The following is a 269321-nucleotide window of genomic DNA, read 5'->3' as shown; positions in this document are numbered from 1 at the left end:
ATTGCCGATAGTTATCCCAAAACTTGAAGTGGGCGGTTCACATAAATCACCCTATATTAGGAACTGATCTGTAAAAATTACGAAGGTGTATAATTATAATCTTCATTTCAAAACGTAATACAGTGTGACCCAAAATTAACGTAACAAAATTTGGTCACAGATTCTAGAGACGAAATTAGGAGACCCCTATTTTTGATTTTTGCCAGGAGACCCACTTCTTTCGAAGTTACAGCCCCTGAAATTTGCCCCTAAAACATTATTTTCGTTTCATCTCAGAATCCAGGTAATACAAGAATGACGGAATTTGGTACACAGGAGTTTTATAAGTGAAATCTCTCAGTGCTACCTATGTTGGAGATGGACATCCCTTGAGACACCTTTTACTGGACCACAATATCAGCCACCTATGTAGAATTCCATAGGAATATCGAAATGCGTTCAATCACTTTTTTAGATTTTTCCTAAAAATCTTGCTTTTCATGAAAAAAATTCAAGGGTCAAGAAAGTTTTCAAATTCAATGTTTTGTAGTTCAACAGACATTGTGGCCCAGGAAAAGTGTCCCTTTTTTTTATCAACCCCTGCTTAGATACAGCCCCCTAAAGATGACATCTGAGAAGCAATTATTTTTTTCTTAGAAACCAGAAAACTGATGGAAAGTGAATTGAGTGGATATTTTTTTGGGGGTGACAAGGAAATCAACAAAAATTGTTGGTGGTCTTCCAGATGGTACAACTCAGCTAAGTACCTGTTGATAATTTTTTTTTCAAAAACCGCTACTTTTAGCAAGAAATTAAAAGATACATTTATTCAAAATTAGTCAAGCTATAAAAAAGATTTTTCAATGATATATATATGAATAAGTAAAAAAGTTATTTTAAGGGAAGCTTGAAATTTTAGGAAAACACCAATTTTTTTTGATTGCCTTCTTGCTCCCATAGAATGTCGTCTCAATTTCATTTCTCATTTTTTAGTTTCTGAGAAAACAATCAAAGATTGCCATCTTCAGGTGCTGTTTATAAGCAGGGGCTGTAAAAAAATGTACATAAAAGACTATTTTTTGACGAGGAATCACCCCTTCAATTTTTTCGAAACTATTAATTCACACCCCCATATAAGTGATAAAGTCCTAGACACTCATGCATGGAAGTCTAATATCAAAAAACGAGTTTTGTTAAGTGATTCTTTTAGCCAGAGGACTCTTCCGCCAGATACTATAATACAACTAACTCAGTATTATCTATCAATAATACTGTCATAGTTTAATTCAATGATTCCATTATTCCATACAATATATAACATGATACACGTCACGTCATTCTTTTAGCATCATCAAAATTTCCAAGAGAGAAAACAGCTCAAGTAAATGTATTGATTTTGTCGAGGAAAACTCAGCCGAATGACCAATATAATTGAGCAATAAGGCATTTACCTGTAACTAAATAGGAGAAAAATTTATCAGACTCGACATTCTGCATTTGCATGATGCACTTTCAAGCAACGGAATTCGGGAAAAACCTAAATTTTTAACCTTTCGCTTCAAGTTGACCTGCGCAAACTCCATTATCGTGATGTTATTAGACGCGCGAATTCCTTCGATCGCATTTCCGGGCTATAAAAACAATACAACATATCACATAAATTTGGACAGTTCCTAAGAGTTCACGAACTCACCCTGTACATTGAATTTCACGATTTCTTCGATATCTGCATAAACTCAAGATTCATTTATTCAATTCGCCAAATAATATTGCATTTTACCATTCAAGGTGCCGAAGGCTGAATTTTTTTCTTGATAGTGACAATAATTTTTTCTGTCGAGTCGATATTTGACATCCTATTCAATCTCATAACGGAGTGAATTTTGAATTTTCAATTGAATATACATTATTAAATGTTAATCACAGGTTTCATTTGATTGAATACTTACTTCAGTAAGTATTTTTCTTTAACAATTGTTTATTTTTGAGTCATTTACCTAATTAGTAAGAAGAAACTATAAAGCGATGGATAAGAAATAGATAAAATTAAATAAAATCTAAGCGGCTCTGATTGTCTATCCGAAATGAAGGCAAACTAGATCATTCTGATTATTCATTGAATATATCATAATAAGTCAATGCGGGAGAAAAAATTATTGTAAGAAAAAAAATCAATCCTTGGCAACCTGGATGGTGCCATGAATATTATTTGGCGAATTGAATAATATATTCTCACAGTTCACGCAGATATCATGAAATCCCTCGTGAAATCCATTGCATTCCAGGGTAGTACCCTGGGTAAGCCAGTTTTTTAGAAATTGTTATGGTTGTGATGGTTTCAACTAGAGATCATATACTCATTCGAGGAAATGATGAAAATCATACATTTACCTCGAATGGTTTTCACTCTGGTTTGTTAGAAAGACACTGCGATTTTCCGAAAATGACCTTCAAAAAATTCGATTTTTTCAAATGGCCCACTTCAAAAATGCACACAGATAAATTATGACAATTGGGAATTCTCTTTTCACAAAGCAGGGTGGTATCGTATTTCGCCACTTTCGGACCACCCTAATTTTAGCTTATGCGCTAAGTAAAGTCGATTCCGCCAAAGTTTGAGTCATTCTTCTAGCCCAAAATTTGTATGGGTTATCGACCGATCGAGAGGTGTTGACTCACCCTTTATATTGGCGAAACCAAACCAAACGTCCTCTACAAACAGGAATAAAAAGAGCACCAAAAACTAGGTCAGCAATCCAGGCTCGTTCAACATACATATGACCATAGGATCGAATGGAATGAAGCTTCGATTGCTCCACCGTGAATAGCCAGCCTTACATAAGCTAAGTAAACTGGCTTGAGTACACTTATAGCATCAAAATCTCTTATCGTCCCTTTTATTAATCGCAACGTTTTTAAATAATAATAACACATTTAAAGGAGATGGGCTAAAATGAAATTTGGATATCCAAGTTTTACTGAACTAGACCAAGACACAAAAAATAGAATTGTGGCGAGTTCGTTGTTGATTTGATAAATGTCAAATTTCATCAGAATGAAGTGCAACTGAAAAGAAAATCTTCTTCTGTTAATAACAAGAGATGTCTTGAAGACGACTGAGAAATTCTAGACGTGAGGTTGGACAGAACCAAAATGATGGAAATAGCCTACTAAATCTTACTTATATCTTGGAGTATTAATACTAAATGCTTCTATTCACACATATTTAATAGCAAAGTAGCGGTAGTAGCAAAATGGTGGTAGGAACAAAATGGCGAATGCTTCAGTATCAATTTTCACCATTGCCGTTATTATTTATTAGGTCGAAATCTGTTGCTTAAAACAGAAGCTTGTATTTGATAATAAAGATAGGATAACAGCAAAATCAAAAACTTTCATCACTGAGAAGGAATTTAACAAGTGCAAATTTTCCTCGTTGAACAAGAAATCAATTGAAATTCATATAAAATGTTCTAAAAAAATGCTTTGTCAGGAAGGCTATGGAATTTTAAAGTTTGATATTCTGTGTAGACGCTCTATCATTAGCTTCTACTGTAACATTTTGTGATTACCTTTCAAATTTAATAAAACTATCAAGTAGACGTTGTATGTTGGTACAGGCTATGGCCAGTTTATTGTACAGGCTAGGAGCTCGGCTAAACTGACGTTGAGGCACAAAATAACTATCAACCTTAAAAATGTCAAAGCCCACTTGACCTATTTTTTCTGACGCAAGTTATTATATATTTTATGAGTCGACATTTATATTGCTGATATTTTTTACCGCATATGTAATCGATACGTTCTTTCACTCAGCCTACGAAAAAGGCGTGTTTTCGATAACTCTTCAAAAACATGAATCACTCCTAAATTGTAAATTATTTACCTCATAATACGTGAAAAAAGCAACCCTTTCGTCCCTATAATAAAAAAGGGTTGATAAAAACCCTATCAAGGACCGAATCATCCTCAGCAACAAGAGGTCTATGTATTCCTGGCACAAAAAATTAGGGTTGCCATTTGAAAAACCCAATTAACCCTCCTCTGCTCGTAGAGGGAGTATAACAAACTCTTCAATTATACAAAAAAGGTTGCGTAATTTAAAATAAAATAGTAAATACAGAAGATTGAATTTTCTGCATTACTTCTTACTCACTCTGCAGTCTGTAATTTTCGCGAGGCTCTGCTGCAACTATAGACTCAAGTCTATGGCAACAACTGAATATTTTGACATTTGACATCAAACAATAAGTAAAAACATTCCAATTATTTTTCCACTTTCTAAGTTATCAATTATTACTTACTTCGTATGAATTTTGAGATAATCACTCATCTTTAAAAATTAGGATGAAATCGGGATTTCAGAAAAACCCCCTGAACAACAATATTTAACATAAGAATCAATGAGCCTCCCCATGCGACTCCATGTTTGTCGTCAAAAAAATCTATATTATTCAAATTACTTCCCAAGACACAGATAACTACTTTATGTGGTATTTTTTCTTGAGTTATATAAGCCGGTCAGAGGAAAAGTGGTATAAGTCACAAATTCCGATTTTTGAGTTATACCGATATTTGGGTACCAAAGGCATTGATAGGTATGGAAAATGGTTAAGAGGAAAAACATTAAATGGGTATAACTCGGTCAAAACGACGATTTGACTCATACCACTCATAAGAAGAATAATATGCAACCTTTGGTACCCAAATGTCGGTATAACTCAAAAATCGGAATTTGTGACTTATACCACTTTTCCTCTGACCGGCTCATATGTAATTTGAAGAAAACAGTTAACAATAAAAAATATATTTTGAGTATGTTTTAATACATTTTTATTTAAAGTTCTTGACAGTGTGAGGTGAGACACTGAGTTATCATTTTTCATTGTCTTAGCAAGTAGATGCTTTTTTTTGCATACACAAGTTGTTACATTTGTGGGGCGTATATTATCAAACTTATAATTTTTCTATTGTAACACCTTATACATTTTTAAATTACATTTCAGATTACCCAGTATGAAATAGTGCTAAAATTCATATTTGACACGAATTGGCGAAGACTCAGAATTGAGAAAGTTGCAGATTATCTAATATTACTGTATTTCTTTCCTATTTTTTCGCATAGTTAGGTACTTAATTATTCCAAATTTGGTATTAATTTCAATAATTTTGAAAAATTCGAAAAAACTTAAAGTTACCAAAAAGTGTTTATGAAGAAGTTTCATTAATTTTTGTGAGAATTCGGAATATTCAACAATGTATAAGGTATAAAGTTTAAATACATAAAATAACATAAGTTTGATAAAAAAAAATTGATCAACCTGTATATTAAAAAATATTTCTAGAATGTGCTAGGGAATATGGCTGAAATAAATTCTATACATAGAAAACTCAACCTGTATAGAAAACTTTTTGGTTCTGTATGAAAGCGAGCTTCATAACACAGAAAATTTTTTCATCAGTCAAATGAAATTTTTCCCTGCTTAGCAATATCTTGTGCAGTGAAATTTGTACTCTTTTGCTATTTTTATTGTTTTGTTATAGCTTTGAGGAAATCAATAAGACGTGATGATAAGATAAAAGAATAACTCATATCCTATGACATAAAAAATAGCATAATTCCTAGATTGATACACTTACCTTTATGTATTCTCAGATGAGCAGCTAACTTTTCTACGTCCTCAAAGGAATCGCCACACTTATTACATTTGTAGGGATTTTCCACCTCATGGACCTTCTTGTGAGCTCGAAGTTTTTTATAACTTTTAAAGGCCAATAGGCAGACATTGCATCTGTCGACCCTCTTGTATGGTCCATATGATGGTTTCCAATTAACGCTAAATTCCTCAGTTACTTCCATACTTCCAGCATTCCCTTTCGATAAATTTTCACTAGGAGTTGTAGCAACAAAATCCAAACTGATATTGTCTTTATTTTCAGGCTTGAAATCTTCTTGTGACTCGGTTGGAGATTCAACTTCCGATTGTAAAGAACTTCCAATAATATTTGGTGAAGTGTTGACTCCATTGTTATTAACATTTTCTAGTTCAACATTTTCCCCTGATGTATTTAGGGGTAAATGCTGATCTTGGCCCATAATTTCTTTGCCCAATCTTGATTTTTTATTAGAAAATACATCTGCTATGTTCCTCCGTTCAGTTTGATTTTTTTGTGGTTTTCTGTTTTTTATAGGTTTCTTCAGGGTTTCTATTTCCTCATTAGATTTATCATCGAAATCATATATCTCTAACTTCGCTACATCACTCTTTTTCATAGTTTCAGTTTCAGAATGATCTACACAAGAAATTTTTTCTGCGACTGAAGCTTCATGCTGATTTTTAACAGAAATTTTTCTCTTTCTTTTCTTGTTTTGCTTTTCTTCAATTTCATTACTTGCACTTTTATCAGGTTCAGCCATTCTACTAAAACTTTTTTTGAAAGTTTCAGCTTCCTCTGTAGTATTAGATGTTTCTGTAGTTGATAGTTTTTGGATTTTGAAAGAATTTACTCTTTTCTTTTGAAATTTGTTTCTTTTTTTCCTTTGAATCTGTTGATTTTCGCAGGGATTAATTTCATTTCCAGTAGCAGAACTATCAATAATCAAATGATTCTCGTTACTATCCTTGGTTTCATTCACAGTTTCTTCTTGTTGTTGTTTTGATAGGACTTTTGAGTCAGAATTTGTCGGGGAATCTTTTTTTATCACCTGTAGACCTTTATCTTCTGGATTATCATTAGCTCCTTCAGATTGACTGTGAATTTGAACCGTTTTTGAGTTGTTTTTTTTATTTATCTTCTTTGACTGTTTTTTACGTTTAGACTTTGAAATTTCAGGTTTTGATTCATTGGTTCTTTTCAAACCAGTATTTAGACATTCAGGTGTAGTTAATTCATTTTTAGCCTCTTCTTCGCACAATGCAGAATCATCTGCAATTTTAATAGATGATTCTATCTTGTGTGAAACAAAGGTATCTTTTTTTGATTCCCCATCAACTACCGATGAATTATTAGTTCTTTGAGTTTTCAATGAAACAGTCGAAGTTGTTGAAATTTCTTCTTGCGGTTCCTTTGTTTTAGATACTTGAGACACTTTGGAACTACTGCGAAGGGTTCTGGTTCTTATCGGGATCACTTCTTCTTCCAAATGGATTATTTCAGAGGAACAATTTTGACCTTTGGAATTTGGTTCCAATTGAGAATTATCAGCTGCTTTGATTTCTTCAGTTTGCTGAATGGATTCACTTTCTGTTTTAACAGAATCAGGATTGAAAAAATCAGTTATTTTTCTGGAATTTCCAGATAGGTTTTGTTTTGATTTCTTATTATTTGACATTTTTTGAGTTTTGTCATCAGTTTTCTTAGTATTATACAAAGTTTTCTGTTTTTTAGTATTCTCAAGTGTTTCCTGAATTTTTTTTATAGTTTCTGAGTTGGAGTTAAGGGAAGTAGAAGTAATTTTGTTATTTGTTACAGTACCAAAGTCGTTATTGTTTATTGTGATCCCTTCATCTGAACCTTCATTCTTCTGCTCAACTCCGTCGTCTTTAGGGGAGTCGATCAAAACTAAATCATCATTTTGTTGAATTTCAGATTTGCCTTCAACATCATCATCTTTTTTGATTTTCAATTCCAATTCTTGGGATTCATTTTGTTGAAGTACATCCTTACACTCGACAGATTCAGAGACTGGGATCGGTTCTGATAAGGGCTCCTTTGAAATCGCAGTATTATCAGGCTTGGTTTCTATATCTGTTTTATCCTCCAACTCAACCGGTAATGGTTCTTCTGGTTGAATTAGTGAATTACTGATGGAAACAATTTCTTCTTCAGGAATTAAGGCCTCTAAATCTTCCACTACATTTTGATCAATTTCTAAATAATCTTCAATCTCGTCATCTTCAATTTCAAGAAAGTTTCTTGGTTTTATGGAATTACCTGGTTGAATATTTTGGTCACGATCAATAGATTTTAGGTCATCATTATTAAGGCTTGCAACAGTAGGTTTGGTTCCATCTAAGTCTTTCATTTCGGATTTAACTCTTTTCTCAACCATGAGGGAGATGCGCTTCAATTTGGAATCGACATCTTTTACTTTCTTGACTTCTATGTTTTTTTTTTGTCTCAACCGTCTAATAACATTCTCCACAGCTATATCTTTATCTATCATTTCATTTTCAACATTTGAATTCATTTTGTTGCTATGGTTCAAAATAAATGGACTATGATCAGAGGAATCTTTCGTTGCTGCAGAGGACATTGTTCACTTGAATTTAAAGGTTCAACGGAAGACTTTTTTGAGATTAGATCTTCCCTCAATCTATGGAGCACTTGACTATTTCTTCTATATTCAATCTCTTTATTCAAGTTTACATTCATGGGTGTTTGTGAATGACTTGTCCACTACAACGAGGACTTCAAGTTATATGTAATTTATCAATATCAATAAGTACCAGGTTTTATTCTCACCTTTATATTCTCCTCACTTTTTCCAAATGCATTTCAATCGTCTTTAAGGAGTTAAAATGTGAGCTTTATGAACACATTGAATATGTATGACACTGATTTTGAGGAAAAACCAAGAGGGTACTTGATTAACTTCTTGAGAATCAACCCTTTCTCTGTTAAGTAACTTGTCCAAGTCTTTGGAAAGTAGGCGTTTTCTTGTGAAATGAATCTGAGGATAATTTTAAGGCACTTATCGTTGTTTTCTTTCTTCCCATTATACTATCCAAACCTATTTGGCTTGGGTAAGGTTGTTATTCTGACACATAATGCAAATATAAGCTTTGTTACTATCTTGAAGTTTATCAGGAATTAATTTATAGGCACATTGGCGATAGAGCACACCGTCACAGCACAAATTTCAAAATATCACTTTGTTATATTTTTAGAACTGAAAATAAGGGTTACTGAAAAACTTAAACAACTTGTTGCGCTTCCACCACGGTTTTGACTTTTATTCCTATTTGTCAAAGGTCACGTTTCATTTTCTTTTCTGTAAGGGGCGCCACCATTCAATTCCATTGGGTCCTCATTTTCTTTATAAAAGATTTGAGGATTCTCGATGTATTATTAAAATGTAGAAAGCCTTTCCAGATTATTCAGTCTTTAGAACAACAACCGAAGGTTTGAAATAATAGTTAATTTCAACTACTCTGTTCATTGTTACTATTTGGCGAATGAGCCTCAGCGCATGCGAAATGAAATTTTCTGATATTAAAATGATATAATATAAAAGAATGGATCATATTATTCTGAAGTTTACGGCAGATTGAGATCCAACCATCATTACAACCTGTAAAGATAATCTTAACAAAAGCACGGAAAAACAAAGGTGAACTAGAAATTAAAGGAGTATTTCAAACCAGCGCATTCGCCAATGTGCAATAATACACCATTTTGTGACTTTATGATTTTACATAGTGTTTTATTGTATTCATCTTTTTTCAAATTACTTCCTTAATAAACAAGGCTTCGGAATAATAAGTTTTGAAATCTGAAAAAGTGTCCAATTAAAATTTAGAATGTTGAGGATTTTTCAGGCAATTCCGGTATAAAACCAGCTGTATTGTGTATTATAGTATCAAAAAATACATTGTTTTCCCTACAAAGTTTCATTAATATCGTACACTTCGTTTTGAAGATATTTACTTGGTCTATCAGTCTGTCAGGTAAAAGAAGTACGAAGTACCTACCGCCACCGCCTTTAGAGGAGTCTATTTTGAGGCATGCCTCAAAAGCCGGTATCAACGTTCAAATTAATGATGTTCACATTTTTTTGCATGATAGGATGAATGTAGAAACCTATAATATTCGGTAGAAACGGTAGTAAATTCCGATCCTTCTCTAGCGAAGGACTACAGTTCATTCGGGTCAGTTTTCACTTTTTAGCACTAACTAACTTGAACTCGATATTCCACAGCCACCAGAGATGTCAATAATTTTTATTGACAGGTGAGTCTTTGACTTGTACAAATATGTTAACAGTAGATTCTAGAGGTCAAAAGAAATACTTTTTTCCCATAGCCATAACTACCATAGCCATTTTAAGTTTTCATAATGAGCTGGTCCACCGGCCCCTGAAAAAATAAAATCACCTTCAGAATAACTAGCTAAATCTGTGACGCTAAACATCTGTGAATTTTTTAAACAGAGCTGTATTCAGCCAAAGTACCCAATTTTTCAAATTTCACACAGAATAGATACTTTTCAATTTTTGAACACCTAATTACTCGAAATCGGCGCATTATACGAGTACCTATATGAAGAATACTTTTATTTTACAGAACGTTCAAATATTCATTTCATAGCATCCAACTTAGTTTCAAGAGTTGGGTTCTTTGAATTTTCGGTATTTTTATGATACGTAAACGTCATAATAAGAAAGATGGAAAACGAAAAAGATTCATCAAATAAATGAAAAACTAATATTCCGAATTTCATTTAATTCGATAAAACCGTTCGTTAGATAGAACTAAAAATAACATTTTTTATGGTTTTCCAATGGCTTGTATCTTTCAAACCGAGCCGACTCGGAAAAAATGGTAAAGGAAAAAGTGTTTCTTTTGACAAGAATCTACTGTTAAAATATTTGTACGAGTCAAAGACTCACCCTGTATAGTTATTGAAGTAAAGTTTTTCCAGATATGGAAGTAAATATCTCGTTATCATAAAAAAGCCGAAAAATCAAATCGAAGTTTCAATACACCTTCATTCTCGAAAAAAACATTTGTTTGATAATAAATGTAGGAATAATATAATATGACGAAAGATTTTTTTCAAAAATTTAAATTATTGATGGAAATTCATTAGTTAAGTATTATGGAACTGGCAAGCAGAGAGTTCAAAGTTTGTCTGAAAACTAAATATTTTAATATACCGGGTGGCCATATGCACCCCAAAACGCGGCGCTCATTTCGCGGGAGTAAATGAAGATACAAATTTTGAAAATCTTTTCCTGTGGTGTGTGTAGGGTGTTCAAAAGCACAATTTAAAATTATTGTCATATATACAGGGTGTTCGGAAAACAAAGATATAGACCAAAGTTACACTTTTTTAATTGTAACACCCTTCATTTGACCTCAAAAATGGAATGGCAAGCTCAAATTATGAAGAGTTTCTTCAGATCACTTTATACTGTAACCAGTCCGGCCCTGGCGGCCGCTCCCTTTCGGGAAGATCGCGGCCGCTTCCTTCTGGAACAATCGCGAATGGCACGGGAATGTTTCCGGCGCCTATACAGGGTTGGGATAAAGTTTGGCACCAAATTGATATATTTAAAACGGAACGGACGGTAATTTTGAAATTTATCGTCAGGAGGTGAATGGCAAGCACTTCGAACATTTAAAATGATTTTTTTTTAATTATTTTCAATAAATTTTTTCTACTAGTAAAAGCCCTGTATTTCTTCTTTAGATTTCCATCAAAAATACGTCATGAAAAGCAGAAAGAGTTATCTAATACAAAGTATTTCGTTTTATTTCTCACTATTGATACAAATAACAACGATTTATTTATTTGAATGGATTTTTTCTCAAATGTACAAAAAGACTGAATTTCTTCTTTTTACAGATAATTTTTACATGGAACCCGATATGGACAGATCCGAAACAAGGTGCACTTTCAGAATCTGCAGAAATATACAGGGTGTCCCATTTAAATAAAAAAAGTTTGGTCATTTCCGGTTAAACCGGAAGTATCTCATTAATGAAAATATGCTCATCAGATGCATTGTGGTCCATTACACTCAGCTGCCAAATTTCAAAAATATCGCCCCTTTTGTTTTAAAGATATAAATTTGTGCCAAACTTTTATCCCAACCCTGTATATAAGCCTAGCGGAGGAGCAGGTTCAGCACAGTATAGTTCACAGTGCAAGCGACGGACTAGTGGAAATAAAAACGAGTGTAAATAAATAGTAGTGACATAGTTAGTTTGTTAGTTATAAGTGTAAATAAATAATTTGAATCAGTAGGACGTTTTAATTAAGCGAAGAAAACGTTGCAATACCTTAGAAGCACCCTTTACGAGATAATGGCGAAAAATTGAAAATATGGAGTTTTTTTAAATAGAAAATGATGAAGAAACTAGTTACGCCAGCGATACAGACAGTATTTTTTCGAGTAGACAAGTTGGCTACTCCTACACATAAATAAAAATTTCAACTTTGGAATATACAGAGTGATCATAATTAATTCTCAAACATCAGCTACAAATAATCGTCAAAAACTGCTGGAAAACTATCAGGTTTGGGTGTAGGAAAACCTTATGAAGATAGTTTCGAAATTAATTTTTACGTTTTATATTTACGTAGAAATACTGGGTGTGCCATATGAAATAATAAAGTTTTTGACGATTATTTACAGTTGATGTTTGAGAATTAATTATGATCACTCTGTGTATTCCAGAGTTGAAATTTTTTTTATGTGTAGGAGTAGCCAATTTATTGTCTACTCGAAAAAAATACTGTCTGTATCGCTGGCGTATTAGTTTCGCCTCATTGATTGCTATTTAAAAAACTTCCATATCTTCAATTTTTCGCCATTATCTCGTATATAAGGGTGCTTCTAAGGTATAAAGTGATCTAGAGAAACTCATCATAATTTGAGCTCGCCATTCCATTTTTGAGGTCAAAAGCAGGGTATTGCATTTTGAAAAAGTGTAACTTTGGTCTATATCGTTGTTTTCGAACACCCTGTATAGATGACAATAATTTTAAATTGTACTTTTTAACACCCTACACACACCACAAGAAAAGATTTTCAAAATATCTTCATTTACTCCCTCCAAATGAGCGCTGCGTCTGAGGTGGGCCACCGCGGGTATACCATGTGGGCGTGGGGGCTCGTTGAAAAGCTCAAGGACAATAGAATCCCACCATAACCTTCGTTTTTTTTTAACAGACAAGAGAATTCATAAGTTTTGACGTTTGTACGGGATGTATACTCCATATTCATATTTATAAAAGCAGTCTCGGTTAGCCATGGAATAAATTTCTCGAGTCTCTGTAACTAAAACAGAGTAAGGTTGGTACACTTGAAATGTCGTTAATGTAAAACGACGTTGTCACGACCATTCATCAACTTATATTTTTTTCACGTAGTAAAAATGCCGCAAGTTCTTCCAAAAAAAAAAACAGGAAAAAAGTAACTGGAAATATGCTATTTTGAATTGAAATCTGCTCATTCTAATATTTCTAATAGTAGCCCTGATATTTTGAAATCAACGGTTTCGAACATATTCGATGTAAGTAATTAATTTGTATCATGTTTTATCTCAATCTGAACGACCTATATTTTTGCCAAATGTTTCCACAATCAGAAAGTTAGTGAGTGAAAAGGATGACAAAGAATTTCCTTTTATTGGGAGACCAAAAAAGATGGTGGCAGCTGAGGATTTTATTTAAAAAAAAAACAGCCACGACAAATTTTCTTTATTTAATTGATCATATCTTCTAAACCATCCTATACATTTGATTAGTATAGGTATAGAGATGACATTAATTTTAAATTGTGCTTTTTAACACCCTACACACACCACAAGAAAATATTTTCAAAAGATCTTCATTTACCCCCTTAAAATGAGCGCCGCGTCTGGGGCGGGCCACCCGGTATTATAATTTTTCCCTCTAATGTGTCTCAAGCATTTTATATACTGTCACGAGCCGCCCCTGGACTGAAAATTTACAAGGTTAATTTTAAAAGATCCAAGATCTTGAGAAGAGTCTGAATCAAAAAATGTTGGGGCATATCGAATATTAAAGCTGACATTTGATCGGACCTTGGAGTTTGATTTCAAGGTCAAGTGGAGATTTCTTCAATGTCCATTCGTTTTTTCTATAAAATAAATTTTCCCGCGTAATTATGAAGTGTTTCATGCTTGAAATGCTCATCCATGCTAAATAGTACTCCAAAGTTATTCTCATAGAATAAAAGAAAAACGTTCGTTTCATTAATTTTCTTTCGAACCGCACATATACAGTTGACACCGCATTAATAAAATCTTACCGCATGGCGAATTTTGACTACAACTGCAAACAGATGCATTAGTACATAATTGTGAATTTTCTATTCTTTGAATTAAGAAATTTATTTTTATTTGTATCTCCATGAATATTCACTCCTTCAAATATGCTTGGCAGTTTGTGTGAATATACGGACCATACGCAAAGCGAAGTACTTTTCGTTCGCATATACTTTTAGTCCTTAACCTATTTTCGTCACTAGACTACTAATACTAGATAGAAGCTCTAATAATAGATAGAAGGGCGATTGAATCAATTTTGGGAATACAGAATTTGATGAAAAAAAAAAGTGGCCGTGACAATAACAGTCATTTGCTGTAGTCAAATTAGTTCTTTACGAAATCTGCTAGATTTTACGAGTGAATTAGGTACGTGGTTTTAAGTTTGTATTCATTATAATCAAGAATGGATAGTGATAGCGATACGGATATTATTAACACTACTCCAGAGCTGAGGGAATTTGCAAATACGCCGACCTAGATGAGGCCATCAAACTTTCATAAAGGTATGTGAAATGTAAAAAAAATGTAGCGTATGGTCCGTATATACACATTTGGTATCCGAAAGTTACCAGAGCGGTTAGTACGGTTACTCTGGTGACAGATAATTGCACCGAAGTGTCAGAAACTCGACATATACGGACCGCCCACTACTAACCAACAGAAACCAAAGTGTATATACGGACCATACGCGTAATATGTTCCTCGGAAAAAAACTGTCTATATTGTCTAGTCCGCTTGCTAGCTTCGGCTGTCAATTTATAGGCACAACTATAGACAGTTTTTCGTCCTTGGTACATAAACAACTATTATCGTCGAGCAAGAACCCGCGTTATTTTTCGCCAGGAAAAATTAACTGACTGAAATAATTCCTAAAAATACAACAGTTTCCCAATGTTTAATTTCTATTTCCATTATATTTTCGATCCAGTATCCCCTGACAACAAAACCAGTTTCTGAAATTACGCTGTAAAAGGAACCAAATAGCGAACAGCCTCACATAATAAGCTTAAGCAAATGCAATACACATTGCAATATAGCGCCACGGCCTCTATAGATGTGTTTATTCATCTATTATCAACATTAAATAAACTAAATATGGTACAGAGGTAATTAATTTGGAATTTAGTTATCTTTGCGTACAGAGATGCTACATTTTGACGAGTTTTAGCATAGGATTTTCATCGAAATGTCTAGTCTAGGCAAGTATTAATTTATTTATGAAAATGAGGATAAAGGCTGATTCATGCTAGACCGTGTCGGGTCCGGGCCGGGACCGACTCCGGGCCGTTGCAATGGGTCGCCACTCTGAAAACACGGGCACGGCACGTGTCCCAACCGGTGTAGTGTGGATGGGTCAATTGAAATTGCTCATATAATTCTTTTACCGTGTCCCGTCCGGGTCCCGGCCCGGACCCGACACGGTCTAGCATGAATCAGCCTTAAGTCAGAAATATATGTACATTAGGAATTTTGGTGCTTAGGTACCTATGAGGAAGCTTAGCCTTTCTTGTCTCCTCTGACGAGCCGCCCTTGTTCGGCTGAAAATCTTACTTTGTTAGCTCCGCGTAAGTACGCGGAAATTACATTGCCAGCGGAACCAAATGCAGAATGTCGAATATCATTCTCTTATAGACGAGATGAAATACTCGTTTGGTAGTATAGCGCCACGTCGCCTTTAGGTTCAGTTCAAACAACCAACCTTCCCACATAATATCTCAATATTTGAATTAGTTCATGTTACCAAGGGCGTATTTTGGGGGGGAGGGGCTGGTACGGGGGCACGTGCCCCCCCCCAGACGGACGGATCTTTTTATACATACTTGAACTCTCAAAAATAAAAGTGAAGTTAATTTCTCATATTTACTGTTGATTTTTTTGCTCGTCTGCCCGTTGTGCCCCCCCCCCCCAGAAAAAAATCCTGGATCTGCCCTTGCATGTTACTACTACTTATTTATGTTGTATTATCTCAAGAAGATTCAATCACTTCTAATTGAATAATTTATAATTTATTTGAGCTGATCGGAAAAATATAAATTAAAAAAATACAGGTTTTTCGAAATAAATTTGATTTATGGAATGTTAATGAATATAGATTCTCCAGACAAGATTCAAAAATAAGTAACAATATAAAAAAATTATATTTAATACAACAAATCCAATGTTCAACACTCAACTCGAACATATGTCAAAATTTTTTTATGTAACTCGGATGGAAAATTTCTAAAAAAAATAAATAATAAATACTAATTATATATTAATCTGTAGTACTCTAGATATGTATTGCTTTAATATTTTTTCATTTATCAGTCTAGTTTTATAGGATTTTATTATTTAGTTCATGAAATGAGAATAAAATAATTTGAAACTGATATTTTTCAACAAGAATAACTTTCGGAAATCTGACCTACTATTGTGTTTTCTTCTTAGAATCATCATCTTCAGCTTCTCCCAGAGCCATATCATCTTTTCTACTCTTGTCCACTGGATATAACCTTGAAGTAAAACATATTGAGAAATAATTGGAAATTGAGAGATTTTAAGACTCACCATCTTTGATATAAATAAATTAAAAATACTACATCGTCCCTGAAACAAGCCAATCTGTGTGCTGTAGGCATTGTTATGATGAAGGCAAATATATCATCTATGAAAGTGTTAAATGCACGATAAGTGAAAGCTCTCCAAGGAAGAGCGGCCACAGATTTCAATCTATAGTTTATAAATAGCTGAGGTAACATGAAGAGGAACCCAAAGGCGTAAACACCATTCACTAAACTATTGAGTGTCCACGAGTACCAACTGAAATAAAAAGTTTATACTATAATAGAATGAATTTGATCAAAAAATTTTTTTTTCTCTAATGCTTGTGGAAGATTCATTCGGGGGAATACCCAAAAGGAAAGTTTACTTTAATACTTCAACCAGCACCTGCACCATTCTGCAACGGAAAAAACTAAAGTCTGGTGTTCGACCGAAATTTTGGTTTCGGTCTAGTTTTGCAAAAAAAAAAGGGTTTCGGATATCATCCAGCCATATAGAAAGTTATTTTGAGAGGTGATTTGTTTTTGTTTGCAACAATAAGGTGTGATCATTTTATGTGAAAATGACATAAACTTCAATTATCAGAGATATTTCCGAAAAGAAAAATTACTTGGATTTTTCGTGAAAAATCATTATTTTTCGTCATCCTTCATTATCTAGGAATGAATTTCACATGTAAACTTAAGTGATTTTTCCTCGAGCTCACCACACCTAACCATAGCATACACCATAGTTAACTACTATTTCTCCGCCGAATAGTGACGTCATAGTTTACACACCAAGTAAATTACCTGAGCTGTAGTTTGGTGTTACTTGGTGTAGCAAACTTTGACGTCATAGTTATAGGTTTGTTCGTAGAGTAGTTTGCAACGGTTGTGAACTGTACAGAGCAAGCGCAATTCCATTTTAGGGTAGCGAAAATCCATTTGCGCTTGCTCTGTACAGTTCACAACCCTTGTGAACCACTCTACGAACAAGCCTTATAACTACTCGACGAAGAAATAGTAGTTAACTATATGGTATGCAATGGTTAGGTTTGGTAAGCTCGAGGAAAAATCCCTTGGTTGCTTTTACAAACTTACTCCGAGAGTAGAGTATGAGTATGGCCATGCTCAGAGAGCATACTCTGAGGAACTAATAAAAGTACGTTTGTGAACGCTTCGAGTGATCAGAGCTTACTCAGAGTAAGTTTGTGAACGCAACCCTGATCTCTAATAAATTCTAAACCATAAAGAAATTCCTGTCAAAATCGGACATATCTGGAGTAATGTAAAGACTAACAAATAAACACGCGGACTTTCACATTTCTGATATTAGTAAGGATATATCCAAAGAGCCAGCTAATTCTAAAATATCGTTCAAAGCGAATGACACCAATGTCTAGTAATTTTATTTTATCCAGAAGTTCAGCACTCAGCAACCTAAAGCGGTTGCATCCAGAATTAAATGTTCTTTCATTTGATTTTATACTTCGATTACCTTAATGCCTAATGTGGGTATATGAACAAACGTTTACGTTTACTCCATAGTTGTGCAGCAGGAAATGAAGAAAACCTTCAACTTTTCAGTTCTTTGGGGTATATTCCCTCAGCTGATGCTCCATTTTGATAAACAATGTTATTTATCCTTGATATGTATCGGGGAAGTTTATCTACATAATAATTTTGTCATTTAACATTTTCTGTATGCGATTTCTATATAGGCACCCTATTCGCGATATATAAATGCATTTATTTCCTAGCATATAGTCGTAATATTTTCATTGAAATGACAGTATATAATTTTTATACCGGAATTCGAACTATTTGTTTCAGATTCGGCCGAAAAAACTATTTTTCTAATTTTGAGATATAAAGAGACACTTTTTAAAAATCATTGACGTTTTGAAACGTTTACTTCTCGTAACCAGTTACGAAAAGTAAAATATTTCGCAATTGATGATGAAAAGATACTTGCTTCCATAGTAACGGAGGTAAAAATTAAATATTCATTCCGTCACTATAGACGTTCTGCGACCTCCGGGGTACGCTTGTAATGACGGTTTTGCCACTTTTAATTTGAGTTCAAAGCCACATCCTATTCAAAATTAGAAAAAATATTGTGCGAAACCTATTGGGATTATTGGGAAACACTATTTTTCGTATTTCGCATTTTTTTACGCAATGAGCGTAGCGCCCATTACGAAAAAATAATGCTTTTCCCAACTGGTTGCACAAAAAACTATATATTTTGAATATTTCTGTGAAATATTCAAGATTATATAGGAAATACATATGCTGAAATGTGAAATTCCAATATGCTGTACCCTGTATATTTTCTTCACGTCAAAAAAATGGCTCAAAGTACGTCGATCAAGCCGTTATAATACTTATAATTATACTAATTTTTATCAAAAAAAAACACCCTATATAATAGACGTGAAGAAAAAAAACTATGTGGAAAAATGAAAAACACACTGATTTCTTATCTTATCTTTTTGTGTTTATATTTAATTGTAGCATAAAGTGATTTGAAATAAAGACTATTATTATTATTATCTTATTATTCCTTTCATATAACTGAACGAGATGGGGATTTTCGAATATACAGGGTGTTATAAAAAATGTTGGACTCAAATTTTTTTTAGTTATTCTACATTTTATCGCCACTTTGTTAGCAACAGCAGAACAATGCAAGGAACAAAGTTTCTTTAATGTTTGTTCACTCCTTGAAATAACACTCACTTAGTTGTGTAAAATGAAAATGAAAATTCTACTGAAATCATCAATCTTACCTTTTATGAGGTTGATAGATAAGCGAATAAACTGCCGCACCTATGCATAAAGGATATAATAAATAGCTCAGGTACTTCATGCACTCCTCATCATACTCCCTGGTTTTCTTCTCCTCCGAAGTTTCTACATAGTTTCTGTCAAATTTAAAACCATACCTCCAAGATATAGTTGTTTTGAGTGCTTTCGATACTTTCCAAAACTTGAATTAAAGTACAATCAAACCCAACAAAACATAAGTTTTTCAAAACTTACTTCAATAACTGTGGCAATACCACTAGGAACTAGAACTAATAAAGAAGTTTTCTCATTCAGAAGGTATAGAAATATAATAGTTTGTGAAAATGCCCTCCAAAGAACCGTTCTTGAGGATAATCCAGCCATACTGCTCTGATTCTTCCAAAAACTCACTTCATTTCTGAATGAAAGGAAGTCGAAAAGCAACTGGAAATAACAATTCAAAACCCAATAAATATAAATCATTATCATTATTAATATTTCTTACATGAACTCCTCCTATAAAGACAGTGATGCACAGAAGATATAAATTAGTATCCGCAAAAATGTTCTTCACTTCATCTAAATCTTTTTCGCTAAATCCCAAATTCAAGAATTGATTTAACGAAGAATCAATCTGAAGAATAAACCTCAATTTTCCATATGAGACAGGAGTGTACAAGAAAGAAATATTAAGTTTATCCATTTCATGATTAACTTCAACTAAGTCCTGCAGTCTCATTTGCATTATATCCCTTTGGAGTATTGGTAAAAACTGGTTGTTGGATTTCAATCTCATTTGTTTGATTAGTTCTATAGGAATGTTGTTTTGGGGAATGTTCAATTCGATAGGACACATGACGAGAGCAAATTTGGATCGGATGTGAGTCACAGGTTTAAGAGATTTTTTTATCACATTTTCCTCACTCAATAAGTTGAAGGTAGAACTTACTGGCACCGCATATTTCGTTAATTTACTCTTAACATAAGTGGAATCTGGTAAGCTCAAGAGGCTATTGAGATTCTTATTTCTGAACTTATTTTTAGAAGGAACTAATACAGAGTGAATAGTTATACTTCCATTCTTCCTTACTGAATCAGACAAACTAATTGATATTTTTCTGAAAAAAAACATATTTAAAAATTTGTTTCTTTGAATAAGCAAGGCTCTTACTTTTCAAATTTATCATGGTAATTGAATTTTTCAACATGCAATACTTGAGTGTAAATCCCACTTCTTGAATTATCGGATATGAATAAAAATAAATCCAAATTAGGGTTTGAATTTAGATAAGATTTATAGCAAATATCAGACTGATCACATGAAGGTACCTGAAATATACTCAACAGGTTCCATACAGAATGAGATATAAATAAGAGGAAAAGGGCAGAAATTACTGATGTTATCGAGGGTTTCATGATCTAAAAATTTAAAGACACGTCAAGTATTTCTCATTTGATTAAACCGCCATATGTGAATGACATAATAATAATAATAATGGGAAGTGGGAATGGATCTTTAGAACTATCACTGTTCGTGTTCTGTGTGTTCATAATTATCGAGGTTACTTCGAATTAGATTATGAATAGGATTTGAAAATGACAAATTTTGAAGAATTCATCAATTTATGAAAGATGAAAACTAAATATTAGTTGAAGCTTGAAACCGAAAAACCGGTTTTTCGGCCAAAGATTAACCTACTGTAGTTCACAGTCACAGAACTGATAAACTGATAAAATCTCTTGAGGTAATTGGTGAGAATTTAATCTATTTATTCGATAAAAATGTGATTAAAACTTCATTTTCAGAAATTACCAAGAAGAAACGGAATAAAAGCAGGTAAATAGCCCACCAGAGAACCAGAAATTACGTTCATTCGAAAGACCTACTGCCATTTGTGCGTGAAGTGACAGATGACAATAATTTTGGAGGGAATTCGTAATTCGACATTTTTAACGGTTTATTTGTTTGGTTTCATGGTGTCCCTTTAAATCGTGTTACGACATATTTTATATTTTTAAACAAAATCATAAATATTATGGCTCAGCCGTCAGTAGCAGCCTATTTCACTACGAGAAAACGCGTGGCGATTGATGAACTCAAAACTAATAGGGCTAGGAAAGTCTTGATAGTGGATGAAGGGGAAGGAAGGTTGTCTGCAAAAAGAAGTGTTGAGAATGAAGGATCCGAAAACAAAAAAATTGAAATTAAAGAGCATTCAGAAGAATCCAGTGAGGTTGAAAAAGTAGTGCCCAACAAAATCGTTACCAAAACTGAGAGAACCCAAATGACTAGAAAAAAAAGTGCATCAAGACGAAGACCAAGTGCAACAGTTAAAGGTCAACAAGATATACATACTTTTGTAAATTTAGTACCTGTAAGTGAGGAAATTTCTGGGCAGACAGGTTCAGATATCAACCATGTGACTCCACCCTCGTCTCCTATGAAAATACGAAATGGAATGGATAAAGTGCATGAAAAGCCTAAAGATGCTTCCTTGAACTCAATGAAGCTGAAGTTAGGTAGGAGTTCTAGATTAGCTGAATTGAAAGCATCATTATCTAGATTTGGTGATCTTCAAAACAAACTGAAGGAAGTGGAGAAGGTTACATCGAAAATTTCTGTTAATCCCCCACAAAGTCCTAAACTTCAGAACTTCAAAGCCATTGAACTAGAAGTTCAGCTAAGGTGAGTAATTTTAAAGCTTTAGGCCTTTGAAAACTGTTCTACGTTGATAATTGGTTGAGGAGAAAACATGCTCTACAAATATTTCATTGCTCTAATGATTTGCAATCATTCAACTCCAATACTTTGGATATTATATGCTGCAAAGGCATTTTACCTTGTGATTATATGAGGACTGTCAACTCCTAAATCTATTTCCATAAATCTTGATATCTTCTCACTCTAATATAGTGTTATTTAAAACAAATTTTGGACAATTAGAATGATTATTATGAGTTATATCTATAAGAGTCCCTTTATCTTTTTGAGATCCAAAAAGTTGTTTTCAAACATTTTCATGAATGTGATGCATGAAAAATAATCATTTTTTCAACTTATTGTAACATCATTCTTCTAGAATAACTTTCATTACACAGATACTGTCACTATGGTAAATAATAGTTGCTAAAAAAATTAAGAGGTGATTCCTTGTCAGAAGATAGTGGTGGTCTTTCATATAACTTTTTTTGAGCAGCCCCTGCTTAAATTTACCTGCCTAGCAATGGCACCTGAAAAGCAATTTTTTTCTCAGAAAGCAGAAAATTCATCCAAACTATTCGATAAAAAGATTTACTGTAAAGGGCATTTTCACTCGCATTTTCATCAGGAATATATGCTGATCATAATAGAAATGGTCACATTCATTTGTATATAAATTAAATTCATGACATTGAAGAGACCTCTCCACAGGGAACATCAATTTGAATCAAATTTACAATGTTAAATGGAATAATGATTGTGGGTTATCCTTGAAGGTTAGATATTGTGGACTTTTCATAGACCTTTTATTTTATAATTTACTCAGAGTATGCCATAAAAGGCAGAAAGGAATGGGTCAGTAATTTTTGAGTTCATCGCCAACAGACAGACAGGGCAGGGGTGTTGTGTAATATTTACTGATATAAGTTGATAACACATGCAGATGTTCCAATAATATTGATAATTTTTTTTTCAGTCCCCAGAAAATCGTGTCTCCTCAAAAATTGTATCTTAGCCCAAAGAAAGATTTGACTGCTAGGAAGAACCTTCTTAATCTACTGAGTCCTACTAAGAACACAGTTGCTTATAGCAAGAGTCCTTCTAAAACTATTGAAGATGAAACTTCTAAGCCAGCCCTGACACTTCCATTCAAGTATCGTTATGTGGCAGAAATGTTTAGAGCTATTGACACAGTCAGTCAACTTTTGTATAACAGGAAAGAAACTATAACATTGTCAAAATTAAAACCTGCAGTTGAGAATATGACTAAGAGAAATCTTTCAAATCGTTGTTTGGCTCAGATCAAGAAAATTTATCCTGAAGCATTCAAGTATCATCAGGAGAAATTGAGGGTATTTGGGAGTGGTAAACGAGAGGAAAAATGGGAATTGGTGATAACACCTCTGATTGGAGGTGCTGATCACATAAATTCTGACACTTTATTGGCTAGGCGAAGAGTTTTATTCAGTATTTTACTGGATAAAGTTAAAGACTATCACCATGAATTCCTCATGTCTCTAGAGCCTCCGATGGTAATTCCTAAGAATCAGGTTAAGAGATGGCATCCTGAATTCGATATTGAAAGAGTTCCTGATATCGAGGAGGATAATTTACCAGAACCACCAGTGGAAATGAAGATGACCTCAGGACAAGATGTATTGGAGAAAGCTCGAGAAATGTTCGGCTGTAACGCTAGAATGGAACAAGCCCTTGAGAGATTGAAAGCTAAGAAGGAAGAGAAGGCTACAGAAACAATCCCAGACAACACTCCTCCTCCTTCAATTTTGAAAGGCATTCCTAAATCCTTATTGGAAAAAGTGCGGCAACGTCAAGCCGCGAAAGCGTTGATCTCCATGACTAGATCAGTGGACAAGGAGCAAGAACTGAAAATTTATTCAAGACTGCCAGAACTCGCGAGACTAACAAAAAATCTTTTCGTTTCGGAAAAGAAGAGTGTTTTGAAAATGGACGATGTTGTTGAAAAGTTGGGCAATTGTTATAGAATAAGCTTGACGAAAACAGAGATGGAAGAACACATCAAACTGTTGGTTAAAGAATTACCTGAGTGGTTGGTTCTTCATCAGTCCCTTAGTAAAGTGTGGTTTTTGAAACAGTTGAACAGAGATGCTGATGTGAACCTTATGAGGAATAAATTGGAAATGATTCTGAAGGCAAAAAGTGATCAGTGCAGTGCTTAGTCGTCTTAGTATTAATTTAAAAAGCCAGTTTCTTTAAAGTGTGTGAATTTTGACTGCCCCTTTTTTTAACAGTGTCGACCTCCATGAGGTGAATTAAAAAATAATTACAAACTAATGTTTGATATTGATATTTTAGTTCGATGAAAATTAATTGACCATTACTCAAAATATGAGCCGAGCCAAAGAATCATATTTTCTAGCAATAGATAAAACCAGATTAATAATCATAGTATAATTTATCTTGAAGAGAGGAATTTTTCATTCTTCCATAAATTTGAATTTTTATGTTATGATAAGGGCTACTTATTTTGAAAACATATTTAATTAGTAAGATTTGGTCTGAGAAATTCGTAAAATACAGTCCATAATATATAAATGGTTTTTCTTCACCTAGACTCTAGAAAATTATCTGGTTATGCAGAGTGTCCACTAAAAATGGAGGTGATTCCTTGTCCGAGAACATTAATGCAGGGTGTTTCACACCAAGTGTCCACTAGAGGTATCTAGAGAATCAAATGAAGATTGTCTTCAAAGAATTCATATACATAACTTCCTAATAATCTTTAGATTTAGGTAGAGGGTGTGTAATATTATTGGATAGAGATTTTCGCGTTGATTTTGAACTTCCCCGAGAAACATTCTGATTAACGGGACATCTGGAGAGTATTCTCTGACAATAGAACAATTTTTGAGTCTATAACTTTTGCAGTAGGGAATTAAAACAATCTATTCAAGACTATCTTTACGTCATTACAAATCAACGAATTAATAATCGATATCAAGTGAATAATCGGTAGACCGTCGTTATTGGTGGTTGTGCCATTGTTTATATCCCTTCCCAACTTTTATCCTCACTACAATAACCAGAAGTTTAACAAGCTCTCGATGTGGTAACCTGCGGTCTAAAATAATGACGTTGAAGGGCTAGTTCATGACGTAATATAGTTATGACTAACCATGGAGGTAAAGGACCTCCATTTGACTAACAATGACCAAAAGCGCTTGAAAACACTTGCTGCATAACAATGAAAACTCGCCTGAAATCGACTAATATCTCTGAGACACCTAGGAGGATAGGAGGAGGTTCAAATAAACCGTAATTAAAATTTTGTGGAGAATTAAAAAAAGTGCCTCGTTTGAAAAAACTTTTCTCAAATTTTCATTGATGAAATTTTAAAGAGGTATTTCCATCGGCGTAGACAGGTGCGACGCCCTCCTCCTAGAATTCTTCGTGTACCTCCACGCCAGATACCGAAATTGACGATAGAACTTACTTTTCAAGCAAGCAAGTGTAAAACTGAACAGCTTCCTGAAGAACACGAAACACGTGCAGTGTTCAAACTAAAAATCTGATAATTCAATTTTTGTTTCTTCTAGAAAAAAATAAGAGTTTCTGCCTGCTGTTAGTTTTATTGAAGTACTTCTTGCAAGATGCGAATATGCAGCTGAAAACCTGATTTTTTGAAAGCTTGTGTGTTGTATTTGTCAAATAAAAGTTTTCTTGGTCTATTGCTCGAGTTGAAATCCAACCGTTTTCAAGAAAAACGGCATGAAAAGAGAAGAAAACGCAGCCGGATTTTCAAACACTTTTTCAGTTTATTTAGGATAATGAATCTCTTGTGCTTCCAATTTTATCAACTTGTCAATGGAAACGTGGGAACATTTATTCTTATTTCTGATAGCATATTCGACCTTCTGCATTCTTGCCGCATCTTTAGTGAACACTGCTTGAATCCCTTGGAAATGCGAATTTCTGATAACTAATATAGTCGGTGAAACAAATAATTGATTAGATAATATCTTGTTGTTGTTTCTGTGTCAATATTTATGTATATATATATAGCGCCGTATGTAGGACACTTCAGTCAGCACTTTCAAACCTACATTACCCTACTTAATAGATCATTAAAAGAGATTGAACCATTGCAACAGAAGAAAGAAAAATTAAGGATGATTCATACTAGTCTATTAGATATTTTTAAGGAATGCGACTTATCCAGTTATTTCTTATGCTCCTCCATTGTTTCATTATTCAAACATTTAATTTTTGGAAATGACAATAATCCTCTCAAACTGAAATTTTCAGTGTGTGTTTTGGAACATACAATCGTAATAAACCAAGAAGATATCTCCTTGGTAATAAACGAACAATAATAAACGTCTAAAAGTTTACAGAAAGGTTCTCTGTTTTCAAATTCTTCTAATTCTAAATAGGTATTTGAAATTTCACTATTCAAAATCCAAATTGAAATGAAAAATGTTAAGATTTTAAGATGAAGATAGGAAACGTACGCATAAAATGAACACTTTCAATAATTTGAATGTAATGTATTTTCGCTGAAACCGGAGACCAATATTATACTGGAAGATTTATACACGGTGACCCATGCACTTTGAATAACTCCTTGGGATGAACCTGAATCAAAAATTGTTCCAAATTAAAAAGTAAACAGTTTGATACATACAAATATTTTGACAGTAGATTCTTGATGTCAAAAGAAACACTTTTTCCTACACCATTTTTTCCAATTCGGCCCTGATAAGATATAGCCATTTTAAGTTTTCATAATGAGCTGTATGCCACCCCTGGAAAAACAAAATTACCTTCAGAATAATGAGCTAATGTCTGACACTACTACACATCTGTATCTGGATTTTTTAAACAGAATTGTCAGCCAAAAAAATATGAAGAATACTTTTATTTTACAAAACGTTCAGATATTCATTAGATAGCGTCCAACTTAGTTTCAGAGTTGGATTCTTTGAATTGTTGGTATTTTTATGCTACTTTTAATGGACGTAATGGGGAAACTGGAAGACTTGGTGATATAAATGAAAAACTATTTGTGAGAACTAAAAATAATATTTTTAATGGGTTTTCAACAGCTGGTATCTTTTAAACCCAGACGATTCGGAAAAAAATGGTAAAGGAAAAAAGTGTTTCTTTTGACCTCAAGAATCTACACTTTTAAAATATTTGTATGAGTCAAAAAGACTCACTCTATCTCCCTATTTTTTCCTGGTCTCTAACCTCTCCCTCACGATATACATACCAAGGTTTTTAAATGACCCCAAAATAAAGAAATCGTAGAGATTTATATAAGCGGTGTACAGGCCAAAAAATTGGCCCTAGCCACCTATTTGGGAACACATTATTCAAAAATAGTCTCGGACATTTTTATTCGTTGAGTACTAACTATAGTTAGTACTCGATGGGGATCCTCCCTATAATCAGAGAATGTATACATTCTCTGCTACATTACTGTCTGAAATCTAGGGTAAGATTTTCTTATCATTGAGGTTGAAGAATAAGATGTAGGAAATCTTTACCGACATTCGTGACGGTAGAAAGAATGACCCAATAAGCATACGACAGACAAGCTCATGGACAAGGAAAATCTTCGTTGGAAATTTGTTCTCACAGAGTGTTCTGTTGACTAAACATGGGTTTTATGAAAATTGTCCATTCTACTGCTTCTTCTAAAAGGGGCTTCATCGGTGGACATAATTGATGTTGTCAGATTTGCATTATACAAGAGCCGGAGACAAGAATCTCTCCTTAGAACAGGGGTTCCCTATTTTTTTTTTCAACCAGGGAACCCTATCTGTGGAACTTTTTTTCGAGTATCCCAATTTTGGTATCCAGTTTGAAGTTTGACTATTTTCATTTTTTACTTATTGTGAAAAGAAAGAACCATAAATTTTATGCATGAACCAATATAACCTACTGAAAGTTTTGTTTTTCATAACACCACTAAAACAAGGAACAGTACTTTTATGTTATTTTGGGCCTGTTCCGATATTGCTGTTAGTACTGGCCCGCAATCGAATAACAATAGAACTCGAACGACTGGGCCAATAGGCATCGTTTCTGAAATACTGACAGTACTGTTCAGCAATATCGGAACAGGCCCATAGTAAGATTTCCGGGAGTGGTTGAAATTTAAGTGTCAAAACTTAGGTTGAAGGAAGGCCTTTTTCCCAATTTATAGGTGCAGGTAACGCAGATTCTGAATTATCAAAACATGATACAAGATCTGATGAATATTTGTGAACATTTTTTTTAAATGTTACAAGATGGGTTAACCCATCATGAAACAATTGTTTCATATTGGTATTCCTTCATTCAGATTCATTGAATGATGTAATTCTTGGGCAATTTTTCCTTATTAATAGCTGGAAAGGTTGCCTTCTCATTAAGTTTAATGATAAAAGTTTCCACAAAAGTTTTCTGACCTCTTTATATTGTTCTAGTTATATTTTTGATTTATCTTATCCGGTATTACTTTTTATCAGTACTAAAAGCCCTAAAAGGAATTTGAATTTTTTGTACCAGTTCGAAACTATGCCGATTTTTGTTGTTGAATATTTCTCCATTTGTTATGATAACATTTTTGAGCAAATATTAATTTAATATTTTCACAGTTCCATAGGAAACTCAGTTTACGGAACACCTGAAGGTTTTGAATTCTACAGAGCTAGCCAATTTGGCTAGCTCTCGGGCTGAGGCCGAACCCTCGAGTGAACCCTATAGTCCTATAGGGTTCCGCGGACCACCATTTGGTAATCACTGCCTTAGAAAATAATCTTCCAATTGCAATTAATGCTTGTACTCTTTTATAATGGTAGGTGTGAAACTGTTCCGAAATCTTGATTGATAAGTAAAAGTAGAAATTAATTAATTGATGAAAGGCGAATGAAAAATTTGAAAGGGGATTGAATTGGAAAGAATTGAAAAGAATTCATTAAATATTGTAAATACATAAGAAATCATTGAAATGTTAATGGAGATTTGAATAGTGAAATAGCAAATATTGCTTATATTGAATGAAAATTGAAGATTTCATTGATATGGGAAGGTGAGAGCAAAGTTATTATTATTATTATTTTTGTTAATAAAATGACAAGAGCTGAGGCTATGCCTTTTAAGCCTTTTTGAAGGCGTTTACACTGGGAGCACAAACCACGTCCGTAGGCAAACCGTTCCAGGTTGAAAAAACTCTATTGGACAAGAAGTTTTGTCGTTGGGTAGTCCTGAAGTTTTCTTTCATCAACTAATATATATTGTTGCTAAGATAATGAAATTAGAAGAAAGAACTTTTTGTTGGGCGGTTGAAGAAATCGACACTTTATATATTCAGTCTAACAGTGAGAATTTCCAAATTGACAATAAGCAATAAGACAAAACATGAAACCGAACTCAAAACCAAAGTCTAGGAAAGTGTACATTGGTAAAGTTGTGGATTCGTTTCTTTCATCAAATTTATATTCAAATGAAAAAATTCATTGAAATAAAGAAAATGGGCCATAACAATAGATATTGTGAAAGTATTTTCCAATAAGTTCACTTGTCAATACAGCAGATGTCAATCATTTGTCCGTGGTGGGTATAGACTACCCAACTTGCGCGCGCAATTTAAATTTCGTTTAGTTTTCTTGGTTTTCTCAGTTTCCCAGGCAACTTTTTCTTCCGGAAAACCTTGTAGAAAGTAGGCGTAGGTTTGAGAGAAAAAAGAAATAAAATCGATTCCGCTGTTTACACGTGATGCGATGACAACGCAAAACAGGACTCCATTTTTTTCATAAAGATTTATTTTTATGTACTAATAATATGATATATTACAATGGACTCAGAGAGATGTTCGACTAACAAATGTTTGTTCAATTTCCACAATTAATTCGTACATTCTCTTTATGACATTTCCGTCCGGGCTTTTTCTCGGTTTTCCCACTTCATTTTCTGGATTAGCGCACTGTCTCACAACTTCAGCCAAATCCGAAGGGGTATGCTGAGATAAAAGTAACCCAGGCACTATCACAGTATTAGACCGCCTCCAACCCAAGAATAGTTTTTCACACACTACTTGAAAGTTATTATTTGTCACCCCATGTGCACATGTTTTGGTCTGAAGGCTACATTTGCTTCTACAATCGAAAAAATCACAGTCTTCGTCGGTCTGACAAGATACATTTCGGAAGAATTTATTGATGATTGTTCTGGAATACAGTTGGTTCAGGTCCAGATATCTAAGACTTTCATCTTGTTGGTAGGTTCCTGGAAAATTAATTACCCATATTAATAAGAATCCGTCAAAAATCTTAGAAGACAAACATAACACTAATACGAAGAAAAAGAGAGAGTTCATGACTAGCTCGCATTATTGGAACGACAATTCTTCGGAATTGTTGTTTCCATTAATATTTAAACATAACCAAGACAAAGCCGACAAAGGTGAGATCATAGACTAATAAGTTATTAGTATATGGGTGAGATAAAGGAAAGTTATTCAGACCCTAAATTCCATCCAAGATTTAATGATTTATCCGGAAAAATGTTAAGTGGAACATAAATCAATCTCTACTTGAAAAAAGGGCCGAAATATGACTCCCCAAATAAACCAACACACAAAACACAGAAATGCTTGCCGTTGAAACCGAACGAGTTAATAACCGAAACTGGTCGTAGTGAAAAATTAAATAATAAACAGTGGAAGTTGATGAAATATAGTTTTTATTTCGTTGAGATGACTTTTCACAAATATATAGTATAAACTCATCAACAATTAACACTTTTTTGCTTTTCAAATAGATACAGACACGTGCCTATATTACGAAGGGAAGGCTGACGGAAAATGGAATTCCATCATCACCACAAAATTTTTAAATTTTGTTGTTGTCCGAAATTGATAATTTCTCCACAAATAACTTAAAATTAAAATAAAATAAACAACAGGTTGATCGGGTTGATTATTTCTTAGTCGAGATTAACAACTACATACTTAGCGTTAGTATGGGTTTTTTTATTAAAATTAAAACGCTGACACACGCTAATTGAGTTCCGTTTGTACTTATATTTTCTGGCAATAAAATTGAGTGTTTTTCTTTCAAATAGAAATTATACCATATGTTTGGTATCGTTGAAAACCTCACGGAAAATAGAACCCCCTATAATCTTTTTTTTTATTTCGTGATAATTAGAAGAAACATCAAAGTCTGTTGAAAAAATAAAGTTACCTAATAGTAACACAAACCAATCGGTGAGTTGTTGCTATAAGGTTGAAGAAAAACGCTCAATTTTATTACCAGAAAATGAGAGTAGGTAATCAAAAATCAATTGACGAGTTTCAGCTTTTTCATTTTGAGCTTTTGGTTGAAGAAATATTAATTTTATTCCAAACTTCATTTGTGCCTTTCCCTAGTCTAGGTACTGTGAATCAATTACAAATTAGGTAATTACGGTATGATATCCATGCTTCCAGAAGATATTTGAAAAAATATTATTGCTAATGTGCACTAAACTGAAGTCAGAGGAAGTTTATCGAATTTTAGTTTCTTAATGGACTGCTATGTCAGTCTGACTAATATGCATTCATCAAGAAACAAAGCGACATTTTGAAATAACTAAGTAGTCAACATCTAGATGAGGTGGTTCTTACGCCTTTATCTTACTCATCTCTTTGTATTCTTAAAATGATAGGAGATTCTTCCATACGAAACATAAAGCATTCATTTATTGAAGAAGAATTATTTCCAGTTCTATATTTACTTCTCGATAGGTTATCAAACTGTTTGAGTTTGTTACCAAATGGAATTAGGGTCTTGTAGTGATTATTGAAAAAATCTGTTACAATTACATGAGGAAAAATATCAGTGGCGTCTATTAGCTAATATTTTTTGGGGTATCTAAAACATTCATCCAAACGAAATATGAGGTAAAATAATTTGTTAATTGAGATGGTGCCTTAAACTTATAAATGTAAACACAAGTTCAAAGCATAAGTTGACAATTAATCTCCTATAATTTTTTTTAGGAGTGTGGAAATACATGGCTCATTCAAAAAAATTTAATTTCGAGAGACTGATAGAAAATTGAAATCAATAGGATTTTTAATATTCAATGTAATAAAGATACCACAATTCGATGTAAAAAATTGTTGAATTTTGTAAATTTCGATAGCAATGATTTGAAATATTTTCAATTCCGATCGTCATTAAATGTGATCGTTATAAAGATATGGTGCATGTATATCTTAAGTATTATATATAAAAGGTAATAAAAAACTGTTCCGGTTTAACTGTTTTTATTTAGATAATGAAGTTCATCATGTATCTTTCGTTTTTTTCGGCCATAAAACTGTGCTATAAATACAATAGATTAATATGTAAAATCATGAATTCAGGACAAAGTTTTTTTTATTTTCCATCAAATTTTTTTTCGATAAAAGCGGTTTCATCTGTAGGTATGTGAGTTTCAAGCACTAGTGAGTAAATATAAAGCAAATTCGCATAATATCGCATAGGTTCCTAATATAGCATAGTACCAGTACCTAAGGTTTTTCTTAAAGTTAATGGCCCCATTTACCTGCAGATATCTGTACTAATACTACCCTAATAGATGCTTAGATTCTACAAAAATTACAAATTTTTCCATTAAGTTTTTGTTCCCTATTTCATTTGTTTGAATAATTGATGGTGCATGAAAAGATTACCGCTGAAGATAAGGGGACAAATATAAGTAGGTAAGTTTAATATTCTGATATACGTCTGTCGATCGAGCATATTTTAAAGATTTATTTGATATATTATTTATTAGGTTTGGTTTATTTTGTCTCTTCTGCTGGAGGTTAATAACTTCACATATTGATACATGCGTTAATATCCGTTGCCCAAAACCGCATATCCGATATTACGAACCAATACTTGATTTCAAGCTCAACATTAGTTTACTTAACATTACTTTTTATTATTTCCTTTATTGATGAATGTAAAATCAAATAAAACGAAAACCCGTAAAAGCTGGGATGCAAATGGTATGGAGCAAGCAGTAGAAGCTGTCAAAAACAAGGAAGTGGGCTACCTAGAGGCATGCAGAACATTTAATGTCCCAAGAAGTACACTGGTAATCAGACAAATCAATTGATGTCCTAACAAGTTTTAAGCTTGGACGAAAACTTCCGATCCGATATTAGGAAACCACTTTTTTGAAATTGTGAATTTGGGCATTCCAAAGTATTTTTTTCTGATCAATAAATTGAGTTCGACGATCGCCTTCCATAATATTAAAGAATATAGGTTTTGCAACGTAAATATACTCTTGATAGGTAGCTGAAAACTATTTTTTTAGGTGGAAACAAAAAAGTATCCGATAATAGGCACTTTTTCTACAAGCATATTATATACTGTTTTACGTGTATGGAATTGCTGATTGTTAATCAAGTCCACTTGAGGATCACAGGTCTTTATTACTAGAATATAGGGTGATTTAGTGATTTTCCCCGTTTTTTCGATTAATCGTAACTTATGAACCACCCTACACATTTTTATAATATTTGACTTATACATTCTTCGTCCTCAGTTGACTCGATGAAAATGATGAAAAATATGTTTTCTTCAGGTCCGGCCTCAAAAATATTGATTAGTAGGTCTTGAGTCGAAACAATATCTTGTAAGTATGCCAATATTTTAAAATTTCATTACAAATTTGGAAAGACCGGAGAAGATGAGTAAAACTGAATTTACTTGATTTTTCCGCATACAAGTTATTCAATTTTTAACTTGAGTCAAATCTAGATATGTATTTCGTTAGTGAGGTGGCAGATACCTAATTGAAAAAGAAATAGATTGCCTTTCTCAAATAGTACTTTTCCAGATTCATTCGATGAAATCATCAATTCTTCTTATTTTCTAGATTACTGGATCCCAATTTCACTGAAATACGGGAGGATATGTCCGTTATTGGGACAAACATTTATTAACAATAACACCCCCGTATCATATAGCATGTGTTCATTGCACAACATTGAAAAAAAGAATGGAAAATGAGAATCATGTTCATTTCGAAGAAATCAAAATTTTATTTTGTACAAAAATTACGTTGGAACAAATCTTCAAACAGAAAATCAAAGAACTAGTATTTTTTATCCGCTGAACAATGAATTCCAAACAGTTACGAAGTGCAAAGTAGTGAAAGTATATTAGTGAGGGTGAAAATATATAAGAGTAACTCTTTGTACATAAATTAGTGTAGTAGTAGTGTGAATAATTTTTTTTAATGAATGTTTTGGAAAGAAGACAATTTGATCAACCCTGAGAATGTTACACTGATGTCAGGTTTGGGATTAATTGCGTTGTGTTAATCAAATTGTTGTCTTCATTGTGGAAAATACTGAATGCCGATAACGAGATCGCAAGCAGAGAAAATGGACCAGGCAAGTATGGAGTTTACCAAGCAAGCCTTTGAACAAATGAGCTTGAAACGGAAAAATAAAATGGAGGAAACGCCAAGAAAATGGAAAATTGAATGGAGAATAAAACTAAAGAAATGAAAAATAAAATGGAGGACAAGACCACTAAGAGGATGGCGGAGGATAATTTGGCGGAAAATTTCTCATATAATTATGAAGTGGAAGAAAGATTAGTTGATATGGCAAAAAAATACAGAGGAATTTGAAGAACATGTGAAAACCATAGAAAAGCGATTAAGCAAATATCTTTGCTGAGTTTCCTCAACAATATATTGTTCTGTGAAGCTGAAAGATACGGGCGAACCAAGGCGAATAAATTTCCAACCTCATACTTTTGATAACCAATCAACTTGGTGCACTGTGACGTGGCAGATTTTTGCTCCGCCACAAAAGGAAATTTCTTCACCGATACTTTCATAATAAGACCTGACAACCGAAATATTTTGGAAGAAAACCGATATATGTATTATCATAGGGGGGCTTTACCGATTGATATTATGGCATTGTTTTCCATCAACCAGGCCCATGTTTGTAGCGGAAACCGTATATATCTTTTGTTTCCAGAATTCATATATTTTATAATTCTTTCCATTCAACCGTACTTTTTCTGACTCGAGAAAGGTCTTTCAACTTGTTCCGTTTTTCCTTCTCTTCCATTGTTTCTGTCTCTTTCCGAGCCGGTTGATTGACCGAACAATTTGAGTATGGGGAAATGAGTTACCATAGTTGGGACAGTTTTCCGCGGAGAGGGCTGGCGCTGAAGATCAAGAGCGATTTCAATTGAGAGCTAGGTGCCGGGAATGTGTAAGGTGTTTTACCGTGCAGTTAGAATTACGACAAGTTTGAAAGTTAGTTACAGTCACTTGTAGCATTTTTATTCCTTCCGTAGTGCATACCTGGGTGATATCTTTACTATTTTCCGATTTCTTTAGTCTGTTGAACTGCTGAAAATACCGACCTACCGTTTAAACTTGATCTAATCATTGTAGGCTGGGTAGATTGCCGACTTCCGCGACCGTTCGATCGCCGTTCGGTCCAAAGAGGACTTGGGGCTCCTACCGTATTTTTGTACTTATTGTGTCAATATATTGCTGATTTCCGACCGATCAAGTTACAGGTTGACAGCTTCTTCCGACCTGCTGTCTGACACAGTGGCGTAGCTTGCCTTAGAGGGGCCCTACATCAAAATGTGTTGAGGGGCTCTAAGGAAGGGTGAAGTGAAAATAATAGTAGCAAAAAATGTTCGATTAGTATCGAAATGATTATATGTACTTATAATTAAAAGTTCTAACTCATACTTGGTGCTGGGGGCGAAATAATACACAAACAAATAACATACAAACAATATAAAATAATATACAAACAACATAAAATGATAAACAAACAAATAATAAACAAAAATACCAAAAATTAAAGATACGTTTTTCTAGCATTTATTTCAGCAAATCTATTCATCAAATCAGCCATAGCTGATGACGATTTCAGTTTTTTAAGTTGTTCCCCCTCTATTGATAATAACGACATGTTTGACAGCCGTTCCTGTCCCATAGAAGTCCTCAGATAATTTTTTATGAGTTTTAATTTTGCAAAACTCCTTTCAGCGATTGCAGTTGTAACCGGAAGGGTCTAAAATAAAAGGCATGCAGTAATATCGTCCGGAAAACTGGATGCAAGGCTTTTGAATTTTATCAGGACTAATTCTAAAAGTTCTTTGATGGCACGAATTTTCTGAATTTCAGATTTTAAGTATTCGCATGGGCGCCCGCAGAAATTTTTCTCAGGAGGGGCAAAATATCATCTACGGTTAGTTTCACTGAGAGAAAAATTTCTCTAACGGTGACTATCGAAAAATTTCCAAAAAGATGGAATCAATTAAATGATCGTCAAGACCGAACGGCTGCATCGAGCTCCATAAAATCTCCAGATTTTTAACTAGAGGAGTTGTTCTTTCAGAATATGTATCACATTTCCATCATCCACGGTTAGTTTTATTGAAAGAAAAATTACTCTAACGGTGACTATCGAAAAATTTCCAGAAGATGGAATCAATTGAATGATTGTCAAGAGCGACGGCTGCATCGCGCTCCATAAAATCTTCAGATTTTCAACTAGAGGAGTTGCTCTTTCAGAATATGTATCGCATTTCCATTTACGGTTTGTTTTATTGAAAGAAAAATTTCTCTTACGGTAACTATCCAAAAATTTCCAAAAAGATGGAATCAATTAAATGATCGTCAAGAGCGAACGGTTGCATCGAGCTCCATAAAATCTTCAGATTTTCAACTAGAGGAGTTGCTCTTTCAGAATATGTATCACAGTTCCATCATCTACGGTTGGTTTTATTGAGAGAAAAATTTCTCTAACGGTGACTATCGAAAAATTTCCAAAAAGATGGAATCAATTAAATGATCGTCAAGAGCGAACGGTTGCATCGAGCTCCATAAAATCTTCAGATTTTCAAGTAGAGGAGGTGCTCTTTCAGAATATGTATCACATTTCCATCATCTACGGTTAGTTTTATCGAGAGAAAAATTAATCTAACGGTGACTATCGAAAAATTTCTAAAAAGATTAAATCAATTAAATGATCGTCAAGACCGAACGGCTGCATCGAGCTCCATAAAATCTTCAGATTTTTAACTAGAGGAGTTGCTCTTTCAGAATATGTATCACATTTCCATCTACGGTTAGATTTATTGCGAGAAAAATTACCCTAACGGTGACTATCGAAAAATTTCCAAAAAGATGGAATCAATTAAATGATCGTCAAGACCGAACGGCTGCATCAAGCTCCATAAAATCTTCAGATTTTTAACTAGAGGATTTGCTCTTTCAGAATATGTAACACATATCCATCCTCTCTTATTGGGAGAAAAATTACTATAACGGTAACTATCAAAAATTTCCAAAAAGATGAAATCATTTAAATGATCGTCAAGACCGAACGTCTGCATCGAGCTCCATAAAATCTTCAGATTTTCAACTTGAGGAGTTTCTCTTTCAGAATATGTATCACATTTCTATCTACGTTTAGATTTATTACGAGAAAAATTACCCTTACGGTGACTATCGAAAAATTTCCAAGAAGATGGAATCAATTAAATGATCGTCAAGACCGAACGGCTGCATCGAGCTCCATAAAATCTTCAGATTTTCAACTTGAGGAGTTTCTCTTTCAGAATATGTATCACATTTCTATCTACGTTTAGATTTATTACGAGAAAAATTACCCTTACGTTGACTATCGAAAAATTTCCAAGAAGATGGAATCAATTAAATGATCGTCAAGACCGAACGGCTGCATCGAGCTCCATGAAATCTTCAGATTTTCAACTTGAGGAGTTTCTCTTTGAGAATATGTATCACATTTCTATCTACGTTTAGATTTATTACGAGAAAAATTACCCTAACGGTGACTATCGAAAAATTTCCAAGAAGATGGAATCAATTAAATGATCGTCAAGACCGAACGGCTGCATCGAGCTCCATAAAATCTTCAGATTTTTAACTAGAGGAGTTGCTCTTTCAGAATATGTATCACATTTCCATCTACGGTTAGATTTATTGCGAGAAAAATTACCCTAACGGTGACTATCGAAAAATTTCCAAAAAGATGGAATCAATTAAATGATCGTCAAGACCGAACGGCTGCATCAAGCTCCATAAAATCTTCAGATTTTTAATTAGAGGATTTGCTCTTTCAGAATATGTAACACATATCCATCCTCTCTTATTGGGAGAAAAATTACTATAACGGTAACTATCAAAAATTTCCAAAAAGATGAAATCATTTAAATGATCGTCAAGACCGAACGTCTGCATCGAGCTCCATAAAATCTTCAGATTTTCAACTTGAGGAGTTTCTCTTTCAGAATATGTATCACATTTCTATCTACGTTTAGATTTATTACGAGAAAAATTACCCTAACGGTGACTATCGAAAAATTTCCAAGAAGATGGAATCAATTAAATGATCGTCAAGACCGAACGGCTGCATCGAGCTCCATAAAATCTTCAGATTTTCAACTTGAGGAGTTTCTCTTTGAGAATATGTATCACATTTCTATCTACGTTTAGATTTATTACGAGAAAAATTACCCTAACGGTGACTATCGAAAAATTTCCAAGAAGATGGAATCAATTAAATGATCGTCAAAACCAAACCGCTGCATCGAGCTCCATAAAATCTTCAATGTTATAAATATGGCCGACCTTAGATTCAATATCTAGTAATTTTGAATTCTTGGGCAAATTATTGAACAAAGAAAAAAGCATTTCATGTTTTTTTGAGAATCTCGTTTCAAGGGCTGAAATCTGATGATCTAAATATTGGATGAATATGGATTTTTTGAAGTAATCTTCAGCTGAAGATGCTTCATAATTAGATATGAGTGGTTCGTAGAGTGGTTCACAACGGTTGTGAACTGTACAGAGCAAGCGCAATTCCATTTTAGGGGGACGAAAATACATTTGCGCTTGCTCTGTTCACAACCGTTAGGAACCACTCTACGAACAAGCCTATGTACATTTATCTACCGCAAATTCGTGGTTTTCCAGTCTCTATATTGATACTCTGAGCAATAGGTGATGCTTCGTAAAAAATTTCTGTGAAGCATGCATCATCGGAACGATATTTTAAACATATATCTGTAATAAAATTTATGTGACGTTGAACTACAAAATTGATAAAAACATCTTGTAGTGTATTTGCTATTGGTTCCAATATATTTGAATATTTACTTACTACCGTTAACCGAACCACGAAAGTGAAAGAGTTTATTGCAGCTCATAACTGAGCAGCTCTTTTTGTTGTTGAAGAATTCATTGAAATTTCTTTTTGAATATAGTTTCAAAGTTTTCAGCGAAAATTCGCAAAGATTTATATCTAGCTGACCAATCAATTTCACGAAACAAAGGATAATATTGAAGGTGTTGTGCTGAAAAAAATTAAGGCGATCAGAATCTGCGGGCGCCCATGAGTATTCGTATCTATCTGAATGATCGATTCCGTGTAACGAAAGGGATTTTGAAATGAATGGTTGTCTTAGCAGTTATTCCCAAAAATGCTATTGTAATACCTGTGAGAGGTTTTGGATAACATTTTTAGGAATTTTTTGCTTACAGACATTCGGGGGCCCCTAAAGCCCCTAAAGAGAGGGAGAGAGAGAGAGAGAGAGTCGGTCTCACGCCGACTAGTCTGCCAGTTTACATCAATATTTATTATTATCTGTACATTTTTGTATATAATGTAACCAGTCCGGCCCTTGCGGTCGGACCTTTCGAGAACCGGAGCGGTCGGGAGCTTCCAGAATGACCGCGAAGGTACCTGAATGCTGAATGTTTCCGGCGCCTATATAATCCCAGCGGAGGAGCAGGTAGGCAAGTACAAGTACAGTTACAGTGCAAGCGACTAGTGGAAATAAACAAGAGTGGAAATAAATAGTAGTGTAATAGTTAGTTTGTGAGTTATAAGTGTATTAAGTGTAAATAAATAATTTTAATAAGTTGGACGTTTTAATCAAGCGAAGAAAACGTTACATTGGTGTCAAGTGTGAGGTTGAACATCGCTCGAATTAAATAAATAATTTTGGATATTTGGAGTTCATGCCAGTGACCACAAGACTACAGAATGCGATGGAGACTCATGCGGTAATGGACTTTTTGAGTAAGATGAACGAAAGAATGGAAGAAAATTCTCGAAAATTAAATGAACAAATGGTCTAAATGGAAGAAAATTCACGAAAATTGAATATGAAAATGGACGAGAATTCTTGTAAGTTGAATGAACAAATGGTCCAAATGGAAGAAAATTCTAGAAAATTAAATGAGAAAATTGACGAGAAATGGAATGAGGAAATGGACCAGATTAGGGAAAATTGTAACGATGTGGTGAGTCAACTTACAGATAAATTGGATAAGAAACTGGAAACCATAAATGAAAAATTTGATAAAGTAGACGAGAAGTTTGATATAGTGAACGAAAAATTTGACGAAGTTTATGAAAGAGTTGATGAAAAGTTTGACAAAGTTTATGACGACGTAAATGGAACATTGGAAGAAATGGCAGGAATAATTGAACATCATTCCAAGTTGATAGATTCCTTGAAAAGAATGTCAATCAGAACAGATATTCTGGCTTCAACACCCTACAGCTCAGCAAAAGCGGAAAATGATGGCGAAGGTAGTAGAATGAAGATCAAGCCCCCAACTTTTGATGGAAAAATACCCTGGTCGACATATCAAAAACAGTTTGAAGCTGCTGCCCTGGTGAACAATTGGAATGACAACGAAAAAGCCACGGCATTAATTATCGCTCTACGAGTAGAGGCACTTAACATTCTGCAGACGATCCCGGAGAGTCAACAAGCCTGTTACGAAGTTCTTACATCGAAACTTCAGATGAGATATGGTGTTGCTCATTTACAACAAGTATACCATGCACAAATAAAGAACCGAGTGCAGAAAACAGGGGAAAATCTCCAGGAGTTTGAAGCTGATGTGGCGAGATTAGTCAGGCTGGCTTATCCATCTGCTCCAGATAGCTTCCTGGAACAGCTATCAATCCAGACATTCGTGGATGGGATAAAGGATAGTGAAATACAACAAGCCCTGAGACTAGCACGCCCTAGAACCATTGATGATGCCTTAGCCCAGGCTTTAGAAATTGAGGCAGCGAAGCAAGCGTCGCATAGAGGACACCTTCGTGTTAGACAAGTCCAAGAATCAGACCGATCTATTGAGGACATTGTCAGAGAAGAAATCCGCAGAATATCACAAACTAGGAAAAAGGATACTGTGTGCTGGAACTGCAACAGAAGTGGGTATTTCAAGCGAAACTGTCCAGAATTGGAAAAAGAGTCACAGCAGGGAAACTGAAAGGGGTCGGTGATAAGGGGCATAAATCGACCCAAGCCATAAATGCCCCCGAAGTGATAATCCGGGGAATAATGTCTAAGGATTTATCAAGCATAGTTATCCCCGGAAAGATAAATGACCGAAATGTGAAAATACTGGTAGACACTGGCTCGACCAAAACTATTGTGCGTCCAGAAATTGCTGAAGGATTCAAGATTCGCCCAGTTAGGATCAAACTTCGAACTGCGTCTGGACAAGAAATACCACGAAGTTCTGGTAGATGGCATCACGGAAGAAGTTATTCTGGGATTGGACCTTGTTAAGAAGCTTGGATGCCAATTGGATATGAAGAGTGATGTACTTCGGCTAGGAAGTGAAGAGATTCCAATCAATGATGTGGAGGACAAGATATATCGGATTCGACTGACCGAGGACATCACGTTGCCAGGGCGAACTGAAGGCATAGTGACTGGTAGATGTGACGATGTAACGAGGAGTGGCTGCGTGAGAGTAATTGAGCCCTCTGACGATACAACCTTAGCTAAAGGACTCTTACTTGGGAAGACCTTGGTAAGGGTAAGAGACAGCATTCCCATCCGATTGCTAAATGTCAGCATGATTCCAGTCACCCTGAAGAAGGATACCTTGATTGGACGTGGTGTACCTGTGTACCATATTTCGGGTGGGATAAGTACGGCAGAAGTCTCAAAATCGCAAAGCAATTCTGAAGAACTGGTGTCCCTCCTCACTTCAAAATGTCAAGAGCTCGACCGATACCAACTACTCGAAGTGAGAAAATTGGTTCAAACGTACTCCGACGTTTTTGCTACGGACGGAAAAGCAGGAAAGACTGATGTTGTGCAGCATAAAATCAATACTGGTGATGCACAACCTATCCGACAGCATCCTAGACGTCTTCCTCTGGCAAAAAGAGAAGAAGCTGAAAGGATTATTGAAGACATGGCGAGAGAAGGTGTAATCGAACCGTCAGATAGCCCCTGGACATCGCCCGTAGTATTAGTGAAGAAGAAGGATGGAACTACTAGATTCTGCGTAGACTATAGGCAGCTCAATCAGGCCACGAAAAAGGACAGCTATCCCTTACCGCGAATTGATGATACCCTGGATACACTCTCGGGATCACGTTGGTTTTCCAACGGATCTGAAGAGCGGATATTGGCAGGTTGGCTTGGATCCAAAAGACAAAGAAAAGACTGCCTTCAGTATTGGAACGGGTCTGTGGCAGTTTAAAGTTATGCCTTTCGGTCTATGCAATGCTCCTGCCACATTTGAACGTCTGATGGAGACAATATTGAGAGGGCTCTCCTGGAAAACTTGCCTGATGTATCTGGATGATGTGATAGTAGTGGGAAAATCATTCCAAGATCACTTACGCAACCTATCCGAGGTTTTCCAGCGACTTCGTGATGCCAACCTAAAGCTAAGTCCTAAAAAATGTAATCTGTTTCGAACAGAAGTGAAATATTTAGGACACGTAGTTTCACGTAGAGGTGTCAAGGTTGATCCGGATAAGATCAAGGTAGTGCAGAAATGGCCTATACCGAAAGACAAGAGTGAGTTGCGGAGTTTCTTAGGCCTTTGCACTTATTAAAGAAGATTTGTATCTGGTTTTGCCAACGTTGCCAAGCCGCTGACGAAATTGACGGAAGATGGACAGGAGTACATATGGTCCGATGATTGCACTGAAGCCTTCGAACGATTGAAAAAGGCTCTGGTCACAGCTCCAGTTCTGAGTTACGCAAGGGCTGAAGGTAAATTTGTGCTCGACACCGACGCCAGTAATACAGCCATTGGCGGCGTTCTATCGCAAATCCAGGATGGACAGGAAAGAGTCATCGGGTACTTCAAGGTGTTGTCCAAACCAGAACAGAATTATTGAGTGACCAGGAGAGAACTTTTAGCAGTCATCAAGTCCGTAGAACATTTCTACAAATATTTGTACGGAAGGAAATTCTTACTAAGAACGGACCATGCTGCTTTGAAATGGCTCCTGAGTTTTAAGAACCCGGAAGGACAAGTGGCTAGATGGATTGAGAGGCTGCAAGAGTATGACTTTGACACTGAACACAGAGCGGGCACTAGCCATCGCAATTCAGACGCGTTATCAAGAAGACCTTGTCCCGAGAATTGCAGCCATTGTTCGCGTCTGGAAGAAAAGATCGATTTAAGGCGGACCACCGTAATCGAAGACGACTGGCTACCTGAGGAAATTCAAAGAGCACAAGAGGAAGATAACGACTTGAAAGTAATCCTGAGTTGGAAGAAGAGCGGTAGTCGACCTACTTGGGAAGAAGTATCCAGACTGAGCCAGAATATAAAGTCGTATTGGGCACAATGGGAAACGCTGAAGATTGATGGAGGTCTTCTGAAACGTTGTTGGGAAAATGAAGATGGAACTGAGCAGAGACTTCAATTGATTGTGCCGAAGAGCCGTGTGACAGACATTCTGACCAGACTACATAACGGAACTTCAGGTGGACATTTCGGTATAACCAAGACATTGGAAAAAGTCAGGCAGCGATTTTATTGGCCAAATTGTAAGAGGGACGTTAAAGATTGGTGTAGAAAATGCAAGGTTTGCGCTGCTGCTAACGGACCTTATGGTAGAGGAAAAGCACCAATGAAGCAATATAACGTCGGATCTCCCATGGAACGAGTAGCTATCGACATCGCTGGCCCCTTTTCCGAAACAGACCATGGAAAGAAGTACATTTTGGTAGCGATGGACTATTTCACGAAATGGGTGGAAGCCTACGGTATTCCTAATCAAGAGGCAAGTACGGTAGCTGATAAATTGGTCAGAGAATTCTTCTGCAGATTTGGAATACCGCTGGAGCTGCATTGTGATCAAGGCCGAAATTTTGAATCGAAGTTATTCCAAGAAGTATGCAGCCAATTGGGGATTCACAAAACAAGGACTACACCTCTTCATCCACAATCAGACGGCATGGTCGAACGAATGAATCGGACTATGGGAAAACATCTAGCCAAAGTAGTTTCTGATCACCAGCGGGATTGGGATGAATATTTACATCTATTCACCATGGCATATAGATCTTCGGTTCAAGAATCTACCAAGGAAACTTCATCCAGTATAATGTTCGGCCGAGAAATAAGGCTGCCTTGCGACCTAGAGTTTGGATGTAAGCCTGGAGAAGCTGGATTACATTCATGACAAGGTACGCAATCAAATGCAGCAAGCAAGTGACCGAATGAAAATGCGCTACGACATCAAGGCTATTGAAGGTGGATTCACCACTGGAGATCTGGTGTGGCTACATAATCCACAAAGGAGGAAAGGTTTTTCACCAAAGCTGCAGAGACAGTGGGAGGGACCGTATGAAATAATCAAGAGGATAAATGATGTAGTTTACCGGATAAGGAAGCTCCCCAGAGGAAAACCAAAGGTTGTCCATTTCAACCGATTAGCCCCGTACGCGCAGGACAAAGAAGAAGTACGTCTTGTGGAAGCCCCGATGCAAGGTAGCAGCGATTACCAGAAGTTTATGGATTGCTATGGTGAGACACGTGTTGCACGGTTCGGCGTTACACAGGAAGTACATCAAGATCTCTTTACCGTGTCTGAGGAACACTCTCTCGCTCATTGTGTAGCAAAGGACCTTCGTATGAGCAAAGAAATAGCAAGAGTATTCAGAAATAAATTTGGACGTCAGGAAGAACTATTGCGACAGCAGCCAATAATCGGACAAGCTTTGAAATTGAAGGCTAAAGGTCGGTTCATTTATTACCTAGTCACCAAGCAACATTCCTATCAGAAGCAAACCTATCAGAATCTATGGACGGCACTGCATAGCTTGAAAGAAGACCTTCAACGCTTTGGAGTTAGGAAATTAGCTGTTCCCAAGCTCGGTTGTGGATTGGACCAGCTAAATTGGCGAGTTGTGCGAAGCATGCTGGAGGTGGTATTTCAGGGAACTGGTATACGGATCCTGGTGTGCAGTTTCAACCCAAAGCAGGCCAGGGAGCCTGGAAAAACTGTGGAGTGCTACTTCCATCAGAATGGCTACTGTAGGAATGGTGATGAGTGCAAGTTTCGCCACGGTCCTCGGAGGAATTCACTAAATCTGTTCTGGGACAGAACAGGCTTAAGGAGGGGACAGTGTAACCAGTCCGGCCCTTGCGGTCGGACCTTTCGAGAACCGGAGCGGTCGGGAGCTTCCAGAATAACCGCGAAGGTACCTGAATGTTTCCGGCGCCTATATAAGCCCAGCGGAGGAGCAGGTAGGCAAGTACAAGTACAGTTACAGTGCAAGCGACTAGTGGAAATAAACAAGAGTGGAAATAAATAGTAGTGTAATAGTTAGTTTGTGAGTTATAAGTGTATTAAGTGTAAATAAATAATTTTAATGAGTTGGACGTTTTAATCAAGCGAAGAAAACGTTACAATAATTCAATAAAGAACTGATCATTTACTTTGTTGCCTGTTATTTTTGACAGTGAGAGTTCGTTCTTAAATCAGTTACATCTAGGTTTTTGTTAGAAGAGGTAAATACTCTTTTTAACTATTGAAAACCGTTGGAAAGCAGAGACTTAGAAGAGGCTACCATCCTAGACTTCACTGATACATTTCTCCACTGATAATTTCAAGTTAGCTCTCTAAGTTTTGGAGATTCTGTGACAGACGTGGGGTTTACTGATTGTCTCACTGGCGCCCGAGCAAAGGCAAGGAACGGCCAGTGTGCGAAAAAGTCTATCACAGCACATACCAAAAACAAAGTGAAGCAGCAGCCAAAGTTAATGGTTGGGACGAGAAGGAGAAAGCGACGGCTTGATTGTTGCACTGAGGGGAGTTGCACTGAATATTCTTCAAACTGTCCCTCCAAGTCAACAAGGAAATGACGAGGCTTTGATAAGTAAACTGCAGATGAGATATGCACTTAGGTAGATATAGTGAAAATTCCCTTTCCGTCAACTGAATATATTGGACATTTGACCAATCAACTGTGTTTTATTAAAATCATATTGAATTACCCCCCTCACGAATTCAAGTTGTCAAACGGAAATTATCTTGACGAAGAACAGTAAATCCTCCTTCGAACCCTTTACTCTATAGTGTTGAAATGTTGACGAAAATTGAACTGTAAAGCACAAATTCCTTAACAGCTGACAAAATGGACCAGTTCATATTTTGAACTCGTTGATCGACATTCGATATCAACGCAAAACAAAATAAAACGAGAGAGTATCATTGGACTTCCTTTGGTAGAACAAGAATAGAACGAAGCAAATGACATGGTGGCGCCGCCACGAAACTGATCCTATATCCATGATTTTCTGAATTGTTGATGCTTGCAAAAAATGACAAGTGCACACACCAGTGTTTTAGACATCTTAGTTATGAGGATGTATTGATATCTAGTTAGCCTATACCAATTCCATGCATAAAAAAATATTGCGTTGCCGTAGCAACGAGCAATAACTCATTAGAAGTGTCAGTGTGTTTGAGGTCAGAAAAGTAAACCAGAGTTACGCAATAAATTAAAAGAAAGAAGATGTCCACCGAAATTGTAAAAATCGAAAAATTGGAGTATTGAGCCATCATCAAGTACCTGTATTTAAAAGGGTTAATAGGTAAGCAGATTTACGAAGATATGCTTAATACTCTTGGCGATCAAGGTCCTTCGTATGCGACCGTGAAAAATTGGACTGGAAGCTTCAAAAGAGGTAAATTTTCCATTGAAGATGATGATCGATCAGGAAGGCCATTTTCTATGTCAGTCCCGGAAAATATCGATGGAGTTCATGAAATGATTTTATCAGACCGTCGAATTGGGCTAAAACAGATATTTGAAGCACTGAATATTTCATACGAACGTGTTCATCATATAGTTCACGTCAATTTGGACATGACAAAAATTGCTGCAAAATGGATCCCCAAATGTTTGAATGATGACTAAAAGCGTGCAAGGGTACAAGCATCGCGTTCGATCTGTGCTCGATTTAAAAACGATGTAGACTTCTGAAACGGAATTGTTACTATGGATGAGACTTGGGGTACATTTCTACGATCCAGAAACAAAGCAACAATCGATGGAATGGTGACACTCTGGTTCTCCAAGGCCTGAGAAGTTTCGTGTCCAAAAATCTGCTTGATTTCTTCTTCAGTTTTTTGGGATTGCCATGAAGTAATCATGATTGATTATTTGGATAAGGGTAGAACAATAACCGGAGATTACTATTCGACATTACTGACCACTCTACGAGAAAAAAATTAAAGAGAAAAAACGCGGAAAGCTATCTAAAGGTGTTCTGTTTAAGGTTTGAATTACTAGAACACCCCCCTTATTTACCAGATTTGGCTCCATCCGTCTATCATCTCTTTCCTCAATTCAAAAAAAGTTTAAAAGGTCGTGAATTTTCTTCCAAAGAAGAAGTAAAAAAAGCTGTGGAGGTCTAGAGACGTTGCAGGTTTGCTGTAATAAATGTATCCAATTAAGAGGAGAACGAGGAGGAGAATATGTTGAGTAATAAAATATTTCGACATTGAAATTTTCTTTGGTTCCATATTAGGCTAAGAATTTTTCAATATATCCTCGTACATGCAACCACTGAGGAAGTGTAGTCGAGGAATTCGCAAACTCAACAATTTGTGGATGTTAATTGATAATTCTCCAACAAGAAGCTCTTCAATGCGATATTTTTTGGTATTCCCCGCGACTTACTGTTACGTTTCTGGTTGACTGGGATATTCCAAATTGCTGACTACATGGGATAAACTTCTCAAACAGTGTTACCCCCATTAAGCAATGTATTAATTTGAAGTCCCTGATAATTTGTCACCGATTGTATACTCACCAAAATGTTCCATTTGGATATCACAGAGATGAATGGGCTCTTGAAAATCAGTTTCCAGCTTCTTCAATAGCTCCAATATTTGAGTTGAGATTTGTAGCCTCCAAATCCAATCTTTCACGTTGTCCGTTAGGGCCAGTAGAGAAGATTTGACCTGTATCGGTTCGACATATTCTGTAGCATAGTAGGAACCACAAGTACCGACCAGTCTTGGAAATATATCATTTCCAGAAAAAAAAGTAAGAACTAGAAATTCGTTGTCTTGGACTAATGTAGACATCGAATCGATCTCTTCTTGACTGAATACATCAAAATTTCTAGAATGAATGTTCTTCTTCATTGTCCTCATGAGAGTGTTCACCGGTATATTGAGGTTCAGTTTGTTCTTCACAACAGCTCGAAGTGCTGTCAAGAATTGCTTCTCGCTTGGATAAACTTTCTTCCCGTGCTCGTACCAATGAAACGGCGTCGTTTCTACCGGAGATTTGAAGACGATCTGGGTACCCTTCCATTCGGCTTTGAATTTCACTCTTTTTGTGTTTTTGAAGGAGTAACAAGATACGGAATTCATGTCTTCTTTGATGCATAAAGGGAAGCACAGATTTCCAACGGGTCTATTATTTTGAATTGATTTGCACTGTAAAAGAAAATAAATACTTGGGATGGTTTTTCAAAAGAAAATTTTCATTAAGAAAAAAGTTGTTGGAAAAAATATCTTAGAGCTCAACTATTTCAATTCTTTCTGAAATACTTCAGCGTTGAATTTCATTGACACATGATATTCGTGTGTAGCTTGATATACAGAGAAAAAAAAATTTTCTTTTAATTTTCCGAGGGGTGTAACTTTTCCGGGGGTGAGTTTTTCAAAAAATTTCATACCGAATACCCACTTTAACTTTCCTCAAAGACACTCTGAAAATTTGAATCTGAATAAAAGAAAATATGAGCTTCCTGAAAAGATTTTCGCGGATGATGGTAGAGAGTTTGCTGGAAGGAATGAACAGGCAAATGCCCTGAATGAATTTTTTTTGCGGTCTGTCAAGAACTTGACTGATTCTTTTTCGAGTAGAAAACTGGAATGTGCCAGTGCTCTTGGAAAATCTAATTCAAGTAGCGTATTCTTATCCCCCATGACTCCACAGGAGGTCCACACCATTCTGGTTGAGTGTTCTAGAGGGACTTCGGCTGGTCCTGATGAGTTTCTCTGCTATTTGTTGAGATATGTTGCCGATGAGGTAGTCGATCCATTGTCCTTTCTGATAAATATTTCTTTCGAAAACGGTTATTTTCCAGAGTATCTGAAGACTGCGGATATTGTACCTGTTTTTAAAAAAGGCGAAAGAAATCAGGTTGTCAACTATAGACCGGTGGCATTGCTCTCGGTATTCTCCAAGGTTTTCAAGAGAGCTTTCAAGAGTAGAATCATGTCCTTTCTGTCCCGGCATGATATCATGAGTTCAAGGCAGTTTGGTTTCGTCGAGGGTCGCTCTACACAGGCTGCGCTTTTATCATTATACTGTCATCTTTTGGATGTGTTTGAAAAGAAAAAATTTGCCTTGGGAATTTTCTATATGTCCAAAGCCTTTGACACTATAGATCATAATAAATTATTTGATAGACTCAATTCTCTTGGTATCCGCGGAAAGGCGTTGGGTTGGTTGCAGTCCTACTTGAAAAATAGGAAGCAACGTGTGCGACTAAGAGATGGTGGCTCCAAATTCTTTTCTTCATTTGAGGGTGTTGAGACTGGAGTGCCGCAGAAGATTCATTCATCTACTCGTGACAATGTTCGCAGATGACGTAAACACCATTATAGAGAGCCATAATATTGAAAACATGAGTAGGGAGGCGAACGCCTGTGTGAGGGTAATGAGAGAGTGGTGTGATGAAAAGGGTCTTGTTTTGAATGTAGAGAAGACCGAACTAATTTTATTTTCTACTTTGCGAAATAGACAGGATTTGAGTGTGTTGGTGCGTGATCGAGGTGGATCGTTGACGCAGAGTTGCTGTGTGAAGTTTCTGGGGGTGAAATTGGATTCATTTCTGACTTGGGATCTTCATATCGATGGTTTGGTAGCGAGACTGGCATCACAGAATTACTGCATCTTGAAGTTGAGGCAATCAGTGGATTTCAGCTTCTTGAAAACCTTCTATTACGGTTGCATACATTCTTTGCTCGCATATGGGTTATTGTGTTGGGGGAATAATTCAGGGGTGAATAGAGTGTTCATAATGCAAAAGAGAATCTTGAGGAGTATGCTTAATCTTCTGTTGTGGGTCTCATAGGGAAAACTGGTGAATAAATAAATAAAATAAACTCTTTCATTTTTTGGAGTCACTCAGATACACCCTGTATACTACCATAACTTGAAGCGCTCGCCCGGCTAGGCGTCCCAGCGTGATTAGTAAAAGGAAAGATGAAAGAGAGCTTCAAAATCGAATTATTCGTGGTATCATGTTACACTACGTTATTTGATTTTGATTTTGGAAGCTTCCAAAAAAAGAAAAATGTAGCTACCAATTTGACTCATAGAGCTCTTTCACTAAGTCACAAAAAGTTTGAGAAGAAGAATATTATAAAGATAACAAACATACTTTTAAGCAACAACTACCCCCCTTACTATATCAAAAAAGTGATTAACAACTACAAACAAAAACGAGATCAAGTTTGTCTTACCAATAATGATAGGAACGTGAATACAGTAGTTAATGCAACAAACAACATGCACATTGGCTCACAACCTGAGATGAATGTAAAACTAAAATATTTCAAGCTCGCGTTCTTCCCTGGATTATCTTACAGATTACATAATATATTCAAAGATTTTGGTTGCATGACATCATTCTATAACATCCTTGATAATAATAAAAAATTCTTCACCAACATAAAAAATAAAACCCCTCCTAATATGCAGTCCAATCTGGTGTATAAGATCCCTTGCCAAGATTGTAACAAAGTGTACGTGGGCCGAACAAAACAATATTTGAAGGACAGAATACGACAACATAAGAATGATGGCAGACAATTAGAAGCCGAAAATAAAACTGCCCTTACACAACACACACACAGAGAGGGACATAGATTTGATTTTGAAAATGTATCTATTCTGGATTATGAACAACATTATTCCAGACGAATTTTGAGTGAAATGATACATATAAGAAGAAATGATACAGTGAATTACAGGGAGGATACAAATAATTTGAGTACTGTTTATGATTACTTAATATCGAGGATGAAAACACCTAATAGATAACAATTCTGAATTATTTTTCTCCACATGTTGTTTCGTGTTTGTCATCGTATGTGTATTAACCTTTATATTTTTATTCCACACTGTATAATTCCTTAAATTAAATTAATTTGGCTGAGACTGAATATGTGGAGATGTGTCAACATATTTTTATCGTACCACAGAATATGTAACTTCGTTTTCATTGTTTGTTTTTATTCAATTGACTGTCATATGTTAGAACCGTTGTTCGTTCTTGACTCCTAATTATTAATTTTAAACACAAGTTTTATTAGTTGTATGATGAGGTATACACCTTGTTTTGTTTCTTTTATGTATGATTAATAAAATACTTTTTCTAGCCTTGAGAAAGGAACAAAATAGTTCCGAAACGTTGGCAAAATCATAACTGATTAGTCATTCATTCTGTCCACATTCCTGCGATTCAACTTCATTTACTATTTGTACTATTTTTTTAAAGAAATTTGATGCAAGATTTATAATCTTGACCTTCCCGACTGAATTGTCGATGGAGAACAAATCGATGAGATGGATCATTTGAGTCAGGGCCTAACGATTGTAAGGTTCTTGTAGAAAATATATTAAACAATAATTGACCGAAGGCAAATGCAAATGCCTATTTAATATTCGAATACTATATTAGGAAATTCTCAAAAGTTGTTTTACAAAAAAGGGATAAATAACTCGTACAAATAGAATGAGGTACGGTACGGTTCTTGTAGAAAATATATTAAACAATAATTGACCGAAGGCAAATGCAAATGCCTATTTAATATTCGAATACTATATTAGGAAAAGTTGTTTTACAAAAAAGGGATAAATTACTCGTACAAGTAGAATGAGGTACGGTACCGATTTGAAAAAAGTTTATAGAGAAATTCAAAAATTATGTTTGCGGTTCTTACACAGACAAAATTCTTCCAATAAAGCAAAATAATCTATTAATAAATGAGCTACATTATTTTAAAATTTGAACACCTATATAAATTAGAAATAATCAAACATTTAATGAATTCATACTTATTAATTTTTAATTGCAACTTTTCACATCATGGATAGAAAAAATGTTGGGTACATACTTATTTGGCCTTATGGACCTTCATACCTACTTAGTATTATGACGTTTTTCAATAGATATTTCGAAATCAGTTAATTAGATCCATAGATATTCAGAAAATTTTTCAAAGGCTAGTTAAATAGAGTAAAAATAAAAACTTATTCAAGCGATTGAAAGAGTAGTTCCATTAGAATTCGAATGAAACAATATTCAAGATTTTAACATAAATATAACCTTATTAATAAGACAAAAATTGAACGATTTTTGAAATTTTGAGTGACTCCGGATATACAGACTGTCCCGGAATGAATGGATAATCCTTAAACACCTCATAAAAGAGATATATTGGCTAAAAACAATGCAATTGTTTTTTTTTTTCACTTTTTCATACCACGTTATAATTCTGTGTATAACGGATATAAATTAATCAAATTTATCAGTTTCTCTTGGTAAAGTATTCTTTGTGGACTATACCACTTTAAATGCACAAAAACAAATGAATAGCTTTTGTCAATGGAATAAAAATTAAATCTCGAAATTTCATCATAAAATGTGAGGAATCGGATTGGCAGTCTCAGTGGTTCAAAAAATATGCTCCATGCAGATTTCAAATTGGTATAAAGCATTTTCATAACTTGTGTAAATACGAAGTCATTTATACGGCTTCAACATAAGATCAGCTCTGTGCTGTGACAGAATGTTGCATATATTGTCAAATGACTCACACGTGCGTATGCAAAACTTCAACTCAATAATCTGATAATCAATATCTGATGCCAGCAGGTGGTTGAACAATGATTTGCAAAATTTGATAGCAACATAGCAAGTTAGGTTTAAAAAATACGTTCAAGTTTATTGCCGTACAATCAATCAGATATACATACATATACATATATTAAAGATGAATCGAGGTTACTATCAATTTGTAGTACTCAATTTTCCAGGAAAAAAAAGTGAGTAGGTCACTTAGTTGTGTAACATCTCTTTTGGTTAGAATTGAAAAGTTAATTTCGTGAGACAGTTGCGTGTTATAGTTACCTACACTACATATAATTAATAACCTACCTACATATAATATATAATTAATTAATTATTAGTTACCTACATATAATTGCACCATAGTACGAAAGCGCTGTGACTTTTGTTATACGGAAGCTGCTGTGGGCGAACATGTAGAAAAAAATATCATAATTATATATGATTGCCAGTTTACTGGCATCACTGCCAGATCGAACTGACATACCTCTATCTTCTCAGATTTTTTATATAATAGAAGTCACTAAACGCAGAAATAATTTCTCACGTTTCAATAATTTTTATTCAAGGAATTATTAATTGTACTAACCAAACACAGTGGGTAAAAAGTTACGCGCTAAATTCATATCATCGGTATTCAATAGTTCATAGGAAGGTACACGAATAGGTCAATTTTGATTTCAAATAACGTATCTTTTCATGTTTAGTTGAGAAGTTTGTCATCCACCCTCTACGAAAGGTGTAGGGTACTTCAGTTGGGCAACCCTACTCTTTTTAGGCTAGCAATTTAGTTGCTGAGGATGATTTGATCATTGATGGGTTTTTAATGAACCTTCTATTATTATAAGAATGAAATTGACTGTGTTATTATTTCTTCTTTAATCTTCTTTGTTTTCACTAATTTCTCTAATATATAACGGCAAAATTAAATTTTCAACCAAATATGTATTTATTCTGAATTGCCAACTCAAAATGACACCAATATTGGGTGAATTGTTAAGAACAATTAAGTAAGATCAGTCTTCCAACATTGAGCTGATGCTGTATGACTTTTGCTTTTCATGAAAATTCGAATCGAATGGTTTAATAGATGGATCAATTGTATTTCATTCAAGACATTTGAGATTTCAAGAAGTAATGCATTTTATATTGTTGTTTAATCTTTTAGCTGAATGAATGAAGGATAAAGAAATAATTGATATTTTACACAAAACAGAGTGAAATATCAATCAAGCCAATTGAAAAAATTAAATATGAACGTGCTACGTTTTTGGATTTTACAATTGAGTTGTATTTCTATGGTCATGAAAATAGTCTTTGAATTGTACAAATAATTGAACAGTAGATTCTTGAGGTAAAAAAAAAACATTTTTTGTCTTTACTACTTTTTCCGAATCGGCTCGGATACAGGGTGTTGAAAAATCATGAAAAAATGATATTTTTAGTTCTATCTCATGAACGGTTTCATCCAATGAAATGAATTGCGGAATATAATGTTTAATTTATTTGATGAATCTTTTTCGACCACAAGATATCAACTACTTCTTCCAGTTTTCTGATTATGACCATTACGTACCATCAAAATATCAAAAATTCAAAGAACCCAACTCTAGAAATGAAGTTGGACGCTATCTAATGAATATTTGAACGTTTTGTAAAATAAAAGTATTCTTAATATTTTCTCCTATAATGTGCAGTTTTGGAGTAATTTGATGTTCAAAAATTAAAAAGTATCTGTGAAATTTGTGAATTTGTGTATTTTGCCTGAATACAACTCCGTTTAAGATCCACAGATGTGTAGTGTTACAAATTTAGCTAGTTATTCTGAAGTTAATTTCTTTCCAGGAGTGACACAGCTCATTATGAAAATTCAAAATGGCTTAATCTTTTTACCAGGGGCGAATCGGAGTAAATGGTATAAGAAAAAGTGTTTCTTTTGACCTCGAGATCTCAAGAATCTACTATTGGAATATTTGTAGGAGTCAAAGACTCACCCTGTACATAGTGTCAATGTACAGGATGATCTGATATTAACGTAAATAGAAAAAGTCAAAACTCTCCTACTTTGGTACTGACATCGAATTTTAAAAATTTCGAACGAGGTTGGTCGGAAAGTGTGACATCACCGCAAAATTTCAAATCAGTCTGTTGATTAGTTGAAGATCAGTTGAGCTTTGAAATTTCACTCAACATCTGATTATCACTCTGTATATCCGTAGACTCACAGTGAATTGATACATCTTGATATGAGCCCACCTTCATAACATCAGTTTGTGGTTTTCGATTGTCGCATTCTTCCCGAGAAACCCTGTATAGGTTAATGATTACATTTTGGGAACATGATGGAATGATTCAAGAAAATAATTACGTTAAGTCACAAAAAATCCACCTCTAAAATTTCATAGCCTACTAGACGACGAATTGTATCGGACGCACGTTATTCATGATATTTGTGGGTACTCACAATTTGATCTGCTTTCTCTCTAGCATGTACATTTAAACAGAAAACTTTCAGTCTCAATACTGAATACAACAGAATAATCGTAGAAAGAATACAGGAGAATGTGATCAACCGGTAGATTTTTCCGAATCTTGGCAGATTCCGTAGCGATAAAACCATCACAAATACTACTACACTTTTGCCTTCACCTTTCGAAATTACAATAATGAAAAAATATCAACATCTTCGTCTAATGTAACGACAAGAATGATGATGTTTCAACTGCTCGTGTCTGAGTTTTCCATTTTCTCGTTCTGATCAGCTGATGCAGGATTGCAGGAAATCCACCCTTGCTAAATTCGTTGCATGCGCAAAACCACCCTATCTTTTATAATAGTAGGGGTCTTGTTTCTCTTGCATATCGTTCTGTTCTTGTTCATTATCGTAATATTGGACTTCATCAGCGGTCAGTGGTATAATTTTATCCAAGTTATTTAATCACTTCAATACAATTAATAATATAACTTCAATTCATGAATCATATCTACTGAGAGAGGATTATTTAGAGCTTCTACAAAGAACAGAAATGCAGGGTGTTTGTCAAAAAAATTCAATTGTGCCTACTTATATTCTGCGCTAAAAATAGGATGCAAACTTTACACGAACCTGAATCCGGAAAAGCTTTGTTTTTGAAATGTTGAAGTGAATTCATATACAGCGTGTTCCATCTCAGACGAGCCAACCCGTATATTTCTTATCCCATAGTGATTGTTATTTTTCTGTTATTGATCCGTCAATAATAAATACCGGGTGTGCCATTTGAAATAAGAAAGTTTTTGACGATTTATTTGTAGTTGATATTTGATATCAAGAGTTGAATTTTTTTTATGTGTAGAAGTAGCCAACTAGTCTACTCGAAGAAATACCGTCTGTATCGGGCGTAACTAGTTTCTTCATTAATTGCTATTCAAACAATTCCATATTTCCAATTTTTCGTAAAGGGTGCTTCTAAGGTATAAAGAGATCTGAGGAAACTCATCATAATTTGAGCTTGCCATTCCATTTTTGAGGCCAAATAGGGTGCCTGACTTTTTTCAACGTCTTAGTTATCCCGAAATGTCCACCCGAACTTCCATCATGTAGTTTGGTCAAAATGTCTGTCACTCGACCCTTCGGCACAATCAACTGAAGCCTCTGCTCAGATCCATCTTCATTTTTTCCAACAACGTGTCAAAAGACCACCATCAATCTTCAACGTTTCCTATTGTGCCCAATACGACTCTATATTCTAGCTCAGTCTGGATATTTCTTCCCAAGTAGGTCGTCTTCTTCTAACTCCAACTCTACTTTAGAGACGTTATCTTCCTCTTGTGCTCTTTGAATTTCTTCAGGTAGCCAGTCGTCTTCGATAACGGTGCGGTGGTCCGCCTTAAATCGATCTTCTCTTCCTGACGTTCGGTTTTGCCGACCGACAGAGCCGCTGTTTCTTTTTCAATGGCTCACTCTGTACATCTACTGACTGCGTCGGCGCCGGATTCATACAATAAAAATATCTTCATAAGGACTTTATTAACAAGTGAATCAAGAACGTCAAATAATTGACCTCCAGTTTCAGTTTGGTATCTTTCAATTTTATTAGAAGGCGCCTTCTTTAACTCAGTGAAAGGCGCCTTGTCGAATTGTGTGAAATAACGGCATAACTAAATACCTACTTGAGACAATCAATAAAAATTCTAAAAAAATTAATTGAAGTTTCAAGTCAAGATGAACTTCACCTTAAAAACAAGAATTTCACATGAATAAACAATTAATAGGACAACTGGCGCGTATTTGTGGCTATTAATACATTGATATGATAATAATAATAATAATAATAATTACGTCTGGCCCACCTGGCAGCTATCAAGTAAATGGCTGGGCAACAACAGCCAGAAGAAATTGACGCTGAAAGTCCATCTTGCATCCCAAGTGAGGCAGAACACCAGGACGATAGGGAAGAGCTCCACCGACAAGTTGACTCTGAGATGAGGAGATACTTTGCCGAACTGGAAGGAACAGATCCTCTTCATCGAATAGCACCTCCCCGACTCAATACATCCAAGAAACTGTCACTCATAATCGACATCTTGAATAAGGACGTTTTACCTGAGTAAAGAATGGACCTGGACAGAATGGAAGTTCATTGGAATATCTTCATCTAGTTTTTCACTGTGCAGCGCTAACAACGGCTATAACCATAGGGTCAAAATTTCGCCGAACGAACAACGATGTTCCAAAATTACACAAATTATATGCGCGACCATGGCAGAAACGTCTTCAACACAAAACAGAGAGACTAAGGGTACGTTCATACCGAAGATGCATGGATGAGCGCGGTGGAGGTCGCGGTCGCGGTCGAGGTTTACATCGATGCCTGGCAGTACATGTCGAAGATGCTTTCCTTTCAGTGAAAGCTCATAAACGAACTGAAAAATGAATACGTTACCCTGCTGAATGTCACGTGATTTGAAGAGCGCCAATAAGCGTGCAAGGTACCTCTCGGCAACTGCCCGATCGCCATATAAAATCAAACTATTTTGCTCTGCTATCGACATCGCTGAAAACCGCGATGATGAGCGGCGAGGGTGAACGGGTGAAACATCCTTGGTATGTACGGTCTCATTAGAATATGAAGGTTTGTTTTGAAATCGATGTAAAGATCGCGACCGCGACCTCCACCGCGCTCATCCAGGCATCTTCGGTATGAACGTACCCTAAGAAGAGACATTGGACGACTGACGGAGTACTTGAACGGGAATCGCGGAAGGAAGGTTGTGAAAGCTGCCAAAGAAATCATGGATAGAAACAGAACACACACAGAACGAGAGACGGAGAATGCTACAGCTCACCACTGCCTCGACACTCTGAAGCAAAAGCTAAGTCTGTATGCAGAACGCCTGAGAATATATAAAAGCAATTATAGCCGGAAAAGAGACAATAATTAATTCGAAAAGTCGGAAGAAACTTTCTACCGGTCACTTACATCGTCTGATGGAGAAAATGGAAAGTTACCACCAAAGAAAGCCATTGAACAATTCAGGACCGAACAATTATCAACGAAACCTCAGTTCAATGGAGATACCGAATGGATTGAAGATGAAAAGTCTGAAGCTATAAAATATGAGCCGATGCAACATGACATGATCACAATTGAAGAAGTAAAATCAGCTATCAGAGGACTACACAACTGGAAAACACCTGGGCCTGATGGATTACAGAACTTTGGATCATGCATGACAAATTGACCTCCGCAGTAAATGATGTCATTGAAAATCCTGAAAGAATGCCAATATTCCTTACACATGGCACAACGTACCTGTTACCTAAAGACCAAAGGAATACAGAAGACCCATCCAAATACAGACCAATCACATGTCTTCCAACGATGTACAAATTAATCACATCGTGCATTTCAAATCGAATTCACAACCATTGCGAAAGAAATACATAACATCATCGCCATGCAACAGAAAGGATGCACCAAAGAGAGCCGAGGGTGCAAAGAACAGCTAATAATTGATTCAGTTATCTGCAATCAAGCGTTCTCCAAGCGAAGGAATCTTTACGCTGCGTACATAGACTACAAGAAAGCATTCGATTCCATACCTCACGAATGGCTCTTGACTATCTTGAACATTTACAAGGTGGATCCTAATATTGTTAAGTTCCTGAAAAACGCCATGTCAACCTGGCGTACTAGTCTTCAAATGAAAGCAGCAGATGGCTCCATTACAACAGGACCTATTCCAATAAGACGCGGAATTTTCCAAGGGGATTCGCTGAGCCCTCTGTGGTTCTGCATGGCCCTGAATCCCTTGTCTCATAGATTGAACTCTACTGACTACGGATTTGCCATCAAAAGCGGCAGTAGAACTATGATGAAACTGAATCATCTCCTTTACATGGACGATTTGAAACTCTTCGCATCTACCAAGAGGCAAATGCAACTGATGCTGAAAATGGTGGAAGGATTCTCGGAAGACATCTAAATGAAGTTTGGACTAGAAAAATGTCGACTGCTGAACATAACGAGAGGGAAAATAGAAGATGGTACGCCAAACTCAAGGAAGGTGCAGAAATTGAAGCATTAAAGGAAGGAGACACATTCAAGTACCTGGGCATAAAACAGGCAAGAAAAATCAATCAGAGCCAGGTGAAGAAAGAACTAACGGTGGAGTTCACCTGAAGATAATGATAATGAGAGGATAATGAGAACTGGCCTTAACAGCAAGAATCTGATAAAAGCTATCAATACCTACGCTTGCTCGGCGCTGAGCTACTCATTCGGTATCATCTCTTGGACCACCACCGATTTAGCAGCCTTACAGAGAAAAATAAGGACGATGCTGACTAAACACAATAAACATCACCCCAAAAGCTAAATAGAACGGACCGAGCTGCCACGACATCTTGGGGGTAGAGGAATTGTTGATTTGTCCAACCGTATGACCCAGGAAATTGAAGGACTTCGAAAATATTTTCTGAACAAGGCTACTTCATCAGAACTCCATCAAGTAGTTTGTGTTGCTGATACTTCTACACCGTTAAAGCTACAGTAGGACCACTTGGAAACTGTCGAACACTCTGCAGAAAGTAAAATGCAGAAACTGATTGGCAAACCTTTCCATGGGAGGCACCAGAACGAGATCAACCATGATTACGTCGACATATCTGCGTCGAACTACTGGTTGACTTCTGGAAGGTTGTTTCCTGAGACAGAGGGCTTCATGCTCTCCATCCAGGATCAGGTGATTCCAACAAGGAACTACATGAAATATATCGCCAAGGATGCCTCAGTGGCGGATGATAGCTGTCGTTATGGCTGTGTGACACATGAAACCATCTAGCACATCACCGGGGGATGTCAGAAGTTCGCGGGCACGGAGTACAAAAATAGACATGATGCCGTTGCCAAGATTCTTCACCAAGAATTGGCACTAAAACACCAACTTCTAAGTTCGAAAAAGGTTCCTTATTACAATTACCATCCGGATGCTGTATTGGAAAATGAACATCACAAGCTATACTGGGATCGCACGGTTCTCACAGACCGGAAAATAACCCACAATAGAGCAGACCTCATATTGCTCAATAAGGATGAGGACAGAGCACTATTAATCGATGTGGCGATTCCAAATAATAACAATCTTCTAGATAGGCACACTGAAAAAATTTCAAAGTACAGAGATCTCGAGGAGCAAACCAGGAGACAGTGGAAGCTGAAAGATGTCAAGACCATCCCTATTGTCATATCATCTACAGGCCTGATACCGAAGAAACTACTAGAGAACTTGAGGAAACTTCAGCTGGACGAAAATATCTATAAAGTCATGCAGAAGGCGGTACTGCTGGGAACGGCGAGAACTGTACGCAAGTACATGGGAAATTCAGAGGAACACCGTCTGCTCCGACAGGAAGTGCGGGTGGAGCAGGAATTCAACCTACAGCAGGGAGCCGAGGAGCGACCCGATCCCGACCACCACCACGAGCCCGAAAACCTGGAAAGGGCTCCAACTGAGCTTAATCCTTTTGATATCTGTGATATATGGGATAAGTGAATTTTCCTCTGGAGAGGAGTGTGAAAGCCGCAAGGCTAAAGTCATTAGATATTTTTCGGTACCTTAAGACATTTACAATGTATAGAACAAGCCAAATAAAAAATAGAAAAATCAATTTTCGGGAACTTTTTCTACGATGTCATTCATCGAAAATCCTCTAGTAAACTTTTCGCATAAATTCAGTCAAACATAAAATTCTCAAATGCCACCACTTTTTTGGGTTTCCCCATAGAAGGAAATTCTTTGTCATCCTCTTGATTCACAATCTTTCTGATTGTGGAAATATTCAGCTGAAATATAAGTCGTTTAGACTCAGATGAAACATTATATAAATTCTCTTACATTGAATATGTTCGCTACCGGCTGTCGTATTGTGAATTTTAAAATATCAGGGTATAACTATTTGAATGAGCGGACCTGAATTCTAAATCGCACTTCCTGAAATCCTGTCTCTTTTTTCACTCACTTTCGGCATTTTTAGAAAAAAAAATTGATACTATATAGTTGTGGCAACGGGGTTATGACATTAACAACATTTCATGAGTGCCAACCTTACTCCGTTCTTGTTACAAAAACTTGAGAAAATTTTTCATGGCCAACCGACTGCTAAAATAAATGTGAATGGAGTATAGGTATTATCGAATTCGGGAATATTATCACTCAGTCTGTTTTATCATCCCACGTTTAATTCTATAACCCGATATAAATGGAGCAAGCTCGTCTCCTTCACTAGGAACTTCAACAGAGGTTCCCCTTCATCGAGGAAGAGTGGAAGCTGACCATGGTTTCGGTCTCATTTGATTTCGTCAGAGCAAAATAACTGACATCTCGATGAAAGTAGAACGAATTGATGGACCTTGTATTCGAATAGATCGAAAACACTTTTGAAGCTCTTTTTTGTATTTTCGTTAAAAAATTATGAAAGTTTTTCTGGTTGCAACACGAATGTATAACACTAAGTTTATACACAGCCTCTCAAATCCTCGTTTAGTTTGCCAAATGGAATAAATATTATCCAAACAACAGTAATAAACGTTGATTCTGAAATATAATGCAGGGTCTGAAATCCTCCCATCTCCTGATAACTCATTGATGGTCAGAGACAGGTTGTCTCTGTTTATGGTTATCTACCGTCTCTGTTTTGTAAATAAAACGAAATAATCGAGTCTAGAATTTGAATGATCAGATTTTTATCATCTTTCTCCGAAAAGTTTTGAGTATGACCTGAGTTTGAGGATAACATTCAAAAAAATTCTATTTTTGCTTGAACGAGTTGGGGCCCCTGAAGACTGGGGCCGCGCATTTTGATCATCATTTTGATACGGTTGATACGGCGGTAGCAACGTCCCTGCTTACATATTTTAGCCAACAATGTGCTCACTTTAATATCAGATAATCTTCATTAGGAATACAATGGAAAAGAAATAGAGAATCAGATTGTTTTTCTGATAGTTTGTTTATATTGATATTGGATTGTATCCAGTAAGCTTATGATTTTTCTAAGAATTTACATATTTGATTTATGTTATCTTATGCCATGATACCTGTTTATTCATTACTGCAGAATAGTTGAAAACCAAGGAAAACCTTCAGAAGATGAAAATATCTTGACAGGTTGGAGGAAACACAAATGCTTAAAAAAATATATCAGGCGTTATATCACCAGAAGATAACCATCCTCATTACCAAAGGTACCCAAAATATGTTATTGTTTCCCCCGATTAAAATGAAATTGGGGTCCAACAAGTTTGTTGCGGTCAAGTATTAGATAATGGTAGTAATACTACCCAGGGATTATCTCGACTCCATTTTCCCAATTAGCTCCCATATTTTCAAGAATGAAGTATGCAAAACAATATCTGTGGAGATTGTAAAATAATTTTATTGGGCATAAAACATTATAATTTATCAACTGAATAAACAACTAGAAATCAATATATAAGGTATAATATCACGATAATTTGAAACGAACATGTATTCTGAGTGGTATAGTTTCAATGCACACCCGAAAAAAGCTAATTTGGGATCCATTAAAATATTTAACATTTTCTGAAATAACAAAATAAAGTACGAAATTTCTCTTCTTATTGATAAATATATTCTAAGGTCCATGTTCTTCATATGGCTCACGAGCTCGGTTTCTTGTTCATTAGTGGAAACAGTTTTTCTCCCCCCCCCCCAGATATTTCACTGCACAAAGGGCTATTTTCTTAATTTCTTTATTGATTTTTTCAATGACATTAGCGACACTGAAAACTCCCTACTCGCTCTTTTAATTTCCATTCCATTTTTAATAGCATCAATAGCACTTGCGATTGATTCTTCGGACCACCCGCCCCGCAAATGGTTTTAATTTATTTATTTATTAATATTTATATTTACGCGGCTAATTCCTGACTGAAAAACCTGTAAAAATTTATGGGAATACCCTTTCGACAATTATTATAGAGTAAGACCCCAGAGCTACAGATATAACTTATTTTCACACAGATGAAACTTTAGGATCTCAGTGCTTTGAATACCTGCGAACTTGTGGAGCTTGCCTAGTGACACCTGGCAGATATACCAGGTGGCAAAGGTAACTAAAAATAAGTGTTACTCAACTTATTTTCACATGGCTGATTTTTATATATGTTTTAAAGAATATTATTCTGAAGTTATATTATAAGTGACAGACACTTTCTATGTGCCAAAACTCTTGCCAGAAGAAGCTGCACAAAGAATGATAAACTCTATTTATTTCCACATGTCTGATATTGAAATAGGTATGTCATTGAAATAACTATAAAAAAGTTATATTTCATCATTCAGACAAATAGTAGTGACCAAACATCCCTTAAACATGAAAATTATTTAGCCGGGAGTGTGAGCGCGAGATAACTATACTTCATTCAAATTTATTTTAGCAGTCGGTTGGCCATGAAATAATTTCCTCAAGTTTTTGTAACTAGAACGAAGTAAGGTTGGCACTCATGAAATGTCGTTAATGTCATAACGCCGTTGCCACAACTAATATCAATTTTTATTACGAAAATTCGAAAATGCCGAAAGTGATTGAAAAAAGAGACAGGGTTTCAGGAAGTGCTATTTAGATTTCAGGTCCGCTCATTCAAATAGTTATACCCTGATATTCTAAAATCCACAATACGTCAGACGGTAGCGAACATATTCAATGTAAGAGAATTTATATAATGTTTCATCTGAATCTAAACGACTTATATTTCAGCTGAATATTTCCACAATCAGAAAGATTGTGAATGAAGATTATGACAAAGAATTTCCTTCTATTGGGAGACCCAAAAAAGTGGTGGCATTTCAGAATTTTATGTTTGAGTGAATTAATGCGAAAAGTTAACTACAGGATTTTCGATAAATGTCATCGGAGAATGAGTTCCCTAAAATGGATTTTTCTGTTTTTCATTTGACTTGTCCTATACAATGTAAATGTCTTAAGGTGCTAATAAATACCTAATTATTATAATTACATCAATGTATTAAGATGAATAGCCACAAATATGCGCAAGTTGCCCTGTTACTGTTTATTCATGTGAAATTTTTGTTCAACGGTGAAGTTGCATCTTAACTTGAAACTTCCTTCAACTCCTTTTACTTATATTGATGCAAGATGATTTTTATTGAAAAAATCATCAGATTCGACATTGTGATAAAATACGTAATAACAGAAACTTTTACGTAGAACGGGCAACATAGCGTTGATTTAAAACCCAAAAATGTTTTGACAAGCTTCATAACCCCACATTTTCGTACTATACAGAGTGAAATGTGTCAACTTTCCATGGCCAACCGACTGCTAAAATAAAGTTGAATGAAGTATATGCATGCGTTTCAGAGTGAGTGAGACTATGGTAACTCGGTTCCCTTCCACAAACTGTTTGGAGTCCTTTTACCTTTTACTATATACTATACATTGCTCGCACATGGCACATACACATACCTAAGAGTATGAACTCTTGCACATACACAGCACATTCTTATACAGAATAAACAAACTGCATTCATAGTCCCTTGTTAATTCAGATACAATGGGGTAGTATTTTCTTTCGAATTCTTAAATAGTTGATGGACAGGCATGTCTCTTATCGAAAGAATAATTCTTTTATGTTTTTGATGATGCCAGGTTTTGCAGCAATCGATTGCAGTACAGTCTCCATTATCCGAAATAATGTGGACCAAAGTGGTATCGGATAGTCGAAATTTTGGTTAATGCAATTTTTTTTTGGAAAATTGGAGTTTAGGATGCCTGTATCATAAGATCGAGAAGAAAATAAGTAAATTTTTGCATTTTTTGTGCAGCTTCAAAGCGCCTGGCGAGAGTTTTGGCCCGTGGAAAGTGTCTGTCACTTATAATATAACTTAAAAATAATATTCTTTAAAAGATATATAAAATTCAGCCATGTGAAAATAAGTTAAGTAACACTTTTTTTTAGTTACCATAACCACCTGGTATCTGCCCAGGTGTCATAAGGCAAGTTCCACAAGTTCGCAGGTATTCGAAGCACATGAGACTCTACTGAGATCCTAAAGTTTCATCTGTGTGGAAATAAGTTATGTCTGGTCGCTCTGGACCCCAGAACAGTATGAAAAAAAATTAAGGTGTAAGATGATCCCCAGGGATCATCTTGTCCACAAGTTGGGGGATCATCTTGCCCCAAGTTCAACTTTTTCATTCAGAATTAGCTATTGTAACCTATACGAACGTCATTGTCTTCAAGTCGAGAAAAAAATCAAAAATAAACATATAAGGAAGCAATAAATATAAACATCATTGTTCTCAATCATTCACAACGAAAGAAGCATAATCTTAAAGTTAACCTAACCTTAGATTAAGCGGTCACAATTCATATTCACAATCACAATTTTCACTGTGAATATCGACTGTTCGCTTGCACTGTACTAAAAAATTGACTGAGGTAGAAGTGAGGTAGAGGCTACGTAATGGCATAGAATTCAACCAGATGGCATTTTTCATGAGTCCGTAATCGAAAGGGATCATCTTACTCAAAGGGATTAACTCGTGCACCTTTCCCCTAATATACAGGATGGTCCAACGAAAACTTCCATTTTTCGACTTTAAAATGAAAATGTGGAAAATCGCTCGGACCCATCCATTTCTGATTCGAGGGGGAACAGCTTTTTTCATCCCCGTAACTTCAACCCCCTAATGGGTGTGAGCACAACTCCTTGATTTTGAATGGAGATGAGGGATGTTGTGATAACTAATTTTGAAGATCGTATCGAGTACTATCTGACCCTAAAATTTCATTTCAAAACATTCATCGATAATGAAAAACAGCGAAAATAGTGAAAGATGCATTGTAAAATTTATCTCAAGAATATTATTCGTATCAGACACATTTCAAAGGTATTTAGTAGTTACGTTGTTAATTTTTTGTCCAAAAGTAGAATGACCGTGTTTTCGATTTACTTTAGTCAAAGGGTCAAGGTGAATTTTTAAGAATGTTACAAGGGTGTCAAAGCGAAGTAGAATTAAAATGGCGTATTCTATAGAAGATTCAACGGACGACATCCTGGAAAAAATGTATCCACTACATACGTTGTGCAACTGGTTGCCAAATATGAAGCTACTGGTTCAGTCCGAAACAAAAAGAGGGTGCATGAAAGAGACGAAACGAGGGACGTCTTAGGTCATGTAGAAATAGATCCAATCTTTAGTACTAGGAAATTGTCCGATGTATCTGATGTTTCACGCAAAACAATCATGAGAATCCTTAAACAACATAGATTTCCATCCTTATTAGGTACGATTGGTTCAGGACAAGGGCGGTCCTAGACTGATTTTCTGGGGGGGGTAGTAATTGAAAGAACAATTGAAATTTCAAATTAAGACTTCAAATAACACCCTGTAGGTATCTTTAGTTAGCTTTTGCAGTACCATATTGTTTTTCTTTAAATTGTACAGTGCATCCTATTTTGGGTGAGACAGCCAGGGTTTCTTGCTTGTTATTTAAGATAGAGCCTTGCGGTTTTCACGATTCTGTCCTATTTTTTTGTGAAATTCTGCTTAAAATCCAGTGGCGTACTCAATTTTTGTTTTCGGGGTATGGTTTTGAAGATACGACACAAACCTATATTTTTTCAATGGAACCTGTATTTCATTACTTCGTTGAATTCGTTATTTTTTTCCCTTCAAAATTATGTATAACATTATATAGGTAGGATGTTCAAAAATGCTAAAAAACACTAAAACATCACATAATGATGATTTTCTGTTAGTGAGTCATGAATTTTCCAATTTTCAATAAAAGGATTATTACTTTTGATTATTAAGAGTAGTATTTCATGTATGATACAAACATCCTCGTTGTTATTATGGCTACTTTACATTTGGAAGCATTGTTTAATCAAGTAGGCATTGAAGAGAAAAAAACAAATCTGATCTAGCTGTCATCGCTATGAATTGTTATTGTGTTTAGACACAACAGTCCCGAAGAACTTCGTGCATCAACAGAGAAATTACAAAACAGCCCTTTTATAATATTAAATGCACTCAGGCATTGTATAAAGAACTATAAAGTATAAAGTATAAAGTCTTTATACCACGTATTGAAAAGGTTTGTCAATTGTGTATTAGGCAAAACGGACAGCAATTTGAAAAGTTTAATTAGTAAAATATTATGCAATGTTGAAAATTTTTATCAATACCAATAAATATTTTATTGGTATTTCTTCTCTCTCTAATTTGCATTATGAGTTTTTGTATTATTTATTTGCTGCTATTAGGTAGGTACTGTAATGAACAGCTGAATTCAAATTTTATTTATAATATATTATTTTGTTAAAATCCATCAACACAATCGTAACTTATAAAAAGCAAATTATTTCAATAAGTCTATTCAAGGAGTGACTTTTCTGAAAACTATTCTTGACTGACAACTCCCTATTATTTTTTTATGTTTCCATGCCATCCAAAATTTCCTAGCATAGCATCTATGATGAATAAATTTCTTATAAAACCATACCCCGAAAAAGAAAATTGAGGACGGCACTGTATTCTACGCAAAATTTTGTATCAGACGTAGTTTTCAGCTCAGCATTATTTCTCAAAACTTCGGAGATAAAGGAGGGATACGAAAAGTATCAATTTCCAACATCGCCCTGTATCTCATAAACGGAAACAGTTATGCAAAATCTGATTAGTATAACTTGAGTTTCACAAAAAAGTTCTATCTTATAACAAGCGAGAAACCTGGCTGTCTCAGCCAAGATGAGATGCACTGTAAAGGAATCTCTCCTTTCTATTTCATTATAATATTGTTTTCTTAGTTTTTTTATATGAAAAATTCAAAAAATCGTATTCGTTATGGGCTCTGGGGGGGGTAATTACCCCCTTTACCCCCCCCGTAGGACCGCCCATGGTTCAGGAACTGAATGAGGGGAATCCCGATCGCTGACTCCAGTTCTGTGAAGTGGTCATTGAAACGATTAACGATATATGTTCGATATCTGTTTTTCGGACGAGATTCATTTTACCCTAAAGCCGTTGTAAAACGGCTAAGTGCCGGTATTGGTCGGATGAAAATCCAAGATTATTTTGTGCATATTCAGCTTCCCCAAAAATGTTATGTTCGGGCGGATTTTTTTGGGAAGCCCTTTTTTATATGCGGTATAAAAATAATACATAATTGGCCCTTTCTTTATACCCGGTAGAAAGAAGGTCCAATTAGGTGCTTTTCAAAAATACCCGCCCGAACATTAAATTTTGGGGAAGCTGAGTATGCACATCACGAAATAATCTAAGATACATAGGTGATGTAAACATAGAAAATTGTATTATAACAGCTAACCTCGTCGTTGGAGCATGTTTGATTGATTGTTTTCATTTATAATTCATAGGTCTGTGTGATGTCGAAACATTTGAATTACATACCAATATTATTGTAAAAGTATTTATTTCGGTAAGCTTTGTTACGTGTAGTTTGTCTTATGTTGTTTTACAATGTCTTGTAATTTTCCTTAGCCTGAAGAAGAGATAAATCCCATATCGAAACTGTCGCGATGTAAATAGTTTGCAAATAGAAATTTTGCCAATTCACCATTTTTATGACTTCTATAACGATTTCCTGGCAATCTTAGTAGTAGAGTGTTTTCAGATAAAAAAAATTTCTCACACCTGCATTGGAAGAAAGGGAGATATTGAGTGGCCACCCAGATCACGTGATCTGGCTCCCCTGAGCTTTTTTATATGGGGTCACCTTAAATATACAAGGTTTAACTTGAAACAGATAATACGATTTTCACAAAAAGAGTTTTTAAACCACCTGAAGATTCTATTGTGATATCGAAACACGTGTCGTGGTGTAAAAACTCATTATGTGAAAATCGTATAATATGTTTCAAGTTCAATTATGGATTTTCATCAGGTATGGGCCATATAAATTCAATATCTAAGGTTAACGCTACCTAGCCTGAGTCACTGGATGATTTGCGAACTCAGATCATTTAATTAATGAATGCCGTCAAATTACGCCAGAAATCTTAAGTAATGTACGGGAACGTTTTCAGTAAAACTTATATTTTATGATACTGCATGGAAGAGAATGTTGCCCATTTCCAGCATTTAATAAATTAATCACAATATAAAATACTCGTCCACTATTTTACCTGTCATTTCGTTGTCCATGGAACTTTTGAAGCGAAATTTCAGGATCAGATAGTACTTGATAAGATCTTCAACATGAGAAGAGGGCAAAAATTGTTCCTCCTCGAATCAGAAATTGACGTGTCCTAGCGATTTTCCACATTTTCATTCTGAAGCCGGAAAATCGAGGTGTAGAATTTTCGTTGGACCACACTATAGTAGTGTATAGTATAGTAGTGATTGGTTGGTTATTTATTTACACAATAATTGATGACATTAATAAATTGTCATAACCTCCATAACGTTGTAAAATTAATAACTTGATTCCTAACATTTCTCCTCTTCCTTTTATGTTGTATAGTCCTGAAGATAGTTTGGTCGTCTACAACTCAGCCTTGGACGAGCATTACTCAAGATATATCAGTTCACCTCTTAGTAATCTCGTTCAATTTTGGTGCTGACTAGTTCTACGCAAAAGATAATGTACTTTCAGTCTCCTCAAAATTATTAATTACTCCATTTCCATGTCCTTTTCATGATTTCATCACGTATGAAATGTGTCCACAAGTGAATTTATAAAGAATCTATAAACAGATTTGTAATCCTTACTAGTAGGTACTGCTCAATTCATATGTTCTGTAACGAGACTTGATTGTTTTAAGTAAAAATCAAGCCTCGTTTTAAATATCCGTTTCCCTGAATTTTCCAGTTGAAACAATGCAACACCGTCTGATGGAGATTTCAGTTTCAATATAGTTATGCCGTTTCATTTTAGAAATATTTTTCAGAATCCTGATTAATAAATTCAAATTCCGTATAATTGAAATTTCCATCATTCAACCGCCGTAATAATCCAAAACAAAGAAAAAGGGTCTTTCTGCATTCGGCGTTGTTTTTCCGTCCACAAAAACACACCGAATTCAGTATAAAACAACGTGGATTGCAGATAACGACAGTTTCTTTTACCGATAAAGAGATAACCGCCACCGAGAATATTTCTTCTGGGGAGAATATTCGAGAATTCCGAATTTTGAGTGCAATTTTGATCACGTGACCGTCCACATGTTGGAAAGTTGATAAATAGGGCCGCACCACCAGACGAACGTCATTCATTCATTATTCATTCTTGATTCTTGATTCTTTATTCATTCGCTATTCATTATTCATTCTTTATTCGGTGGTTCATTCTGTGTTCGATAATTTTTGATTGATTTAGATATTCTTCCTATTAGAGTTTTTTTTCTTTTCTTTTCATTTCTCTAAGTGGTGGTGTGACCGTACCGGAACAAACTGTAGGTCTTTTCTTGATACCGCATACTTCGTGATTCAAAGTTGCATTCTTTTATTTGTTTAATTGTGTTAATCCTTGTTGTTAATCCCCCTGTTTAACGCAGACTTCTGTCGCCTGGTTCTCTGGTGAACCAAGACCAGTCGACGGAAATCTCGAAGTTTTTCTACTGGTAATGCTTGGCGTGTACACCCAAGGTTGCCACGGAAAGACCACAGTAACCTATCCCGTCCTACCCCTGTTGTGCTCCGTTTAGCTTTCCCGTTTACCGCAGACTTCTGTCGCCTGGCTATCTGGTGACAGAAACCAATCGGCAGAAGTCTCGAAGTTTTTCTGCTGGTAATGCTTGGCGTGTACACTCAAGGTTGCCACGGAGAGACCACGATAAACTACCCCGTTCTCCTGTAAATTGTTGCATTGTGTTTCATCTGCACCAACCCCGTCCCGTTTATTGAATAGTTTCAATTCTGATTGGCCTGTACACTGAAAATCACTGGAAGTGCTCGGGATCAAACCCATTGCTAAATTAACCGATTACAGATACTTGGATCTTTCTGAGACACCCGGTTACTGTAAATTTTGTATAAACCCCGTACATTCTTTATTGTCTCGGAAGGAATCAAAGTGACCGCTATTGATTATTTTCTTTCTTTAATGCCTGATAGTTTGACTGAGTATAATTAATTTGAATATTGTTTAATTCATTAATTTCGCTGTATTGAATTTGAATTGCTGATCAGCGTGACAAGTTAATTGTTGCATTTCTGTTTTCCTCATTTTTGAACTGGGTCATCAGCTATATATATCTCTTGACTTGGAAATAACTGTATGGTTCACTGTAATTTATATTGTTGTAATAAATTCGGTTTTAAAGTACTTGTTATCGCTACCACCTTAGATAACCCCGAACTCTGTCTCCGACTAGTAGGTACCAGGGTGGGTTTGCTATTTCTCCCTATTGAAAGAATAGCTGGCGCTCGAGATTAAACCCTTTTGCGAACTAAACCCGTTACAGTTCACTCTAAGCAACTCATTTATGTGTCTCCTCAAAAATATATATTTCATTATATTTTACAATTTACATAGAGTTTTAGACTTTTCTAGATATTCTCACGTGGAAATGGGTATGTTGCACCATAATTGAACTTTCTCATGTCCTTCTCTTTTATGATGAATGCTTATTCATTGTCTTCTCATACTCATCTCACTAATTTCAATCAGTTCATTCCATTTTTCAAGTCAACTCTACTTTAACCTCTCACTTACATAAGATATGAATAATTACTGTTATCGAGTTTCAGTTGAATGAATCCCCATGTCTGCAGGCTGGCCCCTGAATTTAGTTGATCTCCTTCAGAACACAATGTGAACAGTCAGTGATAAGCCATGACACTTGTCGACAGTCTCTAGTTCTGGTTCCACCCTGGAAAGTCTGCTCTGGTAATAGTACACTCTCTCAGTTGGTATGATCTTCTCATATTCATTCATTTTGCTCGATATACAGATTAGTTCCTAAGCCTTCTGCTCTTCTCGAAACCAACGATTAGTGATTTCTCTCATTTTGTGTCTCTCATAAATTGATCAATTGTATGTCCTTTTTTCTGATGGACGTTCTAATCGTGCTTACTTGTAAGCAGTCCGTGAATGTTGTCTACTCAAAAAAATACTGTCTGTATCGCTGGCGTAACTAGTTTCTTTATTAATTGCTATTTAAAAAGGCTCCATATTTTCAATTTTTCGCCAGGGTGCTTCTAAGGACAAACTCATCATAATTCGAGCTTGCCATTCCATTTTTGAGGTCAAATGAGGATGTTACATTTAAAAAAGTGTAATTTTGACCTGTATCTTCGTTTTCGAACAGCCTGTATATATGACAATAATTTTAAATTTGTGCTTTTGTACACCCTATACACACCACAAGAAAAGCGTTTTCTCGAAGATCGTGCAATAGAATATTTCAAAGAAAGACTCGAGAAAAACACTTGGAATTTTATAGTTGATCTTTGTTAAGGGAAATGAATTCTTGGAAAACATTTCAGATTCGTTCGATTTCTCTGGAAATTATACCAACTTTCATTTTTTAAATCTAATACTCAATTTTTTCATTGATAATTAGGTTACTTTGGTCAATCTTTGAATTTAACATTGTGTTAATATGTCACTTACATATTATTCTCAGAAATTTCGTGTGCAATCTGAAAAATCTTGAAATTTTCTCAAATAGGGCCTCATTCCAATGTTAAAAATTTGTAAATTTTTGCATGAAAATTTCTATCTTTCTAGCTTCTATCAGAGACATAGCAATGCTTCTCCCTCCGTTCATTGAAAATTCCATTGAACATACAGGCATTTTTCATTTCAATGTCAATGTTAGTCATGACGAAAACCTCAAAACTCATTTTTTTTCAAAGGAGAACCCATGTTTTTATTGGTCGTCTGGTACCTACGATAAAAAATAGTGTTATGCATACTACTGCTTCAAAATGCTTATTTTCTAGGATATAAGGGTAAAATCTCATGTACCGATTGAAATTTATTCTGGGAGGATTCTGCATTTCCTTAATCTTTTTATAATTTTCACTCCCAATCTCTTAAACAAAATCAATTAAAAAATGAAATAAACGATTTGCTCCTGCGTAAATTCTTGAACTGATTTGTCAGGAGCAAATCAACTAGAAAAAATTGTTGCCTGACAATGAACTGAAATTATAATTTTTTATTGTAACGTTTCGTTTATTTCATTTTTTAATTGATTTTGTTTCAGAGATTGGGAGTGAAAACCCTAAAAAGATTAGGGAAATAAAATCTCATGGTCTGGTTCTCGTTTAGACTATTGAAGTTTTATCCATTCTTCAGAGGTCATGGTGAAGAAAAACCAAGAATTTAATAATCAATATTAGAAAAAAAAAAAAAGTGAGTTTCACTGTTTGAAGTTAAATACAAAATCTTTTGTACCCCATACGAATAGTGGATGGTTTATTAATCTCACAAACTTAGATATACCGTTTGAAACAGAATACTTGTTGGGTTTAGGAGAAAATACAATTTACCGTACAATAAAGTGTTCTCACTACCCTATAAACAGTTATTGATAGACACTGAGTACATTTTGTTACACCGCGATAACGAGGATGAGACAATTGAGAAGAGAAACCGATTTATCAATATTACTACTAATTACGTACATTAATCATAGCCCATACGAACGGTAAAAGAACAAATTTATATCTAAATGTATTAGAGTAACAGAAATTTTCTTGAAAGAACATGACGACTTGTTGATTCTGAGCAATGAAGTCTACAGTAATTCGTGATGATGTCAATACGTATGTTGAGCTGTTGAGTGATCCTACTAAAACTGTACAAAATAAATTGAATAAGATTGTTAGACAGCTCTTTACATCAAACAATGAAGAAACAACTTATAAATACCTTCGTTGTAACAATGGCATATGTCCCAAGATTTATTTTCTATCGAAAATACATAAAAACAATATTTCACTAAGACCACTTGTAAGTCACATAGGGAGTCCTCTGTACAACTTGGGTAGTTTAGTTTAGTTTATAAGGGGGTTACGTTTCACTGCGACCTCAAGGTCTATTGTGCCCCCCATCAGAGCTGTTCTAGCGACTGCGCTATCTACAGCTCGCCCACCAGCTCCAGAGCTCCAATAAACTCCACTATCTGAGAGGGCTTCAAGGAGCCTATATTTTCGTTCCTCCTAAAGTACTCTTGTCCTAGACAGTCTTTGCGCAGACATGCAATGGCGAGACATTCTGTAACTAGGTGAATAGGAGTTTCCTCCTCTTCCCCACAGAATCTGCACTCGTCGGTTTCTGATAGTCCTATTCTCATCATATGGTTTCTGAGGCAGCAATGTCCTGTAAGAAAGCCAGTGAGAAGGCTTAGCTTATTCTTTGCGAGATCCAAGAACTTCTTGGTTCTTGAAGTTCTGAAAACCCGAACGAACCTTTTGGAATGATCCATTCCGCCAGAGTAATTCCCTTTGGTTTTCTTCCTTTTTCCAATAATTCTTTCTTATAGGTGTTTTTGCATACACCACAGGAAGGCTCTGGGCCAGTAAGTGGCGTTTGTGCTCCTTTTCTGGCTAGTGTGTTGGCCTCATCATTTCCTTTGATTACAGAATGACCAGGAACCCAGACTGAAGAGACCTTGTTTTTCTTGCCCACTTCATTTAGTTTCCTTCGGCACTCCCATATCAATTTTGAGTCAGTAACATAGGAGTTCAATGCTTTGATAGCGGCTTGACTATCAGAGTATATCACTATGTCACACCCCTGATAGTTTCTTTCCAGGTTTATGTCCACGCATCTTTCGATTGCGATTATTTCCGCCTGAAAAGCACTCGAGTGGGAGCCTAATGCTGTTGTACACTTGGTGTTCGCCCCGTATATGGTTTTGGAACAGTCTGTACACCATAATAAGGATAAATTCAGATGCATACCACCCGATGATATAAATATCAACAAGTGTTACGATCTGAATTGAACTAGCCAATTTGCCATCATCAAGGCCCCAAATGGAGTACGCTCCATCGAAGAAAAGCAGATGATGATCTCATCAGAGCAACATAGCATTTTTCTACGATGGAGAACGTTTGGAATTGATGGAATTTTATTCAATATTGGCAAGTTCTACTGGGTACTATACATTTACCCAGAGCGCCACCCAATATGAAATGGTGTCCGATTCAATCCCCTCCAGATAAAAACCACGAAGACAATAGCATATGTCCCATATTTTCCCTAAAACAGTACGACGATTCGCTTTGCGAACAACAGACGTATGACGAATTGAGAAGTCTGGGAACACGTTCAGATCAGGGCAGAAATGATGCCATCGGTATTATCATCTGTATACCATTTAATGGTATTTCTTTTGAAATTTTGGGTAGTGTATTCCTTTTCCCAATCGTTCTTTTCACATAGCATTATTTTGAATTTCTTTTCAATGCTTACTTTTTTAATCATAACGTCACTAGTTAGGTTCTCTGATGAGATGTACTTGTTCAGGGAGGACCAGGCTCTCTGACTTTTAATTCTCTCAATACAACTTAGGTAAGTTTCTTGCTAAACTCTTGTCTTTCGCTTTTGAAAAAGACGACAAATACATAAAAAATTCTTTCGACTTTGTTGTTGGTCTGAAGAATGTAGGGCTGCCTGATGGTTAACTAATGGTTACTCGACGTGGTATCGCTGTTCATGTACATTCCTATAGAACTTGCATGCGATGTTATTCACAAACATTGGAATCGAATACAACAGTTTTTTCCTTTTTGGTCACCAGAACAAATTTTTGGACTCGGTATGGGTAACTGTTTGGCTCCGATAGTTGCAGATATTGTTATGACAGAGTTGCAGGAATTTGCACTTGCGTTTTGTTAATTCGTAGATATGTGCCAATATGTGGGTGATATTTTCGCCTTGGTACCGGCAGACGCTGTTGACGTCATGTTAGACGCTTTTAACTCCTCTCATGAACGATTACGTTTCACAGTTGAAATTGAGAATGATAACACAATCCCCTTCTTAAATGTTTTGGTGATGAGGACAGGCAACAAACTGGAGACAAACTGATACAATAAACCAACATTTTCAGAAGGATTCATAAACTTCAATTCACATGCTGCAGCCTTTTTCTCACAAAGTCAATTTAATTCGGAATCTTAAACATAGAGCCACTACTTTTTGACGTAGATTCCAGCTGAGCAATGGAAAATATGGCTTCTCCTTTGAAAAAACAGAATTTTCAGGTTTTTGTCGTGATTGACTTGGACATTGAAATAGAAACACCCTATATGTTCGATGGAATTTTCCATTAATGGAGGGAAAGCATTGGTGTGTCTTCTGATAAAAGCTAGAAAATTAGAAATTTCATGCAAAAATCTGCAAGTAATTAACATTGGAATGAGGCCCAATTTGAAAAAAATTTAAGGATTTTTTCAGATTTCAGATGAATTTTCTGAGTATAAAATTCAACTGACAAATTGAAATAATGTAGAATTCAATGGAAATAATCTGATTATCAATGAAAAAATTTGGTACAGGGTATCCAAATAGCTTGATTTTGGCTGTTTCTGGTACTTCTAGTCTAGTTAGGTAAAAACTTTGAAAGAAGTCCTGTTCTCGATTTTCGTGAAAAGTCCATAACTGAAAACCGTTTCACGATATCTTCATTTGTCTAGAAAATTTGACCAAATTTTTATATTTTGTCGACTTCGAAAACGTGCCGTAACTTCTTTATTTTCGAAGATATTTGAAAACGGTAAAAACTTTCTACAGGCACTTTTTGGAAATATGATACCATATTTAACTTTTTTTTATCTCTTGTAATACGGGTGGAAAAAAAAACAACTTCGATATTTTAAATATGAATGTATTCTTTTTTTGGTCTCATATCATAAACAAAAAAAATTAGCTTTTCAAAGATATATACAGTGGAACTTCCCTAACTCGAATCTCCAAGGTCCAGTACTTTGACTTCGAGTAATGGAAAATCGAATTACGGAAAAATGCACTGAAGTGGGGGTTTTTGAATTAAACATCAAGGCCCCAAATGGATATGTACATATGTATTGAAGATGTATTTCAATTTTTCCTTTAGCGTTAAACACTAAGTTTTGCTTCGATGCCATTTTTGTTGACCACTGATATCACCCAACACAAAGCCTTCCTCAAATTTCAAAACCTTGGCTAATCAGAATTAATAATATTTTATAGAGCGCGTGCGCGAAGCGACTTATGTAAGTAAAACATAAAAACAAGTTTGGATCTGTCCACGGCTTTCCGCTCGGTAATTCCCAGGAGTTGCGGTGTGTGTTGCTCCAAAAAATTCGAGTTATGCTTGGTTGCCGCCTCGTTAACTGCCGAATTTCAGTTCGAGTTTTAGAAATATTCGAGTTATTGAAAATTCGACTTATAGAGATAAAAATACGTGGTGATGTTGCAAAAACGTTTTTGTTTCTTTAGAAAATTCGACTTGTAGAATTCTTCGAGATAGGGAAGTTCGAGTTAGGGGAGTTCCACTCTATGTCGATATATCACTTCCCTACTGAAGGCAAAATTACCATTTTAGTAAAATTTGCATTTTTGATAGAATTCTATGAAACCATTGACCACAAAATTGTCATATATCTATATTATACCAATATCGATAACACGCGTTCTAGACTACGACAAAAAGTTAAGCCAAATCGTTGGGAGGAATCCACTTGTACGCAAGTGCGAATTAGAAGTTCGAAAATGACAATCAAGATATTGGTTAGTTTGTTTTCATATTTGACGTTGAATGAATTCGAATGATGATTTATTTCAAATTCTTGTACACATTTTGAGAAGAATTTTATTCTACGCGAAAGTTAATGAATATTGAATTCATCGAGAATTTATCCGTTTTATTCAACTTTCAGATAAATCAACGAAAAGAGATCAAACCAAATGAGTGCATCAAAACTATTCACTCAATATTATTATGATTTGTGAAATAATAAGTGCCGAATAGTAAACTCAAGAGTGACATAATAACAATTTCGTTTAATATTACTGTTTCATACCAGTTTCAATATTGCGTGTTTGTGTCAACATCATACTTATCTCACCTCCTGAATTTCCCCTCTTGTAAATCTACTCAATACTCAATAAAAAATATTCTTTGGTCAACATTTAATGTAATATGTAGTTATATTTTATATATAAAAGTACAGAGTGCTCATTAAAAGAGCCATGCTTCAATAGAAGCAATACAATAATCAATTTGGAAATAAGAATATTGCCAGAAGATGAGAAACTTGTTGATACTAGTAACTACAGTTGAGCTTTATATATATAGATGTCGATTTAGATATTTCACTATTTCAGTGATGAAAAAACAATCATATAAATTGAACTAGAATTATTACATCAACTCCCAACTGAATTTCAAGACAATAACAGACTTATCTAGATACAATGCAGACAATTTACGATAGTGAACAACCTAGAAAAATGTATTCACAGTCCTATACAATTTTGTTGATTCAACATCACTTTTGTTAGTCTCCGCACTCCGCAGGTTTTCTGTGGATTACACATAATATTTCACTTTTGTTATGAATCCGAGCGTCTAGTGTTGCAAAATGATGAAGTTTCAAGAATTTTGACTTCTAGTTATTAGAAATCAACGAAGAAATACAAATTATACTACGTAATGCAAACCTGAGTTTGAACCTGATTCAAAGCAATATCAACAAATCAACATATTGATAGGTTAAGGTCGAAAATATTCGAATGGTTGTGAAGTAAAATCATTTCATTCCTGTCAATTCATAAAACCATGTATCAGAAAGAGACAGAACTAATCAGGTATTTTTATTCTTAATATTTCTGCACATGCGCATAAGTCGATTCCGGCCACGGGCTGGCTTCAATTTTCGAGGTCCCATTATCGATATAGATTATAATAGATATATGAAAATTGTCCACTATCAATAAATCTCCATCTCTATGATACGAATTGAAAATTTCCGTTCATATAAGTTTAAAGTTATATGGATAGATGAAGTGAGGATCAATAGTGATGGGCAATTCAATAGACATAATGAACACTATTGGTCAATCCAAAATAAAAATATTTGTAGACAAATAAATTTGAAATGTGGATGTACCGCCGAATGCTAAGGATAAGCTGGACCTCCAAAACGACTAACACAGAAGTGCTAACAAGAATGAACACCTGCGCATACCTGACTCGCACACTGAAAATGAGGAAAACAGCCTACCTCGGACACATAATGTGACATGAGGAGTATGAACAATTGCAGCTCATCATGGAAGGCAAGATCGATGGTAAACGTGGTATAGGAAGGAAAAAGAAGTCATGGCTGAGAAATATAAGAGACTGGACTCACACCGACGGAAACAACCTCTTGCACCAAGCCCTGGACAGAGATAAATATGTCATGTTGACCGCCAACCTCACATGAGAAAGGCACTTAGGAGGAGGAGACAAATAAACAGGCAAGGACGGTTTGGAATCAATGTATGGCTTGTAACTGTGAACGGAAGATTTCTGGGACCTAAAATATATGAAGAAAATTTAGATACGCGGGCTTATTTGAATATTTCAGAGAATTTTGTTGAGGAGTATATTGACAATATTTCTCTCAGTGAATTGAGGTTGCTCTCTTATCAGCGGGATGGCGCACCTGCCCTTAATTCGCAACGAACTAAAATTGAATAGTTTATTCGAGAATCAGTAGATGGAAACGCATGGTCGTATTGGTCTTGGTCAGCAAGATCACCAGAACTCAATCCTTTAGATTTATTCGTGTGGGAATATGTTAAAAATAAAATTTTCAAGACTCCAGTCATGAATAGGGCTGATTTAGAGCAAAAAGTCAGGAACGCCATCAGAGACATGTCCCCAGTTATGCTGTTGAATTCAGTGAATTCTGTTAGAAAAAGAAGTAGAATTTGTTCACAGAAAAATGGAACTCAATTTGAGAACTTTTTATAAGTGATATGAGGCCAAAAAAGAATGCATTCGTATTAAAAATAACGATGTTGCTCTTTTTCCCACTCTTAGTACAAGGCCCTGTAGAAAATTTTTACTGTTTTCAGATATTTTCGTAAATAAAGAAGCTACTGCACATTTTCGAAATCGACAAAATATCAAAATTTGGTCATATCTTCAAGACAAATGAAGATATCGTGAAATGGTTTACAGTCATGGAGTTTTCACGAAAATCGAGACAAGGACTCCTTTCAACGTTTTTACCTATCTAGTCTAGGAGTACCAGAGAAAGCGCCAAAATCAAGCAAATTGGGATACCCTGTATATTACAAAAAGGAATTGAGTTCTTCTTAAGGGCAAACAAAATTGATTCAATATCTTTAACTTTTGGTTAGCAATCTATTAGTGTGCGTAGCCGCGAACGGACAACGTAACCTCACAAAAACCTACGTGTAAAAAACCGCAACACCAACCATAAAATAATCATCTTACGCGTTGGCAGTACCTAGCCTATTGTATTCAAATCGAGGAGAAAAAACCGCAGCCTCACTTCGTATGACCTCCCTTACCAATTTATTAACACCAAGCGATAACATCAACATTATCAATCTCGGCCGGTGTCTCGGAGAGGCGCGAGTACTAAAATAGACGCAGATGACCGTCGATGTCGGAGGCGTGGGCATCCAGAGGGATACCTAGCACACATCACGGGACGCGGTACCGAGGGGGCTCCTGCCTGTAATATAGAACCACAAAAATCAAACGGTGGTCCGAGTGGAAAGTTCGTCGCATTTCACCATCGCGGCGTTACAATCGTCAGTTCGACCTTGGGTGTCCTTGTAAAGCGAGTGCAGCAGTGATTGATACGCGATTTTCACGTACCCCTAGTGATTTTGCGCAGGATTTTTTTCCGAGGAAATTTGGCAGTCGCAAGGTTGGTCCATTTCCATTTTTTTTTCAGTTTCATGTCAATGTTTAACGAAATGTCCAAGTTATCGCGATGCAGATTGACCCAGGTCATGTACGCGTCTATTTTCTCCCGCACGTTCGCAGATAAGATGTACCTACCAAAATCTAGATAAATTCGCAAGGATTTTTTTTAAGATTAGTTCAGTGCCCGAAATCGCGATTGGTAGTTATTGAAAGTGGATTCTCATAAAAAACGTATGATTTTTTATTGTATTTTACGAACTATTTGAGCTGGGATGTTACACGTAATTTGTTAGGGGTCAGTTTTTCAGTTGGGATTTTCTGGGACCGATACTAACAAAAGGATTTTTCCAAGAATCTATTTTAGAGGTGCGAATTAAACGAATAATTTCCGGAGGAATACCGGTTCCGGCTATTTATTAAATAAAACATATTCATGAACCTAAATGAGACCATTCATTAATGAGAAGCTTTTTATTCATTAGCACTAAAAATAGTAGCAGTCGGTTGCGTTTTCCAGATTAACATATATTCCTAGCAGAAATTGAATATTGTTGAAGAAATTCAATTCTAGACTGAAATTTCCCAGGAACAACTGAGGAGAATATTTCACTTCTGAAAAAATGGGAGCGTTATACAGAGTGTACTGAAATTGATGCAAGAAAATTTGGTTGAACTTACAGCCTCAGAATGTGGTCATACGAAAAATCACTGAATTTGGTACCCGGTAGTTTTATGCTATGGAAAATCTCAGTGTTGGGTAACTATTTTTGCCATGGCCCCTTTGATACACTGTTTACTGGGCAACAATGTCAATGTCTTTGGAATCACTAAACATTAACCGCATATTCGAATGCCTTGAAATTTGTTGAACCGTTAGAAATTGAAAAACTTTCTTGTCTCTTGCAATTTTTCACGAAACGCAAGATTTTGGAGGAAAATCTATAAATACTTATTTTTTTTACTAAGTGGGGATTATAAGTTTCTTAAAAGAGTTTAGTAGATGTAATCATCAATGGAAATTATTCTAGTATCTCTGGGCACTATTAGCGATATCTCAAAACAAATGTTACAGTCTACAGACACCAGTGGCGTAGCTTGCCTTAGAGGGGCCCTGTATCAAAATGTGTTGAGGGGCCCTAAGGAAAGGTGAAGTAAAAATAAAAGTAGCAAAAAATGTTCGATTAGTATCGAAATGATTATATGTACTTATAATTAAAAGTTCTAACTCATACTTGGTGCTGGGAGCGAAATGATACACAAACAAATAACATACAAACAATATAAAATAATATACAAACAACATAAAATGATAAACAAACAAATAATAAACAAAAAATACCAAAAATTAAAGATACGCTTTTCTAGCATTTATTTCAGCAAATCTATTCATCAAATCAGCCATAGCTGATGACGATTTCAGTTTTTTAAGTTGTTCCCCCTCTATTGACAATAACGACATGTCTGACAGCCGTTCCTGTCCCATAGAAGTCCTCAGATAATTTTTTATGAGTTTTAATTTTGAAAAACTCCTTTCAGCGATTGCAGTTGTAACCGGAAGGGTCTAAAATAGAAGGCATGCAGTAATATCGTCCGGAAAACTGGATGCAAGGCTATTGAATTTTATCAGGACTAATTCTAAAAGTTCTTTGATGGCACGAATTTTCTGAATTTCAGATTTTAAGTATTCGTATCTATCTGAATGATCGATTCGGTGTAATGAACGGGATTTTGAAATGAATGGTTGTCTTAGCAGTTATTCTCAAAAATGCTATTGTATAACCTGTAAGAGGTTTTGGATAACATTTTTAGGAATTTTTTGCTTACAGACATTCGGGGGCCCCTAAAGCCTGAGGGCCCCGTATATCACTGATACCGCTGATACCGCGGTAGCTACGCCCCTGACAGACACTTTTTCACGCGGAATGCAGTGGCGAAGTCAAAGATTTTTTTCAGTCCGCCACTTCAGTGATGTAGTGGTAACTTTGATTTTTTTTTAATATAAACCCTATGTTATTTCTTCATATTCCAATTCTATATTTTTTGATTCAGAATATATAATATACGCTGGGTCTCCAATTGTTGTTCCAATAAAAAAAACTCAAAAAAAGTTCGGTCAAGTTGGCAGGTCATTTTCAGTGATAACATGATAATGAACTTTCTGCTTCTTTATTGTGGCAGGCCTTTAGTGGATTATTATTCAGATATTAGTATTGTAAAAAACTTGTAGATTTAAAAGATTAAATCTCATTATTGATACTAATGTAAGAGCGAGTGTAAAGGACTTGGAAGATCACTTTCATTCCAAATATGAAAAAGGATGAAAAATTTTCCAATATTGAATGCATCACTTTCAGGTAATTTTATAAACCTGGATTCAAATGAATATGTTTCGAAACCTTTTCAACTAGTCGATAATCTTAATACTCATACAACAGCCTTTTAAAATAGCTTCACAAATAAAGACGGCTGTGCTAGTACAAGTATAGGTAAATATGAAGTAGTCAAGTAGTCATGGAAATTCTCCCCAGCAACTTCTCTAATATCCGGAATGAAAATGATCTGATCTTCAAAGTCTCTCTGACCTGACAAAACATAGAAACATACTTGGAACATAAATACATGGAATGGACATTGAAGTGCTCTGAATGTATTTGTTGTGGTACAAATATTCGATGCTTCTCTGGCTAGCGCGACACTAAGGCAGTGGCGTAAAATAAATAAATTTATATAGCTCCTACCTTTTCGTGAGCAAAATTGATATGACAATGATATCAGATTCAACTATCTCCAGTCTTTGGACAACAACAAATGTTTATTTTCCATTCCTTGTATCTATGTTCCAAGGAAACATTCAGTTCATTATCATATTATCAATGAAAATGACCTGCAAACTTGACCGCACTAGTGTTTGATTTTTTTGTTGAAAAAACAATTAGAGACACGATTTGTATTATATATTCTCAATCAAAAAAAAATATGGGACTGGAAAATGTAAAAATAACTAAGGATTTATATTTAAAAAAAGGAAAGTTACTATTGAAACACTGAAGTGACAGACTGAAAAAAATGTTTGATTACGCCACTGCATTCTAAATAACAAATTTTTCTGTAGAATGTAACATTTGTTTTTCGATATCAGTGAAACTTCACGAAATAGGGGCACCAGTACGAAGAGCCGATAAATGAGTTTTCACCGAGAATTACCGAAATCGATGTAATGTACTTTTTAAGACCGAAATCCCGAAATCATCATTCGAAATCCCGAAATCGTCATCGAAATCCCGAAATCATCACCGAAATCCTGCAATCATCACCGGACTTTTACAATAATTGTAATAGTATAGATACATTCCAATTAAGGAGAGAATACATAATTAATTCAAAGAATACTCTTAAAAAATCAAAAAGACTAATTAAGATGCTGAAGTATACCTAGAGTAAAGTAAGCTTTATAGAGGGTGAATCACGAGCTACTGCACATATTCCTACTCAGGTACACAATTTAAAAAGGCCTTCTCTTTATAAGTTTTATACAGGCTGATTTTCGGTTTTCACAAAAAGCTTTGATCCGTCTAACTTTTGAACGGATAGCTCGATTCAATTGAAATTTTTTGGGAAATTTGTTTTGTAATAACTTTAGAAACCAACATACATATTTAGAATTCTGATAATCCAGGTTGTTTTATCTTTCCCAAAAATTTTCCCTGTAAATGGTATTTTGAATATTTGTGGATATTCAAACCTCAGTAACTGAGGAGAAAAACTGCCAAAAAATTTATCCCAACGTATTGTAGGATTCATGTCCCTTTTGTGTATTTATGACCTCTATGAACACAAAAAAGTAAAAGAGCTAATAATCAAATATTTCAGGTAATAGCTTGTACATAATTCTATGTTATAATAAAGTCCCGAATTTTCTTCTAAGTTTTCAAAAGGATAAGGAAAATTTTTGTTCTGTTTCTATAAAACAATTCATTAAAAGTTCAGTAAATTTTGTGGATTTTCCACCTCAGAACTCATTCTTTTTCAATAAACCGCCAAACAGGGTGTTCCAATCCTGAGAACAAATGCAATGGGGAAATTTTCATTAGCCGGTCTTGCAAACGACATGAAATTATGAAATACTGTACGATTTCTAGAGGTGATACTATCTTCAGCTCCTTGTACTCAATTTACGCCAAACGAGAATAATTACTGAAATTCATTACTTAATTGAAAATCCTAAAAAAAGATAAGTAGAAATCTTATTGGCAGTTTTCCCCTTTGATTACTAATATTCGAATATTCCTCATCAAACATTGAAAAAACCATACTTAGGTTGAAATTTTCGAGAAAGACGAAAACAAAAATATCCACACTTTTCAAAGCCGGACCTGGATTTTCAAAATTCTGAATACGTTAATTCTTAAAGGTAGCACAAGAAAATATCCTCCAAAAATTTCAATTGATTCGATATATGATAATCGTTCAAAAGTTATGAAGGATCGAAGTTTTTGGTAAAAACTGAAAAATACCCTGTATAAAACTTATGAAGAGTAAAAGTCACTTGGTAGATAGGAATGATCTTTTTTACAGAAGATCTATTTTAGTTTTTCATAAATATTCAAATTCTAATACTTTTTATTACCTCTTCAACATTTTCGATTTCGAGTGAATTGAGTTGTTTGTCAGGGGTTCACTCAATTTGATAATAATATCATATTTTCTCTCCCTTGAATAGTTTAAGGAAAAAAAATATTTCAAAACAATCCGGGAGGATTGTATCTATCGTATCTGACACGAATTCAAAAATTGAGTTACGTTTCTCTAATTAATTTGTATATTTTGTTGAACTTTTAATCCAACTCTCGTAATATGAGAGATATTATGAAATTTGTAAATGTCAGTTACGATACATTGTCTAGAGGCCGACGAAATATATACTTATAAATTTAAAAAAATTAAAGGATAGAAAATATAAGGCACTTTTTTCACTGAAAAAAAAAAAATTCAAAATGTTTTTCAGTATTTCAATATTTTCGAAGAAGCAATACTTTTCAAATAAATTGAGCTCTTTGTCGATGTTTTCCCTTTCAATGATATGATATTTTCCCTCATCCCCAAAAGCATTCAAAGTGAGAACAAATCGTGGTTACCCCCTCGGTTTCACTTATAATTTGAAAACAGAAGAAGATAGAGGGATGCGGTTTTGGCCATTAACAATCTTTTGAGAATCGAAGTCGGAATCGTTCCATCCATTTTTCCGAGCATTTTTCCCTAGCTATTACGGTTATAGAGCTGCCATTCAATCTCATCGAATTTTGCCACCCTGTACGGTACACCGTATCTTAAGCAGTATCGTATTGATATTACAATAAAAAAATAGGATATTACAATAAAAAAAAAATAGGTACAGAGTGTGTGAAAAGTAACATACAAAATTCATATGCGCAGTATATAGGTGCTTTTTTGGGATGAAATTTTCGAAGAGGTTGGGAAGTAGTACATACGATTCGGGATCAAGACGATCGACATTGGTTGCTCAACGGATGCTACCCCAAATACCACATCTTTGAGCAATAGCCTGAATTACGTACTGAGTCAGTTGAAAAATAGAATTTACCACTCGAGAGGTATTATAAGGAATATTGAATAATTTTCAGTTATTCCTGAATCTCAGCGAAATTTTGGTACATATAGTACTATGAAAATTTTTGCAATATGAAGAATTAAATCGCCGATGTCACCCCGCCGCTATTTTTATCGAATTATGTTGAAAAACCGACAAAAAATGATTTTGAAAACAAATTTTATAGACACTAAAGTTCAACTCTTTTTTTCTCTTAAAACACCAATAAAATTGAAAGTAAGAGAGATGGGGGGACATGAAGACGTCCTTTAACTTCAATTAAAAAAAAAAAATTAAGGCTTCACGTTCAAAATTGAAAGCGTAAATTAAGAACTATAGTGAATGCCGTTTTTGAATGGAGATTCTGGAGGTATTACTTCTCCTTTACCATTTTCGAAAAGAATTCTTGCCTGCCCTCTAAAATTCTTTGATTGAAATGACTCATGAGACATATTAAGAATTTTGTGTTTTATGGACTTGATTGTTGCAATTTCTTGAGATATCTCAGTGACTCAAACTGATGGTTCTTAATGATGGATATAACTGAGAGCTTTCGGAGCCTCGTAGAATATGAAGAATTGAAATATAACGTTCTATGAGGAGCCATAGGCTTAGAGTATAAGTCAGTTATTATGTGACCATCATATCCCTTATAATCCCAATGTCAAGAAATTGGATTCTATTATTCATTTCATTTCGTGTGTAAACTGTAAGTCACTATGGTAGTTGTTAAAAATGTGTAACCTGAGTTCTGTTTTATCGAGAGGAACTGCCATAATCATCTTGTCGAAATAGACAAAGGCGAGCGAGACTGTTCATAATTATACAGCTAAAACTGGTGACGGTGGATTATCCATAGCCATAGACTAATTGAGGAGTTAATCCATGACCATAGCAGAGCCTCTTACCTGTGCATAAAATCCCTTATCGTACTGAAAAATCTATTTTTGAATATGAACTCGACAATCATCACCATCATATCGAGCGGAACATTGATAAAGTCTCTGTACCCAAGAAGCCTTGTCAATAGAATTTTTCACTCTTCAAATCCGTTAACGTTGAGTGATTCTCTTGATTTCGACAGTGGAAGTACTGAATATTTCAAACTGATTCATATACCGAATTTGAGTCAGAGATTGATAAGGGTGATGCGGAACACTTCTCAGATTGTCTTCCATTATAGAAAGACTGTCGGATCCCTATTTTCATATTTAAAGGATAGTCATTCTGACTATGAACAATCAGGTTCAGTATATAGAATAGATTGTAAAGATTGTATACGAGGATATATTGAAAAATTCTTAGCCTACTATAGAACCAAACAAAATTTCAATGTCAAAATATTTTATTACTCAACATATTCTCCTCTTAATTGGATACATTTATTACAGCGAACCTGCAACATCTCTAGACCTTTAAAAAAAATGTTTCTTCTCCACAGCTTTTATTATCTCCTCGTTGGAAGAAAATGTACGACCTTTTAAACTTTTTTTCAATTGAGGAAAGAGATGATAGTCGGATGGAGCCAAATCTAGTAATTCGAACCCTAAATCACGAATTTTCTGCATGGCAACCTGAGATTTGTGTGCAGAGGCGTTGTCCTGCAAAAACAAAACACCTTTTGATAGCTTTCCGCGTTTTTTCTCTTTAATTTTTTCCCGTAGAGTGGTCAGTTATGTCGAATAGTAATCTCCGGTTATTGTTCTACCCTTATCCAAAAAATCAATCATGATTAGGTACTCCATGGCAATCCCAAAAAACTGAAGCAAGAACTTTTCCAGCAGATTTTTGGACATGAAACTTCTTAGGTCTTGGAGAACCATAGTGTCGCCATTCCATCGATAGTTGCTTTGTTTCTGGATCGTAGAAATGTACCCAAGTCTCATCCATAGTAACAATTCCGTTCAAGAAGTCTACATCGTTTTCAAATCGAGCACAGATCGAACGCGATGCTTCTTCCCTTGCACGCTTTCGGTCAACATTCAAATATTTGGGGATCCACGTGTTCGTATGAAATATTCAGTGCTTCAAATATCCGTTTTAGCCCAATTCGACGGTCTGATAAAATCATGTCATGAACCTCATCGATATCTCGTATTTTCGGGGATTGACACAGAAACTGGCCTTCCCGATCGGTCCTCATCTTCAATGGAAAATTTACCTCTTTTGATGCTTGCAGTCCAATTTTTCACGGTCGCATACGAAGGACATTGATCACCAAGGTTATTAAGCATATGCATGGAACTGGTCTAGGCTAACTAGATATTTAATACATCCTCGTAGGTTCGTATATCGGAGAAACAAAACAATATTTCGGTACCAGCCTGACACAACAGCAATCAGATTGTAAGAAAACTCAACAGCCCTATCACAACATGCCTTGTCTGAGGGACACAATTTTGATTTTGATGGCGCAAAGATTCTGGCTATTGAGTTAAATTGGTTTAAGAGGAATTTCAAGAAGATGCTGTTCATCAAGAGGCACACTTATTCAATTAATTCGCGATCTGATATAGGTTCATTGAACATCGCATATGCAAATCTTATAAAAGAAATGAAATTATAGTTTTTTGACAACATACTGATTCCCATCATCTTGTTTAGTTCTGTTTCATGTTTCAAATAATGTACCCAACAATCCCATTCGTCAGTGCGGTTGTGTGTGTGTCCGTGATGAGATTCATTTCAACAAATACACCTAGGATTTTGAATTGAGATTCAAATGATAAATGGCATTAGTGTATTATTCATGGGGTGAGCTGGTGGAATTTTCATTTTAAATACCGATCGTATCTTAAAGAGATCGAATTATGTTGTTTAAGGATTCTCATGATTGTTGTGTTGAAAAACTAAATACATCGGACAATTTCCTAATACTAAAGGTTGGATCCATTGCTAGATGACCGAATACGTCCCTCACTTCGTCTCTTTCATACATCCTCTTTTTGTTTCTCATTGAACCGGTAGCGTCAAATTTTGCAATCAGATGCACAACGTAAGGAGCTTATACATATTTTCCAGCCGCTGTTTTTTGCGCAAATTCGTTATTTCTGAGAAATAATCCTTGAATCTCTTGAAATAAAATATTTGACCCATCCTTTAAATCTTGCCACAGAATCACAGAAAATTAATCACATCTATTGTCATATCGTAGATTTAATAATGGGGTCTAATAGAGAAACGTACTACCCTGGTATACACTCTGTTGTTGGTGTGAACGAGTGTTGAACTGATGATGGTGACGTTTCGATCGGTTGACATATGATTGTTCTCTATTGCTTTATTGGCTGTCAACATTTTTTGGCTGATAGATCTGTGTTTGTTTGCGTTTTCATGTTTCCATAGATATTCCGTGTTCTGTCTTTCTTTGAAAGATTTTTTACATTTCGTTTCTTGGTTTTAAATTTTAGACTGTTCACTGATACGAAGTTTTGGATGAACAAATGTATTTTTCTTGGCTGCTGTTCCGACTTTCTTGAAAAGGATGTGTTCAATTTGAATGTAAGATTTTATTCTTTCAATTTATTGAAGTATCGTACATACCTCTGATTTATAGTGCCCTGAGGATGGCCATGCAAATGGCCGAAAGCTTGGCAGTACTCAATAAAGAACTCTAATTGAGACCAAAGAGGAGACTTTTCACCCGATATTTCTTCCTACATTCTGAATTAGTTAAGTCGAGTGTTTCTTTTCCTTCCATAATTTTGTCTTCTTTTTTTCTTCTACTGAATACACCGTTTCAATTCTACTACAAATTTACAATCGTTTTTTTTTGCCACACTTGTAACGTTCTCAAAAAAATTCACGATAGACCCCTTATCCCTGTCAAAAATCATGGGGTGCTCACCCCCGTTCGGAAAAGCGAGGTGTTAGGTTTTCGTTGTACCACACTGTAAATAATGAGAACGAAATACTCGTCAAGGAATTAAGAATAGTAATTAAACTTTTTTAACCAACAGTGACAATAAAGAAAAAAATTCAATTTACTTTTCAAAGTCTGGTTTGAGCATGAATACAGAGTGGGTAAAAATTAACGTAGAAAGCAAAGATTGTAGAGTAAGAAGACGGGAAACGACCCTATATCTCTAGTACTAAAAACCGACTACACTTTGGGCCTGTGTTTCACATACTGAGAAATTAGATGGCGCTGAAATCGTAATGTCAATCAGTTAAATTACAGTTGTCTGCTTTATAATTGAAGGGCGCGAAATTCGAATTTTATTCCTTGTATTGGATTCGAATATCGACTTAGTCGAGATCAGAAAAAAACATCCTGAGCGACAAAACCAGAGCTTTGTTTTGTGATCAGGTGTTTTTTCATGTAAACATTGTTTTGAATCAATTAATATTAATGAAATACTTTGTTAGATTTGCTATATTTTTATTCGAAATTTATAAAAAATATGACAGAATTGAAGATTTTACAGGGTATATTCAAAGGTGAGGTTTTTTTTGACAGGTACAAAAGGTGAGAATAATTTAGTCGAAATTCTCACCTTTGAAAACACCTGTATACAAATAATACAGCTTTGAATAATGGATACAAAAGTACATATTGAACTATTATATATCAAAGTTGATATTTCCATGCAATACATTTTTTTGAATCAATAGAATTTGTACAATTTTTATTAGAAATCTAAATGAACAAATATTCGATAGACCATATACTTTGCATCACAAGGAGTTGATTGTTGTTTTCAGTTTTCTGATCTTTCTATCACTCCTGGGGAAAGACTTGGAAGTACTCTGCAGGGTGTGAGAACTTCTTTCAGGTACACTCGAAAGAATATCTGAAAAAGGGGAAGTACTGGAAATCTAATTTCATAACAAAAAAATTAATTCAATATATTGAATGAGGGATGACTTACCATTCGTCGAAACACTTTCAATCTGCTCGCTTTCCATCTCTATCCATAAAAGGAATGCTTTCTGCATATGAAAAAGATATGCATTCAATATATGACGAATGAGTTATGCATTCTGTAATGCATTGCAGATATCTAGAAAGACTTACCATCAGTATGTGATGTATCAGTTTCAAACTGCTCGCCCTCCATCGCATGTGGTTCCTTTGATGGCCCTTTCATGCATGGGATGCTTCCTGCATACAGCAACTTACGTGGATGAAAAGCTTCAAATTGACTTTAAGTAAAATGCAAAGATTATAGTGCCTAACTCTGTAATCTTTGGTAAAATGTTCACAGCACGTGGTGTAGCTTTTACTCAAGTTAATGTCTTGACGCCCACAAAATTCTATTCACTTCAGAGCACTGAAAAAAAATCAATCATTATCCGAGTCACATTGTACGAGTTTCAATACTTACGTTTCCATTTTCTTCGGAAAATTTAAAAAAACTTATACACCAGTTTTCACAGTTCTTCACCATACGATGTTTTCCATACGACATTTTGAGCAAAGTCTTTGATTTTGAAGTTTTCACTAAATAAAATACACGAATAACATGGGAATTAGGTGACTAGAACGAGCGAGGTAAACGAACGGTACGAAAATCAAAACATAAACAAAACGTTGTGCAAATATCTCCATGAAATGTCAAATGGCCCTTGAATAAATATTTTAACTAGTCTTAGTATTTTAATACACAACTGAACCACCAGGCGGCGCTCACGCAAGTGTAGTCGCTTCGTTTCCCATCTTCCTACTCTATAATCTTTGGTAGAAAGTTTCATCAATTGCTTTCTCCTTGGAATCTTTATCCCTCACCTAGTTCATTCTGTTAGCGAATGGAAATTTTATTTTAGCAGAATGAAGAATTCTGCTTTCTTATATTTTAAAATGTACGACAGAAACAATTTCTTCTTTCCTGTTTCCGACAACGTATATCTCAAAAAGAATAGATTTCAGTACAATCGAGGAAATTGCTGAAAGTGTTCGGAATACGCAGTTTGGCAAGGTGTTATTCTGACATCTGACTCAACCTACATACATATGTGTAAAATGATGCAAGAGGATATGCGGTCTTTCATTGCCAAAACACAAAAACCTTTCAAATTTTATACAGAAGTTCGTTATTTCTCTAGTTTAAAAATACATTCAGTCTCACTATTTCAAATCAGAACTGAAAGAAAAAATTTCAGACTTGAGCGAGCTTCGAAAGCGAAATATATGCGTAACGGTACGGATTACTTCATTTTTCCTCTATACTAACGATAAGAGAATGTAAACTATGGATAAACATAATTTGTTTTGAGTTCTTTCTTATTATCAGAAACAATTAACCAAAAATAAGAGAGAGGAATGCTGAAGAATATCCCCCATTCATAAAAAAAATATGTTCCAATTATTCAATTATGTACAGGGTGGGCAAATTTCGATGTTTTAGCACTACAACTTCTAAATCACTGGAGATAGACAAAACCTGATACCCCATTCTCGTTCTCTTTTTCTGAGAAACTAATAAGAGTAGTAGTCATTTTTGGTCACCTTCTTATGAGTAACTCGAAAACAAAAGTTTTCGAGTTACTTATAAGCGAAAATTGGAAAAATTACGATTTCAAAATAAATTTATATCTCCGCTAATATTGATGATAGAGCTCTGAAATTAAAACATTATGCAGGCACTTTTTTAAGTAGAATCCAGTGGCGTGCTTGCCTTTTTAGCAGGATTTTTAATTACGAAGCTATGACCCAAAGTTTTTCTTAATGGGAAAAATTTTTTGGAAGCTTAATTTTTACTGATTTCAAAAATATATAACATCATATGATTTGTATCAATATGAATAATAGAAAATGGTCAAAAACCTTTTTTCTCAATATTTCTATGGTTTCAACTTCTGACAAGCACAGAAAAATAGAGCTTCCTATATCAAGAGCTCCTTCCGGCGATTTCATTCTTTCTATGCTTTTTACCAATTTTCACAAAATTTGAATCTTGGAGAAATTGAGTAAGAAGCATAGAAATGAGAGGACTAATAGAAGGAGACTGTGGTAATCATAAGATGCTACATTTTTCTATTCTCATCAAAAGTAGAAACCATAGAAATATTGAGAAATAAGGTTTTTGACCGTTTTCTATTATTCATATTGATACAAACCATATGATGTTATATATTTTTGAAATCAGTAAAAATTGAGCTTTCGAAAAATTGCACAGAAATCTAGTGTTTTAAAAAAACATAACTTTGGGTTATAGCTTCGCGATTAGATATCCTGTTAAAAAAGCATGCACGCCACTGGATTCAACTTACAAATATGCCTGTATAATGTTTTAATTTCAGAGCTCTATCATCAATATTAGCGGAGATATAAATTTATTTCGAAATCGCCATTTTTCCAATTTTCGCTTATAACTCGAAAACAAAAGAGGGTGGCCAATAATGACTACTACTCTTATTAGTTTCTCAGAAAAAGAGAACGAGAATGGGGTTTCAGATTTTGTCTATCTCCACTGATTTAGAAGCTGTAGTGCTAAAACATCGAAATTTGCCCACCCTGTACAGGTGATTCACCTCGATGGCCTATTAGACGTTTATGAAAAACTGATCACAATTTTATGCTGAATAGTTGCACTTATACACTTTGGGGTTTTCCATAATAAATTTTCTCCCTAAAATATTTTCAGACCTTTGCAACTTCCGGTTATATCGGAAACAGCTCACTACTTTCTAATTTCAAATGGCAGACTCGGTATGACTTTGCATCGTTTGATTGCTGAGATTTGATGGCCATTTCGAAAGTATGCCATAACTTGGGTGAAAACTCAACGGTTTATGGGTTATTGGGATTCTCATGGAAAGAAATTGTGAAAGAGTTGACAGTTTATTTTTAAATTTAAACGGGGTACTTTCTCAAAAATTTTCACTATTTAGAATTTTGATACTCTTTAGGATAACATTGTTTGCTGTTTGGCTTGAAAATGTTCAGGGTGTTTAGGCAAAATCTTTGAGTCGTTATTGTTTCAGTCAATTATAAGTGACCGAAAGGGAATTACATGAATTAAACCTATACCTAAAATGTAAACTTCCAGGGTTATCAAGAAAAAAATTGAAAGAAAGAGATTAAACGATTTCCTAATAATGAAAAAAATTGTGAGTGGTGAGTTGCAGGTGCCGAGTTTGCTGCAGGTTTCTGGCTTAAATGTACCAGCAGTTTACCTCAGACCTTCGAGACTTTCTTTGTTCCTTTGAGGAGAACCAATTCATCGAAATATCAACCTTTATTCCGAATTTTCCGCGCCTGCAATGAACTTAAGAAAATCGTTGACATTATTCATGGTAATGTTTTGAATTCGAAATTAAGCCTCAAAAGACATTTTCTTTCAAGGTAAAAAAAATTCCTTTTTTTTTCCTTCCTTCTCCCTTGTTTTTGTTTGTTGTATTAAATCTGAATTTTGTTAATTAGTTTTTGTTACTGGTTGTTCGCTCTTAATGTTAATTTGTGAATACTATCTATGGGTTAATCCTGTTTTGTGTTCCTTACGCACTAAATAAATAAATAAGTAAATAAAAAGGGAACAGCCATTTCAAACTGCTTGATTAGACTTTGATTTCAGGAAACCGCAGAAGGTAACTAAAATTCAGAATTTCGGTGAATAATTTTGAAATTTCATGAATTGTTGATGGATTCTCAGCATTCCCAACAAACAAATAATTAATACAATTCATGTTTAACGTCCAGTTGCCTGGAAGTCCATTAAGATTTGATGCCCCATAAAAACTTGAAACTGTCAGTTTTGAAGGGAAAAATGGAGGATTAACATTTTGATAGAGTACTAAATTTTAACGGACTTTCCTGCAGCTGCACGTCAGTTATTTAAGTTCGAAGATAAATCCAGTCCGAGTTTCCGGTTATACTACTCAGTACTCATGCTGTATAAGTACCTGTTGAAAATGATTTTTTTTTAAAACCATTACTTCATGCAAGAAATTATAGGAGACCTTATTTGTTCAAAATGAAACAAGCTATATCGAAAATAAATTGTTTAAAAGTATATAATATGTAGGGATCGCTGTTCTTGAAAATTTCAAGATCTTATTCAAAAAGTATTTTCAGAATTTCTAGACGAGACAAGAAAGTTTATGTCTCGGTTTATGTCAATACCAAAATTTCTTGTGAAGAAAACAAGAAATCTTGAATTATCCTGTCTAACCATGAATACGCTAAAACTTGTTTATTTTTGAAAAAGATAACATGAAATACCTATTTCTATTTCTTGAACACAATTTTTGCTTTAAAAATGAAAATAATTAATGATAATCTTGTTGAAAACTCAATTGGAGACTAGATTTGCAATTTTTACTGTCAGGCATACACTTTTTTATGTTTATGAAATAATTTTGGCTTATTTATTATTTCCCCCGTTGGTTCTTGTGTCCACCTGAATTTCAAAAGAATAACGTAATTTCTTTGTATTAGTATTGCCACTAGGATACCTATCACTATCTTGCATTGGTGAATGCTGCTGCTTTTTCCTTTTACTGCTTTCGCAGCTACGGTTTCAGATTCAGATTTATCATTTTCATTCGCATTAGTTCCAATAATCATTTCACATTTTTAATAAAACGTTTCTGAAGTTTACTGAAGAGTCAATGTCACTTATGGTAAAATAAGACTACCACTTCGTGAAGGTATAGAAAAAAGTTGCACTTCAGTTCAAAGCCCATTGGAAGGATGATGGCGTAGAAGGTGGAAAAGTACAGTTAAGTTGACAGAACTGCGGCTGTTAACAGTGGCTTATCGATAGGCAATAGTAATAGATAAAGTTAAAAAGAACATAGTTTAAAATAATTTCAACTTTTGTGCCAAAATGTTGTTATTTGGGTTCGTCAGAAAACAAATAAATATCGGGGAACCACCAGATTGTCCTGTTAACACGAAACGCGATGAAAAGTTCGCCGGGGAATCACGGTATCAAGTACGGTGTCACTGGTTAAAATTTCAAGATCTTGAAATTTCTTGAGTCAAGACAAGATTAATACGGCAAGATACTTTAAAATTTCTCGACTTTTTCTCAAGACAAGAATTCTTGTCGTAATCGACCCCTTATAATATGAATAAGAAAATAAGTTTTTTCAGGGGTGGATTCTTCCCCCCCTTTCAATTATAGGGAAACACCACTAAAAATTTTTTCGATTGCCTTGTTGCTTCCATAGAATGTTTTTTCAACCTCATACCTGTCAGTTCTTTGGTTTCTCAGAAAAAAAAAACAAAAATATGAAAGTCATGCCCGTACGCACGCTACTATAGTTGCTGAAGATGAAGTATTTATCGTGAAACAAGCACCCAAATAAGGTGTCCCATCTCGTTGAAATACCACATGCCGATTCGAAAATATGAAAAAAATTGTTGTTTATTTGTAAACATTTCAACAACGTCCTGTATCTCGAAAACGAACATACGTCTACAGGACCTTTCCGACTCCAAATCACTTAGAGATTAATACTCTGTATATTCTCTGTAATACTCTTTACATTCGCAAACACAAATGTGATAAGTATGAAGGTATGTCTGCACAGATGACAGGACAGTTGATAAAGTGAAAATAGCTCGGAAAATAGTCGTTTTGCATTTCACTTTAGAATCCTCGGTTCGGGGATTGATAAAGCTTGTGCACACGAAACGATTTCAAAGTTCTAAAAATCTCGGAAGCAGTAGGCAGTTGGTACTTCTCTATTGTCAAAACATTCACGAGACTTCTGCGAGACTCGAGACGAGACCGACAAAAGTCTAACCTCGTATCGTCTCGTCAATGAAATATATCTGTGTATGGTATAGAATTGTATAGAACATCGTCTTCATTAGGATGACTGATCACTTCAACCACACAACGATTATTCATTTTATTTCCTATGTGGGCGGTTCTGTAGAGATTATTGCAAGTTAATCAACAATTACATTAATGAGCCTGCTATGTTTAAAGTTCGCCGAAGAGTGGACTATCTGCGTGTTGCCGTAGGTTGAGTGTATCGTTAATTCAAGCAATCAAAAAGTCGTTAATACGGGATACCTTCCGTAAGAAACAAAATTGAAATCATCACTGTTTGTAACGACACAGTACGTTAGCGAGATAAACGCCAAATACGCCTCGATAATGTGTAAAATGTCTGTAACGAAAATATTAATTGCGATTAATTTCCCATAATGAGAAAACTACGACTGGTAGATTATTTCGTTTTGTTTATTCGCTTGGCAACACAATGGTTTTTATATTTCAATATAATTTGGATGTTGATCCAATCGGTATCAATTTAATATCATTTTAACTTTTTGAGGTTCATTTGGTAAAGATTTTACGCTGTTACAAATATGTGATTCATGCAGAGGCCATATACCAAGGGCAAAGTATGGAATTAGTACCAACCAAAGATTATAGAGTTCTCTATAATCTGTGGTACCAACGTCGGTGGACGATTTCTTTTACATATTTAGGAAATTATACTTGAACTTACGACCTCATTGAAAGAGAAAATACAGTGGGAATCTTTGACTCGTACAAATATTTTAACAGTAGATTCTTGAGGTCAAAAGAAACCCTTTTTTCCATACCATTTTATCCGATTTGGCCCTGATAAAAAGATATAGCCAATTTGAGTTTTCATAATGAGCTGTGCCACCCCTGGAAAAACAAAATTACCTTCAGAATAACAAGCTAAATCTGTGACACTACACATTTGTGGATCTTTTGAACAGAGTTATATTCCGCCAAAGCTTAAGCGTGACGAAAATTTTTGGGAGGGCGTCAAACTTGCAAGAACAAAAACGTCACGTGTACATTCTCGAACGCTGTGACTTTTTTTATTTTGAGTCGAGTGATCCAAGAATGATGTGAAAAATAAAATCTGAAATTTGGCAATAAAGGTCGCTAAAACGTTTTTGAGATATATGGCGATGAATGTACATTAGACTCTTGCCCTTAGTTGTGGCCAAGCGCTCGCCGTCATCACCCTATACCTCGGAAAAGATTAGGAGTAGGCATGAGCCCAAAAGAGAAAAAATCCTACATCGTAACCAACTCTCACCGGGCAAAGAACGTGAAAAGAAATCTTCACTTCTTGAGCTATCATCTATCTGAGCAGTTGTACGGTGCCTCGATAGTCTCAATCTCTTTTCTGATGATGGAGTGTAGGAATATTTCTTTTATCATCATCAGAATTTTTTGAAGTTGTCTGTTCTTTTCTGCCCGAGGATCCTTTGGTCCGTTTTTAGCAATAATTTCTAGCATGTTTGGAGCAGAAGTTAAAAAAAATCCCCTTTGTCTAGTTAAGATTCTTTTTCCTTGGCCTCGATTGAATTGGGTCTGTGGTGCTGGCGAAATAGTAGCAACTGGATATGTCAGTGATTGGTACCAGGTCTTTTGTCTTTTTTGAGGAATTTACTTCATCGTTATTTGTTGCCATTGGATGTAAAATAGATTAAGCATCGTTACTCGCATATTTTTGAAATGAAGAAGTGTTGAGACATTCAGTTGATGGCAAATGTGAGCTGGGAATAAGTTAATGTCTACAATATCCTTCTGATTCAACGAAATATTTGTGGTTTCTGCAGGTTCAAACGTGTAGTCTGGAAAAATATCAGGATTGATGGACCAAATTTAGAATTTTTTAGAATTTTAGAATTTAGAATTTATTTATTCAGAATTGGTTAAGTACAATTTCATTTGGTTAACAAGAAAAAATCAACAATTTGTAAAATTATTCCTATAACTATTTATTGCACCTAGATTACAAACAATCTGTATGTGCAAAGGATCTAAAACTACAACTATAAGACCCCTTCAAATAGTACTCAAATATTTCATACACCATCCAACCATACTCTAAGCTGTCCCAATTTTACAGTGAGAAAAAAAACTCAAGAGAGACTCAATAACAGTTTTGATTTATAGAAATTCCATGTACATTTTATAGTTATTAATCTATGGTTATGATAAATAAAGGGTCGACACATTTTCGCAAATTTTTTATGATTTGAAATATCCCTAATATTGACAGGAAGTGAATTTAGTATTTTTGGAGCTAGACTTTTTGCAAATCTCTGATTTCCATCCTTTCGGTAAAAAGGTACAATTGAATTCCGGTTTGTCATTTGCCTGGTAAGATGTGTGTGATTAACTATTGTACTTAAATTTTTGTTTTTGTGCAGAAATAGGCAACAATTATAGAAGTACAGCATTCTTATATTCAGAATTTCTTCATTGTATAGTCGGTCAGTAGGGTAACGCTTATTTTTCTGATATATTACCTTCAAAATATAGTTTTGAACAACATTTAGAGGCTCCAAAGCATTCCCATAAAGACCACCCCAAACAACAATTCCGTATTGCAAAATCGATTCCACCAGAGCTTTATAAACTATTAAAATGAGTTTTGTGTTCATGAATTTTCTTAGCTCGTAAAATTTGTAAACAAGCCTTCTCGTTTTTACTACTGAACCAGCTATATGATCTGACCATTTTAGATGATTGTCAATCATGACACCAAGGTATTTTATATTGCTAACTTCATTTATTCTGAAACCTGTATTTGGCAAGTGCAAGTTGTTAAAATTTGGTTTATTTAGATTTGTAAGAGAAAATGCAATATATTTCGATTTTTGTAGATTCAGGGTTAATTCGTTGAAATCTAGCCAGTACTTTACTATTCCTATGCCAATCTCTGCTTCAGACCTTACTTTCTGCCATGTTTCATCACTAAATACTAAAACCGTGTCATCGGCGTAAGATATAATAAGGCCTTGTATGTCAATTAATAATAATGAGTTTATATAAATTATAAAAAGTAGCGGCCCTAGGATAGTGCCCTGTGGAATGCCCAGATGGATTTTTTGGCTGTCACTTAGAATGTCATTTATTTTAACTTGTTGTAATCTGTCTTCTAGATAGCTACGGAACAACTTCAGCACAATGCCTCTAACATCATAGTGCTCAAAAACTTTTAGCAGTTTTTTATGAGACACGGTGTCGAAAGCCTTTGCAAGATCGAGAAAAACACCTAAGCATTTTTTGTTTTCGTCCAGATTTGTTTTAATACAATCTACTAGTTTAAATATAGCATGACCTGTACTTAATCCTTTTTGAAATCCAAACTGATTTTCACTTAAAATTTTGTTTCCTATAAAAAAGTATAATAGTCTGTCTTTTAGACATTTTTCAAATATTTTGGTAGAAGTACTTATTAGGCTAATCGGGCGAAAATTTTCAATTTTAGTTTTATCACCGGATTTATAAACTGGAACTACAATTGACTTTTTAAAATCGTCTGGAACTTTACCTTGCTGAAAGATTAGGTTCATGATATGTATGAGAGGATTTACAATATACATGTGATAGTCTTTTATAATTTTTGTGCCAATATCATCAAAACCCGTTGTTTTTAAGAGATCCTATATGCAGAATGAGTTCGTTTTCAATAACAGGCTTGAGAAACATATTTTGATGGACACGACAGTTTATGGGGTTTCTGTGGTCCCTAGGTGGCTGTATTTTTGCTGCCATTTCCATTCCTATTTGTATAAAGTAGTCATTGCAGTAGTTTGCCATCGATTTTGTGTTCATCAAAGGTTGGTCATCTTTATCTGTTATGTTAACATTGATATATTTATTTTTGTTTGTGTTTGTAGCTTCATTTATTATGTTATAAATTTTTTTCATGTCGTGTTTGTGACTGTGTACAATTTCACGATAATAACTTGCTTTTGCTATCTTTATAATTTTATTTAGGTTATTTCTATATATTTTGTATGTCTCAGTAAGTGCATTGTCATTTTCATTTTTTAATATGGTTTTCTTTAATTGATCGCGATGCTGGATTGATGTTATTATTGCATTTGTAATCCAAGGTTTGATTTTGACATGACTTTTAATTTTTACCTCTTTTTTTGTTCTGCAATTTTTATATATTTCACTAAATTTTTTGTAAAACAAGTCCCATGCAATGTCTGCGTCATTTTGTTCCAGGACAGAAGTCCAAGTTTCTAGACTAATCAAGTTCTTAAATTTTATCGGGTCAAATATTTTGATGGTGTTTTTAAGGAGCGGAGGTTTGGTTTGGTTTTTATTACAAACCTGCAGGTAAACAGGGTAATGATCTGTTGTATTATGGTTTATTACTGAAGACTGAAGGTCTAGATTGGTTTGGTTTTCTTTGACAAACATATGATCGATGCATGTCTTCGACTCTGTAGTGACTCGAGTAATAGTATTTATATACGATTTAAAACCTTGGGACATAAGAGTCGTCAAGTACCTATTTCAAATAGCTAGATTAGGGTTCAAAATATTTATATTTATGTCGCCCAAAAAAATTGTGAACTCTGTACTTGGGAGATTTTTTAAGAAATCTTCAAGATCTAGTAAATGCTGTCTATTTGAAGCCTACTTGCATTCTGAATAGTTGCAGCTTTTTCACACGTTTCATCAGACAGACACCTTATTTTTAAAAACACTTTATGTGTTCCGCTAACTCCAGCTCAATTTCAGTTGAAAATTTTTTTTTGAATATTTATAAATCTTTAGAGTTACACTCCAAGGTTTTGTTCATATTGAGAGCATATCTTCTAAGCGTCGCCTGAGAAATACCAAATGCTCCCCTTTCTTTGCTCCCATGCTTCAATAGTCTTACTCATATATTCTTGGCTCCAAGACTGCCGATTAGTTTTTCTTTCGTAGTTTCACGGAATATCACCTAAACAAAATCATAAAAATGTAACCAATCATTTCAATGAAATTAACTGGAATCACTAGATACTTCCATAGTTTATCGATTTTAATGGCAATAATCACAAAAAAGCAACGAATAACTGACCAGAGAGAAAGGAGAAAATCACTGTAAAATAAATTTTTGTGGGCACGAAAAACGTTCGAACTGATTACTGCGGCGCGACTGTGGCAATGGCTTACAACAATTCACAGTATTGTTAATATGGCTGCCTTCACATGGTACAGTTATTTTGAAGTCGCTAAAGCACACCAATTTTGAAATAAAACGTCGGTCATTTTGTACATATATGTCATTTTGTACATATATGTCATTTTGTACGTATTTCCCTATGTAAAATTGCTTCAGACAAAATTTGTATATATGATTTTAGTGAGTTCAAAAACGTTTAGAGGTACAGGAAGGAAGATATTTCGAATGAATGAATTGTTATCATTTTGAAACTCCCAGATATCCAGTAACCAGAAATTATTTTCGTTACACGATTTCTATTAACCTTTTATCCACTACCACTCACTAAAAATGTGAGTAAACATTTTGTTGTTAGAGACAAAAGTCTTTATTTCCTCCTGCTTCGTCATCTCTAAGTATTATGAATTGATAAAACACTCGCGAATAGTAAATATAATATAGGTTTCCATATAAAATCCCCCAGAATCCAGAATAATATGATAAAATAACCATAACGTTATCCAGTGATTAAAGGAATGAAAGTTATTTTTATAAGGTAGCGGAGTAAACAAAATGCTTGTTACTAAGAATGGGTAAATAAATTTCAGCTTTTATCATATTAAGATTATTCAAACTATTACCTGCATAATACCTAATAAAATTCATTGTTAAGATATGAGGAGACGTTAACAACCGAATGGTATGAGAGTATTATTGCATTCTATTCATGAATATTCTACAAAAATTTCCCTGTGCTAAAATGAACCTATTTTTCACGTTCTACACGTTAATTACTAATTTTAATTCATATAGCCATGTATGGTTTGGTTGTTCTGAAACTGAACCGTGTGGCTATGTGGCCTATAATTAGTTATAGACGTTCATGAAGAGGAGTGGCATAAATTTGAGGTCAATGCAATGATAACCGATTATCATTTATTACTTATTCAGATTAAACTGCTAGACAGCGAATTGAAGCATTGAAATCATTAACAGGTTATAGTTAGGAAGCTCATAGTGATATACCCATACATCTATGTATCTGACTGATTATAAAGAGCCGATTATTCAATTTTTGCTTGCGTCTGATAACTTAAAGAAGTAGGATCCCTTTGAATCAATTAGGCAATTTGACGGCTCATCGTTGCATCAACCTTGGGCCCTCAGAAATCCACTTTCGGCTCATTTCAGCTACCAATTGTCATATATACAGAGTGTCACACGAATTCCGTTCTAATATTCTTGGGAAGGAATCGAAATTCATGTTGCGATTTCGGAGTTGAGCTTCGACAAGAAAGATGACAGCTTGTAAATTCTTTGAGATTCGAGGGACCAGCAGCTTCACCAGATGTGACATAAACTTTCTTTCTCGAAAAAGGTACCTATCTAGCCATATATTTTATTATTGAAATTGATTTCTCATGAAATTCTGCGTTATTTGAATTTAGACATTCCGAATTTTTGTATCAAATTGATTTGCCGCCTGAAATTACGAAAACAAATATGAAAATGGAGCTCTAATGAAACATCTCTCAGACTCTCAACTATCAGTTTTCCAATGGAAAATTTTCGTTTTTGTGCTTTCGTGAGTTATAAGAAAAATGTTTTTTTCTCGATAGTAAAATAAAAAATCGCATGATATACCTAATGCAATAAAATATAAAATCTCTTCATTCCACAATGACTTCAGTTGAAATTTGCATTAGTAACTTGAAATAAATTGGCTCCCATGACAAATCATAAAAAAGTTCGACACATCGATACTCCAACTGTCTCTGTGTATATGAAAGTTTGCATTTCGGCAGCATATAATCATTGGTTCATCTGCTGTATTGGCTTTCATTATTTCTGAGATGTTCAAAGAGCTGCTTATTTTTGTAGAGAAAAGGTGGGCACTACCGAAAATACAGATCTTACATCAGGACGTCTGTCTTACCAATCCCTGCAGGACTGCCTGAAATCAAGAACGTTCGATATTATAATCCAGTGTTGAGTTTCCTGCCCCATAACATGCTAATCAAAAGCGGTGCCTGGACAGGGTATCCCAAATTGCTTGATTTTGGCTGTTTCTGGCACTTCTAGAGTCTAGACTAGATAGGTAAAAATGTTGCTCGATTTTCGTGAAAAGTCCATTAGTGGAAACTGTTTCACGATATCTTCATTTTGAAGATATAGCCAAATTATGATATTTTGTTGATTTAGAAAATGAGGTATAACTTATTTATTTTCGAAAATACATATCTGAAAATGTTGAAAACCTTCTATGGGCACATGTTGACTTGATTTCCTGGACCCTGGATCTCACAATTTTCTCATTCACGTTGATTTCAGCTAACCGTATTTCACACTGAAAGTAGGACATGATTTAATGCATTGCAGAGCCACAAACTCCATATTTCGAGAGTTTCACAAATAGTTTTTCAGGCTGGAGACAATCATACGCTTTCGTTAGATCTTTGAATATTTCCATTGCTAGTACATTATTTTCGAATGTTTTGGATGTATTGGTATATGCCAGTTTGAACAGATTTTCCTTTTTGATTGCCCATGACGATTTTCTTTGAGGAGACCATTACTTACTTAGAATCCATAATCTGATTGTATTTGAGTAGCCCCTGCTTAGATGCAGCTTCCTAAAAATGCATAGCAGCACATGAAAAGCAATTTAATTTTTTTTTTCTTGGAAACCAGAAAAATTTTCCCCTTATACTTAAAACTTTGTAGATGATTATTTTCCTGGGGGTAATTACCCTCACCGTGGCGATGCCATTGCAAGAATTTCACTCTTCTTGTCTTAGTATTTGCGAAAGCTTTCATAAACTTTCTTGTATCCAATAAGCTGCCCAAAAATTCATGTTCATTTGAAACTATAGCTAAATTACTTATTATAAACCTATCTATCCATAGTTTCACTTACTGACGATTGGTAACCATTCTAAAATATATCTACAGATAGATCATAGAAACGAAATCAGATGGATTTTCTATCTTCAGTAAGTGAAACAATGGATAGATAGGTTTATTGAAAACGGCCGTTAGTCTTTACTAGAACATTGTTGATTGTGAATAATTTTTGATGATTTTAAATTTTGAAAAAGATCTTTCAACAGATGTAACTGAAATCGGCAGTGTTAGTGATATTCTCAGTGCTATTGGTGTAGGTACCTATATTATACAAAAATAGCATATTTCTGCCAAAAAAGATATGGTGAACAATCTCTGTATTAGTTTTTATGAGTTGCGAAATTTCTGGAATGATTATTGGTAGTATTTTTTGTGTGGATATCCATTGTTCAGTTATCTTCGTGGATTATCGATAAAGATTGTAAACGTACTATTTTCGAGTCGTCTATACTATTTCTGCTGACGATTATTATTTACTCCTCCCGTGTTATCAAAATATGCGGTTTGCAACTAATGGGGAATTACTACTCTAGTTTTCATTGAAAACTTGCGACGTGTTTTCAAGGAATAAAAACACTAGTTAGTTCGCACCAGTGGTTACGATAAGTCCTGGGTTATACCTTGCTTATTCATCTAATCCCAAAGATGTGCATAGGTACACAAGACTCGGCAGGAGCTTTTCGTTCTTGTCAATAAATTAGATCGGATAGTCATCGTATTTACACATGATATCTAGCTGTAGTTCCTTGAACTCGCTATAGAAAGCTGGACACGGATTGTTCTGAAATTCCGACCAATGTCATCTGAAGGAGATTCTCATGAAATTAATCGAATAAATAATTCAGATTTTTGAGATATTCAGTTGATCGGTAGACTGCTTGAAGTAGACTGTAGACGCAAAGTTTTAATTAGGTAATTTGTGAGGTGGACTTGTGCTTCAGTAGCTTTCTGTACAAGGAGCATTATGTGGATTTCCCCAAAACTATAAGTTCCTTCCGGATTTACATGATATTTCTGGGTCATATAGGTATTTATAATTATAATAATTTCACTAATTTACCAGGCTCTACACTACACATCTTTCATTTATTTATTCAGCTTCTACAAATAGTAGATTGATATGTGTTGCACACCCATCAAAATAATATGTTTGTCAATGCAACATATACATACAGGGTGTTTCCAAAAGTAATCCTGTATTTTTGACATAGCGTAGAAAGTCATTTCACCAAAAATCATTTATGAAACTATCGAAATAGAAATTCTTCATTCCACTCCGATAAATATACCAAGACGAACGCATGGCACTTGGTAAAAACTTTCATGGTATGTTTATGTCCACACTATCTGGTGGACTTTAATAAGTTCAAAATATTTCATTCAATTGTGCGTTCCATCTGAAACCTGAATAGGTCGTAAAGTGAAGTAGCTGTGGCCAATGATTATAGAGTTAGGTTGGTTAGGTTAGGTTAGGTTTAACTGTACAATCTTTGGATGTAGCCTAAACAAATAATGATATCTACGATTTAACCAGTAGATATCTTGCGTTTTGCAGCCTTCAATAAATTGGTGGAAGAAGACTATTCTCTACGTATTGACGATTTCCAGGGACCGTTATTTTCTTTAGTTAGTATGTATTCAATGATAATATACATATGCTGATTGATAACTATTGGGATACACATTAAGGATAGAAATATAGCCCTTGAAAAGCTTTTGCTTTATAATGCCACAGTAGAAATAATTCACCTCAAGAAATAACATTTAGCCGCATAGCAACATTTTTCTGACATTCTAAAGCAGTATTTTCATTAATTGAAATCTCCCTCTGAGAATTAGGAAGTTTCGTCAAAAATAGCTTCTATTTTATTTCATCATCAGATATCATTTTTATGGCGGCCGCTTTAACAGAATTCGAAGTAATACATAAAATAAAATTAATTTCCCAGAGTTATGCATCTGTGACGGTTTTGATGGCAATAAGAAATAAACGCTCAAATCATCAGAAAAAACAACTTGGATCTTTTTCCACAGCAATATTTGATGGAGTGCTACTTGATCCCATGATGGCGATAGAGAAGCAAAAAAAGTTATTTATATAACATATTTTGCTTCTCTATCGCCATCATGGGATCAAGTAGCAAGTACCTATTTTATAATAGGATGTTTCATTTGAAATAACGTTCGTAAGTTTGTTGTATTTTTTCTTATAAGCGGCAACGTCGCAGAATCGAAGATATTTTATTCAGATAGATTAAAAGCGTAAACCTTAGTACCCAAATTTTCAGTATATGTATGAAATACGTATGTTGAATAGGTTTGCGGCCAAGGTATTGAAAAAAAAAATACTAAATTTTATTACCAGAAAATTAGCGTAGAAAAATGGATGGTTTTCAGCGTTTTGAGTTATTAGTTGAAAAAATATTGATTTTATTCCAGATTTTATGCCCGACTCTGTATATCTCCTGATATTCCACGTTTAACGGAGAAGAATTAATTCAACATTTTCTTCATGTTTTGGAAAAATACAGGTCGGCGAAAAAATTTTTGCCCTTGGAATCTATGGTGATACGACCGGCCCTAGACTCACTTTGTCTAATGTAATGTAAATTCAACATAGATGATAAAAAAGAAGCTGCAGCTTCAATCATCATAAGAAACGAAATTAATTGAAAATCTGATGTTACGAAACATATATGAAGTGAAAACAGGTCAACACAAATTTCAACCAATCAGAAGATCTCTACAAAAATCCATATTTGAAGGGTACAGGGAAACAACCATCGATGTCAATTTTCCTTTCACCTGAGAAAAACGCGTTTTCAACGCGTTCATATTATTTGAAATATGACAAATTTAATATTATTGTTCTCGGAATGATCATATTATTAATACATAGTATCATTCATAAAATGGGTGTGTTACGATAGCTCAATTAACGTTTGATTTAAATTAGAAAAGAAAATGGAGAATACAAAAGATACGCTGGAAGCACTCGAACCTACCTTTATTGGAACGATCGCCAGAATGGGGAGCTGGTACTATCCTGGTATCTATTTGCAGTCCTTGGAAAGCTTTCACACACCTTTTCTTGAAATTATGAGATTTCGAATATCGAGAATTCAATGAGAAATTTGCTTCGCACTTCGTGAACCGAGAATTCGAATTGAATTCATCTCTCGTCCATATGTTCCCATATGTAGCCCGAGATTTTCCAACGTATTTATTTACAACATAAAAATGAAACGCGGCTATTGATTCAACGCTCAATTCAAATCCGAAAAATAAACTTTACTGAATATTAATAATGAATAATTATGAAACCGAATAAATACTATAACTGAGCGTTGCAGTAACATAACCGCCCACCTAAAATAGTTATATTTTAAGTAGAAGATAAGAAAGAAGAAAAAAAAAAAACACTAATATACATTTATATAATATTGTGAGAGAGGAAAAAAAAAATATTATATAATTACTTGTAGTGAAAATATATGAGAGAGAGAGGATTAAAAAAAAAAAATAAAAACTCGTCGCTATTGTTCGGGAAGCGGACAAAGCTTAACGACAGGTCGCTGCAGCGACCCATTAACGGTTCTGATTGTAGCCACACGAGCTATTCCATCGGAGCCAGGGTGTAATTTTTCTATACGTGCCAAGCGCCAACGTAAAGGTGAGATTGGCCCGTCATTTACAATGACCAGAATTCCTGGCTTCAATGGATAATTGGATGATTCATTCCACTTTTTCCGCTGTTGCAAAGTGTGTAAATATTCCCTTTGCCAACGCTTCCAAAAATCCCGATGCATTCGTGTTAATAATTGCCATCGAGAAAGCCTTCCCATCGGTAGATCGGACAAATCTTCATCAGGTAGTGCTGAGAGAGGCGCAAGAGTTAAAAAATGTCCTGGGGTTAAAGCTGAGGTATCGTTGGGGTCACTGCTAAGAGGGCATAGAGGGCGCGAATTTAGAACGGCCTCAATTTGTGTGAGCACAGTGTACAACTCCTCATAGGTGAGCTTTTGTTCACCTATTACTCTCAGGAGATGAGTCTTCGTAGATTTTATTCCCGCCTCCCAAAGTCCTCCAAAGTGAGGGGATGACGGGGGATTGAACGTCCACTCAATTTTTTCACTTTCTACCGCATTTTTCATCAAATTGAGTAGAATTCCGTGAGCGCCTCGGAAATTGGTACCTCCGTCACTAAAAATTCTCTGACACCTACCGCGACGGGCAATAAATCGTCGTAATGCTGCCAGAAAGGCCTCTGAGGAGAGATCAGAAACTAGCTCAACGTGTACTGCCTTCACAGCAAAACATATAAAAAGGCATATATATGCTTTGGTATATTTAGTTCCACGACTTCGTGACATGGTAACGAAGAAAGGGCCCCCAAAATCAACGCCAACGCACCTAAAAGGTTTAATTTTATTTAAACGAACAGCGGGTAAATTTCCCATGAGTGGTTGGACAGGTTTTGGGTTTACTCTGAAGCATGTATTACATTTAGAAAGTACACGATGAATCGCTCTTCGTGGTGAAAGAATCCAAAACTGTTGGCATAATAAATATTGTAGCATCTGATGCCCTGGATGCAGATAAAGAATATGAAAATGTCGGATAATTAAATCTGTTAAGAGATGGTGACAAGGAAGAAGTGCTGGATGTTTATTCTCGTAGGAGAGTCCAGAAAAGGCAATACGACCGCCCACCCTGAGAATTCCATCTGAATCAAGAAACGCGTTTAATTTTCTTAGCGGTTTGGAAATAAGTTTCTTTCTCTGAAGATTGAGTATATCATCACTAAAAACCTGTGATTGAACAGTTTTCACGATGAGATAAAGAGATTTCTTTAGCTCCGAGGAAGTCAAGCCACCACGTCGGCGTAGAGAAGGATATCTAGAATTGAAACAAAACCTCAAAACATAAGCCAGAACATTCTGAATTTTGGAGAGCGTAGAAAACCTGGACAAAATATCATCAACCAAGGTTGTTTCGATACAGGTTGTCAATGCAATTTTTCCTGCCTCTGCTGAACATAAGGGATCATCAGAACCTGAAAACTCCACCTCCAAGTTGAATGGAGCTGGTGAGGACAACCAACTTGGTCCCGACCACCACATGGTGCATCTCACCAGTTTTGATGGCGTGAGTCCCCTAGATCCAAAATCAGCAGGATTGTCTTCAGACCTCACATGAAACCAACGTTCCGGCGGTACCAAATCCTGAATTTTTGTCGTTCTATTGCTGACAAAGGATTTCCATTTATGAGGAGAAGATTTAATCCACGCTAGAGCAACTTTAGAATCTGACCAAGCGTATATATCATCTATTTTAATAGATGAATAAGTGGATTTGATGAAAGAAATTAATTTGGCCAGTAATAAAGAGGCACATAACTCTAAACGAGGAAGTGAAATTCGCCTAACTGGAGCAACTTTAGACTTGGCGCAAATGAAAGAAATCGAGACCTCTCCTGCAGTGTTTAAAAATCGGAAGTAGGCCACTGCAGCATATCCTCTCTCGCTTGCATCACCAAATCCGTGTAGTTCACATCTCACCCTTGAACTAAGACTTAGACGTCGCGAAATTTGTAACTCCTGCAGATCAGACAATTCGGACCTGCACTGACTCCAATGATCGACAAATTCCGATGAAGGAACCTGATCCCACTGCAGTCCCTGAACCCAGAGCAGCTGAATAAAATATTTCATAAGAAATGTGAAGGGTGTTAGAAAACCCAATGGATCATAGATGCGTGCAAGTTGTGAAAGAATACTCCGTTTCGTACAACTATTTTCTATTCCTGTAACGGCAAATGAAAAACAGTCTGAGCAAGGATTCCATCTCAAACCCAGAATTTTGACAAAATCGCCCTCATCGAAGGAAAAGGATTGTGACAACTGATGGTCATCTGGAATACCTTCAAGAATACATGGATTATTACTTGACCACTTTCTCAACTCGAATCCACCCCTACCCAATAGAGCAATCAGATCATCCCTGAGGTTGATGGAACCTTGGAGATCATCAGATCCCGACACGACGTCATCTACATATACGTCATCACGAAGGATTCTAGCTGCCAGGGAAAAAGATGTTTCTTCATCATCTGCTAATTTATGCAATGTTCGAAGGGCCAGAAAAGGCGCCGAAGAAACTCCATACGTGACCGTGTTGAGTTCATAGCATTCAACCGGATCTGATGGACTGAACCGCCATAGAATCCGCTGATACTTACGGTGAACAGGGTCAACCAAGATCTGACGGTACATTTGCCGAATGTCGGCTGTGAAAACATACCTATGAGTGCGAAAGCGCAAGAGGATGGTCACGATATCAGCTTGTAGCTTCGGTCCTGTAAGAAGGCAGTCGTTTAAGGAAGGATTATCCATAACCTTGGCTGAAGCATCAAAGACGACTCTCAGTTTCGTAGACGAACTATCCGGCTTCACAACACAATGATGGGGAATGAAATAAGAATCATTCAATGATGAAGCCAAATCTACTATTGTCATATGACCCGAATCCAGATAATCCTGCATAAATTTGCAGTAATCATCCCGAAGGGTGGGATTCGTGCGAAGTCGACGCTCTAAGGAAAGAAAGCGACGTGAGGCCATGGAGTACGTATCTCCAAATGATATAGGTGGGGTAACTTTAAAAGGCAGAGAAACACTATATCGTCCAGACGCAGATCTGCTGACATCTCTGCTGAAGATTTCTTCGCATAAAATCTCCTCTGGCGATCTGCATTCAGAATTTGGAAGTTCTTCTACCTCCCAGAAGGATTTCAGAGTAGAATTCAGCGAAGAATCAACAGAAATATGTAGTGAACTGACACCTTGGTTTGGAATTATCGTTCGACCCATCAACACCCAACCAAAAACTGTTTGAAGGGCAGAAGGCTCTCCTTTCTCCCCAACAACACGACCACCGAGAAGTAATGAAGGAAATACCTCGGCGCCCAACAAAAGATCGATATTACCTGGGGTGTCAAAGTTGGGATCAGCCAAGTCCAAAGTGGATATTGAAGGTGACGAAAAGGACACTCTCGAACTCGGCAGGTGAGAACAAATCTTGTTCATAACAATTGCATCAAATGTAAATGATGGACTGAGGGCAGACCTAGGACACACAGTGCATATAACACTGGATGAGGATGGTATCGAACTATCTCCTATTCCCCGAATACATAAAAATGATTTAGAAAGGTGAAGACCTAACTGAGAAGCACACTTCTTCGTTATTAGATTCGTTTGGGAGCCACTATCGAGGAGAGCTCGAATCATTTTGAAGTTACCATAGGCATCTCGGATTTTCACCTGTGCAGTAGCCAAGAGTACACCGTAATCTGAAGAAGACGTCATTATAATAGCTTGAGAAGAACCCGATGAATTCGACGGTGCGGCAGAAGATACAATTGAATTAGAATTTTCTTCAACAGTTTGGGAATCGGAATTTGGAAAATGAAGGAGGGAATGATGTTTGCCCGAACATGAACGACAGGTAGATTTCGAGGCGCACTTAGATACGTCATGTGCTGAGTGAAGGCAATTGAAACACCATTTGTTCATTTTAGCAATTTGTTGCCTTTCAAATGGCGATTTCGCAAGAAAAGAATAACATTTATAAATGCTATGAGCAGATTGACAATAGTTACACTTCAATTTATTTTTTGTACTATTATTCATGGATTGAGTCATGAAAATTGATGTAGATTTCTGAGATTTTTTAGATTCGTTCTGTGAGAGTGGACTGTATTTTGATTTAGCAGATATAGAAAGAGCAGCAGATTCAAGAGCAGCGCATTGATTCAAAAGAAATTTTTGAAGACTTGCAAATGAGGGTAATTCTGTAGAACATTCCTGTAATTCGAAGCGTTTAATAGTCGAATTATCAAGTTTTTGCATCATCATATGAAAAAGAATGAAATCCCATTGATCAACCGGTAAACCTAGATTTTTCAAGAATGAAAGATTTTCCGAAAAAACATCAATTAGTTTGCGCAAACCTTCAACGGATTCTTGTGACAGCTTTGGGACGTTTGTTAATTCTTGCCAAAAAGAATTTGCTAAAAGACGTTTGTTTTGGTATCTTTTAGTTAAAGTATTGAATGCAATTTGATAATTTTCAGATGTTAATGAAATACCCTTTAAAAGTGAAAAAGCTTGTGAAGTCAAGGAGCTCAGTAAATACTGAAACTTTTCAACATCCGATAAGTTATCGTTATTATGTACCAAACTTACGAAGATATCATAAAAGGTAGTCCAATCTTTATAGTTTCCACTAAACGTTGGCAACGAAACTTTTGGAAGCTTGACGTTAGGTGCACCTTTAGTAATGCTGACTACTGAACTTCTACTGTCATCATCAGAAAATAAATTTTTATAAATAGTTTTGATGGTGAAAAAGGATTCATTAACGGATGACTTCAACAATTTTTCCGCATTTAAATCAGAGCCTTCAACTACTGATAATAAGGCAATAATAGCACTATGAATGTCATGAAACTTTTGGTGAATATGATCCAACTGTTCATAACGCAGTCTAAAACGAGTATGGAGGCTCTCATCACCAATGGCGGATTGTGCCAACAAAAGTACTTCCTCGATATCATCGATATGAAGCTGACGAAGAGCAATATTTTGCTTTAATTTATTAGCACTCATTATGAGATAAATAAATTTGAAAACTGCAACCCTCAGTTATGAAGTTGAATGAGAGAAAAAAAAAAAAAACTATAGGAATGAATGAAGAGAAATACGAACAAAAAAAATCTAGATATTATTTTAAATGAACGCTGAATCAACAGATAATATCCGGCTCGAATTAGGGCCAATGTTACGATAGCTCAATTAACGTTTGATTTAAATTAGAAAAGAAAATGGAGAATACAAAAGATACGCTGGAAGCACTCGAACCTACCTTTATTGGAACGATCGCCAGAATGGGGAGCTGGTACTATCCTGGTATCTATTTGCAGTCCTTGGAAAGCTTTCACACACCTTTTCTTGAAATTATGAGATTTCGAATATCGAGAATTCAATGAGAAATTTGCTTCGCACTTCGTGAACCGAGAATTCGAATTGAATTCATCTCTCGTCCATATGTTCCCATATGTAGCCCGAGATTTTCCAACGTATTTATTTACAACATAAAAATGAAACGCGGCTATTGATTCAACGCTCAATTCAAATCCGAAAAATAAACTTTACTGAATATTAATAATGAATAATTATGAAACCGAATAAATACTATAACTGAGCGTTGCAGTAACAGGGTGCATCACATGAAATGTCTTAGATTTTTCTTTCCGTGTTTTTATCGACATCTTTAGTTCTTTCCCTGTACGTTAAATCTCCGGGAGCGATTTTGCGTATGATTGAACAAGTTTCATGCCTGTTTTAATATACCATAAGATACTATTGTTCGTTCTGAATTGAATTGTTTGTCTAACTCATTTTCGGACAAAAATTGACATTGATGGTTTTTTCCAGTACCCTTCATTTACATTCAATTACCCGAACTGAAGAGCTGAAGCTTAGTTTGCGGATATTTATAAATAAATCGAACCCAAACATGACAAATACCTACGTTTTGAAAATTTACTTTTCCGAGTAGTAGATAATTATCGAAATTTTCTATTTGGCAACTGCAACGCTAATTTTCTAATATTGATTATTATTTTTGTGCTTCATTAACAGACGACGGCATTTTGCCGAAAATTTTTTTTCAATGTCGAATTTTCAAGGTTCAGTTTATTTTCAGATAAGTTTTATCTAGATTTAGTTTTCGTGCCTCTGGAGATTGGGCCATAATGAGCGTAGAGATTGTGAGGAACAATCAATTCATTCACGTATGAAAAGCAGCTTGGAATGCGATGAGAGATATTCTAATGCAAATGAACAAAAGCGGTTGAAAATCTCAGTACAACATTTCAGTTATGTGTATCAGCAGGAAGTGATAGTCGGTTCCTATTCTACTACTTACATATATTAATTCAAACAGATATATTCATGAGAAGATTATAGTATTTTGTATATGAATTTATCAATTCTTCAAATTGATAATAGAATATCAATTGAATAAAAGTTGATTGCTTCTCATTATTCTATCGCAACAAAAAACGTTTCTACATTTTGTAGTTTTTTAGATGTCTTTTTTAGGAATATGGTATTTAAATATTTAAAAATAAATTCCATTACCATTGGAATTTCATCGACTCCAACCAATCTCAAGGGATTAAACTGGAGGAGAAATGAAAAATTCGGTCTGGTCATCCAATGAATTTTTGGAGTAGGTACTGAACAATTTATTTCTGAACTTTCCTCCAATAGGTTAGTTAGGTAAGGTTAGGTTCAATCCCTGGTTATATAGAAAGTGATCTTCAAAGTCTCTTCCTGACACAACGTAGAAGCATAAAGTTCATTATCATAATATTATCAATCAAAATAACCCGCCAACTTGACCGAATTAGTTTTTGAGTTTTTTTTATGGAAAGAAGAATTAGAGACACGATGTATTTTATACAGGGTGATTCATAACTATTGGGACATAGGCTAAGGGCAGATTGTTTGGACCAAAATATGGCGATAGGACCAAATATACCTACCTCAATAAAATATTGCTGTGGAAAAAGATAGAGGGCGTTAAAGTTGCATTTTTTTTTCGTTTTTTGCTAATAATTTCACTGTATATTTTTCCATCCATTTTTAATAAAAACACAATTGAACAGTTCAGAGCATCGGGAGGGGATTTGAAGTAACGATTCATTTATTTAATTTATTTATTGCGACGATAAAGCATAATTAAAAACAATGTAACATAAAAAGAATGAACTTAAATTAAATGTTCTACGTGGCCTCCTCCGACTTCTATGCCTTTTCTAATTCTTTTAATGAAGGACTTTCGAACTTCGAAGAAAATATTATTCTGCCCCCTTATGAAAATTCAAGTTCAACGCCCTCTATCTTATTCCACAGCAATATTTTATTGAGGTATATTTGGTCCTATCGCCATATTTTGGTCCAAACAATCTGCCCTTAGCCTATGTCCCAATAGTTATGAATCACCCTGTATATTTTGAATCAGAAAAAAAAAGGACTGGAATATGTAAAAAACATGGGGTTTATTTAAAAAAAAATGAAAGTTACTATTATATCACTGAAGTGGCGGACTGAAAAAAATATTTGACTACGCCACTGCATTCTACCTGAAAACGTGTCAGTAGAATGTTACATTCGTTTTTCGATATCACTGAAACTTTACGAAATAAAGGCAATAACTCAAAGAGCCCAAAAATGAGTTTTCACTTTTAACTTGAAAACAAACGAAGATAGAAGGATGCGGCTCCGTGCCATTCATTTTTCCCTAGCTTTTTTGTTTACACTGCTGCCATTCATACCCATCGAATTTTGCCCACCTATAACCTGTACACCTACACTCTAAAAATATACAGGGTGTCTGTAAACAAATGCGAAGGATTGAGGAGATGATTCCTCGATGAAAATAGGCAGGGGTATTTCCTATAAATTTTTTTCGAAATCGACCCCCCTTCTAAGATACATCCTTTGGAAGGCGATGACGAGTTGACAGTTTTAAATTTTTTTACGGGTTCTAAAAATAACTGAGTCATAAAACTATACGTAATATGAAGCACTAAGTAGATGTTACTCACACAATTTTTTTAGATTTCATAACTTTATGGGTTGAAAATAACAACCCCTTATGATTTTCCTTCAAAAATTGTTTTCGTGGGATAGATTTTCGAAAAATAAAATTCTCTTATGGTTTCCCATTCAATTTGGAGAAAAAATCTCTTGCAAAATTTCGATACAGTGGATACTTTTCTCGGAATAAATAAAAACTTACAAGCAGTTCTGATCACTGTTCATTCCATTTCATCGTATAAGTGTTCCAAAGAATGACTACCTTCCGCTAAAATACATGTTATCAACTTTCCACCTCATAGACCTCGTGTTCGTATACTGCTTGTAAGTTTCTATTATTTATTCCGAGAAAAGTATCGACTGTATCAAAATTTTGCAAGAGAAGAGAATTGAATGGGAAACCATAAGAGAATTTTATTTTTCGAAAATCTATCCCACCGAAACAATTTTTGAAAGAAAATCATTGCGGGTTGTTATTTTCAACCCCTAATAATAAAGTTATGAAATCTAAAAAAAATATGTGAGTAACATCTACTAGTGCTTCATATTATGTGAAGTTTTCTAGAACCTGCAAATAAAATTGAAAACTGTCAACTCGTCATCGCCTTCCGAAGGCTGTATCTCGGAAGGGAGGTCGATTTCGAAAAAAAATTATAGGAACTATCCCTCCTTATTTTCATCTCCTTATTCCTTCGCATTTGTTTATAGATACCCTGTATATTATATTTGCACCAAATTTTTCATCTATTTCACATCTGCCAGCCCTACCCCAACCACTCAAACTTTTCATGTAAGCAGCAAGAACGTGTGCATCTAGGCTTCTAATAAGCGTTCTACTTGCTTAAGAAGTAAGGAAGAGTCTACAAATTGCCAGCGTTATCAATTTCGAATTGATATTTAGAAAATTCCACGAATACAACTTGGGTCTTCAGAATATCCACTTTTTCTGGGTAGTTTGGACGCAAGCTATACCACTGAGGAAAGATTAAGAGGGTTCTACACGTTATAGTGGTGAGTTAAAAAAAAAAATCATTTTACGTCAGAAACCACTAATTTATATGGGGTTTTCATTATAATTCAATTCGATCAGTTCGTCCCCTCGGAAAGTCAGAAATTTTTTTATTCGTCAAACGGAAAAAATTTCAAATTAATTTTTTTCAGTGAAGAACAAATATTCATTCATGTTATTAACTTTCCGAGGAGCAATTATCTCTTCTATGGATTTCCACATGAAGAAATTTCTCGAAAAGTCTCGCCATTGGCTACAATTCGTATCCTGGTGAAATTGAAAGAAGACGTTCGTTAAGTGCTGCTTTCGACGAAAGTGGAAACTATTCTAATATCAGTAACTTTTACTGATCGTTCAAGTGCTCCGGCAACACCCCACATTCTGGTAGTCTTTACCCCTTTACGCCTTATACGGATGGCGAGAAACTCCCGTGGTATAAACTCCTCTTAAGTATAGAAACTTTTGGAAAAACAAGAAGTGACATTCGATTGGAATAAACACAAACACGATAGTATACAAGAAATTCAAAGAGGAGTTCCACGAAGTTGGACACAATTAAAACGGGTCTATATAGCTTTTAACTTGTACTTTATCTTTCATAATATACAGGATATATCTGAATGACACCGAAAAAATGGGAGGCTGATTTTTTGGGGAATTTGGTATAGAATTTTTTTGAAAAACCTCCCCCGGAAAAGTTACACCCCTCCGAAGATTAACAAAAAAAATTGTTTTTCCTTTTTATTTCCCTGCATATGACAGTGTACAATCCTGGTATCCGTATCATTGTTTTTATGTTTGTCATTTCAAAGCACAAACTGCTAGATTTAAGGCAAAATACCCTCGCGTTAGCTCATCTTTTTGAAAATGTATTGTATTTTTTCTCCTAAAAGTTGTCGAAAAAACTTGTAGAAATAAAAAAGTAAGTACAATATATGAATTCTGCTTTGAAGCTATGTTTTTTTTTAAAGGAAAATTTTCATAAAAAAAAATTTTTGGGAAAAAATATCTTGAGGGCAAGTAATACATCAAGAATCTCCATTCAAAAACGGCACTAGTTCCTAATTTACGCATTCAATTTCTTACGTGAAGCCTTGATTTTTTTTTTCAATTGAAGTTAAAGGACGTCTTGATGTCACACCGTCTCTTGTTTTCCAATTTAGTTGTTTTTTTATGAGAAAAAAAACTTGAACTTTAGTGTCAATAAAACTCGTTTTCACAAAAAATTTTCGACGGTTTTGAGACATATTTTGATGAAAATAACGGCAGGGTGACATCGGCGATTCAATTGTTCATGTAATGCAAAGATTTTCATAGCGATATATGCCAAAATTATGCTGAAATTCAGGAATAACTGAAAATTATTCAATATTCCTGATAATACCTCGCACGTGGTAATTTCTACTTTTTAACTGACTCAGTACGTAATTCAGGCTGTTGCTTAATAAAGATGTGACACATTTTCGTATTTGGGGTAGCATCCGTAAAGCAACCAATGTCGATAGGCTTGATCTCGAATCGTATGTACTACTTTCCTTTAAAAGTTTACTATATTAGCATTCTCAGGGTTGACAAAATTTCAACATGTGTAATTTCATTTACAAAGTTTCATGTCTCTAGCTTGTTAATCTTTTCCAGAGGGAGGTTTTCCAAAAAATTTTATACCAAATACCCACCTCAATTTTCACCACATAATCATCCCTCATATTTTTGCGGTGTTAATCAGATACACCCTGTAGAGGTCTCGAAGGTTTAAACTGAAATTCGTTCTGTATGGGAGTTCTTCCCTTAAAGATCCTATCAATGAAAGAGACTGTCCTTATAACATATTACATTTCAACCGGCTGTAGTGTTAAATCATCGAACTTTCTTGGAATACTCCAGATAAATTAATCGTGACCTCTTGATGCGGTAAGAGGGGTTAATTGCTCTGAAGGTTAGCAAATAGCAACTCAGAAAATTTTAAATATAACATCTCGATCACATCAATAACAATCGTCCAATGGTGGTATGATTCTTAAAAATACACTGTTATAAATAATCAGTTCTATTATCATCATGAAGTAATCACTGTGTCATAGCGTGATAATAACTTGAATATTCAATTGTTTTTTCAACATTAGGGCATAACAATCGTCGAATTGAGCATCACCCAAATAAATCATCTCACAGCGACGTTTATCGAAATACATTCTGAGATTGTCAACATCATTGGTTTATAGAAACAATGAAAAATTAATCAGTTTTGGCACATGATGGAAATAACTCAACCCTATTAACTACACTCATTTCCAAACTTGCAGGTAAAATTTTAAAAATATTTTCCCTTGGAAATTATATACCTATATGGCCCCGTCAGAGATTTAATGCTGAAACCGTTTTCACAAATTGACTCGCGCGAAACAAGAATATAATGGACCCGAATACAATATTTGTTCGCCTCATTTGTGAAAATGGCTCGCGCAAGTCATTTTGTAAAATTGACATAAGCGTGAGAATTACTTGTTATTTATGTGATAATGTGCGATGAAAAAGAATTAAACTAGCCATAAATAGGATTCTTGCAGACACAGTCATCTGATGAATAAAGATACCGTTTCAAGACCAATCTTTGGTTCGTACATGCTTACCTGTTTATTTCTCGATGAAAGAGTTGCAAAAAATGTTTGTCTGATGAGCTCCAAACATGAAGTTTCAGTATGATGTTGGTCTTGTGAAGTACGAGGATATATTGAGAAATTCAATGAGCTGCAACCTCTCTAGACCTTTCAAAAAAATTTTTTCTTCTTGCTCTGCAAACCAGACCTCCACAGCTTTTATTATCTCCTCGTTGGAAGAAAATTTACGACCTTTCAAACTTTTTTCAGTTGAGGAAAGAGATGATAGTCGGATGGAGCCAAATCTGGTGAATAAGGGGGGGTGTTCTAGTAATTCAAACCCTAAATCATGAATTTTTTGCATAGCAAAACATCAGATTTGTGTGCAGGGTCGTTGTCCTGTAGAAACAAAACACCTTTGGATAACTTTCCTTGTCTTTTCTCTCTAATTTTTTCCCGTAGAGTGGTCAGTAATGTCGAATAGTATTCTCCGGATATTGTTCTACCCTTATCCAAAAATTCAATCATGATTACTTCATGGCAATCCCAAAAACCTGAAGCGAGAACTTTTCCAGCAGATTTTTGGACACGACACGTAGGTCTTGGAGAACAAGAGTGTCGCCATTCCATCGATTGTTGTTTTGTTTCTGTATCGTAGAAATGTACTCAAGTCTCATCCATAGTAACAATTTGGTTTAAGAAGCCTACATTGTTTTCAAATAGAGCACAGATCGAACGCGATGCTTCTACCCTTGCACGCTTTTGGTCAACATGCAAACATTTGGGGATCCATTTTGCAGCAATTTTTCTCTATCCGAATTGACGTGAACTATATGATGAACGCGTTCGTATGAAATATCCAGTGCTTCAGATATCCGTTTTATTTTCGGGGACTGACAGAGAAACTGGCTTTCCCGATCGGTCATCATCTTCAACGGAAAATTTACCTCTTTTGAAGCTTGCAGTCCAATTTGTCACGGTCGCATACGAAGGACATTGATTACCAAGGGAATTAAGCATATCTTCGTAAATCTACTTACCTCTTAACCCTTTTAAATACAGGTACTTGATGATGGCTCAATACTCCAATTTTTCGATTTTCACAATTTCGGTTGACATCTTTTCTCTTTTAATTTAGTGCGTAACTCTGGCTTACTTTTTTGACCTCATATACTTCACACTGACACTCCTAATGACTTATTGTTCGTTGTTATAATAATAATAATAATAATAAAGGTCTTTATTCCTTCAAAATAAATCCATACACAGGAAAATACATTAAATCTAAAAAGAAGGTAAAGGCGAGATTCAGTGAACTCAATAAGTGCACTGTTCTATCTAACCTTAGATTCGTACAAGAGCCGTTATAAAAAAAAAATCATATGTGCAAGCAATAACAAATATACAACAACAAAAATATATACTTCTTCCTCTAAATCTAAAAATCCATAAATCTAACCCTACGTATATTTACTATATCAATATTCCTGATTGTTCATCAAATAGTTTCCTGAAAAGTGAGATCTTAAAGCGGTTATCGTTGGTTATAGTTCTGATGTTCACAGGCAGACCGTTAACAACTTGCGACACTCTATAGGAAAACGAACGTCTGAATAACTCAGTAGAGAAAACAGGTGGCGTCAAGGTGCCCTTAAAACGAATGTTCAAATTATGGACATCAGAACGAAAAGTAATCTTATTGTACAGGTATGGAGGGGTTCTAGTGTTGATTATTTTCATGAATAAGATTGCGGAATGGAGATGTCTTCTATTACTCATATTCAGCCAGTTGACAACACCAAGAGTGTGACTGATTCTTTCATATTTCCTTATCCCGAAAATGAGTCGTAGGCAAGAATTCTGTAGCTTTTGTATTCTATTTTTATCTAAGGCGCTCAAGCAGGGATTGTAGACGACATCTGCATAATTCAAATGTGAGAGGACAACTGAGTCACAAACTAATCTTCTCAATTTCGTGTTCAAAAATTCTCGATTCTGATAAACCAACCTTAACATCCCATACGCTTTCTGCAAGCAGGCAGAAACATGATCAGTAAATCTCAGGTCTTGATCTATCCAAACTCCCAAACTCTTGACTCTCGGTGACAAGCTTATATTCTCTCCGTCCATCACCACCGAATCGCCAACAGCCTCAAACCGCAGTCTATCATTACTCCTTCCGAACAGTATTGCTACCGTTTTAGTCGCATTGAGATGCAGACAGTGCCTTCTATAGATTTCGAGTATTATACTCAAATCGAAGTTCAACGCAGCAACGGCCTGAGCGGCCTCATCAGGATAGAAAGACAAATAGAGCTGGCCGTCATCTGCATAGTAGTGTGACGAGCAGGAAACAAGGTACTTCGTGAACTGGGAGATGAAAACAATGAACAAAACTGGTCGCAAAATCGAACCCTGTGGCACACCCCTCAGAACCTCCAAAAATGTGGACAATTTATGGCCATAACAAACTGCCTGAAAACGTTCAGCGAGAAAAGAGTGGAGAAACAGTACTGCATCAGGTGAGAGTCCAATGTGATATGAAACAGCATCAAAAATTTCGTGATTAAGACTATCAAAAGCCTTAGAGTAATCCAATAATGTTAAAAAAGTGAGTTTACCCTGATCTGTCGCTCTTATTATATCATCAGTGATGTGCAAGAGAGCAGTAACACAACTGTGATTCTCTCTATATCCGGACTGGACTGATGGAATAATACTGTTCCTAGTTAAATGTACCCATAGCTGTCTACTCATTATCCTCTCTAAAATCTTAGATAGAGTAGGTAATATGCTGATAGGTCGCAAATCATTAAAGCCCTTCGGATTCGTATTTTTCGGGACTGGATGGACAAGAGCTTTTTTCCATTGATTTGGAAAAATTGAATTTTTTATACAGGTGTTCACTATATGAGTAATGTGAGGAAGAATATGAGGAACACACAAGTGTAGAGTTAGTATATTGATACCATCATTACCCACTGCTTTACTCTTTATAGATCTTATTATCGAAAGCACCTCCATCTCGTCTACAGTTGTAAAGCTGAAGTCATCATTATTCACACGATTTTCACTATCACGGTAGAAACCCAGAAGATCCATATCAGGGAGGAGGTTAGGAATGGAGTTAAGAAAATGAATATTAATACTATCCACGTTATCAATGCTCTTAGGTAAACTCATATTTTTGCGCTTTTTGAAACCCATTCTACCAAGACCTGCCCAAGTGCCATTCCTATCAAGATATGTATTATAATAATTGATCTTTTCCCTTCTAACCGCTTTGGTAACCATATTCCTGAGAGTTTTATAACTATTCCAATCAACAACTTGTCTCGACTTCTTGAACCTGGACAAAGCCTGATTCCTTATTCGAATCATGTCTCTCAAGGTGTCTGTGAGCCATGGCGCATATTCCTTGGAAACTCGATATGTTCTGATGGGGGCATGAATATCAAGCAATGTTATTATATTCGAGGTCAAGAAATCTACTTTCTCATCTACAGTCGGTCTATCATATATATTATTCCAAGGTATAGAAGTAAGATCTGACTTAAATTTAACATAATCCAAATGTTTGAAATCTCTAGAAGTCTTAAAAATAGGTCCAGTTTTTTCAACCTTTAAATTGATAGCGCAATAAACCAAATCATGATCACTTATCTCTGGAACCGCAGTCACCCCAAAGTTCACAACCAGGTTTGGACTACTGGTAATTATGTAATCAATCAAAGTCGATGAAGTTAAAGTTGTCCGCGTGGGCTGATCAATTATTTGTTCTAAGCCGAGGCCATCTAAAACGGCCGAGAATCTCCTTATATCCGCAGTAGTTTTTACAAGATAGTCCATATTAAAATCCCCAACACAGAAAATATGCTCAAACGTTGAAATCATTTCAACCATTGCAGCCTCAAACCCATCTATAAATGAGGTGTAACTACTTGAGGGCTGCCTATAAATGACCGAAAATACAGCCGAAACGCCGCCACTCAAACGCAATAGCAGCCAGACCTGATCACTTCCACTTTCATTTTTCAAAATATTGAATTCTATTGTATTCTTTATATAAACACCAACTCCACCACCTAGACTATCTCTATCCACTCGAACAAAACGATAACCATCTATTAGTAGTTTCTCGCTAGGTACTCGCTCACTCAACCAAGTCTCCGTCAACCCAAATACATCAAATCTCCGCTGTATCAACACATTCTTAATTTCCTCAAAATGAAGCATCAATGATCTAGCATTCACATGACCAAAATTAAATGTTTGACTCCTGGAATCTTGCATTTTACATTATCCGATCACGGCCAAAACGACAGAAAGATATATGATGAACGATAAATAGGCAGGGCATTGTATACCCATTAATAAAATAAAATTAAATATACCCACCCACTTTATGTAAGAACTACAAAGTATTCAATACAAAACACAGTATTACTGAACTAATCAAATATTTAAAAAAAAAAAAAAATGGGCAACTCAAACCGCAATGAGGGCTTTAAATGGAAAGAGGAAAAAAAATAGTTCAGTTTAAAATAGAAAAACAAAAATATAAGAGCAATAAACAAGTAATATAACCTAGAAGAAACAACAATGATAAAATTGTATAACATGGCGCGCAGCTCCGAACCACAATGACAGTCAGGTCAGTTCATATTATCCGTCCGTCTCAGTTCAGTTCAGCTCAGCCAAAATATCTTTCAATGTGTTTTATATGGACTAATTCATACTATCCGTCTCCGACTCTTCAGCACCTATCGGCACGCTTACGACCGTCCGACGGTATTCTTCCAGAGAATATTGTGCGGATGGGCTGAAGGGCGTGGTTGGACTGAATGAGACTGAACGTATAATATGAATAAGCGCTCAGTTCAGCTCAGTCAATCGAGGGTTTTCCTTTGTTGTGAAAGCTTCTTTGAACTTTTTTTTTGTATTAATTGCGAAGTTTTTCACAGTATACAGGATGATTCATAACTATTGGGACATAGGCTAAGGGCAGATCGTTTGGACCAAAATATGGCGATAGGACCAAATATACCTCGATGAAATATTGCTGTGCAAAAAAGATAGAGGACATTAAAGTTGATTTTTTTTTCGTTTTTTGCTAATAATTTTACTGTATATTTTTTCATCCGTTCTTAAGAAAAACACAATTGAACAGTTCAGAGCATCGGAAGGGGATTTGAAGTAAGGGCTTATTTATTTTATTTATTTATTTCGACGATAAAGCATAATTAAAAACAATGTAACATAAAAAGAATAAACTTAAATTAAATGTTCTACGTGTCCTCCCCCTACCTCTATGCTTTTTCTAATTCTTTCAATAAAGGACTTTCGAACTTTGAAGAAAATATTATTCTTTCCCCTTATAAAAAATTCAAATTTAACGCCCTCTATCTTTTTCCACAGCAATATTTTATTGAGGTATATTTGGTCCTGTCGCCATATTTTGGTCCAAACAATCTGCCCTTAGCCTATGTCCCAATATGAATCACCCTGTATAATCGAAATGATATCATTCTAAAATAGCCATGATGTGTGGACCAATTTTTTTATAATGTCCAATATTCACCTTCAACTTTCCTCTTTTCAAATATTGGTTAGACATCTAATCTTTTTACCGACTTTTTGTTCCTCTTCATCTTCGTCTAACAATAATGCAAAAGCACATCATTCATTCAGGCGTAATTGCAGCAATTTTATTTTTAGCAGAAGTCAAAGGATTTACGTCCTATGAGATAGGGCACGTAAAGTCGCGTCCACACTATGCCGAACGACATCATTCGACCTATACGGGGCGACACATTCGGTTGGCTACGTTCGATTCGACACGGCGTCCAGACTGGTTTTGCAGTGTAGACGTCTCGAATGATGAAGAACGGTTCGACTCAGGTGTTTTCGAGCACTGAATGTGTAGGATTTTGTTGGATTTTGGAAAACAAAATGAATGATTATCTTTTTTTGGCAGCAGCTATTACAGTAATAATCGCAGTTGCAGGTTTTCAGCGACGCCCATGTCCTCGTAGATTTTGGGCGAGACCCATGTGGTATCAAGAAATGTCGAGAGAAATAGTTTTTCTTCGTTTTATTTATTTATTTATACAGAAATACATCCAACAGACCGAGGCCCAATTACAGGTGTATACAATAATACAAAAAAATTACAAATAATACATCGACGATGATGAAGCAGACAAAAAATAAGGAAGTCTTAGAAACAAAACAAAACAAAAATTACCAACGCGTGGTTCCAGGATTTCCTGAAATGGAGATAATGAAAGAAAAAATGTCAACATTCCTTAGATTAATGAAGAATGATCACGCCTAAACGGGGAGGCAATGAATAAAATAATAAGGATAAATTCAGATGCATACCACCCGACGATATGAATATCGACAAGTGTTACGATCTGAATTGAAGTAGCCAATTCGCCATCGTCCTTAGATTGTTATAACATTGTTGTTAGCGGACAGAAAAAGTGATGTTAGGAATTAGGTACCTCAATATGAAATGTTGTGTGTGATCTAGAAGCTAAACGAGGAACACTGAATTGCAGTGACGAGAGCAGAGCCATTGATTATACCTGAATCGTGTGCGATTTTATAATCATTTCACGGACCTTTCTAAGCGAAGCGAACTCAAACTCATTCAAAAGGGATTCATAACTGTGGTTTCTATCTGGATAAAAACCACAGTTAATGGTGAATATGGGGATCATGGAGGAACATGGAGGATCTTCTCCTTGATGAAGTCAACGAGCTCAACTTAGAGTATGGGAACGGCTCACAATGGTGTTAGCAAACCCTCCAAATTAAGGTTTTTTTTTTTCAAATAGGTGTTCTGGACATTGCAGATCACTCTCAAATATCCACGGATGAGAGTTATCGAACGATTTTGACTATGAAAAATTATTTCAGGGCGATGTTGTACTTGGTAGTTTATTAATTCATTGGGATTTAGACCACTAATTCTTCAAAGATCGTCTTCATCAAGGTGTCGACTGATCTGAATCCCATCCGACACGTCCACACTATGAATTTTGACTTCATTCGATTCGACTTTCTTTGATCGGGACCGCGCTGATTCGGGTTGGAAGCGACATGATTCGATTCGACTTTTGGATGATTCGATTCGATTCGACACACGTCCAGACTCTTTCGACTTTTCCGCTCGACTCAGGTCGAATGATGTCGTTCGGCATAGTGTGGACGCGACTTAAGACTCGTAAGAGAAACAACGAAAATAATAATGCTGATAATTTAACAATATTTTTTAAGTTCCTTCTTGTACTGTTCTGATCAAAATGAAAGGCTTCATGTGTCAAGTGCTGGTCGATTCGAATGCAACCGAAGATTCACGACACACGAAGCGGAAGGTGACTGAGACGATCGTGACTGATAATATGAACGCAACCTCCGTCAACGGCTAATGATCCTTCCGCCGGCCTGAACTGAGCGGAACGTATAATATGAATCGACCTTAAGGGTACGTTCATACCGAAGATGCATGGATGAGCGCGGTGGAGGTCGCGATCGCGGTCGAGGTTTACATCGATGTCTGGCAGTACATGTCGAAGATGCTTTCCTTTCAGTCAAAGCTCACAAACGAACTGAAAAATAAATACGTTACCCTGGTGAATTTCACGTGATTTGAAGAGCGCCAATAAGCGTGCAAGGTACCTCGCGGCAACAGCTCGATCGCTTATAAAATCAAACTATTTTGTTCTGCGATTGACATCGCTGTAAACCGCGATGATAAGCGGCGAGGGTGAACGGGTGAAACATCCTTGGTATGTACGGTCTCATTACAATATGAAGGTTTGTTTTGACATCGATGTAAAAATCGCGACCGCGACCTCCACCGCGCTCATCCAGGCATCTTCGGTATGAACGTACTCTAACAGTTAATTAACTTACATACTGTTCAAGTCAGTTTCGGCTACAATTTTCCGAATTGAATCGTCAACGGCAACAAAAATATTTCCTCTAGATGTCCAACAGGAACCAGCACTAAATTTTGCACGCACTTTTTTGAATAAATTCAACTTAAAAGGGGTCAACCTTTCACCAATAACAACACCAGATCCCTTCAAATTTCGCTTATTATTATAAACAATGTCGCGCTTCCATCGATGAATGAACTGGACACACACAGATCGGGGCTTCTGTTGTCGTTCTTTTTTCTTTCCTAGACGGTAACATAAGTGAAGGTCGTTCGCAGTTATCTTCTCAGATGTGTTTTTAAGAACTCGAGTATTTACAATTTCACATACCTTATCATAAAGAATTTCATTAATTGATTCGCCAACTCCGTGGAAAACTAATTGGCTATTGAAGTTTTCTTGATTTTCACTTTCTAGTCTTGATGTTATTCCCTCAATATTATCCTTAATATTCTTCAGGCTGTTCTTCATGGTTTCCTCGAAACGATTCAACTTTAGTACCACACTTTTAATAGCTTCAGGGGTGAAACTGGTATCACTTACACCGGGAGTATTGTAATTATTGATAATTTGGGATATCTGCTCCCTTAGTTCAGATAATCCCGACTGCAACATCTCCTCCATCTTGTCAACTCGTGAGTTAACGTCCGTAGTTTCGATTTTTTGTGTTCTCGTTCCTTTTATAGGCATCTTGACGGAATATATTAAATAAAATATTATACGTTGTAACAGTTAAATCGCTGAGATATTGTGAACAGTATTAAATATTATTAATTATTGCAATGCGGAGCCAACAGCACAAGCTACTCACACATCGACAGATGCTCGACGTTATGGTAACGCAATATTTTTTATGCATGGAACTGGTCTAGGCTAACTAGATATCAATACATCCTCGTGGAGTAATCTGATTTTACTATACTCTTGTTCACATGAAATAACAATATAATCATTGAATGCTGTCCAGCAACTAAAAATGTTTCGTCAAAAATAATGTTGAAAGTTTCTCTAGCGTCATCGGGAATCACATCATATCAGGAAGTTTTTTCCAAGAAGTGAAAAATAAACTACTTACCATTCATTCAGCTCAGTTGGATCATAAACATAATTATTTGGCTAGACCTCACTTGTTTCATTTATGACCTATTCAGTATTTTCAAGTATGAAATAATGAGAATAAAATATCGGACCCATAGTGTCTTGCATCAACTCATGCCAAAACAATTTGAATCAAGTGCGTTTGGTTAATCACTAAATTAAAATATATTAATGAAGTCTAAATCCATCTTCGAATTCCATCACGTAGGTTCCCATGAAATTTCCCTGAAAATCGAAGTTAACAGCAAGATCAGCTTATCCATTTTGTCGATACAGTATCAACCCCTCATAACACAATTAGAAACATTCCAATATTCGAGTCCATCACGAAGCCATTAAAATAAAATTAAAAGCGTGATCTCCTCATTAAAATAATCCCTCTCGAGATCGAATAAGTCGACCTGAGAAAATTGATTGCGGGAACCAGCGGAACTCAGCCTCCGTTGGCCCTATTGAAAGCTCGGAAATTCCCGGTCAGATGATCGTTTTCGTACATTGTTAGCTAATGAGAATTGTAGACGCATACTCCATTCACTTTCATTTTAGCAGTCGGTTGGCCATGGAAATTTGACACACTCCACTGTGTAAAGTACGAAAATGTGAGGTTATGACTCTTATCAAAACATTTTTGGGATTTAAATCAGCGCTAGGTTGTCCGTTCTACGTAAAAGTTTCAGTAATTACGTATTTTATCACAGTGTCGGAACACTTCGGAAAATATGAAGTTGAAAATATGTGACGAACATAATTGACGTCTATACAAAATGATTGAAGGCATACCAAATTCAGTTATTCGCATGAAAAATACAAGAGATCAGTTTTTAAATCTATTTATTTTTACTAAGGAAGAAAATAGAATTATTGGCACATAATATGAAGTAGCTTGAGGAGAGTTAATGTTGGTTATCTTATAGACTAAAGGTTGAATAAGTTTCATCAGTTGTATGAAGCCCGAAGATGAAATGCGTATGACGCAGTGGTAGGGAATGGGTATCTCTCGAAGGAAATAACGGATAATTACAAGAATGTTAAATTCTTCAACAAAAATCATCGTGCATCAATAGAAGCCAAAAAAATTGAAGGAATTTTCAAGCCAAGAGGAACTTCACCAAAACAAAAATTTTTCATGATTTAACAATTAACAGGACAACCGGCTCGTATTTATGACTGTTTATTTTTAATATTTAATATTTCGATATAATAATAATAATTATGTATTTATTGATCCCTTAAGACATTGTATAGGACAAGTCAAATGAAAAATAGAAAAATTATTTCTTTGGAATTCATTTTACGATGACATTAAACGAAAATCCTGTAGGTAGTAACTTTTCGCATTCGTTCACCCTAAAATAAAATTCCCAAATTCCATCACTTTTTTGGGTCTCCCAATAGAAGGAAAAAACTTGAGAAAATCATTTCATGGCCAACCGAGTGCTAAAATAAAAGTGAGTGGAGTATACGCATGAGTTATGCTGTCAGCGGAATAAAATATCGGAAAGCCTTCCCTAATATGCACCACACCAGGGGCTTGACACTTCCTTACCCCCACCCCAAATACGGTTTTTAGTTCTGCAATCAATCGCTATGTGGCACTGCATACGAAAATATATATCATATTCTCCACAGATTACTGTATTCTGACATAAGTGACATATTGGATTTGTGAACGCCAACAGCAAAGATTATATCTATATCTATATCTATAATCTTTGGCCAACAGTGTCAATGTCAATATGCTTTAATGCAAATTCTTGTTTACAAACGAGATCTTATACGAGAGTAAATTAAAAATACCCATTTATTGAACTCGACAGTTTTATCAGGAAATCAATTTTCTTGTAAGAAATATTTGATTCAAAGAACCACGTAATTATAACATTAATCGTTTATACTTAAACCAATCCAACCAAACCCTTTAAAAATTGTGTTAATGGAAATGAAAGTCAAACTGTGTAGTCAGTTATTAAGCCACTCCGTGGGGTCAATGATGAAGCTCATTTCTCAATGGGGTAAGTATTTTTTGAAACATAGTAATACCAAAATTTACTATTTTCCTTTTTAGAAATCAAGCATCCGCTTCAGCTTCACAGAGAGGCTATCGACACTGCTGACGTTATAACTATTCTTGGATGAGTTATTTGATTCGTTGAATGTATCCAGAGCTTGGACATCCACTGCGAAACTCTTAATGAAGACGGTTAGTATTCAAACAGAACACAATGTTGTTTGGGAGCAGGCGATACAAATTTTCAACAGTATTTCATTTTATTGCCCTTGAAAGAAAAGATCCATTGTGGTGCCCACTTTGAAGAATATAGTGACAACATTGAACGCATTCCTTTACCTTACTCAAAAACTGTTCAATGATTATCACTTTAAATATATTCTCACTGGGGCTTTCAATCAAGATTGTTTAGTAAACTTTTTTGGGTACATTAGAGCACATGGAGTAAGGAATACTAACCCAAATGTTGAACACTTTATTTCATCATTCAAAACTTTAGTTATTAATAATTTCATGTCGGTGCATTCCTGGTGATATAACTGTGAGGAAGATAAAACAGGGAGTCGTTGTTTAGAGACTTTGAAATCTTTCCTGCAGGAAAATATAAAATCCACATAGGTCTTTGGGCAACTAATTTTTTCTTTTCCGAATTATTCATGCATTCTAAGCTTTGGCATGCTGTTTTTGATTTCTATTGCCGACTCCCAACAAACATTGTGTCCTTTTTGGATAATGTTGAAGATTTCTGAACATATAATAATTTCAACCTCATTTCCTATGAACAATATTATTACTGATGAGGATAAATTCAGATGCATACCACCCGACGATATAAATATCGACAAGTGTTACGATCTGAATTGAGCTAGCCAGCTTGTCGATATTCATATCGTCGGGTGGTATGCATCTGAATTTATCCTCATTATTTTATTCATTGCCTCCCTGTTTAGGCGTGATCATTCTTTATTAATATTATTACTGTTTATTATAATTATTGTCTTACGAAGATATGTGACCCTATTGACATTTTACCTCTGCTCATATATTCATTGCCATAATTATAGCTTATGTATTTCCATATTTTTTTTTCCTGTGCTGGGTATATCAATATATGTATATTTTTCATGACAAGTTTTATTTCTCCTTAAAATTCGCCCTTAATAATCCATATTATACTATCGACGTCTAAAATACCAGTGAATGGGCTAATTTAAATTTCGCGCCATGCGATTGCAGTTTCCAGTTATACCGACATTTCTCCCGGTTAGTTGGGTGGCAGCCGCATGGGGGCGCTGAGGGCGGGATAAACTGTATTTTGCATCGTAGAACGTGAGTGTCAGATCTATTCTACTCTGTAATCTGTGCACCACACATTGCAGTACGCCACGCCCGTTAGATGTGATGCGAGATCTCCACCAGAATGAAGCGGAGGCTTTTCAATTGAATATCTATATACCCGTTGAATCAGCATCTAATTAGTTAATTTTAGAATGGTGTTTTGCCAAGTTAGAAATTAGCCTATTCAGCAATGATGCTGCACTACTACTCAAATTTTGAGAATGAAAATTCATATCGAATTTAATATTAACTTTTTCTTATAACATTTTTACTTACTTGAAATTGGGATATTTCTAGATATTTGAAATCGAATCGAACCGGTCCAAGCATATTTCAGACAAAAATGTTATACGATATACTGAATTCATTCCAAGACGCTTTTTCAGCTTTGTTTTCTCTGCATTTACAAGTATTATTTACTGCTTTCCTCATCAACTTAGGTTAAGTGATCATTCACAGTTTGTTTTTGTTTTTTGTAGAATGAACTCATTCAGGAATTCATTTCCTCATTTAAACTTTGCCCTTCATAGAGCCCCATATAAGATAAAATCTACAAGAATCTAGTCAAAGGATCTAGCAGGACAAGCAACTATGGACCCTTTCTGCAGATGAACCTATCTGCAAAATCCGTATTCAGGAAATTTCGAAGAGCTAGTGAAAAATATGTTCGTATTGCACCTGCCTGGTTAAATTCTGCATCAAATTAGAAAAAGTATATTTTTGAGGAAATGTAAATATATTTCCTTTCATCTCTTCATAAACTTTTTAGGGTAGAGAAATCAACGATTTGCTCCAAATCGTTGATTTCATTTTTAATTGATTTTGTTTCAGAGATGGGGAGTGAAAACCCTAAAAAGTTTATGAAGAGATGCAAAATCCTCCCAAAATAAATTTCAATCGATATATTTCCTTTCAACCTTGACCTTGATTTAAATGTTAACTTGATTTCTTTTGATGGAAAGGTAGTATATTTTATTCCCCCTCTGCGGAGTTGCGCATAAGTAGGGGGGGGGCTAAAATGTACACCCTAAAGGAGTGTTTTCGTGGTTTTTCGACCATATCTCCTGTAGTGTCACTGACATTCGAATAACATAAGTACATGTAGTCCAAGATCCCATGCAGAGCGATCAGATATAACTTATTTTTACACAGATGAAACTTTAGGATCTCAGTAGAGTCTCATTGTCTTTGAATACTGCTTAGGTACTTGAGGAGCTTGCCTTGTGAGAAAGGTAACTAGAAATAAGTGTTTTTTATGGATGACTTTTATATATGTTTTGTGGAATATTATTATGAAGTAATATTTTAAGTGTCGGACACTTTCCATGGACCAAAACTTTTGTAAGACGCTTTAAATCTTCACAAAGAAAGCGCGAGAGTACTATGCATGCTTTTCAGAGTAGGTGAGACATCCATGGTGAAAGTGTGAAAAAACTTTAAAACAACGAAACATAGGTACATAACCTTCGATACAAAGACAGTAATTTATGCAGATATAATATCTAACTTAAGTCCAGCTACTACTATACCTGAACCTATGGTAACACCTGAGCCAATCGATTGTGACGATAACGATGATTAGAAGATTAATAAATACTTTTTTTCATCAATCGTAGTAATTTTTTTTACTCAAATGATTTTTCTTAAAATTTTGTCTACTGGTACTTTTTTTGATCAAATCAAAACAGTTCATGAAAACATAAAATAAATAAAATGAATGAATAATTGTTTATAGAACAATTTTATAATAATTAATAATAATAAATCAATTCATTAATTATGTATTACCTTAATGTTAAAATTCATCTTATTTGAATAGAGATATAAAACTATCGTATCGAAAGCAGTATTTTTAAAATATTTAAATATTTTACACTATGGCGCATGTGCACAGTGTCAAAGGTCAAAAGACTTTTTTTTTAGTCATCTTAAATCCGATCCAAGTTTGAAGGGAAAACAGGAATAGTTACATCAGTCGATGGTCCATTGGTCTCGGTTGATACACCTACACGTTCAATCAACGTCATAAAAATCAAGTGGAAATGTATGATCATCTTCCAAATTAGAAGATAAGAGAGGATGCATTAACTGAAGCGATCAAACGTGGAGAAGGTTCACCACCTGCAGCAGTTTCGTCAGTAATTTCAACGTAAAAAAGGGTCTGCAGTGAACATACTATTATGTTAGTCAAAGAATGTCATTGAGTTATTACCACAGAGTACTAATATAACGTGCGTTCAAAAAAATTCGTTGTCGAGTAAGCTATGGAATTTTAAACGTTGATATTTGGTGTCTGGACGTAGGTCTTTTCTTGAAATACTTCATCTTCCCGAAATGTAAACAATGTTGACATTTTTCTATACCTACATCGTAATTTTGTATGGAAAGTAGAAAGGCACTTTTAATGAACAGTTAATTTCACCCAGAGTGTGAAAAGCATTTCTTCCATTGAGTCAGATCACAAAAATCCAAACAATCTGAGGCGGCTAGAAAAATTCGTGGTGAAAATTCAACCTATGTCCATTATTTTCATACGTAAGACACATGAATGTTGAATTGAACGGATCGTGGTATTTATGTTTTTTCTTTGTAAAAAGGTTCTACCTATTTCAGTAATATGAATAAAGCACAGTAAGAATATCAATATGTTTATTAATTCTCTATAAATATTGAGTTGATTTGGTCGTTAGGTACTAAAAATCCATGACTCACCTAAGGAACTGAATTACATGAAAAAATATTGGATAATTTATCAAAATTCAATTTACCTGTAAAAAGTTATAATGCTTTCTCCTTATTCATAACGTCTACTGTTGAAGTTCCATAAAAGAAAATAGGTCTCACATTTTGCCATTGACTGATGCATACCGAACTTGGATGCTACAATCATAGGTAATCAATCGTTTCAATTTTCTGATAAAATGTGAATCTTTATGACAATAAACTGATGCCTTTTATTCAATTTCGTGTGGCATAAAATATGCCAACAGATACTCCAGTCACTTGAGATAACACCCGAACAGAGGTTCGTGGAGCTTCTGTCTTCTGTCATCATATTTTCATTATTGTTGAATAACTCTGAGGTTTTCTTCTTCTTTTTCGCTTTAACATACCTGTTTCGTCGACGCATCGCACACAGTACTTTCGAAAGATTGATTCTTTCAGCAACATTGGGATATACATTGTGAATGTTGCTGGAACATTAAAGAATATTTCCACTCTCCTTCTATTTTCTCCCCAATTTCGAAATAAGATTCAAAAATAAATGCTTTTTACACGTCCGTGAAAACCATCTTTATGATTTCCTGATAATTTTTATTCAACAACAATCCAAAATGCTAACTTCTAACTTGACAGTTCATCTTGAAAAATTTATAAGTCTGTTCGCACCTTTTTTTTTTCTTTTCCCTTTCTCTTTCTTTTCTTTTTGTTTTTTCCTTTTTTTCGTCTTTTTGTAGATTCATTCCCGGCAACGGGATATAGCAATGAATGAATGAGTAGGCAAAAGCTAAGAATTACATTCAGACACGAAATATCGTAGTTCAAAATTCCATAGCCTACTTGACTACGAATTTTTTTGAACGCACGTTAGATTATGGTGATTTTTCAATTTTCCGTGGAGACAAAATAATTAATTTGGCGTCGATTGTGACGGACGAATAAAGTTTTCTTTTGAAGAGAATATAGACCATTGCAGTGGTATGTGAGTTTATATGTATTTGTATTGTATTATTCAACGAGCATATTATAATGGCTATTATTCACGAGGATGACGTTCACCCAAGTCCAGTCATCCAAGTGAATAACCGCCAGAATGAATGGGATATACAATATCTCTTTTCAATTTCAAAATATCTAAGTGGTTTTATATGTACTCGCATGGCGGTACAAATCAGGCAGTTTAGTCATATAACATAGACTGTCAAACTTCCTCATACAATTCGGCGATGATTTTAGCGAAGGCCTTACTTATAAATAAAATTGATACTCATGTGTTGAGTCAGAATTTGAGCGATATGAGACAATCAATTTTGTCAGTGCCTTGTCAGAGTAATGATATCTAAAGTAGTGCCAAATAAATTTTTCCTCTGTAACAACTACTAGAGAAAGGTTTCATGCGATTTGAAAAATCATTCCCATCCAATTTGCGGCAGAAAAATCTTCTTGGCCGAGAAATGGGTTGTTAACAGAATTTTTCCGTCCGTTTGTGTTTTATAGTATTTAATATATATATATATAGTATTGGAAGGATTGAAATAGATCGCAGCCTACGTCAAGAAAATGAACATATTGCGCGTCTCGAACAATCGTCGGAATTAAACTGTTCTAAAATTAACTTATTGCATCCTCATTCACATACTCCGCATTACTACTGTTAGGAGAAAGGTTCAAAGACTACTAATGGATTTATTTTCAAAGCAAAAAAAAATTCTATAAAAGGAATAATTATTTGCTTCATCGAGTTGAATGAAACTCCATTGTTTTTTGATACGTCTACACTACCGAAGTTCTGCAAAAAAAGGAAGCTTTTTCAAAATCTTGTTCATATCAGATACTTTTTGGTTATAGTTCAGGTATCACCAATTTTGCCCACCCTGTACTGGGTTTCCGCCAGAAAAGGACCCTATACTTTATATGCGAAACTAAAGAAGCTACCGAAAAACTTTTCAAGCCAAGTTTTGTTCTGGATAAATCAGTCTCCAATAATTCATTAATACTAATTCATTTGTATACAAAGTAACCTTTTTTTAAATAGAACACCCTTTATTTCATTCTACATTTGAAAAGTGCTCAAGACGAAATCAAATACATATGTTACGGGCAATGTAAATAATTGGGCATTGTTCATAATGCCCGGGCAATTTAAAAAGTGCCCAAATGGATATGACAAAATAATAAATTATTTTCCAAATATTACATTGCCCGATCATTATGTAGCTTTATGGTTCTCGGATTGTCCGCTTCGGACTTATTGATAATTTTCAGCAGAAATAGTTCAATATTCGAAATAGTGTGAGTGAGAAATCTTTCTAAATGACGAATTTGAGTTTTTGCCAAAAACAGGAATATCGATCTTTGAGTCTTTTTTATAAACAGAGCATTATGAGAGGTCAAAAGCGGTGTTGCAACATTTTGAAAATGCATAATTTTTCTCTTTTTCTTCAAATGGCATGATTGAAAAACTCTTTAAATATTGAATTTAACCACACATATGGTATCACAGGACTAAAGCTAAGTTTTTATTTCATTTGATTATTTTTATAAATGCCGTGTTCTTTTGCAGATCCTTTATTTAGGGCAAAACTTCTTTTCACAGTTGTCGATGGTACGTTAAAAGTTTAAGCTGCGAGCTCTCAACCCATTACATTTAGCACTGCCTCCATATCTTTCTGTTTCCAGAGATGTCTCTTACTTCTTGTTGCCATAGCTGTTAATTCAAAAACAAAGAATATGATGGCTTTCTATGCTATCTTAGGAACACTTTGACTCTGCCGTCATAGGCATAAATGTCATATATCTTTCAACAAACCGAATAATGTACCTACTTGCAGTACGACATGACCTAAAAGTTTTATACATACAGCATTGTTACAGAGTTTTTAAAGGGCAATATAAATATTCGAAAATGAATGAAACAACTATCATACATAAACACTTACCTGAAAGAATAAACTGTCTTAAAAAACACTAAGGCTAGGCGAAAATAGAAACGCAGGTTGGTGAGGTGACTCATTTTTTTCCTGCGTATCACGTAGTATCTGTGCCAAGTCACCATCACGCTTTATAGTCCAAGAGCCAGAGCCAAAAAAAAGCTCTGAATTTTTTAATCCTGGTTTTTTCTCAGGTGATTACAATCATAATATACAATAAAATGCTGCGGTCAGTCAAGTGGATGTTAGAACATGTGCCTCTGGTGCGCGGTCAAACATGTCGTGATTACCGACATAATAAAATCAATTTCTTAAGGCTGAAACTTTATAAACTTTTGTATTTTGGTATCTAAATCAAAATAATGATAGTCAGTCAACGTCCAATCGGGACACAGCTGGTCAGTCAGCATTAATGCGCGTAGATAGAAGTTGGGACTAGGAATCATCAAAGGATGATTAATGTCCGTAGAATGCATCAAAAATTGTGAAATTCTGTTTGCAATGCTCTTCCTGGACTGCATGCTCTAATTGAAAGTGATTTTAATACAGCTTTTTATGAGAAAGGTAAAAAAAAACCTCTCAGAGCGTTTTTATATGATGATAATGAAGCAGAGCGAAGATTTTCAAAAAACATTCGCTGACCTTGGACTTGCAGATGAAATCAACCAGAATAATATTTTAAATAGGGTTCAAGGATTTGTTTCCCATTTGTATGTCTTGAAAAAAATTAAATCAATTGACGAGGCAAGATTCGTTTTATTTTAGAAGACGTATAAATGTCTTAGTACCACAAACGATCGTTTTAAAATTAAAATAATCAATGTAGATGGGTCGAGTATGCCACCATGCCAATCAGAATTGATGCAACAGTTCTTAAGAGCGAGATCCATTAGAAATATTTGGCGTAATGCTCACCGTCAAATTTATTTATTTTTTAGATTCTGCAACACCTGAGCTTGACGTGTCAGATCACGATAGTGAGAATAATGATATGAAAGATTCAGATGATGAATTATGTGATGATTATTTATAGCTTGTTATCCCTAATGAATTAAATGAATATTAGTTAAAAATGTTTGAAAATCAAGGAGTTCTTACCTGTGCGTATACCTGCGTTAGTTGAGAACATTGTTGATTTCGAACGAATTTTTTTTCTGAGATTTTAAGGCACAATTGCGACATGGAAGTGCCTTATTAAAATAAATGTGTTACTTTGAACGATTATGATGTAATATCTATAGAGAGCGAAAAAAATTTAATTTTTTATCCACTGACGCTTTACGCTTAATAAACGAATTGCACCCTTCTAAACGACGCTACGCCTCGCGCTACGCACATTAAAGCTGACTGACCAGCTGTGTCCCGATTGGACGTTGACTGACTATCATAATTTCGATTTAGATACCAAAATACAAAAGTTTATAAAGTTTCAGCCTTAAGAAATTGATTTTATTATGTCGGTGATCATGACATATTTGATCACGCACCAGAGGCACATGTTCTAACATCCACTTGACTGGCCGCAGCATTTTATTGTATATTATGATTGTAATCACCTGAGAAAAAACCAGGCTTAAGAAACTCAGAGACTTTTTCTGGCTCTGGCTCTCCGTCTATTAGGCCAGGCGCAAATAGAAACGCAGGTTAGTGAGGTGACGCAGCGCTTAGAACATAGAATATCAGGAAGGAGCTTTTTCGAATAAATGTGACGGGAATTGTGCGACGGAAACGGCCATATTGGTCTTCCAAGTCCTGATTTGAAAAGTGGCAGACTTGGAAGTCAAATGATTCTGATATCTGTGGCCAAATGAACGAAGTGATGTTTTAACTTAATTTTGGTGATTTGGATTCTTGAAATTTGCTGGAAATGAGGATTTTGGATATTTTAGCGTGAATAATTCATAGGTAGGTGATTTTTTAAGCTGAATATCAGGTATTAATTATGAGTTTCTGCATTTCATGACATAACAAGGTTATCCCATGACAATAACACTCCATGGGCGTAGGTGATGTTAAGTCATAGACCTTAATACCAATAAGTATATAGCCAAGCAGTGTTAGGCGGGGTGAATTTCCGCTTTGATTATCAAATGAAACGAGTGTGAAAAAGCTTCTGACTTTACGTCAGTGCTTTCCTAATTTTTTTGATTAATCAGAATCAACTGACTATTGATGTTAGTTTTTTGGAAACTTCATTGTTCTACGCCACTGTTGAAACGGAAATATATGTCGGCCATATTTCTCTTCTATTCCGGTCAAATTGAAATGAACAATATGCTCCTTCCTGTTATTCTATATTCTAAGACGCAGCGTGAGTTTTTGTAAAACACAGAAATGATCAAGACCGCGCAAATAAAGCGTGACAGTGACTCGTCAGACAGTACGTGCAGCGCAGGAAAAAGCTGCGTCACCTCACCAACCTGCGTTTCTCTTTGAGCCTGGCCTTAAAGGCACGTATTCATAAATCTCAGTTTTATCACTTATTAATTAGGCCAGGCGCAAATAAGAACGCAGGTTAGTGAGGTGACGCAGTGTGAGTTTTTGTGAAACACAGAAAAGAATTCTAGAGAATTTACTCGTGAATTCATGCGCAGTGAATTCTCTGCAGTTACATACTTACTTTCGGTAGAATTCACTATTCATTCGCATACAAAATAATCTCTGCCGTTTTCTTGCCAAAATTTTGTAGAGAATTCTCGGCTGTTGCAAACAGGCTTTACACTAGAGCACGCATCAACATTTCACCATGATCATAGGTTGTTCTCTTTTCAAAAATCGAAAATGATAATATTCTTATCATCTGTCACCAGGAATACAGTTCACTCAGCCAACTTTAACTAGTTTAAATCAAAATTTCGCCATCCTGTGATCGCCAGCGCCGCTGTTGGCAAAAACATGAACTACCCTATTGGTACATATTTTAGGGGACAAATAATCTGTGGTCTCAAAGCAGCGATCGTTCTCCTTCTCTCCACTCTCCATAGTATTAGCGAATGATTGAAGACTGATTTATGCAGAACAAATTTCACTCGGAAATTTTTTCGGTAGCTCCTATAGATTCGTATACAAAGTATAGGGTTTTATTCTGGCGAACAGCCTGTACCTCATTTATGAGACTACCTTTAGTATGAGATTCTAATTACATATTTGTTTTCTAAGTTTTCCATGAAAAGTGCCATTAACGTGAATAAGCTTCTTAATGATAACTACATTACCTTCAATGTATAAATTGCAGACTTCAAATAATTTTCTTGAACACATTACAGCAGTGAGTGCGAATATTGGAATTCTCATGTATCATTTATTGTTCCTTACCTCATTTTGGTACATTAAAAATTATATGTGAACATAAATATTGAGGAGTGCCTTCACGAAACAATAACGTGCAACTTTGTTTGATTATTAGATATCTTTGTTATTGTTTGTGATTTGAAATCATATGTAGCTACTAAGGTCCCTTCAGTCAATACTTATGATAATCAGAATTCCTTAATTGTTCTGTATCGATAAATTAATTAGCATGTTATTCACGAAAATAGTCACAACATGGAGTTTCAGTGTCAAAACAGATGCTACTCGAATCGTTCCGACAGTGACTTCCTTATATTTCTGGACCTTCTTTGAGTTTAAATGTAACATCTTCTATTTTGCCTCTCGTTATGTTCAGAAGTCGACGTTTTTCCAGTCCAAACTTCATTTTGTTATCTTTCCAGAATCCTTTTACCATTTTCAGCATCCTTTGAATTTTATCTTTAGTAGATGCGAAGAGTTTCGAATCGTCCATGTGAAGAAGATGATTCAGTTTCATCATAGTTCTACTGCCGTTCTTGATGTAGAATTTGTAGTCCGTAGAATTCAATTTTATCATACAATGGATTCAGGGCCATGCAGAACCACAGAGGGCTCAGCGAGTCTCCTTGGAAAATTCCGCGTCTTATTGAAATAGGTGCAGTTATTGACTTAAGTCTTGCGGCTTTAACACTCCTCTCCAGAGGAACATTCCGGTCTGTGAGAACCGTGCGATCCTAGTAGAGCTTATGATGATCATTTTCCAATACAGAATCTGGATGGTAATTACAATTATTATTATTGTTATTTTATTTCATCCTGATTCTCCGAAGTACCCCGCAGAAGCTCTGTGAGCTTGTACGAGTTTGTATCAAATGGCTATGTATAGCCCAATCGGTTTACTCTATTGTTTGCATGAATTATCTGCTAGGCCTTTCTCCTAGTATCAGTTCGATAGGGTTGTGGTCACAGGTTCCATCTTCTATAGTCTCTATCGAGAATTCTTGTGTAATATTTTTTATTATTGCAATGTCTATCCAATCGGACAATCATCTTCCATATGGAAAATATGTTGGTAATTCTGGTCCTATTACCGTAGCATTTTGTTTTTCAGCGAAATCTTTGATGTTCTTTCCATTTCTGTTATCGGTCTTGATTTGCAGTTCAAATCTCCGATTCAAATTTTTGGATTTGATCCTTCCAGTATTTTACCCACAATGCTATTTGTAGGTGATTTATATGCCGAGGGCATTTAAACTCTCGTCGATTTGTGACAATCGTCACTGATTCAGTTTGTGTTCCATCGGAGCTTCCTTTGAAATATTGTTTCAGGTCTCTTCTCACTAAGATGGCTTCGCCTCCCTCAGCGTTTTATGTTCTCTCGCATCTATACAGGGTGGTCCATCCATAATTTTTCACCCCGAATTCAGAGCTTTGGGATGGAATAACGAAAAAACACTCAGACAGATCAAATTTTGTTGAAAGGGGGACAAATAAGGGTGTTCAAATGAGTTTTATATCACTACCCCTCTAGCCGCAACCCCTAACAGCTCTCATTTTTGAATAGGGAAAAGGGGTCGAGCAGCACCTTGTTGGAAAGGCAATACAATTTTCAGCAGTAGTGTATTTTTTTTCATCGCTTTATTATCATACAGAGTGACTCAGTATTCCAACAATAACTTTCACACGTCGAATTTGGTTCTTTGAGATGGAAAAAACGCTCGGACGGGTCAAAAAATGAATTCGATATCACTACCCCTCTAGCCGCTACCCTAACAGCAATTAGGATGGTAGTTTAATGTCTGAATTATAATATTATGAAAATTTCTAACGGCATGCAGACAGGAATTGAATTCTGAAAAAAGTACCACCCTGTTCAAAATCGAGGGTGGAATGATTTTGTAATTAAAGAGTAGTGGACTGTATGAAAAGATAATTGAGTTGGAGATGGTATAAAAACATTTATTGTATATCGTTCACAATCATAAAATGAATATATCACCTGCATGAAGCTAATACAGTAAAAGCAAACTAATATCAACAACATCTATAGACTCAGAGAGACATAATTCAACTGAAGACAAGAGATAGTCCAGAGCAATTCAAATGAGAAGTCACTTGATGTCAGACTTAGACGTTGAGGAGTTCAATAAATTTAATATTAACACAACGGTTACACAGTGACAGAGCAATCAATTGAAAATTGAGAGAGCCTCTTTATTCCATCAGAAAACCAGAAGGTTAGAATAATGAATTTTAAGGAGAAGACGCGAGAGTAACAGTGAAATAGGCCAGAGGTGAAATTACAATGTCTGATCACTCGAATAGACTTTGTGGTTTTGATCTTCCCAGGAAACCATGGTGTATTCTGAATCGTCACGGACGTTGCAAAAGTATACTTTTTCGATGGAAACATCCTAGTTGTGAATGCAGGAAACTAGGAGAAAAACCATTTGGTTAATCATTGTCCCGTTTATAAATTTCAGGATGGCCTTAGGGCTATATATATGCAGTTTCCGACATTCATTTTTTGATTGGACTCAATTTTAGGTCAATCTTACATATTGAATTTAATTTTTTTCCTCGAGGAAACCATCAATTTTTGCAGTGCGAGAGGCCCTTCAATATCCAAGTATTTCAGCTTATTTTGTAAACGGTTTTTTGCCTACAATCCACTACACTCACGAGGGAGAAACGGTTTTCCCAAAGCTCTTGTATCATACGCCAAATTGTATGATACACTCCGTTACGCTAACCTCATCTGAAACTCTATCTTATGATTATACTGTTTATATTAATATACCTGTATATACAGGGTTTCGCAGAATTAATGGAAATAAGGTCTTCGATTTATTCAATTGTTCTCAAAGTAGGACTAAGATGAACAAATTTTGCAGAGGTATTGATCGCATAGAGATGCACATAAAAAAAAGTATTTTTATTGCTTTGTTTTTGTACACCAACCAAAAGCCGCCATTCTGTTGCTTATAAGATCGACATTTCGTAATTTCGAATGTCAGTTCGATCGCCAGCAGAGTATTAGCGTTTACGATCGTTGTGTCTACCTGATTTATGCACAAATTATGCCAAAAAATTTTCAAATGAGAAATAAGTTGATGCGATTTGCAAAAGCAGACCAAAGAATTTAATTTGTACTTTTACGGACACAGTTGAAGGGCTATGAAGTTTCCAGATAAAATCGTCATTTCAATACATATATGTCTTGGTGAGTCCGAATGAGAAGTTATACTAGAAAATGTAAAAAGGGTTGCCGATTTCACCCCTCTGTAGCTCATCTCTGTCTCCCTGAAAAAATTTAATAAATCCATAATCCTTAGGAACTCTTCCTCTTGTTTCGAGGTACTGAACTAATATTCGAATTTATTCCCATTAATCCTGGGACACCCTGTATTATATTAAAAAAATTAAGATTATACGGAAAGATTCCAATTTCGGAAAACATCAATATCTTATTATTGACGACCAATTTATTTTGCAATTTCTGATAATATTTAAAGCTCTCAAGATTATCCATGAAAATTTTAAAATCATAATGCTCCCATTTCTTTTAGAAAATCGTGAATCATTCTGTTTACAAGTGTCGATGGAAATATCCATCACTTCGTTTTTTCTGTCGAGCGTTGATATTATATAATACCAGCTGATATAATCAACTTGTAAACATGATAATTTTCAGTAAATCACGGACGACTCCAGAAGAAATATTCTAGTCGTTCAAATAGTTTCATGAATCCTCTTCTTGAACTGATGTGTTAACATTTGGACCTACATCAATACGAATACCTTTATTGCTCTAATTCATCGTAGAGTGTATTTACTCCAAATACACTGCGCAAAAATATTAACGCACATTATGGAAATTTCAAATTTATTCTACAACTGAAGGTGTTCTCAATGATAATTATTTTTATCAGAATTATGCATGCATATGTTATCCACTTTCAAAGGTTTTCTTCAATACAGATGTTTTTTCCCAGCAGGAATAAAAAAAGATGATATTATCAGATTTTTAATGTGTTGGCTCCATTCTAAAATCAGTTGTTCTCGATCAATTCTGGTGATCAATAGTTTTTCTTTCGTTTGATTTTCTACACTCGATCGCTATGCAACGCGAAACACGCAATTTGACCCAAGAGGAATGTGCCCAAGCGGTAGTTTTGCGAGAAGAAGGGTGGACATACACAAGAATTGCAGAAAGTTTTGGAGTTTCCCATACAAGTGTGTCCAGAATATTGCACCGATTCAGGGAGACAGGTATGAATGTCCGAAGACCAGGACAGGGTAGACCACGGGTAACAACTGCCATTCAAGAACGTTACTTGAGAGTTTCTTCGTTGAGACAACGGTTTGCAACCGCTCGCCTCCTTCAAATTCAGCTTGAGCAAACTCATGAGGTGCAAATTAGCACTCAGACAATAAGAAATAGCCTCAGAGAATATGATTTAAGGCCTCGTCTAGCGGCAAGAGGCCCAGCTCTTACCCCAGTCCATCGAAGGGCGCGTTTGGATTTTGCGAGAGAGCATATCCATTGGGAAGAGGCCGATTGGGAAAGAGTTCTCTTCACAGATTCTGCCTCTACCATTCTGATCGACGTTCCCTTGTATACAGACGTCCACATGAAAGATATGCCCAGTGCAATTTCCTGAATACTATACTGGTTTCGGGGAAGGATCGATTATGGTATGGGGTGGAATATCTTTGACTGCTCGCACAGACCTAGTGGTCGTTGATAATGGAGCTATGAATGCTGATAAGTATATTAGGCGCTGGTCTCCCTCACCCGCTGCCCGCTACCGACGACGTGCGGCTGACGTCATACGGGAACGCTGGCGGTCGCTGACAACGGGCGCATGGTCTCTCTGAAATACCTTTCGCATTCTACATGCGCGCTGCAACACTATGCTACTATGTATAAGAGTGTGTTTCAAGATGAATGTAGAATTCGAGTAGAATAACTTACTCGTTTGATTTTTGGGGAAGAAGACGATGAACTATTGGCTTTGTCAACAAAGGGGCAAAAAACGGATACAATGTTCCAGAACAGGAAAAAGGAAGGCACTTTTTACGGTTTGGATAACTGTATTAAGTGCAATGATACAAAATTTAATGAATTTTTTCGACTTCCCCAAGAAGTTTAAGTTTAATTGAACATGAAATCACAAAACCTCCAACCATTAGATGTCTACGGCCTATTTCACACTCTAAAAATCATTATGCTTGAGTACATTACTTTTATAGTCACTATGTGAGGCATGTATAGTGCAAGATAACATTCTATTAACTGAATCAGCATTCCGTACTTTTTCTTATTAAAAGAACTCATTTTTCCCTCTGACGTCCACCCGTCACTATGCTATTGAATCAATCCACGGCCTTGTCTTTAGAAGGCCGTGATCAATCCAACCGGCGCGTGCGACGTGTGACCTTCGCCAGCCGCGGCTGAACGTCGCACGCGACGTTTCAGGGAGACCGTGCCCGTAGTTTTCCGAATATAGCACACAGATTACAGAGTAGAATAGATCTGACACTCACGTTCTACGATGCAAAATACAGTTTATCCCGCCCTCAGCGCCCCCATGCGGCTGCCACCCAACTAACCGGGAGAAATGTCGGTATAACTGGAAACTGCAATCGCATGGCGCGAAATTTAAATTAGCCCATTCACTGGTATTTTAGACGTCGATAGTATTATATGGATTATTAGGGCGAATTTTAAGGAGAAATAAAACTTGTCATGAAAAATATACATATATTGATATACCTAGCACAGGAAAAAAAATATGGAAATACATAAGCTATAATTATGGCAATGAATATATGAGCAGAGGTAAAATGTCAATAGGGTCACATATCTTCGTAAGACAATAATTATAATAAACAGTAATAATATTAATAAAGAATGATCACGCCTAAACAGGGAGGCAATGAATAAAATAATGAGGATAAATTCAGATGCATACCACCCGACGATATGAATATCGACAAGCTGGCAAGCTCAATTCAGATCGTAACACTTGTCGATATTCATATTGTCGGGTGGTATGCATCTGAATTTATCCTCATCAGTAATAATATTGTTCATAGGAAATGAGGTTGAAATTATTATATGTTCAGAAATCTTCAACATTATCCAAAAAGGACACAATGTTTGTTGGGAGTCGGCAATAGAAATCAAAAACAGCATGCCAAAGCTTAGAATGCATGAATAATTCGGAAAAGAAAAAATTAGTTGCCCAAAGACCTATGTGGATTTTATATTTTCCTGCAGGAAAGATTTCAAAGTCTCTAAACAACGACTCCCTGTTTTATCTTCCTCACAGTTAGATCACCAGGAATGCACCGACATGAAATTATTAATAACTAAAGTTTTGAATGATGAAATAAAGTGTTCAACATTTGGGTTAGTATTCCTTACTCCATGTGCTCTAATGTACCCAAAAAAGTTTACTAAACAATCTTGATTGAAAGCCCTAGTGAGAATATATTTAAAGTGATAATCATTGAACAGTTTTTGAGTAAGGTAAAGGAATGCGTTCAATGTTGTCACTATATTCTTCAAAGTGGGCACCACAATGGATCTTCTCTTTCGAGGGCAATAAAATGAAATATGTTGAAAATTTGTATCGCCTGCTCCCAAACAACATTGTGTTCTGTTTGAATACTAACCGTCTTCTCTAAGAGTTTGGCAGTGGATGTCCAAGCTCAAATAACTCATCCAAGAATAGTTATAACGTCAGCAGTGTCGATAGCCTCTCTGTGAAGCTGAAGCGGATGCTTGATTTCTAAAAAGGAAAATAGTAAATTTTGGTATTATTATGTTTCAAAAAATACTTACCCCATTGAGAAATGAGCTTCATCATTGACCCCACGGAGTGGCTTAATAACTGACTACACAGTTTGACTTTCATTTCCATTAACACAATTTTTAAAGGGTTTGGTTGGATTGGTTTAAGTATAAACGATTAATGTTATAATTACGTGGTTCTTTGAATCAAATATTTCTTACAAGAAAATTGATTTCCTGATAAAACTGTCGAGTTCAATAAATGGGTATTTTTAATTTACTCTCGTATAAGATCTCGTTTGTAAACAAGAATTTGCATTATAAAGCATATTGACATTGACACTGTTTGCGTTCACAAATCCAATATGTCAGAATACAGTAATCTGCGGAGAATATGATATATATTTTCGTATGCAGTGCCACATAGCGATTGATTGCATAACTAAAAACCGTATTTGGGGTGGGGGTAAGGAAGTGTCAAGCCCCTGATATAGCATTCACACGTTGACGGCGGCGGGTCCGCGTACGTCGCGTCGGTCGCGGGCAGCGGGTGTTCGGGGAGACCAGCGCCTAAGGAACATTCTTGAAGAGCATGTAGTGCCATTTGCCCCATACATTGGTGAAAATTTCATTTTTATGGACGATAATGCCAGACCCCATCGTGTGCGCAGCGTTCAGGAGTACCTTGAAGAGGTTGAAGACTCTCGAATGGAATGGCCAGCAAGAAGTCCATATCTCAATCCGATTGAGCAGGTTTGGGACAACCTCAATAGAAGGCTGAGAAGTTCAGAAAATCATCCAGCTACTCTTAATGACTTAGGAATCCAACTCGGAGAAATCTGGGAAGGATTAGATCAGAACATTTTAAGATCACTCATTTTGAGTATGAACCGTCGTTGTCGAGCTGTAATTAACGCAAGGGGTGGAAATACCAAGTATTAAATCACTTATCAGCATTTCAGTATTTTGAAAATTGTTCATTTCTCTTCTTTCACATAAGATTCGGTGAAATCCTGAATTTTTCTTCCATTTAATGTGACTTGTTTCGTTCAAAACCTTCCCGAGAGAACATAAAAAATAAGTTATAAAGTCAATGTAGAGTTAACTTTCATTAAAATTGAGATTTTCAGAATGTGCGTTAATTTTTTTGCGCAGTGTATAAAAATGTACTAGTACCTATTTATATCTCATATCGCTCTAGAACTCTCTAGACTTCCGATGGACTAAACATATGCATTCTCTTACTTATCTTTAGAATGAGTAAACAGACAAATATAAACTTGATCGACAATTTTAATTGACTGATTCTTTTTATTGTTCTAGTGTGATCGATTGTAACGTCCGACAATGAATGATGAAGAGTGCAGATACGTGGGGACCTCACTGTCAACTTCTTGCAGGGGAAGTGCGGATGCTTTCGCACGAAGTCTACGAAGACGATTCAATACTCTGAACATAGGTAATCAACATGAGGACACCGACACGACGTCCACATGGTATCAAAATGGACACGGACATGATCCGTTTGCATCTTCACCACTCAGTCCAGAAAACGAAATAACCAACCCCCTGTCCAATGGAAATCATTTCATCAACCCAGAGGTATTCCTCAACACCAAACCAATCGAGTTTACCGGTTGTGATCGTTCGAGTGCCTTTATCAGTGAGAACGGGAATGATATATGCATCGAAGAGACGGATAGTGCTGTAAGTCCAGCAGAAAATTTTATTGACAGTAGTTCGGTCGATGATAACTATGAAACTGCTTCAGATCTGTCTGCCGACGAAATAGATGTGGTTGGTGTCGAGACTCTTCAAACGGAACCATTAACTTCCATTTCTGAAACAGGGTATTTAATAGAAGAAACAGCAGAAGTGAGTAATACGGTATGTAACATCGGTGGTAACAGCAGAGAACGTTCTTATTCCCCTTTGCAGGACGCAGAGGATATATCGACGCCGAAAATCAGACGGTGTTCATCGCTGAAGAGTGGGAAGACTCCTCCTGGAACGCCGGGGGGTAAAAAAATCGTCAGATTCGCCGACGCCTTAGGGTTGGACTTGGCGGACGTTAAAACATTCGTTGATGAGATACCGAAGATCCCCACATCGGCTTATAACGATCTGAACACTTTGGACGACGAGGCGGACGATTTTCATCTGCTGAAACCCTATTCGAACACCCACGCGAAATCGGCCTTGATTCCTCTGTTCACGCAGCCTGGAGAAAGGTTCGATTTCATGGAGAGGATCAGAAGATGCAACGTTTGTCTGGAGAGTGCTGTATTGGACGATCCGATCTCCTGCTCCATCAAGGGAGTTGTGCGGGTGAGGAATATCGATTTCCACAAGAGCGTTTTCGTCAGGTATTCCACGGACCGGTGGAGGAACTCGGTGGATGTCCAAGCGAGCTACGTCAACAATTCTTGCGACGGTTACTCGGATAAATTTTCCTTCCTGATCTACGCCAATATGCTTCGATTCGGGGACAAACTGGAGTTCGCTGTTTGTTTCCTGGCGAAAGGAAACGAGTATTGGGATAACAACGATGGAACGAATTATGTTTTCGAATGTATTTCGACGCAAACAGTGACCTTGGCACCATTGGTTATTCCTCCCAGTTGGGGCCATGAGAGTTTTGGGGCTGCATTCTACTGAGGTGAAGGAGATGTGGTGAGTGTCTATTTGGTTTGTGAAATTAGTAGGTATCTGCTTAGTTTTCAAAGTTGAAGGAAAAGTCTATGAAACACTTATGTTGTTGGAACCTTTTATATTAAATCATCTGGTTACATGTTTCGGCGTATTCGCCATTATCAAACCAAAGATTCTGAAAAAATTGTACCCGTTACTACAATATATCAAGTTGAGCGGAAATTTTTGCAAAAAGGTGAAAAAAGAACATAATTCTACAGTTCGGTTAATTGCTCAATGAAACTTACGATTTTAATGTCCCATAGTGATATGGTAATCGATTAAAATATAGAAGTCACAAAGTGAAAATAAAGATCAAAATTACAAACGGACAAAACGGCATAATCTGAAAATTCTAACAATATAAAATGACAAACACAAACACAACTAAACTGACGTTCGTAGTGACGAATCCTCTTCTTCCAATCAAGGTTGACTTTTAGGTGTTGAATTTCTCGACGGTACAGTCCTCGAGGAGCATCAATGTAAAATTTTATATGGGTCTTTCACATTGGTAGTTAACATAGCATTTAGTATCTTGTATTCTGTGTTCCAGACATGTTTACAGATTTCTACCTCCTCTAGAATTTTCTGTTTGTAGCCAAATTCGCAGTGCTCAATTAGTTTGGTCTTTTATATCAAATCTATGTTCTTCTTCCCTTAAATGACAACCGAAGATGGATTTATCATTTTTTGGGTTTTGGCGCTGATTAGATATACCCTTGTCTTCGATCGGATAGATCTACCACTTCTTCCCACATAGACTACATTGCAGCCTGGTTCGCCGCACTCCAATTTGTAGACTTCAGGTTTTCAAGGTTGTCGATAGGGCTCTTGTTCTTTATTATGAATTGACTCAAGATGTTGTCCGATTTAAAAGTTACTTTGGAGTTTTCAATCTGTCTGATTACTTTGGCGATCTTGTGTGAAATACCGCCATAGAAAGGAATGCAACAGTATCTATTGTTCGAAGTTGTACTGGCTCCCGAATTGGTCAAGTTAGATCTTTCGGTGTTTTGTTTCTTCCTTCTTTCCTCCATCAGTTTAGCGATGATATTCGGGTGGTAACCATTCTCCTTTGCTAGGAACTTCAGGGTGTTAACCTCTTCATTATAATTATCTTGAATTAAAGGAACATTGAACAGTCTATTATTGTAAGTGTTAAAAGCCGCCATTTTATGACCCATGTATGGCATGAAGTTTAGTGGATTTTTGTAGATGTTTGGGACGGTTCCCTGTATATGCCAAAAATTTATTTATTTAGGGATCTCCTCTAATTGTAAGATCTAGAAAGTTGATTTTTCGTTCTGACTCAACCTTCAACGTAAACAGGGTGTTCTATGAGTGGTTGGGCATAGGCTGTGGTGAATGAGAGTTATATAGGCTCTAGGCTTCTCAAAAAATTGCTTTTTTATACTCTAAGGTCATTTGTTTGGAAGACCGGGTGTTTCATGGATTTGGACCTTAATTTTCATATCAATGACGTGAGAATGAGTGGTCCGATATGAATGAAATTTTGTGGGCTTGTTGACTTCCAATTACTCTTCAAAATGGCTCAGGCAATTTAAAGATTATCAAGACAGTTCAGGATATACCGTTGTCAAGTAAGCACTGTAAGCAGCCGTTTTCTAGCAGCCACTTGAGATCTAGTGGCCGTTTGACCAGTGGCGTAGGGTTTTTTTTCGTGGACTAATGCATACCGAAACGAAAAATCGAGAATAGGTTTCAAAAATAAATGAAGTATCGGAAATTCGGTGTATATATTCATAAACCCTTATGAAACTTTATTCCGAGAGCTTTTTCAGTTACAGAACAATGAAGGGTGAGTTTCACCCCCTCTTCTCAAAGTCCACAGAATACATCGAAAATGCTCTATTTGCAGAATATGTACAGGGTGGGCAAAATTGTTGATACCTGATCTAGAACTTTTTTAAACCAACGAGATAGAGAAAAATGCATGGTACATTACGGTCGTCATTTTTCGAGAAACTAATAATGCGATCATTCCTTTATCTTCTTTTGTTTTTGAGTAGGCCAAAAGTAAATTTCAACTTTGGTCATTATCTCCGTTTCTGCTTGTGCTAGGATGTTGAAATGAAAACATTATACAAACACTTTTTTGATAGCAATCCAGGTGGCGTACTATGATTTTTTCCAACAGGTATATTTGCTGAGCTATAACATGAAAATGTGTTTTTAGTTATGAAAACAGTAATTTAAAGTGACTTAAAAAGACTGAGAACGATGTATGGTATATTTCCGAAACGGGAAAAATATGTCGATTCTTCCTAAATCATTTTAAACTACTATTTACCTACGAAAAAACACAACTTCATGTTATAGGTCAGCAAATATACCTGTTAGAAAAAAATCACAGTACACCACTGGATTGCTATAAAAAAAGTGTCTCCATAATGTTCATTCATTTTCAAGACCTAACATCGATTTCACTATGCTTAGTCCAAGAAAAAAAAAGTACCCGACTCCACTGGTCAAACGGCCGCTAAATCTCAACTGGCTGCTAGAAAATGGCTGCTAACTTCAAACCGGTTAAAATATTGAGATTTATCTTTCAAATATCAAAATCTATATTTCCTGGATCAGCTGAAAAACTCTCGTTTTCAGAATTTGAAAAAAGGACTTGTTTGACACTTGTTGCAAAAGAACGAAATCATATTTCATGTTCATTTTCGAAAATACGGTCTTGTTTTCAATTAAGTTATAATTTTCATTGTCACTTGCCGAAATTTTGGATATCAAAAGCCCACTCTTCAATTATTTTTTTTTCCGAAATATCAAAACATCAAATAATTTAAGCACGTTGCCTGGAAAAAATACATATATCGAAAAAATATTTTATTGAACTATGAATTCTTTCGAAATAAACAAATATTAGATAGAATAACGGGTTACTACGATCTAGGAAAATGGATATCATTTCGTGAGTGTGTTAACTTTACGATATGAAAAAGATCGTATTGCTCAGAAACTATGGATTTTTTTTACATTTCATTATGTGAATTGAAGTCCTCATTCTGCGTAAGATTTGATATTTTTGATAGAATTCATAGTTCAATAATTCATTTTTCAAATATAATTTTCAGGTACACTTGGTATGTGTTGATGATTTAGAGCTTTTATTATTCATAATCTCTGAAGGCGGCATTGAAAATTATAACTAAATAATTAAAAATAGGACTATATTCTGAAAATGAACATGCAATATGATTTCGTTCGTTCATTCCTCTTTTGGAACAAGTGTGCATTGCGAAGTGAAAATTTAATTTGATTGAGTAAATCGAGGAGTAAATTTTTTTCCAATTCTGAGAACGTCTGATCAAAAAATATAAATTTTGATATTTGAAAAATAAATCTGAATACCAATTAAAATACAATTTATTGTATGTCGCTTCTTTCGTTTATTCCACATCATAACTTGAATTCTCATTTGTTTCATCTTCACACCCTGTACTACAGGAACAGCTGGAAAAAAATACCCTGCCCAGGTTACCTAAAGATGAAGGCTCGTGCTTCACACGCTTCACTTCGTCGAAGAAATGTTGAAGTTATAGCTAGAATATGGCAAGGAAAAAGATGATTTCATAAAATGGCGAATTTCGATATTTCTAAACTCTAAAAGAAAGGAAGTTCTTTTAGAGTTTACTGATATTTCCATAGCAACGCATAGTATCCGGAAAGTGGCAAAGATGTCCGAGTTGATAACCTAACTTAACAGACTATCCAGCCAAGGAGATATAGGAAAGGAGGCGCAGGTCTGACGTCATTGGACGCTTATGTCAAGCTAAATTGTCAGAACTGGTGTTGTTAGCAGTGGCGTAGATTATCCGCACGTAAATTGTTTTAGAATAAGCGAATCCAACTACCGAATCGATATATCTGTGAAGGTAGTGAATAATTATGGGATTATTGATTGTGCTCGAGTTCCTCCAAAACTTTCCTGAACATGTTGGTGTCGTTTGATGAAGATTTTACAAGAACTTATGTCTAGAAAAATTCATTCTATCATCTCACTTACATGAATAATGTAATTTGTGGAAATACATGAATGTAAATAATTTATTTGGATGAAAACATATTATGCAGCTCAAGATGCCAACACAGAAAGTATTTTCCAGCAATTTTTCATTTAATGAGAAGTTACAATTGGGTTGGTATGGTTACTTTGGTTCACGTTCATTTCTGTTATCTCTCTTAATTAACCCATTTAATGATAAGCTTCTGTTTTGTCAGAAATCATCATCTAAGATACTACAGTTTTTTTTCTTTAGGTGTTCATTATGACGTTGGTCTTACTTTATCAAACCCACTTATAGAACTGTGAAAGTTTGTCCCCGAGCCATATGATAATTTTTTCCTACTCAACATATCCATATTGATTTAAATTATAACTGCACCGTTTTTTTCTTTCACAAAGCTCATTAATGTTACTTTTCTACTAAACTTCTAGTCGAGACACTTCTTTTGGAAGTTCCAATAATAGTTAGCCATTACAGGATAGTGTTTTTCTACAGTATCTGGTATTGAACTCTTTCTCCAGAAACAATATACCTAAAAACAAAAATTAATTGAAAGAAATTTTCTACTAATCTGTTGGGCATAAGGAGATCAAGGACCTATATGACTGCGTTATTTTAACAATGAGAAAACATCCTTGAAACACTTTAATAAGAGAACAGGCTGGAATTATGTTGATGAACCTTTTGGATATTGTCCCCTTTTCTAGAGTGTCCTTATTTTAGAAAGTACTTGCAGGTATTTGATGTGCTTCAAGTTAATTGTTGACAAATACACCAACTACATATGTGAATTTTCTTTTGCTAAATCTTCTAAGGTATGTGTTAAACATTTCAATGGGAACTGATTATGTTACGAGATAAGTTAACAAGGAGCACATGTAATAATGGAAAATTATTTTATATACCCAGCCTTCCTGAGTTATTGAAATAATAGATTGGATTTTATCACATTTCTGACAAGTTCTTAATATCATACTTACGAAAAACTGAATTGCTTCACACTATCATACTTGTTCATCAATTAGACATCTTATGTTTATACTAATACAGTCCTCTCCATTTTTCCTGAAAGTTCATCTTTACTCATCTGTCTTTCCTATATAAATCATGATATTCAATTAATCTTTTATATTGTCATGCAGTTTTCGTTATCCCACTGTATTCATTACCACAGGTATATTTCGGTCGGATAATCATATAGCGAAATTTTTTCTTCCTATCATATAGATCATATGCCTTCAGTACTGAACTTGCTGTTGGTTTAAATGCCCGCACTAACTGTTCTCGTATACTGTATCAGATATTTTTGTAATAAATTCGATTTCATAACTGGATGTAAGAGTTTCTGATCCGATATATTAAAAACCAACGTTTTCTCTACAGATCACATCATTTTGCCTAAAAATGTACATCTAACCTCCCACTTTGCACGCTTTCTACTAGTTTGTGCTATCTATGGAGGGTAGAGAACCCTCCATAGTGCTATCAAAGAGGAATATTTGATGCTATCTACGCCAATGCGCGCTAGTGTGACGTCATTGGACACAGCCGATTCGCACTTCCGCCTCCTTTCCTATATCTCCTTGCTATCCAGCATCAAAAATAACTTTGCAAGGCCTTCTAATAATCCCAAATTCTTATCCCAAAAACGGAATTTACACCCTGTATGAGAAGAAGTGATTGAAAAAAATACCTTGCGTCAGTGACATACAGACAAAGGACAATACTTTGCTTCTCGGGGTGAAAATTCAACATCACCAAAGTACCTAATGTCGAAATCATAGCTAGTCAAACTTAGACAATTTTTTATCTGCCCCACTTCATTTGCTTAGTTTAATTGCGAAAAAAATTGAGCGGTGATTCCTTGTCAAAAATAATGTTGGTCTTTCACAATAACCTTTTTTTCAGCATCTCCACCTCCCTAAATATGGCACCTGAAGAGAATTTTTTCTTACAAAGCAGAAAACTGACAGAAATAAAATTGAGAAGGTAAATAAAAAGCATTAATTTCAATTCATGGATATCTTTGCTTATCAGTACTATGTCGTCGGCATATCTTAAATGATTGAGATAGTGCCCATCGATCTTTAGTCCTTTAGGCTACGTATAATAGTACACACTATTCTTTACAAGGAATCATCCCTTAAATTTTTTCGCAGCCCATACATACTGTATACACGGTGAGTTTGAATTGAAAATAGTCTGATTCAGTGCAGCCCTTATTTTTTGTACATTTTTTCATTATGTTGCCTTGAGATGAACAAATTTTTAGATGAATCAATGAATAATTTCAGAAGTTATAGAAGAACAAAATTTGAAAAATGTTTAAAAGTAATTAATTTATGTATGTCACTTATAGAGCTCATACAAGTAATTAATTCAATACCCTCAAAAAATGTATTCACATATTAGAAAGAAAAAAATTTCAACAGAAAAGTAAATTAAATCAGATTTCCTATTTCTAAGTAGAACAAGACAAATTTCAACAATCAATGTTCAACAGTGCGGGTAACAAGCATAGCATTGTATTGAGCATTGGTCACAAAATAAAACAAATTAGGTAGAAAGTGACGAAAGATTTATAAGTTGTGAGGAAGTGATTTTAAATTATTTCCTTCAACTAGAATTATGAAAAAACAAATCTGCCTTATCCTTAAATTCATTACAAGGTTCATAGATTGGATAGTTGAGTGCACCACTAGTGCGCCTAGTTGGCAAATAAAATGTGTCAAGCTGCCTAAATCTCCTTATGGGAGTGTAGTATCGTAATTTATGGGTGACATCGAGGCATTCCAGCTGATTGCTGATCAATTTATTGATTCATTCATTCATTGCTGCATCCCGTTACCAGAAATAAATCTACAAAAAGAAAAAAAACGGTTCGAACAGACTTTTCTAAGGGCTAATTGCGACTGTGTGCCCTTCTGTGACTGAAGAGACCCAACCGTGACCTACAGATCCTTCCACACTCCGGACATGGATAGTCACAACCAGATCTGGCCGCCGCTGTATCCTTCTCGAGTCTCCATTATAACTGTGTACCAAAGACCTCCACTGTGACCTGTCTAACGCTTGTTGTTCCCAGTTATTATTGGCATTGACTGATTTTAAGGATTGATGTAGTATATCCTTGAACCGCTTATACTGGCCTCCTGGTTTCCGGGCTCCCTATGTGAATTCGCCTTACAGACCTATTTTGGCGAGTCTTGTATCTTGCATCCGCAAAATGTGGCCGCTCCATCTGAGTCGGACCCTCGTTACTTGAGTCTCAATTGTTGTACAACTCGCGCGCTGCAAGACATTTGACTTTGTGGAACCATCTGATGTGCATTATTTGTCTTAGATGACGTTGCGTTTGTTTAATAGGTCACCTGTAGGGCGTCCAGCTTTCGCTTCCGTAAAGAATCGTTGGGAGGACCACTGCTTTGTAAACAGCTGTCTTAGTCTTCAGATTGAGGTCGTGATTTTGAAACACTCTGTCCTTTAGCTTTCAGTATGCCCGTGATGCCGAATTGATACGGTTGTGAATTTCAGTGTCTAGGTTAGCCCTAGTATTTATGAAGCTTTCCAAGTATTTGAACTGCTCGACCTGTTCTAGAGTCTCATGCTCCAGGCTGATATCTGTTTGAAGGCTTTCTGACGGACTTACCAGGATTTTGGTTTTGTCGATATTGAGTCTTAGGACTAAAGCTTCGTATATATGCTTATATACATTATCTGTAGATCCTCTGAGCTGCTAGCGATAAGTGCGCAGTCGTCTGCATATTGAAGTTCCGTGATAAACTTTGAACGGGTTTTTGCTCTGAGGCTCTTCTGGTTGAATAGGCCTCCAATAAAGGAATAAGACAGCTATGGCGAAAATATTGAACAGTAAAGGCGCTAACACGCATCTTTGTTTTATTCCAGAGTTGGTTAAGAAATGGTCGGTTGTAGAGCCATTATGCTGTATTCTAGCGGTGTTGTTGGTATGAAGGCTCTTGCACACTGTTAAGAATTTTTCTGGTACTCCAAGGCGTCTCATGATTTTCCATAGCGCCCTCCGATTCACCGAGCCGAAGGCCTTACTCAAATCGATGTAGGCTGTATAGATCCTTGATTGTTGTTTACGGGCCTTCTATTGCGGCTGTCGCAGTGTAAAAATTAGGTCTACCGTACCTCGATTTGGTCGAAAGCCTCACTGGGATTCAGGTAATAGCTTTTCTAAGAGGGGAATCAGACGATAAGCCATACTTTTCGAGAGAATTTTCCCGGCCACACTAAGCAAAAATATGCCCCTGTAATTGTTGCAATTTGACGTATCGCCTTTTTTCTTATAGAGGTTGATAACTAAAGCGTCTCTGAAATCTTGTGGCACATCTCCTTGTTCCATCTCCGGAATAGTGTTTATTGAGACTATTGACAATGTCTTCATCCAGGGCTTTGAATATCTCCGCTGGAATGCCGTCTAGACCAGGTGACTTATCATTTTTCATATTTTTTAGCCGGTCTAAAATGTTCATCAATTTATTGATGAATAATAGGTCACCGACTGTTCTTCTGTCCTTAAGATTGAGTATTTTGAAAAATTTGAGTGTCAAGTTATAGTAGTCAGGTTCCACCTTCTAATTACATTTGAAGGCCGAAAAACGTAAATTTGCGCAGAATTTCTTCCAGTCGGTCACGATAAGTTTCAAAATATAGAGTCCACACAACAGAAGCATAATTCAACTTACTAAATACATATGTATGGTGTAATGATAATAGTTTGATGATTATGATTATGGATTATAATGATTATCTGTATATCGGAACCGCTTACTCTTGGAACACCCCGTATACCGGATATGTTTACCAAATTACGTTTATTTAACTTCGTACATCGAGATGCGTTTTACTTTGTTTGGGTGTTTGAGTCGTCAGTAAAAAATCTCTCTACTGTCTAGAGAATTCTATTTTTGTCCACAATTCTTGTAGTGACGGAGTTATGTGAATTTCACTCGATTTCATTACCCTCATGTTGATTTTATCTATTTCAGTAAGTTATTTCATGATGAATTAAATGGGAAGATGAAGTGGGAGATCTTAATCGTTGGACTATATTCGCATCTTGAATATACCAAAATATCATTAAGGTGTCTGTGCCAAGTAAACAATAGAATTCTCCATAAGAGGACAGCCAAGGTGTTTTCCTCCATAAATATTTTTGCAACTAATTACCTTACAATTAAGTGTTCAGTCATCGTTAATGGTTCGCAATACCAATGAAATGATTTTATTTCTCGAAGTTAAATTTAAATCCTACTTAAAGGGTTGGAGTAAAGTATCGTACGAAGTAGATATACTTTTCAATAGTAATAACCCTAGGACATTTATAATTGTTCGAAAACAAATTATAACAGGTTTCGGAAACTTGTTGCTTGGAAACAAGTTTGTTACTTATTAGCAACAAGCTTGACAAAAGTTGTTAAAAATTTCTTTTGATAATTTATCAATGTTTTAGTGTTTTTGGATAGAAATTTTTTTGCTAATTATAGAAAAAAATACAGAACAAAAAAAATTTATTCAGGTACAATTAACAAAAGAATAATTGAAAAAGTTGAATGAAGATCTAGACGGGTTAGTTTCTATAACTGATGAAAATGTCGAGTAGGGTTTTATTGAGTTGGCATTGTTATAACCTGTAATTTGTATAAGTTTTTGCTCTTGTACATCACAGCAGACGATTTGCTCCAATTTGGATAGTATTTCTTCCAATAGGCATATTAACATATAATGCTCGTTTGCAACAGCCGAGAATTCTCTAGAAAATTTACTCGAGATTTCATGCGCCGTGAATTCTTTACCCTTACATACGCACTTTCAATAATCTATATTTTTAATCATTTCTTTGTCATCCTCTTCATTCACAATATTTTGAATTGTAGAAACATTAAGCTAAAGACAATTCGTTTAGATTCAAATGAAACATACATATTATAAATTTACTTGAATATAAAATTGAATATGTTGGATACCGTAAAGATTTTAGAATATCAGGGTTACTATTCGAATGACCGGAGTACTAAATAGCACTTCCTGATACTCTGCTTTCTTTCTCTTTCAATAACTTTCGGCATTTCTGTAATATTAATTGATATTAGTTGTGGCAACGTCGTTATGACAGTAACGACATTTCATAAATGTCAATTTTACTCCTTTCTAGTTACAAAAAATAGTCTTTTTATAAAAGTGAATGGAGTATATATATATATATACCTATCTTCTTGATCGGTTCCACTATTTTTTCTAACTCAATTTTGAGACCAATCTTTTACGTGCTAGATAACTAATGGAACATGGTTTCCATAAGTAGGTTCACTTTTGATTAAGGAGTTTTATGAAAATTGCGAGTTTGATTCGTTGCATAGCTGGCTTTTGAGGCATCATTTAATATTTTTTTTATTTCGTCCAACCATGTGAAATCGATCTCATATTTTAGGAGAATTCATCGTTGCATATCAAGATGAAGGTAAATTTATTGGTTTGAAGAGGTTTTGTAAGAAATTTTTTCAGAATGATTTATACTTACCGTAAAGTAAATCATCATAAGAGTAAAGACTCGCGAATTGCAGAAAAAATATTATTGGATTGTTCCCGAATGGAAAGCATAGTTCTTACAGATAGCATTCAAATATTTCCCCGCAGATTATGTCTGGGAATTACTGTGTCGGTGATCGCGATTGCAAAATATTTTGGACAAATCCATTGGACTGGAGTTTATTGATCTGAACTCCTGACATTGACCGGAGATATTTGATCATTTCGACAATTACGAATAAAGTAAAAATAACAAACGTGAATATTATTTTAGTTATGATTCTGATTGCAACGAAAAGAGCGATGTTTTGTAAAATTTTAGAGTGCATTCCTATAGATAATATATAATTAAATGATATGCAAATATTGTTTATACATATTCTCAAATGAATAACTGGAGTTGTTTATTTTATTATTCGATAATGAACGAGCCATTAAAAGAATTCTTACTTTCAGATGACTTGAAAGGAAAATAGGTGGCTTCGAAGATGTACAATAATAATATCAATCTCGGAAGGATTACCCATCATACTATTCATTTTAATTTATGATTGTAATCATGAGCTTGGCAGCTTTGTTTTATTTCAAGTGTTCTTATCGATGTATTTGTAGTCGAGATTTCACTACTTTTTTTAAAATATATTATTATTTTGAGTCAATCGAACACAAAACGAAACCTCTGCCAGCAGGAGACGTTGCGTTCCTCAGTGGGCAGCGCACCTTCATAGGTAAAAGTGATGAAATTGCAGTCATTTCAGGGAAATATAATTTTGTTGCATCTTTTTTGGAACATACTAATTGAAGTTACAGGGTGTTTCTTTGAGGAACGGAAATACTTAACAGGCGGATAGGTGGCACTGAGGTGGTTCTGGAGATACCACATTTATTGGGTCTTACTGTCTGCGTTGCCGAGATACGGGATGTTTTATGAATTTTGCTCCTTTCTTCCTGACGCCATATCAGACGAACCACCCGGTATATTTTCTTTATATTTGCGGAACGTGTTTCTCATTTAAAGCTCAAATGTATGATTCAATAACCGCAAGAAAAATCCAGGTCAGGGTTAACAAAAAATTATGAATCGTTTGAATCCTCGAAACAACACCCTGTAAATCGAAATTTTGACAATCTGCTTCAATATTTAAAAAGACCACAAAAAAAAACTGATGCATGTGCTTTAAATTTTCGCGTAGACAGTTTTACTGCACAAATTTTTAACCTAAAAGTGAAGCTTTTAAGAACTTGGATTCCTGAGAGTTGTTTGAACTGACTTCAAATTTCTAATGATGAATAATCAAAACCATAATTATTTTAAATTTACTTAGTAATTATTTATTACCTTGGTTTCAATTTTTATAGCTGCAGACCATTTCAGTTTTTATTTTTAAGTTACTTTCTTGTTATTTCCAGAAAAAATTAAGGTCCTATATGTACATAACTGATTATCAAAATTGATATTGCTCGGATATTGTTATTGAATGTTTCAGTGAAAGAATTGACATGAATTAGGTCGATTTCATTTTTGTTAAAAAATGTAGATAGAAAAAATGTAGATAGATAGATAGAATGTATATGTTTTCAAAATAAAAAAAAAATTGAACAAAACGAACATGAGTCCCTCTGATTTTAATCTCGTGGATTATTATATCTGGGGTTACATGAAATCACTAGTATATTCCCCTGAGATCAATACTCGGGATCAGCTCATTATAAAAATAGAAGAAGCTAGCCAGAAAATAAACAACATCCCGAACGTAATGTGGAAAGCAGTTCGAGATATTCTGAAACGAGCAAGGAAATATTAAGACCAAAATGGAGGACATTTCGAGCAGTTTATGTAGTTTTTTATTTTAATTTCAGGTTAATGTTGGTTTTGTTCATTTTTTTTATTTTGAAAGCATGTACATAAATGTTTTAATAATGAAATCGACTTAATTTGTCTCAATTCTTTCACTGAAACATTCAATAACAATATTCAAGCAATATCATTTTCGATAATCAGTTATGTATATACAGGGCCTTAATTTTTTCTGGAAATGATGAGAGAGTAACAATACAAACTGAAATAGTCTGCAGCTATAAAAAAGAAAACCATTGTAATTAGTAAATACTCAATAATGTGAAAATAATTATGGATTCAATAGTTTTTATAATTCATCATTAACAGTCACTTCAAACCACGAGTAAAACCACTTTCAGAAATCCAAGTTCTAAAAAAATTCACTATTACGTTAAAAATTTATACAGTAAAACTGTCTGCGCGGAAAATTAAAGCATAAGCCTCAGTTTAGTTTTTGTGGTCTTTTCAAATATTGAAACAAATTTTCAAAATTTCGATTTGAAGGGTGGTGTTTCGAGGATTCAAACGATTTATAATTTTTTGTCAACCTGGACCTGGATTTTCTACGCGGTTATTGAATGATACGTTTGAGCTTTGAATAAGAAATACGTTTGCCAAATATGAAGAAAATATACTGAGTGGTTCGACTGATATGGCCTCATGAAGAATCAAGCCAAATTCATAAAACATCCTGTATGTCGGCTACGAAGACAGTGAGAGCCAATTAATATGGTATCTCCAGATCTACCGCGGTGCCACCTATCCGCCTGTTAAGTATTTCTGTTTCCCAATGAAACACCCTGTATAAATGTTTTTTGGCAGACGTGTTGCCGGCAGGCGCCATTGATGATGAGGAAAAAAGTGTTATTTCGAGAAGGCTGAAAAATTCAATTTTATATGATTTGGATATTCAAGAGTAAAACATTGAAATTCTGTTGCTGAAAGAAGGCAGACGACCACAAAGTCTCAAAACTTTACATTATGGAACAGGGCAGTTACGAAGTGAAAAATCGCAAAAGTGTCAAGAAACCATTTCAGAAAGCCACATATTTCGATAAATAAATAAATAAATAAATATTATATTACAAAATTGTCTCACATCAATTCAGCTGCAGAAGGCAGACGCCCTAAATGTTTCAGAATACTCTTTTGTTCGCACACTCGCGAAGTGAATGATCGCTAAAAAGTTAGGACACCATTTCAAGAACAAGAAGGCTGAAATTCTCATAATAATATTTGGATATGGAAACATGAATTTGGCAGACAAAAATTCGGTTGCTAAAAGAATGGTAGACGCTCCCATAGTTTCAGAATACTTGAATGACGCGACTTGAATGATCTCAAAACAATGGAGAAACTATTTCAGGAAGGGGGAAGTTTTGATATTATAATACTTTGATTCTTAGATATTCATGAATCAATAATGAAATTGGGAGACACCAATTCGATTGCTAAAAAAACAATGACGGCTCGTCTGGATATGCAGGGTCGGTCGGGCCGACCTAAAAATAATCGAGAAATAGGAAATAATAATAATAATTTTATTCTTTAATACTCTGAATGATCAGTTTCGATATTCAAATCCCGATTAATTCCCTCGTATAACGTAGTGTAAAGTATAACTCATTTCGAAGTTCTATTTCATCTTTCCTTACACTAATCCGGCTAGCCGGGCCAGCCTAGCCAGCGCTTCAAGTTATGGTACTATACAGAGTGACTGGTGACGTGAGGGACAACGGCTAAGTGGAAATAGAGGACCTTAAACTCGATGAGAATTTGGGTTTTAAATGTCTCATAAGGGTATTCGTTTCGGAGATATAGGGTAATTTATGAAAAAATGCTAAATGTGTATCTAAGCTCCCATATCTTCGTTAATATGGTAAATTTTTTGCTGATTTTTCACAAAATCGTTCCTATAGGCAATCACCATAAGCACAAGAAAAAAAAATAGGAAAAATTGCAGGCTCGTATTCGAAAATTTCAATCAGGTGAGAAATATCACACGGTATATGAGATGAAATATATTCAAATAGAAATTTGAGAAGAACGAAAAACAACTGATGAAAGATCTGTTTTTTGTTTGAATGGCACACATTTTCTATTGTTTTTATGTGGAAAATCAGAATATTACAATATTTAAAACCCAAATTCTCATTCAGTTTAAGGTCTTCTATTTCCACTTAGCCGTTGTCCCTTACGTCACCAGTCACCCTGTATAACACCTACGACGCTCGCAGGTATATTCAAGTTGAACTGTTCAATATCTCGTATTTCCTCTCTGCTTAATAGATACATACAAGGTCGGTCAGCCTATATAAAGCGATATAGGTTTGTGCAGCAACCTTTTAGTTTTCACAGTTTCTTATTGTCTATTCCAAGATAGGTAAATGAATAGTGATAGGTAAAATGAATAGTGATGATTTTAGACCGGCACCCCGCGTATAGTCCCATAACATCGCTTGATGACGAAATCTCAATGTCGGAAATCATAAGTGCGATGAAAAATCTGAAAAATGATGAGTCACCTGGTCTAGACGGCGTTCCAGCGGAGATATTCAAAGCCCTGGATGAAGACATTGTCAATAGTCTATTCCGCAAGATCTGGGAACAAGGATATGTGTCACAAGACTTCAGAGACGCCTTAGTTATCAACCTCTATGAGAACAAAGGCGATATCTCAAATTGCAACAATTACAGGGGTTTATCGTTGCTTAGCGTGGCCGGCAAAATTATCTCGAAGATTATGGCTAATCGTCTGAATCCACTCTTAGAAAAGCTATTACCTTAATCCCAGTACGGTTTTCGACCAAATAGAGGTACGGTGGATCTAATTTTTACAATTTTACACTGCGACAGCTGCAAGAGAAGGTCCGTGAACAACAATCAAGGATCTATACAGCCTATATCGATTTAAGTAAGGCCTTCGACTCGGTGATTCGGAAAGCTCTATGGAAAATCATGGTCCGCCTTGGAGTACCCGTAAAATTCTTAGCAGTGTGTAAAAGTCTTCATACGAACAACACTGCTAGAATACAGCATAATGACTCTACAACCGACCATTTCTTAAACAACTCTGGAATAAAACAATCACGACCTCAATCTGAAGACCAAGACAGCTGTTTACAAAGCAGTGGTCCTCCCAACGCTTCTTCATGGAAGCGAAAGCTGGAAGCCCTACAGGTGACATCGACATATTAAACAGCTTGAACAAACGCAGCAACTTCATATAAGACAAATAATTCACATCAGATCGTTCCACGAAGTTTCGAATGCAATGTCTTGCAACGCGCGAGTTGTACAACAATTGAGACTCAAGTATCGAGGGCCCGACTCAGATGGAGCGGCCACTATCTGGGAAGCAAGACACAAGATTCGCCAAAATATCCCTGTATGGCGAATTCACAGAGGGAGCCCGGAAATCAGGAGGCCAGTATAAGCGGTTTAACGATATACTATATCAATCCCTAAAATCAGTTAATGCCAATCATAACTGGGAACAACTAGCGTTAGACAGGTCACAGTGGAGGTCTTTGATACACAGTTATAATGGAGACTCGAGAAGGATACAGCGGCGACCAGATCTGGTTGGTGACTATCCATGCCCGGAGTGTGGTAGGATCTGTCGGTTACGGTTGGGTCTCTTCAGTCACAGGAAGGCACACAGTCGCAATTAGCCCTAAAAAGTTATAATTCTGTTCGCACCGTTTTTTTTTTGTATATTTATTCCCGGTAACGGGATACAGCAATGAATGAATTAAAATATTCAGTTAAGTTTTAAATATTTTGTCTTTTTTTAGAAAAAAACGTATTCGTACCGTTTAAAAGTAGATTTTAGTCAATGAAAATATAATATATTCCTAATTTGATTTGATTATTAAATGAATAGTTATTTTTTGAATATTATGTCTATTTTAGAAAAAGGATAAAAATATAATATTAGTTAGTAACTCCTAGTGAATTTAAGAGCAAGGAGATTCTCGAAGCTTTTTGAATACGCGGTATGATCGATCAGCCGATCCTAGGTGTGGGGTTATTAGAATAGCATTAGTTCGCACATTATAAATTGAGTTAGTTAGTAGTCGTAGTAGAGTAGGTTATTGTCGCAGAATAAGGGAAAGGGGTGTACTTGTTTTTCAGTTTTCTTCGATTCATTTCGTAAATTTTGATAGTCTGAGTGGATTCTGAATTTTTTGGATTGTTGAATAAATAGGTCACAAGATGATGTGACCTTAAAGGAGGAATGTTGAAATAAAGAATGGAAAATTATATTACCAATCGAAATCTCAAAATCAAAATTGCAACTGAACTCATGGAAAGAAACACGTTTCGTGGGAGTAGATGTGTTTCAGTAAACTGAATTGTGATTCGTATATTGATACTTTGTGTTGTAATGAAATTATTACCGATATCCACAGAAAGACCCTAAAGAAGAATAAAACTATTATTCAAAGTTTGGCAAAAACAAAAAACTGTAGTACATTCTCTCTCAAAAACCAGCCTATATATGCCATTGAAAACAAAATTTTAATACACTAACAGCGGGTTTCATAAAACTTTAATTGTCCGATCAATGATTTGACACGCACTCGACTTCTAAACCGATATCACTGAAACCTTTTCATTTCTGAATATATCAAAAAAGTAGCAATTGAGAATAATTGATTGGACGTATGAACATCATAATTTGATGCGATAATGATATTCTGAATGATCATGACTGAATTATCGATTGAAAAGAAATTGACGTCTATTCGTTAATCAGGCGTTGATTCTCCGATCAAGCTTTATGAAACCCGTGGTGAGATTGTCAAGAAAATCAGACTATATATACAGAGTTGGGCATACGTCTGGGATAAAACTAATATTTTTTCAACCAAGAACTCAGAACGAAAAGTCTGAAACCCGTCAATTGATTTTCAATTACGCCCATTTTCTGTCAATTAATGGTTTCTCAACCAATAATTCAAGATTAAAGTAGCGAAATACGTTAATTGAGCTCTGTACTTATTTTTGCGAAATAATATTGAATATTTTTCTTCAACCTCTTAGCCGCAACCCCATCCAACTTCCGGTTTTCAATTGGAAGCATATGGGCTCGTTAGAGAGCTCTCGGAAAATGGAATCCTACCATCATCTTTGTTTTTTATGTTTGTAATTATCATTAGCAACTCAAAAGTCTCTTGACAAAAATATATTAATATTCAATTGAATAAAAAACAAAGATTTTGGTGGGATTCCGCTGGCCCTAAGATTTGCGAGTAATATTTGTCTTTTTTTCAGGAAAGATGGGAATGATGAACGAAAAGTCTGATCAAAGGTTTCTAACCTGCCATAGTATATTCAACGGAAATCTCTATGGAAAAATTTCGAAAGTTTGACGATAATATTTTTTGTAATCTGTCGAAAATAACAAATAAAAAAATGTTAATTAGAATGAGATCAAGATTGACAGCAAGATATGTGCTAATTTATTTATTTTTATACACTGTTGTTGTAAATAGTATTTATTAGTTGCTAGTTTTTCTAGGTCCTATACTCTATATGATTTTTTATCTATATACAAAAGTATCCCATTTTAGTTAATAATATTTTTCAGTTCGATCGATTTACCAACATGTTATTTATCATCTGTGATTGATATTTGAATAAAACTATTGCTTGAGTTACTTGAAATATTCAGATTATGTGACTTATAGGACTGATTTTAACATTATAATCAGTTCTAGAATTGAAATTTGTTTGCTCTCAAAATATTTTTTGGTGAAGAAAATGCTTCTTAGCCGTGTAAATATATGAAATATTGTTGATTCAGCAGCTCAGAACCATCATTGAATCACTTCTTTTATATCAAAAACTTTTATGCATATCTACAACATATTTTATGTACATTTTCTCATATCATATTATTGTATTTTGTTAGGTTTCGTCGAGAAAAATTGGATTAGATCACTTTGTTCCTGTAGGATTGAGTTTGTTGACATTTTATTATAAGTAATTTCTACAATGTTTTGCTCCATTCAATTTTCCATGTTCCTTCCTGATTAATAAATAGAGGCAAATTCGAGTGTGGAATAATTTATTTCTATAATTGTCACTCAACATAATTTTTCTTAAAATAGGTTCAATACAATCACATTTTAATTTTATAGCTAAATGCATCTTGCATACCTAGCACTTCACTCAAAATATATCACATAAGCACCTGCTTACAAATGACTATCAAGTCCAGTTCAAGAATGGTCACAAGCTCTTTATAAAATTTAGAAAATGCCTAGAATCGTTTGAAAACTACAAATAAATTAGGATTAACTGAAGGAGGTTGCAGGAGAAGATAGTATAAAATGTTTCCATAAGCAAGGAAACTGAAATTAGGTGGAGTGTTCATTGATAATTTCAATCTGAAACGTCCTCCATAACATAAAAAAAATAATGGACCAGGAGGAGAATACTACGTTTTTTCTTAAACTTTAATCAACATCATACTTATCAGTTCCAATAGGTTAACACCGAGTTAATATTTTTTATTATTTTAACGAGGATACTATTAATCCTTACACTAAAAATGGTTTGCAGACTTTAATAAAAGGTGAGCAATACATTTTATCCCTCATTGACTTTTTGAATATTTTCTTAATTATATTATATTATATTATATATCCATATTCATTAGAATTTTCTATCTACGCCAGAAAATACATCGGGTTTTATGATCAAATTTTAGCTACATTATTAATATTAATTTTTTTAGGTCGATACGACGTACATAACTTTATTCAAAAAGAGAAGGATGTATACTTTTGAAGAGCTTATAAACAAAGTACTTAACATCAAAAACAATTTGGGGATTTTTGAATGGGATGGTTTTCTTCTATATTTTTTTTTCAATTTCAGTTTTTAACCTGCCCCTGAAACATTGTAGATTTTCGTTCATTCTTGACTGGATTAGGCGATCATTGAAATCTCTTATTCATTGTTATTTCTTGTCGTGAAGTTTGAGTGCTAAGTATTGTTTATTCAGTCTCTGTTTGCAGAATTGGAAAAATTCTATTTCCCTTGTGAAGTTCCTCCTGACTATTTCCTTTACTCTTTCGCTTACTGGTGGTTTGAAGGAGTTTTTGTTGATGGGATTGTAGACACTGATTTCATCTGAAAAAAAAATTATTAGTGAAAGGATGAGTGGGTACAGTGAGACGAAGAATTCGGACACAGAGAGCGTAGAAGCGACTTTGCATAAAATCTGACAAAAAACTCGAAAAATGTCCGGCATTTTCAGTTGTTCAAAAAAATAGCCTGCAATGCATTTTAACCGGAATAATTGTAGGTAGCGAATTACTGGTAAATGTTATTGTCACTACTTTACACTCTTCCCAGCACCCTTTGAACTTGACAAATCTTTCAGCGTTATTTTTACCAATTCCAAAAATTCCGATTGATTTGAAAATTTCCACACGTTTCAAGGATCGACGACAATACAATTTTCTCGGATGTTGGATCGAATATCTTATGGAAGGTCTTCAGAATAATTGGAGAATATCCCGGTGCCTCCACCAATTAGCAACTAGACAAAAAAAGTGTATTCAAATACGAACTGAAAAGAAATGTTAATATTGGAAGTTTCATAGGCTTTGTAACGCCTTTTTCTCAGGGTACTCGAGCGCCAGCTTCTTCAAGGGAAAATAGCAAAGCTACCCTGGTAGCTACGAGCCGAAGACAAGGTTCCTCTGTATCTGGGGTCTTAGCGACAACCAGTGAAAGTCGAAATCAACGTACACAAATTATATTTCTCGACTCGTACAAGGAAACACAAATGGCACTATTATAAGATTCGTACAGTGAAAGACTCGAGATCAGTGAATTTACAGGGCAAAGCGGACGGAATGAAACAGGATCCGATCTCAAACGTGATACGGGGTTTACGGACGTGTTCGCCAGCCGGAACCTAAGACGCACACTTAACTTAAGGGACAGGTATCGGACCTTAGCCAGGTTAGGGGATGAAACAAGATGGCACAGATTCACGACAGCTCACCCCTAGGTGGGTTCTTCACCCCCTGAGTATCCACGCCAGCGGGGTGTTTCAGCAGTAGCAGTGGAATTTAAACCGGGGTAGTAAGAGATGGAGGAAGTTTTTCGCCACTCCAAAGTGCGTTCTCTTCGGCAGTAGGAGTGGAACTTAAACTGGTGAGTAAGGGACGAAGGAAGGCTGAAGTTCCAATGATATAATAAAAGGCGGCGTGTCGTCTTACGTATGGTTTCAGTTTGGCAACTTGCACTCGTAAATTTACAGTTACCAAATAAAAGTGAAGTCAAAAAAAATAAAGTTCTTTTCTGAATTGTGCCAAAAAAACTCAACGAAAAAAATCTTCTAAGAACTAATTCGACACGGAGCGATAATTCGGGTTTGTAAGTAAGTCAACAGCAAGTGAATTAATCGTAAGTGAAGTGACCTGCGGGGGAATATCTGATTTTATACCAACAGGAGGGCTGTCGAAATTCGGTAAAATTTGCGTCGATGAAGACGTCTTAATTTCGACTTATCTGTGCTAGCTATCTTCCAATTCAGGATGTTTTATACGGTGCGACATCGTTTTTCAGAACTGAAAACGGAATAAAAACGGTGCGGAATGTTTACAATTCCGAAAGAAGTCGGAATCCTGAATTGGAAACTGACAATATTTCTATCCAAAATTAATTCAAAATAAAATTACTTAAATGAAACTAAAAGATTATTGTAAAAAGAGGGTGCAATTTTGTCAGAAAAATACACGTTCATTATAGCTTACTGTGAAGCAAGTAATTATTTGAAAATAATATTCCTCAAAACACACATTGCAAGAGCAATATAGTACATTACTCATGGACAAAAAAATAAAACAACACAAAAAAATCACAATGGCAAGAGAATGATAGAAAATATAAATAATTGATGAAGTGAGGATGAAGTGATTCATAAGAAGATATAGTAGCTTGAGTGCAGGGATTTTCATGAATTCAATTATGAACCATTTTGTGAAAGGATTCGATAAATATGTACTTTCGAAGTAGAATGTTAACACTGTTACTTGCCTGACGAACTCAAGTATCACAACTGATGAATGTGCGTATCGCCTACCGTAGATTCGGGTGACTTGGGACGATTGTTGAATTCAATTTGTCATATTTTCAAAACGGTGAGCTATTTTTATCTGAAGAAGAGTTTCGAATATACTTAATGACTCAGACTATTTATTAGGATATACAGGGTGTTCCTAAATTGAACGTGCAAACGAAAAGGGGAGATTCCTTAAGTGAGTTTAAGAAAAAAAAGTCCCATAAACATGGGGTCGCAAACGTTTTGTTTTCGAGATACAGAGTGTTGAAGTTTGAATTTTTTTCAAGTTTTTTTCTCATAGTATCTACACTTAACAAGATATTCAACTGAAATTTGGCATATATATTACATTTTAGAGTTCTCACCACGTGACAAGGCAATTTCGATAGAAGATCTACAGGGTGATATTTTTTCTGGAACACTGCCACCTGTTCTTCTCTGCAGAAGAACAGGTGGCAGTGGCACCAAAAAAAAGTTCTGCAACTTTTTTTTGGTGAGCAAAGTTAATTTGAAAAAATGTAAAAAGAAGCTTTGTTCTTATACTAAACTTTTCGGTCTCTTGTAGTTTTGTCGTATCTACCAACGATTTCGAGAAAAAAACTTGAAAAAAATTCAAACTTCAACACTCTGTATCTCGAAAACGAAACGTTTGCGACCCCATGTTTATGGAACTTTTTTTCTTAAACTCACTTAAGGAATCTCCCCTCTTCGTTTGTACGTTCAATTTAGGAACATCCTGTATACCATGCTTCAGAATTCTGATATAAATATTGAAAAAAATAAAATATACTTGTCCAAAGTCACCTACTGATTTGGGAGGCTTGGAAGTTTGGGACACAAGTTTAAATCTATTGATTTCCGAACTCTCAAATGAAATAGGTGACTTGGGGAGGTGTATAGTTTTGAAAAATTAGAATTTGTTTTTATATATAGTTGAAATTCGAAGAAGAAATTAAATGATGAACCCCTATTAAAGCGAAAGTAAATATATTGCAACTCGAATGTAAAAAACTAAAAACAAGGGAACTTTGATTTTTTTCATTCTTTGGTGATTTATTTGTGAAAATAACGTGAATAATAATATCCTGGGAAAAATCAGCATATTGCCATTTGATTTGTAAACAACCTTGTTTCATGACATATCTAATATCCCAATATCCCACGTATCCAAAAAAGAATTACACATGCACAAAGTGAAACACATGTACAGGACACTAGAAAGTATAAGGGCCTTTAAAAGTTAATTTTTCCTGTCAATTCAAACGCTCTGGTCGATCACGGCAAACTCAACAGGAATTAATTGTTTAACTAACCGAAAAGACGCTACACGATCTTATAAGTTTGTCCCTTCACTCATAAATGGTAAGAAACAAAGAAATCTGCAAGGGGGGTGATTGTCCGAAGTTACAGGACTGTCCCAAGTCTCCCGAATCTACCGGTATATGTCCCATTTTGTGATAGTTAACAAGGTTGAATACTCAACATTATAAACATAGAAACTCAGAACAGGATTATAGAGTATTACAATTTGATAAAATAGGTCTTGCAACTAGCTGTTGTAGCTCATGTCTTTGAGGGATATGAAAAAGTTCATATACTGCAGTTCGTTCTGATTTTTCAAATACAAGTCTCACAGATGCATACATGTTGTCTGAAGCTTTCTCTAATAAGCACTCTTGCTCTGCAGGAGCTGGCGCTTGTTAACAAGAGGACACGAAACCGAAGACAGTATTCGTTATGCGTAAGAAGTAGTCGCATTATTACGTTATCCAAAAGCAGTGAAATGGCTGTTAAAATACTCTCCTGCAGTTGTGATGAGAGAGTCCAGACTTTAGGTGGAGGAATATAGAATATCGCTAACCATCACATTGCTTTTCGTCGTTAACTTATTTATATATGTACATTCAATTTCTACTGTTGACGTGTTGACGAATATTACAGCCTTAATTGTATGAATTGAATCTGTAATGGCTTCTGTTCTGGTCTGAATACATTATACAAAGGATTTCCCAATAAGTTTCATTTTGAATATCAGGGCAGCTGTCATTTTTGACACTTGACAAGTAAAAACTACGCTATTACTGAAAATGGAACGATACCACCCTTCAACAACGTATTGAAATTGCTAAAATTCACAGTGAAAATGGTGAAAATTCCGCAGACATGCACGGTCGTGAAACTAAAGCATTTTTGGGTCGTCGTGAAGCACCTTCACAATAATGCCTGCAATGGTGAAACTGGTGAAAAAGTTTCAGCTGTTAGGGCAAGTTAGTGACGTGAAGAATCAAAATTGTTTGGGTCACTCAAGAACAATTGAGAATATTGCTGCTATAGCTCGAGGTGTTGACGAAAACCTCGGTTTGTTATTCCTCGTCGATATTTTGAATTAGGCATTCCACAAACGAGATTACATCGTATTTTGTAAAAAACTTAAGGCTTTTAAAAATAAGTTAATACAAGAACTCAAGCTGGTCGATCATCAGCAACGTCGTATCTTCGCTGATTGGGTCCTGATTGAAAAATCATCCTTTGTGGTGAGGCCATTTTCACCTCTAAGGCTACGTTAATAAGCAGAATTGTCGAATTTGGGGCTCGGAAAATCCAAGAATGATTGTTGAGGGCTTCTCTATCCTCAACGTTTCACTGTTTGGTGCGGTTTTTGGGCTGACGATGTGATGTGGATCTTATTTATTCGAAAATGAGTCTGATGCAACTGTGACGGGTGAATGGATTGCACATAGACATATAGACATGGACTGAGCAATGCCAGCATGAAATTGGCTATTTATTAGAAAGAGAGAAAAGCTCGTCGGGACATTACCTTTCTCTTTTTTGTTCACATAGAGGTGAGTGTAGACCAATCAAAATTCTAGAAAAAGACAACTGCATTCCCGACGTGTTTTTCTCTCTGTCACTTTTTTTGACCGTATTTCATGCATAGATATAAAGGGAAAGCACAGTCCATGTCTCTATGTCTATGGGATTGCACTACCGATCTATGATTAATGAATTTTTATGGCAGGAACTGGTGCCACCTGCCACACAAGCAACGAAACCATATATCGCAATTTTGCAAAAAAAAGTTTCCTGACCGTGTTATTTCTCGAAGAGGTGATGACAATTGGCCACCGAATTCTTGTGATTTAATACCTTTAGACTATTTTTCTTTGGGGCAACGTGAAGGATATGCTCCACAACATCTTTGACTCAATTCAAAAGAAAAACTTTCTATGATCGTTTATCCTAAATGTTTCAACTTTTGAGATACAGGTGATTTAAAAATTATGTTTTATTTATCTCTACTTTTTAGTTACATTTGTATTGAAGCGTGTTTTCTTAGTTTTTCAACTATAATTCATTATAGTTCAGATGAACACGCAGAAAATCGCATAGCTTGATTATTACGTCACCAACTTTAGATTGTTCGGATTCACAATCAGTTTTGTCATTGTACTTACTCCAGTATATATCGCTAGCTCCTTCGAAGAACCTTGGAATATAATTCTCAAAGACGGTGAGTGTTTTGTTTAGGTCTTCCAAAACTCCAACAACTGCATAATGTTGCTCAACTGCTCTCTTGGCCCTCTCCAAAGCGCCCGGCGAGTTGAAAGGTAAGCATTCTCTGTGATGACCACAGAAGAACATGGATTGTCTTCTATGATCACTAACGTCTCTCAATTCACCCTCCTCGTATCTACATTCTCTATCGCCGGAAAGAACGCATTCCTCAAAATCCTGAATGAAAAAAATTAATAATTAATGTTAGACGGAAATCGTATTTCGTGCCCCTCTAACCACCCCTCAGATTACGGTTATAATAACAATCAACAACAGGCAGTAAAATTGTGCAAAAGTGATCTCTACTTAGCGCTGAATGAGTTGAAAAAAGAAAAAAGTTTAATAATAATAATTAATTTATGCATACCACCGCCGTTATAAATATGAAGTGTTACGATCTGATTTGAACTAGCCAATTCGCAGAAGAAGAGCAGATGCTGACCGTGATTTCGGTCTCATTTGACCTAGTCAGAGCAGCTCAACCCCTTCTCCGATGAAAAAGCGCTTGGAATTAACGGACCCTAATTAAATACTGGCAGCTTCAGTCAAAATCTTAATTTTTCAAAAACATATCTTAATGAATAGACACAAAATGAATTAAATCTCTGAATAAATGAAAAGTCATCTCAACAATGATGTCGAAAAATTAAATATTATAACGGATGAATTTTTTTTAAAACCGGTAACGAGTGCTTCTCGACAAATCTGCGATTAAAAGATTTCATTGAAAAAGCTATATCTCTGAAATGTTAATTAATTTTTTTGATCCGAATCTTAAAAATAAAAATAATTTTTTTTTATATCTCGAGCATCGACCAAGATATAGCGAAATATTTGTAGTAGTAATTTTGTAAGTCGAGAACGAATCAAGATATTTATAATCTATTATCTGATATCCAATTATTTTTAAAACAAAAATGACGGTCCTTATAATAATATTTTTTCCCTAAGTCTTTTAGATCTCGAGATGATCACAGTGAGCATCGGACCTGTACAGATGAACCTTGATTATTATGTCACCTGGAATTAGATTTCACGACATTTCATTGAGAATGTTTATGACAACTGAATTATACGTTAAATTCTGGAATTTTTGTTAATGTGAACAACACATAAGCTAGCAATTACTTGAAAATCATACATTGTGTATCAAGAAAGGATTTTCCGAATAAAGAGAGATGTTGAGTGTACCTCTCAACTCTACTATTAATACGGGTTTCTGAAGGTTGAATCCTTCATTAGTGCAATTCGAAAATAACGCTTGGGAATTCAATTGAATTTTAAGGAGCAACTTGATACTTTTGCTAATTTAAACGACCCTCTAATGATCATTATCAAATATCGTTTTGTGTTCTACCTCAGGCTCGTAATCCTTAATGATGAAAAATAGAATTTTAAATGGAGTTTATTGTATCTCTCAGAAATTTAATCACCAGGAGAAAATTGCAATATCGAGCTATGGAAAATCTTGGCCAAATTAATGATGATCTCAAATTCTGAAAACTTTTATAAGGTCTCGATGTTCAAGGGACTAAAATGATAGTTCTCGCAATTCCTGGATATTGAATTGATGTAGCCGATGCTTGATGGAAATCCACGATTTTCAAAAAATGAGTTTTTAAACCACGACATGTGTTTCGCTATCACAATAGCATCTTCAGATCAGAAGGGTGAATGGAATTCCTGGATAGTTAGAACGATTGAATTGAACTATTATTAGAGGCTTATTAGAGGCTGTGTACTGGGTGAATACAGATGTATTCTTCAAGTTGTAATAACAGGTTATAACTTTACCAGTAACATATTGCTGGTCAAGTATCTGGATAATTGTTTAGAAAAACTCATCGTCAAGTAGGCTATGGAATTTGGAAGGATCAATTTTCTGTGACTAAGCGAAATTCTCAGCTTAAGCTGAACCATTTTCAAGTTATAGCTTTCTGGATTGTCGTATTAAAATTATCAGCGAATTATTAAGATGGCTTTTTACCGACGTGCAAAAAGGTTTCAATATTGAATACTACTTCAGAAATTGGAAGAAAATAGGAGGTGAGTGGAAATATTCTTTTGATAAATGTTGCAGCTAGTATAACAATACAATTTAGATCTTATATTGTATTAATATCTTTTGTTAAAATACTCTATTATGTATAAATGAAACGTAACTGTTCCGTAGTGCGAATGATCAGAGAAATTGAAGCACAAAAAACTTTAATAGAAAAGAATACAGGGTGAGTCTTCGACTCGTACAAATATTTTAACGGTAGTTTCTTGAGGTCAAAAAAAAACTTTGTTCCTTCACTATTTTTTCCGAATTGGCTCGGTTTAAAATATACAGGCTGTTGAAAAACCATAAAAAAATGTTTTTTAGTTCTATCTCACGAACGGTTTTGTGAGTTTTGTGAAATAAAAGAGTTCCTCATTTTTTTTCGTACAATGCGCCGTTTTCGAGTAATTTGGTATTAAAAAAAACATATCTATGATATTTGTGAAATTGGGTACATTGGCTGAATGCAACTCTGTTTGAAAGATCCACATAGTGTCATAGCTCATTATGAAAACTTAAAATGGCTATATCTTTTTATCAGGGCCGAATCTGAAAAAATGGTATGAAGAAAAAAGTATATCTTTCAACCTAAAAAATCTAGCGTTGAAATATTTGTATGAGTCAAAGACTGACCCTGCAAGACAAAACACTTACGTTTGATCTGAGATCGATATCGAACACTTTTCTCAAATTTTCACTAGGGGGAAGCAAAAATTCTATCGATCAATCTGAGTTTATTCAGTCATGATCTGCTGATCTGCACCCTAATTCTGGACTTTTTCCTCAATGTCCTATGAGTTTTTCTAACGAATAGAAACAAATGAACGAATATGAATGCTATACTAACCTTTTTAAGCCATTTTGGATTTGGAAGAGGCAGATCGGGGAACATTATTTTCCTTTCCACAAAATACCAAGGTGCTCGAACATAATAATACCAGGATATGATCCTTTCCACGGGATCTCGTACCATATTGATGTATATCGGTTCGGGAAATCCGTAACTGTAAAAAAAACATGTTTCAATTCAAATGTCATTCATTCGAAAATACCTTTAACCAAATTAAATGGAGCTAACCTGTATTTCACGAATAGGCACTAGTTTATTTAGAAATTTTTCTTTGCAATTTAGAGTGAAATTACAGGAAATTCTTTATTTAGGGTTTATATTTTGATTATAACATCGTGATGAGCGTCAATTTTGTAATTCTCTGATTTTGTATTCAAAACGGAAAGGGCTTAAGGTACCTGCAGATTACTCTGACATGACGTGGGACCACATTATGATGTGAATCATGCGCATTATGATGCGCATGATTCAAAAATCTAACATACGATTCTGCGCGGAAGCGTTCACATTGTTCTGACGAGACGTGGGAATGCACGTCCCACGAGTTCTGAAATAGATGCAATCTGGAAACCTATTCGAATAGTGTTGCCTTGACAGCTTTGTTGATTAGTACCTATTTCCTATTGTAACAATATTTCTAGAATCATGGAATCTACACTGAGACGAGAAAAGGGTAATCTACTCAGTTGTTATTCTTATCAGTAGAAAAAAATTCTTACTTTTGAAGCAAGTGAAAACTTCAATAACCAAATTTTTCTTGAAATAATTGGTGGTCCCATGTTAGTTTGGTTAATTATATATATGATTTGCACACTTACTCTGACAAATTTGTGAATACGATATGTTTTATGAAGACTCCTGGTGGTTCGTAACTCGATACTGAAAGAAGAACGAGATTCATAGATAAAATTTATTGGACAATCGGTCATTTAAACAGGATGGGTCATTTACAGGACAAATTAACGAATCGTGGTGGATATCACAACTTTTGAAAAATGAGAGCCGCACAGGTTTGAAGTAAGGATAATTATGCTCCATAAGAATCCATCGTGTGGTTCAACATAAGGAGGGGAAGATAAATGTCTAAGGATTCCAAATAAATTCAGCGACGATCATATTCTGATCGTCCTATTTTTTACTTCGAACGTACCACCTTTTGTGACATTTTTTTAGTCACGATTATCGATTAATATGCGTACTGATTTCTTGACCGAATCCCATCTTGGACGAAATAGAACAAGATCTCACGACTAAGGCAGATTTTTTTTCTCCTCCAATAAGTATTTTACTGCTTTCGGTTCTCGATAGCTAATTGAACGCTGCCGAAACCGGAAGCATGGTACAACTTATACATTTTAAATTCAATTAATTACTCCACGTCCGAATATTGTCACATTTGCCTGCTTGGTATAGGTTCTGTCTGAAGCCACAGCAACCACTTGTAACTTAAAGTATTAATTTTAATATCCGAATGGAATTTAAACCAGATTAATTACTATACTGACTCATCGACCCTTATACCAATTCCTGAGGACAACTTTCCCCCCTAGGTCCTGTGTTTGAAAAACTATTTTTTCATTTAATGCAATATTCGTGGACTAACCGTTCTGTCCCAAGAACATTTGAAATTTTGAACGGAAATGATAATTCGTTTGTGTATTCCACAAAATATGGTTATCACATGAGACCGTCACAAATTACATGGTTAGAACATCCTGTATTATGTAATATCCTGTGATAACTTATAAGTAACCATTCGATTGAAAAAATGTCAAATTTTGATTTGAACATATAATCGGTTTCATGTATTTGAAAAAATACGTTTATCAAAGTTGAATATTTCATGGCACCAAACCGTCTCAGGCTACGGGGTTGAAATTTTATTACATTATACAAGGTGCTTCAACCCTTTAGTACCTGGCTGTCTAGTGTGATAAAATTAACCGTAGTTTTCGAATACACTACCTCAGAATATTTTACATCGAGGATGAGGCAAAATTGAAAAAACCAAGAAATCATTTCATATTTCAAATTTTTCTGTATCATTAAATTTCTGGATAAAACATCAATTGGTGATTGAAAATTTTTGGCATCTTCGTTTGGTTTTTGTGAAGGATGATTAGGTAAATTAAAAATACTCACTGAGAGCAGAAAGATCAGCTTGATCCTCTGGAGGTAATCTTATCGTTTCAACTCTTTGCACAGCATCTTGATGGAAGCCAAAATTATTCTTGATACTCAATCTACGCAATAACTCCATCAGTGTTTGTGAACCTACTTTCGGAACACGATTGAAAAATATTATGTCCTGCTGTGCTTTTCTTGTATTGTTCAACCTTGTAGGTTCTAAAGTTGTGACCTGGAAATAATTTTTTTTAATTCGCAACAAGAACTCATGCTGAGGGTGTAATGCAGAGGTGTCACTGTACATCAAAGTTGGATATAAGTTGATATGTATTGCTGAACAAGGTATGATCATGGGAGTTTTTCAATTCAACTGTGGATAAAGATTACTGAGAAGGAGTTTAACTAAACCAGAAAATGACCCATTGTCTTGATACTGAAATACAAATCTTTGTTTGTTGATATATTTATTCCACCAGTTTATTGTTATGTTATATTAATTGATTGTCTGGAATTTTCTTAACCTAATTTATTTAAGTCAAATATAAGACGTTTCGGGTTCGGGCCCTTTTTCAATCTTAAAATAAACTGTGTTTTGATGTTTATTTTTAGATAAACTGTGTTTTGATGTTTATTTTTAGATTGAAAAAGGGCCCGAACCCGAAATGTTTTATATTTGACTTAAATAAATCAGGTTAAGAAAATTCCAGATAATCAATTAATTTAACACAACGAAATACAAATCTTTTCATTATATTTGCCTATTTCTCAACAGCCAATTTAGAACTGCTATACTGGGTGTCCCAGAGCTTTTAGGCCAGCAAATATCTCAGTTACCTGCGGAAAAAAAAAATTGAAAAAAATACTTGTCGTAGGAGACCATACGCTCTTTCATGCAGCATAGCAAAATCCACCCCCTGACAAACAACCCCCGAGAAACCACCCCTAACTTTTGTTTTTCAAATGGCACCCCCATGTTTGTTGTGCTTCAACTTACAGTTTTTTTCATTTCTCATTCAATGATGTATCATGGTAGCTAGAATGGCATGCAGAATTATGGAAAATAAAAATTTGCATTTTGATATACAACAACAATATCACGACTGATACCAATTTGTCATCCAGATACCGTAGGAATAAAACAAAGCACAAAAAGTTCTAACATTTTATTGACTCTTTTTTTTCAACATCCACTTTTTCTTGTCTCTACAATGTGGACTAATTCGATCAGTCCAATTAACAGTACCCACTAACGAATTCAATTTTATCGAGTGACTATCTTTACAACTACATATTATGATATATCATTGATTGAGAATTAAAAAGAGCTGTCAGTTGAAGCCAAACAAACATGGGGGTGCCATTTGAAAAACAAAAGTTAGGGGTTGTTTCTCAGGGGTTGTTTGTCAGGGGGTGGATTTTGCTATGCTGCATGAAAGAGCGTATGGTCTCCTACGACAAGTATTTTTTTCAATTTTTTTTTCCGCAGGTAACTGAGATATCTGCTGGCCTAAAAGCTCTGGGACATCCGGTATAGATTTCTTGTATTTTCTTAGTCATCTCAGTGGGTATAGCGCTATTGTTCAAACCTTTGAATAAGTTCACTCAGGTCGACATATCACTAGAAAATGAATTTTGAAATTTGGCAAACGGAAATGAAAGAAGGAAATTCTTGAATGAAATCGTAATGAGCATATGTGGATTAGTCATAATATACGGAGACCCCGAAGGTAAAGCAACAAATTTACTACTTCGTAGAAAAAGGCTCGAATAGATCTATTTTAATTTCAAATCAAACAACTTTTCAATTATAATTGTGTTTGTCATCCACGTTCTTTCATCTTTCATTAATTATTACTCTACGTCTACAAAGAAGTGTAAAATACATAAAAAAGTACAAATTTCAGGTCAATAATTCCAACCAGGTATTTAAGTAATCCTTAAAATAAAAAAAAATTTTGATGAAAAACCTCATCCATGACCCACTTATCCTTAGTAATAAAACGTCTCTCCATTCGAGGCACAAAAAGTTGTAAGTATTGATGTCAATTAAAAAACCTCTAGTAGAGGGTGCATTATAATAAGCTCCTAAATTTCACATGAAAAATAGCTTGAGCTTAATAGATCTGTTGAACCATTTCTCTACAAAATAGTGAACATTTAATTGTAATAATTCCAGCCTCTATGACACACGCTATCATGAGTATAATTTTTTTCCTCAAAAACCGTGAATTTTGGGGGTTGCTTCTTCTATCCTCTGTAATCATAAAATCATGATAAAATATCTGCTAAATTAATTTTTTCAGTTTGTTGGTTTTCAAAATCGAAAACTGCTTTTCGGGGTCATCTTTAGGGGGCTCTAACTGAGCATGGGCCTTAGTTAGAGCCTGTCTTTTCCGGAGATTGGGAGTGAAAACCCTAAAAAGTGTCAGGAAAAGCAGAATCCTCCCAGAATGAATTTCAATCGATATATTAATTATTGGTATGTCATTGTTAGGTCTACTCTGGGAACAAATTGTAGGTCCTGTGGCTATTTTGAAATATAACAACATTCGAAATAAAACGAATCTAGATCGATTGTGGAGAATATTGCGAATACAGAGTGATTTCAAAGAGCAAAAGGTTTCCCATATCAAGAAAGAAGTCGAAAAACTAAATCTTTGAAACGTAGGACATTTTTGAAAAATCTTTACGAAAAATCTGTGTTAAAAAATTTCCCATTTAAAAAATACCGACTCTCCTGTATAATATCTCTGGAATGGTGATTTGTTTCTATGATGCGTAACGAGTACCTAAATATCACATAAAACTAATGAATTTTTCTTATATCTCGAACATAAACCAAGATATAGAGAAATATTTTAAACAGTTATTTTTCAGAATCGCCCTGCAACTCGGGAACGAATCAAGATACCTCAGATCTGCTTTCTGATAGGATTGGGATTAATTATGGAACCAAGTAAATATATGGTTTGAGTGAAAAGGACAATATTTATAAAATTTTGCAGGTAAGTGCAATGGCGCAAAATGCATCTACTGTATACAAGTTTTTCTTGGTTCCAATTCGTACATACTGGGTTCAGTGTGAAAAATCTGTATACACGAGGAATTATAGCACGTTGATCAACTTCCTTTGTGTTTTTTACAGAAACCTTCAGATAAACAAAATGATGTTATGTGTAGGCATAATTTTGGACCATTGCCCTAAACTGCAAAATTTCATAAATATTGTCCTTTTCGTTCAAAAGGTATATATTTGATTCCATACTTTATGATGCCAACTCTGTATAATTATCTTGAAAAAAAGAATCGGGGGTCCTTGAAGATTTCTTCTATGAGTTTTATAGTTCTCGAGATACTCTCAGTGAGCCTCGAATTTGGGACACCCAATGCATGTACATTCATGCGAATTCATGCGAATACATCAAAAATCAATAGAGTACCTACACCTTTATCACCCATACAATTCAGATCACCAGGAGGAAGGAACTGAGTATATAGGCTTAAATTAACAAAAATTGTTATAATTTTATCATAATATTCATATCCTTTGCTGTCCGTGTTCAGTTAATTTGCAATTAGTTTATGGTTTTTATAAGAAATTATATTCAATTTTCTCGATTACTCGATAGATGAACAACATTTTGATATCTCAGAAAAGTATAGACATATCTAAACTTTTTGGGTGGAATAGTAGTTGGGGAGCCGACGATGCTGAATCGGGATTTACTCGAGCGTCGTGGAGACCAAGTGGATTTTGAAGATTAGAAGGTAGAAAGAAAAAGAAGAAAAAGGTTCTATGATGTATGCACTTTCAGCGGTGGGGAAAGCGTCTGCAGGGTTTCAAAGATGTAAAAAAAAATCGTAAGGTGTACATACTCGAGCGTGTCAGATTAAGATACTGTGTATGCCCTACGGGTCTTTGATAATGAATTCATGCTCATCTGACAGTTTGCGCGGTGGGACTGGCCGTACGGAAGAGTTGAAAATGGTAAAAAAAAAATTCCAACGAGTCAGATTTTTGGAGGATATGTTAATTGGACCCAAAGGAAGCTATATTTTCAAGGGACTGACAATTTGGACGTGACGGAGGGTCACAGCAGTCCTTTGAAAATGTAAAAAAAACGTTACTTGTACATACTCGAGCGTGTCAGATTTTCATACAGATGGTTAATCTCTGTGTTTTAGACGTGTTTGACCCTTAATCTGACACTAATCGGGAGGGTTTTCTCAATCTGACACTTTGAAGATGATAAAAATGCTTTTTCTTCGAATATTTTCCTACCTGTACCTCTAATCGTTTTTGTATTCACTATGAAAGTTGTAGATGATAAAATTCTACACAACTTTTGTCTGAAGCAATTTTACATACTCTTAACCGTTCTCCAATTAGGAGGCGATAAGAGCGAGGAGCTTAGCCACACATGCGAAAGGGCAAGGACAATGTAGAAACCCAGTCTAATCTGCATTCATCCAATTGTATTTCTATGATGACAATTTCGAAATTAATCACGAAATTAATCACGAAAATTTTAGTGTTGTAACTGACTGAACCTTAGAATGTACTATTTCCCAACGAGTGATATTTCGCTTCACCTCGCATTAATCGCCATATATCTCGAAAACGTTTAAAACTTGCTTAGGACAAAACTTGTAGAAAATGTTATGCTCTACAACTTTTATAATGAATGCGAAAAATATTTGAAGCCCAGAGAAAGAGATAATTCAAAAAAACTGATGTTTGTGACCTTTATGGCCAATTTTTATTGTTTCGGCTTTCTCAAACTGTCAGATTATATTTTTTCCGTTATTCTTGAAGCATAAGCTTCAAAACAAGAAAAAACGCCACCGCGCTTGAGAATGTACAAGTGACGTTTTTTTTTTGCAACTTTGGCGGCATCCCACATAATTTCGTCACGCTTAAATTGTCAGATTAAGAGAATATATACTTTTCAATATGTTATTAACCACATATATTATAATCTGACAAGCTCGAGTATGTACAATGATCGTTATTTTTTTACTATTCTGACAGGAGATCCTAGACAATTCCACCTATTTACAGGTCAAATTTTTGGTAGAGGTACTCTACAGGGTCCAAGGTATGTCCGCTTATATTAATCTGACATGCTCGAATTTCCCTCTCCGGCTCCCCAACTATAGTGGTCGATTGAAGATTCTACAATAGCTTTGTACGAGCGTGAATTGGGTTTCCTGACTCCGGTTTATCAGGCATTTTTTGACCTAGTTGCGAGCGACATTTCTAAGGGCAGAAGACGAAACTTTTCGTCTGTCAATTACGACAATAACATTCGTATCGTCGCCGAATGCTCTGAAAAGTTTTTAAGAAACCGAGTAATCCTCTGTAACATCGCAGCATTTATCGCACCATTTGTCATCTTTAGTGAAATCATCTACTATATAATTGAACCAGAGTGATATTGAGCAACTCCGAGTGAAGACTGAAGTGCCTTGTGTCTTCTCTATCAGCGAGGATAACCATGAAGCTTGTACGGAGGAAGGGTTAGTTCCTTGTTTCCCTTCCCTTTGCAATCCCCTTTCTGCTGCCACACGGGTGGAGATTCGCCTAGGTTTCTTCTTAAGCCCGTGGGGGTGAGTTATAGCATTTTCACCTGTTCAGTTGCTCAATATCCACAATAATAATAATCATCTAAGCCTTTTCAGGTGGTTCCCAGGGCTTCGCTATCAAATGTTTCATTTCTCTTCGCCAGGAAATCGTTCAAGCAAAAGATGAAATTTTTCATCTGGAAGCATGTGCCGTTTTGTGAGAGCAAATTAACTGCATTTGATCATCATTAGTGTGTTAACTCCGACATTGATAATTTGTTGTAGCGGTCTTTTTTATTGCATTTTCCTTATGGTTCGTCTCATTCTGTGGCGTAAAATGATCAGATGCGGATGGTTGCCGGCAATTATTCTATAAAAAATGAATTTATTATGACGAGGAGAAAAAGCACGAACCGTTAGCGCATGGAATCGTGTCACATCGTTATTGCTAGACAGCACTGTCACCACAAACATAAATCTGTTACTGGATGCTGCCGTTGGAACGGTCACGGATCACATGGTGTTTAGGATGATGAAGAAGGTTGCTCAGTGTCTACAGGGTGTTCATTGAAAATGCAGCAAAGGTGGTCGGAAAATATCCGTATTTAGTGGAAACATAGTGTCAAATATGCGCTCCTGATGTGAAATGGAGCATAAAAATTTCTTCGCGTTCTCGTTGATAAAATTAAATGGGCAAGAGAGTTTTTGTTAAAATTCTCGAAATTCAACTATTTTTCATTATCCTAAACAAAGAGGTGTGAGGTGTTCATTTGAGATGCAAATTCGGGGCTGAGATCCTCATCTCTGAACAGAGCCGGAACTGGGATTCTGGCGCCTGTGGGATACAAACATACAAAATAACAATAACATGCATTCAAAATGAATTATAATTTGACTTTTCTCGCTTTGGTTTTGTTTTTGCAAGAATATCAATGACGTCATGATTCTTTTAAAGAAAAGTAGTCTCATCAAAAGTGATGAGACTGCTGAATAAGTCAGCCTTTTCTGTCCAGTTGAAGTCCTTAAATAGGTTTTCACTTATTTCAATTTGTTGAAAGAACGTTTATGTGTTGCTATTGCAGCTGTAGTAACTGACAGTGTCAAAAACATTTTGAGTGGCCACAAATCTACATGGATCTGAATCGGAACTATACTTCAATGCTTTCTTGTTTAGTTCGCCAAGTAGAAAGTCTTTCAAACATATTCCCTTGAGAAAACTGTCTTCAGCAACCCCTAAATTTTCAATAAGGAAGATGGGGTAAATTTCACCTTATTTAGAAGGTCTTCTCATCCTGAGTTCAGCATATTGGTTTCTTCTTCGTTTGATTCATTGATTCTTGAAATATTGACATTTGAATTTGAAACAACTATGGTATTGTCGTCAAGCAAGCTGTCTGAATCAAGCAAATTTATTCATTTATTTTTTAGATTTGATGAAACTCCATAACTGCCATACACGACACATCAAAATGATGTTCATTTCTCTCATCGACAATGAAAAATAAAGAAATGATTTCAATTCTTTCTGCCAAAGAATAAACCATTTTCACCTCAATTGTTGAAGAAAGTAAGAAACAATAATAATTATTTCGTTGTCTAATGTTGACAATTAACGGTTACCATCGTAACCACAGAATGAATTAGTCGAATAATTGATGATTTCACATAGCATGGTCAGCGGAATGACTGGTACTGTACGAAATTTAAAATTGAATATCTCGAAAACGAATTAATTAAATGAGGAAAAAATTAATACGCTGAATTCAACATAAAAAGGCCTTTCAAATGAGGTATCACTCACCCTATCTTTCCTATTCAAAATTTAGGGGCTGGTGTTCTAACACTAAGGGTTGAAGCGATATAGTTGTGAATTTGACCTTAAAAGTGGTCCCCCTCGAAACAAAAATCGACGTATCCGAGCATTTTTTCGAAATAAATTTATTCCGCCCGTTATCTCGTCTGTTTCGTTTTAAAAAGCCCACCCTGTATAATGTGTTATGACCGATTTTTATAATGTTACGTTTTGTGTTAAATATTAAATGAAAAATATTCAATTGGAGAGAATATTGTTTTTTCTTATTATTTTTATTTTTCGCCCCCAGAACTCTAGCGCCTCTCATTCGGGCTCTGTCTCTGAAACCTGGGGTGTTTGTCAAAAAAAGTTTTAATCGACAGTCTAAACCATACCATTTCAAAAAAAATTACCAGTGAGACTATAAATAGTGATTCCCACGAAAAAAACCGTGACAAGACTTTTGAAGAATTCAATGCAAGAGAAATTAAAGTAGTCCAATTGCATGATAGACCTTCAATTATTATTAATTAATCAAGGATGAAACTGAAAGCTATTATCGTCAAAAAATTTCTTGAATATGCAATTCGAAGTATCTGCATATGGAGGGTCATTGTTTCTCCACCCCACCCCAAAATTATACTAAGAACTACAGTAGATATTCATCAGTGTTAAATTGTTTTTTCGATTTCTTTGAAAAAACTATAATATAGCATACTAGCTTAATTCTGCGGCTTTGCTCGCGTAATATTTCAATGTGAAACCTTAGCGAGATATAATTAGAATAGTTCAAGGAAAATATTGAGCAGAAACTCAACGAACCACCCTACGACAAATGAAATCGAAAGAGTAATCATAATTGATTAACAACAATAATGAACATCAAATAACCAATGAGCATGTAACGAAAACTCTCAAGATGAAAAAAAGAAAACTCTACAATTTCTTGTTGCCTCGACTCATTCAGTCCCAGTCCAAATCGAAATAATCATAAAAGATTGTTGATGCCCCTTCTGTAACCTCTAGTCTCCAGAAAATCGCTTGGACCTCGAAGTGGGTGTCACATTGATAATGACATTGCGATCCCGGGTAGATTTTATTTCTTGCCTTAATATAATATAAAATACGTACGTAATACTTAATCGTATTGATGGTTTACTTCTAACTTTTATTTAATGAATGAGCAGTCACTAAATTCATTGGCATGCTGACGCAAATAGCACTGTACATGATGAGATCATATTAAAAAATTAAGTGATGTACATTTACAGAATTTTTTACCTCTCCTGTACTTTGAAGCAATTTCATCATTGCTCGAACACCTTCTGGTGGATCCATATCTGCAATCGAATTAAAAGAAATAAGGAAAGATTGCCATTTTCAATTAAATTAAATGATTCAGTAGTTATGTGTAAATGTGTAAATATGTACAGAATAATTGAAGGGGAATAAGAAAGTGCCTTCAGGGTTTATTTAATCAGTTCACCATTCCTTGGGAATGAAATAAATGACACCAATTGACTTTCCAATAAGGATGATAATATAATATACAGAGCGAGTGAAGAGTAACGCTCAAAATTTATTTCCACGATATTGACTATTTTTCAGAAAAATGCTCGAACAAATCATTTTTCGAAATGCTTTTATTAACTCGATCTCCATGTAGGTATGTAGGTAGGCGAATCTTTCACCGTTTTCAAAAAGTCTGATTGATTTGAAAATCTGCAAATGTTTCAACGGCTTATGACAATACAATTATAACGAAAGTATGAACGAATATCATGTCAAAGATCTTTAGAATGAGAGTAAAAAAGATCGGCGCCTCCACCAATTCGCCACTCAACGAAACTAAAAAAATTTGACGAATGCAATTTCGAAATGAATAAAAATGTTACTTTCTAGTCTTAGAGTTACTGTCTCTGAAGCTCTTAAGTATTGAAAAAACTTCTTAAAACACCCAATATAAGAGCCACATTTTCCATTATTCGTGGAGGAAAATAAGAAATGAAACAGCAGCACAAAGAAGAAGGAGATTGGAGAGAAAATTACAGAAACTATCAATTGATGAATTTCTCTAATCTTCGTGCTGCTGCTTCATTTTTTATTTTCCAACGACGAAGAAGTGTCTTTTATAGTCGAGCCTATATATATATATATATATATATATATATATATATATATATATATATATATATATATATATATATATATATATATATATATATATATATATATATATATATATATATATATATATATATATATATATATATATATATATATATATATATATATATATATATATATATATATATATATATATATATATATATATATATATATATATATATATATATATATATATATATATATATATATATATATATATATATATATATATATATATATATATATATATATATATATATATATATATATATATATATATATATATATATATATATATATATATATATATATATATATATATATATATATATATATATATATATATATATATATAGCTAGCAAAGAGGCGAGACAATATGCAGTAACAAATGTGGAAAGTGATACTTTTCTGCAAGAGACCAAACGAGTTGAACGACCGACGCGGAGCAGTCTCACATTCAGAAGAAGATATAGTAGCTTGATTGCAGGGAATTCGGCAATATGCTGCCGAGTATGGAGCCTCAAAATCAGAAGAGGAAAGAGCAGCTCAATTTCAGCTAAAATGCATGAAACGAAATCTAAAGAATAAAATAGGACGAGTGAATCGATTTTAATGTTTTGAATTAACACGATTCCTTAAATTTGCACTAAACACTGCTACTAACGCCAAATTCCAAAGATGAATGTGAGCACTATTATTACTCCTTACCCCCCTGACGAACACAAAAAATATTTTTTCCTACTAGCGCTTCGAAAGTATTACTTTCCACACGCATTAACTCATGTGGAAAGTGCCTTTTCCGCACTCGACAGCTTGACCAAACTCTGCTCCGCGACGTTCAGTCTACTCGTTCGGTATCTTGCGGAAGTATCACTTTCCACACTTGTAACTGTATATTGTCTCGCCTGTTTGCTAGCCTCGGCTATCAATATACAGGCTCGACTATAAAAGACAGTCTTCGTCGTTGGAAAATAAATAACTATTTTGGTAGTTTGTAGCAAATTCAAATTCAAGAAGTTATAATACGAAATTGTCACATTTCGCTATTCATTCCATTCGTCAAAATTATTATAAAAACAGGCTGTGGCGTAGTGAATAGAAATAGGGGTACCTGTAGGATTTTGCGGCGGTTCAGAAAAATGTGTTTTATGTTCAAAAAAAAAATTACCTTTGCCACTCTTTTTGGTAGCAAGTCCCCAAATTCTTATTGGAAAAATTCTTCAATTTGTTGAAAAATCAGGTGAACCGGTGTTATCGAAAATCAACATTTGGCGTCCTCACTAGAGTCGCAGCACGTTTGGTCAGTTACACAGCCAGCTAAAACTACCAGTTTAAAAAAAGATGAAGCCATCTTTTATGCCACCCTTTACTGGAAACTTTTCAAGAATGATGCAAAAGTAATTATGGTGAGATATTGAATTCTTTCTAATACAGTCGAATTATTTACTCGTTTTAACACTTTTGAAAAAAAAAAGTCTCAGAAAATGAATTATAGTTCGAAAAAATTAGGGAAGCACGCTCCGAAATCAAATCGGAATAAAAAAATTTTATTGGAGAGGGTTATAAAAATTTGAAATTCAAAAATAATACTACGCTTAATTAATACTGAAGAAAACTTACAGTAAAAAGAGTGGGGCGCAAGGATCGAAATTTTCATAATACATTTTTTTCTCTCTCTGTCCTCTTCATATGAAGCACCTCACGTTGTTAATAACTCAATTTTTATTCAGTTCTTTCTGCAAATCAATTGAACGTAATAGATCGATATATGGACTGTTATATTCCTTTTCATTTAAAAATAATTTTCTATTTTAAGTTCGATTAAGTATTGAATCGTGTTTTCTTAGTATTTTGGAATATAATTCATTTCAAATTACCTGACTTTTCCTGAACCATTGAATATTTTGTCATGTACCCTTTACAAGGTATGTTATTTTAACAACATTATTTTTTCGTGACCGAAAGACCTTTTGGTTCTGTCATTTTCTGTTTTTTTATCAACCTATTTTTATTATAGGAAGGAATTGGTTAAACTTATTGAACTCGAGCTTTAACCTTTTTATACATTGAGGTCAATAACATAGGCGTTTTTGAAGTATTACTAAAAATATGACGTTTTTGTTGGGTAGTGGATAGTGATAGATAGGAGGACGTATCAGGTTCATTTATTTGTGTACTTCTGAGTTTTTCAAGAGATGATTAACAGTGAAGAGGATAGAGTACTGTTACATTACTCAAGGCAACCGGGCACGCCGAAACAACAAAATTGGTTCAGTCTTTGCGGGAAATGGTGGTGTATCGGGACGAGAATTTCTCAGACCCTCGCCTCGATTTCGTTTAAAACACCATCCTCCACTTGGAATATTCAGCGGTACACTGTTCTGATGAGGGACAATGTTCCTGAAACCAGTTTACAATTGCATTTGGATGTTTCGACTTATTTGGGATTTCCTACGCTCGTTCATGACTAGCTCGCATTATTGGAACAACAATTCTTTGGAATTGTTGGTTTCCAGTAATTTTTGAGAGATAATTCATCAACAGCTGTTCTACGAAAATGGTATTCAAAAGCATCAATCAATCCTAAAGCGTATGGCATTGACCTCACATCATAAAAAGAGTCATTTGAATAAGTTCAAACATTTCATTTCTATAGTAGAAGAAGGTTGGATAAAAATGACATCAATATCTTCTTAATCATCCTCAACAATAAAATGAAAATACATTTCTGCCACAAAAAGTAAGTTTTCCATTGAAAAACTCAACTACCTCTCTTCATCGTAGAGGGTGCACAGCAAACACCTCAATCTTACATAAAAAAATAATAATAAGAAACGCAATTTATTGACCAGAGGTCAAATGGCCATCGACAGTATTTAGTCCTACAGCCTAGTAAATCTTACATGAAAAGTTGTGGTATTTGATGTGAAACTTGGCCGGTTCAAGCATTTCTCTACAAAATAGTAAAACCGAAATGAATTTTATGCGTTACTTTTCACTTTCGCAATCTGTATAATAAATTGGTTGGAATGTTTACATGATATTCGGATTCGTAGAATAACTTCGTTCCAATTAACTCGTTTACACAAAAATTATTCAACAAGTTTTTGTCGGTCAGTATTTGTTGAGTTGTAATAAAAACTTTCGGATTTTCGCTTGGGTGAAAATATCATAAGAAATTATTCTGCGTACATAAATGACGATTATACTCATACTCAATGATTCTCGAAGAGGATAATAAAAATATTTCCTGTTTCAGTACCAGATGAAATATCTTCTTGATGGAACAGTTAACTGATATTCAGATGGATTCGATGGTGGGACTACACTTACACACAGTAGGTAGAAAAGAATTTTTTTAACGCAGAATGACTAAGTTATCGAAGTAATTCTTTTACGATGAATTATTTATAGACTCAATACTGAGGTTAAATATCGAAAGACATTCATTAACCTTCCAGTATAGAACACTGCTTGTAAATTATTTTCTTATCGACAGGGTGTCTGACGATGGGTGGCCTCTTAGATGTTTACGAAGAACAGTTTATTGGATTGTTTTGAAAATTAAGGCACTATAGTTTACGCTTCTCATCTATCTGACTAAAATATTTTCAATGTTGCGACGTTGCCGCTCACTTCGTTATTTCAATTTTTTTTGTTTCGTTATTTCGATTTTTTTTGTTTTTTTTTTTTTTTGCGTTCTAAATGGGACATCCTATTCATTATAACTTTTTTTTGCTTCTCTATCCCCAACGCCTAATAGGCCATCCACCGTGGGACCAACTGTATGTGAATCACTCATCAGGTACTCGTACTCGTACTCATTTAGTAATTTTGTATCGAAAAAAGGGATATCTCTGAATTTTTGCACCAAATCAGATATTCTCCTAATATAAACTCCGCAATGGTTAACACATTTCGTGTAGAATTATTTCGTTGAAGTAAGTGTGTAGATCATACAATGAACTCACCAGATATATGATTAGTCAGTATTTCATCTTCAGGCTGCAGTTTGACTTCCATTTCCTTCAATTTTATGTTCAGATCTCTTGTGTGTAGAAATAGGAAGAGTGTTGTGGAGATTGCCATTAGTGCGATCAGGTCACTAGTTCTGAAAATGTAAGGAAAAGCATCTTATAATACTTCGTGCTTGAAAATGATTCACGTTGAAATATTTCATCGATTTATGAGTGGAACACCATTTCATGAGCGGGGTATGTTTTTTGAAACATTATACTAGAAATAAAAACGATGGGGTCGCACATGAAAATAACTCAAATTTGTCCGTCTACTAGCAAATCAATGTGTAACATATACCTATACATTCACTGAACAATACAATTTTCATGAATTAAGAGGGGTCTATACCCTTTCAGTGGTCGGTTCAAAAAGCGTCATCTCGGAAAGCTAGAAATATTTTTATTCGTCAAACGTGAAGAAAAATAGGAAAATTTTTTCATTGAAGAACAAATGTTCATTCACGTTGTTCACTTTCTTAGGTTAAATGATTTTTTCAATGAATTTCCACATAAAAAAAAATTCTCGAATACTCTCGCTATTGACTAGAATTCCAAACCTGCTGAAATTGAAAAAAGAAGCTCGTAAAGTCCTGCCATCTTTTCGAAGAAAATTCAAACCCTACAATCTGGTAGTCTTTTCCCCCTTTACGCCTAATATGGATGATGAAAAAGTCCCTTAGTATAAATTCCTGTAAAGGATTACTTATGCTTTTAAGTCGGCAGGATGATATCATACTTCTTGAATTCATGCATAATTGACGAACCATGTATTTACCGCAATAAGTATTCATAATTATTGAATATTTATACCATTTAAACGGCTCTGCATTCTTAAGATTCAAAATATATTTGAAAAATAACATTGTTTCGAAAATATCTGCACACACCTTAAACTGATGTCGCCGATATTAACTTGATAAAAATCCATATTTAAAGTGAAAACGCCATATGCATATGTTGTCTCTTCCCACAGCCTAAGTAACAACATTATGCAGATTTTAACTTGAAAATTTAAGACCTTAGCCAGTTTCCATCGAAAGCTAGGACAGATCGAATAGAAATTTGTTTCTGAGGCATTGGATGATATAATAGGAGACAGAGGTGGATGTGTGTTTGGAATAAAGTTAATCATTTAATAATGTTATATGGAGATTATGGAAATTTATTAATGTCATCAGTTATTGTGTAAATGAATAATCAATCAATCATAACATTTGGCGACCAGGACAAGGATAGGTTCAAAAAAGGCATTCCAATTTTTATAGCTAATCGTCTGCACCGGTGGGCACTTACTCTGAAAGCTTATGATTTCAAAATAGAATATGTGAAAACGACAGAATTTGAATATGCGGACATCCTCCCAAGACTTGTTGATATGCCCAATGATGATGACAGTCAGTTTGGAGTCAGAAGTATGCAAATTTTTTGATGAGACACTATGTAATCTTCCAATAACGAATGAATTAGTTCACCATGAAAAGGAAAATGATGTAGTTCTGCAGAAAGTGTTTCATTATATTCAAAATAACTGGCCATCGAATACGAAAAACATCAGTAAAGATGTAAGTAAGTTTAATAACAGAAAAAAATGTCTTCCAGTGCTGTCTGATGTTCGGAAATAGATTAGTTATTCCTCAAGTATTTCGTCAGAAAATTTTGAAACAACTACATTCTGGTACAGAAAGGATGAGATCAATCAAAAGAAGTTATGTGTACTGGCCCAATATAGACCGCAACTGCTAAATCAGATGACCCATGCCAGGGAATTCATGGAGGATTTTGCGAGTGCAGTAGATGGTTTCCACTATATGCTTATTATTATAGATTCATACTCCAAATGGCCAGTATTTCAAACGAGAACCGTGACTTCTACATTCACAGTGAATAATTAAATGAGGTTTTGTTCACGTTTTGGATACCCTGAAACTGTGGTGACGGATAATGGCACTCAGTTCACAAGTGGAGTTTTCAAGAATTATTGTATTTTTCATGGTAGAAAACACATTAGTACAGCACCTTATTGGTCCCAATCAAATGGTCAAGCTGAGCGTTTAGTAGATACTTTCAAGAGGACATTAAAGAAATTCAGGAAGGAAGGACATCCAGATGCTCATATTAAATAATTGTTAGTTGCCCACAGGTCGAAACCAGCCCGATCGGTACCTGAAAATAAATCTCCACTTGAGATATTACTGGGAAGAAACATGAGGACTATATTTAATCTGCTGTCACCATACCCTGTAAGGAATCCAGTTTACAGAACTGAAGCTCACACATTCAGTAAGAAACTGGAAGACTTGGTATATGTCAAAATTTTCAGAAACAACCACTACAGTTGGATTTCTGGTAAGATCATTGAAAGAATTAGAAATGTAATGTTTAACTTTTTTTGAACTGTGATCGCAAAAAACTAGTAGATACGTGTACACGTAAGTCAGATGAGGAAGAGGTACGCAGAAGGATATACAAATGATTCAATTTCATTCAATGTATTGAGTGAAATTTCCTATATGAGCTGAAAGATCCGCTTATATCAGAAACTGAAGAAACATTTTCACCAAACGCTGAATATGAGCAAAATCACTCCGAATCATAGTGTTTGTGAATCAACCTCATTTGATGCCTTGAGTAATGCTCGTCCAAGGTGGAGTTGTAGACTACCAACTGTCTTCAGGACTATACAACATAAAAGGAAGGGAAGAAATGTTAGGAATCAAGTTATTCCTTTTACAATGTTATGGAGGTTATGAAAATTTATTAATATCACTAGTTATCTTTTAAATAAATAATCAATAACATCATCACATTCTTCTCGGGCGCCATCTTTAGGGGGTTCTAACTAAGCAGAAAGGGCTTATAAAGAATAGTTTATGAGAGAGACCGATCCTAGTTTTTGACAAGGAATCACCCCCTAAATATTTCCGCAACTATTTGTATGCACTCCGTATATTCATGTTCGAAGCGGACTTCTAAAAACTGCTTTTGGGAATTTGTGAATTGATTTTTCTTTTATTTTCGTTTCTTATGATAATTTTGTTCCACATTAACCTGCAAATGGCCAAGCTGTTAGTTGACAAATCTATATTATTATTATTATCAATGAACCAAACTTAATCTTTTGAGATCATTTTGGCGCAAAATTAAAAAATAACAGCTAATTGGGTAGATTCCCAATTCCTATAAACAAACTCAAAAATCGTCACGGTTACAGGAAATTTTCCTATATATGCATTATTTTCACCAATAGAAAACTTTCGATTATGGGAGTTATATAAATACAGGGGAACCAGCATACCCTTCATGCATTCTTCGATAACTTCATCTCTCAATAAATTACACCATTAACCTACATATTTACGATCTCTTCGACAACATGTTACATTAACTTTTCCGGTTGGTTTTTCCATTTGACGAGACCCAGATGTGAAATAAATGTGATAATTTGAGACAATCGAAATGGAACATTGCAGCGGATGAAAATTACAGCGAACCGTTATCAAGGGTATCGTTTTATGCCCATTGAAATATGGCGTACGACCAATTAGACTCGCGATAATAAACTGTTGTCCACATCCGCATGAGCTGTAACACTATTTTCGAAGATGCTTAAAACTGAGGAAAGAAGGCATCCGTCAGAGACATGTCTCTGGCATCCGTTTATGTTTTACAGTTGTTATAGCTGATGTTTTATGACCAAATTCATACTGGGTTGGATATTCGAAATATCTGTACATGTGTGCCGTGGGTGGTTAACTGCTCACTTTGAGTTGACGACCATATTATTGATGTTGCACAAGTCAGCGTACTCATTTGAATAGGTATTCACATAATTGGGTACATATTAATGCTTTCAAAAACGAACTCAGTGGAAGTATAATTACCTATGACAACCAAAATTGTGAAGTTGGGTAGAAATATGACCATATATGAAGCATGCTTGGGTACCTACCTATACATTATAAACGTTTGATCCTCAATTTTTTTTTTGCGAGATAACATTATTGTTATTGCGACCTTAAGGTCAACAGAGCTATTCTTCTAGTTAGCCTAGACCAATTCCATAATTCCATAAAAAAATATTGCGTTACCGTAGCAACGAACAATAACTCATTAGAAGTGTCAGTGTGTTTGAGGTCAAAAAAGTAAACCAGAGTTACGCAATAAATTAAAAGAAAGAAGATGTCCACCGAAATTGTAAAAATCGAAAAATTGGAGTCTTGAGCCATCATCAAGTACCTGTATTTAAAAGGGTTAAGAGGTAAGCAGATTTACGAAGATATGCTTAATACCCTTGGTGATCAATGTCCTTCGTATGCGACCGTGACAAATAATTAGACTGCAAGCTTCAAAAGAGGTAAATTTTCCGTTGAAGATGATGACCGATCGGAAAGGCCAGATTCTGTGTCAGTCCCCGAAAATATCGATGCAGTTCATGACATGATTTTATCAGACCGTCGAATTGGGCTAAAACGGATATCTGAAGCACTGAATATTTCATACGGACGCGTTCATCATATATAATGCACGTCAATTTGAACATGAGAAAAACCACTGCAAAATGGATTCCCAAATGTCTGAATGTTGAACAAAAGCGTGCAAGAGTAGAAGCATCGCGTTCGATCTGTGCTCGATTTGAAAACGATGTAAACTTCTTAAACCGAATTGTTACTATGGATGCGACTTGGGTACATTTCTACGATCCAGAAACAAAGCAACAATCGATGGAATGGCGACACTCTGGTTCTTCAAGACCTAAGAAGTTCCGTGTCCAAAAATCTGCTGGAAAAGTTCTTGCTTCAGTTTTTTTGGGATTGTCATGGAGTAATCATGATTGATTTTTTAGATAAGGGTAAAGGGTAGAACAATAATCGGAGAAAAATCAAAGAGAAAAGACGCGGAAAGCTATCCAAAGGGTTTTGTTTTTTCAGGACAACGCCCCTGCACACAAATCTCATGTTGCCATGCAAAAAATTCGTGATTTAGGGTATGAATTAATAGAACACCCCCCTTATTCACCAGATGTGGATCCATCCGACTATCATCAACTTTCTCCAAAAAAGTTTAGAAGCTCGTAAATTTTCTTTCAACGAGGAGGAAATAAAAGCTGTGGAGGTCTGGTTTTCAGAGCAAAAAGAAACATTTTTTTGGAAAGGACTAGAGACGTTGCAGGTTCGCTGTAATAAATGTATCTAATTGAGAGAAGAATATGTTGAGAAACAAATTAATTTGACCTTGAAATTCTGTTTGGTTCTATAGTAGGCTAAGAACTTTTCAATATATCCTCCTAGGTACCAACGTTCAGTTCTGTGGTTTCGAATACTAGGAGAAAAGACAACAATAAGAGTAAAGAAAAAAGACGTTTGTGCTACAATCTGGTCAATATATCCACGTTTTCATGTCGGAAAATCTGATTGACACAAGACATTATGAAATGTACCTATAGTTACAACTACCTATTCTATTGAGTTGAAAAGCTGAAAAGGAGAGTTTACACAATGTAGTGTTGGCCAGGTAGCATCATTGCCGCCTGGAATGAAAGTATCATCAAACAGGAACATATTTCGTGAAATGACTGCTCTCTTATAGTAATAAAAAGTAACAGGCAGTTATGTATTGAAATTAAATAGCGGTTTCTTCTCGTGTATAACGCTTTCGTTGCACTCGGTATGACCTAATTATACTTTCTACCGATAATAAATGCACGATGTCTCGTGGAGAATCTCAACTGGTCGTATTTTTCGAAAGTTCAGAAATAAAAATTTGTTCTATATTACATAAGTCTGAATCTATGTCTGTGCATTGGACAAAACATGCTCGGTATCGAATTTGCTAGAGGAAAGGTGACGATAAAAACCCTCTTCTTTCCGTTATGTTCAAAAAGAGTTTTCTTGTAGAGATTTAGGCGAAAATCTAAAATTTCAGATCGACAAGTACAACATGGATAGCTTTTTCTATAAGAACCTACTGTGTGATTCTGAGCGAAGGAAACGCAACCGTTCGTATACAGGGTGTACCAAAACTAGTGAATCAAACGTCACACCACGATAGAATAGACCAAATACTATAGAATGACACCAATATTAGTTCAGCGCAAATGTACCGTTTCCAAAAAAATCAGAATTTTATGAAAATACCTAAAGTTGCCGATTTTCGAACTATTTTTTTCAATCGCAGGGCCAGTTTATGATAAAGGATAGCGATTTTAAATCATATCAATCCTAGATTATTGTTTTATCACACCTAATTAAAATTATTCCAAGTAGTTAATCGAAAATCCAAGTGAATGTAAATTAAAACAATTGGTTTTTCTACATAATTTTTATTACTCAGAATGAACCCCCTCTATAGGGGTGATAATATGGGCGAAAAACGCTGTCCTAACCACAAATTGTCCCTGTGATTAGAAAAATAGACCGAAAATCGGCTATTTCACATTAGGTTTTTTGGAAACGGTACATTTTCGCTCAACTAATGTTGGTGTTATTCGATAGTATTTGATCTACTCTACCGTGGTGTGACGTTTGATTCGCTAGTTTTGGGATACCCTGTAGATTATCTTTCAATCTAGTACTAGAAAATGTCTGGGATAAGGGCAACACTATGTCAGCAGGTAGTCTGTTATGTCCAGTTTATGATATTTGTGTACATGATCATTCTTTATTCCTGAATATCGGAGGAAAATTTGTTTTTGGTTGTTCACTGTAGACCCTACAAAGAAGAAGAAAATATTTTATTGGCAAAACATAGACAATCAAAAGTAACAAGGAACAAAAAAATTGTTTGGTGAACTAAGAAATTTTGAAGTTTGATATTCTCATTTCGAGTGTAACTATTTATTGACACTAGTTTTATTTCTTTATTTGACATTAGTTGACGCGGTAGTTGTTTTCCTGCCATAGTTAGAGAATATTTATACTCCATTCACTTTTATTTTAGCACTCGGTTGGCCATGGAAATTTGACACATTTCACTCTGTTGGTATAATACGAAAATGTGGGGTTATGATGCTTGTCAAAACATTTTTGGGTTTTAAATCAGCGCTATGTTGTCCGTTCTACGTAAAAGACTCAGTAATTACGCATTTTATTATAATATCGAATAACGGAAAATATGAAGTCGAAAAATATGTGACGAACATAATTGAAGTTTATACAAACTGATTGAAGGCATACCAAATCCAGTTATTTGCATGGAAAATACAAGAGATCAGTATAATATCATAATATGCACTAGCTTGAGGAGAGTTAATGTTATCTTCTTTGGCTTTTTCATTTTCTGGAAAAAAAGAAAGTGTCGAAATGTTTTGAGGTTTTCACGATCAATACTTTTCGAAGAGAAATGCATATTGTGTATTGAAAAAATATACTTGACCTTGAAATATCACTCCAAGGTCAGATTGAATGTCTGCGTTAGATGTCCTGCAGACTGAGAATTTCAAAACATTTTTTGATCCAGGCTCTTACCCGGCAATTTCTTTATCTCTCAAAATTAGTCTTCCTGTATATCTAGCCTCATAAATAGATTTCTAATTTCGTTTCTGAATATTTTGTGGTTGGACAAACAGTAAATCATAATTGCCAATTTATTGAAAGCTTTCTAGCAGAAATTATAGCGGAAAGTTTCCAGTTTTTGGCTTTACTCTTGAATATCGGAAATACAGCATTTATAAAAATTTTTTCATGAAGAATTTTCAATATTCACACTATCGGAAACTGATTATCATTTTCTCCCGCATTTTTGATGTTTCCCGGAAGAAAGTCTGAAACAAATTTTTTTGATTTTATAGGTTCACTTCAACTCTTATTCCTGTTTAATAATAATAATAAAATCTGAATTTCCTTCATTTCAATATTTGCTTCACCAGAGAGAAAATATTCTTGGTTTTACATGCCAGAATTGTAAGGGGAATTGCTAGAATGCAATTGAAATTGAAATGAGCGAAGGAAAATAATTAACCCTCTAATGCCCAAGTTTTTTTTCCTTTTTTATAATTATTTCCGTATAGTTTCAAATTAGCTTAAGTAATCTACATCTTTTTTTCGCAAATAGTTAACTGATTTACATTAACACCTGTTCTCACAAAATGAACCTATACTGAAGGCGGACATGGGCAGAATAATTTTGTATCCACTTATATGCAACCAGTCTCAAGGCGGACTTGGGTATTAGAGGGTTAAGAAAAAGAGAATATTTTCCAAGCCAGTCGCGTGCGGAAAAGTATCACTTTCCTCAGCTGTTCGAAAATAATTTTTTGGGGGTAGTTTCAGAGCAATATTTGAACAGGCAATAATAGAAGTATAGTTGATTCTACTGACCCCGTTACTGCATGTGGAAGGATCTTTACATAGAATGAAAATCGATGTGTGTTCGAAAGACAATTCACGGTAGAAAGTACTCCATGAGAGTAAGTAACCAATTACAGAACCTTTTAGTGAAATAACAAGCAATCTATTATGTGTACCGAAAGCGCATTATTGAAGGAAAGTGCAAACATTCTAAAGCCGGGTCCAGACTATGTAACAAAACATTTTATTAACAAAGTTATACAACAAATGTGTTATACAACTTTGTTATATAACTTGTTATAAAATAGCAGAGACATCCAGACTATGTAACAAAATAAAACTAAACAAAAGTGCTCAACTGGAAGCAGTGGCATCTGTAGGACATTGTCCTACAGATGTCACTGTCCATTGAATGTCCTCAAACGTAGAGGATGTCATTTTGGCAGCAGCAGCTTGTGTAATTTTATGTAGACGAGTGAAATCTCATCGTTGAGAGCTAGGGGAACATTATAGTGGAACAACTCTTTTGAAGGATCTAGCAATGGATGACATAGACCCATTGACAGGGGTCAAAATGTGATGATAATTTTAAAAATTTCCTAGGGATGACAAGTTCTGATTTCGAATACCTAATAAATCAAATCGGCCATAAAATAGACAAAAAAGACACGACATTTCGAGATACAATACCAGTAAAAGAAAGATTGGCGCTGCAGTAAATGTTTAATAACACAAGTGTGGACAAGTTGCGGCCTGTTTTATAACAAAGTTATATTACTTTCTTTGATCTTTACCGACACCCAACGGATAACATAAAATTTGCTATATAGCAAGAAAAATGTTGTATAACATTGTGTTATATAACTTTTTGAATTGAATTTCTCTAACAAGTTTTATAACTTTGCTTTATAACCTGTTTTGTTACATAGTATGGACCCGGCTTTATCGTCAGGCAAATAACATGTTATAATGATATTGTTTTTATTGAATTCTAACATGTCAATACAACTGGATTCTTTTGTTGTTTCGACAAAACGGAATCTTCATTGAATCAAGTAGTTATCCATCTATTGTGATGTTAGTATTAAAAAAAGTTGTATCAATCATATCATTAGTTGCACGTAGGTACCTATGGTTAACGACCAATGGACAACAATGCGATATTAATTCGTACGGTGTTCACGGTAATCAATGTTATAACAAACAATGAAGTTAAATAATGCCAAGCAACAGTGGCGTGCGAGAGAAAAGGCCTTCATTTTCTCTATCACTTTTATGAAAAAATTGGGAATATACACTGCGCAAAAAAATTAACGCATATCATGGAAATCTCAAATTTGTTCTAAAACTGAAGGTGTTCTCAATGATAATTATTTTTGTCAGAATTATGCATGCATATGTTATCCACTTTCAACGGTTTTCTTCAATAGGTACAGATGTTTTTTTCCCAGCAGGAATAAAGAAAGATGATATTATCAGATTTTGAATGTATTCGCTCCATTCTAAAATGAGTTGTTCTCGATCAATTCTAGTGATCAATAGTTTTTCTTTCGTTTGATTTTCTACACTCGATCGCTATGCAACGCGAAACACGCAATTTGACCCAAGAGGAATGTGCCCAAGCCGTAGTTTTGGGAGAAGAAGGGTGGACATGCACAAGAATTGCAGAAAGGTTTGGAGTTTCCCATACAAGAATGTTGCAGCGATTCATGGAGACAGGTAAGAATGTCCGAAGACCAGGACAGGGTAGACCACGGGTAACAACTGCCATTCAAGAACGTTACTTGACTTGAGAGTTTCTTCGTTGAGACAACGGTTTGGAACCGCTCGCCTCCTTCAAATTCAGCTTGAGCAAACTCATGAGGTGCAAATTAGCACTCAGACAATAAGAAATCGCCTCAGAGAATATGATTTAAGGCCTCGTGTCGCGGCAAGAGGCCAGCTCTTACCCCAGCCCATCGAAGGGATTTTGCGAGAGAGCATATCCATTGGGAAGAGGCCGATTGGGAAAGAGTTATCTTCACAGATGAGTCTAGATTCTGCCTCTACCATTGTGATCGACGTTTCCTTGTATACAGATGTCCACACAGATATGCTCAGTGCAATTTCCTGAATACTACTGGTTTCGGGGGAGGATCGATTATGGTATGGGGAGGAATATCTTTGACTGCTCGCACATACCTAGTGGATAGTGGAGCTATGAATGCTGATAAGTATATAAGGAACATTCTCGAAGAGCATGTAGTGCCATTTGGCCCATACATTGGTGAAAATTTCATTTTTATGGACGATAATGCCAGACCCCATCGTGCGCGCATCGTTCAGGAGTACCTTGAAGAGGTTGAAGTCTCTCGAATGGAATGGCCAGCAAGAAGTCCAGATCTCAATCCGATTGAGCAGGTTTGGGACAACCTCAATAGAAGGCTGAGAAGTTCAGAAAATCATCCAGCTACTCTTAATGACTTAGGAAGCAAACTCGGAGAAAGGATTAGATCAGAACATTTTAAGATCACTCATTTTGAGTATGAACCGTCGTTGCCGAGCTGTAATTAACGCAAGGGGTGGAAATACCAAGTATTAAATCACTTATCAGCATTTCAGTATTTTGAAAATTGTTCATTTCTCTTCTTTCACATAAGATTCGGTGAAATCCGGAATTTTTCTTCCATTTAATGTGTCTTGTTTCGTTCAAAACCTTCCCGAGAGAACATGAAAAATAAGTTATAAAGTCAATGTAGAGTTAACTTTGATTAAAATTGAGATTTTCAGAATGTGCGTTAATTTTTTTGCGCAGTGTATTTGTTTTTTGTCCAGGACTATTGAATGAAGGAATCATAATTTTCTTGAATATTATGGCATTCACTAATTACTTGTAATTTATGAGTATTATTCACCGGTCTATCAAATTATTTTTGCCACAACCTCAAACAAACAGATATTTATGACACAGCTAGTATTGAAATAAACAAATTGTAATATTGTAGGAAGACTCTTTTGAAAATCGTGGACAAAGTATAATATTCTGCTCACTTTATGGTTATCATTGACTGCCGCGTGAATAATACGCTCGTTAAATACCTACTATACTATATGTATTATTCTTTGATATGTTATCAGTATTATCATCAAGTCAACAAACTTATGCTAAGCGTTATTATCTTCGTGGTTAACGCTTGCAAAATTGGCAGTTTCACGGTTGCAGTGAAAAGAAGATTTTGTACCTTTATGTGAAATAATAAATCAATAAATTAATGTACAGGGTGGGCAAAATTGGCGATACCTAAACTACAACTTTTTCAACCCAACGAGATAGAGGAAAATGCATGGCACATTACGGTCGTCATTTTTCGAGAAACTAATAATGCCATCAACTGCATTCCTCTATCTTCTTTTGTTTTTGAGTTATAGGTGAACATTAAAATTTCAACTTTGCTCATTATCTCTGTTTCTGTTCAAGCTAGGATGTTGAAATGAAAACATTATACAGACACTTTTTTTATAGCAATCCAGTGGCGTACTATGATTTTTTCCAACAGGTATATTTGCTGAGCTATAACATAAAGATGTATTTTTTCTTATGAAAACAGTAGTTTAAAATGACTTAGAAAGACTGAGGGTGATGTATAATATTTTTCTGAAACGGTAAAATGGCGATTCTTTCTAAGTCATTTTAAACTACTGTTTTCATAAGAAAAAACACAACTTTATGTTATAGCTCAGCAAATAATCCTGTAGGAAAAAATCATAGTACGGCACTGGATTGCTTTCAAAAAAGTGTCCATATTGTGTTTTCATTTCAACATCCTAGCACAAATAGAAACGGTGATAATGGCCAAAGTTGAAATCGCCCAAATTTAAATTTTGGCCTACAACTCAAAAACAAAAAAACATAGGAAGCTATATATTCTTGAATGAAAACAAATGATCTTTCTGATGGTTACTTTAATGAGCTGACCGGTTTCGTAGAAGCTAACAGCTCCACATCTTCAGACCGATGTATAAACTATTCTAATTCAAAAGTTAAAAGGATAAAACTTTTTACAATTTCCTAAATAACGTCACAATCAAGCATATCAATCTGAAGTTCTGAATTTGATTACATAAAAACTAGTGAAGATAAAGAATTGCAAGAGACTATTAAAAACAGCTCAACTATTTTCTAGTCTGAAAATGACTAAAAGTGGCGAAAACCTATTTTTTTCAAAACTCCATCGAGTTTTTTCCAGCAGACTATGAATGGTAGAATTTTTATTTCGTGGTTCGAAATAAAAACGTGGTAATTATCAGGTTGGTGTATGAGTTTGGTGATTTTGGGTTTTTGCTCCAAATAAAAATAAAAATAATGAACCACACAGAAAGATTATTTTGGACGTGTCATTCTTCTCCAACATTTTTATGGGTTTTCCTCCAAATATCCGGGAGAGATGGAATAATTATAAAAATTGTTAGCAAGAAATGCTGAATGTGTTTTCTTGCTGTTTTGGATCATGCAGCGCGAGTCTCTAAAGCCCTTATATTTTGAATATGGAATATGGAGTGAGTGATACCCCATTCGAAAGGTCTTTCTATTCTGACCTCAACCTATTCAATCTTTTTTCATTCGATCCATTTATTCTTGAGTTATTCAAATTTAAATTTTGCACAAAATTTGTCATATCGTTCAACGTGATGTGAGAATCAATCAAATTTTCACTAATTTATTATGTGGTTTCACTGGTTCCGATGATAATCGTTAACTGCCATACAGCGGAAATCAAAATATTACTGCTTGTTTCTTTCATTAATTAATGTAAAAATAGTTCATTAATGGGCAGAAAGAATTGAAATAATATCAACCAGTTCACGTCCTATGAAACAAAACTCATTAACCGAGCAACGTTTCGTATATATTTAGATTTATTCACAGCCTTAGTTAATTGTTGTAGGTTGTAGGCTAAATATGTAATACATAAATCATTGAACACATAGAGTATAGATAAAATTTTCGTCAAATATTTACAATTAAAATTATAATATCCTTCACACTCAAAATATGAGACAGAAATTATTTCCCATTATTCTTATTGAGAACATAAATAATTTCTTCATCGTCCAAATATAACCAGTGCAGAAACTGTTCGCTTGATTTACATAGCATGCTTGAAGGGAACTTAGGTTGTTCAAAATTCAAATAGAAAACGAATGGATTGAACGAAGAGAAGTGAAATATGCTGAACTTCGAATAAAAGCGCCTTCCAAATGAGGTATCACTCACCCTATTTGCCGCCCACTCAAAATGAAGGGGTTGGGGTTGAAGCGATCCGTTTTTGCATTTGGACTTAGAAGTTGTCCCCCTGGAACCAAAAAACGACCAAACGTCCAAACGTTTTTATATAATTCAGCTCTACCGACCTACGGGGCTGTTGTTTCGTTTCAATGACTCACTCTGTATATAGATGCGTATTATGCGAATTTTGTAATTCTGACTCTTGCTCAATTTTATCATAATGAGCAAAATATACACAACTCCAATGACTAGTGAATAAGGATGGTGAGAAATGATGTCGTTTCACATCATTGCATTTCATCATTCAAAAGAATATACAGGGTTAGGACTATTTTGAGGGGGACTACAGGGATATCGAAAACCGTTAGAAATGCACGTTAGCTTAAATTACGAAAAAGTTGCGTTATTCAAGTATGCATGAGTGGATGGGTGTAAACAGTTCCCAAATATCTCTGATGGTTCCTGAGATATCTCGAAAAAACTGAAAATCAAGATTATAATTTTTTCTTCATAACGTATTTGTATTACGAGATAACTACACGAAATTCGGTGTGTGGTCATAATTCTATATAGCGATTATACTGGTGTACTACTTTCTTGTAATTTAAGCCACCCTTCATTTTTAACGGTTTTCGATATTCCTATAGTCAGCCTCTAAATATTTCGAACCCTGTATTATGTATATCAGTGATAATAAAACTCTCAGAACTAACTACTGAGCACTCCATTCAATCAAATCCATTTACTACGCCACTGCTGAACGAAACTTCCTTTCCGGAATGAATGGATATGTTCCGTCATCGATGCATTAACTATAAGGTCCACGTAAAAAACAGGTCCAACTAGAAATGCAGTTGTATTCACAGCGGGAAAAAAAAACGAGGTGTTTGACCCACTGATCCGATTCACTACACGTTGTCGTTTTGCGGATAAAGCAACCCATTCAGACTGATCGAAAACATTTTGTCTCGACATTTATGGATCTTTTCTCTTGTTTTCCTCTTGACATTGATTTACGTCCCATTGTTCAGTAAATGTTTTCCTGTAGTAGTGAAGAACAAGTTAATTGAGCACGTGCTAATATTTCGATTCCCCATAGTTTCTCATAAAACAGCCAGTTCACACGGCGACGATTCTCATTTCTTTGTCGTATCGTGATAAATAATGAATTTTTAATTCGCAAGTAATATCGAAAGATTTTTATCAAAACAAGATAAGCTTATTTGTCACATCAAACATCAAGGTCGTTGACGTCGAATTTTTTTCTTTATTTTCTAGTGATTACGTCCAGTTTCATAATCAAATATAAAGTCACTTTAAGCTTAAAACCTTCTTTAGTGTCATTTTCAGTAGTGTTGAAGGAAGCTTTAAAACCAAAGCGACTTTAGATTTGATTATGAAACCGGCCGTTAGATCTGAACAAAGTTATACACCAGACTTAGTATGCGTAGTTCACAAGGTACTGTGCTCTAGTTCATTCTAATTGGTTTTACAAATTTTGGAAAAAAATTTTGATGCCTATAACTTCTAGACTATAGAGCGGATTTTGCCACAATCCTAACCTGCGTATTTCCACATTATGGAACAAGTTAATCTAACCACCAATTAGGAACGGGTTCTCATCCTGCTCACAACGTATATTCAATAAGGAGTAAGAAATATTACATCAATGTTGACTAGAAAACCATTTTTAACAACCCGTTACTGCAACCACCATTAAGGAAAGATTCCTCATCGTACTGGTTCAAAGTAATGAGGGATAATCTCATTTCTACTATTACTACTTACTAAGCGATAACGAGTAAGAAACATCACATCATCGTTGAATCTGAAAGGACACGTTTATCTGACCACCAATAAGAAAAGTATCCTTATCGTGTTTTTACAACTATATTCAATAATGAGCAGGAAACATTACATAACGTTGAATGCAAAACTATTCAACAACCCGTGGCTTTAGCCACTGATATAAAACGTTTGTTATCGTATCTCCTCAACGTTCTTCTTTTTCGTTATCCACCATTAACGTTGTTATTTTATTCATGAAGGCAAGATGAAACGAAGTACCCTTATAATTTTTTTAAAGTATACTTCATCTAATTGTTATGCAACCCTTAATTCCAGTTCCAGAAACACTGTGAAACATGTTGACTCGGTGGAGTCAGTGTACCCTACTAGCACTCCCGGAGCCCTGGGTTCGAGTCCTGGCTTGGTATGAGTGTTTGTGTTGGCTAAAAAGTATGAATGGAAACTAATCAATGGTTGATACCTAAAGTTGACAAAACCAGAGGATGAATGAAAGATATGAATGAATCGATGGTTATTAACCTCAGCTGATACGACCAAGAAACATTGTTGTACTTTCTAGGTTTGGTTCTTCAACAACGTTATTTTCGAAACTAATATGGGATTAGGTATATGGGTGAAAATTTTCAAAAAATTCGAATATCAATCGTCCATAGTTTTGGTACCCAAATTGAGAATTCTTGGAGCAGTTCATTTAAAAAATAAAATTGTCAAAAAAAAAGCTTCAAGAAATAAACCTTACTAAACGTGTATTTCAGAAATAATTATGTTCATGAAAGGTATCTCACCTTCGAGAACTACCCTCATTTGATGCGAATATTTAAAGCACCATAATTTGCATATAACTTGTCTTGGTAGGTGCATTTAAGTAATTTTTTTTCCCTACGTGCGGTGCCCCACTGGGCTGAACTGAGGCCTCGTGACCCATTGTTCATCCGCTTGGAGTTGGAGAGACTCAAACCCTGAGACACCCTGACAAAAACGCCACAAGTCGACAGAGAGACGTCCCTCTCACCATAGGAATTGTGAGTGTTGTGTTTCCTAGGTGTGTCATCCTTAACTCTTCAAGGCTGCTGCAGATGAACAGAATATGTTCAACCGTTTCATCAGTGCTATTGCACCAGCGACACAGGAAACAGCCGGTCAGTCCCAGTTAAACAAATAGCCAGTCATTGCTCCAGTCACAAGTCTCGGTTGGTCATCTCAAGAGCCAAGAGTTTTTTGACCTCAGGTACAGGGAATGGTCTCTCAATGAGAAGCCTCGACTGGCTGAGACCACTTCTCATGCTCCATTCAGGAAAATTTCCTGTCTAGCCATCCATTAAAGAAGTTCTTAACAGATGTTATGACAAATAGGCAGCACCGATCCCGGACCAACAAAAGCTGAGCGGGCTTTTCGCTTAGTCTCCCGTTTCCTGGAAGTCTGGCGCACGCAGGATAACTTTCACAATGTTATCAGAGCCCATCTCTGGCAGAGCCTCCCTGCATTTCTCTAGTAGGTGTGAGTTAACCCTTTCCTCAGAAAGAGATAGATGTGCTTACTGGAGTACCCTCTGCGGATATTCTCCAGTATGCAGGCCAGAACAGCATACAGTTCAGCCTGCACTATGGAACAATTCTTCTCTAGGGGGTATGGCAGATTGAAACGAGGTCACACAATTTCCACTCCAGTTCCTGCGGGCATCACAGAGCTATTGGTGAACCAAGTGGGACCTTCAGGCAAAACAAGGTGTAGGCCATAGGTCTGTGTCAAAAAAATGTTTCTTCTTGCTCTGCAAACCAGACCTCCTCAGCTTTTATTACCTCCCCGTTGGAAGAAAATTTACGACTTTTTAAACTTTTTTTCAGTTGAGGAAAGGATGATAGTCGGATGGAGCAATCTGGTGAATAAAGGGGGTGTTCTAGTAATTCAACCCTAAATCACGAATTTTTTGTATGGCAACATGAGAGTTGTGTGCAGGGGCTTGTCCCGCAAAAAAAACACCTTTGGATAGCTTTCCTCGTCTTTTCTCTTTAATATTTTTTTCCGTAAAGTGGTCAGTAATGTCGAATAGTATTCTTCGGTTATTGTTCTATCCTTATCCAAGAAATCAATCATGATAACTCCATGGCAATCCCAAAAAACTGAAGCAAGAACTTTTCAAGCAGATTTTTGGACACGAAAGTTTTTAGATCTTGGAGAACCAAAGTGTCGCCATTTCATCGATTGTTGCATCGTTTCTGGATCGTAGAAATGTACCCAAGTCTCATCCATAGTAACAATTCAGTTTAAGAAGTCTACCCTTGCACGCTTTTGGTCAACATTCAAAGATTTGGGGATCCATTTTGCATCAATTTTTCTCATACCCAAATTGACGTGAACTATGTGATGAACGCGTTCGTATGAAATATTCAGTGCTTCAGATATCCGTTTTAGCCCAATTTGACGGTCTGATAAAATCATGTCATGAACTGCATCGATATTTTCTGGGACTGACACAGAAACTTGCCTTCCCGATTGGTCATCATCTTCAATGGAAAATTTACCTCTTTTAAAGCTTGCGCTCTGATTTTTAACGGTAGCATACGAAGGACCAAGATCACCAAGGGTATTAAGCATATCTTTGTAAATCTGCTTACGTCTTAACCCTTTCAAATAAAGGTACTTGATGATGTCTCGATACTCCAATTTTTCGATTTTCTCAATTTCGGTGGACATATTCTTTCATTTAATTTATTGCGTAAGCGTAACTCTGGTTTACTTTTTTGACCTCAAACTTCACACTGACACTTCTAATGAGTTATTGTTCGTTGCTGTGGTAACGCAATATTGTTTTTATGCATGAAACTGGTCTAGGCTAACTAGATATCAATACATCCTCGTATGAACACTACACATTTCTTTATATCCAATGAACCCTAGCATTATTTAAAAGTTACAATTTTGGATAAACTTTCTGATTTTATACCTTCTCTTGATATTCCGACCATCTTTGAACTCAAATTAAGCGAAAGAGGTACGTTTTTATTGATATATAAATTGTTTATCCTTTTAACAGAAAGCTTCGGACAACATCATTTTAAGACGAATTTTCTAGAAGAATAAAGAATCGATTACAAATAATATGTATACGGCGTTCCCTCGCATGTTTCGAGAGCCAACTATTTATCAGAAGGGAAATAGAAAACCTGCCCTCGTGGCTCCAAGTCGAAGACAAGGTTTTTTGCTACCTGGGGCCTTAGCGATAAATATTCACAAATTCAGTCGATCTTTCGCAATAAGGAACACGATGGGTACTATTACACAAATCTAAAATCAACCAATTTGCAGGGATATAAAATAAAATGAGTCAAGTGAAAATTACAGTTCAATAGGTGGAATTGGCAATTAGTATATTATACACAACTAGAAGATTTTCTCGGTATAATGTACAAATATATGACAAGGTGGTGATTTTACGGAGCGAATTAAATACCAAGAAAAGGGGATTCGATCTTCTACGCGCCCCAGATGCTTCGGATTCTTTCGACAGCCAGACCCCTGACATCACTTAACAGACAATGCACTGCTGTGGGAACGATTCTCCGCACCAGCTTGCACACCAGCCAATAATCGTTTCTCCAGCAAGGGAAGAACTCTTACAGGACAGGAAAAAGGCACAGCGGTTCACCACTTCTTTTTCTGCTCCCAATGGGCTTGCACACCAGACAATAATCGTACTTCCAGTCAGGGTAGAACCCGTACAGGAAATCTCTCCTTTCTTGCTCTCAGTGGGTCACAGGCCGGCACACCAGCCTGTACTCATTTCAATAAGGAGACAGGGGCAAGGAAGGAAGAAGAGGAGATTTCAAGTCAACACTTTGCAGTTGCTGTGGTATATGGCGTGCACGTGGACACCCCTCGAGTAGGTAAGCGACAAGGAGAATAATTTACTGTATATTTTCTTTCAAAATCTTTGAAGAGGCAACAATAAAGTTGCGAAATGTCGCTTGAATCTAAAATTTGGGGTCTAATTTCCTAATTTATTCTACTGTCACATTTATACATACAAGGAGAATAATTTAGGAACTACTTTTCACAGAACGGATCCGCGGCGAGAAATTATATAGAAATAGCAGAGCCACGGAAGTTAAGCAAGGATACCAACTGAAAGACGCTTATGCTGCTGATGATGATTTGGTGATTGATGGGGTTTTTGTCTGAATATTTCAACTCATTATTGAATTAGAATTTTCACTTTTTTTATTAGGTCAATAAAATACACTTCAGGGGTGATTGATGTTTTTCAAATGTTATCGAAATCAGAAATTTTTCCTTGATAGTAATTGATTAATGTATTAGGGGAGAGTTGGACGAAACAGGATAGTTCGATAAAACGGGATATCGGGCAATAATCGAAAATAAGCAGGACCATCTGACTACTGGTAGTATAACTCGCTGTGAACAAGGCAGTTCATTATTCAAATGAATTGTAAATCAGTAACGTGTGACAAGCTGCAATTCATGAAGGTATACTTCATTCAACTTTATTTTAGCAGTCGGTTGGCCATGGAAATTTGACACATTTCACTCTGTATAGTAAGAAAATGTGGGGTTATGAAGCTTGTCAAAACATTTTTGGGTTTTAAATCAACGCTATGTTGCCTGTTCTACGTAAAAGTTTCTGTTATTACGTATTTTATCACAATGTCGAATCTCTTCGGAAAATATGTGACGAACATAATTGAAGTTTATACAAACTGATTGAAGGCATACCAAATCCAGTTATTTGCATGGAAAATACAAGAGATCAGTATAATATCATAATATGCATTAGCTTGAGGATAGTTAATGTTCGTTATCTTTTTTGGCTTACATCATTTGTAGATTTCAAAAATATTAACCCGAAGATGAAATGCATATGATGAAGTGGTTGGGAATGGGTATCTCCCGAAGGAATTAACAGATAATTACAAGAATGTTAAATTCTTCAACAAAAATCATCTTGCATCAATATAAGTAAGAGGAATTGAAGGAAGTTTCAAGTTAAGATGAACTTCACCTCTGAACAAAAATTTCACATGAATAAACAAGTAACAGGGCAACTTGCGCGTATTTGTGGCTATTCATCTTTAATACATTGATGTAATTATAATAATTAGGTATTTATTAGTACCAATTCAATCTGAGTTTATTAGTACCTTAAGACATTTACATTGTATAGGACAAGTCAAATGAAAAATAGAAAAATCAGTTTTCGGGAACTTCTACCATGACATTCATCGAAAATCCTGTAGTAAACTTTTCGCATTAATTCACTCAAACATAAAATTCCCAAATGCCACCACTTTTTTGGGCCTCCCAATAGAAGGAAATTCTTTGTCAAACCTTTCATTCACAATCTTTCTGATTGTGGAAATATTCAGCTGAAATATAAGTCTTTTAGATTCAGATCAAACATTATATAAATTCTCTTACATTGAATATGTTCGCTATCTTCTGACGTATTGTGGATTTCAGAATATCAGGGTATAACTATTTGAATGAGCGGACCTGAATTCTAAATAGCATTTCCTGAAACCCTGTCTCTTTTTTCAATCACTTTCGGCATTTTCGTAATAAAAATTGATATTAGTTGTGGCAACGGCGTTATGACATTAACGACATTTCATGAGTGCCAACCTAACTTCGTTCTAGTTACAAAAACTTGAGAAAATTATTCCATGGCCAACCGACTGCTAAAATAAATTTGAATGAAGTATAGTGTTATACTATTTAGTTTTACAGGTAGTTAATGAAGAATTTTTCAATTTGAGTAACGGAAATGAATAACGGGGAGTATTTTATATAATAATTTGAATAATTGACTATATTTCGTGATATTATCAGATATGACAAAAAAAAATTTCTCGTAAAAATCCTGAAAAATATTTTGGAAGACGTGGTCGGGCAAAATGGGATAGATAGATAGATGCATAGATAATTTATTGGTGCTATGTTACAAACTACATTGTATTACACAAGTCAGTGATATCAATAGAGAATATAGGTGTAATCCACTGTACAACTATACGATATAAAAATATTAAAATCCTAAATGATATGAGTACCATTTCGCTGTCAGAAGTAAATAAAAGTGTATTAAAGATTCAACTACAAAGGTATAACATGTTAAAATATTAAAATCTTAAATGATAAGAAATACCATTTCGCATCAGAGACAATAAAAGTTCATTGAAAATATATACTATAAGTTTAAAATTTAAAATCACTGGAAAGGAACTCTTGCACATTCCAAAATGCACCTGTCACCAATATTTCATTAATCCTCTTCCTGAACTGCTTTTCATTCAACTTCTTAGGCCCGGTACTTTCACGTGCGAATAAATAAATTTATTCGCATTTATTAAGTCTTATTCTTAGGATAAGTAAAAATGCAGTCTTTTCACTTTCAGATAGTGTTATTCATCGAATAAATCTGTCATTGAAACTTAATTAGAAGAGTTTATTTGTCATAGATCGAATGTCGGTACGTCATTATTCGTTGAATAAAATTTATTCGAAGGTGAAAGTACCGGGCCTTAATCTCATTAGGTAACACATTATAAAGCTTATGGGAAATGAAATTTGGACCATTCTTAGACTTTTCAAGACGCATATACTTAGATTTGATATTATTTCTATGTATGATAATCATGTGTGTCTCCATTTTTTGGAAGATTTCTGCTATTAATATATACGTAAACAAGGCATTCATAAATGTATAAGGATGGAAGAGTTAGAATCTTCAATGTTCTGAATGCACTCGAACAGTCATCTCTGTATCCCAGACCAGCCACTATTCTCACTGCCCTCCTTTGAAGTCTGAAAATGCTCTCTCTACCTGAGCAGTTCCCCCAAATCAAAACACAATACCGCAAATGACATTCGATAAGGCTGTGATAGGCAGCTTTTATCACCTTCCTGGACACTGTGTTCTCTAAGTTACGCAGTAGAAAAATATTTCTAGTTATTTTTGCTGCCGTCTCATTGACATGAGAGATCCAAATAAGTTTGGAGTCCAGATATATCCCCAGAAATTTTACTGGCTCTTTGGCTCTCTGGTCCCCAGAGTCTCTCAAAGTGAACAACATGGTGTCTGTCTTATCATTATTACACACGAGCTTGTTTGTTGCAAACCATTCCTTGGCTCTATATTCTGTTTCACATGCAAGATGTTGAACTTCCTCTTTATGTTTCACTGTAATTCCCGAGTCATCGGCCCACAAAAGATGTTCATAGCCAGCCATAAAAGAAGAAAAATCATTCATGAAGATTATGAATAATAGGGCAGTCGGACAAAAAAAAACTGGATACTATCCCGTTTTGCCCAACCAAGAGATCTATTAGGTTTCAACAAAGATTTTGAATTTAATTGCTCAAAAGGTCTGAAGAAGGACGGAAAATATGCGAGAAAAACGAATCAGCAGTCATAAAGAAGTATAAAGAAAAAGTGAAAAATATAATATCTAACAAAAAGTCGAAATAGAGAAGAGAGGAAGAAATAAAAATTGTAGTAGTTCAGAAGATGAAGAGGAACCCGATGTCACCTGCATTTATTGTTCAGAATTGTACGGTACAAAAGTGATGACGGTTGGGTAATGCGCCAAGACTGTCGTCTTTGGTCTCACGAAGCTTGTGCCGGGGTGGAGAATGATGAAGTCTTCATTTGTTTTTTATTATAAGTATAATTTTCCTAAGGTGTTCTGTTTTCTATTTCAATAGATATATTTGACTCTCATAATCATTTTCATTTTCATTCATACAGGATACTTTACCTTTTATCACAAATAGTACTTTTTCTATATAATCATCAAACATGTAGGATTGCTCGATATTCAATGTATAGAGAAGACACCAGAGAAGTTATTGCCCAGAAGTAGCAGTTATCAATAGCTTGTTTAGGGAGTTATGGGTTATATAACGTTAGCTATCCCGTTTTGTCGAACTCTCCCCTGCATGTTCATTTATTCATGTAATTGTGATGGTTTTTTCAGATAATTCATCAATTACTTACAACTCTACTAAACACTTATTTGTGCAACCAGAACGCGAAATACGAAAAATAGTGTTTCCCAACGTGTTTCACACAATATTTTTTCTAATTTTGAATAGGATGTCGCTATGAATTCAAATCAAAAGTACCAAAAACGTCTTTAAAAGCTTCTTTCGGAGATTATTTCTTTGAAATAGAATAGTGATGGAAATTATTCAATTTTTCACTCAATTACTATGAAAGCAAGTATCGTTTCATCAGTTGCGAAATATTTTACTTTGCGTAACTGGTTGCGAAAAGTAAAACGTTTCAAAACGTCGTGAATGAGTTTTGAAAAGTGTCACTTAATGTCAAATCTAGAAAAAATAATTTTTTAGATAAAAATTGAAAAACACTAATCATCCCTAAATTTTATGCCATTGACCTCAAAATACATAAAAAACTTGAATTTGATTTCAGTAAGTTTGACCATTTCATCTCTATAATGATGAAAAAATGATAAACAAACTCCATCAATGATCAAATCATCCTCAGCTATAAAAGGTCTATTCCTTTCTCAGACTAAAACTTAACTACCCTCCATGCATTTTAGAGGGTGCATAACAAAATCCCCAATTGAGAAGTTATATAATGAAAGTTGACTCATTTAATTTTTTGTTTTGTTACAAAATAGTGAATACCAAAGATGAGCATTGTGTGCGTTACTTTTTACTTACTCAGTAATATGGTAGGTAGCCATTACGTCTATTAGGACATTCAAGGGAAAACTTAGTTAGCCATGTTTGATGCGTTGAAGCTTCCTTAATGAGTGGTTTGGTTCATGAGTTTATTATAGATAAGGACTATTCACTTTTTCGTGTCTATCATCTTTACAAATATTGCCGTATATTTTCAATTGACCTTGTACATCGATATTATATCGATCAGAATTAGAATTTTGATCATTCGAATTCGAATGGAAATGATATTGAATTGTCTTTATGCCTTTTATCTCCCAGTAAAATGAATCATTTTTCGTGGGGCACGCTGTAGATTCAAGGACGAGGACTTGAGTAGTATTAAAATGCTTTGGAGTTTAACACCTTACCATTCTCTACCCCTTTTGGTCGCAATTCAAAACGAAGCAATACATTGCTTATTTGTCCAGGAATAACGAATAATTCACATTCACTACTTCAAAGAAATGTATCGAATTTATCCTTACCTATGCTATCGATAATCTCCTGGCAAAAGATACCACGATCAACTTTAACATGTAGCTGAACTGTGAAATTACAGACCATACTTCCGCCTGATATGTTCAACTTTCAGCTCTTCAAGAAGAGGATGGATTGCATATCGACCACTCCCTAGGATACTTCTTGGCCTTACAGGTCATCCCTTTCCCAGTTGGTTCCCCTCACAAAAACAATAATGGTACTGGGAGGTTTCAACCGATTTTGATAGCAATATTCCTACGATATCGTGATTTTGTGATTTCCATGTTATTTCTAGTCATAAGCTTATAATTGATAGCTATCATTAAAGTGATTCCTCGAGTTGATTTGATGTGAAAGGATTATCGTCAATCAACAATCCACTCAAGCTACTGAATTATGTAATTCCAGGAAATAACTCCATTTTGTATAGTTTTTTTTTTCAATATACATGAAAGCTAATGATTTCAGTACAATTATGATGTATCGGAATTCTTTTCTTTCCCTAATGGATTCACATAATCAATGAATAACTATCAATCTCCACTAAACAGATCGAATAAATAATAAAACATATCATCTGACATCAGCTGCTCGTTAAAATTTCATTGTATATTTCTGAAAGGAAACCATAACTGGTATATAAACATGATATTTCCTGAAAATGAGTATAAATGAATCTAATTTACGAGGATCTTTAGAGATGACATATTTGCAGGAACTACTATCTATTCGAAAGTAGTTTAGGCGAAGATGTGAAAGGGACTGTTCCAGTTTAATACGTTCAATATACATTTTTCCATACTCTTACCTACGTACTTTGAAAGGATATAAATTAATGAAGACTATATTTACGCGACCAGAGATTAGAGAACGCGTAAATATTTATTGACGTTAGATTCTGCCGGGAGAGGTTATGTATATCTTCATCTTCATAATTGTGTGAAGATGTCCACTTTCAATTTCGAATCTCTTACTTATTATGGCTCCATTAATAATCGAATTCTTGAAATACGGAAGACTTTCACTCGAGATTTGAAGAGACTTTTATTATGCATAGAAATCTGTATAGTAGCATTGAGTATTAATTATAATAATTTTATTAAAATTGGGTTTAATACTCAATGATATGTTACCGGCAATGTGGTATTCTTTACAATGCCTAGGCATATAATGCCCGAAAAAATCAGGCAATGTATGAAATATTATTCATTTCATACATTGCCTAGGTATTCTATAAAATACCTAACGCCTATAGCAGGCAATGTGTTAAGATAGGATAACATTGATGTGGGAAGATGTTGACGATTGAAGAAGTGCATTCGCTCAATGCGAATTCATTGGAATGGCGGCCGAGTGTCTCTGGCGTACATTTTAAATTAAAAGTAAATATTAAACATATCATCTAGGATTTGAAAACTTAGTAAGTTTTGTTCAGAATGGCTTTTCAGATATCTGTCTGTTTTTTCAAACCTCAATCGAAAGAGAAAATTTTTTTTTCAATCATAAAATAATATCAATTACATACATATTACAAAACATAATGAATAGTACAGGGTGGGGAAAATTCGTTGTCTACTGAGGGAATCTCGAGAACCGAGCTATTTTCCAGAGAAACAAGGAATGGTGAAAACCGTAGCTATCTAAGATTCTCCATTTTTGAGTAATAAGCAAAAAATTAGATTTAGACGATTTCGAAAAGTTCTCATAACTCTTTGTCTTTGAAGTTACAGATCTGAAACTCTCTACAGGCACTTTTTTACGTAGATCAAAAGACGGTCTCAAAATATTTTTTCACTTCGAATCATTAGGCGAGCTTTCGTTTTTTTAAATGCAAACTTTCATTGAATTTGTTATTTATGAATTGGAAAAAATTTGTCAGTAGATTCTACGTATAAAAATGCCTAAAAAGGTTCAAGTTTCAGATCTGTAGTAAGTTCAAAGACAAAAAAGTTATGAGAACATACACACAGGGAAGGACACACAGGGAAGGACACAAGTTTCATTTCGAGGGAACAATAGTACTCGACCATAAAAACAACAGTTACCGTAGAAACATAAGCGAAATTATTCACATAACACTAAACAAAACGGTGAATTATAGGGAAGACGTCAGTGGACTCAGTACCATTTATAATAGTCTATTGATACCTTTAAGAAAATGATCAAGATTCTTCTTTTCCTACCAACTTCAATGGTTCTATTTCGAAAATTATGCTCTATGATTCTAATATCTAACCTAGATTATTCTGTTTTCCTACACATTATTGACTTGTTTTAAAGAAAATTTTGAGAAAATTTTCACTGGAGTTCAAAGTCGCTTTTAATGAAACCTTGTGTGCAGTTTTTATTATTTTTGACTCAACTTCTTTGAGATCATTTATGTGTATCGAAGTTTTGTTTCATGTCTATTGATGTCTTTTTAAATTTTTTAAATTTTTGAAAAATTTTTTAGCCTAGAAAAACGTCCGATTGGCGACCGAAACGTCGGTGTAATGATTGAATAGGGAGTGGTGAAATAGATAATCCAAATACCTGATAATAGTTTTATTGGTTATGAGAACTTTTCGAAATCGTCAAAATCGAAGAATAGTAGGAGGCTACGGTTCTCACCATTTTTTGTTTCTCTGAAAAAGAGCTCGGAAATGTGTCATCCGTTTTCTTCTAGCTCTTATACCTAGTTCTTGAGATCCCCTCAATAGACAATGAATTGTGCATACCCATACATACTCATTCTGATGAGATAATGAATTCACACATTTCCGGCAGACCAGCAGGCATTCTATATAATGCCTAGGAACTTTATACAATGCCTAGGTAAGGTATGAAATGGACAAACGCATTCGTATTATTTTATACATTGCCTAGAAGGCCCAGGCATTCTATACATTGCTTAGGCATTGTATAGAATGCCTGAATTATACACATTGCTGGTAACAGAAATACTAAAATTTCATTTTATTACTTATAAAGATGCTGAAAACGTTATTTCAAAAATTAAACACTCTCCTAGGTGTTGAAATGCCCTCTTGGACATAATTACCTGGGTTCAATGAAGAGGTGTAAGTTCGGGAGATCTAACCTTCCTATTTTGGTGTCCTGGCCTTCAATTATTGGAGGATTCTGTAGATTCTTCAGGTTTGGAAGCAGGGCCCCAAAATTGGCCTGCTAGATCTCACGATCTCACACCTCTTGGGTTCTCTCGAGAAATATAGCTTATCAAACAGATATTCTGACAGGGTAACAATTAATAAAACAATCTAATGTTGCTTGTTGCTTGCGACAATGTACGCAGAAATCCTGTTATTGAAATCATCAGGGGATCAAATAAGTACAAATACAATAGTAATAAAAAGAAGATGATAATGCTGGTCGTGGGATTGGAAGTTCTGCAAACATACATCTAATTAAGTAATCTATGAGCGACATCTCGAACTTTACTTACCTGAAATATCCAAATGGGGTTATTTGTAATTGGCTAAATTCACAGTTTTCGTTTGTCCGGTAACTAGTTAAATAGCCTGTATAATATTAATGAATTGGAAATAACCAGCAACGGTTCTTCTATGCGCCCGGTTGTGAAAAATGTTTGGCCACTCCTGCCCGACACCATTTTTGTTAGGAATTTCCTAGAGTTTAATGGAATGATGATTCATCCTTAGTCTCGTTGAAATATACTTCTTTTGAAAGTTCAAATAAGAGGAAAAAAGGTATTTTCAAATTATCATTTATTCTCAATTTTTTCTATTTAATTTCAATTTAGAAACAGATCTATTTTGCGCCACTTTGAGGTAAATTCTGAGGACAGAAGATTATGGTGGGAATAATGATCTCGAATAATTGGAAAAATAATAATTCAATATTTCCAATGTTCTAAATACAATAATTAAAACACATCCTTATTATCCTTACTAATATTATGAATGTGAAATTCCGTGTGTTTTCCAGTTAGTTCATTTGTTTTTATGTTTGTCCTTCCACATCTCCGGAACCAAACATCCGATTTTAATGGAAATTTCACTGTAGTATTTAGAGTTCATCAGGATAGGTTTTTGTGTGGAAATCATTCCTATATAATAAAGAGATGACGGAAAATATTGATTTTTATAAATAAGTCGTGCATGAAGCTGTTGGCTTCAGGATTTTATGGTCGACGTTTTGTGAAATATAAGAGATACAATTTTGTGGAGCTGCGAAGTGATATATCTAACTTCAGAGGATAACTGACGATGACCAATTTTAACATTTGAAGATGATCTTCACATAACTCCCCTAATAGCACACAACGTCCATGGGACGTACAATTCATGTCCATTTAACGTCGGAACGTCCATGGACTTGATTTGTATGTCCTTTGGACGTCCGTTTCCGGACAGTTTTAGGACGTCCACGATATATATCCATTGTTAGTCCGATTTATGTACAATGTCCGTATCGGATATCCATTGGATGACCGTGATGGACATAATACGGACTATATGACATATGTCCGTATCGTATAGTTCCAAAATAGTTCCTGACCGACTTAATACAGGCAATGTCAAAAATATGTCCTTACTGGATATCCATTAGGAGTCCGTGATGAACATAGTACGGACCATATAACTTATACATCTTTTGAATGTCCCCACCGGATATTCACTAGGAGTCCGTAATGGACGTAATATGGACCAAATAACATGTATATATTACATGGTCCGTATAACGTCCATGACGGACACCTATTGGATATCCGATAAGGACATCATTTGAATGTCCTCACCGGATATTCACTAGGAGTCCGTAATGGACGTAATATGAACCAAATAACATGTATTTATTACATGGTCCGTATAACGTCCATGACGGACACCTATTGGATATCCGGTAGGGACATCTTTTGAATGTCCATACTGGATATTCACTAGGAGTCCGTAAGGGACGTAATATGGACCAAATAACATGTATAAGTTACATGGTCCGTATAACGTCCATCACGGACACCTAGTAGATATCCGGTAGGGACATCTTTTGAATGTCCATACCGGATATTCACTAGGAGTCCGTAATGGACATTTTTGTACCGTTGAGATAGCTAATGGTGGTCCGAACGGGATATCCATTGGACGTCCGCGATGGACGTCCGAATTCGGTTCAAAGTTGTGACATTTGTACGTCCCTCGGATGTCCATAGAATGTCCATTGTACCAAAAATGGACGTCCCATGGATGTCCGTAATGTCCGAAGAGGACGTCCTATGGATGTCCATAGGACTACTTTGTGCTAGGGTCCGAAAACGGATGTCCGATTTCAATAGGAATTTCACTATAGCGTAGAAAATTTATTCGAGTAGATTTTTTTGTGAAATTATTTATTTCATGATGAGTGTCAACTTTTGTCATGAACATGTCGTGAATGAATCTGTTGATTACAGTCTTTTATGTCTGACGCTAGGGTAAATTATAAGAGATAGGGAAAAATGAGCAGGTAAAGTTTTGTAGATCTTGATAGTATACAGGGTGGGCTTTTTAAAACGAAACAGACGAGATAAAGGGCGGAATAAATTTATTTCGAAAAAATTCTCGGACTCGTCGATTTTTTTATTGAGGGGCACCACTTTTAAGGTCAAATTCACAACTATATCACTATATCGCTTCAACCCTCAGTGTTAGAAAGACCAACCCTTAAATTTGGAATAGGAAAGATAGGGTGAGTGATACCTCATTTGCAAGGCCTTTTTATCCCGAATTCAGCGTATAAATTTTTTCCCATTTAATGCATTCGTTTTTGAGATATTCAATTTTGAATTTCGTACAGAATCGGTCATTCCGCTAACCCTGCTATGTGAAATCATCAATTATTTGACTAATTCATTCTGTGGTTACGATGGTAACCGTTAGTTGTCAACATTAGACAAGGAAATAATTATTATTGGTAAATACTTTCTTCAACCATTGAGGTGAAAATGGGTAATTCTTTGGCAGAAATAAATGAAATTATTTCTTTATTTTTCATTGTTGATGAGAGAAATGAACATTGATGTCTGGTTTATGGCAGTTATGGAGTTTCATCAAATCTACGGGATAAATGAATAATAAATTCGCTTGATTCAGACAGCTTGCTTGACAATACCATCGTTGTTTCAAATTCAAATGTCAATATTTCAAGAATCAATTAATCAAATGAAGAAAAAACCAATATGCTGAACTCAGGATGAAAAGACCTTCTAAATAAAGTGAAATTTACCCCACCTTCCTTATTGAAAATTTAGGGGTTGTTGTTCTAACACTATACTTACTATACTAAGGGTTGAAACGATATAGTTGTGAATTTAACCTTAAAAGTTGTCCCCCTCGAAACAAAAATCGACGTGTCCGAGCATTTTTTCGAAATAAATTTATTCCGCCCGTTATCTCGTCTGTTTCGTTTTAAAAAGCCCACCCTGTATAAGTAACTTTCGAGGATAACTCACGAAAATCAATTTCAACATTTTCAACTCAATCAAAAATAATATTTCATTTGAAGAGGGTTTTTATTTGGCATGGAATGAATTGATATGACAATGAATATGAGCGTTATCTGCGGTAATCATTTCTGATGTTGACGAAATACGAATTTGGGCAAGAAATGAAATTTCGGCTACTTCATGGCGAGGTTACAGGAGTAGCACGATCATTTCAAAATTGGGGTGATAATGTCGTAGGCCATACGGAATCAATAGTACTCATATAGAATAGAATAGAACTCTATATACAGTATTAAATAATTCTTTTTCATGACAAAAATGATACTCCCACTGGTGAGATGCTCCGAAATACAAAATATGTAAAACGATGATAGATAGGTATTGCATTCTGGACTTCAAATACAGTTTAATTTTCAGGGATACCTCAATGGCTGATGAGAAGCTATAATGGCTGGTTCTCAGCTACTCAATATGTAGGTAACTAACTAAGCTCCCATAACTGCATTGTGTTGAAATCCTCGGAAATAATTTCAAACATTTATTGCGAGTATAATTCGGAGTTTCAATTGACATTATAATTTTATTCAAAGAAAAGCAGCTGCAAACACTTTTCCTGAAACAAGCTAAAGACTGTATGCTACATAGATGTTAACTGTAGACGACCGATAGTAAAATTGTTATTGGATAATTGCCTCGCTTTGAAATCCCTTTTTCGCTATTTTTTGTTCAGTCCATTCGTATTAATATTGAGATTTCGAAAATCCTTACTTCACTGTTTATCAAAAAATAAACAGTGATCCACTCCTGGAAAAAACTAATTTTTTCTGCATTCCCATTCTGTTGTGATTCCAGTTTTTTACAACCTATCCATGTTTTCATATTTTACCTCTACAACTGACTGATGTTTCCGAAAACACTCACAATTGATCATATAACTCCAGGTCAAATATAATACAAATACAAATAATTAAAGGTTATTTGTATCCGAGAGTTTATTATTATCGAAATAATAATGAAACAAAATGTTTGACGAAATCATACACATAGAGACATGGACTGACCCTTCTCTTTCTATCTGTGCATGAAAAACGGTCAAAAAAAGTGACAGAGAGAAACTCAACATCCGGCCGGCTAGTTGTCTTTTTCTAGAATTTTGATTGGTCCGCACTCAATTCTATGCAAACAGAAAAGAGACAGATATTGGCCCGACGATCATTTCTCTCTTTCTATAAAATGGAAAATTTCATGCTAGTATTGCTCAGTCCATATCTCCATGTTTATGCATGAAATGATAACCTGATGTCGAGCTCTAATCTATAATAATACATCGATACTGAAAAAAAGATGAGTGACTAGTGGAGTTGGTGATAATGAGTGAAATCTGGGAAAAATAATTATATTTGGTATTCCACACATTCAACTGTCCGAATTCATAAAATATCCTATTGATGGTCATGGATATGGTATTATAACTGCGAATAATCATGCTGTAATTTGTTTGGTTCGGATAGCTTAGTTGCTGTTGATTCATAAAATTGTTTCCACAGATTATTGGTCCTTGACCGTTATTGATAGACCTTGGCGTTTGTTCATTGTTAGGTGCTGCTGATTATGTAGATTAGGGAATTGACCGCTATAATTTTACATCCGCATTGAGAATAAACAGTAATTTTTTCTTATCCCCTATACATTAAATGTTCAGCATCTGATCTCAAATAATATTGATCGCGACATAGATTTCTCAGTCAGTAGGTTCAACACAAATAATATAAGAACCTACATCTTTCATATTGAAAACTTCAATTCGATGTAACGGTGATTAAAATGGCGGAAAAGTGCATTAATATAATAATATTATATTATAGGACTAGAATAGTTATGTATGTACCAAGGAAAAACTGTTTCTTACAGTCGAGCCAGGAAATTTTTAGCCAGGCCGAAGCCGAGGGTAGCAAGCAGGCGAGACAACTCATGTAGTTTTTTGTCGAGACGCATATTAAATTTTTTTTCTTCGACCTCACATACCTTTATGAAACTAAGTATTCACTTTTGTGCTGTAAAGCCAACCTGGTCGCAGTTGCCAATTCCTTCACCTCTGGAGAAGTGTTATTCATATCCATATCGCTATCACTAACAATTCTTGATTATAATGAACACTGATATTCGAACTCACTCGGTAAATCTAGCAGATTTCAAAGAATTAATTCGACAAGAGCAAGTGACGAAGTGACATTTATTATCAAAAGCACTTATGGTTTTATCAAATCCTGGCTCTGGAAATTCATTAATCGACACTGTCCTATTTGTTTCATGCGGCAAAAAGAGCGGACGAAAAGTGTTTACGGACGAACAGTATATCTGATGCGGACGAATATTACTTGCCATCAAAAATAGTCGACTTTACGTTTGGAGATTAGTACGTATGTCATTTTATGTTGAGGTCGACGAAAGAATATTATAAAACTGGATATGATTATTATTAAATATAGGGAAATAGGCATAAAAACATTCGATAATGCGATCATTACTTTATTATCCAGTCTCTTAAAGAAGGGGAATGTCCGGAACCCAGAAGACACTTTTGAGGATCTTGATAGATAAGCTGCTAAGACGTTACATAGCAGCTTATTATCTGCTAGTTGCCGAGAATCTCCACGCTACTGATTCATAGGTCATTAACCGCTTAATTATCTTCAGTTTTGTCTCTTTTGAAGTGTGGTTCCTTCTACCTATCAATGGGTAAAGCCTATTCTCGGCTGATTCTGGTTTTGGATATAAATATTATTGTGAAAGGGTCTAGTACTGACCCTTGGGGTACTCCTGCTTCCAAATATCTTCTGGTTAAGCATTCACATGAAACTTACTGCCTCTACGAATGTTGGTAATTTGCATAATTTCATCGAATATGCTGCACAACTCGTTTTGTATGTCCATCCCTCTGTTGGATAATCTGGCGACTTCTAATAATAGTAGATTATTCTGGAATCCTTATCATCCTAATCATCTTCATATGATGTTTGCCTCAATAATTATTGTTCTACCGAGTGTTCTTTGCTGAAACGAAATTGCTGTCTGGGTGAGAGACTAAGCTGTTCAGTCTTTTTTATGAGCCTCTTGGTATTCATTTTTTCAACTACTTTTTCAAGATCCAATAGGAGTTCGACAGTGTTCGAACTCCTGAGGTAATGTTCTGTTCACATAATTCCATTCTCTAGCTTCGTTAGGGCTGCAACCCTTTTTCTTAGCATTTTCTGAAGCATAAACTTGTTTCATCAACTATTGAAGCTTTTCTTCTTTTAAAGCGTATGATGATCAATCTAATTTCCGGTTTCTCATTTTGGATCCCTTCCTCGTTAGGTGGGAATATTTTGATCTATCTCCTGTAAAGCCCGTTTGCAACATCCGAGAATTCTCTAGAGAATTTACTCGAGAATTCATGCGCCGTGAATTATTTACAGTTACATACGCACTTTCGGTAGAATTCACTGTTAACTTGCATACAAACTGAAATCTGCCGTTTTCTTGTCAAAATTTGAAAGAAAATTCTCCAGTGAATTCTAGGCTGTTACAAACAGGCTCTAATGCCCAGTATGTTAAAATTATTATTTATAATAAGAATAAGACCAAAGTTGTTTCATAATTGCGCATTTCGTTTTAATACTCCATTCATCGTTAGAAACGATGTGATATTCTAATGACCAATTCTAATATTTTCAAGTTAGTCTAAAATAATGTTCCATTTGAGGAGGGCTTTTGAGTGGCATGGAATGAATTATCTTATCTCATCTGGGCATCTATTTCTTATGAAAAGTGCCCCCTATAGCATAGTGTTCTAATGGATATTTCGCGTGATTCGACAAGTTGAAAAAATACGAATTTAGGCAAGAAATAAAATCTACCCGGCATACCCGGCTAGTTCAAAGCGTTAAAAGCGGCACGATGGAAAAAATATACATAGGATCATTTCGAAAATTTTGATCGTGAAAACGTCGTAGGCCATAGATGAATCGAGGCGAATGCAGAATTATAAATTTTTTTTGGGGACATTTCGCGAATATTTCAATAATTGGAATTTGTTTTTAGTTTTCTCCATCGTGAGGGTTTTCGTTACATGCTTATTAATTTTCTGATATTGATAATTTTTGTTGATTATTAATAATTATTTTGTTACGATTTTAATTTTCTTTTCATTTTTCGTAGTGAGGTTTGTTGATTTTATGTTAATTATATTCGTGAATTATTTTGAATATATTATATTCATTAGCGTTGTACACTGGAATATCAAGAAAGTTTGAGCTAGTTTCAAATAATCTTTACTTCGTACTCCTATTCTAATCGAAATTTCAAACTTGGGATGAGATCATAATATCAAGATCTCATTTCCACTCACATCTAACTGCCATATTTTCTTTTTAGACAACTCTGTATAATACGAAAGTACGAAAGCGCTGAAGGGCCACACAAAAAAAAATCCAAATGTATAATTCCGACTTGCTAAGTCAGAATTCTTAGTTACAAGTCGGAATTCCTAGTTACAAGTCGGAATTCTGAGATACAAGTCGGAATTCCGAATTGCAAGTCAAAATTCTGAGATACAAGGCGGAATTCCGACTTGCAAGTCGGAATTCTGAGTTACAAGTCGGAATTCTGACTTGCAACTCCGAATTCTGAGACACAAGGCAGAATTCCGATATGCAAGTCGGAATTCTGAGATACAAGTCGGAATTCTGAGATACAAGTCGGAATTTTGAGATACAAGTCGGAATTCTGAGATACAAGTCGGAATTCCGACTTGTAAGTCGTAATTTTGAGATGGAAGGCAGGAGGAGGGCTAAAATAGATCTAATGACTTTTGTCTTTTTGCATTTGATCCGTGAATGTGTTTTTGGCTTCTTGGAGGAATTTTTCTCTTCAGTTACTCCATAGCTGAGCTCTCCCACAGCTTCGTGCTCAGTGCTTGTGAAAGCACATGGAGTATTTTTTTACTGCCTAGAATCATGCTCCTGGGAACTTTTCAAAACCTTTCCTAGTGCTCAGTGATTCGAGCACTTTATCGAAATTCGGAAATCGTGTCAAAACACGAAGAAGCGATCGACTTATTGTCAACCTACGAGCATACAAGGTCTTTCACGAGGAACCTCACCCATATTTATACGGGAAACTACTGAACGTATTTTCATGAAATTCAGCACTTATAATTATTTCACGATGCTGATGAAATCTAAAATATTTTCAAGGCATGAGCACCTCCGGTTTTTCCGGAAATGACGTCAACTTCCGTTTTTCAAATTAGAACACCATTTTTTTATTGCAGAAATAGATTCCTTAGAAAATTTCAAGTTATTTTGATGTAACATTTTTCAGTTTTGGTTGGAAGATTCTCTCTGAGCGGGAAAATTCGAAAAAAAAAATCGAAAATAAAGCTCCGCTTAAAAAAGAATAACTTCGAGGTTTTTGGATGGAAAATTTTAATTTTTGGGATTTTTCAAGATGTAAGATTGATGTATTCACTTTAAAAATCGAAATCGCGATTCATGATACAGGGGTTGAAAAAATCGCTTTCAAAGTTAGGGATGACAAAATCGTGAAAAATCAATTTTTTCAAATTAGAACCCCATTTTTTTATGGCAGATATTGAATCTACGTTAAAAAATAATGTGAGTGTATGCATCACACCCTTGCCCTAAAGTGGATATTTTCTGAGTTATTCACAAAAAACTGTTTTTCGTCTTGAATTTTCAGCTATTTCTTTTCCCTTCACGCCAAAAAGATGAAATTTTCAGGAACTGTTATTTGAACCATGCTGTAGATTTTTCACCCCTTCTTGAAACCGACTTCAAGTTACTATTAGGAGAACCATGGCAAACTCTCGCAGTAATAACTAGAGAAGATGCTCAAAGTTTTGACCATTGTTCGCCAACCATCGATCTTCAAATAGCCTGAAGAGGATATTTGGCACATTGAGTGAATTGTGTGGAGGCGCCCCATCTTGTTGATACCATAAGTCATTATGGTTCTGTACGAGCGGCTCAATTATTTGAGTCAATATGTCAGAATATCTATCTCCTAAGGGAGAACATTCTTTAAATAATGCAAACATGTATAGTGTTCTATCTTACCAGTTAAAGTGCCATCATAAATGTGAACATCGAGAATTGCATTATTTTTGATGGCGCAAAAAACATTGAAACTCCAGGTCTCCATTGTCTGAAGTGGTGGTTGTTCTCTTCATCCCAATAATGACTGTGATGCCTATTGAAAGAACCATTCTTTTTGAATTTAGATTCATCTGTCCAAATTATACAGTCCAAAAAGTTTTCATTCTCTTGAAATCGAATCATCATAGCTTCGCAAAACTCTGTTCTCCTGACGAAATCAGTTTCCTTCAAATGCTGTACCCTATTGAATTTATATGGGAGCATTTTATGTTTTTTTAATATTCTCCAAACACTCGATTGAGATAATCCCAGATCAATCTCGGCATCTTTGAGAGAATTTTGAGGATTCACACGAAAATATGCAAGAACTGTATTTTCGTTGTTCTCATCTTCTACTACACTTTTTTCTCTGTGTATAGTTTTCTTAACGAAAGATCCGATATTTCTCAAGTTTGTCATGGTTCTGTTAATGGTATCTCTCGTTGGTCTGGGTCGGTCAGAAAACCTCTCAATGAACAGTCGAATCGTTCTATCTACAACTTTATTACATTCTCCATGAAGTAGAATGTGATTTAAATAATCTTCATTGGTAAAATTAGGCATAGTGATGGATTTTATAACTTAATACGAATTATCACCAAATTAATAGTAAACACAAAATGCTACTGAATAAAGAGGAATTTGGCAGATGTAATTAATGATATCTATCATTAAAAAAAAAGAATGTAAAACATGGCAAGTTTTTGCATATGGTTCATAAGGAATTATTTATTTATCACTGGAGAGAAAACCGATGGCCGATTAGTTGAAATAAAGAGGTTTCCGATACAAATTCGAATCAAAATTCGCCATCTATTTAGGAACAACCTGTAAATTTTTTCTCTTGCATATTAGGGTAGTAAAATCTAATACATGGTTTAAGTAACAGTTCCTGAAAATTTCATCTTTTTGGCGTGAAGGGAAAAGAAATAGCTGAAAATTCAAGACGAAAAACAGTTTTTTGTGAATAACTCAGAAAATATCCACTTTAGGGCAAGGGTGTGATGCATACACTCACATTATTTTTTAACGTAGATTCAATATCTGCCATAAAAAAATGGGGTTCTAATTTGAAAAAATTGATTTTTCACGATTTTGTCATCCCTAACTTTGAAAGCGATTTTTTCACCCCCTGCACCATGAATCGCGATTTCGATTTTTAAAGTGGATACATCAATCTTACATCTTGAAAAATCCCAAAAATGAAAATTTTCCATCCAAAAACCTCGAAGTTATTCTTGTTTCAGCGGAGCTTTATTTTCGATTTTTTTTTTCGAATTTTCCCGCTCAGAGAGAATCTTCCAACCAAAACTGAAAAATGTTGCATCAAAATAACTTGAAATTTTCTGAAGAATCTATTTCTGCAATAAAAAAATGGTGTCCTAATTTGAAAAACGGAAGTTGACGTCATTTCCGGAAAAACCGGAGGTGCTCATGCCTTGAAAATATTTTAGATTTCATCAGCATCGTGAAATACTTATAAGTGCTGAATTTCATGAAAATACGTTCAGTAGTTTCCCGTATAAATATGGGTGAGGTTCCTCGTGAAAGACCCTGTATATGAGTACTATAGATATATTATCATATTATCCTGATTCCCCGTAGGTAACGACGAACCCCTCCGAAGCTCTGTGAGCTTGTCAGAATCAATAACGTCCGTTAAAACGTTTGAAAGAAAAGAGATAGGGTAGGCGTAGGTTACGGGTCCAAATGTGCCTATACATGCCTTAAATGAGACAAATCTGCTCTACAGAGGGCATTTTGCTCACATGATTCGGCAACAATCGAATGCAACAAAGCAAATGTCATTCGACAATTTCTAGCCCCACTACTGTCTTGCATCTCAGAATTCTGACTTGTATCTCAGAATTCCGACTTGTAACTCAGAATTCCGACTTGTAACTCGGAATTCCGAAGTTCCCAGGAGCCTAATTCTCGGGAGTACAAAAATACTCCAAGTGCTTTCGCAAGCACTGAGCACGGAGCTTTGTTACAGCTCAGCTATGGTGCAACCGAAGAGAAAAATAGAATATCATTTCATTCATCCAAAATTCCTCCAATAAGCCAAAAACACATTCACGGATCAAATGCAAAAAAACAAAGGTCATGAAACCTATTTTAGCCCTCCTCGTCCCTTGCATCTCAAAATTCCGACTTGTATCTCAGAATTCCAACTTGCAAGTCGGAATTGTACATTTGAAATTTTTTTTTTGTGTGGCACTTTCAGCGCTTTCGTAGTATAATGAACTACTAGTGTATACCACAGAGCGCTAGGTTGGTTGGATTCACATAGCACCAAAATCAGTATTAAAGAATTCCTCCGAGAGAATATTATTCCTCCGCCGTGATATTCAAACAATACCTTTTTTATCGTTCATTAGCATGTATAACACATTCCTGTATTACACAAATGACCTCGTAAAACTACCAAGGCCTTGTCAATCCGTTATTTCGGCATCCACATCCGAAATCTAGATCTTCCAATCCACCGCTGCAATTGTTCTTTCTGAGTGTAGTATTTTCATCCGAGATTTCATTCGATTAGCTTTATGTTTAGATCGTTGAACCTTTCATTCAGTTAATTGGTAGGCGTCCTTCGAAGGAATACGAGGCTGAGCAGGAAGTTTATTCAATCGCTTTCAGGTTCAAGATCAAGTCATTCCGTGTTGATTTTTAGCAACGACAACTTTTACACGCTGAATGCATACTATTGGGAAAATACAGCGTGTCCGGGATATGATGGGAATCATTTACATGGGAGACAGAAAACAACTAGATAATCACGAAAAAACCCCCTTTATAATATCTTGGAGTTCTAGATTCTGATTTACAAGGGGTTTTTCAAATTTGAATTAAATTAAAACACTCTATCTCCTGAACGGAATCATCGATTTATTCGAAAATTGCAATTAAGAAAGTTTCAAAGAGGTTCCAGTAAACTGCAATCAAATATCGTTCGATTTGTAGGACCGTATCACATAAATTTGGACAGTTCTTAAAAGTTCGCGAAATCACTCTGTACAATAAATTTCATGATTTCTCTCATATCTGGGTAAACTGTAATGTAAGATTCTTTTATTCCAATTCACAGAATAATATTGCATAGCACCATCCAGGGTGCCAAGGACTGATTTTTTTTATTGATAGTGACAATAATTTTTTCTGTCGTGTCGATATTTAACATCCTATTCATCTCATAACGCACTAAATTTTGAATCTTAATGAATGTACATAATTAAATATTAATGTCAGATTTCATTTGATCGAATACATACTTAAGTCAACGCCAAAGTGGAAATAAATCTAATGTGCCTACTATAAGAAGTAACATCAAATAAAATTATCTCTGCAATCAAAGTTGTACAGTTATTTCATCGATTCATTTAGGTTCATATAGATTCAGAAACAATTCACTTCGTTATGAGATGCTGAGTATCGACATAAGAGAAAAAATTATTTTTACTATCAAGAAAAAAATCAGAAAATCAGTTCTCGGCAACCTTGATAGTGCCATGCTATATTATTTGGCGAATTTAATGAATGAATCTTTCAGTTTACGCAGATATCGAAGAAATCATGAAATTCATTGTACAGGGTGATTTCGGGAAGTTTTTAGAACTTTTCAAATTTATGTGATACGGTCCTCCAAATCGAATGGTATTTGATTGCAGTTTTCTGGAACCTCATGAATGGTACCTTTAGGCCAAATTTCGGATATATCTGTGATTCTGGTTAGGAGATTGAATGGTTTTAATTTCCATTCAAATTGGAAAAACACCCTGTAAATCGGAATCTAGAACTCCCAGATACTACATATTTTTGTGATCCCCTATATGGGTTCTCTATCTCACATTTAAATGTTTTCCATTTTATCTTGGACAGCCTGTATGATTATTATAAATAAATTGTGTGAAGGGAAGATTTTTAACAAAACCTCTTGTGATATGTCTTGCAGTTTGTGAGGAGTCAGTCCACCCATATCAATCATTTCTAAAAATCTTGTACGTTTGTCCATTCATAATTCAGCTTGTTTCTTTCTTAATTTTTTTCGTTTATTTGCGGAAATAATAGTATAACACTCACTTCCAAAACTTTTTGGCTTGTTAACGGAGCACATGTATTCTTTACCTAAAACCTACGCTTATCTAAAAACCAAAACCTTAGGGTAACAGCTGTTTTCTACGAAAGCATAATGGTGGCAACCATATTTGGATATCTGAATGGGTGAACAAAATTGCACCGAATGCAATTTCATCCAAAGAGGATAAAAACATATGAAATAGAGGATAGAAATCATGTGTCCAACGTTAACTTCGAAGTTTACTGATTAGCTATATGAGCAAAAGTGTAATAAAGAATTTATACAGTGCATATTATCGGTACTTCGGTACTTCACCCCATCTGTCATCGAATCTCGAAGCTAGGCTGAGATTTTTTTACCCTTAAAGTAGTGTAAGAAGTCTTACTTGATTGGGAACAGAAACGTATGTCAGCACTCCACCACTCCGACGAAGGACCACAATACCAATTTTGACAATGTGGTCCAAATAATGCTGATACGGTGAATGTCAAGATGCCTAGAAGTTAAACCTGGTTGATAGTGGTTTGCGAAGTTTAAATACAAACAAACCCGGATAACTCAAACGAGACTTTGAGTTGAGACTTATGTCCCTCACAGGTTTCAGATGTGAATTATCAACTTGCTCTGTTTTAATTTTAGTATTCACTAAAATTTATGATATTTGTTGTTTCAATTCATTGCCTGATATTTAAATTGTACGTAGATAAATTTATCTGCTTTAGAAATATTTCTTTTTGCCCCCTGTGATGGTGAATTGTTAGCACAGGACAGTTGTGTTCGAAGTTGGTTCCGCATTATTACAGCCTTGAAAAAGTAGGAAAACTTTTTGAATTGAAACGTCTTCACAGACAGTTGAATACATATTCATTCATGTTATTAGCTTTCCGAGGTGAAATTATCTCTTCTAGGAATTTCCTTAAGATATGATTTCCTGAAAAGTGTCGCCATTGGCTACAACCCGTATCCTGGTGAAATTGAAAAAAGAAGTTCGTTAAGTACTGCCATCTTGTCGACGAAAGTGTAATATTCGTGACTTCTACTTATCGTTCAAGTGTTTTAGCAACACCCCACATTCTGGTAGTCTTTCCCCCTTTACGCCTTATACGGGTGGCGAGAAAGTCCTGTGGTATAAACTCCTCTTGATCATAATCATGTAATTCACTGCTAGACGAACAGACCAAATTGAATCTGAGCACAAATTCACCAATTCCATTGGGTTACTCTGAGGTCCAATCTAATCGTTTGAGACCGTTTTCGACTCAAAATTAAAAATTTCAGACATGATAAATGACACTCTGGCCAATAAGTTGTGCTGACCAATCTGTTTTTAAATGAAGGTTTTATCGGCATGCAGACAGGAATTGAATTTTGAAAAAAGTACCAGCCAGAGCAGGATTCAAACCTATCTGTCTGCATGCCGCTAAAAACCTTCATTACCTTATATTTCAGACACTAATGCCCCTTTTCACCAACGATCCTTAAATAAGCCCCTATCTAAGTATTCCTTAGCTTTAGGGAGTACCTAACTCTACCCTTAATATAAATTCGTTTTCACCGTACAAAGGTACACTTTGTTAAGGAATACTTATCTAGGGAATGGATAGGAGCTCGTAGCTACGAGGGTACAGACGTAACGGTTCACCGAATCGCACGATTTTTTATGTCTTGCAAACAGATTTCCGTTTATATTCTCCTGAAATATTCTAATGTCCTGTGCCCTACATTCATTGTTTCCCTGTAATAAATTAAAAAGAAATGTATTTTGTATCAGATTTCAACAATATTTCGAAAACATAAGGATCTGTGCTCGTGACATTGACCTGTCGTTGTAGTTTGACGTTAAAAATATTACTTTTTTTGAGAGAAATAACGCAAGTATCTGGCTTTTTAATCCGAATAATCATGAAAAGACAAAATACAAGTGAGCTTTCATAGAATACATAGTACTTCGCACTACACATACACTCCTACATAACACTGGATTATGTGATCTATCTAAAAACAGAAAGTGGAAGTATACATCTTCGGAAAATGATTCAAATTCATTTCATAATAAAGTTCAGTACACACCAAATTCTTGGCAGAATCTTGAGAAAGAAGTAAGATCAAAAAAGAAGTTACCTCGGGAGTTACCTATATGAAATATTCCGAATGGAAAGATTCATGAGAAGAAAAGATGTATTCCAGAATAAGCTCATGTTTTTAAATAATGTGAAGATTGAAAGATGAGAATAGAACAAAGTGGTATATTTTTTCTTGGATTGATTGCTATATTGAGAAACACTCTTGAAGCATATTTCAACAACAGTTGAAGTGTTTTTATGTGAAGTGTTGATGTCGATTACACAACTTTCAGTACTCAAGCATATCAATAAAAAATTCTGATTTCTATATATTGTTCAATATTTTTTCCCAAATATTCAATTTCCTATTGATAATAATTCACTCAACTTTCTTTCTATAGGAAGAAAAAGTCATCTGAATAAAATAGCTCCGTACTAGTTTTCTTTTATTAATACACATAAAGAAAAAAACATAAATCCAATATTCCCTTTGCGTTGATAGTCATACAAATCATTCTATATGGTGCCACCGAACATCCTCCTCGAAATATAAAGAATCACCAAATTCCAACATGACTGCATTTTTTCATAAACTTCTATTGTATATGTTCAAAATTTTTCACACAATTTCAACACTGCTTCTATTTATTCCTAAGAACAAGCTCTGCTTTATGGTATTCGAGCGATTTCTACTCTTGAAAGCTCTCAAATATTATTGTTCATTTGCTAGAAATTGGTGTGGAGCGGTTTTAGTTCAATCACTTCCCAAACAACCGTGTCTCCAAATAAATACACAAATCTCAAACCAACCCCTCAAAATTTGATGATTGGGATTTCGAAGAGCGATAATTGCCACAAATTCACGACTAACATTTATCCATTTCTCAAAAAAAATTCTTTTTGCGTATCGTAGACATGTCAAAATCCGCTGTCACCTTATTAGGGATTCGATAAGGGATCGACTTTCGGGCATTTAAAATTTAGGGTGTCTCCTAGCACTTAAGAGTTCCCTAAACGTTGGTGAAAACGAAATTGTAGCTAAGAGTCTCTTAAATGGGCTTAGGTATTCCTTAAAATTTAGGGATCGTTGGTGAAAACGGGCATAAAACTATCATCACAATCTGTTTTTTATTTGGTGACGTATTTTTGCTCATCCCCGACCATCTAGTTTGTGCCCGGGTTTTGGCAATGGAATAGATCCGGCGATCGTTCCGAAATTACTTATTGACACCGAAATTCCTGGAAGAGATAAAGTAGAATTCCTATCTGTTTATGTCATCGTAAAGTTATACAAAATTCTCGGATTACTAGTCTCGGTTTATTCGGCGTGAAGCAGCTGATGGCCTCCTTTACGGTAGTTTAAATTCACGGCCTATCGGACCACTTCTACTCTGGTCAAAGTTTAACCGCACTGACCTAACGGAGAAATGAATGGAGGGAAAGGTAAACTCGATCATCAGACCAAAATGTGTGTTTTGTATTTGATGCTTGTGTCATGACCATTCAGTGAACAAATTCCAGTCAGGAGGTATGACTGCGAGTTGTGTTTTTATGGAAGCATGGAAGCACGTGGAGCATTATTCTTATCTCCATATGCTGCATTCTGGGCATTCTCACTTATCATGTGAGTACTTCAGCCTGTCAATTCACAACGCCTGAATTTTCAGAAACTCAGTTTTGGCTATTTTGTGAGCAAAATGTCCTCAGGAAGAAAAAATCATTTCTTTAATAATAGTTATTTTCCTATCAAGTGCGGAAAGTGATACTTGCCCGCACGAAACTGCCGTTGCCCGAACGATGCGAAGCAGAGTTCGGGTAAGCAGTTGAGTGCGGGCAAGACACTTTACGCAAGAGTTAGGAACAATATTTTTTCTACAAGCGCTTGAAATATATAAATATATCCATTTCACGAAACAGATCATATCTCATTTGATTAATTCATATATAATGACAGACGTAATTCTGCATGTCATTACTATGAGTTTCTCATCGTTGACGTTCCTTGCATAGAAACATGATAGAATTTAATTTACTCTATAATATTTGCGTGCGGGAAAAACCCCTGCTAATCCATTCCCGCACGCAAATGCGTGCGGGAAAGAAATAGCAGGCGTTTTTCCCGCACGTTTTGGGAAAGTGACTCTTTGCAACTTGGAATGCGTGCGGGAAAAAGGTTGAACGCGCACGCTTGTAGAAAAAAGACTTTTTCCACTTACACTTAATACGCGAAAAAGATAAAATAAAACAAAGAAACTTCATGATTGGTAATAACCCTCAAGTATGGCAAACGGCAATCTGCCAACCCTGGACACCTTACTGCACTGTATGGAACCAACACTACAATATGATTGATATACAGGGTCTTTCACGAGGAACCTCACCCATATTTATACGGGAAACTACTGAACGTATTTTCATGAAATTCAGCACTTATAATTATTTCACGATGCTGATGAAATCTAAAATATTTTCAAGGCATGAGCACCTCCGGTTTTTCCGGAAATGACGTCAACTTCCGTTTTTCAAATTAGAACACCATTTCTTTATTGCAGAAATAGATTCCTTAGAAAATTTCAAGTTATTTTGATGTAACATTTTTCAGTTTTGGTTGGAAAATTCTCTCTGAGCGGGAAAATTCGAAAAAAAAATCGAAAATAGAGCTCCGCTGAAACAAGAATAACTTCGAGGTTTTTGGATGGAAAATTTTCATTTTTGGGATTTTTCAAGATGTAAGATTGATGTATCCACTTTAAGAATCGAAATCGCTATTCATGATACAGGGGGTGAAAAAATCGCTTTCAAAATTAGGGATGACAAAATCGTGAAAAATCAATTTTTTCAAATTAGAACCCCATTTTTTTATGGCAGATATTGAATCTACGTTAAAAAATAATGTGAGTGTATGCATCACACCCTTGCCCTAAAATGGATATTTTCTGAGTTATTCACAAAAAACTGTTTTTCGTCTTGAATTTTCAGCTTTTCCCTTCACGCCAAAAAGATGAAATTTTCAGGAACTGTTATTTGAACCATGCTGTAGATTTTTCATCCCTTCTTAAAACCGACTTCAAGTTACTATTAGGAGAACCATGGCAAACTCTCGCAGTTATAACTAGAGAAGATGCTAAAAGTTTTGACCGTTAATTTCTAGACATTTATTTATACGTCTCAGGAAAGCTTCGTGCGTTGCTCTTCTTATTTCATCGGGAGGAAGAGATCTGCAAAAGTGTTTAAAAACCAAATTGAGTTTCAAAACTATGAATCTAAAAATCTTAACAAACCTGAACGCATTTCTGACTCGTTCTATGCAGTCCTCTTTATCAGTCAGGGGAGTTGAGTAGACAATATTTTTTATCCTACCCTAAACATAATAGTCTAAAGGAGTTAAATCGGGAGAACGTGGTGGCCAAAGACGTGGACCATTGTTCGCCAACCATCGATCTTCAAATAGCCTGTAGAGGATATTTGACACATTGAGTGAATTGTGTGGAGGCGCGCCATCTTGTTGATACCATAAGTCATTATGGTTCTGTACTAGCGGCTCAATTATTTGAGTCAATATGTCAGAATATCTATCTCCTAAGGGAGAACATTCTTTAAATAATGCAAACATGTGTAGTGTTCTATCTTACCAGTTATAATCATAATCCCATCATAAATGTGAACATCGAGAATTGCATTATTTTTGATGGCGCAAAAATCATTGAAACTCCAGGTCTCCATTGTCTGAAGTGGTGGTTGTTCTCTTCATCCCAATAATGACTGTGATGCCTATTGAAAGAACCATTCTTTGTGAATTTAGATTCATCTGTCCAAATTATACAGTCCAAAAAGTTTTCATTCTCTTGAAATCGAATCATCATAGCTTCGCAAAACTCTGTTCTCCTGACGAAATCAGTTTCCTTCAAATGCTGTACCCTATTGAATTTATATGGGTGCATTTTATGTTTTTTTAATATTCTCCAAACACTCGATTGAGATAATCCCAGATCAATCTCGGCATCTTTGAGAGAATTTTGAGGATTCACACGAAAATATGCAAGAACTGTAATTTCGTTGTTCTCATCTTCTATTACACTTTTTTCTGTGTGTATAGTTTTCTTAACGAAAGATCCGACATTTCTCAAGTTTGTCATGGTTCTGTTAATGGTATCTCTCGTTGGTCTGGGTCGGTCAGGAAACCTCTCAATGAACAGTCGAATCGTTCTATCTACAACTTTATTACATTCTCCATGAAGTAGAATGAGATTTAAATAATCTTCATTGGTAAAATTAGGCATAGTGATCGATTTTATAACTTAATACGAATTATCACCAAATTAATAGTAAACACAAAATGCTACTGAATAAAGAGGAATTTGGCAGATGTAATTAATGATATCTATCATTAAAAAAAAAGAATGTAAAACATGGTAAGTTTTTGCATATGGTTCATAAGGAATTATTTATTTATTACTGGAGAGAAAACCGATGGCCGATTAGTTGAAATAAAGAGGTTTCCGATACAAATTCGAATCAAAATTCGCCATCTATTTAGGAACAACCTGTAACTTTTTTCTCTTGCATATTAGGGTAGTAAAATCTAAAACATGGTTTAAGTATTAGTTCCTGAAAATTTCATCTTTTTGGCGTGAAGGGAAAAGAAATAGCTGAAAATTCAAGACGAAAAACAGTTTTTTGTGAATAACTCAGAAAATATCCACTTTAGGGCAAGGATGTGATGCATACACTCACATTATTTTTTAACGTAGATTCAATATCTGCCATAAAAAATGGGGTTCTAATTTGAAAAAATTGATTTTTCACGATTTTGTCATCCCTAACTTTGAAAGCGATTTTTTCACCCCCTGTATCATGAATAGCGATTTCGATTTTTAAAGTGGATACATCAATCTTACATCTTGAAAAATCCCAAAAATGAAAATTTTCCATCCAAAAACTTCGAAGTTATTCTTGTTTCAGCGGAGCTCTATTTTCGATTTTTTTTTCGAATTTTCCGCTCAGAGAGAATTTTCCAACCAAAACTGAAAAATGTTACATCAAAATAACTTGAAATTTTCTAAGGAATCTATTTCTGCAATAAAAAAATGGTGTTCTAATTTGAAAAACGGAAGTTGACGTCATTTCCGGAAAAACCGGAGGTGCTCATGCCTTGAAAATATTTTAGATTTCATCAGCATCGTGAAATACTTATAAGTGCTGAATTTCATGAAAATACGTTCAGTAGTTTCCCGTATAAATATGGGTGAGGTTCCTCGTGAAAGACCCTGTATTGATGACATATCATAGATAGTATGTTTGATCATATTGAGTTATTAAAAGAAGGAAATATATCAGCATTACCTACAATAATATGCCCAAAAGGTATAAAAATCAAGATTATACATACAATTCAGAAAATATCCGAGATTAGTTATATCTAATAATAATAAATTCGAATGCATACCACCCGCCGATATGAATATTAACAAGTGTTACGTTCTGAGTTGAACTAGCTTATTTGCCATTGTCGTGATATCTATTTATTTATTATTTGAACCGGGGTCGTTGTAGCTCAAGCTACAACGCCGGGAACTGCGACCATGTAGATCTTTTGTTCTCTTCCCTACTCATTCATGGGTACCCAAGAAGGTCGTTAATGGTGTTGATAAAACGGACAACATCATTAGGAGCCTTGGATGTTACCTCGTGAGTATCCAGGATCACTTTTCCCATGTGAATGGTTCTTATGCCAGCCAGCTCTGGACACTTGCATGCCATGTGTTCAGCTGTTTCTGCTTCTGCTTCTGATCCACAGATCCTCCTGACTTCCCATACGGTACAAATGATATTTGCTGACAGTGCCCCGTCAGCAGTCCCACCATCATCTGAAGCTCAGCTCTTGACTGCCTCAGCAGCTTTCTGATATAGGTCGGTGAAATAATCACGAATTCCTTTGACTGAGTGAGTCCAGGAGTGTTCCTCTAGAAAGTTGTTCTATTGTTCAACTCCCATTATTGGACCTCTGCCTTATATTGGTCTTTTCCAAGCCCACAGAAAGGCTCACGTCTAGCAGGTGTTAACCTCGATGCTCTTTTGCTAGGTTATATCGGCTTTTCCATTCTCTTGATCACCAAAATGCCCTGATACCCATATTAGAATCACTTGCCTCTGGCAACATGATGGTTTTGCCAAGAGGTTTGAGTTAATATCCTCATACCTCCAGTTTCCGGGTAGGAGATTCCCGTTAAGTGATCTTATTGCTTCCAGCAAGCAGAAAGCTACATTTTCCCACATGTAGGTATAGGGAAGGCAGATCAAGTATAGCCTCAAGCGCTACTACAGGAGCTGTGCTCATAGCTCCCGTAACACCAACACAGGCCAGCCTTTGCAGTTACTGCAACCGCTTTTTGTTCACCACGCGTGTCTCCAACTAAATGGAGGACGTTCCACCGAAGAAGAGCAGATGTTGCAAACTTTTAGCAAAAAATTACAAGGGATCTCATTGGTTCAAAATGACTAAAGCTATACAAAATTGATCTCTTAATGGTATAATTCATATTATTATTTATATAAGGAAAAAAGTTTCTTGCGAAATAAACTTTAGGGGTGGCTTATTTTAACCCTTGCAATCATAGAGAAACCACCAAAACTCTTTTCGATGGCCTTCTCGCTTCCATAGAATGTCTGCTGTCAGTTTTCTGGTTCCCAATACAAGAATTAAAAATTGCTTTCTAGGTGTCACCTCAACCTCAGGTAGTTAATCTAAGCCCAAGGGAAAGACCCACACTTCTTTTTGATAAGAAATCGCCCCTTGAATTTTTTCGTTGGGTGTAAATGAATATTTACATCCTGCATTATATATATTGAGCATGTTGATATCAATGCTGTAAGAGCAGTAAGAGCTCTGATGACTTGTTAAAGTCTAAAGTCTATCTTGAAGACTTGGTGTTGTAACCCTGAAATACAGTGATTGATTAGGTCATAGATATAAGATCAATAAATACTTTTTGGGAAGTATTCTATCATTCCAAAGCAGGTCAGACAAGCACGAGTAAAACCTTCGACAAAGGGGTTTAGGGCGAGATCATTACCAATTTTCCAATATTTGGGGAAGGCACAGGTAATGGGGGGATTATGAGTCATTGAGTATGGTCCTCTTTGAGCAACTACTTCTCATTAGCGAACCTTCCTAGCTATTGCAATGGTTATTGAAAAAGTAAGCATTGATAAGACTATGAAATCCCCTACCCCAACTTTCGAAGAAAATACCAAGAGAATACACGATGACTCATAACCTGCACACCAATCAAACAGGTGGTTAAAAACCAGGACAGGAGGCATAGGATCTGACACTGAAAAATATGAGGCAGGCACCAAGTGTGCACTGTCGTCAGTTTCCTGTTCTTTTCAGGCATAATAACTCTCAATCGAACTTCCATATTATAGATGCAAAGTGGGTGCGAAAGGGCTGTACAAAACTCAATGAAATAGGCAAAAAAGAGGGTGTCCTTAGTCTGGGATCCTGCTAACTCAGGAATTAAAAGAAAGGAAGCGGCAAATAATCTTGAATTCATGTGGCAAAATAATGGATCCACTCATTGGATTGATGAAGTTTGTTCATTGATAGATTTATTTTATGTCCGATTTGATTAATTTTTTTCATTTGAACGTAAGTTTATATCAAATCTATCACAGTATTTGAATTTCGATAATAATTTGGCGTACGTCATTTTATACTGGGTGAAACGAAATCTGTTTTTTACTCTCACTTCAAAACTACCTTCGGATTGTCCCAACTGTTCCACCTTGTGATTTCTTTATGAATCATCAAGACACATGGTTTATAACAATCTCAATCTCATTTTTTACCAGTACAATAGCTTAATTTTTTAGGAAGATACAAGGTTTCTCGAAAAACATGAAATTTCAGAATTTCTTTATAATTCAAGACTAGGCAAATACAAATAAGATTGGGGTCACAGACGAGTCAAGGTATTGTCTTTAAGTACTAGATATAAGTGAAAACACTTACCGAAGAACGAAGGAATTTATTGAAAATTAAGTTTCTTCTTCTATCCATCCAAAATATTTTCAGTGCAAGGGTGTTGCCATTTATATAGAAAAAAGGCACTATGTATACAAATTTCATTTGCTTTTTTGCAGGTATTTATATTCAATTCTGTAAATTCAAAAAATTTCAAACATCTCGGGATGTAATATGTGTTTTCGACAAAATGGGCAATATTGTTATGATTAAGATGTAAGAAGCGTTAATATGAACTGGCCGTTTATGTGAGATTCGAAACATTCTTATTGAATAGGAAACGTCTAGACAATTTATGGTAGAAATATCGCATTAAACTGTCGAGAAGTGAGAATAGAAATTATATGGAAAGTCAAACTTGAACTCGATATGGAATTTTACTCATAATCGTGAAATAATTTGACGAAACTAATTGCAATAACTTTTCATGACATAGCTATATCAATAGATATTTGAATAGTAAGTATGAATATTGATGGACAATGGACAAACGCTTCGTCAAGATGTGTTAGTTTTTTCTTCTGTTAACGGACGCAAGGTATAGTTTTATGCATCGACTACTATGATCATAAGTCTTGTGTACGAAAAAAAAACACATATTTCCATAGACAAGAACATAAACGAGATATCTATATGGACCACTAAATAAATCACCGCGTGAAATGAACAAAAGATGTAATAAAAACTTTATTACTTTGTGTCTGTTTCAATTTTCGGGTCATCATTTTGGAGAGTTAATTATACGATGCGCCATCTTTTGTTGATTGATTTTGTTGATTTTGACAAGAGTGTTTCGAACGAAGAAATATTTTCAATTTTTTTAAGATTTTTCTATTCCCCGTCAAATTTCATTGCTTTTTCGAGTTCACATTGAATTACATGGAAACTATGATAGTTTTACTTTCGATGTCGAAAAAGTATGTCAAATTCCAAGTATGATTAATGAAAACGTTCAGGATATCCAGAAAATTTCAAGTATTCGTAAACTTGGTCATAAAAAATTGAAACCTCATTTTCAAAGGTTAGGTGACATTGATAAATACCTACAACTTTCATGCATTTTTTCAAGTAGTTTATGTCTGAATTTTATGACAGTACCGGCGGCGTACCCCTTCTCAATTCATTTTTTTAGGCGTGATATATCCGATTCTAGAGTTTTAATATCTGGATATATTGAGAAGAATATGAACCTTAAAAAAATATGAATTTCATGTGTATTGAGTGCTTTTCCAATATTTTGTGTTTTTTCTTTTCGAGTTCATCATAACAATTACCTTCATTTATTTCAAAAATTCTCAAACTTTGTTTCCTGAAATTTTTATGATTCATATGGTATTTTTATTTGATCACATAGAAAAGACAGCCCTTTTTCTGGAGCTTATGAATTCTTTGGGTTGAAGCAAGTGCGACAATCTACCTATCTTCTTATCAACTTTGAAGGTTGATGTGCTCCTTATTTTATCACCATTTAATAGGCGAATAGAGGTCAAAGATGGATCTACCCGCTCCTTGTTTTTGTTTCACATAATTGATGTGAATATTTGAAAACAACATTGCAAACAGGTACCTCATAAAAATTAGCCGTAATTATCTTCAATTGAATATAAAAAAGTTGTGAGTTATTCCGCTTATTGAATCACAAATATATTTCTTCAGTATATGCTTATCCGGTGAAAAATAATGCTTGGACGGTATAAATGTTGACCAAAGTTTAAACTGCCCCTTCAGGTAGTCAGGTGTAGAGATCTTCTTTCATTAATTACCTTATTTTCTGATCATTAAAGTTCAGCGTTTTTCGCAGAAAACTGTAGATATACAGAAGGAATTAAACAAAATGGAATCATACAATTGCAATATTCACATTTTTTTTTGTCGAGTTTCACACCATAACCTCCGATTCATGGCGGAAAACGCAGAATACCGAAACAGAAATGTATCGATTTGAATGAAAACTACTGCGAATATAGATTTCCGCTTGTTCAATGAGCAGTAATTTTTGAATGCGAAATATGCATTTTGGTATTTTTTAAGAGGTCACAATTGACAAAAATTTATTCAAGTCAAAAATTTGGTTGGCAAAACTTCGAATTTCCAGATTCACGAATTATCATTCTTTTCCTTGAAACCTCAACTTAACGATAAAATAATAAATAAATTTTCGTATAAAAATATATTTTTTCAAACGAAAAAAACAAAAGAATAAATTTTTCAAAATATTTTGAGAATTTTCGAAAATATTTTGTTCAACCGTACATTCAAAACATTTAGGATGAACGAATCAGATCGTGAAAATGTTTAAAAATCTTTCCACACTTCTATAGTGAATTTCGACTGAAACATCAATCACTTCATTACAATAAGTAAATATTTTTGACATAAATTAGTTGCACATTAACAATAAATAAATATCTAAGATTTGGGAGTTATTCAGATCGAATATACTAGTACTTTAAAGTGTTCTCTCCATTGTTAAAGTTGGTGTAGCTTTATATTTCTCCAGGTTCGTCTGAATCTTGGATATCTGCAGATTCTTTGTTACCATTGAGATCTTGATTTTTAGAATTATTTGGAACTGATATATAAATGTGTTGTAATGAAGTTATTGATATTTCAAAGAAATTATTTTATTAAAAATATGATCTTTCAAAAGTTTTCAAGATATGATGGCTGAAAAGTTCCTTTCCTGAATGAATTGAATGTCCGGTTATATTGTGTAAACAATGTTTTCAGGAATTCTCAAAATAGTGAAATTGTTATTTTTCTGGAGTTTGTCCTATTCATTGAAAAATTTATTATGAGAAAAATCATGTTGTTATTTTTATTCGTTCATATCAAATATATCCCAATTATATCCCTGGAATAGAAAAACATTTATAATGGAATATAATTTAAAACTTTCAGTACCGAAAAAGTAATCGAGCTATGCTATTGCAGATTGTTTTGAAGGGTTTCATTATTCACTGGTCTACGTCTTTTGTGTCCGCAATAATCAAAGCTGTTCTCAACTCTGAACAAAATAAGCCATGCAGTAAATAATAAAACTTTTCGAAGACGCATGTTTTCTTACTTTATAAAGGGCGAGTTGTCAACTTTATATATATTTAAATCGCAGATTTTGAGTTCAGAAGAAACACTTTTTTCCCTACCCTAAAAATTTCAAGTTAAACAAAATTTCCTTTAGAAAAAAACAAGTAAAATCTATGCCACTACACATACCTATAATGTGTTATGCTTTAAGGTTGATATCTACTTTAATACTGTGGCTCTTTTAAATAGAGTTGCTGTTGCATTCAGCCTAAGTGCCCAATTTTTCGAATTTCATACATAATTTATATTTTTGAATATCGAATTACTCGAAAACAACGTATTATACGAAAAAATATTATATGCAGTAAGTTCAGTTCTTCGAATTTCTGGTATGTAATGGTCATAATATACGAACTGGAAGATTTAGGTGAAAATTCCTTTCCGGAGAAGATCGATCAAATCGCTTGTTTGTTAGATATAACTGAATATTACATTTTCTGAAGGATTTTCAGCAGCCCTTATAATTTCAATTTGAAAAATGATAAATGAAAAAGTATTTTCTTGGACCTCGAGAAAAGTTTTGATGGGTCTAAAATTATTAATAGTTATTAATAGCTTTTCGGTAAAATAATTCATGCAAATATTGATTATTGAAAGAACCATCACAGCGATTTTTAATCTAGTCTATATTATAACGTTGATCGAATGTTTATATGTGGATTTCCATTTCTTGGCTTCATTAATAAGCTTAATTAGCTTCATATAAAAAAGAAAAAATTATATGATTAGGAAAATTCACACTCAAAGGCCCTCTATCATGAACAAATTTTTTCAAATATTTGCAATTTTTTACCACTACCTATAAAATACGGTTCATTCAAATACCCTTTTTCAAAATAATCCATATTCAATTAGAGGGGAAAATTGAGGGATACAAAAATTCCAGGTCATTCTTAATAGACTTTAACTTAAAAAAAACCATGATCGTAATACAAATGCAAATGAAAGTTTTTGATCTTTGATTTTTTTTGTCTACGGCCTTGAAAAATTGGTTTGACTTAAGCACCAGATGAATGGTTCATTCAGCTTCAATTTCTTTTTTTGAAAGCCCTTGATAATACCACTTCATCCCGAGTTGTCGAAATCTGATTGAATAATTTTGTATTTTATTAACTATAGAAAATAGATAAAATTTAAAAGATTTTTTAAAAGTTTCATCTATGATTTTTTTTTTCGCAGAAATTATTTCTTGGCCTTTTTTCCCCTTTTTATAAGGGTGGGTTGTTTTGAGAAAACTCGTTTATTTTTTGAATGGAAGGCATTTCGAATGGCACATATTCAATCTAAATGACCTCGTGACTATACCAACTCAATGTCAAAAAAAAAATTTCGATGAATACAAAAAATTAGCTCACCTTTTCGGCAGAGCCATACGCCGATATCTGTTGTAAAAAACGTCCATTTTCTTTGTCTATAATAAAATCAGAAGAGTTCAATCATATCAAACTGAACAGGAACTCTTAAAATAGTTCAGTTCGCACAACTCGCGCAAAACTAATACATATTTATCGTAGTCTCGGAAAAGGCAAGAAAGTGAAGAGCGCTCCGTAACCGACTGGAAACAACTGAAGAGCGGTAACATCCAAAGCTGCCTGTCGGGCCCAAGACCGGAATGGGAGTTCCGGAGTACCACGCTTGATGCGTCTTGCCATGGCCTACTCTTCTCGCTGTAGTTGCGGACAGTTGCATTTTTCATTGATTCATTATGAAATGTTACATTAATTAGATTCGAACCTATGGCTGAAGAAGTTGTGGGTAAGTGGGTAAGTTATGATGTTCTGATTCTGGATTGGATTTTTTTTGAGATCGACATTTGTCTAACAGTACTCCTGTTGCATCTAGAATTCATTATCGTGACCGGAGATGCCGTCTTTGAAAAAATCTTGTATGTGCCTATCCGCCTATGATGACACAAGGATATTTCGAACTGACTGCATATGATTTGTTCAGAAGATTAATGTGACTAAAAACAAAACTTCTCACTCAAAGTATACAACACTTCATTATTGAAATATAGTGAAACTAGCGTTGGTCTGAAATATGCATTAATTGTTATTTTAAAGAATCGAGGTCGATGACCGATTGCACAGTCTGACCAATAATTGAATCCTTATTTCATGAAATTTCCTTGAAATAAACATGGATTAAGGATTTAATTCAATGATTGTTAAGGCTCGGTCGTTACGGGGTCATTTTGGGAGGTAGCGATTTTCACGAATTGATCTAACAGTTTTTGAGAAATTGATACCATACTTTGTCGAATCGACCACTGAAATCTCCATTTCTATCAGAAGCATCGAACTCGAATTCAGCATATGCATCTCAAACCGAAAACTAAGTATAGTTTCAAGATTTGGCTTGAATTGATCCAACAGTTCCTTGAGAATTGATATCATTCTTTGCCGAATCGACCACTGAAATCTCCATTTCTATGTATAGTATCAAACTGAAATTCAACATATATGCATCTCAATTCGAAAACTATGTATAGTTTCAAGATTGGGCATGACTTGATCAAACAGTTTTTGAGAAATTGATATCATGCTGTGTCGAGTCGACCACTGAAATCTCCATTCCTATCAGGAGTATCGAACTGAAATTCAACATATGTATCTCAATTCGAAAACTATGTACAGTATTGTGCATAGTAGTCAAATCTTTCAAGATTCAGCACGAATTGATACAACAGTTCCTTGGAAATTGATATCATACTGTGTTAGAGTAGGCGATTCCTACTCGTCCTCCAAAACTCCAGTCATTTCTGGCGTACCACAGGGCTCCGTGCTGGGGCCTATACTATTTCTGCTCTATACGTCCGATCTTCTACGTCTCCTCAAATCCAAAAGTGTCCTTTTCGCCGATGATGCCAAAGTCTATAATAACCCCATATCCGACTCGGACACCCTGCAGGATGATTTAGAGACTATTTGTAAGTGGTGCTCCGATTGGATGTTGCCGCTTAATGTAGAGAAGTGCACTTTGATGCATATTGGTAAAAATAATCCCAACCAGATTTATACCATCGACGGCCAGCCTTTACGTACTGTAACATGCCAGAAGGATCTGGGGATTACAGTCTCGAGTGACCTAACTTGGACGAATCATATAGGTGACATCGTCTCCAGATTAAGACAACTTGCTTTTCCTCTCTTCAAGTGCTTCAAAGGTTGCGATGCCAAAACCTTCAGTCTCCTCTACCGATACTACGTCCGTCCAATCATAGAATATGCTGGCCCTGTATGGTGGTCTTCCTTCCAGGCAGACAGGAACAGATTGGAGCTACTACAAAGATAGATCACCAGACTTTCTTACGGTGCGGTGCGTCCATCTTATGAAGAAAGACTGCAATTGTTCAACATGCCAACATTCGAGAACAGGAGATTGCGAGGGGACCTGATATTCACTTTTAGAGCCGTTCATGGTCATCTCGGCGATCAGATGAAGGATCTCTTCACTTTGAATCAGAATCATCTTCGTGGCCATTCGTTCAAGCTTGATAGAGAGACATTTCCATCATCTGAGAGACAGTGGTTTTTGCCCAATAGAATATTTCATCGTTGGAATCGACTACCCGATAGCGTGGTCGACGCTGCTAGTATGAATGCATTCAAGAATGCCTATGATCGCCTGTAGTTGGGTATTCTCTACTTTTGGAAATTTATCTTAAGGATGTAGTGATTCTCTTTTTTTTTCGGTTATTCACTTCACTCATGCATGTGTGCTTTTTTTGTTTAGATTGAGTATTATAGTTTTATACCTCTACTCTTGTTGATATTATAATAATAATAATAATAATAAGACTTCTCAATTCATCATGCGTCTGACGTTCGCAAAGCATACTGAATTAGGGAAAATATGGGACATATGCTATTGTCTTCGTCTTGGTTTCCATCTGGAGGGGATTGAATCGGACACCGTTTCATGTTGGGTGGCGCTCTGGGTAAATAATACCCAGTAGAACATGCCAACATTGAATAAAGTTCCATCAATTCCAAACGTTCTCCACCGTGGAAAAATGCTATTTTGCTCTGATGAGACCAAATGAGGCCGAAACCATGGTCAGCATCTGCTTTTCTTCGGTGGAGCGTACTCCATTTGGGGCCTTGACGATGGCAAATTGGCTAGTTCAATTCAGATCGTAACACTTGTCGATATTCATATCGTCGGGTGGTATGCATCTGAATTTATCCTTAATAATAATAATAATACTTTGCCGAATCGACCACTGAAATCTATTTCTAATATATCATCTCAATCATCTCAATTCATCCATGTTTGTTCAAACCCCTGCACACTCAACTTGATGCCTTTGGTGTACACAAGCTGACTCTAGAGAAACTCAAATAGTGGTAATGTTGAATTTCAGTTCTGATTCATTCATATATCATTCCTCAAGAGAACAGCTAATGAATTATTTTTGTGGTATCACGCTATATTCAAATTCAAATTGGCGAACGCCAACGAACGCAAACTTTAACGAATGTGCCAATTAGCCTTGGGTTTCTGAAGATTTGAAGCGATTCGAAGTTGAGGTTCACTTTGGATTCACGTTATAAGCCAGGAAATGATTATCTCCCAGGTGACCAGTGACATATCTGTTATGTCTTTTTGGGAGGTCTAATAGGGAACTTACGATATTTTCTTGAAATCATTAGGTACTTGTCTGATACGATATTCGCAAAGTGCCTATGCGCTATCCGAATACATTTTGTAAATGCAATTTTCCCGCTCCATGATATCTTCGTAACATATTTGTAAGTTTGTTCTATACATATTTGCCATGTATCAGTTTAAGATCATGGAGAGAGTATGACACAATTAACGTTTTAACTACCGTCGAAGGCGCTGCAAGATGTAAACGTTTCTTGATCTGACCAATGCTTATGATTGATTGGACAGTAAAAAATGATCGAGTAAGCTAGAGAGATAATATGTAGGGACTGCAACTACATATTATCCCACAAATATATGGGATTCGAGGACCAGCATTCCAATAGGTTAAATCATATTTCACATTAAGAAAACAAATGGTGGAAATGAAAGTTGGGGGAGAAGTAGTTAGATCAAATTTGGAGGACCTGATGCTGGGTGTACCACAGGGAAGCATTGCCGGACCGATATTTTTTGTATAATAGTTTACTTAAATGATTATAAAGTGGGCGATGACTCACAAAATAGGAAAGTAATAATAGGTAGTAAATTACGCAGATGACACCAACCTACATGTGATAGAAGATCTATATCGAAATCTGAAGGAATCGTGCGAAAATAAGATAGAACAAACTAACGAATGGTTTAGAAGTAATAATCTTATTTCAAATAGAGAAAAAACCAAGATTGTACTATTCACTCCAAGTAATGCAATCCAAGAAAACGATACAATGATTCCCAAGAATGAAAAATATCAAATATCAGAGCACACAAAATTATGGGACTACATATGTATAGACAAACATCTCAACTGGAAAGAGTATATAAAAGCTCTCTCTAGGAAGATTCGAAAAGCGATATATGGTTTTAGAATAACATTAAAATATGTTAGCCAACGTTACTTGAAAATTGTGTTTAATGCAAAAAAAGAGGCCAAACTGAGATTTAGTATCATCTTCAAGGATCCGGTAATATGAAATCCTTATTTGTGTTATAGAGAAAGGCAATAAGAATTCTTACCTGCATGAAATATCATGCATAGGCATATTCAAGAACATGGGATTGCTAATCATTTACGCCATATACATACAAGAGTATTTTATTTATTCATTTAAACCCACATCACATGGCAGATTCAACAACAAAAGCAATACTCCAGGTTACAGACTAATAGAACGATGGCAAATACTTTTTTTGGATCTTTGGGTCAACAGGAACCCATCAGCAGCACCACGTGTTTGATACATAGAAGGCACAAAACTCCGGAAAAAACCATTTTTGAAAGCATACATACATAAACTATGAAAATAAAGTGTCCGGATATTGCACATATCCTCAGTATGAAGTAGACTTGTGTGTTTCTTACATATAATTTTAAGTATGCAGTTTTGCGTAACAACTAGTTTCTGCAATGAATTCCTGTATATTCTCCCCCATACCTACTTTAGATACCATATCGAAAAAGTGATTCGGCTAAAGACTTGTAAATTAGTATTAGCAACTTTCGTGAAAGAAATTATCTTAGCTGGTAAAATTTATATATGAGCTTCCTCACTTTCCTCGATAGATAATCAACATGATTACTCCACTTCAAATTTTTATCAACAATTATACCCAAGTACTTGACCCCATTAGTTTCCTTGATTTCAACTCACATATCAGGGAGCCTTATACTATTAAAATCTGGTCTATTTGTTTCTGTTATGCTGAAGGCTAGATAATTCGTCTTCTCAACATTCAATGAAATCCACCCGGCAACTTTCTGAAAACCGAGCTGAACAGCCGTTTTGGCCTCCCCCCAATAGTCTCCACGAAATATCACGACCGTATCATCCGCATAGGACACAATCTTTGCACTCGTTACCAAGGACACAAGAGAATTCATGTACACCAGAAACAACACAGGGCCAAGAACAGTACCTTGGGGCACACCCATTTTTACAGTCCCGGCCTGACTTTCACACACTCTTCACGATTTAAGAGGTAATTAAAAACCTCCAAAACTATGCCACGTATACCATAACAGATTTGATTATTTATTGTTTTATTTAATTTTTATTGAGAAGAATCCATACCAATTCCATAAATATGAGAACCCGAAAAACTATTATGAAACAAGAAATTACAAATTATATACCAAAAACACAATTTAACAACAAGCTAAAATGCCAAAAGCAAGCTGAGTACAGATGCCTTAAAATCTACAACTCCTTGCCAAGGATATATCCCTAATCCATGATACAAAATCACTGTTCCTCTGCATTTCCCATGTACCTACTTGCGTACGGTTCTCGCCGTTCCCAGCACCACCGCTTTCTGCATAACAACAAGTGTTATAAGTGTTCCTAATTTAATACCATGGGGATGTGCACGAAGTGTAGTCTTTCCCTCCTTACGGCTAATACGGAAAGTAACGTAGTATGAACTCCTCTTAAGTTTTAATCTTTTTACGTTACTCTTGGGGTTCATTCCCGATATGCTCATAAATGTGTTGGTTCATGGTAAGCTGAAGACCCAAGGCACATCTATACAAATCGGGTCGTCGATCAAACACCATGCAGACTTGGTGTAGACTCTAGCTAGAGAAATACGGATCTTCTGAGGACATCATTCAGACATTGGCGTGCTGAAGCTGACTCTAGAGGAGTTAAGAAATTTGCACTCTCCTACATAATCTTATTTGGCCCAGTTGTTCAGTTCAGGATTAGGCCGAGATTAAAATTGATCCTAGATCAACCTGACAGAACTAAAATATCAAAATTTATCTAGGATCAGCTTTAATCCCGAACTGAACAACTGAGTCTTAGCCATAAGGGTGATGTATAGATTGTTTGTGGTCCACAAGTAATAGAGCACACTGGAGGCGATGACATGACTGAATGTTCGGCAAAAAAATAAAATTCGCAGAACAATATTCAGATCAAAATGAAAAATCTTCATTATATCAGAGATTTTTTCGTAATGATCGACGTAATATGGTCCATACTCTCTTTGACCGTAATAAGGAAAAGATTCTGAAGTGAAAGAATTACGTGGCTATTCAAATTTTCGTACTACTTTCATTTTACTTGTATGATTTTGAACATCTGTCGAATGTACCATATTTTATTCTTCTAGAAATCTATAGCAGAAGATCGCCACATTTCATAAAAATATACAATGCTTTAGTTAACTTTCGTTGTATTATATCCCTTCTCATGATATTAATTCATTCAATTACTTCCTTATGGCATGTCCATTGATATAGGTAATATTTAGACGGACTGATATATTATCGTGATTGAAACTGCCGTGATCAGATACGTGAAAGTTTAATTTTTATCATTGACAAAAGAATTGAATAGGTACACGCTATGAAATTGGAGGATTCTTTAAAATTTCTGTAACATACTTACCGAATTGCGATATATTTTGCTACAATAACGAAATTATTCGAGCTGTTTCATGTTGAGAATAATTTGGTTATTGAAATCGGAAGAGTCAAGAGAATAAAATTATGTTTGTCATATTCACATGTGAAATAGATTGATGGATAGATAGCTTCAATTCAATTCGTGATGCTATTAGTTGGACAAAAATAGGCGTACTAGGATTCTACACTACCGTGCCGTTGAATCGACTCAAGCCGCATACTACCATAAAATTGATTTTTCGGAAAACGGCTTTACTGCTTTTCATAAAACTTTTTCAATTCGAATGCCTAGTATTTAGTTCTGAAATAGAGATTTTCTTCAAATGGATTTTACCAGAACTTCTGAAATAAATACGGTCATATATTAGCGTTGCACAAATTGGTCGAGTTTAGGATGTAATATGTCTAAAAACATATGGTGTATGTGTTACCGGCAATGTGTATAATTCAGACAATAAATACAATGCCTAGAGGCAATGTATGGAATAATACGAATGCGTATCTCCATTTCATACTTTACCTAGGCATTATCCTTGAGTATTGGGTTGAATACTCAAAGGCATTATATACTATTCCTAGATATTATGAGGAAAAGTGATCTAACTACAATTAAGTGAAATGTTGGAAATGAAGGTTTTACATTTCAATTGATTGAAAAACCACATTGATAGAATATGGAAAATTTTGTTGAGAGGAAAAACATTAAATGGGTATCTATAACTCGGTCAAAACGACGATTTGACTCATACCACTCATAAGAAAAATCATATGCAACCTTTGGTACCCAAATATCGGTATAACTCAAAAATCGGAATTTGTGACTTATACCACTTTTCCTCTGACCGGCTCTTATATATTATAGAATGCCTGCTGATCTGCCGGGAATGTGTGAAATGAAATGATTCAGATGTGAATTCAATATATTATCAGAATGAGAATGGGTACAGGGTGGGCACAATTCGTTGTCTACTGAGGGGGTCTTGAAAACTAGGTATGAAAGCAAGAAGAAAACGGATGACACATTTCCGAGCTCTTTTTCGGAGAAACAAAGAATGGTGAAAACCGTAGACTCCTACTAATCTTCATTTTCGAATTATCAGCAAAAAATGAGATTTTGACGAGTTAGAAAAGTCCTCATAACTTTTTTGTTTTTGAAGTTACAGATCAAAAAGATGAACCTCTTTGGCACTAAGAGAGAATGTACTAACAAAAGATTTTTTCCAATTCATAAATAACAAATTCAAAGTTTGCATCTATATCTGCTAAGACAAAAAGTTCTGAGAAATTTTCGAAATCGTCAAAATCTCATTTTTTGCTTATAACTCAAAAACGAAGAATCGTAGCTAGCTATGGTTTTCACCAATCTTTGTTTCATTGAAAAAAAGCTCGGCAATGTGTCATCCGTTTTCTTCTAGCTCTTATAGTTCTCGAGATCCCCTCAGTAGACAACGAATTTTTCCCATCTTGTACTAATTATTATGTGTTGTAATATGTAACTGATATTATTAATAATAATAACGTCTTTATTTCACTAGAAATCTCAAGGGAAAGTTCACCCAAAGGTGCTATACCACTTACAGAATTGATCAAAAATATAAAAAAATATGGGCATATCAACACACTAATCTCAGAAACTGCCAAATCACTTTGGATAAAGAACCGAGGAGATAGGCCTTAATCTCTTTCTTAAAAACATTTTGATTTAACAGTTTGAAATTATCAAGAACACCGTTGCACAGCCTGCAAATGTTATAACTTAAACTGCTTTTGAGAGTAGATGTTCTGTGCGGGGACATGACATTACATTCCCATGACGTATATTCATATTAAGAACGTCAGTTCTGTAAACCAATCTATTGAAGATATAAGGTGGCTTCTCTTCAAAATGATGTTATGAAATGTACAGAGAGAGTAAAATTCAAAACAAATCCCCATCGGAAGATAACTCAATTTCCCCAACTTATGTGAAACATGATCATACATAACTAATTCCATAAATGAACCTGATACAGGAGTTCTGCACTCGCTGGATCCGTTTCTTGATCAAGACGAAAACTAAACACAGGTGAACAATAAGTGAACAGTGACAGGACCAAAGTCTCGCACAGAACCTTTTATGGAGGGGCAGGCACGACCTATCATAATACAGCAATCTCAACGCTCCATACGCTCTCCAAACCTCACTCACCACATGCTCACGGAATCTCACAGAATCGTCCAAGATCAAGCCCAAGTCTCTTGCGCTATCAAGAAGTTGAATGACATCATTATTTATTGTTGGCTTGTACTTGTCTTTAACAATTTTTTTGTTCTTGTTCGAGCCAAATACTAGAGCGGATGATTTCTTTGGGTTCAATTTCAATGCATGTTTTGATGCGATGTCCACTAGTTGATTCAGATCATCATTCATTCTTAATGCTGCATCATTAAATTCCCTTACAGTGTAGTCGTAGTAGAGCTAAAAGTCATCAGCGTACATATGGACCGTACAATATCGAATAAACTTCGTGAATTGGCTGGTGTAAACCAAACAAAAGGGGCGGACCAAGGAATGGTCCTTGAGGAGCAAGTCAGAGAGCATCCTCGCCGACACCACAAGATCTCAAAATAGCTAAAAGAATATCTTGCTTAACCGTATCTAAAGCCCTGCTGAAGTCTAACAGAAACAAGGCGACACACTTCGAGTCTTCATGTGAGCGCAGGATATCATCAGTTACCCCCAGCAGTGCACCAGTAGAGCTATATCCTAGACGAAAACCTTACTGTACTGCAGGCAAAATCGAATTATTTTCGAGATATTCGGCAAATTGGTCCGCCATTCTCTTCTCCAGCAGTTTGGATAAACCAGACAGAATGCTGATTGGTCTTAGATCGGGTAGCTCCAAAATCACTGGTCTTGGGTAAAGACGTAATCTGAGGAAGCAGGGAATTCGGAACTGAGCAAAATAGAGTTGCAGATGTTTACAATAAATGGTAGGAAAGGAAGACAGCAGATCTTAATAAACGATATCGAAATATTATCGCAACCAGGAGTATTTTTGATATTCGTCAAGAATTTCAGGATAGTTTCTTCATCAACAAGACGAAAACTAAAGTGTTCAGAGCAAAAGTCTCTATAATATTCCAGTACCGACTATCTGAACCTGAAGATAAATTTTTTAGAAAATTATTTTACGATTGAAACATTTTTTGATGGAGGTGTGAAGAGATAGGGAGATATCTGAAAAGCCATTCAAAAATTCAAAAGTTTTCAGATCCTAGATGATATGTTCAATATTTACTTCCTATTTAAAAGAAAATAATTTGAATATATTCCTACGACTTGCGATTATTAGTGTGTGAAAATGTATTAGAGTAGAACTTTCATTTCTTCAACATGTCGTTCGGTTTTCTGTATGGACAATCGAGAGCTTCTGTTAAGATTTCGGTGTTGTGAAACTATCACCCTTTTTTGTTGGAATTAGGGGGAAAACCAAATCTTAAAGGAGGATGCAGCTAACAGTTTTATGACAACTCGGCAATATTTAATTGAACGATTAGATATTGGAAAAACCAATGTGAATTGTGAGCATGTATTACGAAACAAAAATTCATAAATCTATTGGAATCTGTTCTTCAAATATTCTTCGCAAATATAGTGAAAACTTTGTTTCCGTCTACTATACATGGTGAGTATGACTCGTACAAATATTTTAGCTGTATTTTGAGGTCTGAATAAACACACTTTTATTTTATAAAAAAATGTTATTTTTAGTTCATACAAACGGTTTCATCGAATGAAATGAATTTCGGATTTTAGTTTTCCATTTATTTGTTTTTTTCAAACGCATATCACCCACGGCTTCCAGTTTTCTTATTATGCCCATTACGTACCATAAAAATATCAAAAATCCAAAGAACCCAACCCTTGAATTCAAGTTAGAAGCTATTAAATGAATATTTGGACATTTTGTAAAATAAAAGTATTCTTCAAATATTCTCGTATAATATAATGCTCCGTTTTCGAGTAATTTGATGTTCAAGAATAAGAAATATATGTGAAATTCGGAACATTGGGTACTTTAACCGAATGCAACTCTTTTTGAAAGATCCACAGATGTGTAGTGTCACAGATTTAGCTAGTTGTTCTGAGGGGTGGCTCAGCTCATTATGAAAATTATATAGGCTATATCTTTTTATCGGGGCCGAATCGGATAAAATGGTATAAGAAAAATTGTGTACGAGTCAAAGACTTACCCTGTATACATAGATATATTGGATATTTCGCCAATCAACTTTGTTTTATTTAAATCCTATTGAATTACTCTCGTGAATACAATTTGTCAACAGAAATTATTTTGGAGAAGAATGATAGGCACTCTCTTCACAGTGTTGAAATATCCTCATTTGTTTTTACAACGAATTATAAAGTATAAATCACAAATATTCGTTAACAGCGGAGAAAATGATCAAGTTCATTTTTAATCTCGTTGATCAATCGAGATCACAGCTACAAATCTATGATCGATATCAACACAGTTAAGTACGTCTTCATGACACATGGTTATTGTTTGCCCTTCGGTAAAAGCCATAATTTATTATTTAGGTATTGATAACTTTTATTCAACAACAATCCAGATCGCTAACTTGACAGCTAGAGAATAGTACAGCACAAGCTAAGAATGACGTTCAGATTATCGTCCTTCAAAATTCCATAACCTACTTGATGACTAATTTTTTTGAGCGCATGTTACAAGAAGTATGCACCCTTATTTCTTCCCTATTCACAAGCTGTATGTATTCACAAGTAGTATGTTCGCAAAACGTTGTACATATAGGGCTATAAAATTTACATGGTACCAAGATATATTCGGGCACAACTCAACTGTAAGAGTTGTAAGAAACATATCTTTAATCTAATTATGAATATTGAGCCCTATACTGTACTACTGAGGAGTTTTAATTAGCATGCCGTTCGTCTACTAAATTTTATAATATTATACTTAATAATATGATACCAAGATGTAAGTTCTGTAATTGACATGGTTTCCTTTTCTTTGATATTTGTATCAATGATTTTTGGAAACAAAAACTATTCTATTCTGCTGATTAATCTTTTTATGGAATGCATGAAAGTGCAAAAACCTGTTCTAATTTTTTTTCCCTAGTGCTATTACTTTGTGTACTAATCCTTTGTCATCAAATTTATAATCAATGTAATCTGAAAATATGAAAAGGTAGTTTTTGAACATAAGTCTTCTCGTTTACATATACCTCACCGAACTGATGTGGGATATTTTTGGAATTTTCTTTTCAACAATGATTGTTACAAACATACCAATTGAAAACACAAAATTCGAGTTCAATATTATAGCAATAGTTTATATTAAATTCCATTAATCGATTCGTTTTTGTTGAAGCGTTCTCAAGAACACTTTTTTTTATATCACATTTATATATTTGATATACCTAGATCTCATTTGAAACAGATATTCGCATGATCCGAGGGGTGAACCGGTCGTGAATTGTGGTGTACAAATTGCAGGAATTGTCATGAATTGAATTGAATTGCCAAGAATTGTTGAGAATTGTCATGAATTGCCAGGAATTGTGGCGAATTGTCAAGAATTGTTGTGAATTGCCAAGAATTGTCAGGAATTGTTGAGAATTGTCGTGAATTGTGGAGAGTGGACTATTTTTCTAAATTTCAAAATCTAAGAATTTTTATAACTCAAATACATATATGGAAATTTATTTTTTTAGAATTTTGACACATTGCATTCGGTGGGAAATTGTGATTTCAGAAGAGCTCTCTTATAGAACATGGATATGTTCTAAGGTATAGAATTCAGAAATTTTTTTGTAATATGTGGATATTTCGGTGGATATGGAATTCTATATTTTTTTGATCGGTTTCACTGGTGTCGAATTGACAAAAATTACTAGACTGTAGTAAGGGCATTCTACGTCACACGCTTTAACACAATCGAATGTTTATTAAGTTTCGAAGGGTGTATATCTGAATTTTGAAGCGAATCTCTTAGGTGTTGGATAACTAATGGAAATGGGTTTCCATAAATAATTTGAATTCGATTTTGGAATTTTAGGAAACTTGCCCATCGTCGTAAATTATAAAGAATTGTTCTGAACTATCAATTTCCGTGAATTGTTCGAAAATTCTCATGAATTGTCTGGAATTGTTATGAATTGCAATGCATTTTCTAATTGTTGGGCGATTCGCTGTCTTGCAATTCACAGGTGTCCAACCTGTCCAACTATTAGGACGCAGAAAGGGAGGTTTGCACATGTACATGGACATGTATATAGTCATATTCATGTAGACATGTATATAGTCGCATGCCGGCATTGCCGGCGCAATAGTGCAAACTCCGAGTTTAATTTCTGTATTCTGTGATTTGAATTAATGTGATATAAGATTGAGCAGGTAAGAATTATACAACATCTAATTTTTTCATTATTTCTTATTGATACACAATAATTTCCTACGGGTGTGAAGCCAAGTTTCTTTCATCCACAGTTACAATCTGTCAACGCCGCGCTCTAAGTATAACTGTATTGTTCAGTATACAATTCTTACAGTTCTGAAAAAGATAATACTGCTCGTTTTAGGATTTGAGTTTCTCTTGGAAAAAGAATGAGATATGGTGCAATCGGATATTATTCATACCTTGATTTATAACAATGAAAATCATCAAAGCTCATTGTCAGCCCGTACGGGGGGCCTGGAGGGATTCAAATTTAAAAATTTCAAATTTTCTCGAGACATGTGCACTCTTGAGAATAGAGTAAATTGGTTCGATATAACATTTTACATCATGAACAGTCATCAAAACACATTGTTAACCTATACAGGGACTATTCACCAACAATATTGGTGAATATTGGTCCCGATCTCTTTGCGTTCAATAGCAGGTACCTGAAACGATTCCTTTGGTTGAAACCGTTTTATTACTCTGTTGGGAATAACCCATTAAAATCATTGTTAAGAACGGGCGTTCTTTCCTCAATGCATATCATATAATTTTGGTTATTTCAACCTCATTTTTAACACTTTTATAATTTCTGAGAAGATGTTAATTCGAAATGTCGGTCTATATCGGTATATCGATTGCAATAATGTCAATTATATATTCACAGCTTCTTCCCTCTCAACCTGACGAAGATCATTCGGAGGTTCATCTAAGACTTGGAGACTGGCTTGGAGATGTCTCTCCAAGTCTAAAATAAAAATTATTTGAAACATTCGTCTAATGTTTCAAATAATATATAAATCATATATTTCGCTTATACCATTTGTAATCAATAGTGGTTTAGTAATGTAATAATTAAGGTTCGCGTTGAATGAATTCCTAGATATGTAGGTACACACTAAGGATCACCGAATTGGGCAATTCGGAGACGGATATATTTTTAGTTGATTAATCAGTGAAGATGAATTGATGATATTAATAATTGTTTTCAGCACTCAAAAAGTAGACATAGATATTTCAGCACGTGTGTCGAATCTCTTGATGGTTATTCTGTAAGCTCCATATAAATTGAACGAACAACTTTCATGAGAACACAATCTTGATTTCAACTCACCATGTTTCTGAAACCTGGTAAGTTGTGTTATTATTTTGTAGTACTTCACATACTTTCATAAAATTGCATAAAATAACTCGACATGTTGATGTATGATTTAAAATTAATAGCTTGCACAGTAACCATTTTTTTCAACTACTCGATCAATTTGCGTTTGATAGAAGGTACTGATTCAAAAGATTCCACCTAGAAGTATTTCTTCGCTTCATAAAATTTTATAACTCAATTTGGAAAAAACTACAAAAATTGTCGTTACGAACGGGTACGCTCTGTTGTATTCAATATTAGGGTTGCCCATTTTGACCAAAAAGATTTTATGCACAGAATAACTCTAGAGCCATTTGCTGAAGGAATTTTAAAAAATTTACCTGAAAGTATTTTTTCGGATCATACAATTTTATACCTCAATTGTCGTTATGGAAGGGAATGCTCTTATCCTATATTAGTTCGTTTTCACAACAATTTATTCAGTTGAATTTCAAAGTTGTTTGAATCAGCCTATATAACTATATAACTATGTTGATGAGGGGAGGTTAATAGTACATCAAACAATGAAGTATAGGATATCCATGGATAGAAGCAATTTCTGTAAGCTAGCCTCAGTTAGCCTTAACTACTATCTGGCTATATCTATAAGACATATTATTGAGTGGTTTCAGACCTCTCATAGTGTGATGTGAAGAAAATTCCCAAAATATATATTAAAAAAAAAAAAATACATAACAATGAATTGTATTGAATTGTCATGAATTGTATTGAATTGTCATGAATTGTCATGAATTGTATTGAATTGCCATGAATTGTATTGAATTGCCGTGAATTGCCATGAATTTTCTTGAATTGTGTGAATTGTTGAATTGTCTGAATTGTTTTATATGCTATTATAGGAATTGCGTGAATTGTCTGAATTGTGGTGTACAACATTTTCATGACCGGTTCACCCCTCGGCATGATCCATATGTAAACTATTTATGATCTCTTCAGAAAGGGAATGTGTTCCTTTTTTATATTTGTGATCTGAATGCTATATTTAGGTTAAAAAACAAGGAACACTGGATATATTCTTCAATATAGCTGCTCTGTAATGTGGTCACCTGGGCTGCCATTAATCAGACGTTGGCCAATACACATCTGCGAAAACTCCATTGTTTTTGTAATAGAATGGACACTGCGCCATTAGCAGCGGACCAAGTTGTAGCTTTGTTACAAGCGAGTTATTGGCGAATCCAAAAATCTAGACGCCCTCTGCCGACTGAATTCCGAAACTACTTTGTCAGTACTGCAAAGTCAAAACAAGTTTTATTTCTTATGTGTTCTCTTATCTCACGTTGTCCAACAAAGTATTATAATTATTATTATGTAAATAATATATAATATGCGTTATTTAACCATAACACTTGTTTCAATAGCACAAAAGTTTTTAATTCAATTTTTCGGTTTACAATTTTTATTCATTATACTCACTGGGTTCCTATATCTGTAAAAAACGAAATAAATTAAGACTTATATACAGAGTGAGTCTTAGACTCGTACAAATATTTCAACAGAGAGTCTTGAGGTCAAAAGAAACACTTTTTTCCTTCACCATTTTTTCCGAATCGTCTCGGTTTGAAAGATAATGTCGAAAAACCATAAAAAAATCCCAAACTGTTTTATCAAATGAAATGAATTTCGGAATATAGTTTTGCATTTATATGATGAATTGTTTTCGATTACAAGATATCATTTACGTCTTCCAGTTGTCTCATTAGGTACCATAAGATTACGAAAAGTTCAAAGAACCCAACTCTTGAAACTTTTTAATGAATATTTGGACGTTTTGTAAAATAAAAGTATTCTTCATATTTTTTCGTATGTTCAAAAATCAAAAAGTATCTGTCAAATTTGAGAAATTGAGCACTTTGCTGAATATAACTCTGTTTAAAAGGTCAACACAGATGTGTAGTATCACAGATTTAGCTAGTTATTCTGGAAGTAATTTTGTTTTCCAGGTGTGACAGCTCATTATGAAAACTCTAAATGGCTATGTCTTCTTATCAGGGCCAAATCGGAAAAAAATGCTATAGAGATTTTTACCTATAGAATCTACTGTTAGTACCTGTCAAAGACTAACCCTGTATATATGAAAGCTATCCTCAGAATTTTCGAATGGCCAAAAAACCAATGGATAATACAGAATAAAAGGATGAATGAAATATCCCCAAAAAATGTTCATTTCCTTCTGAAAGCGCTGAAGCCCCAGCCAGCCCCAAGGATTAAATAAACCGTTAAGTTAAGAATGACCCTCAAAGGAAATTGATTGTATTGATTTTCGGTTTTCTAAACAAGTAGTGAATGAAGCCATTGATTTCAGGCTTTTTATGGCTGACGCTGGGTAAATTATAAGAATAGAGGAAAATCATCCATTACAATTTTTTAAACCTCAAAAATTTCTATTGAAAAGTCCGTGACGGCATGCATCTATCTTAAAGGATAACTAACAATAACCAATTTTCGATAATCAATCGAAAATAATGTTCTGTTTGACGATGGTTTTGACTGGCATGGAATGAATTAATACGAAAATGAATATAAACCTTATCTGTGGTATATATTTTTGATTATGCTCTTTACCGTAAAGGTTTCTAAAGGATATTTCGCGAGATGTGGCAGGTTAAAGAAGTACGAATTCAGACAAGAAACGTGACGTCTTCTTCGTACCAAGGTTATAGAAGGAGCACGATTATTTTGATTTTGACTAGGATTGTAATGAGTGATAACATCCTAGCTCGTAGGAAATTCAGAAATTTTTTTTCAGACAGGTTAAAGTTACATTCCTGTCAATTCTTCGATTCCGAATATAAATTATTATTTCTTTTTATTGCATTATTGATAATGAGGTGTGTTGATTATATGCCCATTTTCTTTCTTGAAATTTTCTACTTATATCTTAACTAACCTATTATTAGGGGCTTCGCTCGCAGGTTTAAACTAGTTCGGCACACAATGACGTTATCTTTCAAGGTGGAGGATATGGCTTCAAATTAAAGGTTACAGGTTACAGGCAAAAGGAGCACTATTAGGGACTATGAGGAAGTAAGGAGAGTTTTCAGAAAGAAAAATACCAGTCCTCTAGAGTGGCTTTTTAATCTTCATCGACGTTTCGGATGAGGTTTCAGCAATATGAGTTGAAAAATCATCAGAGGGTAGCATTTTCTAGAATAAAAATAACCCAGGATTTTTTTTGACTTAGCCTGTTACCAGATTCCCTCTTGACGTTGGCTTCTCTGGTACACCCTGTATTCATACTAAAAAGGCGGTTATCATATGACTTATTGGAATCAAACAACACCTATGATTATGGAGACTGATGTTTTGAAGAGAAAAATCAAAGAATCAACCTGTACTCTACAGCATAAAGAAAATGCTTTTGCTAACTGTTCAGTACATTATAAATTTAGAAACTAAAGTGGCACTTTGAATCCTGAGGCACTTTGTATCCCTCCCTCCGGTCTGGATTCAATTCGCCG

General features: G+C 35.1%; 6 protein-coding genes across 7 annotated transcripts; 2 read left to right on the top strand and 4 right to left on the bottom strand.

Annotated features, from left to right (window-relative positions):
- Positions 1–5534: 5534 nt before the first annotated feature.
- Positions 5535–8170, bottom strand: LOC123306430 (putative histone-lysine N-methyltransferase 1). Its single transcript, XM_044888426.1, has 3 exons — positions 6598–8170; positions 5620–6273; positions 5535–5575 (listed from the first exon to the last, which is right to left on the bottom strand). Exons 1-3 carry the CDS (start codon positions 8168–8170, stop codon positions 5535–5537), a joined length of 2268 nt encoding a protein of 755 aa, XP_044744361.1.
- Positions 8171–16052: 7882 nt separating this feature from the next.
- LOC123312113 (cleft lip and palate transmembrane protein 1-like protein) lies at positions 16053–20986 on the bottom strand. 2 transcript variants are annotated; one of them, XM_044896356.1, is made up of 7 exons: positions 20487–20986; positions 19821–20433; positions 19571–19759; positions 19318–19517; positions 16551–16802; positions 16412–16495; positions 16053–16223 (listed from the first exon to the last, which is right to left on the bottom strand). In XM_044896356.1, coding segments are annotated over exons 1-7 (1584 nt in total). In that variant the 5' UTR covers positions 20732–20986; the 3' UTR covers positions 16053–16222. The 2 variants fall into 2 exon arrangements, with proteins under 2 accessions (XP_044752291.1, XP_044752283.1); XM_044896348.1 differs by lacking the exon at positions 16053–16223 and having other exon boundaries at positions 16241–16495; positions 20487–20985.
- A 123-nt stretch (positions 20987–21109) lies between these two features.
- LOC123312104 (DNA replication factor Cdt1) lies at positions 21110–24590 on the top strand. Its single transcript, XM_044896336.1, has 2 exons — positions 21110–22001; positions 22993–24590. The coding sequence occupies exons 1-2, from the start codon at positions 21352–21354 to the stop codon at positions 24212–24214; spliced, it is 1872 nt and encodes a 623-aa protein (XP_044752271.1). The 5' UTR covers positions 21110–21351; the 3' UTR covers positions 24215–24590.
- Positions 24591–29803: 5213 nt separating this feature from the next.
- LOC123317765 (divergent protein kinase domain 1C) lies at positions 29804–48779 on the bottom strand. The gene is made up of 2 exons (XM_044904377.1): positions 48150–48779; positions 29804–30269 (listed from the first exon to the last, which is right to left on the bottom strand). Exons 1-2 carry the CDS (start codon positions 48715–48717, stop codon positions 29845–29847), a joined length of 993 nt encoding a protein of 330 aa, XP_044760312.1. The 5' UTR covers positions 48718–48779; the 3' UTR covers positions 29804–29844.
- Positions 48780–81291: 32512 nt separating this feature from the next.
- Positions 81292–170568, top strand: LOC123313640 (glycogen-binding subunit 76A). Its single transcript, XM_044898608.1, has 3 exons — positions 81292–81603; positions 150705–152054; positions 169785–170568. The coding sequence occupies exon 2, from the start codon at positions 150729–150731 to the stop codon at positions 152037–152039; it is 1311 nt and encodes a 436-aa protein (XP_044754543.1). The 5' UTR covers positions 81292–81603; positions 150705–150728; the 3' UTR covers positions 152040–152054; positions 169785–170568.
- A 658-nt stretch (positions 170569–171226) lies between these two features.
- Positions 171227–251665, bottom strand: LOC123313361 (heparan sulfate 2-O-sulfotransferase pipe). Its single transcript, XM_044898223.1, has 8 exons — positions 251522–251665; positions 195673–195812; positions 190813–190871; positions 182190–182406; positions 180866–180926; positions 180045–180201; positions 177054–177330; positions 171227–171650 (listed from the first exon to the last, which is right to left on the bottom strand). The coding sequence occupies exons 1-8, from the start codon at positions 251566–251568 to the stop codon at positions 171478–171480; spliced, it is 1131 nt and encodes a 376-aa protein (XP_044754158.1). The 5' UTR covers positions 251569–251665; the 3' UTR covers positions 171227–171477.
- Positions 251666–269321: the final 17656 nt, after the last annotated feature.

The sequence above is a fragment of the Coccinella septempunctata genome, chromosome 1 (genome assembly GCF_907165205.1).
Source record: "Coccinella septempunctata chromosome 1, icCocSept1.1, whole genome shotgun sequence".
Taxonomy (NCBI): Eukaryota; Metazoa; Arthropoda; class Insecta; order Coleoptera; family Coccinellidae; genus Coccinella; species Coccinella septempunctata.
This window is presented reverse-complemented; position numbering and strand designations above follow the sequence as displayed.

Coding starts and splice junctions, on each gene's coding strand:
- LOC123306430 (XM_044888426.1), bottom strand. CDS start 8,170: ATGAATTCAAATGTTGAAAATGAAATGATAGATAAAGATATAGCTGTG. Junction 6,274..6,597: donor TGTGAATGAAACCAAGGATA/GTAACGAGAATC, acceptor TTTCTTGTGTAG/ATCATTCTGAAACTGAAACT. Junction 5,576..5,619: donor TCATCTGAGAATACATAAAG/GTAAGTGTATCA, acceptor TTTATGTCATAG/GATATGAGTTATTCTTTTAT.
- LOC123312113 (XM_044896356.1), bottom strand. CDS start 20,731: ATGAAACCCTCGATAACATCAGTAATTTCTGCCCTTTTCCTCTTATTT. Junction 20,434..20,486: donor TACCATGATAAATTTGAAAA/GTAAGAGCCTTG, acceptor GTTTTTTTTCAG/AAAAATATCAATTAGTTTGT. Junction 16,803..19,317: donor ATCTATCAACCTCATAAAAG/GTAAGATTGATG, acceptor TTTTTATTTCAG/TTGGTACTCGTGGACACTCA.
- LOC123312104 (XM_044896336.1), top strand. CDS start 21,352: ATGGCTCAGCCGTCAGTAGCAGCCTATTTCACTACGAGAAAACGCGTG. Junction 22,002..22,992: donor GAACTAGAAGTTCAGCTAAG/GTGAGTAATTTT, acceptor TTTTTTTTTCAG/TCCCCAGAAAATCGTGTCTC.
- LOC123317765 (XM_044904377.1), bottom strand. CDS start 48,717: ATGAATTCCGTATCTTGTTACTCCTTCAAAAACACAAAAAGAGTGAAA. Junction 30,270..48,149: donor TATCCAAATGGAACATTTTG/GTGAGTATACAA, acceptor TTAATTTTCCAG/GAACCTACCAACAAGATGAA.
- LOC123313640 (XM_044898608.1), top strand. CDS start 150,729: ATGAATGATGAAGAGTGCAGATACGTGGGGACCTCACTGTCAACTTCT.
- LOC123313361 (XM_044898223.1), bottom strand. CDS start 251,568: ATGGACGTTTTTTACAACAGATATCGGCGTATGGCTCTGCCGAAAAG. Junction 182,407..190,812: donor TGCTTCAAAGTACAGGAGAG/GTAAAAAATTCT, acceptor AATTATTTCCAG/GTCACAACTTTAGAACCTAC. Junction 177,331..180,044: donor ATCCAAAATGGCTTAAAAAG/GTTAGTATAGCA, acceptor TTTTTCATTCAG/GATTTTGAGGAATGCGTTCT.